Genomic DNA, 288358 nt, shown 5'->3' with positions numbered 1-288358 from the left:
TGCATTATCTGACAACCCAGGAGAGTTTGTGAATGTACTGAATCAGAAAAGGAGATCAAACCAGCATTGCAGCAAATTGCATGAGAAAAATGTCAAGGGGGGAGTTTAATCAGGGGATTTGGGATATTAAGGAGATTGGTCAATTTTCTCTGGAGATAGTCTTTCCATCCTGCTCAAAACCTAAACTCTGGACAAATTTAATTGTTTCTTTCTGGCAATTATTTGCAGACTGCTGGAAAATAAGCACAAATTGCATATCAGAGCCATTACAAATTCCAAGTCACCCACTTCAACAATGCCTTTGATTTGTGTTGTCTGAATCCCCCACCCCCCGTTTTCACAATGACTATTTCAAACCATTTCTTCTTTTCTTGAAACTATTGATGGTCACCTTTTCCTCAATCACCCTGAGCAGTGCTATTACCTACTTTAAAGATACAGACAGAAATAGAAAGGAGGAACCAACGTCATGGCACAGTGGGTTAGGCTGCCGCCTGGGATGCTGGCAACCCATAGGAGTGCCAGTTGGAGTTCTGGCTGCTCCACTGCTGATCGAGCATCCTCGCTGATGTGCCTGGGAAAGCAGTGGAATCTGGCTCAATTGACTGGGTCCCTGCCACCCATGTTGGAGACGCACATAGAGTTAGTTCCAGGCCCCCGGCTTCAGCATGGCCTAGGCCCAGTCATCGTGGCTATTTGGAACGAACCAGCAATGGAAATGTGCGCTCTCTCTCTCTCTGTAACTCTGCCTTTCAAATAACATAAATTATCTTAAAAAACAAAATAGAGAAATAAAGGATAACATTATCACAAAATTGTGGCACCAGACCTCCAGAGTTAAGTGTCTCTTCATTCTTTTCTCCTTCTCTACAAGAAGATTCTTCTACAAAGAGGTTTCCGTCTACAAATACAAGAGTAATCCCTCCCCCAACCCATGTCAGTGACCCTCTCCTTGCTTTATGTTCCAAACTGCTTCATCCCTCCTCCCAAATGTGCTCCTCCTCTAATTCTCTTTGTATCAGTAATCCAGGACCTAGGAAGTCATCCTTGATTCCCTCCTCTCCAATTATCAAATCTAGTATGCTCTCTTCAATCCACCTTGTTATCTATCTCTGCTGCCGGCTCTCTAACTATCCCTACCATCTGTCACATATTCTGATAGTCTTACTGGTCTCTTAACATTCAAGTTGACTTCTAACTCATTTTTTAAAGAGATTTTTTACTTATTTATTTGAAAGGCAGAGGTTCAGAGAGGGAGGGAAGGAGAGGGGGAGAGAGAGATCTTCCATTCCCTGGGTTACTCCTCAAATGGCTGCAACAGCCAGGGCTGGGCCAGACTGAAGCCAAGAGCTTCTTCCAGGTCTCCCACGTGGGTGCAGAGGCCTAAGCACTTGGGCCGTCTTCAGCTGCTTTTCCAGGTGCATTAGCAGGGAGCAGAATTGGCAGTGAAGCAGCCAGGACACAAACTGGGACTCATATGGGATGCTGGTGTCTCAAATGGCAGCTTAACCCACTACACCACAACACAGGCCCTGAATTCTAACTCATTTACCCCTTCGCAGCCACCAGTCATCTTTCCAAAATGCTCTTCTAATATATAGCTTATCTAATTTTACAGCCCAGCGAATAAAAGGCAAATTCCTAATATGACTTGAAAGATCCTCTCATGATTTGCCGCAGCTGACCTTTGTAATTAATTTTTTTTTTTTAATTTGACAGGCAGAGTTAGACAGCGAGAGAGAGAGAGACAGAGAGAAAGGTCTTCCTTCTGTTGGTTCACCCCCCACATGGCCGCTATGGCCGGTGCGCTGTGCCGATCCAAAGCCAGGAGCCAACTGCCTCTTCCTGGTCTCCCATGAGGGTGCAGGGCCCAAGCACTTGGGCTATCCTACACTGCCTTCCCGGGCCACAGCAGAGAGCTGGATTGGGAGAGGAGCAACCAGGACAGAATCCGGTGCCCCGACTGGGACTAGAACCTGGGGTGCCGGCGCCACAGGCGGAGGATTAGCCAAGTGAGCCGCGGCGCCAGCCTGTAATTAATTTCTAAGAACTCTATTCTTTGCATGCTTTGCACTAAGCGTTTTCGGACATTCACACACATTTCCTTTCCCCAGGAGACTCTATCTGACTTCAACATGTGTCTCTAGTTCCACCCTTTCTGACTTCCTAGACTAGGTTTGGTTTCTGTGCTATAAGCCTCTTCAACATAATTCACTGTTTTTTGTTAATTTATCTGTATGCTCAGAAAGTAGGGCTCTGTCTATTCACTGTTGTGGCCTCAATATCCAGCAGTCTCAAAACTCAGCAGGTATAAAAAAATGTTGACTAAATGAAAAGAACTATAATAATAACTAGTAAAAAGAAAGAAAAATAAACCAGGAATCTGCAATGGTCAACATAAATAGTCTTCATAGATTTTTCATTAAAGTTACAAGTGTAACATTTCATGGTTTTCCTAGGTAAGAATGAAATAGACACTTTAAGTAAAATAGGAAGCGGAGCCGGCACTGTGGTGTAGTGGGTAAAGCCGCTGCCTGCAGTGCCCGCATCCCATATGGGCGCCGGTTCTAATCCTGGCTGCTCCACTTCCAACTCTCTGCTACGACCTGGGAAAGCAGTAGAAGACTGCCCAAGTCCTTGGGCCCCTGCATCCGCATGGGAGACCCAGAAGAGGCTCCTGGCTCCTGGCTTCAGATTGGCGTTGCGGCCAACTGGGGAGTGAACCAGCAGATAGAAGACCCCCGCCCCCCCGCCACCTCTCCTTCTCTCTGTGTGTAACTCCACGTTTCAAATAAAGAAATAAATTTTATAAAAAATTAAGTAATATGAGAAGCTATTACAAGGGAAGACATATTGTGATTTAATGGTTTTGGTTTTTTTTTATATTGTTTTCAGGTCAAACAACAGATAGGGAATTTTATTACTACTGGAGACATCCATGTCCTATATCAAAATAGTAGTACTGAAAAAGCTAGCCTAAAGGCAAGATGAATAAATAATAAATTTATCAAACTCTGAGTATAACACACAATTTATACAGATATTATACAATATTAAAATCATTAAACAAATTTACAGAAAAGAGACACTATAAATATCCTGCAAAAGATGACTTTCAATGCATGCTCTGCTGTTTTTTTTTTTTCTAAAGAGGAAAAAAAATGAGAGCAGCTGGCCTTACAATAATGAGAAAAAGGTATTGATAACTAGCCTTTTAAAAAAAAAGTGTCTGAAATGTTCATTCAAAGCTAGTATTCATTCTTCATTCTGAGCCTGGTTGTTAGGCTTGAAAAGCAATAGAGATTACTGATGCATTCTGGAGCCAAGTCATGAAGAACATAAATAAATTTGTTCTTAGAACAGCAATGAATAAAGGGAGGAAAAAAACGTATTCTTTGTAATACAAGGACCCATGCATTCCACTTAACTTCAGCAGGATGATTTTCATGAATTATAGGTATATTACTCAACTTAGAAATAACATAATTTGATATTCATTTCACTAATTCAACATAACAAAGCTACCTTTAAATCCTGATAGTGGGTGATTAATATCTTGTATTGGTTTATTTGCATTTGCTTTTTGGTAAGTGGATATTACAGAGATAAAAAATTCTAAAAGGAATTTCTTGAGCTATGTAGGAACTTTATTTTACGCTTGCTTCAGTTCAGGGAGGTGGTTTTACAAAAAGTCAGGGTCAAGTTAAATGTAATAGAATGAAAATGAAAAAATAAACAGCAGTGATATGTTTACTGAGGGCAAAGTTAAAGCAGCATTCTGAAATTAATTTATGATAATTCTCATGAAATTAAAGCATTTGAACAATTTTTCTATCTGTAATAAAAAATGACTTTAGAAATATTAATGACTTTTGTCTTTTTGCCAGAATAATCATTCCTACACTCATACTTCCTATTTATTAAAATATATTCACATGTAGTTTTGATAAAATTAGGACTAGATTTGTATCAACCATGTCACTACGATTAATGGGATGAGACATTTTAAACAGGAGCAGTGCCAAAGAAGAAATAATTCCAAGAGCCCTGGTGCCCTGGTGGACAGAATAAAACAGAGAATAGTTCTGAGCTCGTTTATAAAAAAAACAACAACAAAAAAAAGAATACTGCAAGTTGCCTATTTAAGGTAACACCCCTGCTGTTTTGTGAGTAATCTGTTTGGGAAACTGTAGTAACTGTGATGTAAAACAGTACTGGTATCATTTGAGGAAAGCTTATAATAGAAGATTTAAGAGAAATTGAAAAGGAATTCAAATACCAGTTGTGCTAATCAGAAAAGACTTCATGCAAAGAGATGTGGAATGTTATTAAAGAAAGGGTAAGGCTTTCTAAAAGCATCGTGTAACTTTCACAACATAATACAAAGAATATTCTTATTCATCTTTTAATAAATATTTATAACATGAAAATGCTTTGGAAACAATCTCATTTGCCCAAATTGGATTTCACGTTATAAAAAGCACTGGTGATAGCTTAAAATACCTCACAAATCTGAACCTTACAAATAGCCCTTAGGAAAAAACAAAACTCCCTTTCCTCTACAATAACTGCATTTCACCACAAACATACTGCAGGTGGATATTTCCCTCCTCTTCTATTGCCTTCCTTTAATGGGAAGAAGGAGAAGGAAAAGTGTGTCACAAAGGCCAAAGGGATTAAAAGCTTCAAGGAAGTAGAATAAACACAGAACAGGATTAAATAAAGAACTAAAAGCATTCACTGCTTTTGGTAACATGTACGTAAACAAGTGATCTCAATCTAAACAGTGAATCCAATTATTTCCCCAAGGTTTACAATTCATTTCTTTCTGACTATGATTCTGTATGCTGTTGAATAGTAAAATAATGGAATAAGAAAAAGACAGTCATTACCCAGTAACTTACTTTCTTCTTAGGGTATTTAAATTGACCACTGAATGATTTTTTCCAAATCTCTCTCAACAAATTTAAGCTGAGTATTCAGACTAAAAAGTTACTCTGATTTTAAAATGGATACTACATATCTGGCCTCTTCAGGCTGCTGGTACTTTATCTTCTAGGAATATTCTGAAAAACAAACAAAATATCTACTATAAACTTTTAGGATACATACTGTTGGGCTTTACTGAATAATATATCTACTTTTAGTACTGACAAATCTTTACCAATTTCCTTTTGTATTATCCTTAACTGCTCCATCTCTAGTACCTTTATGCTTTGGTTATATGGTCACATCAGGCTTTGATGATGGACAGCAGTAACATTTGTTGCCTTTTGACCATTAACACATTCAGGAAAACAGACTTTAAATTGTGCCATATTTTCTTGAGTCAAATTTTCTACTGCTTTTTGTAAGGTTGGAAAGGAACCTCAAACTGCTATCTAATAATTTCTTCTTTGAAGCTTGCTACCCGAAAGAGTATATCAAATCTTTTATTGATTAAAGCCATTAGTGAAAATGTTTTATGTTCCAAGTAAATTACCACAATTGAACCTGGCTAATTATTTCTATTCTATAAAAGTAACAGGTCATTAGTTATTTGCCTAAATAATCCCCAAATTATCAAATTATCAAGTGAACTTGTACATCAATTATGTATTGCCACAATATGCTGCATGAAATAATCCACCCTAAAACACCCTGATAAGACAAAAAGCATTTATTTTTACTCGTGAGTATGAGTCAGTGGGCTGAGGTTGGCCAGCAGGTGAGCTTGGGTGTGGCTGGTCTAGGATAGAGTCAGCTAGGATAGCTCTCCGTCAGGAGGTTTCTGATCTTTAGCAGGCTATTCTACTTATTCCCATGGCAGAGGCAGGATTCTGACAGAGCGAGAGTCAAAGCTTGCAAGGCTTCTTGAGACTGAGGCTAAGGACTGGCATAATGCCACCTGCCAGTTAACTGGCCAAAGTGGGATCTCTCAAGGATACCCATATTCAAGGGGGTGAGAAAAGAATCCACCCCTTGAGAAGAACGAGAAGTTGCATTGTATAAGGGGTAAATACAGGCAAGGCTGAAGGTTGCAGTCACTATTAAGATCAACTCATCCACACTTCATTTACTCCTTGAAGTCATCTGATACTAATGGTGTTTCCTCTCCACACCTGAATCTGTGTAAACATTAAGAACTCATTTTACCACTGAAAAACATAATTTCAAGAATGTTGTTAAACTGAAGTCACAGTGTGCTAAAAACTATTTTTGCAAGTTGACTTCATAATTTTTAAGACAATGAGGAGTTGAGAAATACAGATTTTGTGACCTTAGGAAAAAAATGACATAAAAGCTATTTTACATAGTAGACAATATGAGTTTGTACAATTAAGAGGAAATTATTTGACTGAAGTTTCTGTGTAAATTTTTATTTTTCAGCTATGTATTTGGAGCCTACTTATGGTTGATAACCATCAAAAATAGTCTTATTCAAAGAGTAACATCCAGGAACCTTTAAAATGAACCATTTATTAAATCAGACTGTTATTCTTAACAGTTATGTAAGTTACACGTATGTTTAAGTCATAGTATTTCACATGAAAAAAATTTAAACTCCTATATGCAAGCAAAATCATACCACACAATATATAAGTGGGAAGGGGGTACTGCTAAACATTCAAATAAGGCAAGTATTTAAAAACAATAAAACAATAAAAAAATTCAAGCATTCCTTTAAGAATTCAACACTACAAGCTAAACATACTTTCTGAGTATATTCCTATAATCAAGGCAGTGTTTCTTCTTTTAAAACATCAGGAAATGGAATAAGGCTCATTAATAGATACAGCTGCCCTCAAGATTCCAATCTCAGCTGCTTTCTTTAAATTAAAATTCACAAAGTGCACAATTAAGATATATCAAAAAACTGAATCTGCTACTCTAACAACAACTGTACATGCTTAATACTTAGTGGTTTATTTGACCAAATTATGTCTTTTCAGGGAAACAAAAATAAGATAAGCCACTGTAAAACATTTAGTCTGAAATGGATGCTAATACTTCTTTTAGAAATAAAAAATTATGGGGAAAAGCATTATTTATTATAAGGAAAAGAAAGCAAAACACTAGAATGACCAAACATTTTCAAAGAACAAGCACCACAAAGGACATCTGCATTCAGTTTTGTAATATTTATCAATGTATTTTTCTTACTCCAGCCAATCTACTTCATCAAATTCTGAGTCATCTTCTGAATCGCTATACTCCACAGCAATACGGCGAGACAGGATGGTGGCAACATCATTTTCGATGCGTTCATGTTTAGCTTCCTGTTCACGCTGCTCTTCCACTTTGCGTAGCTGAATACCTGATATGATAAATCCAAACCAGTCATTGTAAATCGCAATACTAAATACTAGATATTATTAATCTTTCTGGAAATGAAATCAACAGAAGAATAAAATGCTAGATTAAGAGAAAGTTTGAAAGAATCATGTTGAGAGAAACATGAAATCTTTCATTACATTATTCATCTGTGATATTAGTTGGTGGAACTTACCAGATATTCCAGTGGGTGTTTATAGTTTTTTTTATCCATTCTGGCCTACTGTATCTCCCTGCTTATCACTCCCTAAAATGTTAACCAAGTGATACATCTCTACTATCATTTCCACTATCAAATAAATATTGTTGAAAATATTTAGGTACTTCAATAATCTGTTGTAGTAAAAAACTTTGATATCTATGCATAGTTTTTTCATAATACGCATTTTTCATAAACTTTCTGAAGGCCCCTTCTCATTTTCTGTGGTTTTACTATCCCTGGTACTTGAGGGGAAGGCACTATTATTCATATGATACTCTTAGTGCCTGGCATATATCTAGTTGCTTAGAAGTCTTGCCTGAATAAATGAATGAATATGAGAAGTCTTCCTTTTGTAATTAAGGGAAGAATCTTAATCCTTTACAGCATTCTGGTAGAGGAAGTGTCATTAATATCCCAAATGAAACAGCTTTCACATTGAAGAAAATACCATTTCAAGGAGTTAATATACAGATTAAATAAAACATGAAGGGTTTTTAGTTAAATTTTCTATGATATTTGAGTTTTGATACTTTAAATTTTCTCATAAACTGAATAAGCAATTTAAAAATCCCTACTAAGTATAGAAATAAAATGATTTAATGTGAGTTTTTAAAAAATGATTTAAAACAAAAATTATTTATAGCTTAGGTTTATAAAAGAACAAAAACATATCACCACAAATTTTATGCATGAGGAATACATTATTGTCTTAAATACTTAGAAAGTTTCCAGTGCTACTATAGTAATGCTTTTCATGGCCCTGAGAAAATTACCTTTTCGTATTGCTTCCAGTAGTACACTCCTGGCGTCACTGATTACAGGTAGGGTTGATGGATGGCGCTTTGGCTCAGAAGCAGGTATAACTTGTGATGGAGGAGATGGAGGCATTAATGGAACATGGGGACCTGGGGCAGCAGATGGAGTTGGATGTAGCCCAGCGGGAGGATGAGCAAGAGCTGCAACTGTGACAGGTGAAGATGGTCGAATGCCAGGTGGAGGCAGAGGAGGTGGTGGTGGGGGTGGAGGCAGCCCCTGGACTTCACCTTGTGGGAGTGGATGCACTGGTACAGTCTCACATACGGGGGCAGCTCTAGCTACTGGAGGAGAGGGCTGTACTAGAGGAGGTGCGATTGGAGGAGGAGCTGGGTGAAGAACTCCGGGGGCAATCTGAAGAGGAGCTGGAGGTGGTGGTACTGCTGGAGCCTGTAAAGCAGTGGTTGGAGGTGGAGGCGGGGGAGGTACTGGAGGGGGTGGAGTTGAAGTCATTGAAGCTCTTAATGAAGAAGTTGACAAGGCAGATGGAAGAGGTGGTGGAGGAGGTGGGGGAGTGGGGCTCACAAACACAGGTGTTCTGCCTGTAGCTGGTGACTGAGGGCGATTTTCTATCAAACTTGTAGCCGAACTGAAATGATAGAGAGATCTTAGTAAGTTACTAAAACACAAAGGCTAAAGAGAAAACGTAATCACAAAAATATAAGTACCAGTAACTATACTGCAATAGATACTAACATGTTCCTGTAGAAATGTCAAATTCTTCAACAGTATTTAAAAAGAAATGAGTTGCATCAACTAGAAAATTAATGAGTTGGGCTTTGGTTTGTAATACTCTAAATGAGCTCATCCTCTCAGGCAACTTTCATATCCACACAGGCATCTTATGCTTACTTTGATAAAATGCTCAACTCTACGTTCTGATAAAAGTCTCTGAAATGACTCCACGTTTATCACACTGCATGATCTGTAGCAGTATTTGTGGCCAATACAATGCTGTATTTATAATAAAGCTATTAGCATTCATCATGTCATTACAGTTAAATCAATGATAGCTAATTAAAAACCACAAAAGGAAATTTATAGCCCTCTTTCTTCCTGAGGATGAAATATCAAACAAGTCGGTGACAGAGGGTTGTTTTAACTAAAAATTATAAGGCTGATCTCTATTTCCCTATTAAAATTTTTTAAATTTGGATAACTGACCAGATTAAAATTCAAAACAGCTTTCCTGAAAGATTATTATGGGCAACTGCCTATCTCTCTGAAGTTCTTAAAATGTTTTCCTTAACATTCATAACCACATCTTAGGTTTCCATTTCTTAGACATTTACCACATTCCCAACACTAATTTAAAACTTTAATACACTGCACATGATATGTTTAATAATAAAGCTACAATAAAAACATACTTTTATATAAAAGTAAATTCTTACTAGCTAAATTTTCTAAGAAGAATGTGTCAGCTCTAATTACAGGATGGCAAATTAAACCCAATAGGTCAAAGTGACCTACTCCCTGTTTCTGAAAATACAGTTTTATTGAAACACAGATACACTCATTTTTTAGTCTATACGTATGGACTGTATATACGATATCAGAATTGAGTACCTGTGAAGAAACTGTATGCCCAAAAGGCCTAAAATATTTCTTTTGTGGTCCTTTAAGGAGAAGGTAACCAGCTCCTACAATAAGTCATCATGCTTGTCCCAACATACCTGATGCAGGTGGGTATGGGTTTGGCATCTCCTGCTCCATGCATTGGCGGAGGCGGAGGTGGTTCATGTGGTCTAACTAAGACCCTTTCCTCAGCTCTAGTCAGAAGCTCACTCATCTGACTAAATGGCAGGGCAGAAAGTGAGTAAGATCCATCCATATGATCCACATATGTTTGAGGTCTAAAAGAAATACACAGTATCAGTGTACTTTTCTTAAACTATTGGAGAAAAAATTTTACATGAGTTATTTAAACATTTGAATGCCAATATCTTAAGTATTTTCAATAAATTTCTTTTTATTAGATTGATCCAAATTTTAAAATAAAGAATTTGCTCATAAAGCAACAGTATTTACCCACTAATTTTATTATGATGACTATCAGTTATTTTATTATCTTATAATAGCACACTAATTCAACTCATAAGGATGAAAAAGTATTAGCTACATAATTATAAACAAGAAGATAACTTTTAGCAAGTCATGTTCAAAGAAAATGCCTCAATTTCATGTTTTTCTCCAGAAGATGCCAGAAACGGCAAGGCAAAATATGAAACCAGTGGTTTTTCTACCACCAGGATATTTTGCTGTTCTTTTAAACTTAAATGACTTCCATAAGTCTTGTACCAGACATAAAGGTCTCACTAACACTGGTACCACAGAGATGCCCAGCCACACCGTTTTTGTCTTTCTGGTGTTTTCAAAAATGCTAGGTTACTTAGAAAATGGCTGAGTAATAAAACAAAAGTAACAAATCAGATTTAAGAAAATTTTAAATACCTCGAGCATGTGAAAGTTTATAAATATTCACTGAGTAGCATATTCTGGGGACATCTGGATTTACAAATGTGCAAAGAGCAAGTCAAAAATGACTACATTTATACTAGTGGGTCAGATAAACATCTTAATTGCTTAATAGAAACGTTTGTCTACTGATTATTGTATGTTTAAATTATGAATTATCTCAGTCTCTTTCAGTAATATAAATATTATCTCTCAGATATATATTTCTCCTAAAATAGGCCAAGATATTTAAGTCCTTTTTCATTGAAAAATAATACAACAATACACAAATAAATTTCTGTACAATCAGATACCAGTATACCATGTTTGCTATTATAGCACATTACTGAGATAGGGTCTCTGGCCACCGGGCAAGGAAAAGGACCTATTCTATACTTTGGCAACAATGATGAGTAATTTTGTTTAAAAGCCCTGATATATCTGAGGTAGAAGTTGTGGCATAGAAAGGAAGTTAGGGGACAGAAAAAGGAACAAAACAGAATAAATTTTCAACTTCTATTCCTTATAAATCAATTCAAAAAATTTTCCAGGCATAATTTCTCCCTTATGAAATTTTATCCTACTCTGCGTGAAATATTGAGGAGACTTCATATGAAAGCTAAAGCAATCCCAAAAATCATCTCCTCCAACCACTTCTTTCTACAGTTGAAAAAACAAAGGTCCAGGTATGAAAATGACCTGTCCAAGGACTGTCTAAGGTCAGATTTAATAGGGTCAGAGTGGTTGGGGCTTTGAAATCACCTCTATAAAGGACCCATCACTTAGAAGTATAGACACTACAAATAAAGTCAATGTTTTATCATTAATTTTTAAAAAACAAACAAAAGAAAAGAAACCTTGTTTCAAAATGAGAGGCGGGGCCATTAGCAACTTCAATATGCTTATGTAAGAGATTAGCATCATCTTCAGCCAGCTCTGGACCCTGGGCCAGCTTCTGCCATTCTCTCCGCCTGTCATGAGGTGCTCTTGGCACTTTTTCTGGTTCATGAGGACGATCTAGATTTTTCTGCTATAACAGATGTATTGAAACAAAGCCAAATGCTGAAGTTCTAATTTTTAAAAAAGCAGTTACAACAATCAAAATATAATTCTAACATCAATACTGAAAAAGACAATGTCATCACAATATAATAACAATAATACACAGTTTACTTGCATATTCAAAGTCTTAGTTAGTCTGTTGTAATACCAGTTTCTCCCAATTTGTTAACCCCTAATTCAAACTGATGCACCAGATACAAAATAATATGCCAAGGTAATAAAATTTGAGATAAAAAAATTTTTCCAGTCCTTGCTCCCACATCTATTACTTTGAAATCTATTTCATGAATGGCATTATTTCTAACCCTGAAGATCATCAACTCCAATCACCAGTTCCTATGATGACAAAACCAGGGTCCATGTATGAGAATGACCTGCCCAAAGACAGATTTCAGTAGGCTCACAGTGGTCATGGCTTTTAAATCAACTCTATATTTAGAACAAGGTCAGTCAAACCATGAGAATTTACTATCTGGGAAGTGATCAATTAGCCAGCCAACACATTAGGAAAAGAAATCTAATTATCCAGTTAACCCATGGTAACTGAGTCAGTCACCAGAAAAGAGTCTTTAAACACCAGAACAAAAAGTGATTCGAGCTGGGGTAGAAAGCAGAGAGAGGTCTAGAGAAGATACAACAAATTCGAATACCCCAGAAGGGTCAAGCAGATATCATACATGAATGAAGCCAGTCAGGTGTAAGATAGAGCAGGCAGTGAACTAGATAGACATGTCCACCAAAGGCATTCCAGTCGAAAGATTTTAAAATCCCTCTGTCTGACAAACAAAACACTGCCGGCTTGCCAGTCACCAGTTTGCAAATGCTGGCTTCAATACAGGGGACAGCATCTAGCACAGAAGGTAACATAAAAGCATTACAGGAACTGGGGAAAGTACAGAGAACTCTGGGAGAAATATAGCTATGAGAAGAGAGACTCTGCCTTCTTCACGATTTTGCCTAAATCCAACCTCTCCCTCCTTTATTTTCAGTTATCGTTAACATGAAATAAAACATATCCAGCTGAATTTATTAGAAAACAGAAAATGAAAACACAGCAGACAACATGAATTCAGGATGAATAAAATCTCCTCTCAAAAATATACAGAAAACATTTAGAATATGCTCTGCAGCAAGAAAATATCAGCTTACTGTACTTGACCAGTATGTGTACAGTACCCCTGTTTCTTCTTACCAGATGCCCTTCTCTTCCTTGTTCACTTAATTCCTGTTGATTCTTCAAGGTTCACTGTAAATTTTGTTGGAAGTATCTACCAGTGCCATCTGCCAGCTACATTGTGCTAAACAAATCCTCCATATATACCTCTGTTATCATACTTACCCAATGGTATAATAATCTAAATGCTCATTTGTTCACCATTAGACTACGATCTTACAAAGACCAGTATTTGATTATATAGCCCCAATAAAACAAATACACCAAAAATGACTGCAATTTTTTTGAATCTCTTATAATACCTTTTGCTTTCTCTTTTCCTTTCTCTTATCCTCTGTATCTTGCAACATTTTTTCTTTCCATAAATCAAAGAAATATGAAGGATTGGTATAAAACTTCAAACCTTCTTTACCATCATCTCTGAAACACAAAATGTCAATTAAAACACACAAAAGTAAGACACAGAGCAACAACCAGAATAGAAATAATTTTACTAAAATTTTTCTCTCATGTTAATAAAACATAGAATGAATTAAAATACTGCCAAAATAAATTAGAATATCATAGCACTAGAAAATTTCTCAGAGATCAGAATGGAAATTAACCAGATGCTTTTCAGAGTTGGTACTAATAATTTAAAATACAGTTGGGCAAATTTCATATCTAACTTCTGCATACCAAATTTTCTGAAATGCCTTTGGACATTAGAATAATTACAAATAGTTCTGCCAAAGGTAAAAAGTCTGAAAAGATAGTAACATCACTTGTAGTAGAAAAATTTTATAATTTTTGCCAGCACAAAATCTTACTAAATCCAAATGATAGCACTGAATAGTCATTCTGACAGTAAAACTTAGTCAATGACCTGCACTTTCACATAACTATTTGAATACCAGGATATGTTTTGTACATCTTCAATTATACATTTAATAAATCATGTAAAAGGATTCCAAAGAAAGGCTGAATTAGTTTAAATGGTATTTTTAAAACACCTACTACATATTATGTAAAACATTAATGCAAATAGATCAAAAGCAGTCAGAACAAGCAAAAGCGTGGCATTTTAAACTCTTCATTTTTCCTTTGATTATAAATTAAATAAAAAGGGTAACAACTCTTTGATTCTTTACATTAACGTTAGTAAATTTGTTAGCGGCTTTTCTTAACAATACTTGTCAAAACAACTTCTCTGAATAGGTCTTATCTTTTGTATGCTAGAACCTTGGAAACTTATCTCATGAATAAAGCAAAGGTTTCTGAAAGTTAGTGGGGAGGGAGAACTCTCTGTGTTGGCCAGAGGCCTGATGAAATAAACAGTATTTGGGGATTTAGCATTTAAATCTGAAGTCTGAGATAAAAGCAGATGTTCTCATTTATTAACCTACTGACCTGTAAGGAGTGAGTATATTGAGAGGGGGAGGCTGCTCGCAAACATCGTACGTCTCCTGTAAGGGAATAGGCAAAGTCTTGCGGTCGAAGAGCTGCTGGTCTTGAATGGTAGAGCTTCGGAAAGCTTTTCTCATAGTTATATCTTGTAAAGACACTAAAACAAAAATGGAGAATTGATTTGATTTTACTAAAATGACAATATAAGGGCAAATTAATATACTGTATTTGCTTAAAAGTCACTGGCTGAAGAGGTTGTGTGACCTTAGTAATTTATAAATCAGAAGCCATATTTTATATTTTAAATGCTCTATTGTGACATTTACCTTTATCATTCTGTGTCTAATTTTTACAATCAGATGGGTTTTAATTCAACCTTTGATTTCTAAGGCACAGAAGGTCTTATGACACATAAACTGTATGTACATTTCCCAACAAGTGTATCTTTTTTCTTCTCTCTATCAGCCATCCTTGGTCCCACCAACTTAAGATTCTTTTTCTTTTCATCTGTAACTTTTTTCTCCATTTTGGTTTATTTCTTCTTGTGAGCTCACAACAATAACTCTGAAGAAATTACTTGGTTATCAGTGGCATTTTGGGCTAAACATTGTTGACTTCTATGTATATATACTAAAAATACTATACATGTACTGCCACAGTAAAACAAACTGTAAGGAAAACAATTTGAAGTACTGGGTGATCAGTTTTATTCTCCATCTTTAATCTATACTGTAATAATTTCTACTTAACTACAAGCTCTTAAAGACTGACTCTTGCACATCAGCACCACCAGTAGCTAGCACAGCCCTAGCATGTGTATGATGATTTGAGAATAACCTCATGGGGCTGGTGCTGTGGTGTGATGGGTCCACCACCTGCGATACCAGTATCCATATGGGCACAGTTCGAGACCTGGCTGCTCCATTTTTAAACCAGGTACCTACTAAGGTCCCTGAGATAGCAGCAGCAGATGGCCAAAGTGGGCTCCTGAACCCATGTGGGAGACTGGAAAAACTCCAGTTCCTGGCTTTGGCCTGGCACAGCCCTGGCCATTGTGACCATTTGGGGAGTGAACTAGCAGATGGAAGTTCTCTCTTAGTCTCTCCTTCTCTGTAACTCTGCCTTTCAAACAAATTAAAATAAATCTAAAAATAACTTGATTTCTTTTTAATGTGTAGCATGTTAAAGTAAGAAATGTACCAGGGGCCGGCGCTGTGGTGCAGCAGGTTAACGCTGTGGCCTGTAAGTCCCAGCATCCCATATGGGCACCAGTTTGAGACCCAACTGCTCCACTTCTGATCCAGCTCTCTGCTGTGGTCTGGGAAAGCAGTAGAAGATGGCCCAAGTCCTTGGGCCCCTGCACCCACGTGGGAGACCCGGAAGAGGCTCCTGGTTCCTGGCTTTGGATTGGGGCAGCTCCGGCCGTTGCGGCCAATTGGGGAGTGAACCGGCAGAAAGAAGACCTCTCTCTCTGCCTCTCCTCTCTCTGTGTAACTCTGACTTTCAAATAAATAAATAAATCTTAAAAAAAAAAGAAATGTACCAAAATACTGCAATCTTAAGAGTGATTTCCTGATATTAAAAAAGTACATAATTTCTTTTCTATTTAAGGTGGGCCTTAAATCCTTTATACTATAGCAATGCCAGTACCGAACAATCATAACAATTCTTAAATTATTCTTCTCAATAAAATAGTATTTCTATCATTCTCCAAGTAAAATTCACTCAATATGAGTATTGGATCCACAGCACATGTGGAGCATTGAGACAGGCTCTGCAACGGACACAACACAACTACACTTCCAGCAATTTCACTGCTAAAGGACTACATGACTGGTAGTCAAGTACACTTATAAACACCAGATTAAAATACAGAGAAGGGGCAAACTCATTTTCTCTACTGGCACTAAAAAGTGCTATGGAAGAAATCTAAAGACTAACTGTACTAGATGCTTTCACTAACTTTCACTTAATCTTCACAATTCAGTGAATCAGAATTATTATTCCATTTTTTAAATATAAAAAAACAAGGCTAAGAAACATACAACTGACCTACGGTAAAATGATTAATAAGCAGGAAAATCAGAACAGAAAACTCAGATCTGTCTGCCTTTGAGGTTAATCCCTTTGCCACAATATCACACAGTTCTCAGGCTCCTCTCAGAAATGGCCTGTGTTTTCTGTAATCAAAATGGATCAGTTCTTGCCAGTCCTCCATTCCACTGATTAATCCTAAGAATCTAAGCAAGGTGGAACCTAGAGTATAATCTCCCCAACTTTCTTGATCAAGGATATAAAGGATGTGTAAAGTAACAAGTATGATGTGCTTTTTTATCTTCAACTCCTCTCATTTACCATTTGTTTTACTGTTTAACAGACCACAATGACAAACCCCTTCCATTTGCCACATTAACATCTGATACTATTTAAATGGTATTATATAACACAGTATGTTAGCACAACATAAACAACTGAATTAACACAACTGTACAAGTCTTTGTTTAAAACTTTTACATATATTCTAAATTATATTGCTGTTACTACCTAACTGTAATTTTTAAAATATTGATACTATATCCTACTATAGTATTGGATTCATAATGTTATTTTGTATGAATTCCAACTAAATTAAAAAATCTAGATTAAACAACTAGAAATCCTTTAGCAACCTCCCTCCAAAAATATATACTTAAGTAGTTCAGTCTTTAGATTCTGAATTTTTTCCTATTCTCCACAAAATTTTAAGGAATGTACCAGGGTACAAAAAATTTATGGAAAAGTAGAATTAAAAGATGAGTTTATTTTAGTACAAAAAAAAAAAAACCCTTTCAAATCTGTACATCGTTTTTTAGAATATATTCTTTCAATGAACTTTTTGAAGATTTTGAGTATGTACAATTTTGAAACTATAGCAGTTGATTTGCTTTTTAATATATATACCTTAAGTTATTTACAGGTATCTATATTTTCACTTTTAAGTTTAATGGTAGTGCTAAGACATTTGTTAAAACTTAATGATATGAGACCAGAGCCTTGGCGTAGTGGATAAAGCTGCCGCCTGTGGTGCTAGCATCCCATAAGGGTGCTGGTCTGAGTCCCAGCTGCTCCACTTTCGATCAGCTCCCTGCTAATGCACCCACGGAAAGCAGTGGAAGATGGCTCAAGTGCTTGGGCCCCTGCACCCACATGGGAGACCAGGAAGAAGTTCCTGGCTCCTGGCTTCGGATTGGTCGGATTGGTCCAGCTCTGATTGTTGCAACCATTTGGAGTGTGAACCAGCAGATGGAAGATTTCGCTCTCTCTAACTTTGCCCAGCGCTGAAAGTTTCTACCATTATTTTAGCTTGCAAGGTGGCATTTTTACCTGATATCTCCGATTCAATAACTTACAAGAAAAGGTTTATTTATTTGAAAGGCAAAGCAACAGAGAGGGAAAGACTGAAAGAAAGTGATCTTTCACCCACTGGTTCACTCCAGAAATGGTCCAAGAACCAGGAGTGGGCCAGGCCAAAGCCAGGAGCCAGAAACTCCATCCAGGTCTCCCATGTGAGTGACAGGGGCCCAAGGACGTTGGACCATCTTTGGCTGCTTTCCCAGACACATTAGCAGGGAGCTGGATGAGGAACAGATCAGCCAGGACTTAAGCTGCACTATGATATGGGATGTCAGTGTTGTGAGAAGCAGCTTAACCTCTGCACCACAGCACCAGCCCTCATTTATTATCTGTTCCACATACTGCCTAGTTTTGAAATGTTCATTTAAAGTGGAAAGTAACATACAATTAAATAATTAGACCAGACAGAAATATGCACACACAAAAGTGTGTTAAATAGAGTTATATTCTTACAGAATTGAACCTAAGGCTTTCAGATAGTTTTTAAATATTTTTTGTTTCTGAGATAAAGGAATACAAATAAATTATAAAGGAGAAAAAAAAGATAATCAAGGAAAATCTGTGATTAAAATGTCCTCTTTACATCAAAATCAAAAGTTTAAGAGTTAATCAGTGGACAAAAAAAGAGATGAAAAAATAGAAAAGAAAAGCCACATGAGTTATGCTGATGGCATTTACAGATAATTCACTGATTTATTACAACACATACATCACAAGTCATGAGTGAAAAGATTTGTAACAAATTTATGTGTAATACCGTTCTTAAATTTATTGCTTACTTCATGCAACTTAAAACATAAATGTGGAAGAAAATATAATACAAATAAACTTACATTCTTCTTCTTTAGGATCAAGTTGTGTAACACTAACAGATAAACGGTCCACACGTTCTTGTAATGAGTTAACTCTGAAGGAAAAACTATGTGCTTCATTGAACAATTCTCCAAATATATCTTCAGCATACTTACCTAAGCAAAAATAAAACATACAACATAAAATCTGATGTGATCATGATCAGAGACAAATATGGAACAATTTAACAATTAAAAGCACTGTCCTGTTGAATTCGGCATTTATTTGTAACTATTTTAATCTTTAAACCCTAGCATGGACAAAGTCACCTAGCATGGACAGAAAGGGGGAAAAAAACCCACAAACCCTGGGGAACTGGGTTTTTCAATCTTGCTCTCACTTCCCGTCAGATTACTTGTATCTAAAATGGAAACACTTTGTCTTATCCATAACTATCCATCTGATCAAAGTCAGAGAAGATTGTAAAGTAAATAAAAGTATATACAAATACATACTTCTTAATGCAAAAATCAACATTTCTACATGCGCTCCATACTAGAATTATATTTCAGGACATAAGGTAAAATGCAAGATTTTTCATAGAGCTAGTAGATGACTTTAGAATGCCCAAGTACACATTCAGATAATTTTATCCTCTCTTGCTATAATTTCTAAAATAACAAAGTTATCATAAATCCAAAACCACTGTATTTCTCTAGTCATGTAAATGCCTCTTGCTGAAAAGAGTTATAAGTAACAGGAAGATGGTCCCTGTCACTGATGAATTTTGAACAGAGGGAGAAACAGACATTCAAACAAATATGATAAGCAATTTAATAAATAGGTACAAATTGTTACTCCATGAAACTGTGGTATCAATTTCTTCATTTGAAAAACAGAAGAAAAATATTTATCTCAACAAGAAGATAACAAGCAACGGAAACAAAGGCCAAGGGCCTGGTAGTATACATGATACATAGTGGGTAGGTGCCCGCCAGGCAGCTCCTCCTGGTAACATGTGGCAATAGCCGGGCACAGAGATGGAAGCACCTGACTGCAGTGTGAGATGGTGCTGGAGACACAATACTGCTCTGGCAGGGGAGAGAAGCATCCCAAATGGAGGAAAAGGCAACTATAAAGTTATTCATTTATTCAGCAAATATTAGGCAGAGATGGAATAAACAATTTCTCCCTTAAAGGGCTTATTAACGCAGGGAACCTGAACTCAGTCTATAAACCTGAAATTATTAGCAGATTTAAAGCATTTTCATTTTTCTGGAGATCAGGTTCACATGTGTTTACGATTTTTAGAAGAATCTATGACATCTCCCCTGATCCCAAGTTTAAATGGCAAAATACTTTAGTGGGTAGCGTTAAGATTGCATTACTTGCCGGCGCCGCGGCTCACTAGACTAATCCTCCGCCTAGCGGCGCCGGCACACCAGGATTCTGTCCCGGTTGCCCCTCTTCCAGGCCAGCTCTCTGCTGTGGCCAGGGAGTGCAGTGGAGGATGGCCCAGGTGCTTGGGCCCTGCACCCCATGGGAGACCAGGATAAGTACCTGGCTCCTGCTATCGGATCAGCGCGGTGCGCCGGCTGCAGCGCGCTGGCCGCGGCGGCCATTGTAGGGTGAACCAACGGCAAAGGAAGACCTTTCTCTCTGCCTCTCTCTCACTGTCCACTCTGCCTGTCAAAAAAAAAAAAAAAAAAAAAAAAGCATTACTTTGCTTTTCATTTCCCTTTTTACTTTCCAAATCTAACCCCTTTTCTCCCCGAGATAAGAATGAAGTTTTGCAATGTGAAACTGTGTATGTAACTAAATTTCAACTATTCTTACATTTATTATACCATTTCTATGATCAAGAACCTACAATATCACCTTATTACCTAAGAGGCTAAATCTAAATCTTCTCAACTAACATGTCCTCTGCAGTCAGGCTTCACCACACTTATCCAATTTCATCCATCTCTCTCTCTCTCTCTTTTTAAATTTATTTGACAGAGTTAGACAGTGAGAGACAGAGAGAAAGGTCTTACTTCCATTGGTTCACCCCCCAAATGGCTGCCATGGTTGGAGCTACGCCAATTTGAAGCCAGGAGCCAGGTGCTTCCCCCAGGTCTCCCATGTGGGCGCAGGAGCCCAAGCACTTGGGCCATCCTCCACTGCCTTCCTGGGCCACAGCAGAGAGCTGGACCGGAAGAGGAGCAACCAGGACTAGAACCAATGCCCATATGGGATGCCGGCGCCGCAGGCGGAGGATTAACCGAGTGAGCCACGGTGCCGGCCCCTATCATCAGTCTCTTTAATCTTCCTTGCATATACATATTGATTTTTGCTTCTACTCATCTACATAGTTCTTCATGCATGCTGAAATGCCTTTCTGGGGGCCAGGTAACACCACTGCATATAATGACAGCATCCCATATGGGTGCCAGTGAGTCCCAGCTCCTCCACTTCCGCTCCTGACTTCTGCCTGTCCCAGCCCTGGCCCATGTGGCTATTTGGGGAGTAAACCAGCAGATAGAAGATCAATCTTTCCCTCTCTCTGCAACTCTCTGCCTTTCAAATAAGTAATTTTTTAAATGCTTTACTCCCCCATTCTTCTCCATTTTTTAGATTGTTTTGTTCTTTTAAGGCCTAATTCAATTCATATTTCATTTCCCAAGCCTCCTTTAGGGATTTTACCTTATGATTCATCTTTATCAGTTCCCGTAATCTAGAAGTCATTATCTTATTTTTAAATTAATTCATTTGAAAGGCAGAGTGAGAGAGGATCTTCTATCTGTGGTTCAACACTCAAATGACTGCAAATACCAGGTCTCGGCCAGACCAAAGCAAGAAGCCAAGAACACATCAGTGGAGAGGTCTGAGCACTTGGGCCATCTTCCACTGCCTTCCCAGTCACATTAATAAGAAGCTAGATCAGAAGCAGTGTAGCCAGTACTCAAACTGGCACTCCCAACATCTGAGTAACCCACTGTGCCACAATGCCAGCACTAAAACTCATTAGTTTAATTGTGTACCTGCTTACACTATAAAGAATATTTTCTGAATTCATATTTGAGATTCTTCAACTAAATACAATCTGCTCTGTGGGCACAACCCTTGTAGCTTTATCACAAAACAAAATATTCAATGTTATCTATCCATTATCTTTCCAATTTGTCTTATCAATCCGGTCTGTCCTCTATCCCTTTTATCTAGTATCAATCCATCAAGTTATCAATGTTTGAGTACAGTAAGTAGGTTCTATTAGCTCATCTTGGCAGCATGAACTGCCTGTATTAAACACGAGAAAAGTCCTGGCAGATGTTATCCCTTAGGCAATCAGAGTCTCAATGTTAAGACCAAAGCCAAGAGGTTCATCTGGGTGTCCCAAGTGGGTGGCATCTTCCACTGCTTTCCCAGGCCATTATCAGAGAGCTGGATAAGAAGTGGAGCAGACAGGACTTGAACCAGCATCCATAGGGGACATCGATGTGGCAAGGGGGCAGCTGTACCGGCTAGGTCACAACACTGGCACCAATATGGGTATCTTAAACGCTGGACTAAATATACACTAAATATACCCCCCCACACACACACACAGCTTCTTACACGGACTACAAAATTAAACAGAATTTAACCTTTTCTTACCATGAATTAATTAAGTAGATTATTGCCTTTTGCAAGAAAATAGCCTAGAAGCATGTAAGAATATTTGCTTTTAAATTAAATGGCCTCTCTAGTCCTTACATTGCTTCTTCCCTTAGACTCTTTCCTTTGCTCTAACCGGGCTCTTTTGGTAGGCCTTAGTGATGTCTCCTTGTGTTATCTCCCTTACACCTCCTCTTTTAATCCTCTCAGGCATAAATGTTTGGGAATTTTATCAAACCTGAACTGCCAGAGTTAACGTAAATAGGCTCTGAGAAAGGAATCAATTGGATATTTTTGTGCATAGTCTTTAGCACATGGCCTTACTTATTCTGGCTATCTAGAGGCATTTTAAATTTCATTCCTGGTTCTCAACTATGTCAAGTGGAAAAGCTGCCAAAAGATAATTTCAGGGAAGTGAACTGACTCATACACCTTGCTACAATATTTCCTGAGTCTTCTCTTTGTTCTTAAATTTCTGCAAACTGCTTAGAAAAATGCCTATATGGTCTCTGATTTCAAATATGTAGTACCTAAAAATCTAATTTAGTTCTATTTTACAATATATTTAAATTTTTAGAGTTTGGCTACTATTTAACCACATGCTTGTTGACAGATGTTGCTTATATGAACAATATCTGATTTGAAGTATAAATTTTCATCTTTAGGTTATGAAGAAATGGGTTAGTGCTGCCAATCAGCACACTTAATTATATTTGAGTTCTATATTCTATACTGGGTATGTACCTAAAACAAGATACTTGTACTGTATTAGATTCAATATTTACTTTTTGTGTGTTAGAAATGTTTTATCCAATGATGTAATGTCACTTCTGTGCTCTTTGTGTATTTTAATATCAACATGCTGATGTACATGCAAAGCATAAATTTCGTATAAAATCATGTTACATTAGATTCAATCAGTGCCAGATCACAATATGTTTAATCCTATGTCAATACAGTATCTGGGAATTCTAAAGACTCTTTTTTTCCACTAATCTCAAAAGTACAATAGATTTTGGCTTTCCTAAGGAAGAAAAAGTAAATAATGTAATGTTAATAATGAACTGCTAATAAGTTGCATGAAAAAAAAAAAAGGAATATACTTAAATTCAAATAGTAGCCTGTTATTTATTCTTCCAGCTATTTTTTAAAATGATTTTTATTTACTTATTTGAGAGGTAGAGTTATAGACAGTGAGAGGGAGAGACAGAGAGAAAGGTATTTTTTCCGTTGGTTCACTCTCCAAATTGCTGCAAACGGCCGCAATGGCCGGAATTGCACCTATGCAAAGCCAGGAGCCAGGTGTTTCTTCCTGGTCTCCCATGCGGGTGCAGGGGCCCAAGCACTTGGGCCATCTTCCACTGTTTTCCCAGGCCACAGCGGAGAGTTGGATTGGAAGAAGAGCGGCAGGGACTAGAACCAGAGCCCATATGGGATGTTGGCGCTTCAGGCCAGGGCAGATGTCCTAAACAGCACTCTGGCCTCAGAATCAGCCCTTAAGGCATTTGGATCTGGCTGAAGAGCCCATGAGAGTATTTTAGGCATGGAAAGCCAAGACACTCTGGCAAAACAACAACAACAACAACAACAACAACAAACAAAAAACCTAAATGAAAGATCTCCACGAGTGAGATCCCAGTGGAGAGAACAGGCCATCAAAGAAGGAGGTACTTTTCTCTGAAGGGAGGAGAGAACTTCCACTTTGACTATGATCTTGTCTAAATAAGATCAGAGTTGGCGAATTCAAAGGCTTCCATAGCCTTTGAGACTCATGACAAGAGCCTAGGGAGATTACTGACGCCATAAACAAGAGTGTCAATTTGTTAAGTCAACAACAGGAGTCACTGTGCACTTACTCCTCATGTGGGATCTCTGTCCTTAATGTGTTGTTCAATGTGAATTAATGCTATAACTAGTACTCAAACAGTATTTTACACTTTATGTTTCTGTGTGGATGCAAACTGTTGAAATCTTTATTTAATATATACTAAATTGATCTGTAAAAAAAAAATGTCAGGGAAAAACACTGCATCTGTACTGAACACAAATAAGTTTTGTTTCCCCTTGTCATCACTGACTAAATAACATAGTAAAATAATTATTTACAGAATATTTACATTGTACATTGTATACATAATCTAGAGATGATTTAAGGTTTATGAGAGGATGTATGCGGATTATATGCAAATGCTACATTGTAATAAAAGACTTGAGCATCTGAGGATTATGGTATCTGTGGGGTCCTAGAACCAGTCCCCTGATGATACAAAAGAATGCCTGTACTCAACTACAAAAAGGAAAGACAAAAGTTAAAAAAGAGAAGAGGTAAGCCTGCCTATCAGGAGAATCTATGTGGGTAGATATGGCTGATTAAGGACAACTTGGAGGATATAGCTAGGCCAAGAACACTTTTTTTAATATTTAAAATGAAATTGAGGTATCTTATTAAAAAGTTAATCCTTCAGTTCAATAGATATGCTGAATTTACTTAAAAATTTCTTAACATTAAATTTAGAATATGAGAAATAATTTGTTTATTCCTTAACCAAATAGTTCAGTTCTATAATTTCATAATGAGAACATACTGCTTCTCCCCTAGTTATCCAGTCCATTTGCTTTTATTTTTGTTTTGTTCCGACAGAGGTCAAGTTCATTTGCTGTTTTCATATCATATGCAAATCATATTCTAATATCCTACCCCTCAGAAAACTCCTCTGACAAGCCTAATCCTCTAACTAGTGATGATCTTCCACTCGAGATCTTTTGATAATATAAAAATATTTTTCCTAAGCTAATAAGAGATGAACCAGTGTCCTAAAACAGAAGTAGCTGAAGCGTCTAAAACAGTGAACAGAAATAACAACCAAGCAAAAGAACAACTCTGATACAACCTTTCATAGATTTTCAAAACAATCTTAATAATTTTCATCTACCATGTGATTCTGTTCCTAAAATTTCTGTTCTTATTTCTTGCCTAAAAGGAATCTATAAGAAATGATTTTAAAATTCATTAATTTTAGTTAAAATGCCAATATATTTCAGGACAGTTTTGTATTTATCTCACCAAATATCTCTCCAGAATAAGTTACAAGCACATCTTCTTAAACACATTAAAACAGGACATTTTGGCTTGCAAGTAGTTTTTTAATTATATAAAAATACTTACTTAGACTACTTAGTTGTCTAATTATATTTGCCAAGGAAATATTGGTTACACATTCCAGTTCATTCTTAATGCCTCTAGGCAGTGCTGTGTGGCACAAGTGCCTAGGATCGATGTTTCTTTTCACTAGAGGCATCTTGAGATCAACCTCTGTACCAGTTCACCTGTATGAAATAAAAAAATGAATTAACATTACTCAATTTCAACCAGTATACACACACACACGCAAACTTACCTTCAATGTTAGTTGCTACATGGTGAATTCACAACTCTCACTATTATTATTCTAAAACTATTGTAATTTACTGTATCTAGGGGCTGGTTGTATTCTAGGAAGGGTGGGAGGTCCTCTCTAAGGAGGCCCCTATGGGGACTAAAGAAGCTGGGAGGGTAGTATCATACTTACATTTCTCTCCAAAACCTACCAAATCTTAACAACTGATCAAAAAGTTTAACCTTCTTTAAATTACAGGCTGTCCTTACTTTAATTCTTCTGATATACACAGATGTCAGCTATCAGAATTTAGTTAAATAACGTTAGTCCTCCAACAACATGGCTAAATTTCACTTACCACATATATAACTACATAAATACAAGCTTCAAAGTTAGCACTCTAGGCCACAAATCACTATGTTAGTAAGAGATGCACATTATAACATCAGTGACCAATCACTTTTTTTCATAGTCCCCTAGTGACTAGTCATGTTCACCTCTTATTCAATTAACTTACAGATAGCAAAGCTTGTAGGTGTGTTGTCTGCTTGCCTCCCAGTGCTAAACCCACAAGAAATTTTACAAAATGGGTAGTTGAAAGAGGGAATCAACCAACAAATCCAACACAAGTGGATTAATAGAAAACAGCTGACTGGGGGAATTTTGTCACTGCCAATGTTTGAGAGATCCCAGATATGTAACCAATCTACTAAATAAATGCCTCAAAGTTTACTTTCAACTTTCATTTATTTGAAAGGCAGAGAAATGGGGGGGGTGGAGATTATGAATGAATATGAATCTTTCATCCACTGCTTCACTTCTCAAATTCCAGCCAACAGCTGGGGCTGGACTAGGCCAAAGCCGGGAATCAGGAACTCCATCCAGTCTCTCTTGTGAATGCTAGGGGCCCAAGTACATGAGCCACAACCCACAGGCTCCCAGGAGGCACATAACCACAGGCTCCCAGGATGCATATTAGCAGCAAACTAGACTGGAAGCCAAGGCAAGATTCAATTCCAAGTACAGGTATCCTACAATACCACCACCACCACTCCAAAACAGATGTTTAATTATTAATTTCTCTGTAAATTTTAACCCAAACCAGCAGTTTTTAATTTTTTTCAGAAAAAAAATTTAAAACTTATTTCTTTTAAAATTAAATGTTTATTTATATTGATTGGAAAGGCAGGGAGACAAAGAGAGAAAGAGACGGAGACCTCCCATTTATTAGTTCAGTCCCCAAATGCCTGCAGTAGACAGGGCTATGCCAGGCCAGCACAAGGAGCCTGCAGCACATTCTGGGTCTCCTATGGCTAGGAGGGACCCAAGTACTTGAGCCATCACTTGCTGCTTCCCAGGGTGCACATTAGCAGGAAGCTGAAATTGGAAGCAAGACTCAATCCTAAGCATTCCAAAGGGGATCCCAAGCAGCATCTTAACCATGGCACCAAACACCAGCATTGTTTTGAAAAAAATTTTTAGAGCATGTGACAATTGTTTATTTTCCTATTAAGACTGTTTTGCATGGTTTCAACTTGGCTGGTCATTTTTACAGTTCTGCAGTACCATGTAAAGAGGACTAAATACTTGTACTTACCTCCTGGTAAACTACAGTTACTAAAGGAAATAACTGCATTAAAATGTTACTCCCCCCTTTTTTTAAAAAAAAAATTAATTTAATTTACTTGAAGGCAGAGTTAGAGAGGAGAGAGAAGTCTTCCATTTGCTGGTTCACTCCCCACATAGCACCAATAGCTGGGGCTGGGCCAGAGCCAGGCCAAAGCCAAGAGCCAGGAGCTTCTTTCAGGTCTCCCATATGAGTGCAGGGGCTCAAGGACTTGCGACATCTTCCTCTTCCTTCCCAGGAATATTAGCAAGGAGCTAGATTGTAAGTAGAGCAACTGGGACTTGAACCCACACCCAAATGGGATGCCGGTGCTATAGGGGGCGACTTAACCCACTATACCACAATGCCAGTCCCAAAATGTTACTTAACATCTTTCTGAAGACAAACATTACATGAAAATCTTTTCTCTAACACATCTGTTCAGCATTTTGTCTACACTAACCTTTTAAAAAATGTGCAATATGAAACAGAGGAAAAAATACAAAACTGCAGCTTGATGATTTGAAACAGTCAACCCCACAGAAAAAATGCCTGGACCTCAGAACTCTTCCACTTTGATCCATAATGTTCTTGCTCACTTCCCTCTCAAAGGTAATCTTCATGCTTCATTAACAAATATTTATTTAATTCAAGAGGCAGGAAACATTTACAAATTCTGAAATAATTGGAGGGATATGTTATGTTCATGATTAAGAAAAAACATGTTTTGTTTACTCTTGGCTCCTTTATATTTCCCTGTAAATGTAAAAACAAGTATCTCTCTCTCTCTCTCTCTCTCTCTCTCTCTCTCACACACACACACACACACACACACTATACAAGGAACATAAATGAGGACAGGTCATACAGGAAATATTGATATTTATATATTTTTTCTTAATCATGAACATAACATATCCCTCCAATTATTTCAGAATTTGTAAATGTTTCTCAATATGTTTTATAATTTTCTTAATAGATGCATTATATGAAGGGTATGTAAAAAACGCAAGGAAAATATGTATTCTGAAAAATGGCTTTTAAAAATTATTTGCACAAAAAAAACTCAAAAACATACTAACTTGTTAGGACATGTCTGAACAGAATTTAGTTTGAGGCACTAAGAAAGAGAAGATATATTTGAAAAGAGGCCTTACAAGATCAACATAAATTATGCTAAAATTGAAGAACATCTCATTTATGGTGGAGCTTGTATAGAAGAATGGTGATATCACTGATACCTTTAAAAAAGAATGTTTTGAGAAAGCCAAAACTTTAGTAGAAAATGCCTAGGAAAGCTTGCCTGGAGATCTATTCACCATGACAATACCCCTACTCACTCTTTCCATCAAACAAGGACAATTTTGCAAGAGTTTCAAGAACTCATTAGGCATTTACCTTACAGTTCTGATTTGGCTCCTCCTGGCTTATTTTCAGTTCCTAATCTTTAAAATTCCTTAGAGACCCTCATTTTCCTTCATTTAAAATGTAAAAAAGATTGCATTTATCTGCTTCAATTCCCAGGACCCTCAGTTCTTTAGAGATGGACTGAATGGATGGTCTCAATGTTTATAATTATAAAGTGTCTTCATCTTGCAGGAGTTTATGTTAAGAAATAAAGTTTATATTTTTATCTTCTAATTCCTAGTTTTATAAACTTTCTGAAGTCCTCACATATATCCTTATATTTGTATATATGTGATATTTTTGTTAACACTGGAAAGAGGCCATTTTTGTCTTACTTATTTTTATTTATATTTAAAAAAAATACTGGCCCTATATTCAGAAACCTTCCTAATCTCTACTAACTGATCTGTAATTATTTTGGATTTTTAAAAGTATGCACAATCACATAATATGTGAATAGTATCCTCCTTTGTCTTACATCTTTTATTTCTTTTTGCCTTACCACACTAGCTAGAACCTTCAATACAATGTGAAATGGAGGTGATGCTAGGAAACACACTTGTCATTTTTCTGAATTCAAAAAGAAAACCTTCAACATTTCACAAAATTAGGGTTTTCATTACTATTGCTGTTTTGTAGACACATCTTAAGATATTAAGGAAGTTCCTTTTTATTTCTAGTTTAAGATTTTAAACTGTGATGTTATTTCATTAAATTTTTTCCTACATTTTATGATCCACATGACTCATTCTATTGATGTACAGAACTTTATTGAAGACTTTTTTGGTGTTGTTACTAAGTAAATTTATATCCTTGGAATATATCCAACTTGTTGAGATGTATGTAGTAGATAAAATATTCCCCTCTCCCCCCACCACAAGCTGCCCATATCCTATTCCTCAGAGTCCATATGTTCCATTATTTTCAAATGGGAATTGAGATAGCTGATGGAGTTAAGGTTGAGTCAACCAGCAAACAGAGATATATTTTAAACTATATTGTTAGATTTGGTTTTGGTTCACAACTATGGTTGGGATTTTTGTATGTATGTCCATAAGAGAAATTACATGTCTTTAAAAATTTTTGTTTTTATATTAAAGTTATACTGGCCTTTTAACATAACTTGGGTGGGTTATAGTTCCTCTTACTATTCCTTGATAGAATTTTTATGATATGTATTTTTCCCTTTCAATGTTTGGTATAACACCTATAAAACCATTTAGCCTCAAGTTTTCTCTGTGGTATGGTTTAAAATGACAGATTCTCTTTTTGTAACTGACATAGAATCATTAAGATTTTCTATTTCATCATCTGCTAATTTGGGGAAATCATGTTTTCTAGACATTTATTTACTTCATCTAAATTTTCAAATTTACTGGAATCTAATTAGTCTTAAGATTTTCCTATTATTACAAGATCTATAGTGATATTCTTTTTCATTAATTATACAGGTTAATTTTGTATTGCCTAATTTTTTCTTAAAGATTTTTTTTTAATTTATTTGACAGGTAGAGTTACAGACAGTGAGAGAGAGACAGAAAGAAAGGTCTTCCCTCCGTTGGTTCACCCCACAAATGGCCTCAATGGCTGGAACTACACCGATCCAAAGCCAGGAGCCAGGTGCCTCCCCCTGGTCTCCCATGCAGATGCAGGGGCCCAAGCACTTGGGTCATCCTCCACTGCTTTCCCAGGCCACAGCAGAGAGCCACACTGGAAGAGGAGCACCCGGGACTAGAACCCAGTGCCCATATGGGATGCCAGCGCCACAGGTGGAGGATCAACCTAGTGCATCACGGCGCCAGCCCTGTATTGCCTAACTTTTTTTGAATCACATAGGATTTATTAATTTTATTAGTCTTTTTAGAGAGTATTTTTGCCTTTACTAAATCTCACTATTGCATACTTGTTTAATTATTTTTAGTACTGATTATTATTTCTTCTCTTCTGCTCTTTGTGGGTTTATCTTTAACTTTTTTAAAAAAAATTATTTATTTATTTGTTACACACAGAGAGAAGTAGAGGCAGAGAGGTCTTCCATGCGCTGGATCACTCCCCAGTTGGCCACAACAGCTGGAGCTGTGCTGATCTGAAGCCAGAGCCAGGAGCTTCTTCCAGGTCTCCCACTTGGGTGCAGGGGCCCAAGGACTTGGGCCATCTTCTATTGCTTTCCCAGGCCATAGCAGAGAGCTGGATCGGAAGTGGAGCAGCTGGGACTCGAACTGGTGTCCATATGGGATGCCAACACTGCAGGTAGTGGCTTTACCCGTTATGCCACAGCGGCAGTCCCTAACTTGAACTCTTAAAAAATTCCTTGATATAGTCTTAGCTCATTTCATATATATGATTTTAAACCTATAAATTTTCCTCTCAGTACATATTTATTTATATCTCTCAAAATTTAAATTTTTAAAGATTTATTTGAAAGGGAAACAGAGAGTGCTAGGGAGACAGGGAAGGAAGGAGGGAAAGATGAAGGGAGGGGAAGGAGAGGGAGAGTGTGGAGGATGAGGAGAACTCCCACTCACTGGTTCAAATCCTAAACAGCAATAGCTAGGACTAGGCCAGGCAAACGTCAGGTGCTAGGATCTCAATATGGAGTCTCCCACATGGGTGGCAGACGGCAGACAGGGACCCACATACTTAAGTCATTATCTGCTGTCTCCAAAGGTGCACATCAGAAGGAAGCTGGAATAGGATGCAAAGCCAGAATTTGAACCCAGGCCCTCTGACATGGAATGTGGGCATATCATATCTAATCTTGTTATATCTAATCTGTATATAAACATTCATTAGATAGATTCCTAGCAGAACTCCTGACATCTAACTAAAATACTGGCAAATAACCTACCAGCAATCACAGGAAAAGATTAGGGAGAAGACGGCAGAGGAAACGCCATGCAAATTAGAGGGACACTGTAGTTCTATGTGGTGGGTGTGGACGTGCACAACTCAGGACACCAGGATCCGAGAGCCTCAGCACCAGCTTTGGAGAACAAGGTGAGACCAGATGCAGCAGCACAAGCCACTGGTGATAAAAGCATGAAGAGCCTGGCATGAGTCTGGCTTGGAGCCCTATAGGGGATGGTATACCTGCCAACCTAGAGGCAACTATATTGAGACAAATTTTTACTTAAGATAGGAATATGGAAGGTTCAAGTTAGGAAAAGGGTTGAAAATAATTATATGTAGGGACGTTTGCATGTCACACAGGCAGACGCTTACTAGAACACAGTAGAAGGATTTAGGAAGGTTTTACAAATGGGTCAAATGAGGAGATTCATCAAGCAGTGTGAATTTGTAAGTTCAGAAGATAAAAAGCAAAGAAGCCTTGTCCTGTTAGCTGACTAAATCAACAGTGACATGAGACACAAGGAAATTATTTCTAGGTCTCTTGAGTTATATTCTGAAGATGAATGCCATGGCAAACAGTAATAAATACCCTTTCAAACTTTACTGCACGTGAACAATACAGCTAATTATTGGCATTTCAGGGACAGAAACCCCCAGTTTTGACTTCTAGTTCAATGTTTCCTTCATTGTAACATGTTCACACATTCTCCTAAATCTTATTTCCGGATTTGTTAAGTAATTACTTGGAATACATAATCATTTAAAAATGGTTTTTATTATCCCTTCATTTTTTTCATCGACTGCTACAAAGAAGCTCATTTGCCATTTTCTTGCCAACTTAAGAGATCTTCAAGTAATGTGTCATTTTGGCATTTCACTACACAGGAGTGTTTTGTCATTTCAAATCTGGGCATTTGAACATGTTCTTTCTCTTCCTGGACATTTTAAAAATAAAAAATAAAAGCAACGCCAACATTAATTCTGTTAACAGTTTTCAACCCAGAAAAACCCATCTGTTTTAAGAATCTCAACCTGGAAGAGTCATTAAAAACAATGAATTCAGTTCTTATTTCTGTATATGAATGAACTCACTTAAAAAAGTTAAGAAACTTCTTTAAGTTCACAAATTAACAGCAGAGCTGAGACCCTTTTTTAGGTTTCCAGATTTCATACTCCTTAACTGTTACTGTTTTTAAATCTATTTCCTTCAATATATATTTGCATATTACACATTAGGACTAAAACATAATTAGTAAAGAGACATAAAAGTAAAACAGCTGGGTGAGTGCTGTGGCGTAGAGGGTAAAGCCACCGCCTGTAGTGCCTATATCCCATATGGGAGCCAGTTCTAGTCCTGGCTGCTCTACTTCTAATCCAGCCCTCTGCCATTGCCTGGGAAAGCAGTAGATGATGACCCAAGTCCTTGGGCCCTGCATCTGTGTGGGAGACCCAGAAGAAACTCCTGGCTCCTGGCTTCAGATGGGTGCAGTTCCGGCCATTGTGGCCATCTGGGGAATGATTAAGTGTATGGAAAACCTCTCTCTCTTTCTCTCTCTCTCTGCCTCTGACTATCTATAACTATGCCTTTCAAATAAACAAATAAATATTTTTTAAAGCTTTATTTATTTATTTGAAAGTAAGAGGTACACAGAGAGAGGAAAGGCAGAGAGTTCTTCCATCCAATGGTTCACTCCCCAGTTGGCTGCCAACAGCTGGAGCTGTGGCAATCTGGAGCCAGGAGCCAGGAGTTCTAAAATTAATACCTATTTAATATTAAATGGAACTTTTTTTAAAAAAAGATTTTATTTATTTATTTTAGAGGTAGAGCTACAGAGAGAAGGAGAGACAGAGAGAAAGGTCTTCCACCTGCAGGTTCACTCCTCAAATAGCCCTAACAGCCAGAGCTGGGCCAGGACGAAGCCAAGAGCCAGGAACTTCTTCTGGGTCTCCCAAGCTGCTGTAGGGGCCCAAGGACTTGGGCCATATTCCACTGCTTTCCCAGGCCATCAACTGAGAGCTGGATTGGAAGAGGGACAGCTGGGACATGAACTGGTACCCATATGGATGCCAGTGCTGCAGGAGTTGGCTTAGCATACTATGCCACAGCGCCAGCTCCTAAAATGATAACCTTTTGAATTGAACAATGCCATATCATGACAGTTTGATCTCGTTAGAATTCTAATTTTAAAACCTAATATACCAAAAAATATACCTAATATACAATTTTACCATATATAAGAACATAATATTAGGAATTAAAAGTTAGTTATACTTGTTATATCACAGTATTTATAAAACATCAGTATAGCTGGCCGGCTCCGTGGCTCAATAGGCTAATCCTCCGCCTTGCGGCGCCGGCACACCAGGTTCTAGTCCCGGTCGGGGCACTGGATTCTGCCCTGGTTGCCCCTCTTCTAGGCCAGCTGTCTGCTATGGCCTGGGAGTGCAGTGGAGGATGGCCCAAGTCCTTGGGCCCTGCACCGCATGGGAGACCAGGAGAAGCACCTGGCTCCCGTCTTCGGATCAGCGCAATGCGCCGGCCACGGCGGCCATTGGAGGGTAAACCAACGGCAAAAGGAAGACCTTTCTCTCTGTCTCTCTCTCACTATCCACTCTGCCTGTCCAAAAAAATAAAAATAAAAATAAAAAAAATAAAATAAAAAATCAGTATAGCAAGAAGAACAGTTGATTTCAAACGTATCTAATGTAAACTATTAGCTTGGGAAGAACAATATGTTAGTTTCAGAATGAACTAAACTAATGGAAGAGCAGGATATAGGACTCTTTCATGGGCAGCTATATTTTCCACTCATGAACTGGTGAGGACCTGGAATCAGATTAAATCAGTTGGAAAGAAGAGAGGAAAAATCATTTGATATGGATTAAGGAAGGTTTTGAGCCTAAAAGACTAATGTAATCTTCAAAATAAATGGAATAATTAAGAAGTTGGATTCAAACCTATTACAAAAACAACAAAAAAATTTCTGATTGTGTTCTCATACACATAATTCTAAAAAAGTAGAAGACATTTTTAATACTAATCCCACTTTTACTAAATAACTTCTGAAGTAGAATTTAGAAGTGGTTTTAAATTGCTAGCTGCTGGTAGGAGGTGTTATTGAGATACAGTACTTTTTAATTTTATATGAAAGATTTCGGTCATAGCTTTTGTTGCAACTTTTTCAACAGCTATCATTGATATCAGATTTAACATGATTTTCACAATACTAATTAAAAATGAGAACAAAAGTAACATTCAACATTTATTATTCTTCTTTTCTCATCTTTTCTTGAATAATTAGAACAAAATATGAGGCCTAAGGAGTTAAGCTTATCTAATTATAATAGAAAACCAGAGAATCAAAATAGTTAAATCCTCATGAACCACATTCCATGAATTATAACTTGAAACCATCTACAGAAAATAAATGCAATCCTTTCTTAAGTGCATATTTGAAGTATTTTTTCCTTTAAAAAGTCTTTAGATATTACTACTTAGGAAATAACTAAAAAACCATTTGTTTTAAAAAACAAGACTCAAGAAATCAAATAATTCTTTCAACAAGTCTTCCCATTTCCACATTGAGAGGATAAACAGCAGTATTCTAAATTCACTAAATATTTAAGTTTCTTTTAAAAAAATATTTTATTTATTTGAAAGGCAGAGTGACAAAGAGTGAGAAAAAGACACAGAAAGAAAAAGATCTTCCGTTTGCTGGTTCACTCCCCAAATGACTACAACAGCCAGGGCTGAGCCAGGCTGAAGCCAGGAGCCAGAACACTACAGAACACTATCCAGGTCTCCTAGGTGGGTAGCAGGGCCACTTAGGTCATCTTTGCTGCTTTCCCAGCAGGTTAGCAGGGAAGTGGATCATAAGTACATCAACCCAGTGTCTAGTTCAGCTATTCAGGCTATCTTTGCCTTGGTCTATTATTTTACAACTCTACAGAGACAGAAGTGTGGAAGAGAAAATAATAATGTCTATCCATCAAAAGGACAACTGTGCAGGACCAGCGTTGTGGCATCCAAGTTAAGTAGCTACTTGTGACACAGGTATCCTATATGGGTGCCAGCTGGAGTTCAGGCTGCTCCACCTCTGATCCAGGTCCCTTCTAATGTCCCTAGAAAAGCAGTGCAAATGGTCAAAATGCTTGGTTCTTTGCCCCAACAGGGGATACCAGGATGTAGCTCCAGGCTCCCGGCTTTGGCCTGGCAATGTCTTTGTCACTAGAGCCATTTGGGGAGTGAACCAGACACTGGGGGGGGACCCTAAATGAAAGATCTCTGCGAGTGAGATCCCAGTGGAAAGAATAGGTCATCAAAGAAGGAGGTACCTTTCCCTGAAGGGAGGAGAGAACTTCCACTTTGACCATGGCCTTGTCTAAATATGATCAGAGTCAGTGAACTCAGGGGGCTTCCATAGCCTTGGCAGCTCATGACAAGAGCCTAGGGTGATTACTGAGGCCATAAACAAGAGTGTCAATTTGTTAAGTCAACAACAGGAGTCACTGTGCACTTACTCCTCATGTAGGATCTTTGTCCTTAGTGTGTTGTACATTGAGACTTAATGCTATAACTAGTACTCAAACAGTATTTTTCACTTTATGTTTCTGTGTGGGAGCAAACTGTTGAAATCTTTGCTTAATGTATGCTAAACTGATCTTCTGTATATAAAGAGAAACGAAAATGAATCTTGTTGTGAATGGAAGGGGAGAGGGAGTGGGAAAGGGGAGGGTTGCGGTGGGAGGGACGTTATGGTGGGGAAGCCATTGTAATCCATAAGCTGTACTTTGGAAATTTATATTCATTAAATAAAAGTTTAAAAAAAAAGAATATTCTCTCTGTGTGTGTGTGTGTGTGTGTGTCCCTCCCTCCCTCTCTCTATATCTCTCTGTAACTGCCTCCCCAGTAAATCAAATCTTTTTTAAAAAGGACAGTTGTGTGCATGAAGCACCATTGATGATTGCTTTGTAGATACTGACTAGTTTTACACTGATTTGTAAACGTAATTTCAGTGTTTCTTATCTGACAATGAATATTTGGTACTTTGAGTTTAAAAAAGAAAAAAAAGTATATCAGCTAGGACTCAAACTGGCGTTCCCATATGAGATGCCAGTGTCACAGGCAGTAATTTGACATGCTGTGTCACAAAGCCCTAGTCCCAAAGTGCTTTTTCTTGTGTCACAGTTTATTTTTTACTCATAATAACTAAAGTATTATAGCTTCCATCAGCTAACTTTACTGATTATAACCATCTGATTTAGAAAAATACATATCCCTAGGAGAATAGTACTAGGTTAATGTTTCAGTTAACTAGCAGCAAAACTAATCCAGAAAACTCAACCATTGGATGAATGAGGCTCTCCCTAGTGCCTTCTTTGTTGGTCCCCTGAATATGCTCATCACACTTCCATAGACCTCTAAGATAACAGAGGTTCATTCTTCAGTCAACGGTAACTTAGCTTAATAAATCAAGCTCAATTTGTCTAGATATATTTAAAACCTCTAGATATGTGAGACTTTATCTATAGCATTGTATTGTTTTTCTTGAAGAAAACTGATACTTTACTGTTGTTTTTTAAACCTCATTAATTTTATATTTTGTCAAAAAAATCCTTCTGAAGTACTATATAGGAATCCACCTACTCCTTGCCATTCAGTAAAAATATGTAATAAATCATGATTTTTTCAATGTATGATTATTTTAATGATTTCTGCATTCAAGATTTCTCACTTATTATGATGAACCATATTATTTTGTCCTCTATGAACAGGGTACGTGACAGGAGTAAATATGATCCAGATTAACATGGCCTCTGCAAAAGAACCATATTTCAGTAAGAACTTAATCCATATAAGTCTTTAATTAATATGTACTATACAAAAGCAAATAAAGAAAAGAATTCTAAAACAAAACATACAATGGGGGGAGGTACTTTTTTAAAATCACTAATTGAGTTTAACAACCCTAAAATTATCATTAAGCAGTTCTAAAAGAATTGTAGAATGGTGAAATTCAGAATTCTGTCTTACTGACATAACTAAAATTTATTGGGTACTTGAATGAATATATTTAAGAAAACATATTTAATCTTTTTTAAAGTAATACAAATGTATCTACTATTATTTATGAAAAACTGTGCTTTTTGGAGTAGGTAACAGAACATACAAGGACCAAATCTGCTTTTCCTCTCTTACTTTGTAAATTCTCCTGTGACAGTCTAGTTTAACCTAGTCACAGTTTAACATCATTCTTCAGTGTTCTCAAAACAAGCAAGATACAAACTGTCATGCAGTTTATTTCTTGCTTCAAAAGTTATAAAACAAAAGATAGAGACAGAAAGTAAATCTTATTCTGTAAGGCCAACAAGACTGTTAATACAAAAATAAGATAAAGATATGACCAGCAAACTAAAGGTCAAGGTCTCTTATGAACATAGATGCAAAAATCCTCAACAAAATATTAGCAATTAATCCTAACAATGTTTAAAAAGAGTTATACAGCAAGACCAAGTGAGATTCATTCCATGTATGCAAGGCTGATTCTATATTTCAAAATCAATTAACAAGTGCCAGCACCTGGGCATAGCAGGTTAAGCCGCTGCCTGCAGCGCCACCTTCCCAAAATGGCATTAGTTTGAGTCCCAGCTGCTCCACTTCTGATCCAGCCCCCTGCTAATGTGCCTGGAAAAGCAGGGGAGGATGGCCCAAGTGCTTGGGCCCCTGCCACCCATGTGGGAGACCTAGAGGAAGCTCCTGGCTTAGGCCTAAACCCACCCCAGCCTTTTTAGCCATTTGAGTAGTGAACCAGCAGAAGGAAGATCTCTCTGTCTCTCCCTCTCTCTAACTCTTTCAAATAAATAAATAAATCTTCAAAATCATTTAATAAAACCCATCAAACCATTAGGCTAAAGAAGAAAAATCACATAATCATATAAAAAGATGCAGAATGAGCATTTGGCAAAAATCAGCACACATTCATAACCAAAACATTTTAGTGAACTAGGAATAGAAGGTAACTTCCTCAACTTGATAAATTCATATACAAAAAAGCTACAGCTAATGGTGAAAAACTTGTCCTTTTCCTGCTAAGATTAGGAACAAGGGAAAGAATCCCATCTCATCACATCCTACTAAAAGTCTTAATTACTACAACAATTGAAGGATATAAAAGGTATACACTTTGGGAAAGAAAAATGAAAGTGTCTTTGTTCATAGATCACATGATTGTTTATTCAGAAAATCTAAAAGAATCAAATATAAAGTAACCTCCTTGAACTATAGCAAGGTGGAAGGATAGGTCAATATAATGAAATTTGAAATTAAAAAGTGTCCCATTTGAGGTTGCTATAACAGTACCATAGACTACATATCTTATAAACAACAGAAATATATACTTCACAATTCTGGAGACCAGAAGCCTAAGATCAGGGGGCCAATATGGTTGCGTTCTGGTGAGGGCTCTATTCCACGTTGCAGACTTCTGGCTTTTCATTGCATCCTTAATATGACAGAAAACTTAAGAGACTTCTCTAGGGTATCTTTTAAAAAACTGTTAATCCCACTCATGAGGGTTCTAGTCTCATGATTTAATTATCTCTTCAATACTCTAGTACTATCACATTGGTCATCAGGATTTCAACATATGAATTTGGGATGATACAAATACTCAGTCCATAATAGACTGAGTCAACATTGTCAAAATGTCAGTTATTCTCAACTTGATCTGTAGATTCAATACAATCTCAACCAAAATTCCTAACAGTTATTTACTGAATATCAAAAACTTATTCTAAAGTTTATATAGAAATTAAAATTCTAAAGTTTATATAGAAAGGCAAAAGACCCAGAATAGTCAACACAATATCAAAGGAGAATAAAGTCAAGAGAACTGATAATATCCACAAGACTTAGTATACAGCTATATGCAGTATGTTAATGGAGAAAGAGAAGTTCATCACTAGAACAGAGAGCCCAGAAATACACTCATGCAAATACAGTCAACTGATCCTTGACAAAGGAGCAAAGTCAATACATGGAGAAGAGATTTTTCAACAAATGGTGCTTGAATAACTTTCATCCACATGGAAAAAAAGTCGTTCTAGATAAAAATCTTATATCCTTCATAAAAATTAACTAAAATTTATTAAAATGTAAATTTAAAATGTAAAACTATAAAATTCCTAGATGGCCACATACGAGAAAATCAAGATGACTTAGTGATGCCTTCTGAGATAAAACCCCAACAGTAAAATCCATGAAAAAGTAAGTTAGATTTGATTAAAATTGAAATTTCCCACTAAAGATACTGTCAAAGAATGAGAAAAAAGGCCACAGAATGGGAAAACAGATTGCAAAAGACTATCGTACAAAGAACTGTTATCTAAAAATACAAAGAACCTTGAAATTCAACAATAAAATGGACAACCTGATGAAAAATTTTAAAAAAGATTTCAATAGACACCACATCAAAAGATACTGAGATGCAAAATAAGCACGTGAAAAGATGTTCAACAAACAGCATATGCCACTAGAGAACTATAAATTAAAACAATGAGCTATTTGTTAAGATGGGCAAAATCCAAAACACTGACAATACCAAATTCTGGAAAAAATATTGAGCAACAGAAACTCATTTCTTACTGATGGGAATGCATAACTGTAAGACAGTTTGGCAGTTTGTTATAAAACTAAACACAAACTCCTACTACGATCCAGCAATCATGTTCTTTGATAGTCACCGAATGAACTGAAAGCATATGTCCACAAAACAACCTGCACATGGGTATCTTAGCATCTTTATTCATTATTGTCAAAACTTGGAAGTATCCAAGATGTACTTGGAGTGGGTAAGCATGGTATATTCAGACAATGGAATAATTGTTAATATTCAGTGCTAAAAAGTGAGCTATCTAGTCATAAAAAAGTATGGAGGAAATTTCAATGCATGTTGCTGAGTGAAAAGTCAATTTAGAAATATTAGATACACTATGTGACTCCAACTACATGGCATTCTGGAGAAGCAAAACCATGGAGACAATATAAAGGCCAGTGGCTGGCTGGGGTCAGGAGAGAGAGGAATGAATAGGTGGAAGAGATGACTTTCAGGGCATTGAAAGTGTTCTGTGACATTAAAATCAGAGACAAAATTCATTATACATTTTTCAAAATCCATTGAACCTAAAAAGCATTTTGAACAGTTCATAAGAAAAATGGAATCTAAAGTAAGTTTAGGGGCTGGCACTGTGGTATAAAGGGTTAAGCAGCTGCCTTCAACACTGATATTCCATATGAGTGCCAGTTTAAGACCTGGCTGCTCCACTTCTAATCCAGTTCCCTGCTAATGTGCCTGGGAAAAAAGTGAAAGATGGTCCAAGTGGTTGGGTCCCTGCCATCCACATGGGAGACCCAGATGAAGCTCCTGCTGCCAACATGGGAGACCTGGATTGAGTTCCAGGTTCACAGCTTCAGCCTAGCACACCCTGGCTATTGCTGACATTTGGGAAGAGAACTAATGGATGGAAGACCTCTCTTTGTCAGCCTCTGTATTCCCGTCTTTCAAAAAAAAAAAAAAAAAAAACAATTTAATAAGACCAGAAACAGTAGAAAGCCAAATGAGATAAACCTCTTCCATTTAACTGTCATATGCACTATTAAAATAATAAATTAATACTGGTATTGTAGTATAGCAACAGATAAGAAATTTGTAGTTTGTCCTCCAGCAAAAATATTACTAGTTATTCTTAATCTGTACAATTTAAAAGGTAGTTCTAGAGAAGTTAGGAGTAAAGGCTCTGACCACAGATGAGATGGGTATGAATCCAGGCTTCACCATTTACAAACTTTGCTAAGGACTTTAACTTCTGAGTTTCTGGTGTTCTCCTACCTGCTACATCTTGTTGTTTATGAGAATTAAGAGATAAAGTGATTAACATAAAGCCTAGCACATGATACATAAGAATTCAAACATGTTAATGCTCTGTGTGAAAAAAAACTTGAAAGTATTTCCTAAAGCAGAATCTTCTAAGGATAAAGATTACCCTATCTTAATATAATTGGATTTTTTTTTCATTTTAAGGGATAATATATAAACCAAAGTCTGGATTTCTGCCACCTTTCCTTTTATGAACTATTATTTTGCATGACCACAGAATCTATTATGTATAGACTTGGAGAAAAGTGCTTTGTTGTGGTCTTTAACACAATCAATAGCAAAATCTGAATGTTAGTTCTAGGACTCAGCAGAATAGAAGCAATTCTGCAATTAAAATGTAGACATACCTTAGTCATTTATCCTTATATCTATATTTCTAATAGTCCAAAGTACATTTAATTAAATTGCCTTAGAGGTTATAAAGTCAGAACCTAGTGTTAGACCCTTTCTCTCTCTTTTTCTACCAAAGGATGAAGAAGGAAAGAAAAGAGATGTAGTTCTCTGCATTCTAAAAGTCCACTTGGAGTCAATCTATCATGAGAGAAGGTAAAACTGTAAAATTACTAATTTCCAAATAATATTTTTCTAGGTTATTCCTTGCCATTTAAGTAAAGTAAATGCCTCAGTTCTAATCCTTTTATCACCTCCCACTATGATCTTGTTTACTCTATCAATTAACCCAAGCATTTATGTGGTGATATTAATCTGTACATGGAAGTTGTCCAGTTTCTAAACCCTTAAGTGCCTCAGAACCTATGGTAAATGAAAGGCAACCACAAATTCTTTGAAACTCATATAATATATTATTTCCCAACCTCTTGAATACCAGTCAGTTTTGTGGCTTGTTTTGGTCATATCTGAGGTGAAGAGACACTTTCATCTCCTAAGCCTACGCCTAAAATTACCTTGTAGCTCCCACAACTGCTCTCTTGGAACTCTTCCACAAACAAGCTCAGTTTGCCTCCCTGGAGATACATGGCCTAACTAGTAACCCAAATAATCAGGGTCCTCATATATTCTCCAGTCTTAGTCAAGACTCCAATTAACTGCACCTAAATGAATGACCTTGATGAGATCAGCAGATGAACTGTACACCTGATCCCAGCACAAACTGCTTACCTACAAAATTACAATGAAATGGTTGTTTTAATGTAGTAAGGTTTGGGGTGGTTTATAATAGATAAAGTCTACAAAAGTTATTAAATTGTTTCTACACAAGGTAAAACTAATGAGTTGTCATTTTGCCTACAATGAAATCAAATGCCAATTTGATCACAATCACTGCATTGGTATCTGATCTAAAATCAATCACATATCATAAGACAGGAAAGGCCAATCACATAAAGTGACATGACATAAAATTCTGTCCCAATGGTCAACTCCACAGAAATCCAAACTCTATCAAATCCTTTATTAGGAAATATAAAAGCAATATCAACACTAAAAAAAAAAATGCAACCCTAAAGCTGCTACTACATCCTGAATAACCTGATATAATAGTGATCCTATAATCCAGTGGTGGGGAATGTCAAGCCCAGGGACCACATAAAGCCCATGAAATCATTTGATATGGTCCTGACAAGGCAACCACAGGTGGGCCTGGAGATTCCATAAATCTATAGCAGACTAAATTTTAAGTTGATAATTTTGTAGGCCTGTGAATGATGTTACACATATCCAAATGGTGCTGAAAGAAAAAAGTCTCCTCACCTTTGTATCATTAGGACCCAAAGGGCTATGTCTGCTCAGCCTCCTTATTTCCCTGTGTCCACTTTGAAGTAAATGTCCATTGCCTAAGGAAACCTGGGCATTTCTTTTCTTTGTAACTCGAAAGAACCTAATATACCATATTTGCTGCAGTATTACTTTGTAGCAGTTTTTTAAAGTTTATAAAACATTTCTAAATAATCTCATTTGAGAGATAATGTAGTACAGTGTTCACAGCAGAGTCAGAGAGACTTAAATTCAACCATATTAATTACATAACCATTAAGAACTGTTTTAAAAATTAGAAACAAGAGAAGCAAATATACACAAATATTTTTCAAAAATATGTGACAGGGGCTGGTGCTGTGGTGTAGTAGGTTAAGCTGCTGCCTGCAACACCAGCATCTCATATGGGTGCCAGTTTGAGCCCCACTTCTGGTCCACATCCCTGCTAATGTGCCTGGGAGAACTGCAGAGGAAGGCTCAAATGCTTGGGCCCCTGCACTTACATGGGAGACTTGGATGAAGCTCCTGGACCTTGGCTTTGGCCTGGCCCAGCCCTAGTTGTTGCAGCCATTTAGAGAATGAACCAACAGATGGACAATCTCTGTCTCTCCCTCTCTTTTTGTAATTCTGACTTTCAAATAAATAAACCAGTCTTTTTTTTAAAAAAAATTAAAAAAGCAATTCAAAAAATTCTATTATTTAATAACATTTGTTAAGGACATTGATTTTAAAAGTTGGGTTTTGTTATGAAACAAATTATCCCCAAAATTAGTGGTTTAAAATAACAACTGATTCTATGGGTCAGCAATTTAGGCTAGGCTCAGCTGGGCAGTTTGACTATTCATGACCCGGCTTAGTCATGTGCTTATGGTCAGTTGCCAGATAGGCTGGAGATTGGCTGCTCTAAGATGGCTTGATTGTGATGGCTCCTCTATTCTATGTGTTCTCACATCATCTAACTGACTAGTCACGGCTTGGACAGCATGATAGGCTTCTGAAAGCCCAGGCTCAGAACTCCAAAACACCCCTTCTTTTGAGTTTACTGGCCAAAGACAATAAGGAAAACCAAGACTCAAAGGCTGGAGAAAGATTCAAGGAGTTGCTTACTATAGATCATTTTTGCAATATTCCATAGACCTATATTACAGAGGAATGTGGTAAACTCTTGTAGGAGAAATAAAAACTCTTACTATATCCCAGGCAGATTATTAAGTGCTATCTACATGTAGATGTGTATGTTTTTAAGTGTTTAATCATTATATTACATTTAATCATTACAAAAAGTCCTCAGGAGAGAAAAAGACTATTTCTATTTTATATGTGGGAACATCTAGGAAGCTTCTAGCTCAAAATACCATTACTTATACATGGCAGGGTCAAAATTGGAAATTGGGTTTTCATGTTTTTTCTTCTATATCATCCTACACTCTCTAGGAATTTATTGCAAGGACGGGATTCAGGAGCTTTTTCTGGGCCTCCTACATGTGTACAGGGGCCCAAGTACTTGGGCCATCCTCTGCTGCTTTCCCAGGCACATTAACAGGGAGCTGGATCAGAAGTGGTGCAGCCAAGACTCAACCCAGCATCCATTTGTGATGCAGGTGCCATAGGCAGCCACTTTACCCACTACACTCTGTTGTTGCTTTGTTGATTTTTTTTGTCTAGTTGATCTGTCCATTGATAAAGCAGGTTGTTGAATTCCCCCATTATTATTATATTTGAGTCTATGTCTCCCTTTACATCCATTAATATTTGTTTTAAATAGCAAGGCACCTTGTCATTGGGTACATATACATCTATGATAATCACATCTTCCTGTTGGACTGATCCCTTAATCATTACATAATGCCCTTCTTTGTCTGCTTTAAGAGTTTCTTGTCTGATATTAGGATAGCTACACCTACTCATTTTTGCTTCCAGTTAACACAGACTATATTTTTAATACTTTCAATTTCAGTCTGCACGTACCTTCGTTTTGTTGGTGAGCTGTTTCTTGTAGGCAGCAAATAGATGGGTCTTTTTTTTTTTTAATTGCATTCAGACAGTCTATCTTTTAATTAGAGAATTTAGGCCATCTGCATTCAAGGTTATTATTGATAAGTAACAATTTGGTCCTACGATTTTCCCACAAATATTCCTACTGTTTGCTTTGGATTTTCTTTGTATTTTTATTAGATTGCTTGCCTTCACATTCTTTCATAAAGATGACTACCTCTGTCTCTATGTTTTGCACATTCTTAAGCATCATTTGTATGGCTGGATGAGTGGTGACAAATTCAATTTCTTTGTGTTTTGGAAAGTCTTTATTTAACCTTCATTTATAAATGAGAGCTTTTCTGGGTACAATAGACTTGGACTATGCCTCTCCATTCTCTCCTAGCCTGCAGGGCTTCTGATGAGAAATCAGCTGTCAGTCTAATTGGAGATCCTTTGAAGGTAATCTGGCATTTCTTTTATGGACATTTTAGAATCTTTACATTTTACTTTTAAATGTTTTACTATAGTGTGTCATAGTGAAGATCTTTTCTGATCTTGTCTATTAGGAGTTCTATGTGCTTCCTGTACTTGTGTACTTCCTGTACTTATCTTTCTTTATAGTAGGGACTTTTTTCTGCTATTAATTCACTGACTAGGTCTTCTAATGTATTCTCCTTTCATACCTTTAGGAACTCCTGAGACACGTATGCTAGCTCATTTGATAGTATTCCATAAATTTCAAACACTATTTCCAGTTTTTCTAATTTTTTTCTTTTTGTCTGAGATATTTTCAAAGATTTTCCTACTAGCTTGGATATTCTTTCTTCTGTCTCACCAAGCCTGTTGTTAAGGTTTTCCACTATATTTTTTCATTTGACATAGTGAATCTTCATTTCTAATACTTCCATTTGATTTCTCTTCAGTATCTCTTACATCTCAACACATTTTTTCCTCTATGTCAGGTATAGGTTTCTTTAACTCATATATTTGTTTCTCTGTGTTTATGAGCAATCTTATGATCATTCTTTTGAATTTCTTTTCAAGCATTCCATCAATCTCTTTTCACATTCTAATAATGAGGTGTTGCGTTCTTTTGGGGGAGTCCTATTGTCTTCCTTATTCATGCTTCTTGTATTTCCATATTTATTTTCAGGTATTTGTGTTAACATTTGCTGGTTTTCTCTTTTGATGGCTTTTATCTTTGAACTATGCTTCTGTGGCTTAGTGGAATGTTTGCTCCTTCAGGGGATATCCAGAGCCATGTGCTAAACTGGGCCAGGGAACTCTGTTCAGTGCTGGAGGGTAGGGCAACAGTCCAGGGTGACACCCAAGTTGGGCATTGTAAATTCCCTCTACTGTCAACAGGGGCGTGATCACAGTCTCACCTCCTCTCAACTGGCATGATTACAGCCTCACCTCCTCTCTACCAAGGTGATCAATGTCTGGGGTGAGTCTATAGTAGCTACACACCCCACCCATGCAGCTGCATGAACCAAAGAAAGGATCTGTGTGGTCCTCAGTATGAGCCATGGAACCCATCGCAGCGACCCACCCCAGGTTCTCAGGGAAATCTAAGCCTCTGAAGCCAGACACAGGGATTCCCCAGAGATCCAGTGACACATCACCCATATCAAGTAGTCACAGAATTCCCAGTCTTAGAGAGCAGGGCTCCCACAGTCACAGGGAACAGGGGATCCACTCTCAGTCCCATGAGCCTGTCCCATCCACATAGAGAGCTAAAGTGTTCCCAGAGTCAGCTTCCTGTTGGTGTTCTGCCTTGGCAGTTTGAGTCCAAGCACTGGTGACAGAGAGGAAGGGAGCACGTCACAGGCCTAAATGGATGCCCTGTCCCTTGCCAATCCTTCAGGCCAGACTCAAAGTCAGTGGGGACCACGGATTTATCCCTCCAATAAAATCCCCTAGTTGCATACATGCACAAGCTACAGCAGCCTCTACTTACCTTATTAAGATGGAGCTTCCTCCCTGCTAGTCGCCAGGAACCCTTGTGGGGAGATAGAAAGAAAGCAATGTCCTCTCCTTTCATGGAGTTAGGTGGGCACCCTGCCCAACTAGCAATCCAGGCTAGACTCAAAGTCAGTGTGATCCATGAGGTTCTCCCTCAGGCAGTAACACCAATGATACGGGATGCTGCAGCCTCTTCTCACCTCAATTCAAGACGACAGTGTCTCCTCAAGCCTCTGGCTGCAGAAGTCACTGGTGGTATCCCTGCTCATTAACACATGTTTGTACTGTCCCTGCTGCTCCATGGTATCTCTCTTCTTTCTATAGAAATGTAATTCCTTTGCTTTTCTTCTGTTCTCGCCCCATAGTCAAAATTAGCACATCTTCTTTCTATTCAGTCATGTTGGATCTTCGGGAATTTATGAATACACATTAAAAGCTGAGTACATTAGATGTTTTACAAATAGTAGTCACTCTTATAGATAGAAAGTTCCCTCTTTAGTGATAGATCTCTTAGACTTTTTGCATATCACTTCCATTATAGTGCCTTATCCTGAGCCAGTACAGATTTTTTTTTTTCTCCCTCACTGGGAACTAAGATGATTTTGGCACAACTTTATACTCTCCACAGGGTATACAGAAACAAAGTCAATGCAACAATATATTTTCACATTATATGTAATACTTTTTCACATTATATGTAATGATGATGCTGGAGGATAAACATAAGTTTCAACTTCTTCCATTAAGTAGCTTATAATCTTAGGGAAAGAGAAATTGTTTAATGCAAATGACTCTAGGTCTACAATTCCTTTTTTCAAAATCCTTGGGGATGAATGCATTTCAGAATTTGGAATTTTTCAGATTTTAGAAAGGTAAAACAGTATACCAATTGTATATTAAGTAACCAATCAAGTCTAAGGCAGCATTCTATGGTCAAACATTATTATTTCTATACTGAACTGTATGAATCTTTATACTAATTATAAATAGCCTCCTTTGGCTTCAGGTTACGTTTTTTTCACTATCTTAGTGTCCTATTGCTGCTCCAATAAATTTCCACAGAATCTGTGGCTTAAACATAAAAATTTATTATCTTAAAGTTTTTGGAAGTCAGAAGTCTTACTGAGCTAAACCTAAGATGTCTTCAAATTTATATTCCCTCTGGTGGCCTTAGGGGAGAATCTTTTCTTTGCCTTTTCCAGCTTCTAGAAGGTTGCCTTCAGCTTGGCTCATGACTTTCTTTCCTCTTCAAAGCCAACAACTGTAGCACAACAACTGTAGCAGTAGTAAACTTCTGCTTTTGGAGTCACTGCTCCTCTGACTCTCTTCCCTCTCTCCCTTATAGGGATCTGGTTAATTATACAGGGCCCACTTGCATATTAAAGGCTAATCTCCCCATCTCATGATCCTTAATTTAATCACATATGCAAATTCCTTCTTGCCATATAAGCTAACATATTTATAGGGGTCCAAGAATGAGGAGATAGATATCTTTGGGGGATCATTTTTCTGTTTATAATAGCCTTCAAATGAGTTTGAAAACAAAAAAGCTCCTGCCCCTCCCAAAGCTGAAGCAAAAGCTTTAAGGGCCAAGAAGGCAGTGCTGAAAGGCATTCACAGTTACAAAACAAAAAAGAAGATTCTCATGTTACCCACCTAACAGTGGTCCAAGACACTATGCCCCATGCAGCAACCCAGGTATCATCAGCAGAGCATCTCAGAAGACACAACCTTGACCACTATGCCATCATCATGGTCCCCCTACCACTAAATGGGACATGAAGAAGTCACAAGACAACTCACTTGTGTCCACTGTGGATATCAAGGCCAAAAAGCACCAGATCAAACAGGTGACACTGATGTGCCCAAGGTCAACAGCCTAATCAGGCTTGATGGAGAGAAGATGTATATTCAGCTGGCACCCGATACAATGCTTTGGATTTGCCAAAAAATTGGGGTCATCTAAACTGAATCTACCTGGCTACTTCTAAATAAGTTGGTTTTTCTCAGCATATTACAAAAGAAAAGCAAATCATGTGATAGATGAACAATGGTACCAAAGGTAATTTTCAGACATACTTGCTCTCAAAACTTCTCACAGACATACAAAACAAGAACAACAAACTCAGAAACAGAAAACTACAATATGTATTTTGGGAGAGGGTTGAGGAAGAAATACAGTTTGAATCACAGAGAAAATGTAGAACAGTAAAGAAAGAAAAGAATGGGAATATAAGCTGAGAACAGATAAAATGAGCAATGCTGCGTGTCAAGATGATGAGCTTGTTCTTTCTGGAGAATGGGAGCAGTTGGGTGGGAAAAATTTTAAACGGATAAAAGACATAATATAAAAGGTATCATACTAAGAGAAAGATTAACATGGCAAGAGAATGGGGAAAGGCAGAAAAATAACAGACCAGTAACTAATCTAAAAAGTAATAATTAACTTTACTATGGTGGGAGGAACAACAGAATGTCAAGATAACTAGAACCCATAGAACATTTTCATCATCATGATTTGAATAAAAGTAGCTACCAATATACTGTTTACTATGTGTCAGGTATTCTAAATGCTTTATATCTCTCAAAAAAAACTACAAAAACTTTAATCCCATTTTATAGATGAGATAATTAAGGCAGAGAAAGTTTAAGCATACTATAAGTAACAAAACTGAGATTTGAATACAAGAGTCTAACTCCAAAGTTCAAATGAGTGAGCCCAAAGTGATATAATGTTAAGCTCTTAATTTGAAAAGCTAAATAAATTTGTGAATATATCACTTGGATCAAAACTAAACTCTGAGAAGTTAACGATGTATACTGGAAACTCTAAAGGAAATATTAATTAACATCAGGAACTACAGTTGTTAAGCCAACAAAGGAGAGAAAATGGAATTATAAAACAGCTCTTCAATTGAAGACAGAAGAGGAAAGGAGGATCAATGAACAGTTAAGCCAAAAGGAAAACAAACAGCAAAACAGATTTAAACCCAACCAGGTCAATAATTACATTACCCAAGTGATCTGAACATTGCAAACAAAAGACAGAAATGATGAGGTTTAATTTTTAAAACAGCAAGACCCACCCACATACTGCCTATAAGAAATCTGTTTTAAACATGAAAATGCTAAAAAGCTAAAAGTAAAACGGCAGATATACGATGCTGATGTTAATGGTAAAAAAGAATGACTATATTAATATGAGAATTTAGAGAAAATCAGAGACATGGAAGACTGTTCATAATAAAGGGGTCAGTTCTTTATGAAAATATAACAGTCTAAAATGTTTGTGCACCTTAAAATAAATAGCTTCAAAATAAAGTAAAACTAATAGAACTGAAAGGAAAAAAAAAAGAGAAATTCACAGCTATAGTCAGAAATTTCAACAACTTACTTTCAATAACTGGCAGAACACATAGACTGAAAAGCAATAACTATATAAAGGTCTTGAAGAACATAATCAATCAACTTGATCTCATTGAATTTTATGGGACATTCTATCCTAAACAGCAGGACGTGCTTTTTCAAATGTACAAATCAACATTTACCAAGAGATACCAATTTTATGCTGTAAGATACAGACTGGCTGAATGGATTAAAAAAACAAGACACACTATTTGCTGCCTACAAGAATCATACCTCACCAAACAAAGATACACACAAACTGAAAGTGAAAGGATGGAAAAAGACATTCCATGCTAACTAACAGAAAGAAAAAAAGGGCAGGTGTAATCATTTTAAGATCAGAAAAAATAGACTTCAACACAAAAACTGCTAAAAGAGACAGAGAAAGATACTATGTAATGATTATGGGCTCAATACAACAGGAAGACTTAACTGTAATAAATGTATATGCACCAAATTACAAGGCACCTGCTATTTAAAAGAACTGTTAACGGATCTGAAGGGACACATGGACTCCCATACAATAGTAATGGGGACTTCAACACCCACTTTCAGCAATGGATAGATCAACCAGAGAGAAAATCAACAAAGAAACAGAGCTAATCGACACATGGACCAGATGGACCTAACGATCTACAGAATTTTTCAACCCACAGTTGCAGAATACACATTCTTCTCAGCAGTACATGGAACTTTCTCTAGGACAGACCATATACTAAGCCATAAAGGAATTCTCAGAAAATTCAAAAAATAAACAAATAAATAAAATCGTGCTATGCACCTTTCTGATCACAACAGACTGAAGCTCAAAACCAACAATTCGAGGCTGGCACTGTGGCGCAGTGGGTTAAAGCCCTGGCCTGAAGCACCGGCCTCCCATATGGGCACCGGTTCTGGTCCCGGCTGCTCCTCTTCTGATCTAGCTCTCTGCTATGGCCTGGGATAGCAGTAGAAGTTGGCCCAAGTCCTTGGGCCCCTGCACCCACATAGGAGATGGGCAAGAAGCTCCTGGCTCCTGGCTCCAGATCAGTGCAGCTCCAGCTGTTGCAGTCATCTGGGGAATGAACCAGCAGAGAGAAGACCTACCTCTCTCTCTTGTCTCTACTTCTCTCTGTAACTCTTTCAAATAAATAAAATAAATCTTAAAAAAAGAATTTATGCAAACACATGGAGACTGAACAACATGCTCCTAAGTGAACAGTCAGTCATAGAAGAAATCAAAAGAGAAACAAAAAAATGACTGGAAACAAATGAAGATGACAACAAGTCATATCAAAACTTATGAGATTCAGCAAAAGCAGTGTTAAGAGAGAAGTTTATGGCAATTAATGCCTGCATAAAGAAACTGGAAAGCCACCAAATAAATGAATTATCAATGCATCTCAAGGACCTAGAAAAAAACAACAAATCAAATCCAAAATTAGTAGGAGAAAAGAAATAATTAAAAGTAAGGAATAAACAAAATAGAAACCAAAAATACAAAAGCTCAATGAAATGAAGAGCTGCTTTTTGAAAATAAATAAATAAACAAAACTGACATACCATTGGCCCAACTAACCAAAAAAAAAAAAAAAAAAAAAAATGAGAAGACCCAAATCAATGAAATCAGAGGTGAAAAAGGAAATGTAACAACAGATATCACAGAAATAAAAATCATCATCAGGAATTACTACAAAGAGCGGTATGCCAACAAATTGGGAAACCTAGAAGAAATGGATAGGCATTCTTAGACACTTACAATCTACCAAATTGAGTCATGAAGACATAGAAAACCTAAACAGACCAATAACCAAGACAGAACCAGTAATAGATTCTCCCAACAAAGAAAAGCCCAGGACTGGATGGTGTCACTGCTGAATTCTAGACATTTTTTTTAAGATTTATTTATTTATTTGAAAGTTAGTGTTACACAGAGAGAGAAGAGGCAGAGAGAGAGAGAGAGGTCTTCCATCTGCTGGTTCACTCCCCAATTGGCCGCAACAGCCAATAATGCACCGATCCAAAGCCAGAAGCAGGAGCTTCTTTTGGGTCTCCCATGTGGGTACAGGGGTCCAAGGACCTGGGGCATCCTCCACTGGCTTCCCAGGCCACAGCAGAGAGCTGGATTGAAAATGGAGCAGTCAGGTCTCAAACTGGTGCCCATATGGGATGCTGGCGCCTCAGGCCAGGGAGTTAACCCACTGCACCACAGCACCAGCCCCTCTACAAGACATTTAAATAAGAACTAATTCCAATTATCCTGAAGCTATTCAAAACAACTGAAAGAGAGGGAATCATCCCAAACTCCTTCTATGAAGCCTATATCACCTTAATTCCTAAGCCAGAAAAAGATACGACAAAGAAAGAGAATTATATACCAATATCCCTGATGAACATAAATGCAAAAATCTTCAACAAAAATCTAGCCAATCAATTCCAACAACACATCAGAAAGATCATTCACCCAGACTAAGTGGGATTTATCCCTGTAATGCAGGGATGGTTCAACATCTGAAAATCAAACATATAACATACCACATTAACAAACTGAAGATCAAAAACCATACTATATCAATAGATGCAGAGAAAGCATTTGACAAAATTCAACACAATTTTATGATGAAAATCTTAAGCAAGTTGCATATAGAAGGAACATTACTCAACATAATCAAAGCAATTTCTAACAAACCCACAGCCAGCATCATACTGAATGGGGAAAACTTGGAGGCATCCCGATTAAGATGCAGAACCAGACAAGGATGCCCATTCTCACCACTGCTACTTAATACAATTCTTGAAGTTTTAGCCAGAGCCATCAGGCAAAGAAAAGAAATCAAAGGGATACAATTAGGGATTATATATATAGGGAACCCAAAAGATTTCATGAAGAGACTACTGGAACTCATAAGAGTTTGGTAAAGTAGCAGGATATAAAACCAACACTCAAAAATCAATAGCTTTTGTATACACAAACAATGCCATAGCTGAGAAAGAACTTCTAAGATCAATACTATTCACAATAGCAACAAAAAACTTAAATGACTAGGAATAAATTTAACTAAGGATGTCAAAGATCTCTATGATGAAAATTATAAACATTAAAGAAAAAAATATAAGACACAAAAATGTGGGAAAAAATCTTACATGTTCATAGATTGGAAGAATCAATACCATCAAAATATCCATACTACAGAAAGTAATTTATAGATTCATTGCAATCCCAATCAAAATACCAACAACATCCTTCTCAGATCTAGGAAAAAATGATGGTAAAATTCATATGGAAACACAAGAGACCTTGAATATCTAAAGCAATTTAAACAATAAAAACAAAGCTGGAAGCACAATACCAAACCTCAATACATACTACATACAGGACAGTTATAATCAAAACAGCCTGGTACTGGCACAAAAACAGACATGTAGACCAATGGAGCAAAACAGAAATTCCAGAAATTAATCCATACATCTACAACCAACTTAACTTTGAAAAAGGAGGAAAAATCAACCCCTGGAGCCAAGACAGTCTCTTCAAAAAATGATGTTGTGAAAACTGGATCTCTGCTCACAGAAGTATGAATCAAGACCCCTATCTTATAGCTTACACAAAAATCCAATGAAAATGGATCAGACCTAAATCTATGACATGATACCATCAAATTACTAGAGAACATTGGGGAAACCCTAAAAGGCACTGGCATATGGAAAGACTTCTTAGAAAAGACCCAGAAGCACAGACAATCAAAGCCAAAATTTACAAATGGGATTACATCAAGGTGAGAAGCTTCTGTACTGCAAAGGAAACACTAAGCAAAGTGAAGAGGCAAGCAACAGAATGGGAGAAAATATTTGCAAACTATGCAACTGATAAAGGATTAATAACCAGAATCTATAAAGAGCTCAAAAAACTCAACAACTATAAAACAAGCAACCTAATCAAGAAATGGGCAAAGGACCTGAACAGACATTTTTCAAGAGAGGAAATTCAAATGGCCAATAGACACAATAAAAAATGCTCAGGATAGCTAGGTATCGGAAAATGCAAATCAAAAGCACAATGAGGCTTCACCCCTGCTAGAATGGCTGTCATATAGAAATCAATAAACAAAAAATGCTGGCAAGGATGTGGGGAAAAGGGTACCCTAATCCACTCTTGGTGGGAATGTAAGATGGTACGGCAACAGTGGAAGACAGTACAGAGATATCTCAGAGAATGGAATATAGACCTACCATACGACCCGGCCATCCCACTCCCAGGAATTTTTCCAAATAAAATGAAATCAACATAGGAAAGAGTGATCTGTACTCCCATTCATTTCAGTTCAATTCACAACAGCTAAGATGTGGAATCAACCCAGATGTACATAACTGAACACTGGCTAAAGAAATTATGGTACAAGTATACTATAGAATACTGCCCAGGGGTAAAAACAAATGAAATCATGTTACTTGCAACAAAATGGACGTAAGTGGAAACCATTATACTTAGTGAAATAAGCAAGTCACAAATACCATATGGTCTTTCTGATCTGTGGTAACTAACAGAGTACTTAAAATGTAATCTATTTTGAACAGTCTTTTCCTTGCCTGTCAGGGAACAATGTTTCTCTTTTTTGTTTGCTTTGTTCTTTTCTTTTTTTTTTTTTTTTTCTTCTTACTATTCAGTGAACTCTCTACTTAGTATAGGGTTAATCTTATGAGTATAAAATTAACTGAAAATTGATCTCTGTAAAAAATAATGGGAAAGGATGAGGGAGGAGGAAGAAAAGTGGGAGTATGAGTAGGAGGAAGGGGGGGGATCACCATGTTCCCAAATTTGTATATATTAAATGCATGAAGTTTTATTCCTTAAACAAAATTTAAAAAAAAAATCTTCCTTGAAAAACTTAAGAAAAACATCTTAGACACTAATGGATTAAAGCAAAAACAAAGAAGTTCAGGTAAACCAAGAGTTTTGCTATCATCTGTCAAAATATTATGACCTTGTTCCTGATTTAAAATTTACCGTGGGGGTGAACATTTGGAATAGAGGTCAAGACACAGGCTAAGATGCCCACATCCTCTATCAGTGTGCCTGGGTTCCAGTCCTGGCTCCACTCCCAATTCAGCTTCCTGTTTTTGCCCTGGGAAACAGCAGGAGATAAGTCAAGGTACTTGAGTCCCTGTCACCAACATGGAAAATGTTGATTAAGTTCCTGGCTTCCAGCTTCAGTCTGGCCCAGCCCTGGCCACGGCAGGCATTTGGGAAACAGTAGAAAGGAGTTCTGTCTGGCTTTCTTTGCCTCTCAAATAAATAAAAATTTAAAACTGAATAAAACAAAAAAAGAAAAGGAAAAATAGTTATCATAATAGAAAACAGGAAAGGGTGTGACTTTAACATGTACATCATCACTGAAGATAATCTACAACTATAAAATAGATGAGTTGAATTATCAGGCATTTGTAATTTGCCTATGTCAAAGACAAAAATTTCTCCACAGAAACCAATTCAAACAATGGCGAAGTTCCAAGCCAGTTCCCAAATCCTATTTAAGCAGTAGAGATTAATTCTTCTTCTTCTTCTGCATTATCATTTTCTATTAGATTACTGCCATCATCAGAGACACGTTGTTTAAATTAAAAATTTCTTTAGGTCCCTCAGTTCTTCTACCACCTGCTTTTTCCCTTCATTTCTGTTTCCTTACATGGGTAAATTCATTCATCTGATTTGTTTTCTTCCGTTCTCACCTAATTCTGTCCTATTCAGGCTTTCCTACCCAGCACTGTACCAAACCATCTTATCATGATCAGTTATTGACTGCAGCCAATGGTTAATTCTCAGGCTTCATCTCACTCAATCTGCCAACATCTGATACATTAGCTCTATCCTTTAAATACTTTCTTAAATCGACTTTCAGGAAACTTCATGTTCCTGGCAACCCTCCTACCATCTTCTCAGTTTCCTTTCCTCTCTTATCCTCTTTATCAGCCACGCTTCCAAATCTTTTAGTACTCTAGGGCTCAAACATTGCACTTTTTCTCTTATTTCTGTCTATACCCATTGCACAAGTGATCTCATATTTTCATCAACGTTTCTGATGGCAACATCACTTCTCACACAGTGGTTAAACATTTAACAAATTTAAAATTATTTGGGGAACTCATAAATCCAACCCTACTATAAGAAATACATGTTAAAATTTATTTTTAACTGATGACAGTTCATCAATATCCTCTTTAGGTACTTAGTATAGCATTTAAAAAGTAAATTTATGTTTTCTTTTTAATGCTAATGAATGAAACCAGGTTTTTTATGTATAATTCTGTGACAATGAAAAATAATCATTCTATGATATTAACATTGATATACTATATATGAGGCACACAACTGTTGCCTGCCTCTATCACAATGAAAAACATTTTTGCAAGAGAGAAGAATATATTTATAACAAAGGTATCAGTAACAATATATGACCCCTTTCATCCTTGTAAGATTCCCACTTCGAAAGATGTGACTTGTACTACATGCTGATCCCAGGCAAGTGTTAGAAGAACCCATCGAAGGCTTTTAAAAGTATACCCCATCTCCCTTAAGGGCTTCAATGACAATAATTCCTGAGGATTGTCCCTACCACCACAAACCCCTTCAAAGGTCTGTGAACATACTCTTAAGCAGTTCTACTTCCAGGATCTACATTTATGACCTAAATATTTTATTATATTTATTTCTTCAGTATTATAGAACTTCTTGAGCTTACCACATTCCTGCAATATCTTCATTCTCTATTTTCAAGACCAACACCATTGTTTTGGCTTTGCTTCCCTTCCAACTAGCATTTCAGACTCCCATTCAGATAAGATCCACCCAGACCTTACCTCTTGGTCTCTAGAGAACAGTCACACAAAATGCAAAAAATTGGATTAAGGAGGAGGCAAGATGGCAGAATAGGAAGGGAGCACACTGATAGTCCGGGGAAAGACAGTTTAATAAAAGTGGAGATACTGCAGGTTCAAGGAAGAGTAGGGGAGGAAACAGCAGAAGAAACTCTTCCGGAACACGTGATTCACAGCGGACCTGCGTGGAGAGCGTGGGAGCCCACAGTTCGGGACACCAGCGGCAGACTCAACACACCAGCGCTGGAACGCGAGGTGAGCCGAACCTCAATAGCCCGAGACACCGGCAGGCAAGCGGAGAGAGGAGACTAAAGGGAACGACCCCCGGGGTGGGAAAGTTCACCAGGCTAACTGGAAGAGAGAGAGAGAGAGAAAAAAAAAAAGGTGACTGGTACGGACACGGGTTTCTCTCTCTCTGCTCACCTCTCAAGGGCGAGCAAGACAAAGAGCAGGCGCGATCTTGGACATACGTCATAGGCAGAGTGACCTCAGGTCTGCACCGGCCCCGAGCCTAGCAGAAAAATCTGACTCTGGGCGGGGCGAATTAACAGGAGATTAGGACCTAGTAAATTTGTGGTGCTACTGAACTGAGACTGTGAAAAAAGAGACGGTGGGGGAGAGAACTCACGGAATTCACGTGAGCACTCTCCAGAGACGCTACAATTCTGTAACTTTGGCAACCCAGTGGGAGACTGAAGGAGAATTTCAGCCCACTCTGAGGGCCGAACAGATTCCCTGTGTGGTCCTTGGGAAAGAGCTTCCGATCTCTGGCTCCTGTGGGTATATCATTTGCCTGCTAACTACCTCCAACTTCCTTCAGCTGTGCGGAATTACTTCCCTTTTGAATCAAAAAAAAAGAAAGAGAGAGAGAGAGAGAGAGAGATTTACCACACCTAACCTGGGAGTGTCACCTTTGGCACACCAAACAGAGCTCTCAGGCCACACCCATCTCAAGCCCTAAGGCTCCATCAAAAACAGATAGTCCACTTAATCTAGAGTCATAGTATAACAAGAAAAAGCACCACAGTGAAGAAACCAAATATCTCCAATATGCCAAATAACAAACGCAAAAACCGAGGTAATAAAAACAAGGAAGTCACCATGACGCCCTCAAATGAAAAAGACACCCCAATTCAAGATTATGAAGATGATGACATAGAAGAAATGCAAGAAGCAGATCTCAAAAAATTGATAAGAACATTAAGAAGTTCTCAAAAACAAATTCTTGAACTACAGAAATCCTTAATGGACAAGATAGAAAACCTCTCTCGTGAAAATGAAATATTAAGGAGGAATCAAAATGAAACGAAACAACTAGTACAACAGGAAACTGTGATAGTGACTGAAGTGAAGAATCAATAGATCAAATGAAAAACACAATAGAGAGCCTTACAAACAGAATGGGTGAAGCAGAAGAGAGAATATCGGACTTAGAAGACAGAGAACAGGAAAGGATACAGTCAGACCAAAGAAAAGAAGAGGAAATTAGAAATCTAAAACATATTGTCAGGAATCTTCAGGATACTATTAAAAAACCCAACATTCGGGTTCTAGGAGTTCCTGAAGGCATGGAGAGGGAGAAAGGATTAGAAGGCCTTTTTAGTGAGATATTAGCAGAAAATTTCCCAGGTTTGGAGAAGGACAGAGAAATCCTAGTACAGGAAGCTCACAGAACCCCTAATAAACATGACCAAAAGAGATCCTTGCGCCGCGGCTCACTAGGCTAATACTCCGCCTTGCGGCACCGGCACACCGGGTTCTAGTCCTGGTTGGGGCGCCGGATTCTGTCCCGGTTACCCCTCTTCCAGGCCAGCTCTCTGCTGTGGCCAGGGAGTGCAGTGGAGGATGGCCCAGGTGCTTGGGCCCTGCACCCCATGGGAGACCAGGAGAAGTACCTGGCTCCTGCCATTGGATCAGCGCAGTGCGCCAGCCACAGCGCGCTGGCCGCGGCGGCCATTGGAGGGTGAACCAACAGCAAAGGAAGACCTTTCTCTCTGTCTCTGTCTCTCTCTCTCACTATCCACTCTGCCTGCCAAAAAAAAAAAAAAAAAAAAAAAAAAAAAAAAAAAAAAAAAGAGATCCTCACCACGACACGTTGTAATTAAACTCTCCACAGTGAAACATAAAGAAAAGATCCTAAAATGTGCAAGAGAGAAACGTCAGATTACTCTCAGAGGATCTCCAATCAGACTCACAGCTGACTTCTCATCAGAAACTCTACAAGCTAGGAGGGAATGGCGAGATATAGCCCAGGTACTAAGAGAGAACAACTGCCAGCCCAGAATATTATATCCTGCAAAGCTATCATTTGTGAATGAAGGTGAAATAAAGACTTTTCATAGCAAACAGAAATTGAAAGAATTTGTTGCCACTCGTCCTGCCCTGCAAAAGATGCTTAAAGATGTGTTACACACAGAAACACAGAAACTCGGTCATCAATATGAAAGAAGGTAAAGGAAGGAAAGCTCACAGCAAAAGATCACAGGGAATTCAAAGCATATATTAGAACTTATCTTTGGCAAATGGCAGGGCAAAGTTACCACTTATCATTAGTCACATTGAACGTGAATGGCCTGAACTGTCCAGTTAAAAGACACCGATTGGCTGATTGGGTTAAGGAACAAAACCCATCTATTTGCTGCTTACAAGAAACACATCTTTCCAACAAAGATCCATACCGACTGAAAGTGAAAGGCTGGAAAAAGATATACCATGCCAACAGAAATGAAAAAAGAGCGGGCGTAGCCATCTTAATATCGGACAACATAAACTTTACCACAAAAACTGTTAAGAGAGACAAAGAGGGGCACTGTATAATGATTAAGGGATCAATACAACAAGAAGATATAACAATTATCAATGTATATGCACCTAACTACAGGGCACCAGTTTATCTAAAAGATTTATTAACGGACCTAAAGGGAGACTTAGACCCCAATACAATAGTATTGGGGGACTTCAATACTCTACTCTCAGAAATAGACAGATCAATAGGACAGAAGATCAACAAGGATACAGTAGATTTAAACGACACTATAGCCCTAATGGATCTAACAGATACATACAGAACTTTCAATCCTACAGCTAAAGATTTTACATTCTTCTCAGCAGTACATGGAACCTTCTCTAGGATTGACCACATACTAGGCCATAAAGCAAGTCTCAGCAAATTCAAAAGAATTAGAATCATACCATGGAGCTTCTCAGACCATAAAGGAATGAAGTTGGAAATTAGCAACTCAGGAATCCCTAGAGCAAACGCAAACACATGGAGATTGAACAACATGCTCCTGAATGAACAATGGGTCATAGAAGAAATTAAAAGAGAAATCAAAAACTTTCTGGAAGTAAATGAGGATAACAGCACAACATACCAAAACTTATGGGACGCAGCAAAAGCAGTGTTAAGAGGAAAGTTTATATCAATAGGTGCCTACATCAAGAAATTGGAAAGGCACCAAATAGATGAGCTTTCAATTCACCTCAAGGATCTAGAAAACCTACAGCAAATCAGACCCAAATCTAGTAGGAGAAGAGAAATAATTAAAATCAGAGAAGAAATCAACAGGATTGAATCAAGAAAAACATTACAAAAAATCAGCCAAACGAGGAGCTGGTTTTTTGAAAAAATAAACAAAATTGACACCCCATTGGCCCAACTAACTAAAAAAAGAAGAGAAAAGACCCAAATCAATAAAATCAGAGATGAAAAAGGAAATGTAACAACAGACACCACAGAAATAAAAAGAATCATCAGAAATTACTACAAGGACTTGTATGCCAGCAAACAGGGAAACCTATCAGAAATGGATAGATTCCTGGACACATGCAACCTATCTAAATTGAACCAGGAAGACATCGAAAACCTAAACAGACCCATAACTGAGACAGAAATTGAAACAGTAATAAAGGCCCTCCCAACAAAGAAAAGCCCAGGACCAGATGGATTCACTGCTGAATTCTACCAGACATTTAAAGAAGAACTAACTCCAATTCTTCTCAAACTATTCAGAACAATCGAAGAAGAGGGAATCCTCCCAAATTCTTTCTATGAAGCCAGCATCACCTTAATTCCTAAGCCGGAAAAAGATGCAGCACTGAAAGAGAATTACAGACCAATATCCCTGATGAACATAGATGCAAAAAGCCTCAATAAAATTCTCGCCAATAGAATGCAACAACACATCAGAAAGATCATCCACCCAGACCAAGTGGGATTTATCCCTGGTATGCAGGGATGGTTTAATGTGCGCAAGACACTCAATGTGATACACCACATTAACAGACTGCAGAAGAAAAACCATATGATTATCTCAATAGATGCCGAGAAAGCATTTGATAAAATGCAACACCCTTTCATGATGAAAATTCTAAGCAAACTGGGTTTGGAAGGAACATTCCTCAATACAATCAAAGCGATCTATGAAAAACCCACAGCCAACATCCTATTGAATGGGGAAAAGTTGGAAGCATTTCCACTGAGATCCAGTACCAGACAGGGATGTCCACTCTCACCACTGCTGTTCAATATAGTTCTGGAGGTTCTAGCCAGAGCTATTAGGCAAGAAAAAGAAATTAAAGGGATACAAATTGGGAAGGAAGAACTCAAACTATCCCTCTTTGCAGATGACATGATTCTTTATTTAGGGGACCCAAAGAACTCTACTAAGAGACTATTGGAACTCATAGAAGAGTTTGGCAAAGTAGCAGGGTATAAAATCAATGCACAAAAATCAACAGCCTTTGTATACACAGACAATGCCATGGCTGAGGAAGAACTTCTAAGATCAATCCCATTCACAATAGCTACAAAAACAATAAAATACCTTGGAATAAACTTAACCAAGGACGTTAAAGATCTCTACGATGAAAATTACAAAACCTTAAAGAAAGAAATAGAAGAGGATACCAAGAAATGGAAAAATCTTCCATGCTCATGGATTGGAAGAATCAATATCATCAAAATGTCCATTCTCCCAAAAGCAATTTATAGATTCAATGCAATACCAATCAAGATACCGAAGACCTTCTTCTCAGATCTGGAAAAAATGGTGCTGAAATTTATATGGAGGCACAAGAGACCTCGAATAGCTAAAGCAATCTTGTACAACAAAAACAAAGCCGGAGGCATCACAATACCAGATTTCAGGACATACTACAGGGCAGTTGTAATCAAAACAGCATGGTACTGGTACAGAAACAGATGGATAGACCAATGGAACAGAATTGAAACACCAGAAATCAACCCAAACATCTACAGCCAACTTATATTTGATCAAGGATCTAAAACTAATTCCTGGAGCAAGGACAGTCTATTCAATAAATGGTGCTGGGAAAACTGGATTTCCACGTGCAGAATCATGAAGCAAGACCCCTACCTTACACCTTACACAAAAATCCACTCAACATGGATTAAAGACCTAAATCTACAACCTGACACCATCAAGTTACTAGAGAACATTGGAGAAACCCTTCAAGATATTGGCACAGGCAAAGAGTTTCTGGAAAAGACCCGGGAGGCACAGGCAGTCAAAGCCAAAATCAACTATTGGGATTGCATCAAATTGAGAAGTTTCTGTACTGCAAAAGAAACAGGAGAGTGAAGAGACAACCGACAGAATGGGAAAAAATATTTGCAAACTATGCAACAGATAAAGGGTTAATAACCAGAATCTACAAAGAGATCAAGAAACTCCACAAAAACAAAACAAACAACCCACTTAAGAGATGGGCCAAGGACCTCAATAGACATTTTTCAAAAGAGGAAATCCAAATGGCCAACAGGCACATGAAAAAATGTTCAAGACCACTAGCAATCAGGGAAATGCAAATCAAAACCACAATGAGGTTTCACCTCACCCCGGTTAGAATGGCTCACATACAGAAATCTACCAACAACAGATGCTGGCGAGGATGTGGGGAAAAAGGGACACTAACCCACTGTTGGTGGGAATGCAAACTGGTCAAGCCACTATGGAAGTCAGTCTGGAGATTCCTCAGAAACCTGAAGATAACCCTACCGTTCGACCCAGCCATCCCACTCCTTGGAATTTACCCAAAGGAATTTAAATTGGCAAACAAAAAAGCGGTCTGCACCCTAATGTTTATTGCAGCACAATTCACAATAGCTAAGACCTGGAACCAACCTAAATGCCCATCAACGGTAGACTGGATAAAGAAATTATGGGATATGTACTCTTTAGAATACTATACCGCAGTAAGAAACAATGAAATCCAGTCATTTGCAACAAAATGGAGGAATCTGGAACACATCATGCTGAGTGAAATAAGCCAGTCCCAAAGGGACAAATGTCATATGTTCTCCCTGATCGGTGACAACTGACTGAACACCAAAAAGGAAACCTGTTGAAGTGAAATGGACACTATGGGAAATGGTGACTTGATCAGCATAGCCCTGTTAATGAACAACTTAATACATTATCCCTCTTAGTAGTTTTTTTTGTCTGTTCTACTTAATATGACTGGTTTAATTCTGTAATTAATACACAGTTATTCTTAAGTGTTGAAAATTAACTGAAATGTGATCCCTGTTAAACATAAGAGTGGGAATAAGAGAGGGAAGAGATGTATAATTGGGGACATGCTCAAGCTGACTTGCCCCAAATGGTAGAGTTAGAAACATAGCAGGGGATTCCAATTCAATCCCATCAAGGTGGCATGTGCCAATGCCATCTCACTAGTCCAAGTGATCAATTTCAGTTCACAATTGATCATAATGAAAGGACTAAGAGTCAAAGGGAGCACATAAACAAGTCTAGTACCTGCTAACACTAACCGATAGAATAAATAAAGGGGAGAGTGATCCAACATGGGAAGTGAGATACTCAGCAGACTCATAGAATGGCAGATGTCCTAAATAGCACTCTGGCCTCAGAATCAGCCCTAAAGGCATTCGGATCTGGCTGAAAAGCCCATGAGAGTATTTCAGGCATGGAAAGCCAAGACACTCTGGCAAAAGATCTCTGTGAGTGAGATCCCAGTGGAAAGAACAGGTCATCAAAGAAGGAGGTACCTTTCTCTGAAGGGAGGAGAGAACCTCCACTCTGACTATGACCTTGTCTAAATAAGATAAGAGTCGGAGAACTCAAAAGGCTTCCATAGCCTTGGAAACTCATGACTGGTGCATAGGGAGATTACTGATGCCATAGACAGGAATGTCAATTGGTAAAGTCAACAACAGGAGTCACTGTGCACTTACTCCTCATGTAGGATTTCTGTCCTTAATGTGCTGTACATTGAGACTTAATGCTACAACGAGTACTCAAACAGTATATTTCACTTTTTGTTTCTATGGGGGTGCAAACTGTTGAAATCTTTACTTAATGCATACTAAACTGATCTTCTGTAAAAAAAAAAAAAAAAAAAAAAGAAAGAAAGAAAGAAAGAAATTATCAATTCCCAACTTGACTCTCACTGGGATTAAACATGACAATAGGTCTCATCTGATTTCATCATCATTTAAAAAAAAAATCATCTATTATTTTTCACTTTATGTTTCTGTGTGGGAGCAAACTATTGAAATCCTTACTTAATGTATACTAAGCTGATCTTCTGTATATTAAGATTATCGAAAATGAATCTTGATGTGAATGGAAGGGGAGAGGGAGTGGGAAAGGGGAGGGTTGTGGGTGGGAGGGATGGCATTGGGGGGAAGCCATTGTAATCCATAAGTCGTACTTTGGAAATTTATATTCATTAAATAAAAGTTAAAAAAAAATGCAAAAAATTGGCCTGGTGTTTGGCCTAGCAATTAAAATGCTGCTTGGGATGCCTATATTCTGTATAACAATGCCTGAGTTTTGAGTCCTAGCTCCATTTTGGTTTTGATTTTGTTCTGTTTTCTTTTTTGTTTTTGTTTTTAAAGGATTTTATTTATTTATTTGAGAGTAGAGTTACAGACAGAGAAAGCACAGGTAGAAAGAAAGGTACCTTCCATCGCTGGTTCACTTCCCAGATGGCTGCAATGGCTGGAGCTGACCTGAAGCCAGGAGCCAAGAGCTTCTGCTGGGTCTCCCACGCAGGTAGAGGGCCCCAAGCACTTGGGCTATCTTATACTGCTTTTCCATGCCATAAAGAGAGCTGGATTAGAAGAGGAGCAAATGGGACAAGAACCAGCGGCCATATGGGATACTGGCACTGCAGGAGGAGGCTTAGCCTACTACACCACAGCGCTACTTTGGATTTGGCTACTTCTTACCTACTACACCTAGCTCTCCACTTTGGATTCCAGTTTCCTACTAATGCACATCCTAGGAGGCAGCAGGTCATAAATAATTGGGTCCTTGCTACCCACATGGGAAACCTGATTGAGTTTCAGAGTTCTGGCTTTGGCTTAGCCCAGTCATAGCTGTTTCAGGTATTTGGGGAGTAAGGGGGAAAGAAGAGCTCCCTCTCTTTCTCCCTTTCAAATAAAATGAAAGTAATATTTTTTTTAGAGAATACAACAAATTATATCCTCTCTGGTAACACTTTCAGCATCCTCTTCTGGCTGTACTTTTTCTTCCTGCTTTCTAAATGTGTCAGGAGTCAATAGGGTTCTTTCTGAACTCTCGCTTCTTCATAAATCCATCTATTCTCAGGTCATAAACCATTTAAATTACTTATATAACCTTAAAAAACAACTCTAACATTGACAGTATTTGGTCCCGTGCCATCAGTCTGCCAGATGGCTCCACAGGGATATCTCATCAACCCAAACTCAACATATCCAAAATCAAATTTGTCATCCATGACTCCCCACTCTCCTCCAAAAAGATGCTTACTCATTCTTTGGACTTCCCTATTTCTAGTAACAGCACAAAATCACTTAGGAATTGATATCATCATTAAATAAGGGCTTCTAGATTCTCAATCAGTTCAGCCAATTTCTGATTGTGTGCCAGTCACTCTTTAAAAAGTTGCATTCTCATCAAAATGAATGAATACAGCAATTTTCATTCAATTCCTTTAATGGCACACTAACTTGGTACACTATACACACTTTGAATTCTGAAGCCAGTACCCAGCCAACACTCATCTCCAATATTGCTACCTAATAAAGCAAATCAAAAATCACTCCATTTTTTTCCCCTGCCATATATAGAGAGGAATATTTAGTTAAGAGTAAGCAGGAGGCAGTTAAATTTTATCTGCTATTGTAAAAGATATGTCTGTAATGGTCCATACCATTTAGTTTCTACTTCAAAAAGTGAAAATTATACCTCCTCATAGAGTTGTTATGAAGACTACATCATGTATGTAACATGCCTAGCAGAGGACCTTTCACAGAGAGGTACTCAAAATTTTTCCAGAATGGATGACAGAAACCAAACAACAAATCCATGAGGCTTAGAGAACACCAAGCAGGACAAATACTAGAAATTCTACACTCAAGCATATGATATTCAAACTGCAGAAAATCTACAATAAAGAGAAAATCTTGAAAGAAGCCAGAGAGAAATCACATTACCTACACAAGGGCAAGGATAAGAATTATATTGATTTCTCAGCAGTAAGCACACAAATAAGAGTGAAATATAAAAATAGACCTTTTCAGACAAATTAAAAACTAAGGGAAATTGTCAACAGAAGTGCTTTGCAAAAAAAAAAAAAAAGTTCTTCAGAGAAAAGCCAAAATAATATTGGTCAGAAATTCAGATCTACAAAAAGACAGGAAGAGTCAGAGAATGAGTAAATGAGATTTCTTTTTTTTAATTTTTCTTCATTCCTACATGATTCTAATAGCTAATTACTGATTCCAAACAATATCAATAAGGTACTGGCTGAGCATCCTTAATCCAAAACCTGAAAGAAAAAAGTCCTCAGCAAAATACTAGCAAATTCAATCTAACAACACATCAAGATCATACATCACAAGCAAGCAGCACTTATCCCAGGGATGCAGAAATGGTCCAATATGCACAAATAACTGTAATACATTACATAAACAGAATGAAGGATATAAATCATATGATCACCTCAATACATGCAGAGAAAGCATCTGATAAAATATAACATCCATTCAAGATTTAAAAAATAACTTGAACAAATTAGGTATGGATGTAACATGCCTCACCACAGCCAACATCACATTGAAAGAGAAAAGCTGGAAGCATTTCCACTAAGATCTGGAGTGAGAAAAGAAATGTCCATTCTCACTACTCTTATTTCCATATAGTTCAGGAAGCATTAGCAGGAATCATTAGGCAAGAGAAAGAACTAAAAAGCACATACATAGGAAAGGAGTTAGTCAAAGCATCCCTGTTTGTAAATGACATGATTCTATATAGAATCTAAAAGATTCTACCAAGAGACTGTTAGAACTGATAAGCGCAAAGCTGCAGGATACAAAATCAACATAAAAAATCCGTAGCAATTTTGTGAACCAACACTGATCTTGCTGGAGAAAAAACTTGTAAAAGCAATTCCATTCATAGTAGCTATAAAAATTTTAAATGGCTTGTGATAAATTTAACCAAGGATCCAAAAGACCTCTACAATGAAAATTATAAAATACTAAAGAAATTGAAGAAGACATTTTAAAAAATGGAAATATCTCCCATGTTCATGGATTAGAAGAATATTAACAAAATACCCACAATAACCAAATCAATTTACAGATTAATGCAATCCTTATTAAAATGCCAACAACATTCTTCACAGAATTAGAAAAAACAACCCTAAAATTCATATGGAAACACAAAAGATCCCAAATAGCTAAAGTTATCTTGAATAATAAAAACAAAGCCAAAGGCATCACAATAACAGATTTTAAGACATACTTCAGGGTATTGCAACCAAAACAGCAAGGTACTGGCAGAAAAAGCCACACAGATCAAAGGAATAGAATAGAAATCCCAGAAATAAATTCATGCATCTACAACTAAATTATCTTTTTTAAGATTTATTTATTTATTTATTTATTTGAAAGAGTTATACAGAGAGCAAAGGAAAGGTTGTGAGAGGTCTTCCATCTGCTGACCCCCTCCCTAGATGGCCACAACAGGTGGAGTTGTGCCGATCCAAAGCCAGGAGCCAGAAGCTTCTTCCGAGTTTCCCACGTGGGTACAGGGGCCCAAGGACTTGGGCCATCTTCTACTGCTTTCCTAGGCCATAGCAGAGAGCTATTTAGGAAGTGGAACAGCTGGGACTCGAACAGGGCTCAAACTGGCACCCATACAGGATACCAGCACCTTAGGCAGCAGCTTTACCCACTACGCTACAGCACCGGCCCCAAATAACTTATTTTTTACAAAGATGTAACAACACTCCCTGGAGAAAGGACAGTCTCTTCAGTAAGTGGTGTTGGAAAACTGGATTCACAAATGCAGAAGTTTGAAACCTGACCCCTACCTTATACCCTATACAACACTCATGTGGAGGATCAACATGGTTCCTGGCTTTGGCATGGCTAGCCCAGGCTGTTGTAGGCATGTGGGAAGAGAATTAGCAAATAGAAATATTCTCACTGTCATTCATTCATATTCTCTCTCTCTCTCTCTTTCCTTCCCTCCCTCCCACTCTCCATCCCATCAACCCACCTTCCCTCCTTCTTCCCCTCTGCCTTTAAAACAATAGCTAGAGTAGCTACACTAGGTACTTCAAAAGTTCATGATAAATATTATGAAAAGACTATACATGGATTTCAAGTTTGTTTTGCACCAAAGAAAACTTATCTTTTAATTTAAAGCATCCTTGTATCAATTTCAGGCAAAGCAGATTTCTGGGCAAAGCGAGATTATCAGCAATTAAAAAGGTATTACATTACTATAAAGGACTAAATTCTCCAAGATGACACAACAATCCTTAATGTCTATGCTTTTAACAACAGAGTATCAAAATATGCAAGGCAAAACTAATGGAACTACAAGGAGAAATACACTAATCCACTATCACAATTGGAGACTTCAATATCTCTCTCTCAATCTGATAGGCAGAAAATCTGTACGGAGATAGCTTAACTAAGTAACAAAGTAACACCATTCATCCACCAGATATAGTTGACGATTATATAGTATGTCACCCAACCAAAAAAAAATTCTTCAAGCTCACACAGAGAATTCTTCAAGATAAATCACATTTGAGGCCACAAAATACATTTGAAAATTTTTAAATAAAAATCATACAATGTACACTCAGATTATAAAATAAACAAATTAAAAATCAACAGAATTAAATTTTTACTTAGTATAGAGTTGATCTTCATTTGAAAATAATTAAAAATGAATCTTAATGAAGGATGGGATGGGAGAAGGAGTAGGAGGTGGGACGGTTTGGGGGTGGGAGGGCAGGTATGGAGAAAAGAACTGCTATATTCCAAAAGCTGTACCTATGAAATTTATATTTATTAAATAAAAGCTTTCTAAAAAAAGAAATCAACAGAAGATAAATGGGAAATACCAAAATATATGGGGATTCAACACACTATGTTTATAAATAACATGGTTCAAAGTCTCAAGAAATTTTTAATTATTTTGAAATGACTGGTAATGAAAATGTAATTTACCAAAAATTATGGGATGCATCCAAAGCAGTGAATGGAGGGAAATTTATACCATGGGATAAATATATTAGAAAAGAATGATTAAAAGTGAATAACCTGAACTTCCACCTTTGGAAATTAGAAAAAGAAGACCAATATGCCTAAAATAAACAGAAGAAAAAATAGTAAAACATAAGCAGAGATTAAAGCAATTTAAAATAGAGAACACAGAAAACCAATGACACCAAATAAGGGGTCTTTGAAAATATCAACACAATTGATAAACTTCTGGTTGTATCAGATGCTTTTATTTCAGTTTTTAAAAATGAGTGCTAGTCTTCACCTGCCACTAAAGCATAAATATATATAAATATAAAATATTTTAAATATTTTAAAACATAAAATATTCCTTCCCCTTCAGCTCTGCTTTGCCTTCCCTTTCCATAATTCTCTGGTGTAAGTTCTAGACATGTATAAGAGTACTGCAAAAAGTCTGTGAAAAAGGAATCAAAAAATAACTTGGAAGGACAGGCATTCAGCCTAGCAGTTCAGATGCTGGCTAAGTGTCTATTCCCACATGAGAGGACCTGGTATTGATTCCCAGCTCTGGCTCCTGGTTTCAGCTACTGCAGACCCTGGGAAACAGCAGTGACGGCTCAAGTAATTTGGTTCCTTTCACCCACGTGGGAAACTTGAATAAGAGTTCCCAGAGACGCAAGCAGACCCACACTCCACCTCTCCACTTCAAATAATTTTTTAGAGTATTTACTTTGGTATAAAAACTTTTTAAATTTATGCATAGTTTTTTCATAATACATATTTCCATGAACTTTTTGAAGAATCCTCATATGCTATAGAAACTCACCAATAAGACATTCAAGACAACAAATGTCCCCCATTAAACAGTGTAAAATGAAACAAACAAAAAGCTGACTTTTGCAACATAATGTAAAAACAACAGATTTATAGTTTCTGGTAGCAGGAAGTAAGTTAATCCTGCTCTGACACAGCTTTTTCTTCTCAAATGAGTTAATTAATATACATGTAGAAACATTACATTATTGAAGTAGACCTGGGTACCTGTTACTCAGGATGAAAGAAAGGCAATAAGCTGGACTACTGCCAAACACACTGAAAAAAGCTTGGCTGCCATCATCATCTACAGTCATCGCCACATTCAAAATCCACATCCTTAGAATTATTTTAGGGCCATAACTTTATGTAATAGTACTTTGTCACCAAAGGATAGCAGGAAAAAATGGGACTTTAAAATAATGTGTGTCTGTGTTCAAATCCTACTTTCATTTTTATTAACCATGTGACCTTGTACTAATCTATTAGAAGATTCAGTTGATAAATACTAGGAATACAATTCCAACAGGTTTATGCAAAAAGGAAGACTTATTGCAAAGTTAACTAGGGTGTCTCTTGGAATTCAATCTCAGGACCATGGACAAAGGCACCTGAATGCACTCAGGCCTCCACATTTACTTCTCTTTGCACCCTTTCTTCTAGATGCCCTGTTTGCACCCTTATTTCTAGATGCCCTGCTTATCTAGTTCACATGGCAAGACACAAGGCTATTAACAAAATCAAGTTTTATCACGCAGCTCAGCAACTGGAGAGAAAGGAAATTACTCAACCTCTGGGCACCCAGGACACAAGAAAAGCTCTGAGTGACCTGCCTTAGTGCAGAACTGGGCCAATGAAAGAAATTATCAGAACTGTGATTGGTCCCCCAGCCTTCTCAAAGTGTGAGTGATCATTATAAAAGACTAATCTAATCCAGTCATTAACATGACTTAAAAACCTTCATGGGCTTCCCCAATGGACAAAAATAAAATTCATAACCCCTGTCAGACCAAGCCTTTAATGTGTGCCCTGGCTCCTGTTTACCCCCACAATACAGGATCCCTCTAAGTTCCATCCACTTTGGCTGTTTTTTCATTCCTTGAATGTTCTTTGAACCTGCCAAACACCTTCCCTATCTCAAAAATGTTTCACATGTGCTCTCTGCCCTTTCCCCCTGCCCCCTAGCTAGCTAACTGCCTCTCATCTTACCTCCAAGAAGCAAGCCCTCCCTAACACCCAGTATAAATTAGGTTCCCCTCCCTCGCCACAATTTCTAATTATAAATAAATGTGTTTGTTCAGTAGCTTTCTCTTACTACATGTTTAACCCCAAGATAGAGACCTACCCTTTTAGCACCAGTTGGCCCTCAATAATTATGTGCTGAATCAATAACTGGTTTAGCATGGGGCATGTGGTAATCACTACTAGATCATCCAGTTACAAATGAGGGGAGGGTAGCAAGAAGGCAGTAATACTATTACCAAGTTATTAAAATGACTGCCCCAACAGTAATTCATTGGGGAAAAGGGAATGAAGCAGTTCCCAGAGAAAGTAGGCTTTTGCTAAGCAGAATAAGCAACCTGTTCCATTCAGTTAACCTCTTCCTTCCATAAATTCCCAATAGGGCAATGATATCAATTAAATAAGATAATAAATATAACAGTATCTACACAGAGACTTGCACATATAGAAAATAAGCAGTATTACTTCCTTTCCTCTTAGGGAGACCAGTGTTATGCATTATCCGTAAATGTAATTAATCTTCAAATAAAGCAAATTTAAAACCTACAAAATGCTCCAATGTACAGACAGGCATAGCTGTGTTCAATGACTCCTTTTCTCATAGCACACTGATCTTTCACCTGCTATACTGTAGTAACTGTATACGTTCAAAATGCAAATAGCTTAAACTAAAAAAGACACTGGGAACACAAAAACAAGGCAAATGAAAATATAATGACAATCAAGCAACAAAACTATCTCTCTCCTCAAGAAGTTTATAAACACTTTTCAATGAGCCTCCAACCCCACCACAACCATGCCAGAGCTCCACTGTACTGGCTATACTCTGCCTTTTTCTTTCTTTTTTAAAAATATTTATTTATTTATTTGAAAGTCAGAGTTACACAGAGAGGAGAGGCAGAGAGAGAGCAAGGTCTTCCGTCCGATGGTTCACTCTCCAACTGGCCACAACAGCCAACTGGAGCTGCACCAATCCGAAGCCAGGAGCAAGGAGCTTCTTCCAGGTCCCCCACGTGGGTGCAGGGGCCCAAGGACTTGGGCTATCTTCTACTGCTTTCCCAGGCCATAGCAGAGAACTGGATTAGAAGTGGAGCAGCCAGGACTTGAACAGGTGCCCATATGGGATACTGGCACTTTAGGCCAGGGCGTTAACCCACTGCTCTACAACACTGGCCCCAGTACTCCATCTTTTAACTTCCTACTCCCACTCCACAAGCTTAATCACACTATTTTTCCTTAAAAAAAATTCTTTAAAGATTCACTAGATGTAATATCTCTCAAAAACATGAATAAACCTACCTTAACTTCACAAATTAGTTTCAGTTAAAAAAAGAAAAAAAGCAAAATAATGAAACAAAAGAAATCATTTTAATTCTGTGTTTTGGTGCTTCTGAGAGTCTATTTGAAAAAAAGCAATCAAAAATTAAAGTAAGCAAAATCAAAAAACAATGATAACAACAAATCTCTTTTTTAATAAAAAGTCTTGCTTCCAAGAATTGGCATATGAGGCAGATTTTGACTTTGTTCTTTTCAAAGGGAGATCCAGAAAGAAGAAATTCCCTAATAGCAAGTACATAAGCAATAATATTAGAAAGTGAAAATTATCTCAGATAAAAAGGGGTTATAATGAACTTCAAATGCTGTACAATTTTATTTGCAGCTAAAAGGGACCTCAGAAGTCATCTACTTCTCAGTTTACAACTGACTTGTTCCAACTGTTCTCATGTCCTCATGAGATGGAAGGCAAACCACTCACTGAACTAAGATCCTGCTCTTCACCTCCAAGTGGTGAAAGAGGGCAAGTTCCTAGTAATGTGGTCACGTGCAACACAAGAGTACCATCGCATTTTTAGAGTCAGACTCTCATATGAGATTGTTGCAGAGTATTAGACATTTTAATATATATTAATACTAATTATTCATATAATCCCATTAATTCACTAGCATTATTAGAGTAGTTCTAGAATTCAGGCATATTATGGGTTAAACAGGTTTAAAAGGGATGTCTATGAATCTAACCACTAACCATATGGTTTCTGAGACAATAAATTGAGTTCTAAACCACTCTACATCAGTCCCATTCCAAGTTAGAGATACTAGTTCACAAAGGCTCTAAATTATAGAGCTAAATATGATTTAAAAATTTTTTTAAAGGCTAGGGGTCATTTATGTTTAAAATTAGATACTCATTTACCATAGATTTAATTAACATACTTTTAAATTACTATTTCATTGGAAAACTTAAGTCAGAAAGAATCAAATACATTTCTATTTCATCTAGTTGAGGAAAAACAAATTAATGTAGATTTTCATGAGGTTATAAGAAAATTGTTAATATCATTTCATAAATGGAAGATTGCTAAAATATACATTATTCAGTATCTAGTTTTATGTCAAAAGTATGTGGGTAAATGAATTATATTTGAACAGGTAAAATGGAGTTTAAAGACCCTCCAAATATATTTTTCTCATTTTTACTGAGAAAAAGCTTTGTTTTGTTACTTAAAAAGTTTGATAAACCTACTTTTCCAAAAAATTTTCATCCAGCAAACTAATTCAATGGATTTTCTTCACTTACTCACTTGATTGGTTCAACAAACAGAACTGAGTCTTTATTGTTTGCTAAACACTATACTAAGCAACTCTGGATTTATGACAGTAAGTGACTGGTCAGTTCCTGTCCTTAAACAACTTAGAAAAATTCTGAATTAACTGCATTTACTCCAATGTTACTGAAAGCTAAATTTTATCTGTCATTTAAGAAAACATAAATGTAATCAAATTAATTCTCCCCAAAGGAACTATAAAATAGTTTTAATTTTAAAGACACTTCAGTAGTTTTATCATTCACATGAAGTTTTCCCACAAAATAAATGTTAATTACTGTTTTGTTAAAAGTTCTAATAATACGATCTTTTAATAGTTTTTGCTATGGAAATTGACTGAGTTAATCTTTCAGAAGGAAATCAAAAAATGATGTACTGTGATAACAAAAATTGAGCACATGGAAAAGATACCTTAAATTATTTCTAAAATAAAGCAAAATATAAAATTAAATATAGTCTTATGCAATATTAACAAATTGCCTCTGGATATATATATATATCAATGTTTATAACCCCAAATAATAAACAAAGTAGCTCCAGTTTATACCTTCCAAATGATTACAACTGTAGATTTTGGAATGTGTCACCTACAAATTTTTTTAATGAAAAAGGCCTTAATATTTCCAGATAGCTTAATTTTTCACAAACTTAATTCAATATTATACTTGTTCATTATCAAGTCACATAATTTTTATCAGTATTATTTATGCCTATTATTTATAACTATACTTATTTACTATAATACCTAATGTCTGCAATTAAAAACAACTGATAGATGAAAAGCTTTCTTCAATTTAGAAGTATCACTCTAAGTATTGCTCCAAATTAAAATCAACGTGAATCAGTCATTCTAACATGGCAGCGAAAATCCATATTACATTTTTTCATTGTAGTTTTCACTGAAAGTGTCAATTTATCAGCTAAAGTATTTAAATTCCTTTAAAAGCATTATGAAGCATACTTACTGATCCACACATACAACCTAGTGGAGTAAATGAGTATTATCTCCATTACACATAAGGAAACCAAGGCACAAAGGTATCCATTTTGTAAATTGCAAGGTCATTTCTCAAGGAAGCAACTGATCCTACAGCATGAACATACGTGTGCCACTTCCAAGTGCCAGAAAACAAGTCCTGTACTTTTCAAATTGCCTTTGCAATGCCTATCTGCAATTCTGTTTCATCAAAAGAGTTAATGCAAGAAGCCTAAAAAAGGAAAAATGGAAAGGGAAGATTACAAAAATCAAAGGAAAACACTTATTTGGGGTAGTGAATTATTTATTTTTAAACAATAATTTGTAAGCATCAAGTACCCAACAGTTGCTTGTAATATTTGCAAAAAAATGTCATCCTTCAGGTACAGCATGTAAAACTGGAACATAGCTATCCTTGTAGACAGAAGTTAGAAACATAAGAAAAAGATCTGCAAGTAAATACATGATATTACAAAGAAAACAACTGAATAAAAAATAAAATTCAGCTAAGTTAGGGTACGATTAAAAACCCCATCATTCATTCCACTGTAGGCTATGGTTAGCAATCAAATATTCAAATATTCTACTGGTGAAATTAAATACCAAAGTTTTCTCATTCAAAACTTGAGATGTTTTATTCAAATACTTTATTAAAATATTCAATACAAATAAAAACTTTTCCCAACAGAAGCTTAAGAGCAAAAGGATAAATTGCTCCCGTAGAGTTCAGATTGAGACTACATGTGTAGACATAGCGCTATCAACAACTAGACCAATCAAAGTTCCCTACGACTCACAGGAAAGAACAGGAGAGGGGTTGAATCAGCAATACATCCATCACATCTATTACAGAACAGGAACAAGATTTAGCTACCACCAAAAATAAAATTAAAAAAAAAAAAAAAACACAGAGCATTCAGAATGCAAGGCGTATCTTTTACAAAAAAGGAACCACAGTGAGCCCTGCTGAAGTACGTACTCTAGCTGGGGCTTAATTGATCAACCGTCTACAGAACAGGTCGCCGAGGCTCGGGTCGGATGAGCTGTCATCACTATTCCAGCTCAGGCCCCGCGAGTGCAGAAGGTGTCAGAGTACGGAAGCTAGGGGGCACGCTGCAGCCAGGGGAGAACAACGCCAAAGGTGCAATGGATGCTGCATAGTTGAATAATTATCTGGGTGGCACAATGGGCGAGTCCCGCCGACATCACAGCCCAGCAAGCGGCTCCCTAACTCTGCCCAACGCCCCCTCCCCACCCCCCACGAGTAGGCAGCGGGGGCGACCGCATCGCTTCGCCTCCTCTTCAAAGGAAAACCCGCACGCCCGCACCCGCTTTACCGTTATAGCTTCAGACACCGACGTGCGGCGCAAACACGCAAACGCGCCAGCGGGCTGCACCGAGCCTCGGGCACGCAGAGCCGCCCGGGGCTTCTCGGCCACCCGAGGCTGCAGCCGGCTCCCGGGCGAGAGGCCGAGGGTGCGGGCGGGCTGGGGAGCCCAGGCGGCGGCACTTCAGGTGAGACCCGCAGAGTCCCCGCCCCGAGCCGCCTCAGGGCGGTCCCCGCAGCGCAGACCCCGGCGCGCCCACCGCCGCCTCCCCGCAGCACCAGCCGGGCCGGCGGCGGGGAGGCGGGAGCTCGGGAGACCCGCGAATGGGGGCGGGGGAGGCGCGCCCACCCACCCCCGCCGCCTCTGCGGGCAGGAGAGCCACGCACACGCCTCCCGGCTCCAGCTCCGGCCGCTGAGACCGAGTTCCTCTCCCCGGCCCCCTCCCCCGAGGAAACAATCCCTGAGAGAGCCGCGCTCACCGTGAAACCTAGGGGCTCGTGCCTTACCCCTTCTGCATGCTTCGGCGGCGGCCGCCGGTCCCGCTCAGCTCCCGGGACTCCACCGAGAGCCCCCAGGAAGGGCAGGCTCCGGGGGTGGGACCCGCTCGGGGCAGCGGCTGAGGCGCCGGGCCGCGGGGAACGCCGCCCGGGGCGCCCGCCGCTCGCCGGACCCACACTGCGCTCGACGCGCGAGCGAACAACACCGCGAGCCGCCGCTGCCTCACCCGCCCCCTCCCCGCGCGCGACGCTCCACAACCGGGCGCGGGGATCCGCGCCAGAGGCAGGGGGGACCGCGGGACTCTCTGCTCCCAATTTCCCAGCCTTCCACCCAGGAGCTATTCCTGGTCAGTGACAGGTCTTCAAACTCAAGAGTCTCACTCTCCTCTTCAGCCCCCAGTGCCCAGGCGCTGCGGTGATGGGAAACCGAGCCTCCGCCCACTCGCCCATCCGTGGGGGTGAAGACCACGTTTCCCCCCTTTCCGGAGGCTCTGTGGTATTACCCAATCCTCAGTTTGGGGGAGGGGGACGGAGAGAACCCAGCTTGGCGAGGGAATGAGGGAAGATGATAGCCAATTGAATGAACCATCCATCCAGGGGCGGGGTCGAGGAGAGACCTGCCCGCCAGCCCCGCCTTCTCGCCCTAAACTACATTTCCCATGGTGCCTGCGCGCACTTCCCGCCGCGCTGCACGCCGGGAGTGTGTGGCCGCAAGGCCTCCAGGTATTTCTGAACTCGTAGTTTTTAATCTAGTCCTCCAGGTCCTGAAAGTGACCAGCTGTTAAAACTGGTTCCTTAGGTAAATGTTTCCAACCTCTTAATCCTATAGAAACTATTCAAATAATAATTGGTCTGTTTTTTTTTTCAAAATGTTACAAATGATTTCTTAGCCAAGGAAGTAAATAATGTGTTTCATGGCTGTCTGTCAGGACCTGGAAGCCGCTTCTCCTTCCGCCCGGGCCTGGTGTCCGCAGAGGATCAGTTTGCCGTCATGTCGGCTGCTATTGCAGCTCTGGCCGCTTCCTACGGTTCGGGTTCGGGGTCCGAATCCGACTCGGACAGTGAAGGCGGCCGATGTCCGCTGCCAGCCGCCGAGTCTCTCATGCATCTGACTAAATCGCCTTCGGGCAAGCCCTCGCTGGCAGTGGCGGTGGACTCGGCTCCGGAGGTGGCAGTTAAGGTAAGTGCTGCGGCCACCGCTGCGGTGCGGGAATGGGCTCCAGCTCCAAAGTCGCCGCCGGCCGCTGTTCGGCCACGTTTTGCCTCTTTCTCGGCGCCGAGAGGCCAGTCTCTAACGCTTGGATTGCATCTGCGGAGCAGCCCTCTAGAGCCCCCCAGAACCCCTGCCCTCGCCCCCCGCTGTCAGAAAGCAGGTGGGAAGCGGGGTGGATTGGGACAAGGCTTGGACGAAGCCGGTGTAATCTCAGAACAGGAATGAAACTAGACCAGAACTGTACAAGCTGGGGTACGAAGTGAACAGTGGCCCGGCTTTGTTTTGTTTTTGAAGTAAGAACCAGGTTCCAATCCGTGCGCCGCCACTGGTGTGAACTTTGGGCAAGTTAGGCAGCCTCCTCTCTTTCCTCGCCGTGGAGACAATTTTCAAAGCACCTTTGTATTTGGGAGGATTCTTGTGAAGATTGAGACCATTTATATAAATAGAGTTTATAGCACAGAGCCTGGTATCTAGTGCGAGTGCGATCCTTGTTAGCTGTTCTTGATTATATGTTAAAATAGTGAGAAAAAGGCCTTGGATTTGAGGAAGAGCAGGCACAATGCCATTGGAGGAATGTGATAAAGGCCGATATTGGGCTTTTAGAGTTCATTTAGCGAATATTTATCGAGGAAGCTGTTCAAAGGGCTGAAGGCACATTGGCCCACAAGTCAGCCTGTGCCATCATTAGGTGATTTCTAGTGAAAGAAGTTGCCAGTTAAACGGGACGGAGCAGAGTGGACACAGTGGATTGAGGCCTGCCAGGGCAGAAAATTGAGTTCCATAACAGAGTAAGGAAGGAGTGTGATTTCCAGAGGTTGTCAGGGAGAACTAGAAGCCGGTGCTGCAACAGCCGGGACAGGCAACCCTGAGAAGGCAGAGGCTCGTGTGTCTCAAGTACGGAGGCAGGGCTGTGCTGACGGGAGCCCAACAACAGCTCCAGTGGTAGTGTGGACCAGGCAGAGTTCCTGTGGGCGACCAGAAGCTTCAGATGCGGGGAGAGGAGGCCAGGCCGTGGGCAAAGTTTCCTTTCTAAGTTGTTCCAAAGTCAAGTGCAAAGAGAGCCTTGTGGAGGTTTTAGTAGACTCTCCATGAATTTTATTTTCTATTAATTGACATCTGTCATGAAAGAATGCTTAGAATCCTCCTGTCTTTTTTTTTTTAAGATTATTTATTTGAGAGAGTTACACAGAGAGAGGTAGAGGCAGAGAGAGGTCTTCCATCCGCTGCTTCACTCCTCAGATGGCTGCAATGGCCGGAGCTGTGCTGATCAGGACCAGGTCTCCAATGTGGGTGCAGGGACCCAAGGACTTGGGCCATCTTCCCCTGCCCTCCCAGGCCACAGCAGAGAGCTGGACTGGAAGTGGAGCAGCCAGGACCAGAACCGGCACCCAAAAGGGATGCCGGCGCCTCAGGCCAGGATGTTAACCCACTGCGCCACAGCGCCCGCCCCTCCTGTCTTTCTAACAGACTCTTCAACCCTAAAGCCCATCACGACCTCCTTAATCTTTATTCCTTTCATAGCTCAGCCTTTTGGAGCTGTCTTCAGTTTTCCTCCTAAACCCAGTGCAGCCTGGCTCTAGCCTCTTGGGAAGCTCCTCCTGGAAGATGCCCCAGGCCTTGCAATTGTCATGTTCTGTCCTTTGCCTTGACTCGCTCAGCAGATGACACTGAACTTTCCTGGTCCCCTCTTCTCTTGCCCTCCTTTTCAGCAGTGGTGTCCCCAGGACTCTGCCCTATAAGTCCTCTTGGTACTCCACGTATTCTCCCATATCTTTGGCCTCCATCTGTGCTTCAGCTCACAGATAAACACTGGGAAGTGGTTGCACAGCCTCTAGAGATAAAACTCCCAGGATTCAAATCCTGCCTCCAACGTTCAGTGGCCTTGGATAAGTTATGGAAGTCTTCTGTGCCTGATCTCTCATCTGTGAAGTTGAATGACCCTGGTCCCATCTCCCAGAGCTATAAGATTTGTCATCAAGACATAGAGAACCTTTTGCAGGGTCCGGCACACAATAGCACTAAATGTTAGCTGTCTTTTGTTTTTTCCATGCCTAAACTTGTTGCTAGCTTAAGGTCTAATAAACAGCTCCCCCAGGATGCCTCTCAGACACAGATTTCATTGTGCTGAAAAATCAAGCTGCTTTCTCTGCAGCCCACCCATTAGTCCAAGCCAAGAACAGAAGGGCATCCCTTTCTCTTCTCAGCCCCTGAAACCAGTCATGCAACTGGGTCTAACTGGTCTGCTTTGTGAATTTCTCTCAAGTCAGTTGCCTTCTCTCTATTGCCTGCCGTATTTTCACTGGCATCGCCTTTATATTTTGCTTATTTCTCCCAGGAATTGTTCTTGACTTCTCTTTTCCTGTTTGCCTCTACTTTGGGGTGCTCGGTCCTATGTTTTGCAACTCAGTGGTATTTACCCAATCTCTTCCTCTTCTGCTGTCACTGTTTATTTCAGAGTCCCAACATCTCGCAAGACAATTAGAGCCTTTTGCTGGTCTTTCTGCCCCCTCTCTGTTGTCTCCTGGTTCTATGCCCCAACCTTCCCTCCGCAGTGTCCCCAAATTCCAGTTTCATCACATCACTTCTCTGCCTGTGCACCATGGTGCTCACTGGGCAATTGCTTAGGTGGTGTGTGAAGCCAGCCACCCTCCCATGCTGAACTCTTCACAAAGACTGGTTTTCTTTCTTTGTCTCACAGTTTGGCCCACACTAGTCTCTCTGCCTGAAAATCCCTTACCTTCCCTGCCCTCCAAAGTCTCCTGTCCCCTCAGTCTCAGTGCACAGGTGTCTTCCTGCACCTCTCTTAGCCCCTGGTTAGTATCTCACCTATAACACTTGCCACGTGGCTGGGACTTGTTAACTTTTTACTTTCCCCTAGGCAGTGAGACCCTGGCACCCAGAGATTGTTGTGTCTACTTGTTAGTGTCTCCAATGCGCCTCGTATACAAAAGAAGGGATATGTCTGGTGAGAGAGTGGAATGCAAGAGCGTGTAAACAAGAAAGTTTTGTAAAAAGGTGTGCACCCTGAGAAGGAGAGTTTTAGTGGGGGTTGGCAGCCTCCGGAGCTCCCTAAGTTCAGTCGCTAATGAGTAAGGAAATCCAGGAGGAGAGGTTTGGTGAAGTACCGGAAGTCCACCAGCCACAGAGCTGGGGCTAGCCCACCCGGCAATCTGGTTCTGTGATGAAAGAATAAAAAGTATTGCTCATTGTCAATTCATAACCAACATTTGTTTCTATGAAGGAAAAAACGCTTACACATAGAGATTAAATGGCTGGAAAATTGGGAAAGGATCAGGTGAGGAGAGTGAAGCTGCAGATAGGTTCATGCGGGTACTACAAGTGTTGACTATTTGTGTCATGACTAACGGCAAGTGTTTTGGCAGAGAAGAAATTTATGCCGTGCTTTTAATCCATCTTTCCCTGAGCACTCAGATTGAGTATCTTTTTGTATATGTTACTGGTGATAAAGTTATTTTTTCACTTCAGGGAGACTGTTGGATTGTGTTTTTCATTTTGATTTGTAGGAGATGTTTATAAATCTACATCCTATCGTATGTGTCGCAAAAAACTTTTACAGTTTGCAGCTTGTCTTAGTCTCTTTTCAACTGTTGTAACGTGCTGTGTATTTAGTCTGGTCTTATTAAACTATTTGTTTATAGAGTGTGGTTCTTGTTTGAGAAATCTTTAATCCAAAATCATGATAGCATTTCTCCCATATTATCTTCTGAAAGCACTACATCCTTGCTTTTCATACAGTAAGTCATTAGTCCACGTGAAATGAATTTTTAGGTGTGGTGGGAACATGACTAATGGGATGGCTTGGTATTTGGTAGTACATTTCTCCCCGCCCCTTTTCAGTATTGCTCAAGAATGCTTTGGCCATTCTTGGCCCTGAATTTCTACAAACACTTTAGAATTAACTTGTGAAGCACTGAATCATAGATCAATATGGGGACAAGTAATATCTACTCATTCTTTTGAGTCTTGTATAGTGTGTAGGCTTTTAATTTCTTCGAGCTCATTATCTTTTGCATCAAGATCTTGTACAGTTTGTTGCAGGTGTTTATAGATACATCTTATTTTTATGCTGTTGTATGGATAGTGTTTTTTTCTACTTATGAAACTCTCACTGATCTTTGTCTTATACTCACATAGTCAGCTGCAAGTGTGACAGTATTTTTTCTTTTCTTTCAATCTTTTTTTTTTAAGATTTATTTATTTATTTGAAAGTCTCAGTTACACAGAGAAAGAAGGAGATGTAGAGAGAGAAAGAAAGAGGTCTTTTGTCCACTGTTTCATTCCCTAATTGACCATAATGGCTGGAGCTGCACCAATCCAAAGCCAGGAGCCAGGAGCTTCTGCTGGGTCTCCCACGCAGCACAAAGGCCCAAGGACTTGGGCTGTCTTCTACTGCTTTCCCAGGCCATAGCAGAGAGCTGGATGGAAGAGGAACAGCCATTACTCGAACCGGTGCCCATATGGGATGCTGGCACTGCAGGTGGTGGCTTTACCCGCTATGCCACAGCACCAGCCCCCCTTATTGGTCTTATTTTTCTTGCCTTGCCATGTTTGCTAAGACCTCTAGAAAGATCAGATATAGAAAGATCAGAAAAGGGTTTCTTAGGCAAATTTCAGCCAAAAGAGAGCTGGCACTTGTTGTACTAATATCAGTAAAATATGGGACCGGCGCTCTGGTGTTGTGGGTAAAGCCACTGCCTGCAGTGCCAGCATCCCGTATGGGTGCTGGTTCTAGTCCCGGCTGCTCCACTTCCAGTCCAGCTCCCTGCTAATGTGGCTGGGAAAGCAGTGGAAGATGGTCCAAGTGCTTGGGCCCCTGGCACCTATATAGGAGACCTGGAAGAAGCTCCAGACTCCTGACCTTGGATAGGCCCAACTCTGGCTATTGCTGCTATTTAGAGGGTGAACCAGTGGATGGAAGACTCTCTCTGCCTCTCTGTCTTTCAAATAAATAAATCTTTTTAAAAAAAGATGAGTCAAATAGACTTTAAAGCAGAAAGCATGCTAGAAACAAACAAAAAAAAAAGGGCCACTTCACAATGATAAAAGGTTTAATTCACAAAGAGATGTGTAACATTCTAAGTTCAAAATGTTTCAATAAATTGAGAGAACTACAGGATAAATTGATGAATATAGTCCCAGTGGGAGGATATTGCACTTCTCAGTAACTGATAGAACAAGCACAAAATTGCAATGATACAGAAACTATGAGCAACAAAATTAGTAAACCGTATCTAAAAGTAACAACACAGCACTTAACACCATTGAGTGTTGCTGACCACCTACCAGCTCAGAGATTGGCAAACTTTTTGTTAGGGGACAGATAGTAAATATTTTAGACTGTGCTGACCATATGCTCATATAATATCTGTCACACACACACACACACACAAAAACCTTTACAAATATAAATACCATTTTTAGCTTGGTGGTTGGTGGAACAGAAAAAAGATTATCGGCTAGATTTGTCCCAAAGGCTATGGTTTGCCAACCTCTGTACTTGACCACAAGATAAGTCTCAACAAATTTTAAATTGTGTTATGACACTCTAACCAAAATGCATCTAAGCCAGAAATAAGCCAGAAAAATATAACTATAAAGTTACCATATTTAAAAATTGTGAAATTGCACTTCTAGGTAACCCATGGGCTGTAGAAAAAAGTCACAATTGAAGATATTTTAAAATGAACAATAAGGAACATTAGAATGTGTGATATGCAGCCACTGCAATAGTTTTTAGAAGCGTAGTCTTAAATACAATACCAGAAGAGAAAAGGACTATGCTTTTTATCCATTCTTATGCATCTTTTTTTAAAGATTCGTTTACTTGAAAGTCAGAGAGAAGGAGAGGCAGAGAGAGAGAGAAAGAGGTCTTCCATCTGTTAGTTCACTCCCCAGTTGGCTGCAATGGCCGGAGCTGTGCCAATCCGAAGCTAGGAACCAGTAGCTTCTTCCTGGAATCCTAGATGAATGCAGGGGCCCAAGTACTTGGGCCATCTTCTGCTTTCCCAGGCTATAGCAGAGAGCTGGATGGGAAGTGGAGCAGCCGGGTCTTGAACCGGCACCCATATGGGACGCCAGCACTGCAGGTGGTGGCTTTACCTGCTATGCCACAGCTATGGCCCCATTGAACTCCCATTTTAGGAAGTTTAGTAGTCAATTCCACTTTCTGGGAAAAAAAAAAAAAAAGCTGTAAATTGATGAGCACTATATACTAATGGTTAGTATTTGTGATATGCTTTATAGTTTTCAGTGTTTTGTATCTGTTTTCTTATTTGTACACAGGAAGAAATGTGAAAAGGACTAAACAGTAAATACTATTTTGTTTTCTTCTCAGACTACTTTGAAAAGACAAACTGTATGAACTTGCTTGGCCCCAAGGATGCCCTTTGCTTACTTGTACTTTAATTTTTGTGGATAATTGAATAAAAAATTTTTTAATTCTGTGATAATCAAATTGTATGCCTAACTGATATTGAACTCCTTTCCACGTGTGTGTTAAAACAAGATAGTGGTATTGTCCAAGTTTTTCTAATTAAATGTAAAATTAACAACCCTTCATGTTCTTGAGAGTTATTCAATTTGTTCTGTAATTTTAGCAAGAGCCAGAGCCTGGAACTTATTTGTAATGTTTATTACCATTATTGCTGATATTAGGGGTAATTTTTTAAGTTGTACTTTGTGTTTAACAGTTGATGAGGCATTATACTTTGTTCAAAATGATTCAAATTTAGAATATTTTAAACACCCTTAATCTGAAAGACCTGGTAACCCATTTTGTAAGGTGGTTCTAGTAACTGTACTCTATAAAATCCACTGGGAAGGCATTAGTGTGACTCAGCCTTTGGCTGTTTTCAGTATATTTTGTCACTAGCATTTGAATATTATGTAACCTTTTAACTTCGTGTTACAGGGTTTACTGTTGGGCCCTAACAAAGTTGCCATCTCAGCGAAGATTCTAGTGCACATTTTAGGGTGAAGTATATTTATGATCTTGTAGGTGGCCCAGTGGAAGAACCCCCTTCTCTTAGAGTCTTAGTGTAAAGAACACCCCTGTTCACCACTGACCTTCGGAGGCCTGAACACCAGGTTCTCCTCCCAGGTCCCTTTCAGCTAAGGTTAGGGTAACTGCACAGTCTCAGATGCACCCATGAAGCCTTCCAATCCGAAACTAATCAACAAAGAAGCCAGGAAAGAAGAGTTTTAAATAGCAGTGGTTGCCAACATTTTCTAGCTTGACCAGTTTGACCAGCAGTATCCTGTGGTGGCCATAGCAGTTTAGTAGTGGTGTTCAGTAATGGTAAACTGTTGCCCTCTTGAATTGGGTCTGGGATGTGACAGATTTTGACTTGGGATTCGTCTATACACTCAACTCTGTTTCTGCCTATTTCTCAAAGCTGATTCTCCATCTACCTTGACAATTCCAAGAGCAGCTCATAGGATCCCATGGTGTTTGGTCAGGCTGTGAGGTCTCCGTTGCTTGTAATCAGAACCCTGACCGAGACACATGGTTAGTTACTCTGCCAACAGTTGTTTTTATTTTTTTCCCTTCTTGCTCAGGGAAAAGCCCAGGCAAGAAATATCAATTTGGAAATTGTCATATTTGTAAGTGGTTGGGTTTATGCCAGTGATTCTGCAGTGGAGATAAGATTTTTGTATTCATCAAACTAGGGAGTGAATTGAAGAAAAGTCAAAGGTTGAAACATTGGCATAGACTTTATTGAGAAGACTGAGGCCCTGCCGCTTCCTTTTGTCTCCTCTGCAGTGCCCAACCCAAGGCCTTCTGTTTACATATCTAGCACAATTTGTATATACGAAAGGAGTGCCTCATTTGAATTTGGAACTAGGAGATCAGGTCTTTTGAGTTCATCAAAAAAAGTAGAGCTGGGGGCAGGCGTTATCCCAGCAGCTAAGACTTCAGCATCCTTTATCAGAGTACCTGGTTTTAATTCCCAGCTCCAACTCCTCATTCTAGCGTGCTGCTAATACAGACCAGGGAGGCAGCAGGTGGAGGGGTTCCTGCCACCCACATGGGAGACCTGGATTAAGTTCTTGCTTGTTCTGGTCCATACTGTTGTGGGCATTCAGGGAGTGAACCAGTGGATGAGAGATTTTCTCTCTCTCACTCTCTCTTCCTCTCTCTCTCTTTTTCTCTCAAATAAATAAGCAAAAAAAATTTTTTTAAACAAAAGTTGGAATCTCTGTGAGTCTTTTAATGTTCTGTTCTTTTTTTTCATGCTAGGAAGCCTCACGTTATATATAGAAATTTTTAATTTATTTTAAAGAGAAAATTCTATTTTGGAAAGAAAAAAATTATACACTGAATTTACAAAGCTTAATTTTTGTCAGAATTATTAATTGCATGATACTAATATAACAATCACAAAAGAATCCCTTAGCAGATCTTTAATAATCATTTGGCTTTCTTTTAGGAAGATTTGGAGACTGGTGTTCACCTTGACCCTGCTGTTAAAGAAGTTCAGTATAATCCTACATATGAGACAATGTTTGCTCCTGAGGTAAGCATATTTAAGATTTTGTCTTTTGCTATGGTATTTAAATTATACATTGGTAGATGAACTGTTGGTGAATTTCTTAAAAGTTTTCTCTAAAAAATATGCTGTTTAAACTTTTAGAAAATATATGCATCTATTCTACAAAAGTTTAAGTAATACTTTTGTGAGAATACTTTTAATAAAAAATACACTGTCTGCTTATCTACATATAAATATCTGTTAACATGTAACTATGTGTTTTGGAAAAGTAAATTAAAGATACCCGATTATTAGATGTGAACTTAGCTGACATTTTCTTCTCGGTGTTGACAGAGAACATTATAAATGAACCATACAGGGGAAAATTTTCGTGCATCACCATCAATATGTAGTATATTATGAAACATGTAGTTACAAATGCTTCTGAAACGTCATACTAACAGTGCTAGAAACTAGGCACAATGTTTGATGCCCACTCTAAATAAAACAAAGTATTGGATTTTCTTCTTATGATAAATCATGATACAGGAATTTTTAAACATGAAGAGGGAGGAGACTATTTAGAAATGGTGAATATTGTCCATTTATTTTTTTAAGAGTTATTTTATTTGGAAGGCAGAGTTACAGAGAGAGATTTTTCATCTGCTGGTTTATTCCCCAAATGGCACAATGGCCTAGGGCTGGGCCAGGCCAAAGCCAGGAGCCAGGAGCTTCCTCTGGTTTTCCCACATGTGTGCAGGGGCCCAAGCACTTAGACTATTGTCCCCTGCTTTCCCAGGCACATTAGTAGGGAGCTGGATTGAAAGTGGAGCAGCCGGGGCCGGCGCTGTGCTCACTAGGCTAATCCTCCGCCTGCGGCGCCAGCACATCAGGTTCTAGTCCCGGTCGGGGCGCCGGATTCTGTCCTGGTTGCCCCTCTTCCAGGCCAGCTCTCTGCTGTGGCCCGGGAGTGCAGTGGAGGATGGCCCAAGTGCTTGGGCCCTGCACCCGCATGGGAGACCAGGAGAAGCACCTGGCTCCTGCCTTCAGATCAGCTCAGCGGCCATTGGAGGGTGAACCAATGGTAAAGGAAGACCTTTCTCTCTGTGTCTCTCTCTCACTGTCCACTCTGCCTGTCAAAAAAAAAAAAAAAAAAAAATGGAGCAGCCGGAACGTATATGGGATGCCAGTGCTACACGCAATAGTTTTAATCCATTGAACCACAAAGCTGGCCCCGAATGTTGTCCATTTAGAAAAGATTACACTTCTAGATATTTTTACCTGTTAGAATGGAAAGAATGCTTGATAAAATAGAAATGACAGGAAATGATTATTTTAGAACAAAAAAGTAAGGCTTCAGTAGCAGAATCTTTAAGAAGCACTTCAGCCGGGGCCTGCTCTGGCACAGCAGGTTAAAGCCCTGGCCTGCAGCACAGGCATCCCATATGGGCGCCGTTTCGGGTCCTGGCTGCTCCTCTTCCGATCGAGCTCTCTGCTGTGGCCTGGGAAAGCAGCACAGGATAGCTCAAGTCCTTGGGTGCCTGCACCCATGTGGGAGACACAGAAGAAGCTCCTGGCTCCTGGCTTTGGATCAGCTTAGCTCTGGCCATTGCAGCCATTTAGGGAGTGAACCGGTGGATGGATGACCTCTCTCTCTCTCTCTCTCTGTCTCTATCTACCTGTTTCTGTAACTCTGTCTTTCAAATAAATAAAATAAATCTTAAAAAAAAAAAAAAATAAGCACTTCAGCAGTGGAGGTGAGGAGCTGTACCTTACTGTATCTTGGTGGAAAATGAGATACTCTGTTATTTTATAGCATAATGTCGTTGTCCTTTTTGTGATACATCCTAGTCTAGAACTCTTTCACATACTTGTCCTGCCTGGATCCTGCAGCCACTTAAAGCCATGTGGCTGTTGAAATGTGTAGCACAGCCAGATTTTCAGTACTCACGTTCAGACACTGCTGTGGCCGCTCTCTGGGTGTGCAGTGAGCAGAGAATGCGTGCTGATGCTCTGAGATTAAGCCCAGTTTACATTGTATTCCATTATATCTCAGATTAGAAGAATCTAGCCTGTCAAACAGTGGGCTATTTCTTATCCCTTGGCACCATTTTAGCCGGCCCTTTGAAAAGAAGTGACATTGCAAGTGAAATGTATTTCAGTAAAATAGAGTCACTGAATTCAGAAAATGAGAAAATCTGCAAGTACTATGGTCTATGACATTCCGATGTCAGCTTATCTTCTACAAAGTGTGTTTTTCTTAAATGTTTAAATCTTCCATGTAACTGATAACACTGATGTGTGATTTCAGTTTCTGAAACTCTCTAGATCATTTAAAAGATCAGTTGATTTTTTTCTATTGATGAGGCAATAGACCTATCATTCTCTTTATGAGGTTATCAATTTTTTAATGTTATGCTCTTTTCCTATGTTAGGGAGCCTCACTTTAAATACATAAGCTAGTTTATGTTAAGAACACTTCTAGATGTCTTGTTAACAATTTAAGAAAGAATGATGGGCTTAAAACAGAAGCAAAATTACAGTTTCTCCTGGTTGCCAAGTGCATTGTCTGTGGCGTAACAAATGATGGACCTGATGTTTTATGACAAGAATCTGTATCACAGAGTCTGGGAAGATATTATAAGACACTTTGCTAGATTAAGTTCAAATTCCTGTAGTTTTGAGAATCCATTGTTGGAAACAAGATAGAATCCCTCTCCTCAAGCTAGTGTTCACCAGAAAGGACGTGCTATGTACTGTCTTTTAAAAAGATAGAGAAGGGCAGTGTTGTGGTACAACAGGTTAAGCCACAGTTTGTGATACCAGCATCCCATATCAGAGAGCCAGTATGAGTCACGGCTGCTCTGCTTCCAATCCACCTTCCTGTTAATGCACCTGGGTTCAGGCAGCAGGTGATGACCCAAATGATTAGGTCCTGCCACTGACATGGGAGACCCAGATGAAATTCGAGGCTCTTGGTTTCAGCCTCGCCCTGCCCCACCCTTTACTGCCATTTGGTGAGTGAACCAACAGATGATCTCTCTCTCCTCCCCCACTCTCTATCCTTCCCTCTGTCACTCTGCCTTTCAAATAAATAAAAACAGAGATTATGGGCAGGAGTTTGGCCAAAGTGTTTTAAGTTGCCCCTTGGGATGACCCTATCCCTTATCAGAGTGCTGGGTTCAAGTCCTAACTACCTCACTTCTGATCCAGCTTCTTGCTAACTCACATCCTGGGATGCAGCAGGTGATGGCTCAATTTTTTAGGTTCCTGCCATCCTCATAGATGACCCAGATTGAGTACTAAGGCTCCTAGCTTCTACGTTGCCTTGCCCCAGCTATATAGACATTTGGGGAGTGAACCAACAGATGGGAGATCTTTCAAATAAAATAAAATAAAAGATAGAGACAAGTATTTTCTGAAAAAGCTCTAAAGTATTATTCAGGTTTATGGAGCAACTGCATCTGATTGTAAAGGTTAAAAAAAAAGATTCCATGAAAAAACGTGTTCTTTGACATGGTTGATACAATCCAGGTTAAGAACATGAGCTATGGAGTTAAACAGACTACTGATTAGTGCTCGTGTGATTTCAATGGTCTTTAGTTTTCTCATAGGTAAGATGAAGATTCATTTTACTTGTAGTGAGTTACAAGGATAAATAAGGAAATGTATGATGTGGTTAGGAAACTATCAGTTGACATTTAATAAATGGTAGTCCTTACTGTTATGTGCATTAATATCATCGGCATTAGTGGCTAAGTGGGCTTTTATGAGGAAAGATTTCAAGCAGACGGGAAGAGTTTGAGCCTAATCAGAAAAGATCTAAAGAACCGGAATACCTTAGTCATTATCAGTATAGGAGAGTAGAGAAGGAAGGCCTGTGTGGTACTTTGTGTGATGTTGTACAGAGCTTTGGAGGTCTTGATTTGATAGATAATAAATAGAGTTCTGAGGTTCTTAAGTGCAAGAGTGGCATAATCAAAGCTGAAGTTTTCGGAAGGTTTATTTGGTAAGCATCTACATAATGGAAAAGAACAGAGATAGAGACTAAAGAAATAAAACTACCCTTGCCTACTGTACGCCGGGGACGAGGCTTAGGGATTTTCATGCCATTTCTCCTTTAGTCTGCACTACAACCTGTGAAGTAAGTAGTCTTTTACCTCTATTTTTTTAAAGATATATATATATATATATATTTATTTATTTATTTGAAAGGCGAAATTACCAGAGGCAGAGACAGAGAGAGAGAGAGGTCTTCCATGCACTGGTTCACTCTCCAAATGGCCACAACGGCCAGAGCTGGGCCAGTCTGAAGCCAGGAGCCAGGAGCTTCCTCCAGGTCTCCCATGAGAATGCAAGGGCCCAAGCACTTGGGCCATCTTCTACTGTTTTCCCAGAACATAGCAGAGATCTGGACTGGAAGAGGAGCAGCCGGGACTCAAACCAGCGCACATATGGGATGCCAGCACCGCAGGTCATAGCTTTACCCGCTAAGCCACAGCACTGGCTCCCCCCTCTATTTTACAGTGAGGAAACTCAGTCCCATGTTGTATTCCAGAAAGTGCATAGTTGGAGATACGAGTCTAGACCTTTTTTTTTGTTGTTTTTAGATTTTTATTTGTAAATTATTTGAAAGGCAGAGTGACAGAAACAGAGACAGAGATCTTTATCTGCTGGTTCATGCACCAAATGGCCACATCAGCTGGGGCTGGGCCAGGCCCCAGCCAAGAGCCAGGAATTCCATTCCCGTCTCCCAAGTGGGTGGCAGAGGCCCAAGTATTTGAACCATCATCCTCTGCTTTTCTAGGCACATTGGCAGGGAGCTGAATTGGAAGCAGAATAGCTGGGACTGGAACCGGCACGTCAGTATGGGATACCATCATCATAAGCAATGGTTTAAGCCCTGCTGCACCACAGCACTGGCCCTGGGTTCAAATCATTCTTAATCCTCTGTATAACTGGAAGACCAGTTTGAAGAGTATGAAGTTTGCAGGGTATACGCCTATGCCTTTGAATTTGCTGGTTCTGAAAATTAACTAAATTGCTTATCTTATTAGATACTATTTCTCCCTCCTAACCAGGGACTTTTCCTACATATTTTACCTAGTTGTTCAATAAGTTTTCTCAAATTTTGGGTAAAGCTAGAAAACATAAGCTGAAGACACAGTTTTAATCTAATGATCTTCATTTCACTCAATTGAATTTTCTCAGAGATAAATGTATTTATTAGGTTCTCTAGACACATCTAAAACCCATAGTATTGGTAAGAATTTCAGATACTTTAAAATAATAGTACTTTTAGGAATAGAAAAAAATATAGTTTAAGAGAAAAGAACTACCAGTTATGTGAAATCTGCCTGTAAGGGCTGCTGTAAATATGAATGCTAGAATGAAGTTTTATAATCATAAAGCCCAGACCCTTTAGTTTACAGATGAGGAAACAGACCCAAGGCCAAAGGGCCGACACCAGTGAAAATTTCTTATCCAATGATATTTAAATTGTGCTGTCTTTTAAGCTGAAAGTATTCCATCAATAAAATTGAATGGTGGTAATCTTTTCCTCATTTATAGAAAAGAATTAATATGTTTTCCTCACCTTAAAATGTGTTTATAAATTTAACATTGATGACTGCAATAAATGTTAATGAAAATTTTTCCAACAATGGAAGTATATTCTTACGCCAATACTTTGGATTTATTTCCCATATGTGAAATTGTGGTTATGATTTTATGCAGTATATTTTCACTAGTATAAATTTTCTTAATTCTTATGATGTTCAGCTGCACTATTAAGATACTGACTTTCACATATTCTGTCTCCTGAAGGCCTCTGAAAACCACTGCCTTAAAATACCAAATTTCTCTCAGTTATCAACCAACATCTTCATAAATTAAAAATGCTTGTATCTCTACTCTGTAATTAAATCCCTCCCTTTCTCAGTTGAAAGCTCTGAGGATACTTAACCTCCCTTCCTCAGGAACATCATATATTCTTTGAGTTTAGTGATCTGAAATAATACTTACATGTGCAATTTTTAAAGTTATAGTCTTAACTTGACAAATAAAAATTGTATATGTCATGCACAACATGTATTTAATACCTATACATTTGAAATGGTTAAATTGAGCTAGTTAACATATGCATTACCTCACACACTTACTTTTTGAGAGGCTATTTAAAATCTACTTTCTATGATTTTGAGGAATATAGTATGTGGGGGCAGACATTTGGCCTGCCAATTAAGATCCCTGTAGCCCATTCAGAGTTCCTGGGTTCAATTCCTGGCTCCGGCTTCTCTTCCAGCTTCTCACTGATGTAGACCCTGGGAGGATTTAGTGACAGCTCAAATAATGGTGTTCCTTCTGCCCACAAAGAGGGGTTTGAATTGAGTCCCTGGCTTCTGGCTTTGGCCTAGGCCCAGCTCTGGCCTTTGTGGGCATTTGGGGAGTGAACCGGTGGATGAAAAAGCACTCAATATGCTCTTGCACGTGTGCTTTCTCTTTCTGTCTCTCTGCCTTTCGAATAATTTTTTCTAATTTTTAAAAAAAGAATACAGTACTCAGATATTATTAGTTGTAGCCTCTGTGTTGTACAGTAGGTCTCTAGAATGTATGTCCCCTATCCAATAGTAAGGTCATATCCTTTAACCAACATCACCTACACCTACACCCCCTACCTGCTAGTAATCACCCTTCTATTTCCTGTGTCAAGTTCAACTTGTATTTGAAAGACAGAATTACAGAGAAAGAAGGAGAGAAAGAACATCTGCTGGTTCGTTCCCCTAATAACCACAATGACCAGACCAGGACCAGGCTGAAGCTAGGAGCCAGGAACTTCTTCCAGGTCTCCCATGCAGGGGTCCAGCGGATTATGCCATCTACTGCTGCTTTCCCAGGCACATTAGCAGGGAGCTGGTTCAGAATGGGAGGAGCCAAAACTCGAACCAGTGCCCATAAGTGATGTCAGCGCTGCAGGCAGCAGCTTCACCTGCTGTGCCACAGCACCAGCCCCACCGTACATTTTACACACAAACACACACACACACACACACACACACACAGATTTTTTTTCAATCTATACATTTGCTTTTTTTTTAAGATTTTATTTATTTATTTGAAAGTCAGAGTTACACAGAGAGAGAGAAAGAGAGGCAGGGAGAGACAGAGGTCTTCCATCTGCTGGTTCACTCCCCAGTTGGCCACAAGGACTGGAGCTGTGCCAATCCAAAGCCAGGAACCAGGAGATTCTTGCAGGTCTCCCACATGGGCACAGGGGCCCAAAGACTTGGGCCATCTTCCACTGCTTTTCCAGGCCATAGCAGAGAGCTGGATCAGAAGTGGAGTAGCCTGGACTTGAACTGGCTCCCATATGGGATGTCGGCGCTGCAGGCGTTGGCTTTACCTGCTATGCCACAGCGCCGGCCCCTTAATCTATACATTTGTTGAAACAACTTAAGTTGATTGCATATCTTGATTCTTGTGAATAATGCTACAATGAACATGATGGTAGTGCAGATAACTTTGATATACTGATTTCATTTCCTGTGGACATTTACCCAGTGGTGGGATTGCTGGATCATACATTGGTTCTATTTTTAATTTTCTAGGAACCTTGTTTTCCATAGTAGCAGTGCTAATTTATATTTCCACTAACAGTATGCAGTTTCCCGGCCGGCGCCATGGCTCAATAGGCTAATCCTCCGCCTTGTGGTGCCAGCACACTGGGTTCTAGTCCCGGTTGGGGCACCGGATTCTGTCCCGGTTGCCCCTCTTCCAGGCCAGCTCTCTGCTATGGCCCAGGTGTGCAGTGGAGGATGGCCCAAGTGCTTGGGCCCTGCACCTGCATGGGAGACCAGGAAGAGCACCTGGCTCCGGCCTTCGGATCAGTGCGATGCACCAGCCGTGGCGGCCATTGGAGGGTGAACCAACGGCAAAAGGAAGACCTTTCTCTCTGTCTCTCTCTCTCTCACTGTCCACTCTGCCTGTCAAAAAAAAAAAAACAGTATGCAGTTTCCCTTTCTTCACATCCTTGCTGAAACTTATCTTTCCTTTTTTTGATAGTAGCCAATCTGAGATGGAATGTGATATATTATTGGGATTTTTATTTTTATTTTACTGATGATTAGTGAAGCTAAGCATTTTTCCATATTATCTATTGACCATTTGTATGTCTTTTGAGAAATGTCTATTCAGATCCTTTGCCTTGAATTTTTTATTCAGTTATTTGTTGCAATTGAGTTGAGTTCTTTATATAATTTGGATATAATTATTATGATAAGTATATATAATCAGATATCTGATTTGCAAACATTTTGCCTCTAAATATGTGTGTTTTCTACAGGGATATTAGAGTTGTAATTGACAATGGAGTTCTAATATTGTTTGACTAAAAACTGTTAAATATTCATAAGTAATTAACTTGAATATATTATATATTCACTTATATGTATGTGGATATATTATATATTTATTGGTTTACTTACATATTATCAAAAATTTTTAAAAATTACTTGAATACAAATTTACTCTCAAAATTAATTGACTACCAAAACTTGAAAGGAATTATTTAGGGATTAGTTTTGTATATTGTTTATGCCTTGCCTTGTTTTGCTTTTTGATATTCCCAAATTAAGAGAGCTGTGTATTCACTGGGACCAGGAACATCTAGGAGATATTTTTGAGTGATTGGAAGAGCTGAGACCTGCTGAGTAGCATTCTCTGGTTTCCTCTGTTGACATGTAATGTCTTTGATCAGCTGCAATAGCTGCCAGGAACCAGGCAGTGAAAGCAAGTCTGAAGTACAGATGGGCCCTCCTCCCACCCAGTTTCCTGTATCACAGAGAGATTTCATTGTCTCAGCTTAAATCTTCATTAAGACAAGCACATTTAAATTTTAAGGTTGCTTTAGGAATAGCACCATATGTAAAACAGACTTAGTTTTAATATAGGTTTTGTATTTGTATAGAAATCATGGTCCTGAGCCCCTGTTGTGGCATAATGGGTTAAGCCATTGCCCGCAACGCCAATATCTCATTTGGGTGCAAATTTAAGTCCTGGCTTCATCACTCTGATCCAGTGGATGGAAGATCTCTGTCTCTTTTACTCTCTCTAGTTCTAACTTTCAAATAAATAAATCTTTGGAAAAAAAAAAAGAAATCATGGTTCTTTAACCCTTAGAATGTTTCTTTAAACAATACAACTGGTAGGGCAGGCATTTGGTGCAGTGGTTAAGATGTGGAAACCATATATACCATATAAGCGAGTCCTAAAAAGACAAATACCATGTTTTCCCTCATTTGTGATAACCGAGTACAAAAAAAAGGTAATGTATATGAGCAAAATAGACATTTTGAGATTCGATTATTGTTTACAGCTGTTGTCTCTACTGTTGAGAAACAGTGTTTTTGTCTTATTACTGTTTGTTGAATTCTTTACTTAGTGTAGGTTTGATCTTATGAGAATAAAATAAACTGAAAGTAAATTGTTGTAAAAATTAAAAGAGTAAGAAAGGAAGGGGGGGATGAGAGCATGGGCAGGAGGGAGGGTAGGGTAGGAAGTATCACTATGTTCCTAAATCTGTATATATGAAATACATGAAATTTGTTCACCTAAAAAAAAAATAAGAAAAAAAAAAAAAGATGTGCACATTCTGGGGCCGGTGCTGTGGCAAACACCAGCATCCCATATGGGTGTTAGTTTGAGTCTCAGCTGTTCCACTTCCAATCCAGCTCTCTGCTCATGGCCTGGGAAAGCAGCAGAGGATGGCCCAAGTGCTTGGGCCCCTGCACCAATGTAGGAGATCCAGAAGAACCTTCTGGCTCCTGGCTTTGTAGGCCCAGCTCCAGCCATTGTGGCCATTTAGGGAGTGAACCAGTGGATGGAAGATCTGTCTGTCTGTCTCTCTGTAACTCTGCCTTTCAAATAAAGAAATAAATCTTGAACAAAAAAAGATGTGCACATCCTATATTGTGGTCCCTTGTTTGGGTCCTGACCTTGTTTGCAGTCCAGCTTTCTGCTGATGTGCATTCTGGGAGGCTCAAGTACTTGGCTGAAGTATGTGAGACCCTGTCACCCATGTGGGAGACCCATGTGGGAAATGAGTTCTAGGCTCCTGGCTTCAGCCTGGCCCAGTCCCTGGACGTGGTGAGCATTTGTGGTGTGAACTGGCAGATGGAAGATCTCTGTTTTTTCTACCTTTCAAATAAATAATAAAATAGAACTAGTTTAATATCTATGTATTTATGACCTATAAAAGAATTGTTCTCTAAAATGAAACCATGGAAATTGTGTTATCTGTTTTTTTAAACAAAAGATTACCTATAAGCACAATGGTTGGTAATTTATTGTATGTGATAGGAGTAGCAATAAGGGCAATGGGGATTTTTTTTTTTTATCATTTTAGATTTCCCCGTCCCTTAGAAATGTCAGCTACTGCTTTATGGATTATAGCTGATTGTAGGAGGTAGAGCACCTAGGATGCTTTTAAATCATATTATTGTGTTTAATATTGGAGCTGTTCCTGTCTTGGATTAAAAAAAAAAAAAACTCATGATAGAATGAAATTGACTGCAGTATCCAACATTGAGCAATTAGATTTTTTCCCTCTATGTTTCTACTCATTCGCATAAACAGGAAGGTCTAGTGTAGACTATAAAGTCTTATATGATCTTTATAATTTAGGATAAATAGGAATTGAATTGAACCTTTTTAAACATAGAAATGGAAGCTGTCAATATATAAGAATCTTGTCAATATGGAGGAAATCTTATTTTTTTTCTAATACAAGAATAACATAAAGCATTTCATGTCATATTTAGGTTTTTGGATGTAGTATAGTATCATGTTGCTCTCTAAGAAGTAGCATACTGGTTCAGGGAGATCAGTAATTTTATTTGTGCTCTGGAAACGTATTGCAGGAAAAAACGGTTTCTGATGGAAGTGACCTAGAGGGTTCTATCGTCAAATATTTCATCATAGCAGTAGCTCTTCCAGACTTTGCAGTAAAAAAATCCTTCTATTCTTTCCAAAGTAGGAAACTCATTTTATTCTTTATGTAAAAATAAACAAATAAAGTATTGGATATTCCTAGTACCTTTTAAAATATCAACATTAAATTAATGACCCTTGATGCAATATATTCTAGTATTTTACCCTTTTTTTTTTTACAGTTAGAGGCTATGATTGTGCATTTAAATAATGTTATGATGTAATAATAGCTTAACTAGGGTAGGTTCTAACCCTGATTCTAATTAATAAAACTTTTGACCCTCAGGTAAAATACATCTTCTTTGGCTTTTTTCTTCATTTGTAACATGAAAATAATACTTCTTTAATGTGCCAGGAATTTTGTACAGATCAAATGAAATAACTTTTGAAAGGTCACTCTAGAAACCCAAAGCATTATAAAGAAACATATAATAAGGACATTATTTTGTGGAAGACTTCCGTAGTGTAACTTTTCAGAGTGGAGAAGTGTTACTGTACCTGGAGTGTCTTTTCCAGGGGATGTTTCCAGGCCCTTCTTTCCTGCTGTCTCTCTTCCCTTCCTCTGCCCCACTGGGTGGCTGATGACTCTTTCCTTCAGCAGTGCCTTCCATATGCCAGGCACCATGGAAAACATTGAGAATTCTTAGTTCCTCATAATGGAGTAGAAAGCAAAGCATGTATTTTTAAGCGTTATATTTTGGAATCTTTATTGATATAAAAGTCACCCAACACCCCACAAATCTTTGCTTAGGTGAAATTATAATAATTTTCATTTGTCTAAAATAACACTGTCAAGTGGAATTTCCTGTGGTGATGGGGAGTAGCATAATAACCGTGTGTAGCTAGTGAGCTCTTGAAAGAAAGAACCACATACACAGTTGGGTGGGCTGGACTCCTCTTCTTCTGTCCCAGAGGCTGACAGACAGTGCCACTCAGCCATTGACCAGTCACACTGAACCTGTGACACCAGCGCATTCCCAGATAGGTTAGTCGGGCCCTGATGATTTAGAATTGAAAATATATTGTACCGTGATTTCAGTAATTCTGGCTTTCATATACTCAGAACTTATATATTTTTTTTCCTTTTAACTTTGTAGTTTGGACCAGAAAATCCCTTTAGAACTCAGCAAATGGCTGCCCCCAGAAATATGCTTTCTGGATATGCTGAACCAGCTCACATCAATGACTTCATGTTTGAACAGCAGAGAAGAACTTTTGCCACATATGGTAAGGTGATGAGATTTAAACAGTTTCAAGTTTGGCTTTACTAAAAGTGTGAGTTGTGTATGTGTGTATGTTCTGGCTTTTAGAAAGTAATATAATCTAGAAATAGTTAGACAAATGAGAAGATGAATGAGTATTTTTAGCTGTCATCTTAAATCCACTGTGATTGCTAAGTGTTGGAAATACTGTGATCTTAAACACAGAAAGTTCTTTGTTGTACTTGGTGATGAACAACTTGTTATCGAATGTCCATTATATGCTATTAAAATTGGTAAATGAAAGAGTAGTGATGAAAGTACTTTTTTTTTTAATCTTCCTCTATACTAGTTAACTTTACTCTGTTTCTCAAATCCAATCTCTGAAATGTTTTCTTTTGATCACTAAGGGGAATCAGGAAACAGAATAATCAAAATTCATTGTGTAAAATACATACTATAAATCGTGAGATTGTTTAAAGTTAATGTGCATAGAAAGTGGTTGCAAAAATAATTATCATAATAGATCATACAGTAGTACTTCAGAAAGTTTGTATAAAATGTAATTAAAAGACAAGTTTATTTTGATGGGAAAAAATTTGAAATCCATGTGAGGAGTCTTCAGAAAGTTTATGGAAAAATGCATATTATGAAAAACTGCATGAATTTCAAAAATTTTTGCACCAAAGTAAACTTACCTTTCAATTCTATTTTTCATGAACTTTTTGAATTCCCCTTATATTTCACCATGACAAAGTTATAATTGACTAACAGTGTTCCAAAACTCATAGCTAAGACTCTACCACTAAAATCACCCAAGAGAGTTCAATGAAGTAGCAGGTTAAGCCTTACCTGTGATGCTGGCTCCTATATGGGAGTGGGCTGGAATCCTGCCTGCTCCAGTTCCTATTTGGCTCCCTACTAAAGCCCCTGGGAAAGCAACAGAAGATGGCCAAGGACTCAAGCCTCTGCTACCCACATGGGAAACCCAGGCGAAGCTCATGGCTCCTGAATTTGGCCTGAGCCAGGACATTGCTGCCATTTGGGGAGTGAACCAGCAGATCAGAGTTCTGTCTCTCACATCTCTGTCTTTCTCTTTCTCTGTTTCTCTCTGTTTCTCCCTTTCTCTGTAGTTCTGCCTTTCAAATAAAATAAATAAATCTTTAAAGAAAAAGGTTTAATGACACTTGCAGTCCAATAAAATGTTTACAAATGCCTTGTACCCATTGCTTGTATAGGGGATCCCACATAAATCTAAACTAGTGACCTTTATTGCATCAACAATTTATTTTTTTATTTTTTAAAGTCAGAGTTAAAGAGAAGGAGAGGCAGAGGCAGGAGAGAGAGAGAGAGAGAGAATCTTCTACCTGCTGGTTCACTCCCCAAATGGCTGCAGTGGTTAGAACTGGGCCCAGCCAAAGCCAGGAGCCGTGAGCTTCATCTGGGTCTCTCACGTTAGTGCAGGGTCCCAAGGACTTGTGCCATCTTCAGCTGCTTTCCCAAGCGCATTAGCAGGGAGCTGGATTGGAAGTGGAGCAGCCGGGACTCTAACCAGCACCCATGTGGAAAGCTAGCACTGCAGGCAGAGGCTTAGCCTACTATGCCACAGTGCTGACCCAAAAATTATTTTCTAAAATGAATCCCCAAAAGTAGGTCAAAGAGTAAAAGTGTTTTAAAAGTGTTGTTATATATTACCAAATTACTTTATAAAAAAATTCTCCGGGCTTATTCTGCCACCACCATGTATAAAAGATCTATTTCTTTTTACCCAAGATCCCTGTGATTGTGTTTCTTCTTTTTTATTATGAAAATATTACCTTTTTATTTCAATCTTGATTTTTTTTTACTACTGATAAGGTTGAAGATCTTTCATATATTCAAGAGCATTCCTTTACAAATCATTTATAGCCTCTTTTACCTCTTGGAATATTAGGATTAACAATAGTAATAATAATAAACTTGATGTCATAACCCTTTCAAGTAGACCACCCAAAGGAAGAAAATAGACATCAAAAACATAAAATGGAAAATAAGCTTTGGAAATATAGGTTCAAAATATTTAAAAACTAAAATGCACTTTTTTTTATTTGAGATACAGAATATTAGAAAACTAATGAGACTGAAATTCTGAGTTGGGCCTGGTTTTATCACTGGCTGATTCGTAGTAAGATATATGGCTAAATATCTCTTATTTGTAAAAAGAAAATAGTGACTTGTGTTGGGAGACAGCAAAAGATTTTTCCACATCGAAAGTGAGACAGGTGGAACAAGATGATGACCAGATGAGTCAGGGACCAGTGCTTGCCCCAAGACTGCAAGGACCAGGGGTGCTTCTTCTCCCTATCTCCTCCTCCAGCCCTCCAGCACATCGGGCTTTGCCATGTCTACAGACATAATTTTCCTTTCAATGTAGAATTTGCATTCTAGGTAAGTTTTTATAGTTGAAGTGGGAATTTTTAATTCAGGGTATGTTGGTCTGAATTTTATCAGAGTCGTATAAAAATCTCAAAAAAAAAAAAAACATGTGCAGAACACTATTCTGTAATCAAAGAAATGAAAGATAAAATAACTCATGAGATTTGAACCTGTGATTTCAGAGATTTTATCCTAAAGCTGCCTTTCTGCCATCAAACTCTCTCTGGCTAAGAACAAATTTTAATTATGGGGAAAAAAGGAATATGCAAATGAGCTAATAGCCAGGTGGTTAGTTCTATTCTAGCATGTCTCAAGGGTGAGTTGAGCACTTACATTCTAAGCTTGTTTGAGAAGTACATTTTATGACAAGTCATTTTCTGATCCACAAAAGAATCACTCTTGAATCTTTAGCTGAAAAATAAAAATGCTAACTATATCTACTGGGATGTGCCCTTTAAGAAATGGGCAGTAGTTTTTATTATTTCATGATTGTTCTTATGAGCTGTAGGCCATAGACTGATCAGTGTTCAAGCTCTCTTTCATGAGTATCCTGGATTATTATTAAAACTGGTTATACCAGACATTTATTGTACTAGCATACTCACTTAAAGAAAAACTGATTTGGTTAATTCAGACTGATTTTCTTTCCTTAAGTTCCCGTAGACCATTTGTATTAGTCAGCATCTTATCACCATAATGAACACCTGAGAGAAGTCACTTGTGAGAAAAGGTTTGTTTCAACTGATGGTTTTGGAAGTTCACAGTTGGATGCAGCACAGCCAGCCCCTTTGTGTGGCATCTGAGGAGGGTGCTGGATGGTCAAACAAGTGCCAAGGAAAGATCACAGCAGCGTGCAGCTGACCCATCATGGCTTTTAAACCAACTCTCTTGGGACAGTGACCTTCCCAGAGCACACCTGCAGTGACCTCAGGACCTCCTACCAGGCCCTTCTCTTAAGCAGCTTAACTGGATCAAGTCTCCACTCTCCCCTAATAGCACCACCCTGGGGCCACGCCTTTACTCCATCAGCCTTTGGGGTCACCAAAACTAATAACCAAACTGCAGCACCACTAAAGACCACATTTATTGGCCAGTACTGTAGCATAGTAAACTAAACCTCCACCTGCAGTGCCTACATCCCATATGGGTACCAGTTTGTGTCCTGGCTGCTCCTTTTCTAATCCAGCTCTGCTAATGGCAAAAGCAGTGTAAGATGGCCCAAGTGCTTAGGCCCCCTGCATCAGCATGGGAGACACAGAAGAAGCTCCTGGCTCCTGGCTTCACATTTATCTAATATCTAAATATCTCTTATTTGTAAAAAGAAAATAATGACTTGTGTTGGGAGACAGCAAAAGATTTTTCTGTAGGTAGATCTTTATAACCAGTTGAAGGATGGTATTTGTATGCTTGTAGATATCCTTACTTCACTTAACAAGGAAATAGAAATAATGATTTATTAAGCACAAAAACATTATTTTAAGATTGAGAAGTAAAACTCTCCCTGCTGAGAATCGTATTTTCTAAATAATTGCTACATTTTGTGTCATTTTTAAAAAAGATTTATTTTATTTGTTTGAAAGGCAGAATTATAGAGAGGTAGAGACAGAGAGAAATCTTCCATCCACTGGTTCACTCCCCAAATGGCCATGATGACCAGGGCTGGGCCAGGCCGAAGCCAGGAACCAGGAGTTTCTTCAAGATCTCCCTTGTGGGTGCAGGGGCCCAAGCACTTGGAGCATTTTCTGCTGCTTTCCCAGGTGCATTAGCAGGGAGTTGGATCAGAAGTGGAGCAGCCAGGATTTGAACCAGTGCCCCTACAGAATGCCAGTGCTGTAGGCCAGGGCTTTAACCTGCTGCGCCACAACGCCAGCCCCTTGTGTAATTCTTCTAACCCTATTTCTTTCTTTAGTTTATATAATTTGATAAATTTAGCACTGTAATATCCATTGCCAAAAAGAGAAAGGAAATGGTTTCTAAATGTCTGTATAAAGTACATGTATTTTTAAGCTCTCAGACTATTTAAAACTAAAGTTTGATATCTTGGCCAGAGAGATTGTTGGTATTGTAATGTCAGTGTGCCAGGTTCATCCTACAAGGTAACTTCTTATTCTGCTGAGTCATGGTCCAGCCTGAGATTTGGGTTAGTTATTTTAAATAGAAACAGAGCTCAGGAAAGAAGGATTAGTCCTAAATTAAAAATCCATTTTGGACATCTGGGAAGAAAAATGTGAAGTGAGTGTTAATAAAATGAGTTGTGATTAGCAAAATGGAGTTTATAATTTGCACACTTTTCCTTTCAGGTTATGCACTGGACCCTTCATTAGATAACCACCAAGTATCTGCCAAATATATTGGTTCTGTAGAAGAAGCTGAAAAAAATCAAGGTAATTTATTGGAAATATTTAACATCAAATGCTTACATGCCTATAATTAGTGTTCTATAGTAATAGTAGGAAAAACCTAGTTAGCTCTTGATTTAGTTTTGGTTTTAATTATTTGAGAGAGAGGGACAGAGGTGGGGAAGAGAGCAGGAGCATAAGAGAGGAAATGAGAGCGCTCCCATCCCCAGGTTTACTCCCCAATGCCTGCAGCAACAGGGACTGGGAAAGCCAGCATCAGGAGCTGGGAAGTCAGTTCCCAAGTCTCCCACATGGGCAGCAGGAACTCGATTACTTGAGCAATCACCACTGCCTCCCAGGGGCTGCATTATCAGGAAGCTGGAGTCAGGAGCCAGAGCTGAGTTTTGAACCCAAGCACTCCGATATGGAATGCAGACATCCTGGCCAGCATTGTAACTACTAGACTAAATACCTACCCATTGATTTTTTTTTCATTGAGACAATAGAGATAAGTTTAGAGCAATATAGTTTACACATAGTTTAGAGCTTATTTTTGCCGCACAATAACTGTGCAACCTTACAGTGAAAATATCGGTCCATATCTCTCTGGATTATTTTGAGTGCTTGACATTTTGCCAGCCCTATGGAGGTCATCCAAATATTATAACTAAGGTATGGTAAATTTTGACAGTTGATTTCTGAATACTGTTATCAAGCTGAAAATTTTCTTTGTGGGTCTCTAAAGATTGTCTTTGAAGAGTTGCTTTGAATGCCGTGTTTGAATACGTGTTGTAAAAAAGATGCTTGTGTTTCTGTTCATTTTGTGCTTACTATAACAAGACGAAGCAGCATACTCTAAGTGCTAACTTGTCACATAAAATCCATGAAATGCCATTTAAAAAATGTGCTGGCTTCACAGTAGACCCTATATAATCAAGCTGCCTTCTGTGTATGAGCTAGATTATAAAATAGAATTTTAATGAGCTTTTGTTGTAACACATTGCCTGAAGGAAACTAACTTCAATTATATAGGTATACTTTTTTTTTTTAAGTTGCCACTGGAAAGCACATCTGTATGTAGCAAAATTGTTAGTTCACTTGTAACCATGTCTCTTATAAACCTTTTGTTGACCAATGTTAGTGACTGTACACAGTATACCACCTCCTGACCAAATCGCAATGTGAACCAGAAATATCCTCCTCACTGTTTTCTTTTCAGCTGTTAAAATTACTGTACTAGAGGTCAAGTTTAAATTAACGTCCCTTGGAACAAATACCAGATTCTTGCAAAACCGTCTTTAATTTATATAGTTGCTTTACTAGTGAAGTGTAATTTAGTTTTTAAATGATGAATTACAGTTTATTCTTGCTTCCAAAGGTAGCTTTATCATTATTTAACAATATTGAGTTTTTGGGTTTCTTTCAAACAATGGTAAAAATCTATTGATACAGTTTTTTTGATTCATTATAAGGTGCGTGTACTATTCTAGGATTACACATCTTTTATTACGTTTTTAGAGTTTGTAATTTTGCAGTGGAGGAAAGCTTCTCTCAGAACTTGAATCCCTTTTTTGATAGCATGAGATGGACTGTGTTGCAGACTTTTATAGATTTTGTTTTAATTTTTTAAATAAATCTTTGGTCACTTGAACAGTCAACCTTTCTTTAAGCATATAAAATAAAACTATGCTGATATTTCTTTAGAAAATGTACACATTTGTGCTCTCTTTTGTTGTTGACATAGGTTTAACTGTGTTTGAAACTGGTCAGAAGAAAACAGAAAAGAGGAAAAAGTTCAAAGAAAATGATGCATCTAATATTGATGGTTTCTTGGGACCGTGGGCAAAATATGTGGATGAAAAAGATGTAGCCAAACCTTCAGAAGTAAGCTTTGATATTTTTCATTGTCAATTCAGGTATATGCTGTGTCTCTATGAAGGATATCTACAATAGTAAACCTTAGAGAACCAAATTTCTTTGCCCTGGTATATTGAGAAAATATAGTAACATTCTTTGTTTTCCTTTGGAATCTTATTTATCTTTTTTGATTTATTTTCTTTGGTACTTTTTTCATTAAAATAGAATATTAAATGATTTTTAATGAAACTTACCTCAGTAACATTCTTAAGCTGCCATGATAGCTGCTCTTGTAGTATCAGATATTCGGGTAGTGACTGTAGAATCAGCCTTTCTCCTACACTAAAATTGATGGTGAGTTTATTTGTTAATTAATTCAAAATTTTTTCCAAGTTGTATCTATACATATTATTTTTAAAAATAGTACTGTGAAGTTTGTAAAGTAAAATCACTGAGGTCCACCTCCCCTTTCCCACCTCCATAATCCTGCTCTCTTTGAGCCAAGTAGTCTACGTCCCAGGGATGAAGCAGTGGACAAGATGATGAAAATCCTATCCTCATGAGGCTTATATTCTAGCTGTGACTCACATCCATATCTCTTAATGATATGCATATGCCACTTTATTTATTAAATATCATCTTTTGACATAAATAGAGACTTAATACTAACCCATCTTTTCTTTGCATCTTCAAAAAAATTTGTGTCACAAAATCTTCAGACTTTGCTTCTATCCTTATAAGCAAGTAAAATCCACTTACTGAAGAACAACATTGGCTACTAAAATTCAGTTTCCTTTCTGGTACCAGATTTTCTGCTTGCCTTGTCTTTTCCTTTGCATAATTAGCAGAATGTGTTAAATTTGTTTCCAGAAGGGTCTGGTATCCTTTATGTGTTTAACTCCGTTTGTAAGCCGCGGCAGAGGTAATCCATCTCTGCTTATAGAAGGGTTGAGGCTGTTACCCTGGGAGATACACTTGCAGCTATTGCTTCACACAACTGTGGGCCTCATTATAAAGAATTTATAACCAACTCAGGGCATGATGGAGTTCTCAGACATTCATTTAAAGTTCACTCCTTAATTACCTTAGGAAGAACAAAAAGAGCTGGATGAAATCACAGCAAAGAGGCAGAAAAAAGGCAAACTGGAAGATGAGAAACCTGGGGAGGAGAAGACAATCTTACATGGTAATACATTTTCACCTTCCTTCGTTTTCATGGAAATGCTCATATTTATTCTGTTCTCTCTTCGTGTCATATCAGCTGCCCTTGCTATCAGCTGCTGTAAAATCATTATACTAAGAATAATAGTATTGGACAACTTACATCCCAAAGACAGCAGAGCAGAGTCGTCTGTGTAGTGTATAAGTGAGGAGAGAAAATGGCATGAGTAGTGATAGCTGGAGGTAATTTTGTTACGTATTAATGGATTCTAAAAAATGATAGATAAAGAAACTTGAATGATCCACAGTCTCTTCCTTCCTAAGATAAAATGGACTCTTTCACTGTATTAATAGTGACCAAGTCATTTGGACTGTTTTTAATGCAAACCAAATATTCAAATATCTTCACAGTTTATAACTGTTACAGAATTATACTATATAAGAGTAAATTGGGGGCAGGCATTTGGCACAGTGGTTAAGCTGCTGCTTGGTACAGCCACATGCCATATCCAAGTGCCTGGGATTAAGTCCTGGCTTTGATCCCAATTCCAGCTTCCTAGTAACACACACCCTGGAAGGCAGCAGGTGATGACTCAAGTAGTTGGATCCCTGCCATCCACATGAGAGACCTGGATAGAGTTCAGGGCTCCTGGCTTTGCCCTAGCCCAGTTCCATCTGTTGTCACCGTTTAGGGAAGTGGAACAGCAAATGGGAAGTTCGTGTGTGTGTGTGTGTGTACGCATGTAGGCACACACGCCTTTCCAGTAAATCAATAATAAAAGGTGTTTTTTTTTTTAAAGAGTAAAATTTGTTTTCATGCAAATACATTAGCAGTTAGGACGCTTATACTTATTTTGACCTGTGGAAAGAAATACATATTCACCAAAATAAATTAGAAATATTCTAGGGGCTGGCACTGTGGCATAATGGGTAAAGCCACCACCTGCAGTACTGGCATCCCATATGGGCACCGGTTAAATCCCAGCTGCTCCACTTCCGATCCAGCTCTCTGCTGTGGCCTGGGAAAGCCGTAGAAGATGGCCCATTTCTTTGGGCCCCTGCACCCATGTGTGAGACCTGGAAGGAGCTCCAGGCTCCTGGCAGCTCCATGCATTGCAGGCATTTGGGGAGTGAACCAGCAGATGGAAGTCTCTCTCTCTCTCTCTCTCTCTCTCTCTTTTTCTCTTTCTCTCTCTCTGTAATTCTGCCTTTCAAATAAATAAACCTTAAAAAAAAAAAAAAGAAATTCTAGACTGTTCCTGTTTGTTAATAGTTGGTTATTTTTAGGAAATTATATAGTCAGATAGTTATCTGAAACTACAAAGACTGCACTGATTTTCCACACCGATCGTGTCAGTTATTCTAACATTATATGACATCAAATATTTAGGTTTGTTGAGGCCTTATTTGGTTTCTCTAGCTCTAGTTTTACTCTGAGGAGTTTTCAGTGCTGTGGTGTTTGTAACCGTAATAATAGCAGCCAATATTTATTGAGTTTTTACTGTGCTCACATGCTGCTAAATGCTTATATATACTATCATTTAATTCCTACAAATGATTTTTATTGTAAAACTTGTGGTGAAAATAGGAAGAGGAATGAAAAGGAACCAGAATGGCAAGAAAGAGGAAAGAAGGGAAAAGAATAGTTGTTATTTTTTGTTTTAAATTCCTTCTTATCCTGTTTTGCTTCTGATTCTTTACCAACTGTTGTCTTTTCTTCCGATGCTATAATTATATTGTAGTGAAGTCTGTACTGTTTACTATTAAGTAAAAGAAGTATAGATCATATCTAAAGGTCTAGTACTTGCTGGGTAAACTTAGGAATTCCAATACTACCTCTACTTATAATGATAGCAATGATTTCAGGCAGCTAAAGTCTAGGTAACTTTGGATTTTAACATCAGCAGAGTCTTATTACCTAAACCCTAATACTCACAGTGCCCCCGTGAATGAAATATTTGTTGCCGTTTTGAGAGTGTTGATTTCATGGCTCAGGCTTGTGTTTGTTCACATGCTTTCCTTTGCTTTCTGGTTTCAGTTAAAGAAATGTATGACTATCAAGGCAGGTCCTACCTTCACATACCTCAGGATGTTGGTGTAAATCTACGGTCAAGTGTGCCACCTGAGAAGTGTTATCTTCCCAAAAAACAGATTCACATATGGTCTGGACACACCAAGGTAGGCAAGCTGGTTGTTCTGTTTTCTATAATGTTATCAGAGTGAAGTCAACATAAAATTTCAGCTGTTGATATGGAAAATTTCATATTACTGGTGAAGATGCAAGGAAGTTAGGACAGAGTGAAGAAGTCAAGTTGAAGATAAATCTGAGTTAAGCTGTGGAGATACACATACATCCCAGTCACAAGTGACTAACGCGTTCTTCAAGGCCATCTGTCTTAGCCATGACATAAGCACTCATGGGGGCATTTCCTGCCCATTTACTGTAGCCCAGTCCTTTCCCCACAAATCCCTGTTCTACTTTCTCTAAGGTATCAAGTCAGTGGGTAATGAACTGGTGCTAGCACCAAGTCTCCTCTTAGCTTCAGTAATTTTGACTTAACTCTTGGGATTGTTACATTCCACAAATGATATTCTCCCCAGTTTATAAACTTTGTGATACTTGAACTCATGCAGCAACAACATACATGGGAACTTATGATATTGATATTCTGCATCTACACTGTCCCAACTGATCATTTCCAGCTCTTTGCAAAGAACAAAGGGACTAAGCAAATGAAGGAAAAGAAATGTGGGGGGAGGGATTAACAGTTTGTTTGACTGAGGATTCCCTTGGGTGAGGAAGTCAATGTGAAAGGTTAAAAAAGAATATCTTCAAAAGCTTAGTGTCAGTAAGGCCTGCTCTTGGAATACTAATGAGGTTATTCTGGGGCATGATTTTTGAATAGCAACTTGGGTTGTTTAAAATATGCTGTCTTTTCCTTGTGTTTAATTTTAGCTGATATTTGAATGTTTCTGGTAACTGTGATCCTTTTTATAGGGCGTCAGTGCAGTCAGATTGTTTCCTCTCTCTGGCCATTTGTTGCTGTCTTGCTCCATGGACTGTAAAATTAAGGTGAGTTTTCTATTACAAAATAGGAGTGCTTCAAATCTAGCAGTTTGGTTAGTTCTGTTTGCTTAATTATAAATAAATTTGGGTTTGTTAGGCAATTAGAGGCTAATTATTTTCTTGTAGGCCCTATGAATGCAGCAGTTTATGAGCTGTTTCCAAACATGTAGTTTCAAATATGACTCTGTGGTCCGATCGGCTAGACCCTTTTTAAAGCTTAGACAATTGATTAGGATGTGAGCCAGTCACTTTAGTGTTAGGCACATGAATATTTAATCCCTAATAATGCATTTTTAATAGGGGTTTGGGGTTTGGAGCAGTTTATTTGTTCCTCAGAACCTTCTGAGGTAGAGAGGACATGTGATAGAAACCCCATTTGTAAAGAAGAGACAATGAAATTCATCCTTTTTTTTCTGCATACTAGTAGACATCAAGTAGCAGAAAGGCTCCCAGCCCTTCTCCCACATTTGGTGGTCTTGGGAAGCTCCACCCTCAGCTTTATTCGGCTACGAAGTCTGTGGTAGAAGCATTCAGTGGCCAGTGCGTGTCAGCTTGGGCATGATGAAAGCCTTGAGAACTATCTTAGATTGGTAAGGCTAGTTCTTACCTGTTTCGTGTTCTCTAGGTCCATATCATTATGATGGTTCAATAAATACCAATCCTGCGGTGCTCTTGGGGCTTGGGAAGTTGAATCATTAAAGTTTTATCTTTTATAAATAATTGATATATATTAACAATATAGAAAGGCAGCTTCTTTTGTTGAGAACAACCATTTAGGCATTTGTCTCTAATCACCCAAAATAGAATTTGGAGTAGCAGCCTTTGTTTCCTTTCACTTTATGCTGTTGAGATTATGATCTTCTCTTTGACCAAGTAAAAACATATAGACTTCACTTGAGCTCATTTCTGTAAACATTTATTAAGTACAGTGGGCAGTGGGCGAAGGATTAAAAATATTAAGGCACTGTCCCTAGCCTTAGGGTGATGAATTCATTATGATGTACTTTATCAATGTAAGGCAGGTGGATGCTGTTCTGATTTCAAAGAGGGAGCATACCTCAGTAGGAGCCTTAGTGAAGTAAAGGGGACATGAATGGAGTATATTTGAGACAAGGGAAAGGGATGAATCAGCATGATATATCCTGGAAACTATAACAGTTTTGTGGTTGCCAGAGCATAAAATCTGAGACAAAGAATGATTACAGTCCACAGACAAGGGACCAGGTCTTGGAGGTCCTTGACCAGCTTGTTACTGGGACTGAGACCATCTTGTTGGTGCTGAGTGGCCAGGAAATGCTTTTTATTTTTAGAGACTAGCATTATTATTTTATTAAGGATTGGATTGGAGGCAGGCAAGAATAGTGCTAGTTTTGAAGCTATTGTATTAATCCACTTTAGATATGATGAGAATTACAACCTGTTATTTTAGTCTAGATCATCATTTTTTTTTAAGATTTATTTATTGGGGCCGGCACTGTGGTACAGCAGGTTAAAGCCCTGGCCTGAAGCACAGGCATCCCATATGGGCGCCAATTGGAGTCCTGACTGCTCCTCTTCAAATCCAGCTCCCTGCTATGGCCTGGGAAAGCAGTAGAAGATGGCCCAAGTCCTTGGGCCCCTGCACCCACGTGGGAGACCTGGAAGAAGCTCCTGGCTCCTGGCTCCTGGCTCCTGGCTCCTGGCTTCGGATCGATGCAGCTCCAGCCATTGCAGCTATCTGGGTAGTGAACCAGCGGATGGAAGACCTCTCTCTCTGTACCTCTCTCTGTAACTCTGTCTTTCAAATAAATAAATAAATAAATCTTTTTTTTAAAGATTTATTGTATTTATTTGAAAGTCAAAGTTACACAGAGAGAGAAAGTGAGAGAGAAAGAGAAAGAGGTCTTCCATCCATTGGTTCACTCCCAAATGACAGCAATGGCCAGAGTTGCACCAGTCTGAAGCCAGGAGCCAGGAGCTTCTTCTGGGTCTCCCACGCAGGTGCAGGGACCCAAGAATTTGGGCCACCTTCTACTGCTTTCTCTCTGCCATAGCATGGAGTTGGATCAGAAGTAAAGCAGCCGAGACTCAAATCGGCTCCCCTATGGGATACCAGCCCTGCAGGTGGTGGCTTTAACCGCTACACCACAGCATTGTCCCCCAGATCATCATTTTAACATAGCTTTTATGTGTTCCTTCAGAAAAGTAAAATGAAGAAAAAAAAAAAAAAACACTTTCAGTATCAAAACGTTATGTACATGGCAGTAACTTTTCATCATAGAAAATATGTAGGAAAAAAACAGTAAGAGCATGAAAATCACTCATATTAACTTGATCCATAGTTAAGTCCTTTTGATGTTTGGATGTAAAATGAAAGTTTTAAAGAGAGCTGTGTGCACATATGTGTGTTTGAAATAATACAGTACAAACTGGTAGTATCATGTGGTATTTGATGCTTAAATCCCTTGTTCTCACACACACTTATGCACACACATAGCCAGCATTTAACTGTTATTGATTGAAAGACTTTTACTAAATTTGATATTTCCACGTGTTTTTTCTCCCCAGTTGTGGGAGGTTTATGGAGACCGCCGCTGTCTGCGAACATTTATTGGTAATGTTTTTTTTCTTTCCGACTATAAATCTGTTTGGGAAGGCTTTTCAAAGTACAGTGACATTATTGGCAGTAATTGGCTACACTGATGTGAAGGAAAGTCTTCATAGCTCTGAGCTGGGTCTGGAAAGAGGACTAAGCTTCCCCACAAAGACAAAGAGAAGTCGGAAGTGAAGAAAGCAGAAGCAAAACCCAAAGTGGTGTGAGAAAGTGTGCTGCTGCAGGGGATTACTTAGATTTCAGAACGGGGGTGCGGTGGGGTGGGGGGTTTGTAGGATGGGCAGAGACGAAAGTGGAAAAAATAGTTGAAGGGGAATCAGAATTTGGAGGACCTTCCTTATGTGCCACTAATCAAGAGTTTAGACTGTATCCTAAGAACACTGACAAGCCATTAAACAGTTGCTGTATTCCACTGACCTGGACTAAATAGCGATGATGAGCCAAAACAGCAGAGATGGAGAAGAGAGGAACCATTAAGAGTTAAAGTCAGTGGTATTAATTAGGGAATATGAGTGAGAAGAGTATGGCAGGAATCTAGGGTGACCCCCAGGTGACTGGATGTATCATGGGACCGTTCAGTCAGAGAGAGAACGTAAGAGTAAGATGCGCTCTGAGACTCATGTATTTGAACTTTCTTTGGGAGATGGAGGTGAGACTGTTGAATAAGCCATTAGATGGGTGGCAGTCACAATCAAGAAGGATAAGATTGAGAGAACTTCTTGAAGAAGAGGGCCAGAGGGAGGACCTCTTTGAGACAAGCAGCTTTTGGGAAAGCTTGATGGTTTTTCTCGTTCTGTGTGAAGGCGAGTTACTCTCCCCAAACTTAACTAGCCCACATTCAAACTGTGTGTGGCTTGCAGTGGCTCTGCTTTTAGAATCATGTGGGAGTCTGTTCTTAGTGCTTAGTTATGATGTTAGGACTTCAGTGCGTAAGTAAATCCTGCCCAAGGTGCCACAGCAGCCTAAGGGAAGACTTGTGGAAGGCTCTTTGCTGGGTGCAAGGGAACAAAATGTCTCCATCAGATGTAGTGGATTTGGTCCTCTTCTGTTGCCATGTAGTAGAAGAACATTTTTCCATAGAACAGGGAAGGGATAACAGCTCTGACCAAGACTCCTGCTGTAAAAAAGAATGCCTGGTTGCCACGGCATTGGTGGTGGTGACTCAGGGCCAGGAAAGTTTCTGCTTTTGTTTAGCCATGTTTCATTTATCTCAATAACTTTCAGAAGAGTTAATTCCCTGGCAAGATTGACTTCCTAGTAAAGTATAATCAGCACCTTAGAATTAATTTATTACCAAACAAAATAGATGCTGATACTATACTTTTCAAAAACACTTTGTCTTTGAGATTCTGAATCAGTTTAGGGAATTTGGTAGCGTGGTCACAGAAATACACAATTACTGGGCAAGGGCTATAATTTCCAGAACTTGAGGTTAAGTCACTTTGTTTTCGCTTCCAACCTGGTGAGCTGTCTCAGAGTGAACCTCCAAACTTCCAGTAGTCATTTCTTTCATTGGCAATAATTGGTCTATTATGTTCCCGTAAATTCCTGGCTAGTTAGTCATCTGTTATATGTACTGCATTTTAAGAGATTGCCATGACAAACTTTAAAAAAATAATTATACCTTTTGCCTTGGTTCTTACCAAAGCATTATGCATCAGAATCACCGGAGGAGCTTCTTGAAAGGGAAAAACACCCACATTCCTCGGCCCACACACAGCGGATGCTAAGTCAGTAAATCAGGCAGTGGGGGCCCAGTGCTCATGACTCACGATTGACTTGGGAACCGCTGTTGAGTGCTGTTGCTCTCTATGGTGTTTGTGTTTGAAGAGAAGGTACAAAACTTCGATTCACTGCTGTTTCTGTTGGCTCTCCCTTTAGGTCACAGTAAAGCCGTAAGGGACATCTGCTTCAACACCGCAGGAACACAGTTTCTTAGTGCAGCCTATGACAGATACCTGAAGCTCTGGGACACCGAGACGGGTAAAAGCTCACTTACGCAATACTACTACCTGTTTACCTTTTTTTTTTTTTTTTTTTAAGATTTTATTTATTTATTTGAGAGGTAGTGCTACAGACAGAGAGAAGGAGAGACAGAGAGAAAGGTCTTCCATCTGCTGGTCTACTCCCCAAATGGCCACAACGGCCAGAGCTAAGCCATCCAAAGCCTGGAGCCAGGAGCTTCTTATGTATCTCCCATGCAGGTGCAGGGGCCCAAGTGCTTGGGCCATCTTCTAGGGCTTTCCCAGGTTATAGCAGAGAGCTGGATTAGAAGAGGAACAGCTGGGACATGAACTGACACACATATACCTGTTTATCTTAAATTAGCATTTTATATATGCAGTCGTGTACGTACTCTTCTGTGGCAAAACAATACCTTCTCAAATTGCAGATTCTCCTATCATTGACTAAGAGTTAATATCACAAAATGTAATTGTAGAGGTGAAACTCAGCTATGAAGTGGCTCTCACTATGAGCTTTGCTCCAGCAATATACCATTTATAATACAAACATATTGACAGGTAAGCAGATTGGAAATCTTCCTAGCTCATCTAATTTATCTTATTGTTCCCCTACATCACCTAGCACAGTGTATTGCACTTAACAGAAGCATAATGAATGTCACATGAACAGAATAAACTTGATTGCTCAAATTGATTAAAATGTCAGTATAAACTCCTTTGTGCCCATTGGTTTTATATATTTGCAGCCATATTAGTTGCATTGGTATATTGTGGCTTTTGTAATTTATATAATTAAAAAGCCATCTTTTAAATGAAGTGATAATAGCTAATATTTATTAAACACTTACTGTTTACCATGCATTATGCTAAGTACTAATATGCAATATCTCATTCAGTTTTTTCTTTATATTTTATTTGAGCGACATCTCTATGGTGTTTGTGTTTAAAGTAAACCCATCACTGGTTTACTCCCCAAATACCCACAAATAGTGCCCAGCTGGCGGCAAAGCCAGTTCTTCCAAATGAGTGACAGGAACTGAAATCACTTGGGCCATCATCACTGCGTCAATGGGAAGCTGGAGTTAGGAGCAAGAGCTGGCGATTGAATGCGGACACTATGAGAATGGGGTGTGAGCATGTAAACCACAAGGCCACACACCTGCTCCTCAGTTCTAATACATCCCTATAAAGTACTGTTCCCACATTATAAATGAAGAAACTGAGGCTTAAAGAAGTAGCTTTTCTAGGGTCACACAGCTAGTAAGTGACGGAGTTGGGTTCAAACCAAGTTCTCTCGAACACCAGAGCCCATGCACTTCCCCTCTTTCACAGTTGCCCTCAGTTCTGGCTGCATGCACACCATAAGCATCTGAAGAACTTTAAAATTAATGGTGCCTGAGCCGCATCCTCAGAGCTTTGGTCCAGGTCTTGGATTCGGAGATTATTCCTCTGTGATGCCAAGGCTGAGAAACCACCATTCAACAGGCTCTTCTAGAAATCATTATCTGTGTACAAATATGTTAGATATGCATGTGTATAAGACATGGTTTATGCTAGGAATTGTGTATAAGATCCCAGCCTCAGAACCAACCCAAACAAAATATTGATATTGCTCTTTTTTAAATGTCTGCTTTATATTTATTTAATACTGAAAGTTGCCCCATATCCTCTCCCTTGTGCAAATGTTTCCCTTGTGGAATATAGTCAGAATATATTGGTTAATTTTGCTTATTTTGTAACCAAGCTCAACCATAAAGTATATAAAGTGTGTAAATATTCAGTGAGATTTCTATAAAAATATATAAAAACACAGTAACATTTCTATGCAGTTGTTTAAACCAAGGTCAACATAGAGAATATTCCCAGCATTTTGTAGAGTTTCTTATGTGCTTTTTCAGTCTGCACCCACTCCCAGCAACCACAGAACCACATCTGCCATCAAGATTTCATTCTGCCTGTTCTTCAACTTCTTGTAAATGGGATCATCCTTATATTCTCTTTTGTTGGCAGTATCTTTCACTCAATATAAAACCTGAGATTCACCCAAGTGGCTTATATTGCTAGTTTGTTTTTCTGTTGCTTGTGGTTTTCCATTATGTAAGGGGAATTGTGATTGATCTGTTCTACAATTGGTAGAATTGTTTTTAATCATTAAAAATCTGTGAAAAGGGGCAGTGTCGTTTATAATAAAGAGCAAGAAGGCTGACCTCAAAAAAAATTTAAGCAAATGACCTCTAGATCTTAATCCCACAGTCATTATTAAGTGGTTAAATTTATTTTATCTAATTTGAGCCTTTGGTTTTAGGACAGTGTATATCAAGATTTACAAACCGAAAAGTGCCCTACTGTGTCAAATTCAATCCTGATGAAGACAAGCAAAATCTCTTTGTGGCTGGGATGTCTGATAAAAAGATTGTGCAAGTGAGTTTCTTTACCGTATTTTTATTAAAATTCTGGAACTTTATGTTGTATCAGAGGATGCTATAAGGAACATAAATTCATTAATATTTGCTCCTTTTGGGGACTGCTGATGTCCTGTATTTAGTAGAAAATAATGAAATACATAAAAACATGATATTGGGGATCTTCCCCCTTCCTGCTTTCCAGAATTCATAAATCTGCTTAACATCTGCCTTTACCTTTGTTCTTATTTGATTTACAGTGGGACATTCGAAGTGGAGAAATTGTGCAGGAATATGATCGGCATTTGGGAGCTGTCAACACCATTGTTTTTGTTGATGAAAACAGGAGATTTGTTAGTACATCTGATGATAAGAGCCTAAGAGTTTGGGAATGGTGAGTTTTCCATCAGTAGAAAAACTGATTTCCATAAAACATGCAGTTTAAAAATTTGTAGCCACAGATAAAACCTGATTATCAACCATTTGAATATTTTTGCAGCTGTGATCCTGGTTTGCCAGCCAAGCATTGTAAGTAGGGGCCAGTGTTGTGGTGTAGTGGGTAAAGCTACTGCCTGTTACACTGGCATCCTACTTGGGGGCCAGTTCATGTCCCAGCAGCTCTACTTTTGATCCAGCTCCCTGTTGATGCCTGGGAAAAGCAGTGGAGGATGGCCCAATTGTTTGGGCCTCTGCCACCCATGTAGGAGACCTGGATGAAGCTCCTGGCAACTGGGTTTGGCCTGGCCCAGCCCTGGCTGTTAGCAGCCATCTCTCTCTCTCTCTCTCTCCCCCTCTCCCTCTCCCTCTCCCTCTCCCTCTCCCTCCTCTTCCCCTCCCTCTCTCCCTCCCTCTCCCTATCCCTCTCCCTCCTCTTCCCCTCCCTCTCTCCCTCCCTCTCCCTCTCCCTCTCCCTCTCCCTCCCTCCCTTTCTCCCTTCCTCTCTTCCTCACTTCCTCTCTTCCTCTCTCTTTCTCTGTCTTTCCCTTTCTCTAACTCTGACTCAAATAAATCAGTAAATCTTTTATTTTTAAAGATTCATTTTTCTTTATTTGAAAGACAGAGTTACAGAGAGAGGTTGAGACAGAGAGAGAGGTCTTGCATCTGCTGGTTCACTACCCAGATGGCCGCACTGGCTGGAGCCGAAGCCAGGAGCTTCTTCCGGGTCTCCCTTGTGGGTGCAGGGATCCAAGGACTTGGGCCATCTTCTCCTGCTTTCCCAGGCCATAGCAGAGAGCTGGATCAGAAGAGGAGCAACCGAGACTAGACCCGGCGCGCATATGGGATGCTGGCACTTCAGGCCAGGGCGTTAACCTGCTGCACCACAGCACTGGCCCCAAATCAATAAATCTTTAAAAACAACAGCAATGGGGCCGGTACTGTGGCGTAGCAGGTGAAGCCGCTACCTACAGTGCTGTCATCCCATATGGGCACTGGTTTGAATCTTTTTCAGATGTTCCACTTCTGATCTAGCTATCTCTTATGGTCTGGGAAAGCAGCAGAGGATGGCCCAAGTGCTTGGGCCCCTGCACCCATGTTGGAGACCCAGAGGAAGCTCCTGGCTTCAGACAGGCATAGCTCTGGCTATTGCAGCCATCTGGGGAGTGAACTAGCAAATGATGGAAGACCTCTCTCTGCCTCTGCCTCTCTGTAACTCTGCCTTTCAAATAAAGAAATAAATCTTAAAAAAAAAAAAAAAAAGACACAATTCAAGTAACCACGTAGAGAAATAAAAATCTAGTATTTGGATAATCTCATAGTCTTTGGATAGTCTTTCTAAAGGATATGTATTTTGACTTGTTTCTCTTACAGTGATGATAGATTTATATTGTGCTGTCTTACATTCTTACTTAGTATCTTACCCAAAATGGCCACATGTATGAACCACAAATGTAGACAATATATATTGGTTTTGTTTGGGATGAAGCATAAAATCGTGGCCTCAAAGCCAATCCAAAGAAACTACTGATGTATCTCTTTAAGTCTTTAAAAGGCTGCTTTGTGATTATTCAGTACTAAAATTTGTCCCATATCATCACCCTTACACAAATATTTTCCTTATAAAATATAATCAGAATATATGAGTTAATTTTGCTTTCCTAGAGGAAAACAAAACTTTTCAAAAGTCAAGAAGTATTAAAGCTAGTTTTATTGAATATCATAAACCATCTGTACAATTTAATTTCAAAAAATATATAATAAATTTGTTAAACAGTGTTTGCATAGAACCCTGCTTGTTTTTATAATCAGTTATGAAGCACAGCTCAACCATGATTATAGCCACTCAAAGACTAGAATGTTCATCTCCCCACCCCCAGAAGATGTTCTGTTTTTAAGAAGAAATAGGAAGCGGCCAGCACTGTGGTATGGTGGATAAAGCGGCTGCCTTCAACGCCGATATCCCATATGGATACTGGTTTGAGTCCCAGCTGCTCCACTTCTGATTCTGCTCCCTGCTAATGCACCTGGGAAAGCAGCAGAAGCTATTCCAAGTGCATGGGCTCCATGTGGGAGATCTGGATGAAGCTTCTGGCTCCTGGCTTCGGCCTGACCCAGCACTGGTTGTTGTAGCAACCTGGGGAGTAACCAGAAGTTGGAAGATCGATTGATTTCTCTCTCTCTGTCTCTCCATCTCTCTGTAACTCTGCCTTTCAAATAAGTAAATAAATCTTTAAAAAAAAAAAGGGGGAGGGGGGAGGAGAAGAAATGGGAAGCCTTGAAACAGAATCAGTGGTTTCCTCCTCAGACTGAGTCCTTTTGGAGCAAGTCCCTAACCATTATCTGGAAAATTTGAGTAACTGAAGATTTAATAGAATTTAAATGTAATTTTCTCCCACACTTACCATGACCATCACCACTGTCCAGTCCAACTAACCCCCAATTAATGGAGAGTTGACTGTACTTTATATATTGTCTTAGTGTAGAACATCACCTTTAAGGCCAAGGTTTGAGTTTGCCTTACAACAGTGTGTCGCTCCCCGTCTTCGTGGAGGAACGACACAGGACCCTGCGCTGTTCTTTCATCTGCTCGGCCCTCCCCGGGTTTGCTGCTGGTTCTTCCCGGGTTGGCTACTGTCCCTTCCACCTCCGTGGAAGGGCGGTTCCCCCTGGCCATTTTCCCCACTTCCGCAGGGGAGCGGCACACCTCCGGCCGGCTCTCTCGGGGGCTGCACAGGTGTTCCTTCAGATAGATGTTCCCCTTAGATGTTCCTGGTGCATGTTGTCTCTCTCCTCCTTTATAGTCCTCTTCCACCAATCCCAACTCTGCTACCCACACGCCGAGTACGCTGCTCTCCTCCAATCAGGAGCAGGATCAGCTCCTGGAGGTCATCACTCAAGTTGGCAAGAGGCAGCTGCGTAGAAGCTGTTTTCTCCTCTCCCAGCGCCATATTGTGGGAGAGCAGATGCATAGAATAAGTCTTAATTCCAGTAACTCAGTCCAGTCCGGGTTGCTCCCCACACAGTGATGTTTCTTACTTTAGAAATGATGTTTTTGCAGAGAATCTGATATATGAGCCACCTTAGTATCATTTGCATGATACTCTAAGAATAAATATACGAAGACATGTTTTATTTTATGTACCTTAACAGTTTGATTATACTTGAACTTTCAAATATTTCAACTCTATTTATTTATTTATTTATTTGAGAGAGAGAGACAGAGAGCTCCCATTGTCTGGTTCACTCTCCAAATGCTTACCACAGACCCAGGCCATAGCTGGGAGCTGGGAACACAATTCAAGTCTCCTTCATGGGTGGCAAGAACCTAATTACTTGAATTATCATTGCTACTCCCCAAGGTCCACATTAACAGGAAGCTGGGGTCGGGAGATAAAGCTGGTGTTGAAGCCAGATTCTTCAGTGTAGAACGCAGGCATCCTAACCACTGAGCTATATGCCTGCCTGCCCCTCAGCTCTATTTTTAATATAGAGAGGTATAAAAGAAATTGATAAACTTTTTAAATAATGTACCAGCTGCAAAGCTTAAGAGCACTTGTATGTTTTCTATAGTAGACCATTGATCAGCTAAGGGATAACATTAGCATGTGTCTTTTTATCCCCTATCAGATCTTAAGAAATACTTCTAGAAAGTCATGATACTGTTTCATTATAAATGATGACAGCCTCAGATTTCCTCTGAACCTGTACCATCGAGCAGTTCTGACAACCCTCAGATAAGACTGGGGGTTTCTTGTCTGTCATAGCCCCCTATCCTATGCTTACCCATAGCTTGTAGCATATTGTGAGTGCTTGTTTTTTCCTCTTTAACAAATTCTTTGTTGTTGTTGTCGTTGTTTTGTAAGACTTAATTATTTGAAAGGCAGAGTCACAGAGAGGGGGAGAGACAGAGAGAGAGAGAGGCAAAAGGGGAGAGAGAGAGAGAGATCTTCATCTGCTGATTCACTCCCCAGATGGCCACAGTCGCCAGAGCTGGGCCAATCCAGAGCAAGGAGCCAGGAGCTTCTTCAGGGTCTAGGTCTCCCACGTGGGTACAGGCCTACGCACTTCGGCCATCTTCCGCTGTTTTCCCAGGAACATGAGCAGGCAGCTGGATCAGAAGTGCAGCAACTGGAACTTGAACCAACACCCATGTGAGATGCCAGCACTGCAGGTGGCAGCTTTACCCAGTATGCCACAGCGCTGGCCCCTTAACAAGTTCTTAATCACAAAAGAAGAACAGTGTCAGTCAGCAGCAGTTGGGGTACGTGGCATGCACTGAGTATCTAAAGAAGTCATCGTTGTTGCAGTTATTAGTAATGTGACATTTATGGAGTAATTTCCATACGCCAGTCTCTATGGCAAGCATTTTATATGAACTCTGATTCACTGTACCAAGCAATCTTAGGAGATGTTTGCACTTATTATTCCCCCCTCCCTTTTTTTTAATATAAGGAAACTAAGTTAGGTTAAGTAACTCACCCATGCTTATATTGGACCTGAATTCATATATAGGACCAAAATTCAAATCAGGAATCTAAACTTAATTCCAATGCTTGAATCTTTGGTAATGTGGATGAGTAGTTAGATAAATGAACGAACTAGTAAGGAGAGAGTATAACTTGTATTTTTTTTTTTAGTAAGAAAGCAATAAAATTGAGAATCAGTTCCACTACCAAGACAAGTAGGATCCACAGAAGCATGCTTTGTTGTGTCTAGCCATCCCTACAAGCAAGCACTAGTGATACTGGAGCTTACATAGGAGAGGAAGGCAGAGCCCGACCTCCTCGAATGAGAGCTGATCCCAGCTGTAGGAACGGCATCGGCACAGGTGCCTTCAGACCTTCAGATGTGGAGTGTTTGCCTCCTATACCTTTTTTTTTTTTTTTTTTTTTTTTTCCTGACAGGCAGAGTGGACAGTGAGAGAGAGAGAGACAGAGAGAAAGGTCTTCCTTTGCCATTGGTCCACCCTCCAGTGGCCACCGCGGCCGGCGCACCACGCTGATCCGATGGCAGGAGCCAGGTACTTATCCTGGTCTCCCATGGGGTGCAGGGCCCAAGCACTTGGGCCATCCTCCACTGCACTCCCTGGCCACAGCAGAGAGCTGGCCTGGAAGAGGGGCAACCAGGACAGAATCCGGCGCCCCAACCGGGACTAGAACCCGGTGTGCCGGCTCCGCAAGGCGGAGGATTAGCCTAGTGAGCCGCGGCGCCGGCTTCTTATACCTTCTTAGAGAAGCATAATGACGACAGAAGAAAACAAACCAAAGGAAATGGCTTTCTTAAATGATACTACACATCTAAGACTGTTACAACATTCTAAAGGAAAATCACAGATTATATTAGGTGCTCGGCAGCCTGCAGGTATTTTAATTGATTGAATGCATGAAATGTTACAGACATGCTTTCTCCTGAAGGTATTTACTTTGGTGAAATATTTTTTTTTTAAGATTTATTTGAAAGGTAGAGTTGCAGACAGAGAGAGGGGGAGAGACAGAGAGAGAGGTCTTCCATCTGCTGGTTCACTCCCCAAATAGCCGCAACGGCTAGAGCTGGGCCGATCTGAAGCCTGGAGCTTTTTCCAGGTCTCCCACATGGGTGCAGGTGCCTAAACACTTGGCCATCTACTACTGCTTTCCCAGGCCATAACAGAGAGCTGGACTAGAACCAGCATCCATATGGGATGTTGGTGCCACAGGCGGAGGCTGAACCCACAGCACCACAGTGCTGGCCCCTTGGTGAAATATTTTTAAAAGAAAATTTTAGAGAGGTTCATACTACTGTTTATCTTGAAAATTTCATATTTGGAGTGTTTGGTACAGTGATTAATATGACTTGAGATGCCTGCATTCCATATCAGAGGGCCTGGGTTTGAGTTCAGCTCCATATTTGAGTCCAGCTTTCTGTTAATGTATACCTTGGGAGGCAGTAGGTGATGGTTCAAATACTTGGGTCCTTGACACCCACATAGAAGAACATTTGAGTTCTGGGCTCCTGGCTTTGGCTTGGCCTACCCTTAGCTGTACTGGGGGTGTTCCAACAACTTCAGTGACTCGCTCTCCCCTCCTTTCAAGTAAAATGAAAATTAATTAAGACATTTGTTAGTTGGGTTTTTTGATGAATTCACTTGCAAATTGAAGATTATTTGCCAGATATGAGGTGCTTCTACTGAATTACAGTATCTAATTCAAATATAGTGTTGTGTTCATAACTATAACTGAGCCAGATAGACATATTTTCTAGAAATAATAAAGTCCACAGGTTGTTCAGATTCATTTCTTGTCCTAGAGCTCATTATACCAAGATTCCTTGAAATACAGGGTCCTTTTGAATTTTTTCCTTTATTTTTAGTAAACCATTGATTAATAAGAACTTTGACTATGGTCAATTTGATTTAGAAAATGCTCTTCTATTTTAAAATATAAGATTATTAGCCACTAATAATTATGAGGAGGGGCAAATATGATATGAATCTTTTTTAGAATGGGATACTTTTTAATACATTTGTTTTATTCTGCATGTCAGGTGTTTTTGGTGGCTTGAAGGTATAAACAGTTGGAAATCTGACAAATGATGTTGTTCCCCAGGTTATATCTGAAAATTTCCCCAGACCAAAACCTTAAGAGAAGTTTTTTCCAACCATTTGATCCTTCTAAATGGATGCATAAGTCAGTATAGAAAATCATTACATGTAGACAAATTGTTATTATTGTTCAATTAATGAGAATCTAAGATCTTGAACCAGAGTTTGAAATTGAAATCACCACTTCAGATTTTGAGTTACTCATCAGATTGCATTGCCCACACATTTCTGATTTCATGAGAAGTGTGAAGACCAAAAATCCCTTCATAATGACTAAAGAACCATTATCACAGAGAATATTAAAAATGAAAAGGTACCATGAACCTTTGGTGGTTCTCTACTTAGGTTGACTAGTTTTACATTTTTGTTGTTTATTTTATCCTTTTGTATCACTTGGGTTTGGTTTTGACAATTCTTTCTCCTTGCACTGAGCCTATTTGAAATGCTTTACACATGTCAACCAAAAATAGTGCAGGTCCCAAGCACTTGATCCTCTTGGCCTTGGTCATTATTTCTGGATGCGCTAAAACAGCTCACAGATCCCTGCAGCTGTGCCTGCCATCCACGTGCATCGCTGAAGGCTTGTTAGCACTCCAACCTGCTTGCAGAGTGATGAGGAATTCAGGTGACTGACAGGCAAATGACACCTCCCTGTAGGCTTGCCTCAGACATCTTGCTTCTGCTTACCATGGTGCATTTTCAGATGAGTTCAGTATGAAAGAACCTTCAGTAACAGATTTTTTTTTTTTACCATAAAGGCCAAAGTTTAAGTCAAATAGAATTAGAAAGCAAACTCACTGGCACTTTTATAATTATCATGGAAAGTCATTTATGAAATAAAGATTTATAATAAGCAATATGCTGTCATTTTGTGATTTTTTTCCCCCTCCTCCAGGGATTTTCTTGAAAGGTTTATGAAATATGTAATTTTAATCACTTGCTTTGATTTGGATATTATTCCTTTGTTTCAGAGATTGTTCTTCTAATGGCCCTGTTTTAAATGACTTATTCTGATAGGTGATTTTCAATTTTTAGGGACATTCCTGTGGATTTCAAGTACATAGCAGAACCCAGTATGCACTCAATGCCTGCAGTGACTTTGTCTCCAAATGGTGAGTTAATACATACAAAATGTTCTTAAATGAGCTTCTAAGACATGGTACAATTTCTTTATTCATGAAAATTTTGACTGTTCCCTTACAAGGAAGGATTGTCACAGTGCCATACTTGTACAAGGAAATCTTTTCTATATTAGAAATAATTGTTGGTTTTCAAATGTGAATCACCTTACCTACTCTGTTTGTTTTAAATAAAAATAAAAGAAACAATGATTTATAGCCAACATTGCCTGAGCATCTAGGATTTCTCTCTGATAGTCAAATTTTTCTTTTTTCTTTTTATGCCCTTCCAAAAGATTTATTGTGAGCTCTTTTCTTTCAAAGGATAGGAAATTTCCATCTGATTCTCCATAATGAGAACACCTTAGCAATTTACTATAAAAAATTTTCCTATGCAAAAATAAGATGAACAAGATAAATCTATTTAATACTGTCTCCTGTACAGTAATCCGTCTCCTTTTAAGTACGAGATAATTTGTGCTACAGAGAAACTGACACTGTACTGATAGAATTGTAGCTCCACGTGGAGCATTAAAGCAGAGGATCTCATGCTTGGGGAACATCATCATTGAAGCCACAGTTCACTCACACAGCTACTCTTAGTGTGGAGCAAGGGAACAGAGACGAGGAAGAACTGGCTGGTCCCTCTGGGCCTGTACTGCAGGCAGACTGGTGACAGCTCTCCAGTGCCTGTCATTTTTATGAGAAGCTCAACCTAACTGGATCCCATTTTGGTGATGACTGTAGTATACGCATTATAACTGTGTGTCCACATCTCAAGGTGTGTGTAAACCATCTGTGACAATTGTTGTATGCCTCTTCAGCAAGGCCATGGGCCCACTCATGCTTTGCGAGGGTTCTTTCCTTAGTTAGTGATGTGTCTGATGTGTCGCAGTCTGTAGCATGCAAGTAGTTGCTGCAGTTTAGGATCTGGGGGCTTTCATGAATCCTGGGTAGAGAGAGAACACTGTGGCTTTTAAAAAACAGTTACTATAGCTATTTTTTTTTAAATCTTATCTCTCTTTTACAATTTTATTCAGCAATCCTAGGCTTTCTCACCAGTATTAATCTTTCCTTATTTCATAATTGCCACAGATAGGTCTCTTTCTCTCCGTAGGCCTGTTATTTATACTTATTACAGATTTGTTTCATTTCATAAATTTTAGTTTAACCTTATTAACATTAGGCTTGGAATTTCTGTGTTTGTTCATTTTTTTAAAAAACTTTATATGAATAGTGTTCAGTGATCCAGGGTTGTATGAGTAAAGTCCAGTACACCTCTTAACACAATCATATTTAGCATTTTAAGTATTTTAAATAAATAATGCATATTTTGTATATTTAGCATTATAAAGCAGTTGTAAGCAAGAATATTAGTGACAGTGAATGTATTTTCAATAAAGATTTTTTTTTTAATTTTTAGTCTTTTCTCTAAAATGTCTCTTTTATTGAATTTACAGGGAAATGGCTAGCATGCCAATCAATGGACAACCAAATCTTAATTTTTGGAGCCCAGAACAGATTTAGATTAAATAAGAAAAAAATTTTTAAGGGCCACATGGTAGCAGGTTATGCTTGTCAGGTAGACTTTTCACCAGACATGAGGTAAGTTTAAACCTAATCCATTCTCATGATATAAACTATTGTTGTACAAGTAACAGCACTTCACAATTCACTTTCACATATGTAATTATGTGAGAACCATGTAATCTGTCAAAATGCCAGCTATAAAGGTCAGAACAATTTATAAATATTATAATTTGGTTTTAAGTTCTTACTTCAGTATATCTTAGATTATTTAGGTCTGTGTCCTTTAACCACTTAATAAATCCTTGTCTCTGTACCAATGCCTTATTTTCTTCTCTGCTTTTCTAAGCAAGGCTAGATGTACTATAATCACTGTGTTGCTAGGATTGAATGCCAGAAGCATTAACTCTGCAGTGTGAAAGTAAATTTGACTACAGCTTGTCAGTGCCGAAACCTTAAAGCCAGCTTTTGAATAGTTCTCTCTCACACTGAATTTGTATAGCCACAGTCTTGCCAAGAGTAGAATTCTGCTTTCATTCTCCCATTCTTTGTTAAGCTATAGTAGACATGATTCTGAAATCCCTGCAGCTGTGTGTGTTTAACCTGGTAACTGGACCTTTAACTCTTACCTTGGAGTCTGTCCTGGATGTAGTTAAAAGATAAGGAAAGCAGGACATTTATGAATGTGGTGGAGTCTACAGTGGTAGAATGGGTCTAATACCTTCACTAGCTATATGTGAAATTGGTTTCTCTGTACTATTTCTCGTATATTTTTTCTTTTCCTTTTTTTTTTTTTTTTTTTTTTTTGACAGGTAGAGTTATAGACAGTGTGTGAGAGAGACAGAGAGAAAGGAAAGGTCTTCCTTCCATTGGTTCACTCCCCCAAATGCCTGCCATGCACCAATCCGAAGCCAGGAGCCAGGTGCTTCCTCCTGGTCTCCCATAGGGTGCAGGGCCCAAGCACTTGGGCCATCCTCCACTGCACTCCCTGGCCACAGCAGAGAGCTGGACTGGAAGAGGAGCAACCGGGACTAGAACCCGGCGCCCATATGGGATGCAGTGCCGCAGGCGGAGGATTAACCAAGTGAGCCACGGTGCTGGCCCCCTTCTCTGTACTCTTTCTGACCAGAGATTAAATGTGATACCCCTTTCCTTGGGGACTCTGAGATTTCCAGTCTTCCCAGTTATAAAGTGTATTCTACACTTGGGTTGGTGGTTAGTGGTAAGATTTGTTGAGGTAGAAGTTCAAGTTATAGGCTACTTGCTTCATGCTCTTCATGTTCAGAGTATTGTTATGTTCACACTGTTGTTTTATGTTAAGCTGAAAAGATAAAATCTTTCTGTTCTTCACTCAGTTGGTATGTGACTCATATGGAATTTCTTTCTCTTCCAATTGCAGCTATGTGATTTCAGGAGATGGAAATGGAAAATTAAACATTTGGGACTGGAAGACCACAAAACTCTACAGTCGGTTTAAAGCTCATGATAAAGTGTGTATAGGCGCAGTGTGGCACCCTCATGAAACATCTAAAGTCATAACATGCGGCTGGGATGGTCTGATTAAACTGTGGGATTAGGAGATTAAGCCTTAAACTATCTAGGATCATTTTTGATCCAATGTCATATTTAACTACTCATTTTATTATATGTGTTGGATGACAACCTGATTTACAGATAATATATGGCCTTATGGAATTGACCCATTACTTGGAAAAAGAATTTTGCTAAGTCGGACTCATAAAATTCATTGAGAGCTTCATTTTGTTCTATACAAATATTATTTATGCAGAGAATGGCCATTGATTTTGCATCTGACAAATAGTTCTTGTTGGCAGGCAGTTTTGAGTTTCTGTTCATGTGATACTGAAGGGATCCCTTTGGGGTCAAGAAAGAATCCCTAGTGGATTCGGCATTATAGAGGAGATAATGTAGTTAGTAACTCAGAAAGGTACTGTATATGTACATCTTCAACCAAAAGTGCAGTTAAAAAAACCAGGGATAATGTAATTTAATATAAATCTGATATAAGAATTAAATCACACATAATTACTGTTCATATTATTTTCAGTGGGTCAAGTTCCAGTCTTTTGGCTTGAGTTCCACTATTTTTGATGACATATGTTATATATTTTTAATTGTAAATCAGTAACATTCTTTGACTGCAACATTCCTCTGGTTATTAAACAATATGAAATAAAAATCAGTCCAGAATTCTTTCCTTGACTTTCTTCCTGATCAGTGTAGATAGATCTATTATATTTTATCAGAGAATTATATTGTTTTAGAAGATGGAACTGGAGAGACAGAGCCAAGACTTTGAGTTTTATTTATATGCATGGACAGTAAGGAGCTTTCAGAATCAGGATCTACTAGGTCATTGCTTCACAGATGTTACTACTGAAATCTTCCTCACAGGAGAAAAGAGTATGAGGGCAAAGTCCACATGTCAACTTGTCATTTCTTAGAAGTCATATGTTTTATCTTTAAAATTATTCTGATTTTGCTTGTAAATATATATGACTTTTTTTTAAGATTAGAAAAATTGTAAGCATCTTTCCAAATCTTTGAAAGAAATTGACACTCCAAGAGGATGGCCAAGCCTCCAAGTTGGAGGAGCAAGTGACCATGGTGAAAATAGCTTAAACACTTGAGATTATGAAATCCATATAGCCTCACGAATATGGGGGCTAACAGCACTTTAGTTTGACAAGCCCTGTCTCCTGTTCTATTACTAATCTGCAATGGGAGTTTAAGTGGTTTGAAATACTTCAGAACCATGCTATAAAAGATTGTTCAGTAGCTGCTCAGAATGCTGGCATGGTGTTCAAATCATGTTGAGTGTTGAAAACCTGAAAAGAAGATTAAGGGCTGAGTCCTATGCTGTCATAACAGGCATGTTCCTTGCCTGAAGACAGCTTCCAGTTTTACAAATCAAGTTTAAAAGGCCTGGTATATATGACCACTACCTGTAGACACAAATAAATTTCAAGGAAGAAAATAGAAAAAAGCCATGAACATGGAGAAGATGCATTTTTTGACACACAGGCACTCAAAGAAACACAAACACACTGCCCACCTACTACCAGGAAAAGTGGGAAGTTTCTGGAGAGGGAAGGATTCAGACGAGACCTTTCCTTTAGTCCCAACCATTGGTTTTAAGAAATGTGAATTACTGAAACGCGATGGGACAAAAAAAAACTACTATATTTAAACTGTTTTGTTTGCCAACAGTATTGTACGTTATAAGTCATAATTTCTAAATCTGAAGTTATTTTATTGTGTTTTTGACTGTTTCTAAACTAACTGTATATAAAAGTTACCTCCTTTTTTTAAAAAGATCATATTTTTTAAATAAAGCATTTTTGTAGAAAGTGTTACCAAAATGTTCATCTTTAATCTCTTTTTAAGTCTTGAATCTGTTAAGATACATCAACCACTTGCAGATATAAATGGATCATATGAAGAGAAATGATGTGTTAGAGGAGTATATGGTGTATTGTTCTATACTATTGGGTTTCTTCTAATTAATAAAATACAGGGCAGTACCCTTAGAGCACACAGATCAAGTTTAACACATTGCATAATTATTCATGATTATACCCCATTTTAGAGTACATAAACAAGTGGGAATTTTTTTTAGAAAAATCAAGAAATCAAGTCTGGGCCGGTGCCACGGCTTAATAGGCTAATCCTCCACCTGTGGCGCCGGCACACCGGCTTCTAGTCCCGGTCAGGGCGCCAGATTCTGTCCCGGTTGCCCCTCTTCCAGGCCAGCTCTCTGCTGTGGCCCGGGAGTGCAATGGAGGATGGCCCAAGTGCTTGGGCCCTGCACCCGCATGGGAGACCAGGAGGAAGCACCTGGCTCCTGGCTTCAGATCAGCGCGGTGCGCCAGCCGCAGCAGCCATTGGAGGGTGAATCAACGGTAAAGGAAGACCTTTTTCTCTCTGTCTCTCACTGTCTAACTCTGCCTGTCAAAAAAAAAAAGAAAAGAAAAGAAAAATCAAGTCTGAAGGTCATATTGTTACTGGACGTAAGCATCTGGCTCCTTTTTTCACTGCAACCTCTTTGTCATACCCATGACAGATTTCCTTACCAAAAGTTAGGAAAAAAGCAATGTTTTGGTGAAAGATTGAATCAAGTGAATAGTTAAATATTGAAGCACAACTGGGAATATTTTATCCTAACTAAGGAACCAATTTTAAGATAAAAAACAGGAAGTTGCATTTTTATTTATCTATTTGAAAGGCAGAGAAAAAAAGGAAGAGAGAGAGATTCCTTCCATCTTCTGGTTCACTCCCCAAATGGGCCAGGGGCCGGGAGCTCCAGTCATGCTGTGAGGAGTCTGATGGGTTAATAGGTTGGTCCTCGTGGAAACACAGTGCAAAATGCTTGCTTCCCCCAAAAGTTATCCTCAGCAAGATCAAGGTGCCAAATCCCACTGCATGCCTCTCCCAAGCCTTTAACCAGGGAATTGCGTTTCTAAATAAAAACACTGAGGGGAGGGTGCTGTGGCGAAGTGGGAAAAGCCACCGCCTGCAGTGCCAGCATGCCATGTGGGCACCGGTTCGAGTCCTGGCTGCTCCACTTCCAATCAATCTCTCTGCCTTGGCCTGGGAAAGCTGTAGAAGATAGCCTACATCCTTGGGCCCCTGCACCCACACGGGAGACCCAGAGGAAGTTCCTGTCTCCTGGCTTTGGATCGGTGCAGCTCTGGCCGTTGCAGCCAATTGGGGAGTGGACCAGCGGATGGAAGATCTCTCTCTCTGTGTAACTCTATCAAATAAATAAATCTTTAAAAAAAAAAAAAAATACTAGGCCGGCACCGCAGCTCACTAGGCTAATCCTCCGCCTGCGGCACTGGCACCCCGCGTTCTAGTCCCTGTTGGAGCTCCGGTTCTGTCTCAGTTGCCCCTCTTCCAATCCAGCTCTCTGCTGTGGCCCGGGAGTGCAGTAGAGGATGGCCCAAGTGCTTGGGCCCTGCACCTGCATGGGAGACCAGGAGAAGCACCTGGCTCCTGGCTTCAGATCGGCAGAACGCTGGCCCGTGGCGGCCATTTGGGGAGTGAACCAATGGAAGGAAGACCTTTCTCTCTCTCTCTCTCTCTAACTCTGCCTGTCAAAAAAAAAAAAAAAAAAAAAAAACCTAAATAGTTCTTAAGGGCAGGCTTATACCCCTAACCTGTTTACAAATTACCTGGAAGAAACATTAACAATGAAATAGCAAACCCTCAGATGACAACCGTAAAGGTCACCACACTAGCAACAGTTACAGAGGGCTCTCCTCACGAACACTGGTTTTCAGGCTGTGCACTTGGTACCATCTATTCGCCTCAGAATCACCTAGGGATTGTGTCACTCTAGGACGTGCAATCAGAAGGTAGCGGTTAGCTGGGGATTCATCATGAGGTGGGGAGTGTGAAGTGGCATCCAAATGATGGTAGCCACCAACAGTATTAAATGTGGGTCTCCTCTGCCTCTCGTTCTCTATAACTCTGACTTTCAAATAAATAAATAAATCTTAAAAAAAAAAAAGTGGGTCTCAGGGGCCAGCACTGAGGCACAGTGGTAGCCCCAGTCTGTAGCACCGGCATCCCATAGGGGTGCTGATTGGAGTCCCAGCTGCTCCACTTCCTATCCAGCTCTCTGCTATGGCCTGGGAAAGCAGTGGAAGATGGACCAAGTCCTTGAGCCCCTACACCCACCTGGGAGACCCAGAAGAGGCTCCTGGCTCCTGGATTCCGGTTGGCACAGCTCCAGCTGTTGTGGCCATCTGGGGAGTGAACCAACAGATGGAAGACCTCTCTGCCTCTGCCTCTCTGTAGCTGTGCCTTCAAATAAATCTTAAAAAAAAAAATAGAAAAGTGGGTCTCAGGATGAGACCTGGGGAACACTCAATGCCATATTTCATCAAAGATGTGTATTTTTCACATCTTGACATTTCCAAATAGGGTAAAAATCAATGTCCCATAGTTTAATTGGTAGCACTCATTTATTCTTAGTGGGTCATAAAATAATTGATAAAATACAGTGTAGACAAGGCAAGTACTAAGAGGCTTTAGAAAGAAGAGCCATTGGGAGAGAGGAATCTATTACAGCAGCTAGATCAGAAGTCCTGTTATGAAATGGTTATTTGGTCAGTGAGTAAACTAATAACAATAACAAAAACCATGGGAAAGCTTTTTAAACAGGCAGAATGCTAATTCCCAGCTCAGACCTCCCAAATCGCAGCACGTTTGGCAAGGTTGCGTAGGGTGCGAAAACCAAGGTGGTGTCCCAAAATTACTATGGGCATTTAGCAAACTAGACTATTTGGAACATATAAAGTTAAAGAGAAATTTAGCTAATAAAAGGAACATGTGTGTGCACGCATGTGCGTATGTGTGGATTCCATATACCTAGTCACTTTAACAGCTAGAAAATTTTTTCAACCTAAACATGATGATTTTACCTGGAATTTAAGAATAAAGCAGGGGCTGGCATTGTGGCACAGGAGGTTAAAGCTACAGCCTGCAATGCCGGCATCCCATGTGGGCACTGGTTTGAGTCCTGGCTGCTCCACTTCTGATCCAGCTCCCTGCTAATCTGCCTGGCAAAGCAGCTGAGGATGGCTCTCTGGCTCCTGACTTCTGCCTGGCCCAGTCCTGGCCTTTGCAGCCATTTGGGGAGTGAACCAGAGAATGGAAGATCTCTCTCTCTCTTTCTCTCTCTCTCTCTCTCTCTCTGTAACTCTGCCTTTCAAATAAATAAAATAAATCTTAAAAAAAAAAAAAAAAAAGGAATAAAGCAGTAAAGCAGCAAGTGCAGCCAAGGCCCTTAGAGTGGCTTTATTTTGAATGACAAGAAGTGAAAGAGCTAACACTTGATTGTAGCGCTTCCCTAACTGTGCCAGGGGTCTTCAGAGGAATTTCTTAACTCCCTACTCTCCAACTTCTAGCACTGTGTATCTGAGAGACTAACTCAGCCCTCAAGCATTTCTTTTTATTTATGTGCTAATATATTGCTGTCCAATAGAGATATGTGTCATAGGTGTAATTTTAAATAACAAATAACCATACTGAAAAACCAGGAAAGTAGTTTTAATAATAAGTAATAATAACTTGAACATCATAATAGCCAAAATTTTATTCCAGTATACGCTCAGTTACCTTTGAAGTATTTTACTTTTTTCATACTGAATCTTTGAAATACAACAGATAGTTTACAGTTACAGCGCATCTCTCAGAATATTTAATCTTTCACGCACGGTAGATTTACATGACTCAGTTGTTCCAAACATGCTTGGGACTTCTCCAATAACTGAATGTTCTTTTTTCCTGTGCTCTGTTTTGAGTAGTTTTTTCAGGCCTACCTTCTAGTTCACTTTAAAATCTCTTCAGCTGTGTCTAATCTTAAATCCATTAATCTGTTTAATCCATTAAACTTCTTATTCCGATTACTCTTTTTTCTGAAAGGTCTATTTATACTTTTTTATTCTATTCATAGTGTCATTTTCTTATGGTTTCTATTTTAGTCTTTTATTTAAAGATTTTATTTATTTATTTGAAAGGCAGAGTTACAGAGAGGCAGAGAGAGAGAGAGAGAGAGGTCTTCATCTGCTGGTTCACTCCCCGAATGGCCACAACGTCTGGAGCTAAACTGATCCAAAGCCAGGAGCCAGGAGCTTCTTCCTAGTCTCCCACATGGGTGCAGGGGCCCAAGGACATGGGCCATCTTCTACTCTTTCCCAGGCCACAGCAGAGAGCTGGATCGCAAGTGCTCCCATATGGGATGCCAGCACTGCAGTGGCTGGAGCTGCACCCATCAAGCCAGAAGCCAGGAGCTTCTTCAGGATCTCCCACATGGGTTCAGGGGCCCAAGCACTTGGGTCATCTTCCACTGCTTTTCCAGGCCATAGCAGAGAGCTGGATTGGAAGTGAACCAGCCAGGACTTGAACCGGTGCCGATATGGGATACCGGTATTGCAGGTGGCGGCTTTACCCGCTAAGTCACAGCGCCGGCCCCAGGAGTTTTTAATATGTCTGGAGCTTTCCCTGATTGGTTACTACATATGCTAGTAAGGTGAAAACCCATGAACCACTCAGGGAGCAGCTGCCAGCATCACCTTTTTGCATAGATAGGCTAACACAGTGAAATTTAAGCACTTCATGAGCCCCTCAGAGGTCAAAGCTGCAGTAATTCTTTCTGTGCAGTGAAGTTGCTCAAACAGGTCTGCAGTGCTGAGGGCCTTTGGCTGATGCCACCTCTGGCTGGTGATTCCAGTAACAGAGTTATTCTTCCTTGGGGCCCCTTGTCCCTCTCTACCTGCATGTGGGAACCTATCTTGTCTCCTGTCTCCATGACCACAACAGCAAGTCCTAGTGAAGTGGGACAGGCAGGAAGGCAGGAAACTAAACAGCTGGGAGGTTACTCACAGTTTATTTTCCTTTTTAATTTTTTTTTAAGGATTTACTTATTTATTTGAAAGGCAGAGTTAGAGAGAGGCAGAGAGAGAGAGAGAGACAGACAGACAGACAGGCAGAGAGGTCTTCCATCCTCTGGTTCACTCCCTAACTGACCACAATAGCTGGCGCTCTGCTGATCTGAAGCCAGAAGCCAGGAACTTCATCCAGGTCTCCCACGTGGGTGCAGGGACCCAAGCACTTGGGCCATCTTCTACTGCTTTCCCAGGCCATAGCAGAGAGCTGGATTGGAAGTGGAGCCGCTGGATATCGAACCAGTGCCCATATGGGATGCCGGCACTGCAGCCTGTGACTTTACCTGCTATGCCACAACGCTGACCTCACCTGCAGTGTTTGTCTGTAGCCTGCTTGCATGCCAGTTCAGCACACCCACTTTCCCATGATGCACCTGAGCCACCTCCATGATGACGGCAATCCAATGAGCACATACACACTGAGCTCCATATACAGACACATGAATCTCCGAAAGGACATGCACACTGAACCCTCCCAAACTCCACCCCATTAGTATACTCAATCAAGACATCACCCCCACCCGCTGAGCTGGGGGGCCCACTCTTGCATTCTCTTTCCTCACAGGCACAATCTCGTCATGGCACATCTCTCTCCGGGTGAGGCTGCTCGCACTCACGTCTAAAGGAATACTCACTCTCTCAATAAATACTGCTCCTTTTCTTGCACTTTATCTATGTCTCTGCTATGAGTTTTTATGACACAGAGGCAAGGACCTAGAACACATCAGCCGGGGAACCCATTCCCACAACCTTAGGGCTACTGCGGAGTGGATGCCTGCTCTACCCCTCACTCGGCTTCCCCTGGGCTTTATGTATCTGAAGATTTTTCTTTCTTGGACATTTTCATCATACACACACACACACACACACACACACATGCTCACACACACACACATGTATACATATGGAAGAGTTTTTTTAGAATTATACTTAGTATATTGTCATGTTGTTAAGACAGTCTAAAAATGTAGAAGCATAAGCTAATACAATCTATGAAAGCTACATTCTGTGAGTTTAAGGGTGTGATCCAATAAGGTACTTAATCCTGAGAGCACTTCACTTGGGCTCAGAGAACCATGATAATGGATTCGCCTTTTGCTGGGCTTTTTCCTCTGCATAAGTACATCATTTGGCTTCTTCTGAATTTACCCTAAGACTTCCTCTTATAGCCCTTAGTCTGCTCAGGCTGCTGGATAAATTATACCCCATTGAAATACATTGCTTACTGTTCATGCCCACGGCACGAGCAGAGTGTCTGATGAGGGTGTGTTCTCTGCTTCAAAGATGACACTCCTTGCTGTGTCTTCAAACATGCAAGGTAGAAACATGTGGCCTTGGGCTTCTTTTCTAAAGATTCTATTCCCACCCATGAGGGCTCCACCTTCGTGACCTTGTCTCCTCCCATAGCCTCCCCACCCTCCATCCCCCACCTCCGCCTCCTGATACCAATACAAGGGGCATTGGATTGCAGCGTAGGAATTCTGGAGGGACACAAACATTCAGACCATGGCCACGCAAACCAAGCAATTATCCTACCATTGTCTAAGCCTCATCACGAAAGTCAAGAGGCTCTGAAGGTAGGAGATGCTTTAGAAATTCACTATTCTAACCTAAAATAAGGAAAACAGGCCAAGAAAGGTGATGGGTTGCTTGATACAGACAGCTTTTCAGCAGCACCATGGGGATGTCCTAGTCCTCGCATCCGATTGTCCTCCCTCTAGTAATGCCACTTCAGCGCGTGTTTGAAAATATCAGATTTGCGTCATCGTCTCTGTGCCTTTCAGCGTGCTACCTCTGAATGGGGTGGTTTAAAAGAAATAACTATTTAAATAGTGTAGGTTTCATCCTTGGGTAAAACAAAACCCAAACTTGAGGACATTCCCACGGCCCCTTCCGCTCCAGTTGAACCCCATCACTTTTTCTGTGCCTGCAAATTACCTTGGCTTACATTTCAGTGTTGTGGATATAAGGCCTCTTCCTTCCTTGTTTTCCCTTTTTCAACAACTTTAATACTCATTTTGATGTGTAAGAACAATGCAACAAATCATTTTTGTGAAAATGCCAGCCCTAAGCCTTGGTAGAAATAGACTCATATCACCATACCTTCCTTCCCTTATAAACTGAAGAATGTTCTCTACACTATCCCGATGTTACAGGCTGAGTCGAATTGAGAGCTAGTACAAGGAACAGACGACAACGAATGAGAAGGGAACACTGAGATTTAATGTCCTAGTACTTAAATATCTTCTAATATTAATGGGCTATCGCACAGCTCTCAAGTCCCCAAAGTCAACAGCTCTCCAGGTTAGCAGCCTTTATTCAGGACAGGGACTACCACATACAGTGCAATAAGTAGGTCAAAAATAGAACAAATTAGTTCCAAATTAAGTTAGCAAAACAACAAGCAGTAGTCCATCTAAATTCCAAAGGTATTTTAATGCCAGGAAAGAAAACTTCAGTAACAAATGATGATGAAACAATTTTACATAAAAAATAGCTTTTAAACTTTTATATTCAACAAATATTGATTGAGCACCTTTCACCTAGCAGGTTCCATGCTAAGCACTGTGGCTGCAGACAGGGCCCTTACCCTCAGGGAGCTTCCAGTCTACTGGGAAAGACAGACATTGTACAGATACATTCAAAGACAGGGGATGTGAAGATAAAGAGCAGATGGTTTTGGGGGACTTAGCAGGGGGCCTTAAACAGGGGTCCCTGAGAAAACAATGTTTGACCTGACCTTGAGAACTATTTTCTTGCATAGATACTAATAGCTTATTTGTATTGATATGCAAATATGGCTTCTCATTAATGTTATAGAACCCATTTGGACCTTTCTTTACTATATATTTTCATGTATTTCAAAACTTTCTTGCACCAAAATAAACTTATCCTCACTGTCCATTTTCCAAAAACTTTTAAAAGTGCCCTGCATAGCCTCACCTAGGTGATATTCAGAATCTCCAACAACAAGTGAGGCAGAGGATGGACCCCTTAGTGCAGACGCTGGCCCTGGCTATGCTGTGCACTCACTGGAGTCCACCACTTGAGGGGAGGTTGAGTGTTCTTTGGAGGGGCCACGGTAGAAGCAAGCCCCTGGGGAACTCAAGACCACCGCCATTTGCCAACAAGCACTATGTCTCTACTGGTACCTTGTTTTAGTCCAAGTAGATTCAAGGTGTTATGGGATATGTTTTTATTTAATTGATAAAAGATATTTATGGTGTACAGCATGGTAATTTGATACTTGTATGTGTTGAAGAATGACTAAAGCTAGTTAGTATAGCCATTACCTCAGACACTTGTCAGTTCATTTGTGGTGAGAACACTTCAAGTCGACGCTCAGCAACTTCCAAGCACTCAATCCTCTGCTGTTAACTGTCCTCACTACGCTCCACAGTGGGTCTCTCCTGCTCCACACTGATAAGACGGCACTCCTGTGCAACCTGGCTTCTCCATGGAAACAGCCAAGGTCAAGGTCAGAATTCTTTATTTATTTTTTATTTATTTATTTATTTATTTATTTTTGTTTTGTTTTTTAAAAAATTTATTTTTTAATTTTGATTTTCAATTAGTTATAAGCAGTCAATGCAACATGTAGATACAATTCTATGAACATAGTGATATTGCCTTCCTCCCTCCCTCCCTGTCCCTCTCTCTCTTGCTCCAAAATCTCTGAAATATCCCAAGAAATCCTAAAGAACACTAGCCTTTGACCATTAGTTCTGATGTTCCCTGTCTTCATGATGCAGTTTATTTTATTTCTTTGAAAGGTAGAGTTGCAGAAAGAGAGAGAGGGAGAGATGGGGAGAGAAAGAGATCTCCCATCTACTGGTTCACTCCCCAGATGGGTGCAAGGCTGGTGCTGGGCCAGGCATTTTTAAAGTATTGTTTTTTATTTGACAGAGTTAGAGAGTGAGAGAGAGACAGAGAGAAAGGTCTTCCTTCCGTTGGTTCACTCTCCAAATGGCCACCACGGCCAGCGTTGCACCGATCCGAAGCCAGGAGCCAGGTGCTTCCTCCTGGTCTCCCATGCGGGTGCAGGGGCCCAAGCACTTGGGCCATCCTCCACTGCCTTCCCGGGCCACAGCAGAGAGCTGGACTGGAAGAGGAGCAACCGTGACTTGAACCCAGTGCCCATACGGGATGCTGGCGCTGCAGGCGGAGGATTAACGAAGTGAGCCATGGTGCCGGCCCCAAGCTCAGAATTCTAACTAGAATCTCCCCCAACCACCCCAAATCCTGTATTATTTCAGTCAATCTTACAAAAATCCATGACTAAGAAAAAGTAAAAATTTTTATGTAAGAATATGAAGTTGCTGGTTTTAGAATACATTCATTTTGAACTGTTGAGAATAAGCATTTTACCATATAGTTCTAAACACAAAGTATGACAGCATGCTTGGTTTACTTTTCTTATGGACAGAAAGAGAATCATCCAAAGATTTCAAAAATCCCTACATTTAGGCAGTTTTAGGAATGTACTGAATCTTGGGTTATTATTTTACCTAAGTATAAAGTTCAAAATACAGAAAAAGGTGACATTTTAGCATAAGATTAAATTTATATTGAATTTACAAAGTACCAACAATTGACTAGTACAAAAAAATTACGTTATTGGCCGGCGCCGCGGCTCACTAGGCTAATCCTCCGCCTAGCGGCGCCGGCACACCGGGTTCTAGTCCCGGTCGGGGAGCCGGATTCTGTCCCGGTTGCCCCTCTTCCAGGCCAGCCCTCTGCTGTGGCCAGGGAGTGCAGTGGAGGATGGCCCAGGTGCTTGGGCCCTGCACCCCATGGGAGACCAGGAAAAGCACCTGGCTCCTGGCTCCTGCCATCGGATCAGCGCGGTGCGCCGGCCGCAGCGCGCCGGCCGCGGCGGCCATTGGAGGGTGAACCAACGGCAAAAGGAAGACCTTTCTCTCTGTCTCTCTCTCTCTCACTGTCCACTCTGCCTGTCAAAAAAAAAAAAAATTACGTTATTGCTTAAAAACCAAACATATATTTATCTCCATCCAGAAAGAACAACTGTATTAATTGAACTTTGAAGTCCTGTGAAATTCTCAAGAAGAATACTCTGTTTAAATATGGCCTTCATTTTTAAACCAGCAAAATATGCCAAGCCTGGCTTCCATTAATTTAACCTTTATTGAATGTAAACATGTAGTACTTAGGAAACGCAAAGCTTACACTGTATTTACTAAAAGATCTTATGGACGAGGCAAACATGCTTCTATATATAACCGACTTGGACAAAACATCCATGAAGTCACGAATTTACTTTTGTTCTACCTTGATGTAAATATTAGTGGCCTTCCAGTCAATTCTAACAGAAGTCTGCTCACTTTTCCCTGATCCCTTCATCTGGACATGTCAAACAGAAGTCTTCATGTGGTAACCTATTTTAAGGGCATCATATACTACTCTTCAAAAAAACAAAGAGCATTGTTTTTCTTTGACTTAAACTTTGACTTGTGACAGAGGGAGTACTAATTGGCAACTTCTGCATCTCTTACATCCGCATTTGTATTTCGACTAAAAAGAGCACTTTTGTAGATCATGCGATAAGAGCATCATTAAATGTTTTCAGAGTCATTTATGAACATGAGTTAACTAGGGAGGTGTGTTTCACAAATATTCCCAGCTTAGCTTATTTATCTACAGATCAAGGAAGGCCTAGTTTAAAGCAAAGAAGAGTCACACTACAATTTCAAGTGACTGTATCCTTTCTAAAAACCAGGAGGAAAGTGCCAAGTATTAGGATGAGCCAGAGTAAGACTCCCTTCTGGGCCTCACAAGAGCTTTCCTGGCAGCCTTAATTATGCTGCCAGGGAGGTTTTCCAGTCCCCATACGTCTTCAGTAAGTCTCCATTTGGCAGACATACAGGGAGTCTTCAAAAAGTACATGGAAAATGTGTATTACGAAAAAAAAAAGTCTGCATGGATTTCAAAAATTTTTGCAGCAAAATATACTGATCTTTTAATTGTATTTCTCTAAAGACTTTTTGAAATACCCTCATGTTTTAATTAACTACATGGTTCCATTTTAAGCAAACCTGTATGCTATAAAATTTTCCCAACTCTAACAGATTTGCAGGTCTGGTTCAACTATATTTGTAGTTTTTTCCCTGCTTTTGCTAAGCGAGACCAAAATATGTCCTTCCATCAATGTAGCCTACTGGTGAAGGTTATGGAGGCCACATTTGGAAGGGTCTGAAAGAGGAAAGGAAAGTATAGATTCCTGTTCCACTGTCTACCAGGCTGAGTAATGTAGGTAAGCTATTTAACTTCTCAGACTTTCTCTAGCCATACAATAGGAGAAAATATACTTCTTCTTAGGTTAGTAGAAAAATCAGGAGTGATCCATGCTAAGTGCCAGGCATGTAGTCAGCGCTTAGACAGAGTAGCTTTGCTTTTGTTTGTTACTTTGGGGTGGTGACGGTGGTGACGGTTTTTGTTTTGCCCACTCTTCATAAGCAAGCACCGGTGCTGTGTAGCATGGCCACCTTCTCATGGCGCCCGGCAGGACATCTCCACGGTGGGTGACTTTGCCCCCTCGGGGACATCTGGCCCTGTGTGGATGACACAAGGGGGGGAGGTTCTCTTGCCATCCAGCAGGGTGGGGATGGGGGCGGGCAAGGGATGCTTCTAAACACCCTCCAAGGCACAGAACAGCTTCGCACCCCCAACAAAGAATAATCTAGCCCAAAAGGCAACTGTGCTGTGATTAAGAGACCCCGGCCTGCATGATAAGCATAATAAATTCTAGAGGCAAGGAAGCCATAGCAACCATTGGAATATTCACCAGAAACTTCAGATTGTCCCTGAAGTAAATGAAGGACGGTTTTAGAACAGGCTGCCTGGTAGGCGGGTGTGGGTGGGAGTGCGTGCGGGTTTTTTCACCAGTACATCCACTCTTGCTTCGGATATAGGTAGCACGATGAAGTCGATGCTCTACACCACCAACCTGGAATGTGTGGTTGCCTCGCCCCACACAAAGGGGACTTTCCGTAGCGCCATCCCTCTTCAGTCTCAGGAGTTAGAGATCTTGTTGTGGTTGTGTGTGCGTATCTCAATGCCGATCCATCGGATTGGACACGGAGGGTTAGCACACTCTTCATACTTCAATGTGTATATTTCAGCATATGAAATTTTTATGAAAAAAACCTGTGATATAATCCAAAGTTAGCTTTGCTTTGGAGATGACACCACACAGCCTGAATGTATGAACCACTTTAACGTTTGCATGTCTCCGTCCATGCATTTGAAATACCTCTGGGTTGAAGCGACTCCACTGTCATCACCAGTCAAGTTCAAGCTGGTCCTCTCAGCTCCACAACCTTCATTCGAGTACTGTGGGTTTTAAAATAAAAACCTCACCTGGATTTCTAAAAGTCATCACAACTAACTCAGAAAGTCTTGTTCTCTTGAACTCAAGTTAGAGAGATCATCTTATTGTAATACATTTTGGTTTCTCACTTGATAAATGACATTTTCAAATCACTGAAAGAAGCAAAAAGCCAACCTGGGGAACATCTGAGGGTAGAAGGAACTTTCAAATAAAAACGGGAGAAGAAAAAAATTTACTAATGATCAGTATTCTGTACCCTCCAAACATTTTTGGAAGCAACAGCATACATACAATTTTTACACTCTGTGTAAACATCAAAAAATATACTAAATTGGCAAAGCAATAATTCAGTTATTTTTAAACTATTTAAGTAAGTTATCCAAAATGGGATTTTTGAAAATCATTCAGTGGAGTAAGTTTCTTTTCCTATAAATAGAAATTATTGGAGCTACAAATTCCACTTAACAACAATACATATAGATACTTAAAAAACATTCACAGAAAATGAAATTAAAAGATATGTATTTTGGTGGGAAAAACTTTTGAAATCCATACTGATGAGTAGGTCTTTTAAAAGTTCATGAAAATTATGAAATATCTATGCATGGATTTCAAAATTGTTTACAGCAAAATAAACATTTTAATTTCATTTTCCATGAACTTGCACATGGAAAGGACTGCTACTACTGACTACTGTGTAACCATCCGAGGAAAAAGGCACCACAGGCACGACGGCCTCAGGCCATATGTCACATGTGATGCCTATTGACAGTACCGGAAAATGCACTTGGGCTAAGGTATTAGAAAACCGTTGACAGCGCGGCCCACGTGCCTGGTTGGGAGCTGATGTTTGGAGGCTGAAGTGCTAGCAGTGAAGACTCGCACTTTCTGCTGTGTGCTCCGCTTCACAAAGGTAGGGATCCAAGGCTGGGTCAGGAAAGAACCGGGAGTTGAAGCTCGATAGTCTGGGCTTTGAAACTCAGTAACAGAATGCGATGTGTCCGAGGCCCCGGAAGCCAGAACCCGTGGCTGTTACAACACCGCTGCATGGCCCCACAAAGGGCTGAGGAGGAATGACAAAGTGAGCTGGCAAAACCCGGAGAGAGGTGACTCCGCATCCAATGAAAGGCTCTGTTTTAAACAGGAGATCACGAACTTGGGAATGTCATCAACCCAGGACGAAGGGAAAATATATCATTTCATTGTAAGGTGGGTGAATTCACGGATTATAGACATATAATAAAGTTTAGGGAAAACTGGGATGCATGGGGGAGTACTTTCCAAGTCACAGTGGAGGAGGACAAGTTTGTCCTCTGTCAGAGCAAAAGGCCTGGGTCTGGACAAATGGTGGTGGTTGCGTGGTGGAGTGGCGAGCGTAGTTGGTTGTTCATCCCTTGAAGTATCGACTTTGCCTTTGCACATCAAGCTCCAGGCCCCCCTGCACCGCAGAGACAATGACACAGTCCCTGCTCCAGCAGGTAAGGAAGCTGCGTGCCCAAACCCTCGGAGGGAGCCATGGACGACTCCACTCTGGAAATACTTCCTTCCTTGTACTCCTCATGAGGTCCTGCATCCTATTTCCACCTTGTATTCACCCAGCTCAGAGTATAACAGCTACTTGCATTGAAGAGATCTTTCTTTAGGAATAGCTGAGGTTTAGATAAATCTTTGTAACTGTGAAAAAGCCTGAAATCCTTTAGTTCTAATTCTTTGAGGAGGCTGTACCAGAATCTGACGACACTGCTGTCACTGCCACTGACCTCGAACCCGGGCCAGTGCAGATGGATCTCAAAGATGAGCTGTCCAATCTGTTCAAGCACATTTTCCAGAATGAGATTTTCCAAAACTTTCCATTCGGCACTCTCCAGATCTGCCTTGAGAACATCAATCTGAAACAAAGCAATGAAATGAGATTAGTAGCTTTGACAAATCACTGTTAAAAATACCATCTTGAGAGGGACAGTATGTGGGGGAAGCCATTGTAATCCATAAATCGTACTTTGGAAATTTATATTCATTGAATAAAAGTTAAAAAAAAAAAAGAAGTGCTAAGGAACCCCCCCCCAAAAAAATACCATCTTGAAATCTGCAGTGGCACACTGTCACTGCCCCACAAGGAAGCACAATTTGTAAAATTTTAGTGTTGGAGGTCATTTGCAAGTGGCCAATTCTGATGTGAATTTCTAATCTCGTTCCATTCCAAATGTTACGTATGCAAATTGTGAAATGCCAGGCAGAAATGCTAACAGACACTTGCTTTCTGCCAGTGGGAATGGATGTCCGAGGAGGAGACACTGTGGCAGGTATGTCACGGAGCCCGCAGCCTCTCCCCACGATCTGTCTGCCACTCCAAGGGGCCCAGCCCAGTCCTAGCAGCACGGCGGCTACAGAGATGGACTCACAGAGGGCCACTGCCCACAGGGGCTGCCTCTCAAGCCTCAACCCTCGCCAAATGCATCAGGACTAGAAGCCAAAGGAAGAGTTCTTGGGCATCTGAAACTGGACTTGAGAAAAAGTTATTATTCTGTGATTTCTTTTAAAAAGAAAAAAACAACACCATCTGCTCATTTAATGAATACTAGGAGTCTTCAAAAAGTTCACGGGGGCCCTCGCTGTGGCATGGCGGGTAAAGCCTCCACCTGCGGCACTAGCATCCAATATGAGCACCAGTTTGAGTCTCAGCTGCTCCTCTTCCGATCCAGCTCTCTGCTATGGCCTGGGAAAGCGTAGAAGATGGCCCAAGTCCTTGGACCCCTGCACCTGCATGGGAGACCCAGAAGAAGTTTTTGGCTCCTGGCTTCAGATCGGCTCAGATAGCCATTGTGGCCATGTGGGGAGTGAACCAGTGGATGGAAGACCTTTCTCTCTCTGCCTTTGCCTCTCTGTGACTCTGCCTTCAAACAAATAAATAAATATTTTTTTAAAAAAAAGTTCATGAAAAATGCATATGATGAAGAAAGTATGCATGGATTTTTAGACATTTTTGCATCAAAATAAGCTTATCTTTTTGTTCCACTTTCCACGTACTTTATGAATTCCCTTTGTACAGGTTCACATCCTAGGTGTGATGGAATAAAGGAAGAAGAATTGGAAGGGAGAGAAATAATTTGCAATTAAGTTACGAAAATCAGCCCCCCTGTTTTTTCTGGTTTTACACAAAATCCACTAGAATAACAGAACTCTGCATACCTTCAGAAACCTATGAAAGCTAATCCTTCCCAGGGACTTGTATGCGCCTGACACTCTGCTAAGTGATTCCCTTTATAATATCCATTTAATCCTCTCAACAATTCTGTGAGGGTGATTATGGTAGTCTCCCTTAATTAATGTTTAAGGGAACCAGTAATCGCTCCCTTGTCACATAGCTGGAGGAGCAGTGGTGGAATCTAAGCACTGTGGGCAATGCCTGTGCTCTTAGCCACGACACCATGTGGCCTCCCCAGTCAACCACAAGAGGACGATGCTAACTCAGAGTCGCTAGGAGGTTTTGGGTTTGGGAAATCACATGCTCTCTGGCGAGTGGATATGAGTCAGTGAGCAGAGTACTGGGAGCGACACCTTTGCAGAGCACTTCTATTTATTTGACAGATAGAATGAGACAGTGAGAGAGACAGAGAGAAAAGTCTTCCTTCTGTTGGTTCACCCCCCAAATGGCTGCTACGGCTGGCGCTGCGCCAATCCGAAGCCAGGAGCCAGGTGCCTCTCCTGGTCTCCCATGCGGGTGCAGGGCCCAAGCACTTGCCCTCCCAAGGCCACAGCAGAGAGCTGGACTGGAAGAGGAGCAAGTGGGACTAGAACCTGGCGCCCATATGGGATGCCGGCACCGCAGGCGGAGGATTAACCAAGTGAACCACGGTGCCGGCCCCTGCAGGGCACTTTTCAAAAGGGCTAACTGTCCCGCACCGAGGGAAGCGGACAGCATTCAGACTGGCAGAACGGAAGTGAAGGGACTCCCAGCAAAGGACCCCCAGTTCTGGACCTAAGAGGTGACAGCAGGACCGTAAGCAGCCTGTCTGGAAGCTGCTGCCCGAACGTGAAAGCACCTCCACCTGTTCAGAGGCCTGGGGTAAACCCGAGAGGGTCCCGCCCAGCCTCTCCTTCTCGCGCTGCGTGCTTGTTTGACGCGTTTCTCGTGTGAGGCTGAAACCTGAAGTTCGCAGTATAATGGAAAGAGCCCGTATGTGATTTCAACATTGAGTAGACCAAAAGGCTCATGGAATTTACACTTAATTACTGCAAGAAAATGAGCTTTGCCCAAAGTCCTGAGGCCCGAGGGAGACAGATTCACTCACTTCCATGGTACCTCCAGCCCATCAAGAGAGGAGCTACATTAACAACTCCAAGAAGACCAAGAGGCTCTGGACAAGACTGGATATCTGTGGACCAGCTCGTTGATTCAGTAGTTTCTAAATCAAACTGAAAAAGTTAAACACACACACACACTCACACACACACACACTCACACTCACACACACACACATCTTTCTTCATGAATCAGCTGAGCCACGGCAGGTTCCATGTGAACATACACCAGGCTAAAGTCGTTCTTTTGAATCAGACACGATGTAACCAAGTCACTATTTCTTTCCATCTCAGTGGCACTGGCAATTGCAAGGTTTTATTTAATCTTGGCAGTTGTAGGCAGAATATTCCTGGATTAAGGGTAATTAAGCTGCCAAAAGAAATATTTAATTGAAACCTAATAGAATGTTCTAAACGGTACAAAAAATATCCAAAACTCAAGAATCAGCATTTGCTGAATCAATTCACGTAGCAAAGAATTTCTTAGGTTCCATCCAGATTTGTTTCCACCATGGTTCATGGGTTTTCCTGTTGAGTGTGACGAATAAATCAAAGAATCAGAAGGACAGGGTAAAGTTAATCAGTTTACAATTGACCTAAATACTATACTGGTGAAGTATTGGAGAATATATGTATTTTTCCAAACATATTTATAAACTGTCAGGAGTTATGATAAGAGTAGGAGCTGGCATTGTGGCATAGCAGGTAAAGCCACTGCCTGCAATGCCAGCATCCCAGATGGGTGCCAGTTCTAGTCCCAGCTGCTCCACTTCCAATCCAGCTCTCCACTGTGGCCTGGGAAAGCAGTGGAAGATGGCTCAAGTCCTTGGGCCCCTGTACCCACGTGGGAGACCCGGAAGAAGCTTCTGGCTCCTGGCTTTGGACTGGCCCAGTTCCAGCTGTTGCAGCCATTTGGGAAGTGAACCAGTGGATGGAAGATCTCTCTCTCTCCCTCTCCCTCCCTCCCTCTTTGCCTCTCTCTCTCTCTCTCTCTCTCTCTTTCTCTCTCTCTGCTTTTCAAATACATAAATCTTTTTTTTTTTTTTAAAAAGAAGTATAAGTAACTGGAAGAGGACTAAATTATTAGACTCAATCATAGAAAATATATTCTTTATGTAGAAATCCAACTTTAATTTACAAAACACCATCTATTCTAAAGAACAAAGTCTTCTAAACATGAAAACATCCCCATCCTCTTTTGAGTTCAGTGACTGGAAACTACTTGCCTTGATCAGAATTTTACGATGATCTAGATAGATTGTGCAGCCCAAGGCTGAGGTGTCACTGCCTTCTGAGAGCAGAGAATAAAACATATTTTTCTTTTCCATTGGGAATTTTTTATTTCTTGCTTTCCATAATTTCCCATTTCAAATATTTTACAAGTGTCATTTCCATTCCTAGTGTATAATGCAGCCAATATTGTTGTTCTTATAAAGCACTAATCATTTCTGAATAAGATATGTCACTTTTAAGGTGCTATTATCTGCTTTCTACAATTATGGTACTAAAAATCATGCAAATGATTATACTGGAATAATCAAGGGCCCTGATACAGGTGGGTTTAGCCAGGTTTCTAGAGAAAAACAGCTAAGTGTTAATTCTCTGTAAACTTCAGAAAAAGTGAAAAATATTCTTGGGTGGAAGAGTCTCAAAGAAGGTAAATGAAACAGCCTATCTGGTCTATTTTTTTTAATAGAAAACCCTTTAATAAATATAAATTTCAAAAGTACAACTTTTGGATTATAGCGGTTCTTCCCCCCATAACCACCCTCCCACCCACAAACTCCTATCTCCTACTCCCTCTTCCATCCCATTCTTCATTATGATTCATTTTTAATTTTAATTAGCTTTCTATACAGAAGATTAACTCTATACTAAGTAAAGATTTGAACAGTTTGCACCCACACAGACACACAAAGTATAAAGTACTGTTTGAAGATTGGTTTTACTGTTAATTCGCATAGTCCAACACATTAAGGACAGAGATCCTACATGGGGAGCAAGTGCACAGTGACTCCTGTTGTTGATTTAACAATTGACACTCAGTAGTAATCACTCGAGGATCTTGTCATGAGCTGCCAAGGCCATGGAAGCCTCGTGAGTTCACCAACTCCGATCTTATTTAGACAAGGCCATAGTCAAAGTGGAAGTTCTCTCCTCCCTTCAGAGAAAGGTACCTCCTTCTTTGATGGCCAGTTCTTTCCACTGGGGTCTCATTCACAGAGATCTTTCATGTAGGTCATTTTTTGCCACAGTGTCTTGGCTTTCCATGCCTGAGATACTCTCATGGGCTTTTTAGCCAGATCCGAATGCCTTAAGGGCTGATTCTGAGGTCTATCTGGTCTAATTTTAACCTTTCACAAAATTTTTGGAGAACTGGGCATTTTAATATTCACTAGAATAATATGGGATGCCCTCTGGGCATAAGCTCCTTATCATGGGCACAAGTTTATCCCTGTGGTCAGCCATCCAGGACTTCAGGACAGGAAGGAAGTGGAAGATGGGGCCAGGGTGTTGTGCCAGTCTGCTGGGGCTGCCCCAACAGCCTACCACTGACTGGGTGACTCAAACAACAGGAAAGTATCATCTCACAGTCATGGAGACCAAAAGCCCAAGATCAAGGGTCGGTAGGGTTGGCTCCCTCTCTCGCGCCTCTCTCTTAGCTTCCAGCGGCCACTGGCCATCTCTCCAGGCTGTGGCTCCCACAGCACCTGATCTTGGCCTTCCCCCTCATGCAATGTTCTTTGTGTGTCTGTGTCCAAGTTTGCCCTTTTTATACGGACACCAGTCACACTGTATCAGGGTCCTGCTATGACCTCATTGAACTAATTATACCTCTGCAATGACCCTATCTTCAAACAAGGTCATCTTCTGAAGCACTGAGGGTTGAGACTGCAACATTAATCTAGGGAGAGGGGCACAACTCCACCGCAATAGAAGCAGTGCTTTGTAAAAGGCCAATGCTCAGGAAAAATGTCCTCTTCCAGAGATCCAAGGACCCCGGATATCACCCCGCCAGTCTGTCCGTCTGCCAACACTGAGGGCTCCAGTCCTGCCAAGTGCCAAAGCCAGAGCAACTTGGAAGCCTCCAAGGCCAACTGAAAGCACCCCTGAGAAACTCCTGTACTTCATTCCCGGGTTCTTTCTCAGCAACACAACCACGTGCAGCAGGTGCACTTTGTCCTGGCACTCCCCGTGCCCTATACACTGGGTTCCCTCTCCTTCTGGAACTCCTCCAGTCACTGGGCACCCTCCCATCTACAGCACCCCACCTAAACTGAGACATCTCCCTTTTAAAAGGGCTCCCCAGCAGGACACACTGCTGACTGGCTATCAGCCGGGGAAAATTCAACAGCAGCACCCTTTCTTTGAAAATTATTTTATTCATTTGAAAGGCACAGTGACATGGAAAGGGATGGCAGGGGGAAGAGCTCTTCCATCTGATAGCTCACTCCTCCCAAATGCCTACAACAGCTGGAGCAGGGGCCAGGCCAAGCCAGGAGCCAGGATCTCTATCCAGGTGTCCCACATGGGTAGCAGGAATCAAAGTACTTGTTCCAACACCTGCTGCCTCCCAGGAACATTAGCAGGAAGCTGGATCAAAAGCAGTGGAAGGCCTCCAAAGCAGTGGCTTAATTAGCTGCGCCCAACACCTGCCCCTGCAGCAATTTTTAAGGTCTGGCCCTGGGAATCACAGGGCACCATTTCCGCTGCATTCTGTTGGTCAAAGCACATCATAAGGCCAGCCCACATTCAAGGGGAGGGGCCAACCTTTGAGGGAGGACTGGCCATTTCTGCAGATAACTGAGACCCATGATTAAAAGTAATATCACAGGGCTGGAGCAGCAAGCTAAGCCGCATCTACAATGCCAGTATCCCATATCAGAGTGCCTGTTTGAATCCTGGCTGCTCTGTTTTCAATTCAGCTTTCTGCTAATGCACCTGATGACCCAAGTACTTGAACCCCTGGCACCCATGTGGAAGACTTGGATGGAGTTCCATAGCCATTGTGGCCATTTGGGGAGTGACCAATGGATGGAAGATCTCTCTCTCTCTCTCTCTCTCTCTCGGCCACCACCATCTCCTTCTGTTTCTCTCTTTATCCCCCTCCCCTTCAAATAAATAAATAAATCTTTTAAAAAAACTAACAACAGGTGACAGACATTTGATTCAGTGACACAGTGGTTCAGATGCTGCTTGGGACACCCAATCCCACATTGGAGTGCCTGAGTTTGAACTTCGCCTCCACTTTCCATCTGGCTTTCTGCTAATGCACACCCTGGGAGACAGTAGGTGACGTCTCAAATAGTTGGTTCCTGCCATGCACATTGGAGACCTGGACTGAGTGTTGGGTTCCTGGCTTTGGTCTGGCCTAACCCTTGTTTTCGCAGGCATTTGGGACGTGAACCAGTGGATGGAAGATCTCCCTCTCTTTCTCTCTGTTATTCTGCCTTTCACGTAAAAAAGCAATCATTAAAAACACAGTTTACTTTTGAATTCTTAAACATTTTTCCTTGGCATAAACACATGCACACACGCCAACACACACAATTAATAGATTATAATATATACAAGCATAACTGAAACACACATTTTCTAGAAAGTTGGAATTATGTTTTGTTTTCAAACTGCTTTTTGTTGCATTTTTTCTTTTATTTATTTTTATTTAAACATTTAAAAGACTGACACATAGTAATTGTGCATATTTATGGAATACAATTTGACATTTCAATACATGCATGTAATATCTACTGATCAGATTAGGCAACTGAGATACCTATCACCTCAGTCATAAAATTTCATTGTATTGGGAGCATTCAAAATCCTCTATAATAGTGATTTTGAAATACTCAATCGTAGGCAACTATAGCTATCCAACTGTACTACAGAACATCAGAAGTTACCCTCGTAAGCAGGTGCACCCTTGTACCTATCAATCATCCCCTCACCATCCTTCACTCTTGACACCCTTCTCAGGCTCTGCTAACCACTCATATATTCTATGTTTCTTTGAAATCAACTTTTTAGCTTCCACATAAAAGTGAGAACACCTAGTATCTGTCTTTCTGTCCCTGACTTATTTCATGTGACATAAAGTTCATCTGTGCTGCAGCACTGTATTCTTTCTATGACTCAGTAATATTACGTACATACCCCCCATTTTATCCATCTATTCATCTATCTATGGACACCTAGGTGGATTCCACATCTTGGCTGTTGTGAATACTGCAGCAATAAGCATGAGTGCTGGCTTTAACATACTGATTTCAATTCCTTTGGACATGCACTAGCAGGGCTGCTGAGTCATGTGATCATTCTATTTCTAGTTTTTGGAGGAGCCTTCACATTTTGTTCCGTAATGGCTATGTGTTTATTCCTACCAACAGTGTATGAGAGCTCCCCTTTCTCTGCCCACACACCAGCATTCTTTTTCTCTTTTTGATAATAGCCATGCTAACTGGAGTGAGATGATATCTCATCGTGATTTTGATTTACACATCCCTGATAACTAATAATGTTGAGCATTTTTTTCATATATTTGCTGGGTATATTGAGAAATGTCTATTGTGGTCATCTGCCCATTTTTAAACTGAATTATTTGCTTCTTTTAAAAAAAGATTTAGTTACTTAATTGAAAGGCAAAGTTACAGAAAGAGGGGGGGAGAGAGAGAGAGAGAGAGAGAGAGAGACCTTCCATATGCTGGTTCACTCCCCAAATAGCTACAATGGCCCAGAGCTGGATCAGGCCAAGGCCAATAGTTTCATCCAGGTCTCCCATGTGGGTGAAAGGGGCCCAAGCACTTGGGTCATTTTAATTAAAATGCTATAATCTATTGTTCTATATTAAGTCTTTAAGAGGACATAGATGCTTTTTTTCCCACTAGGAAAATGCTTATGAAAACTGTTTAAAAGACTTATGTGATTAACGAATTATTTATTTGAAAGGCAGGGTGATAGCAAGAGGGAGAAAGATCTTCCATCTGTTGATTCACTCCCCATATGGTCTGGGCCAGGTCAAAAAACAGAGGCCAGGAACCCGATCCCAGTCTCCCTCAGGGACGGCAGGGGTCCACACATTTGGGCCACAGCTGCTATCTTCCCAGGTGCATTAGCAGGAAGCCGGATCAGAATCAGAATAGCCAGGATATGATATGGGATATGATAAGCCGGTGTTGCAAGTGACAACCTGTGGGATATGATATGGGATATGGGATGCCGGTGCTCCAAGTGACAGCTTAACCTGCTGTGCTACAACTCCTGCCCCTGCATATGAAAACCTAAAATTGGCGAATACTCTATCAACCAAGATCTCTAGAGCCAGGGTTACATAAGCAACACCACTAAATGTGAGTATTACCTTCCAGCTTAGCAATCACCTAAGCCAGAATAAGGCGCTCTCCACTCGGGTCTAACGTCCTGCAGGTGCAGTCACTTGCCTCAGCATCATCTGGCTGTTGTCTGGCCAGGATCATGCACTACAACGCGTTTACACATGTTCACATGATATAAAGGAGGCCTACAAAGGAGTGTGGGAGCTAAGTTTTGTGATCAAGAACATAACTGAATTCTTTTTTTTTTTTTTTTTTTTTTTTTTTTTTTTTTTTGACAGGCAGAGTGGACAGTGAGAGAGAGAGACAGAGAGAGAAAGGTCTTCCTTTGCCGTTGGATCACCCTCCAATGGCCGCCGCTGCAGCCGGCGCACCGCGCTGATCCGATGGCAGGAGCCAGGATCCAGGTGCTTTTCCTGGTCTCCCATGGGGTGCAGGGCCCAAGCACCTGGGCCATCCTCCACTGCACTCCCTGGCCATAGCAGAGAGCTGGCCTGGAAGAGGGGCAACCGGGACAGAATCCAGCGCCCCAACCGGGACTAGAACCCGGTGTGCCGGCGCCGCATGGTGGAGGATTAGCCTATTGAGCCACGGCGCCGGCTTGAATTCTTTATAATTTATTTGACCACGTCATCGGGTTAGGTATGAATGTTTTTAAAAATTTAATTGTCAATTTCTGACCAAAATGGCTGAATAGGGAGGGAGCTTACTGTGCTAGTCTAGGGGAAGACAGTTGTAAACATGTGAGAAAGAGTGCAGTCTCAGGGAAGAGCTAGGGAGCAAACGGCAGAGGAAACTCCACGCACATTAGAGGGACACTGTGGATCTGCGTGAGGGTGTGGATGTGCACAACTCAGCACCCCAGCAGCCAAGAGCCTCAGCACCAGCTTTGGAGACTGAGGTGAGACCAGACTGCAGCAGCCCAAGCCACTGGAGATAAAGCTGCAGGAACAGCCTGGCTTGAGTCCATCTTGGAGCCCCATGGGGGACAGTGGACCTACCAATCTAGAGGTGAAAAAAAGGGGACACATTTCTCTCTCCCAGACCACCCAGCACTGGTGTCCTGTAACTAGCCGAGAGAGGGCAGGTGCCATCTAGACATATGTTAACAGCTGTGCCAGCTTGTGTCCAGGCACCCAGTAATCAGCCGAGAGGAGACGCCTGAGTCTGGCTGGGAGAACTGACAGGGGGCTGGGTGCTCATGACTGTGAAAAACACCGGGGCTGTGAAAACACTGTGGTTGCGTGTGAAGGTGCAGGGTGTGGCTGGGTCTTTGGGCAGTCACTGTAGGTGGCTCCACATGCTCGGGGCTCCCTGATTCCCTGATGAGAGTCATTGCTGCAGGATCCTGTGCTCACACCAAGGACTGCACAGATCCTTTGTGTGGTTCTTGTGGCAGCGTGGATGAATATTGTACCCACTGGGGCTAGTGCCAGGTATTAGTCTCCTTGGAGGAAAGGAGGTGAGCATGAGACTACACCAACAGAGCTGAACAAACTTCCCCTCTGATAAAAAAAAAAAAAAAAGAGGAGATTTACAGCACCAAATTTGGGAGTCACCTTAGACACTCTCCTCACCCTGGAGCACTAAACAAAGTTCCCTGGCCACACCCAGCACACACCTCAGGGTATTCACTGAAAGAGAAGACACTCCACTAATCCACAGAGGAATAATCCAAAGATAAAAGCCATCACAAGGAAAAAAAAAACACCCGACAAGTATCTCCACAAATGCCTAAAACTAAATGCAGCAAAAATTCAAGAAACAAGAATAAGGAATACAACGTACAGCCCCAAAGGAACACAAGACTTCAATACTAGATTGTGAAAATGAAGAGATTGAAGAAATGCCAGAAATGGAATTCAAAAAATTAATTGGATTACTTAGAAGTAATCAGAGGAGCTGGTGCTGTGGTGCTGTAGGTTAATCCTCTGCCTGAGGTGCTGACATCCCAGATGGGTGTCAATTCAAGTCCTGTCTGCTCCTCTTCTGATCCAGCTCTCTGCTGTGGCCTGGGAAAGTGGTGGAAGTACTTGGGCCCCTGCACCAGTGTGAGAGACCTGGAAGAAGCTCCTGGCTGCCGGCTTCAGATCTGCACAGCTCCAACCATTGTGCCCAACTGGGGAGTTAGCCTATGGATGGAAGACCTTTCTCTCTGTCTTTCCCTCTCACTGTCTGTAACTCTATCTCTCAAAGAATACTTTTTAAAATAAATACTTCTTTAAAAAAGAAGTAATCGGAAGCAAATCCATTAACTAAATAAGTCTGTACAAGACAAAAAAATTTTCTCTTGAAATTAATATTTTAAAGACAAATCAAAACAAAATATTGGAAATGAAGAATGTACAATGGAACAAATAAAAAATGTAGTGGAAAGCCTTAACAGGCTCAATGAGGCAGAAGAAAGAATATCCACGTTAGAAGAAAAATCTCTGGAAATTTTACAGTCAGACCAAAAAACAGAAGAAGAAATTAGAAAACTTAAAAACAGTGTTGGAGATCCATGGGATACTATCAAACAACCCAACATATAGGACTTGGGAGTTCCTAAAGGCATGGAAAGAGAGAATGGATTAGAAGCCTTTTAAAGTGAAATAATTACAGAAAACTTCCCCAATTTAGAGAAAGAAAGGGACATCCAAGTACAGGAAGCACATGAAACTCCTAATAGACATGACCAGAAAAGAGCTTCATCACAACACATTGTAGTTAAACTCTCCACAGTAAAACATATACAGAAGATTCTAAAATGTGCACGAGAGAAATGCCAGATTACTTTCAGAGGATCTCCAATTAGACTCACAGCTGACTTCTCATCAGAAACCCTTTAGGCCAGGAGAAAATGGCAAGATATATTCCAAGTCTTAAGAGAAAAAACCTGTCAACCTAGAATACTGTACCCTGCAAAGCTCTCATTTATGAATGAAGATGAAATAAATGTCTTCCATAACAAACAGAAATTGAAAGAATTTGTCACCACTTGTTCAACCTTACAAAAAATGCTCAATGATGTGCTAAATATAGAAACAAAGAAACATGGTCATCACTATCAAAGAAGGTGAAGGCAGAAAATCTTCCAGTAAAAGTACAAAGGAAATCCAAAGTAAACAATAGAAATATTTATGGAAAAACAGCATGGCCAAGTCATTACTTATCAATGGTCACCTTGCATGCAAAGGGCCTCAACTCTCCAGTTAAAAGATACAGACTGGCTGAATGGGAAAAAAAGACCCATCTATTTGCTGTCTATAAGAAACAAATCTCACCAACAAAACTACACACAGACTGAAAGTGAAAGGGTGGAAAAAGATAATCTAGGCTAATAGAAACTAAAAAAGAGCTGGTATTAGACAAAATAAACTTTACACACAAATATTGTTAAAAGAGACAAAGAAGGGCACTATGCAATGATTAAGGGATCAAGTCAACACAAAGATGTGACTGTAATAAATGTATATGCACCTAATTACATAGCTATTTAAAAGAAATGTTAATGGATCTAAAGGGAGACATAGACTCCAATGCAGTAGTAATGGAGGACTTTAATATCCCACTTTTAACAACGGACAGATCAACCAGACAGAAAATCAGCAAGGAAACAACAGAGTTAACTGATAGTATAAACCAAACAGACCTAACAGATATCTACAGAACTTTTCATCCTCCAGTTGCAGAATACACGTTCTTATCGCCTGTGCATGGAACTTTCTCTAGGATAGACCATAGACAAAGCCATAAAGCAAATCTCAGCAAATTCAAAATAACTGAAATAATACCATGCATCCTCTCTGACCACAATGGGATGAAGCTGGAAATCAATAACTCAAGAATCTCTAGAACATATGCAAAAACATGGAGACTGAACAACATGCTCCTGAATGAATAGTGGGTTATAGAAGAAATCAAAAGAGAAATCTGAAAACTGTTGAGGAACAGGTTTTATTTATGCTACTTGTTGAACTCTTTAATTAGTATAGAGTTAATCTTTTATATTTAAAATTTATTGAAAATAGATAATAGTAAAAAATAAGAATGGGAATAGGAGAGGGAGGAGGAAGAAGAATGGTAGCAGTGGGGCTGGAATGGTGGGTATGATAGGAAGAATCACTATCACTATGTTTCTAAAGTTGCACTTATGAAACGCATAAAGTTTGTATACCTTAAAAGGTTTCTGGAAAAATAAAAAAATACAATAAAAATTGTCAATTACTGATCACTCTTAAAAAATCAAGTTGTATTCATTATTTTTCACTATAGTGTGAGTCAATATTTAATCATAATTTAAACATAACTATCAAAACTTCTTCCTGTTTTAGCTTAATTATGAAAAGCTGTTATTTACTGATAAAATAAATTCAGGCTTTTATATGTCAAGCATACTTAAGGGAAGATTTATCTGCACCTATAAGACTAGAAGTTAAAGGCATTAGAAGTTAAAGGCATTAGATCTTCTTGTAGAAAACTGGAACAAAATAATCTGTCTTAAGTGAACAGGAAGAGATTCAAAGCCTCTTTGGGAGCTTTAGACTTTAAACACACTAAATCAGATTCAATTACCACTGTCAACTGGCAGGAACATTAACAACACAATATTTTTGCTACCATTTGAGAAAGAGAGATGAGGCTTGCCCTGCATATTATAATAAATATGAAAGGTCACTCTAAGCTAATGTAGACCAATTCTGAACTAATAAGAAAAGAAAATATTTTTGTATGTAGTAATCAGCTTACAGAATGAACCTCTGCAGGAGGCAACACTTTGCAAATGAATTTAAAAAGAAACGAGAAAAACATTTACAAAGACTTTTGTGTGTGCCAGATACCCAGCATGAGCAAAGAATCCTCCCTGAGGCTGCCGAGCAAGAGTCTTCTGGGTTGGGTGAAAAGATGGGCACAGTAGCCCCAGGAACCAAAAAGGGACCTTTACAGGGAGAGCTGGTGACAAGTTAACCTGTTAGAATTCAGCATGGCTCCTGGTGACATGCTGAGCAACTTAAATGTAGGCAGCATTGTGATGGTAGCAAGGGCGGACTCAGGCAGAAAGGCAATGGCAGCACCAAGGACAGCTCCAGGCACATGTTTTGATTTCTGTATTTCTACCCACTTTCCTGGGTAGCTGAGAAACAATATATCTGTCACTAGCCTTAACTCAGTGCCTTAAAGTTACATTAAACTTATAATGTATTTTCCTGTCCTAATTATATTTCCACAAGCATTCCAAAGTATTTCTGGAAAGATATAGGACATAAAAAGATATATAAATTATTCTTAGATGTATAAACAAATAAATTAACAAGTAAGCACCCAACTAAAATATTCCTCAGGAAGACATGGTCTTGAGGTTCCTTAGGGAAATTTTTGCCTTTAGATTCTGGTGGCACTGAGTCAATCCCAGAGCATTCTGCGGCCAGCAATAGGACTTGAGCCACATAAAACATAGCCCAGCACTAATTTAGAGGGACATGAAATAAACTCACTTGGTTATTTAGTTTAGAGGGTGGCAATGAGGTTATAACATACCCTGAAGGCTAAATGAGAAGAGATACTACCCTGGAAGAGAACATAGGAAATTCAGCAGTGAGTGGGATCAAGTGCTGGAAACCCAAATAAGAGGAGTCAGGGAACACCAAGAAGCTTCAGGGTTAATGTATACACATGCACAACTAAAGAATGCTGTTTTGAAAAAATATGCAAAAATTATTTTCCTCACCTAGCCTGGCCTTATCTCAGATCTGAGTATCACTCCAAACAAACGAACCTCCAAATCTCGAGTCCTATGAGACGACAGCAGTACCTTAGATCTGTCAGGGCTACCTTGGTGTCCTCCATATCTGGACCCTACACAGACATCTAGAGAATCAGGTAGCAGAGTTTTCATTCATTTGTTGATATTTTAATTCCCTTACCCAGGCTGTCAGTTGCTTCAGGGCAGGGATATAACTTCTCTTTGGGTATCAAGTCCTTATCAGAGTCCCTGGCACAAAGAAGGTGTAAAATCCCAACAGATAAAAGTCCTGTCCATTCTGCCTCAATAATATCTTGGGCCTGGTCTCTTCATCCCTCTTCCACCTTCACCTCTGGAGTCAGACTTCACCAGTTGAAATGGACAGGAGCCAAGGACAAATAAAAGGTATGAGAGCAGCAGTGAACTCCATCATCCTGCTAGTGCTGATTGTGTTGGGACCCTGATGTTCAACACGTTATGAATGCTACACTCCAGCCAATGCAATGCTTTGCTATTCCTCAGGATGTCATGAACTTTCCTGCCTCTGCTCCTTTTCTCAGACCACTTCCTTGTGTGGAACACCAAAAATTTCTGCAGCTCATCTCTCCCCTCCACCAACATACAGAGGACTAAATTTTCCTTGGAGCACTGGCTGACAATTTTCTTTAAAACCTTGAGTTGTTGGGTTCTTCTAAAATACTTACCATTGGGGTCTAAAGTGGGACAATAGTCTAAGAAAGCACAACTTACCACAAGTCCTAATAGGACTTGGGACTAAACACAAATTGGTTTTCTCTTGTGGAATATTTCATAGGCAGTAAACAACAAGGCTCTCTTCTAAAATATTTTCTAGTTAGTTGATATAAAAAATTAGTTGATATAAAATATATATAACAATATAATAATTATGCAGGTGCATTCAGTTTTCTGTTGCATTGTAGTGTGTCCCAGGCAGTGAACTGTGCAGTTGTAAAGGTACACGAATGTCTAGGGATGATACCAAGCTCTGCTGTCCTATATGATAGCCACTCACCATGTGTATAGCACCTCTGCCACCTTTCACAGGCTCAACAGCCACATGAGGCAAGTGGTTGTCCTAATGAAGAAGGCAGCTATAGAACGTCTTCAGCATCACACAGATTTCTCCTGGACAGTGCTGCTCAGAGTAACCCAGGCTTCAGAATCACCCAGAGGGCTGGTGGAAACACGGTCTCTGAGTCAGTATATCTTGAACAAGGCCTGAGTATCTATTTCTAATAGGAACCCAGCTGGTGGTGAGCTGCTGACCCAAGAACTATATTTAGAGAATCACTGGACTTGGTTGAAAGCACTGGGCAAGCTATGGGTTTGTCATATATATCCTTTCATTAGGTGTTGAAGTATATTGCTTCTATCCTTATTTTGTTGCTAGGTGTTATTAAAGTATTTTTTTCTGCATCAATTGAGATGACCATGTTATTTTTAACCTTCATTCTATTGATGTTGTTATGAATTATGTTTATTGATTTGTGAACACTGAGCCCTCCCAGCATCACTGAAATAAATCCAACTTGCTCACGATACATGATCCTTTTGATGTGTTGCTAGATTTGATTTGCTAGCAGTTTGTTGATAATTTTTACATATTTGTTCATCAGGGAGATTGTTTATTGTTGTGTTATTGTCTAATTTTGGAATTAAATGCTAGTCCTCCAGAGTGAGTTTGGAAGTGTTTCCTTACTTTGAATCTTTTGGAATAGCTTAAAAAGAATTGGTGTTGGGTCTTCCTTAAATATTCAGTAGTATTCAGTAGTGGAGCAGTTTGGTCCTGGCCTCTTCTTTGTTGGGAGAATTTTGGTTACTGAGTCAATCTCATTACTTGCTATTGTTCTGTTCAGTTTTCCTGTGTCTTCATGGTTCAGTTTTGGTAAATGTATCCAGCAGCTTATTCACTTTTTCTAGGTGTTCCAATTTGTGGATGTATACTTGTTCATAATAGTCCCTAATGATCCTTTGAATTTCTGTGGTATCAGTTGAGGTATCTCCTTTTTCATCCCTGATATTAATTATTTGAATTTTCTTTATTCTGAGTTAGTCTTATCTTAGGTTTATCAATTTTAGTCTTAGGTTTTTCAATTTTATTTATCTTTTCAAAGAATCAACTCTTTATTTCATTGAGCTTTTGTATTGCTTTTTAGTTTCTATTTCATTTTGTGTTTGCTCTGATCTTTTTTCTTTCCTTCTACTGTCTTCGGGTTTGGTTTACTCTTGTTTTTCTATGTAGTTGAGATGTATTGTTACGTTGTTTATTTAATACCTTTAAATTTTTTACATAGGTACATATTGCTATAGACTTTCCTGGTATTACTACTTTTGTTGTTGTCACTCCCCCATTCGCGGAGGAATGACACTAGACCCTGCGCTGTTCTTTCTGCCCGGCTCTTCCCGGGTTTGCTGCCGGCCCTCACTCATGGAGGAACGACGCCGTCCCGGGTTAGCTACCGGCCCCTCCACCTCTGTGGAGGGGCGGCACCCCCCGCCGCTTTCCCCGCTTCCGTGGAGGAGCGGCACACTGCCGGCCGGCTCTCTCGGGGGCTGCTCAGGTGTTCCTCAGGTGTTCCTTCAGATGTTCCTGGTGCATGTTGTCTCTCTCCTCCTTTATAGTCCTCTTCCACCAATCCCAACTCTGCTACCCACACGCCGAGCACACTGCTCTCCTCCAATCAGGAGCAGGATCAGCTCCTGCAGCTTATCAGTCAAATTGGCGAGAGGCAACTGCGTAGAGGTTGTTTGGTGTCTCTCTCAGCGCCATATTGTGGGAGAGCAGATGCATAGAATAAGTCTTAATTCCAGTAACTTAGTCTAGTCCAAGTTGCTCCCCACAGTTGTATCCTATAAATCTTTGTTGTATTTCCACTTTCATTAGTTTCAAGGAATTTTAAAATTTCCCTTTGATTTCCTCAGTCAGTGACCCATTCTTTAAGAAGCATGGTGTTCAATTCCCCATGTATTTGTACAATTTCTAGAGTTTCCTTGGTTGTTGATTTCTAGTTTTATTCCATTGTTGTCAGAAAAGATTTCCATTTTTAAATTTGCTGAGACTTGAATTGTGGCCTAATACACTGTTTATTCTAGAAAATGTTTCATGTGCTGATGAAAAGAATGTATACTGTGTCACTGTTGGATGGAACATTCTGTCAGTGCCTATGAGGTTCACTTGGTATCTAACATAACATAGTCCAACTTTGAAGTTTCTCCATTAATTTCTTTTGTCTGGATGATTGATCTGTCATGAATGAAATTGGGGTGTTAAAGTTCCACACTATTACTGTATTAGAGCTTATCTTTTCCTTTACAACTGATAATACTTTTTAAGTAAAATTGGGTGCTCTGGCACTAACTAGGTACATGCACATTTAAAATCATCATATCTTCTTGTTTAATTGATCCCTTGATAATTATATACTGACCATTTTTGTCTTAAAATCCACTTTGTCTGATATAATAATAGCAGCTCCTGACATTTTTTAGTTTCTGTTTGCATGGAATCTTTTTCCATCCTTCTACTTTCAGTCTCTGTGTTTCTTTCTGGTGAGGTAGATTTCTTGTAGACAACATATCTTTTGCTTTTATCCATTTACTCTGTCTGCATCAAATAATGGAATTTAGACCATCTGCATTAAAAGTTGCTATTGATAAGTAATGACTTTATACTGTCATTTTTACTTCATTTTTAAAAATTTTATTTACTTAGTTTGAGAGACACTGAGATGGGGGCCAGGACACAGGGGAGAAATTCCCTATCCAGTAGTTCACTTTCCAAATGTCTATAATATCTGGGGTTGGGAGATGCTGAAGCTGGGAAACAGAAACTCAGTCCAGGTCTCCAATGTGGGTGCCAGGGACCCAAGTACTAGAGCCATCCCTATCCCTGTCTGCTTCCCAGGGTGTGCATTAGCAGGAAGCTGGAATCAGGAGCAGAAACAGAACTTGAACCTACACACTCTGATAGGAGATGCAGTTATCATAAGCAGTATCTTAACTGCTAGACCAAACATTTTCCCACTATTATTTTTTAAAATTCTTTCTGTGAATTAGCCTTCACTCTTTTTCTACAGGGTATTGTACTTTTACATGTTTTCATGAAGCTAGTTATTTTTCTTTGTTTCTGTATATAGGACTCCCTTCAGCATCTTTTGTAAAGTTGGTTTGCTGGTCATGAATTCCCCCCAATTTTCGCTCATCTTGGAAAGTATTTCTCCTTCATTTATGAAAGATAGTTTACTGGATTTGGTATTTTTAGTTGATAGTTGTATTCTTTCAGAACTTGGGATATATCATTCCATTTACTCCTGGCCTGTAAGGTTTCTGTTGAAAAAATATTCTGGGGGATCGCATTGTGGCAAAGCAGGTTAAGCCACTTCCTGTGATGACAACATCCAATATGAGTGACAACTTGATTCCTGGCTGCTCCACTTCTAATCCAGCTCCCAGCAAATGTGCCTGAGAAGGCACTGGAAGATGGTCCAAATGCCACCCATTAGGGAGACCTGGATGAAGGTCCTGGCTCCTGGATTCAGTCTGACTTACCCCCTGGCCATTGATTGATCTCTTCCTCTCTCTGTAATTCTACCTTTCAAATAAATAAACAAGTCTTTAAAAATATATTCTGTTAGTCTAATGGAAATTCCCTTAAAAGTGACTTGATGCTTTCATAGTGAAGATTTTAAAATTCTTTTTGTGCTATATTTTTGAGAGTTCAACTCTTCCGTGTCCTAGCAAGGATCTTTCTTGGTTGTGTCTGTTTGTAGTCTTATTGGTCTGCTGTACTTGGATGTCCATTTCTTTCTCCAAGTTGGGGGAATTTTCAGCTATTCCTTCACTGAATAGGTTTTACATGCCTTCACACTTCTCTCCTTCATGAATTTTCAGAATACAAGTATTAAATCACGTATTGGTGTCCAAAAGTCCTTATAGACTATCTTCATTCCTTTTTTTCTTTTTTTTTTTTGTCTGACTAAGATATTTCAAAAGACCTGCCCTCAAGCTCAGATATTGTTTCTTCTGCTTGATCTAATCTATTATTGAAGCTATTGGACTTAACTGAGTTCTTAAGTTCTTAGATTTCTGTTTGATTCTTTTTTAAGATCTCTTTTTGCTGAATTCATATCATGTATTGATTTTCTAATTTCATGTAACTGTCAATCTGTATACCTTTCTATCTCACTGAGTATACTTATAGCCATTCTTTTGAATTCTTCATCAGGCATTTTGTTAGGCTCCTTTTCTTTGGAGTCTACTAGTAAAGTATTATTGTGTTCCTTTGGGGACATAATATTGCCATTCTTTTTCTTAAGTTTTATGTCCCTACATTGAAATTTGAACATCTGGAGGATCTGTTGTCTATCACTATTAAAGGATGACTTTTGTGGATTGAAATCTTTTCCAGAAGATGTCTTCAGGTGTCAGTATGGTAGGCTACTTCAGCTTTAGTTGCTGTTGGACACTAAAGTATAGCCTCCCTATATCTTCTTCACTGATAACAACAGCAATGGAATAAGGGACATTGGTGGCTACTGTAAGTCCCAGCATAGGTGTGTGCATCGCAGAGGTGGTGACCAGAGTCGTGGCAGATCTGGGCTCAAGCCTGGGGCACATATGCACTTCCAACTGCTCCCACTAAAGCCAGGACAGGCTCAGGCCACGGTTGGGCTGGAGCTCAGGGCGCTCACCAAAGCCAGGACAGAGCGGAGAAGGAAATTGTGCCACCTGGGTAGCTGTGCATGACCAACCATACCTATGAAAACTTGGGCAGGTTCTGGCCACAGTGGGGTTGGAGTCCAGGGCACTCAGCAAATCTGGGGCCCACATAGACTTTATTGGGATTAAATAAGAAAATGCAAATAAAGCACTATGCACAGGGTTTAACACAGAGTAAGTGCTCCATCAGCGTTAGCTGTTACAATTTTTGCCAATTCTCCACGAGGTCCATAATCCAACATTTTTATGGCTATATGATTTAAGCTAATGTCAAAATGTATCTTCTGTGTATCACAGCAGCTATGTTTTAGGAGATGGTTCAGATATAAAATTAAAACTTGGTACAGGAAATATAGAGATATTCCAAATGTGATAGGCAAGAGCTACCTATATAGAGCAAATTGACTGATAGGTGGATGATTCAATGTACCTCCAGGATCTCGGATTATAAAAGATTAGATTCAGTAAGGACTCTGTGAACATCTTGTCTAACATCCTCATTGTAAAAATAAGAGATGCTCAAGATTACAATGTGATCAGTTAGTGACAAAAATATCACTTCTGAAACATCACCCTTCCACTTAGTCTCCAACACACCCACACATGCACAGGCACACACACACACATGCACACACACACATGCACATGCACACACACACTCACACACTGACATTAACATGACTCCGAGGGAAGTCTCCAGCTCTATGCCTCATTCTTCCTAGAACCCCATGACCGGCCACCCGGTCACCTTAAGGAGATCTCTGACATTTTAGAGAAAAGCACAGTCCTTTTATTCTCCTAATAACTTTTTCTGCCAAGAATCTTTCTGCACCAGAAGTACCCAGAAAAGCACAATCTGGCATTTTCTAAATTTACTTCTGATCAATACCAGCTTGTACATTAATAAAAACTCAGATCCTATAAAATGCACTGAGGAATCCATTTTATAAAATGAGAAGAACAGCAGCATATATTATTGTTTAGTTTAAGGGCAGAACTGTTGCTTGCCTGCATTCCTATTCTTCCTTCTCAGTACCACAACTCTGATTTCCAGCTGACTCTAAAGCTGCCCTAATACAAGACTCTCTTTTCTAGTCATTCTATGGCTGTCTTGCCAGGTGACTGAAATCTAAACAATAAGATATGAGTAAAAGCGCATGTGGCATTGGGGCTGGCACTGTGGTGCAGTAGGTTAATCCTCTGCCTGCGACACCAGCATCCCATATGGGCACCGGGTTCTAGTCCCGGCTGCTCTTCTTCCAGTCCAGCTCTCTGCTGTGGCCCAGGAGTGCAGTGGAGGATGGCCCAAGTGCTTGGGCCCCTGCACCTGCATGGGAGACAGGGGAGAAGCTCCTGGCTCCTGCCTTTGGATTGGCGCAGCTCCAGCCATTGTGGCCATTTGAGGAGTGAACCAACTGAAGGAAGACCTTTCTCTCTGTCTCTCCCTCTCACTGTCTGTAACTCTAACACTCAAATAAATAAAGAAAACCTTTAAAAAAAAGTCATGTGGCATTCCCAGGAATTTTCCTTAAAGGACAGGGTTGCACTTTGTGCTTTCACCAGCTCTTTGCCTGGGATGAGGATGCCACGGTTTGTTCTAACAACAATACTGTATCATGAGAGGAAGGATTATACCCCAGGGGTACAGCAGGGAAAACCTGGATGGAGCTTGGGTCCCTGGTGACTGTGGAGTCCCCATACAAGATGTGTACTACCTACTTTCAGACTTCTCTCGTGTAAGAGGGAGTGAACTCTTCTATTGTTTAAGCCACTGTTGGCTGTTTTTTTCACGTGCAACTCACCCAATTTCAAATACATTTAACATATGTTAGCATTCTTAGCTACTTATTAAGAGAGGTGTCGCACTGCAAAAGCTATTCAGAGCTGAAACTTTCTGTGAACACACAGTTAGTGGCAGTGCAATAGACCACCAACTGGTCCCACCTTAACTCTCAGTGTTCTTGGGCACTCTGGAATTGGTCCAAAGCTCTCTAGTCTGGGATCTCTACTCTTCCTCTACATCCCCTACCTAATTGCTTTCTTTTTTCTCCCCCTTAGCTCCAGGATCATGGTAATTCCCCTGCCAGGGTTCTAACGATGACCTGCTGCACTGAGCAGTATGGATTCTTATCCATAATGTTTCCATGATAATATTCACTTTAGATGATCTAAGTTGAACGTGTTGAGTCTCTCAAAAACAAACACAATTGAGAAAGATTCAGATTTTGTGGATCCTGAAGCTCATTTAATTCAAAGGAGCCTATTTTAAAAAATAGAATACAATATTTTAAACACACCTAATATATAATTAGGTGTAGGTCTCAGAAGGGTCCTTTGGCCCATGCAAGTGAGAGGCCCCAAGGCCCGAGTTGCATTAACTTCATGATAAAGTCAGCCCTGCTTATAATCAAGACATATGTGCAAGTCACAACTCAGGAGAAAAGCAGGGATTAAGTAAAAGCAAACTAGAATCAGATGTAAGGCTAAAAGCCAGAAAACAAAAATATGCAAGAAAAAAAAATTCAAGCAGTGGGAGTTTTGAACTTCCTGTTAAATTTATGTAGCAATTAGAGGAGGGAGGGGGAACCTTTTAGACAAAAATATCAGGACCTGGATATCCCACACACAAATCACCCACGTGACATCAAGAAAATGTGCTAGAAACTTAGCCATGGATCAATCTAAAATCTCATCTTAAGAAAAGTACTTAGATAATGCTTTGTAGAATTACTGACTCATCGACTCTCACTGGATAGTTTTTAAAAACCCCTAATAGTTGCTTTAGATGGACAATGCTTCAGAGAACAATATTTATCTTCTTATCTTGAATCCACTGCTAATGACAAACTAATAATTAACTAACACTCACTATGCACCCAGTCAAGTAGCCTGCCAAACATTTTATGAAGAATGCCACTATTAATCCTCAAACAACAAAATGAAATAAAATAGGTGCTTTTGTTATCCCTATGTTCCAGGTCGGGGGAGTGAGGCCTAGACAGGTCACATAGCTTATGAAAGGTGAAGCCAAGATCAATTATTGGTGAAACTTGAAGTTCAGAGAGGTTAAACAACCCCAGGATCACCCAGCTATTAAGTGGTACTGTCAGGATTCTGATTGGACCCGACTTCAAAACAGGTGTTCATATACCCTCATGGTATGAAAGGATCCCAGGACAAAATAGGGCATGGTGGAGGGTTTCTGATGATAGCTTCTTTTGAAAAGTGACAGCAGAAAAGCCAATGTGGTGTATGTATTCATTTAACAAGTCCTTACTGAGCTCTCGGCATGTGTGTGGCCCACTTGGTGCCACTTTGGGGATTAAAAATCAGCAGGCAGGCCAGGCAGGAATCCTGGCAAACAGAGTTTAGCAGTCGTAGCTTTTTTTTATCATCAGAACTCCCACCTCCCTGATCCATGCCATTTTTCCAGAATAATGACATTGTCACCCATATGAATTTCATAGCTTCTCTCTAACCGAATGGCATAACTTAGGGCTGGGACAATTTCCTTGTCACTCTATGTTTAATAAAGTTCCATTTTGATTAATACAAGTATGCTATAACCAGGAAATTATCATTTACATATGTGGAAGCTGGAACAACTTCTGCAAAGTCCCTGTCCCTGCTACTGAGGGTTTCCTTCCGCTAATTCATCCCCTTTCAATTCCTACATTCAGACTTGGGTCCAACTGGAAGGGGCCAGGTCTACAGAAAACATCATATCTCAAGTTAAACTACCACATAGAAAAAATGACTCAACACGTGTTATACCAAGAAACAAACGTGATGTTCCAATGCCATTCCAAGTCTCTCCATTCCGCAGGGGGGAAAAAAAACAATTTGGGAAGTTGTGTGTGTGTTTCTGTTTATAAAAATGAGACATGGTAATTGTTAAAATTAGAACACTACCAAAAGGTCTACAGAAAAAGAAAAAAAGTTGTCCAGCATCCCAGTCCCAAGAGGAAATGACTATTAACATACTGCTTACATTTCATGTAGTATTTTATTTATTTTAGAAAATAATTGAGCTCAAAGAGTATATATAATTCTGAAATCTGTTTCTGCTTGGGCTTTTGGTTGTTTTTCACTTTAAAAGGCCATCTGTTTAATACTCACAAATAGCTCCCTTACATTTCAGGCAAAGATCATTCCAACATCTTGACTTGAGCATTCTAAAGACATCTACCAACAATCAGAGCTTCTCTTGTGTGCAGTTCGGTAGGCTGTCCTGGGACCTTTGAATTAGATGGTAAGTGAAGATACCCCCACACCGTGGGACCTGCATGGAGCTACGTGACAACATGAGCTGACCTTCCTTCCTGCCAAAAATGACCGCTGTTGTATTTTCATGCTAATATGAATGTAGTGAGACGTTTTCATCTTTTTTCATGTTTCACAGCATCCACTGACTCACATCTGACAATCTTTCAAGGCACAAGCAGGAAAAAGTACAAATACAAAGACAAAGAAGGGATGCAGCACCTACGGAACCATCTAGAGACTACGTGACATTAAGAGCCTCATTCATCTGACAAGAAGAGGTTGGAAGAAGAGAACATGATGGCGAGGAAGAGAGAGGAGGCAGTGGAGACAGCTGGCGTTCCAAACACTACACATTTTCAGAGGACTGCTGGTTGAGATTTATCCTTTCCCATTGTCCCACAATCTATCTTGTGCCTCAGTCCCAGAGCAGGGAAAATAGCATGACTGCTTACTTCGATATGAGTTGACACGTGGGAGTTTTTGCAAATGATTATCCTTTTGAAAGTGATCCAAAGGTATACACTTCTAACTGAATCAAAGAGATCAATACTTATAATGGATGTGTTAAAAGTGTATGTGTTGGCCCAGAGCAGAGAGAGTGGAGGTGATCATCAAAGTTTTATGGCTTGTCAACCCAGGACTTCATCTTCTTGCTTGATTTCAGTGGCAGTGGATTTACAGCATCTTAATTGAAGTTCCCAGAATCCTCCATCATCTTATCTTCCTTCTTTAAAAGAACTGCTGATGCCTGGGAGGCTTCAGCCAGGAAGCAGTTTTATTGGAGCTAGGGAAGTTCTCCAGATGGCATTTTTCCAAAGGAAACAAAGGGCAGAAGGCAGCTTCCCCAACATTCATGCAACACTTAGGGAACCTGGCAGCCTGTCCCTTGTTCACCTGCAGCCACTGAACACTTCCCTGGATAACCCATGAGTTCTCCACATCAGCCACCAAAGTGGCTTCGGGCTGATATTTTCCAGGGATCAAGCATGCTAAAGAGAAGGAAGATTGTCTCCTCATAGCTTTGTTCTTGGATATTATAACATGTGAACTTCCCAGAAAACCAAGTCTCTTACAAAACCTTATATTAGAAGTCCAGGCTGGCGCCGCGGCTCACTAGGCTAATCCTCCACCTGCGGCGCCGGCACCCCGGGTTCTAGTCCCAGTTGGGGCACTGGATTCTTTCCTGGTTGCTCCTCTTCCAGTCTAGCTCTCTGCTGTGGCCCGGGAGTGCAGTGGAGGATGGCCCAGGTCCTTGGGCCCTGCACCCACATGGGAGACCAGGAGGAAGCACCTGGCTCCTGGCTTCGGATCGGTGCAGCGCCGGCCGTAGCGGCCACTTGGGGAGTGAATCAACAGAAAAAGGAAGACCTTTCTCTCTGTCTCTCTCTCTCTGTCTAACTCTGCCTGTCAAAAAAAAAAGTCCAAGTTACTCTCAGACGTGCAAGTTACTAAGGATCCTCTAAGAGTGTTTTCCATAAACATCTTACAGGTAGAAATGTGTCCTAATTGTCTTGGCTACACGAGGGGAGGGAAAGCAGCACCACTGAGGTTCGGAGGTCCACTTGCCCAATTTGGCTAGTTCACTTGGTCATTTCATGTTGAGGGCCACTGCCTAATATCTTCATTTAAGGGCCTTTTGAATTTGTTGTTTCCAGAAGGCTGACTCTGATGAACTAGGAAGGATCAGTTGTGAGCTTCTTGATCTACATGCAGGAAATGTCCTCTAGACAAGCACTTGAACTTGAAAAACACCTCACAGGGAAGGACCAATAAAAGAGAGTCCATAGTTCACTTTCAAAAAATCTATATAGAGTCTATATTAAAAAATCAATTTTCAGTTATCTAAGGGGTGGTTTCCAAACCCACACTCAAAAGCAGTTATAAGATCACAATCCACAGCCAAATATTAAATATTTACCTGGAGTTATCTTCAATTTGTGAGATGCCTGAAGAAAAATAAAAAATTGCTGATAGCACAAAAACAGCTTTAACTGTTTGTGGAGAATGTGGTATATCTCTGTTCTCTTCATAGATTAAAAACCCAGTTCAGGGGCCGGTGCTGTGGCACAGCGGGTTAACACTCTGGCCTGAAGCACCGGCACCCCAGATGGGCGCTGGTTCTAGTCCCGGCTGCTCCTCTTCTGATCCAGCTCTCTGCTGTGGCCTGGGATAGCGGTAAAAGATGGCCCAAGTCCTTGGGCCCCTGCACCCATGTGGGATACATGAAAGAAATTCCTGGTTCCTGGCTTCTGTTTGGCGCAGCTCCAGCCATTGTGGCCATCTGGGGAGTGAACCAGTGGATGGAAGACCTCTCTCTCTGTCTCTACCTCTCTCTGTAACTCTGTCTTTCAAATAAATGAAATAAATCTTTAAAAAAAAAAAACAGTTCAAATTTGTTGATAGTAGGCCTCAGAGGAATTTTTAATGTTTAGAAATAAATATTTCTTCTTAAAATGAATTATTAAATAGAATTTTAAATGTTCTGTGTTGCAGCTTTAATTTTTTCGCAGAGGGGTTTGACCTTCTTTTTCAAAAATAAGCTTGTTATTATAAAAGTTGTTTATAATTTGTACTCCTTAAATAAAAGGCTTCTTTGGGAAAAAATAAATAAATTAAAAATCTATCATGAACCTGAAAAAAGAAAGTTGGTTGTAAAAATATAACTAAGAAAAAAAAAATCTATGAAACAAAAAGTAGGGGCAGGTGTCTAGCCTAGTAGCTAAGATGTCTGCAAGCCCCATTCAGAGAACTTGGTTTTGATAGCCAGCTCCTGCTCCTGACTTGTTTCCTGCTAATGTATCCCCTGGGAGGCAGCACTGGCAGCTCAAGTAGTTGAGATCCTGCCACCCACATGGGAGACCTGGACTGAGCTCCCAGCTCCCACCTTTGGCCCAGCCAGCCCTGGCCATGGCAGTGACTGGGGAAGTAAGCCTAGCGGATGGCAGTTCTCTCTCTGTCTCTCACAGGAAACCTTTCTTTTGAAACCACAAGTCAAATGCCACATGACTGCCCACATTTTGTATTTTGGTAATGCTTGACAGATGTGACAGCTATTGCTAAAACGCCAAGGCTGACCAACGGCTTCTTCTCCAACACCGACTATGATCAATGTTTTCAGTGTTTGTTCACCCAATATTTTGAGTGAACTAAGCCAGCTCTCAAGAGATTTTAGCCTTGACTTGTCCACTTTCTATAATGTTTCCAGAATTATCTATAAGTTTTAAGCCTCATCATTTAAGTCCCTTGCTTAAAAGCCTCTCCCAGCTCCTTGCAGCTACAGAATGAATTCCAAACTCCTTTACACAGCTCACCAGCTCCCTCACAACCTGGACCCAACCTTCCCTCTGGCCTCACGTCCTTGCTGCCTCCACAAATCAGCCTTGTGCCGGCCATGCTGAACTTTGTGCCTTTCTGGGAACTCGCCATTCTCTTTCTCACCTCTATGCCTTTCCATTCACTATTTCCTCTCCCTTCTTCCTTTGATAAACTCCCGTTCAATTTTCACGAGCCACCTGTAACATCACCTGCCCATCCTGGCTTTCCTGACTGCCCAAGAAAAACAAGTTGTTCCACTTCTGTTCTCATGCACTGAGTACACTGTATAATTGTACGATTCTTGTGCAAACATTTGCAAATATTTTGTACATTGAATAATCTTTGTACAAATATTTATCTCCTGCTGATGTCTCCGAGAGCAAGGACCTTCAACATTGACTCCCTGTCCTTGCTTCAATTCCTGATTTCTAAGAGGCTTTCAAAAAGTATTCACAGAATACCAACAAGGCATTCAATATTATCCAGAGAAAGCAAACCACCGCAAAAAATCCAGTCTCTCTTCCTCCTCATGGAAGTACTGAATAGCAGTGTGTGACAAGCATCAATAACCTATGGCTGGCCTGCATTGGAAAGCACCCCATGAAATCCTACTGTGGCCACTTCCACAGCCGCATAGCCATGGCACAGAAGGCAAATTTCCTGAAAATGTTTCTCCTTCTCACCTTCTGCACTCCTCTCCTACCGCCTGTGTCTTCACAGCCCCAGCAGTCACTGGCAGATGCCCTCTGGCTGGCCAGAAGTTCCATTTTGCAGAATGTAGACCAAGCCACATGCAAAAGCATCTTCCTTTTCCACCTATGCCAATGTCCTCCACCTCTGCCGACATCCATTCCCTATGCCAAGTATCACGAGACAAGTATGCAAGAAGCTAGTGAGGTTACAGGAGTTCAGTAGTTGATGCACAGCAGGAACAGCTCAATTTCCCAGAGAGGAATGTCCTCTTCAAAGATCAGCTAATTGGGGGTCGGCGCTGTGGCGCAGGTGGGTAAGCCTCTGCTTGCAATGCTGGCATCCCATATCCAAGCGCTAGTTCAAGCCCTGGCTGCTCCCTATTAAAGCACTTGGCAAAGCTGCAAGGGAGGGCACAAGTACTTGGGCCATTGCCCCTCACGTAGGAGACTCATGGGAGAGCTCCAAGTTTCCGGCTTTGGCCTTGCCTAGCTCCAGCCATTCTGGCCATTTGGGGAGTGAACCAGCATACAGAATATCTTCCTCTCTGTCTCTCCCTCTCTCTGTGTCACTCTGCCTGTCAAGTATGCAAATAAATCTTTTTTAAAAATTAGCTAATAATTAACACAGAAGAATATACCAGTGGAATACACAGGAGAGATATTTCCACTGGGAGACCCTCCAGAAGACCATCGGTTCTGGATGACGAGACCTCCAGCCCCACTGTGTTGGGTAGGTGCTGTCAGCAACCAGACACCACACTTCTGAAGGGTTGCTGACGCCTGGCCCATCCCAGTGTGCCCTCCTTCGGGGATCTGTGCTCTCAAGATTACAGTTGCCAGTGTTATCCACTTGCAGAAATCATTAGAAGACAAGCCAAACAAGGACAAGAAGGGCGAGAAGAAAAAAGGTTGAGAGAAGAGTGGCCGATGAGAACGGATGACACACTACTGGAGACCACACCATAGAAACAGACGGCACCAAAAGCCAACTGGAATAATTTCACCAAACCCAGCAAGCTTTCTATTTAAAATATTTTCCACCTGAAGCTGAGTGTCCTATAACACCGTAGCTTAAAAAAAAAATCACATAAGACTAAATGGGTCAGAAAACCCCAAGCAGTTTGCTTTGGGAAACTGTGACAGCCTAACGAATGGCTGGAGCCGTCTGCTCTATTTTCACTTCTCCTGATACCAGTTTCCAGCCCCAATCTCATCTTATTGCCAGGGCGACCATGCCTCTTATAGCCACGCATGCTGAGATCACAGGACGGAGAGGCTGTTACACACAGGAATGACATTACAGAGAGGGGAGCTGGAAAGGGCTCAGCCTTCATCACAAAGAATAATTTCAAGAAACAAAAGTCATTTGTAGAGGAAGCTGAAACCAAAAATAGTAGCAACTTCAAACTTCATTTTAGGAGTGTGAGGGATGTTATACCTCTCTATTTGGTTGCCTAGGGAACGCGATTCATTTCTCCTTTGCTTCCAATAATTTCTTGGAAATTGCTACCTTATATTATATCCGCGGTTGTTAAATTCACTCTAAATGGGAAAGCTCTTCAGAAAGTGCTAAGTGTAAGTTCTAGTAAAGGAACCTCTGTCAGGAAAATGATATAGGAAGCTAAAGCTCGTTTCATATATCTTGCTGTTCCAATAAATTAACATTCTGCTACTGGATAGGAGATTTTCTTATCCATGAGATCTTATTCTTCATTTTGATTCCTGGATGTGGAGTCGTATTATAAATAAATGAATTTACCTTGATCCAAAACATTTCTCTTAGGAGCAGAATTTTGGCCTAAGAGCTAAGCTGCCCATGTCCCACAGTGAAAGGGCTGGGTTCAGTTCTCAGCTCTGACCCCTAACCCCAGTTTCCCGCTAATGCAGACCCTGGGAAGCAGTAGTGATGGCTTAAGTGATTGGGTTCGTACTCAGCCCACATGGGAGACCCAGCTTGAGTTCCTGGTTCCTGACTTTTTCCCCAGTTCAGTCCTGGATGCTGCAGGAAAGTGAACCAACAGGTGGGAGCCTTTTTGTCTCTATTTTCTTCCCACTCCCTAAAATAAAAATTTAAATACATTTAGAAGACACTATCTTAGCATGTCAAAGGCATAAACAGGAAAATTTAAGACTGAGCTAAGCCATGCAACACTATTCTGACTTTCCTCCAAACATTCAAGAAAGAATATCCTTGATAACAGAAAGTATAAGAAGCATAAAGAATGATGTTTGGCTTTCTTCACATGATAAATATTCTTCACCTTTTGCCTGTTATAGGCCCACCTGAGAGAAAGAAAAGTTCGGTTAAAGGTTGTGGACAGGCTAATTGGAAATGCCATTGATGGCATAAGCATGTACTTATTTCCTTTGTTAAAAAGAATTTATTTATTTGAGAAATTGAGAGACAAATGCATAGACAGACAAAGAACTCCCATCCACTGGTTCACTTCCCAAACGGCTGCAACAGCTAGGACTAGGCCAGGCGGAAGCCAGGAGCCAGGAGCTCCATCTACGTTTCCCATGTAGTGGCAGGGACCCTCTGCTGTCTCCCAAGGTTGTACATGAGCAAGAAGCTAGAATTTGGGGCAGAGCTGGGACTCAAACCCAGGCACTCACTGTCATATGGGAAACAAAGCATTCATCTCAAGTGATGTCTTAACCACTGTGCCAACCACTCACCCCAATGTGTTTGTTTTCTAATGTTTAAATTCAACAATTCTGGCCCAGTTTCTCTCCTTTCTGCTTCCTGTGGTTATTTTAGGCCAAGGTAATTATTTCACAGGTGTGCTGAGTCTTTAATTTTTAGTTCATTAATTGAATAAAGGACATTCTGAGAGCTAACTGTCCAGCAGGTGGAATATTCCTCTGTTACTGCTGCTTGCTAATGGCTTTGGCTTCCTTTCATATTCTCGCTTCTTATGAAGCAGGCAGAAATCAAACTTTATCTCTACACTTTTCTTCTTTGAAATACCCTGTGTTGAAAATCTAGAAAGGGGGAAAAGAAGCAGACCAATGATTGGGGGAGTGGGTAATTGGCGATTTGGTGAGTTTAATTTTCTGTGAAATTTCACAACCTGGTTGCACTATGCCTGAAACCAGATACTTTGCACCTCATACACATATCCTCTAGTAAAACATCTGAAATGGTAGCCATTGGCGGAAGAGCAAGGTCTCACTTAACCAGAATCCAACCAACAGAAAAAAATTCCTACTGGCCGTGAAAACCCTTTCTTAGGCACTGTCAGGCTTAGCAATATGCCAAATCAAGTTGTTTTCCTGTACATAAGGGAATTGAATTACAAGAGAACAGATTCATATAAGAAATCTCATTTTTACAAATGGAAACAGAGGGAGTGGCATTTAGCCTGGGATGAGATACCCTCGTCCCAGGAGTGCCTGGATTTGATTTCCAGCTCCGGTTCCTGACTCCAGTGTCTGCCAACGCAGACTCTGGGAAGCAGCGAGTGTTGGCTCAAGTAATTGGGTTCCTGCCACCCACCTGAGAGACTTGGATTGAGCTCCCAGCTCCCAGCCTTAGCCCTGGCCACTGTGGGCATTTGGGGGAACGAACGGAATGTTTCTCTCTCTCTCTCTCTCTTTCTCTCTCTCTCCACTTCTCAAATAAACAAAATGTAAAAAGTAATGGAAACAGTTTCCAGAATAGGCTTAAGATGAGCACATATCCAGCTTTGTCTTGTACAACTAATTAGGGCACCTTAAAAATGAAATTCAGAAAGACTTTATGGGATGGGCAGAAACTCCATTTGCTCACTGTGTTTAATTCATGAGGGCCTATTAATGACCGTTCAGGATCCTGTAGAATGCTGAATGAAGGTTTTTTTAACACTGAAGTGGATTAATGGTGAAAACAAAGTTAATCAACAAAAAAACAATTAAGTTTCAAACTGGCAGTATACATCGGGTATTTTATTTGAGAATGCCTAATTCTTCTATAGAAGATGAAAAATCAAGTGGTATATGTGAACTTTGCAACACTTATTAAATATAGGTAAGTCAGTAACTTATGAAACATATTGGGTATAAATAAAATGAATAGTACATATGTGAAAAAAATAGTACATATGTGTATTAAGCATAGACATGGCTAGAAAAGCTCAGTAAACAGTAAAATTATGCCTAAACATTAACTGTACATGAGGTAGGTGTGGACAGTTAGTCTATTGGTTAAGACACTGGTTCAGATGCCCACATCCCATAATGGAGTGCACGGGTTGGATTCCTGGCTCCCGGCTTCAGCCAGCCTAGTCTTTGCCGTTGCAGACATTGGGGAGTGAACCAGTGGATGGCAGTGTGCATGCTCTCTAGCCCTCTCCCTCCCCCACCTCTGTCTGGGACCCTAGGAGGCACCAGGTGATGGACCAAATAATTGGGTTCCTACCACCCACACAGCAGCTCCCAGTATCTACATAGATTAAGTGAGTCGCTCATCCACCATTTACACATGAGGTGTGCAAGCCACTCGCTTTTCATGAGGTCTTCCATTGGCCACGGATGGCTGACACCCATTCTGGCCCCACAGATTCTCTGCCAGATAAAATCCACAGCTGCTCCTAGGCTAACTGGGGAACCTGCAGTTGTGACCAGACATACTTGTCCCTGTGTCTCTCCAAATAAGTTTCCTTGCTCTTAATGTCAACTCTGGTCCTACTAACTGCACCATCAGCAGACAGAGCTGATGAGAGAAGGAGAGGAGAGGGAGGCTGATCCGCTGACTCCAGGTGAGTGCAGTGAGGCGCTTCCATCTGATCCCAGGTGCACTAACTTACTCCACCTCCCTCCGTTTCCTCCCACGGTAAGCTTTTAATTGATTCAACAAATGGGCATCTTACTCTGTGATCCAGAACCTCTGGATGACTTCCTTCACAGTGTGGGTGGGTGCTACACTGAATCAAAGTAATTTCCCACATGACAAAACTCATCAGTGTCTATTAAGCCTTCATAACTAATTGTCTGCCACCAGGGGCCAATACAGGAAAAATAAACGACAAGTGGCAACCAGTTATTAGTGGGGGAGCCGGAGATAATCAATCCTGTTTAGTCCTACAGCTTGGTTGCACATGGTCTTTATTGTGACTTTCATGTTGCATACATAGAAATAGTTGTGTTTTCCCTGGTAAAGTCCTCCCTAGTCCAAATCTTAGATTACAGACATTGGTCTTCCATGATGTTCCACAAAAGGGATAGTGATCTATACAGACGGCCAAGACCCCAGGATGCTCAGCCACCCTGAACAAGTCTCATTAACATCATTTTACAAAGAGGCTCACTGATAATGTGAAACTAATTCATTTCAGGGCTTCCAGGATTTATTGGCTGCACATTTCACATAGAAGCACAAGCTGAGCCGTGCTGTGGAAGCAAGGGCACTGTGAGAGTGTCACTATCAGGATTTTCACAGTGTATGGAACAGATAGATACAATAGCATCTCAGGTACACATACACGTGGTGTATCCTAGAGATACAGTGTGCTTCAAAATGGTCGTGGAAAAGAAGATTATTTTGATGCAAAACAAAATTGAAATGCACGCATAGTTTTTTGTTGTTGTTGTTGTTGTTGTTTGTTTGTTTGTTTTTTGACAGGCAGAGCGGACAGAGTGAGAGAGAGACAGAGAGAAAGGTCTTCCTTTTTGCCATTGGTTCACCCTCCAATGGCCGCCATGGCCGGTGCACTGCAGCCAGCGCAGCGCGCTGATCCGATGGCAGGAGCCAGGTGCTTCTCCTGGTCTCCCATGGGGTGCAGGGCCCAAGGACTTGGGCCATCCTCCACTGCACTCCCTGGCCACAGCAGAGAGCTGGCCTGGAAGAGGGGCAACCAGGAAAGAATCCGGCGCCCCGACCGGGACTAGAACCCGGTGTGCTGGCGCCGCAGGTGGAGGATTAGCCTAGTGAGCCACGGCGCTGGCCTACACGCATAGTTTTTTTCATAACATGCACCTACCAGGAACTTCTTGAAGACCACTTGGACTCTAAGTATCCAGGCAATTATGTTGCAAGGAATTAGCTAACTTCCATAAAAGACACACATATAAAGCATGATGGGAATGCAAAGAAGCAAGCAGTCACTTCCATTGGAAGAATCCCAGTAGAATACAATAGTACAACTCTGTTGATGGTAATTGATCTATGCATATGAAAAGGCCCAACACTGTATAGTTTATGGTGGTCAAACAGTGGAAGTAATGTATGCATCCAACATTTAGGGAGTGGTGAAACTGTGATACATCCACTTACCAGAAGATATGCAGCCATTACAAATCACACTATAGAGTTTAGGGGAAAAGTTTAAGTACACATGGTAAGAAGTTCAAACCCTTCAGAAGGACAACCAAGTGTCTTCCTCACACTGCACGATGCTCAGAACCTTTCCCCAAAGACACAGAAGTACCCAGAGAATCCCCAACACCTCTACTTAGTAGATTTGCTCAAAGACACGATGTAAAGCATGTATTCAAGCCTGCATTTGCTAAGCACATCTATTGATTTTTATTCAACTAGTGGGTATCATTACATACTCAGAGTTTGGAATTTTGTTTTAGGCCCTTAACAATGTATCTTGGATATCTTTCCATTTCAGTAAAGCATAGATATGTAGAATATGTACTTTAATAGACACCAAGTATTCAATTGTATCGGTTTTGCTATATTTAATTATTTAGCAACCTCTAAAGGACAATTATATTGTTTCTAGAATTTTGCTACTACAAACAATACTGCAATATATATAGTATAAATGTTTTAAAATGTGTGAAAATATTCAAGATATTTAAAATTAAAAAATAGATTATAAAATAGTATTTACAATATGATCCCAATTTAATTTTGTTACAACTGTATGTTATAATTGGAAAAAACCTGGAAGGAGAGACAATATTAATAGGCATCATCTAGTGGCAAATTATGGGTGACTTTAATCATATGGGACCAGCATCATGGTGCCTAATGTGCCTAGGAAAGCAACGGATGATGGCTCAAGTGCTTGGGCCTTTCACCCATGTGGGAAACCTGGATGAAGTTCCAGGTTCCTGGTATTGGCCCAGTCAAGCCCTGGTCAACGTGGCCATCTGGAGAGTGAACCAGTAGATGGAAGATATCTCTTTCTCTCTTTCTCTCTCTCTTTCAAATAAATACATCTTATTTTAAAAAATGAATTGTGATTGAAGCTACATGGAATTAGACAGTGTAGTCAAGTTGGACCAAGGTGGGGGCAGTACGCACTTCATTTTGTCAGAGAAATTAGTTATCCAGAATATCCCTGAGTACCTGGTTCATCTAAAATTTGGAACTATATTGGATATGTCTCCCCAAAGGAATCAAAATGACCTAACAGAGGGGTTCAGAAAGAAACAGCTCAACCTAGAAGGTCATGTAATATCATATGGCAAATTTAGTAAAAAGTATTGAAGCCTCGATACATAAAATATCTTCAAAGATATTAATATTACTTAGGTTCCTTCATAATAATATACTCAATAAGCCTGTGTAGCTGTAAGTGCCCATGCCCAAGAGTTGCACATGAGAAAGATCATTGAATTATAAGATTTCTACATCACTGCAGAGAGTTTGGTCCCAAGGACATCGGAGGGATGTCAGGACATCAGATGCACGTGGCTACTCTTCTAAATACTTACAAAATCCAATCCTGAGTACACATTCTATTTACCATGTTCTGGAATAAATGGTTGACCTAATAGAAGTTCCCCACTAAGAAACAGAAAAAGCAATAAAATATGCCAAATCATCCACACTGTAATCTCACATCTACAGTATTTGCACACTGTCCTAAAACAATTCAAACCAACCCAACACATTAAATGCTTAATAAAAAGTTCCCACCTGGGGAGCAGGTAACCAAGCACTGTTCTAGATTCTTTGAGTCCTTTTTGGTTTTAATTCCCTCAACAATCTTGCAAGGAAAGTGTTATCATGCCCATTTTACAGGAAAGCATGTAATGTGGTTCTAAGAGCTTAATTCTCATGTATAACTCATAGAACTGGTAGGTACGAATGGGGTTGGTTACCTCTGTTTAGCTGGGAACCAGCAGCTCTTTCACTGGGTTCTATATCCAATACTTGCTACCTGCCCCCCAACCAGGATGCTGCAAATATGATCCACATTGGCCTCCTGTGCTAATACCAAGTCTACAGCAACCCTGGGAAACCCTCAGCATATATTGCAGCTATCTGATCTCTCTAGTTAATCAGAAGAAAAACACCATGGTAAACAGCAGAACCAATACAAATTTCTAAGGAAAGAGGGTGCCAAATATTTGTGTTGCCTGTTTCAATTACTAGCAAAATTAAAAATTAGATATAACAAAAACTATGTCTTTCATTATTTGGAATCACAGATTCCTTTTACAGAACTAAGAATAAAAAGTTTAAGTTTCCAAATACTATCTACATATATTATTTTTTAAAAAAATACCTGAAATTCTCATGGAAAAGCTCAAGAATGAAATTTCATTTTAGAATACCTATGACTAGCATGTAATTGAGCAAAATATTACTGATTTAAGCCAAATGAAAAAGCAAGCACGAGGCCTTTGACAGGCAGAGTGGACAGTGAGAGAGAGAGACAGAGAGAAAGGTCTTCCTTTGCCATTGGTTCACCCTCCAATGGCTGCCGCGGCCGGCGCGCTGCGGTTGGCTCGCTGCGGCAGCGCACCGCGCTGATCCGATGGCAGGAGCCAGGTACTTATCCTGGTCTCCCATGGGGTGCAGGGCCCAAGCACTTGGGCAATCCTCCACTGCCTTCCCGTGCCATAGCAGAGAGCTGGCCTGGAAGAGGGGCAACCGGGACAGAATCCGGTGCCCCGACCAGGACTAGAACCTGGGGTGCCGGCGCCGCAGGTGGAGGATTAGCCTAGTGAGCCGCGGCGCCGGCCGGAGATAATGTTCTAAGAATAGAAAGAACTTTTCCTCGCCGAATATCTCCCTACTTCCTGACATCCACAGGCAGCTTCCCCCACCCCATCCCACCCTACCCTCAACCCAAAGAAAAGACAGGAACATGTCTGAAAGAAGTATCGCCACATTTCTGAGTGTTAGATCAGACACAGAAGGACAAGAACATCCCTGGGAAAATATCTTCCTCAACCTTGCCAGAGGTCAACAGAGGCAGCCAAGAGCAGGCTGGTACCACATGCACAAGTGCTCCAGTTCCATTCCTGCAGCAGGCTGGTGGCTAACAGCAAGGAGGATGCTGAGGCCGGAGACCTGACCACCAGGTCTGGATGGTTCATTTACCCACCACACACTGCAAACGAAGCATCAGCAGCATAAAAACAAATGGCAGGTTACATGTGATTTCTCTTAAACATTCCCATTGCACACTGTATTTTTTTCTTTTTCTTAAAAAGAGTTCCCAGGGGCCGGCGCGGTGGCGCACTAGGTTAATCCTCCGCCTGCAGCGCCAGCATCCCATATGGGCTCCGGGTTCTAGTCCCGGTTGCTCCTCTTCCAGGCCAGCTCTCTGCTGTGGCCCGGGAGGGCAGTGGAGGATGGCCCAAGTGCTTGGGCTCCTGCACCCGCATGGGAGACCAGGAGGAAGCACCTGGCTCCTGGCTTCAGATTGGTGCAGTGCCAGCCAAGGTGGCCATTTGGGGAATGAACCAACGGAAGGAAGACATTTCTCTCTGTCTCTCTACTGTCTGTAATTCTCCCTGTAAAATAAATAAATAAAAATCTTAAAAAAAAAAAAAGAGTTCCCAATCTCTTTTTCTTTCCTTTCCCTTTCTTTATTTTTAATCTACTTGACAGGCAGACCACAGACAGTAAGATAAACAGACAGAGATCTTCCATCCTCTGGTTTACTCCCCTCTGTGCCCATGACAGCCAAGGCTGGACCAGGCAGAAGCCAGGAGCCTGGAACTCCATCCGGGTCTCCCACATGGGTGTCAGGGGCCCAGGTATTTGGGTCATCTTCTGCTGACTCCCAGGATGTGCATTAGCAAAAATCTGGATGGGAAACGGAGTAGTTGGGAGTCAAATCAGCACTCCACTCTGGGATATGGGGTGTCCCAAGCAGTGCTTAACCCACTGTGCAACAATGCTCTCCACATATACATCTGCTTTGTAGCACTCAGCTATCTTTATTCTTTTTTTTTTAATTTTTTTTAACAGGCAGAGTTAGACAGTGAGAGAGACAGAGACAGAGAGAAAGGTCTTCCTTCCGTTGGTTCACCCCCCACCCCCAAATGGCTGCTAAGGCTGGGGCTATGCCGATCTAAAGCCAGGTGCTTCCTCCTGGTCTCCCATGTGGGTGCAGGGGTCCACACCTGGGCCATCCTCCACTGCCCTCCCAGGCCACAGCAGAGAGCTGGACTGGAAGAGGAGCAACCGGGACTAGAAACCGGCGCCCAAATTGGATGCCAGTGCCGCAGGCGGAGGATTAGCCAAGTGAGCCAGGGCACCAGCCCCTACAGCTATCTTTATTCTTAAAGACTTGTTTATTGGTGCCGGCGGTGTGGCACAGTGGGTTAAGCCACTGCCTGCAGCACTAGTATCCCATATGGACACCAGTTCAAGTCCCGGCTGCTCCACTTCCAATCCAGCTCTCTGCTATGGCCTGGGAAAGCAGTAGAAGATGGCCCAAGACCTTGGGCCCCTGCACCCACACAGGAGTCCCAGAGGAAGCTCCTGGCTCCTGGCTTCGGATCAGCTCAGCTCTGGCCATTGCGGTCATTTGGGGAGTGAACCAACGGAATGGAAGACTTCTCTCTCACTCTACCTCTCTTCTGTAACTCTGTCTTTTAAATAAATAAAATAATTCTTTTAAAAAAATACTTGTTTATGGAAGTATGAACTGATGTATTCACTGTGAAAAACTGAATGGTGGGTACTCAAAAGTTAACAATGGAGTTAGCATATGATTCACAATTCTTCTACCATACTCAAAAGAATTGAAAGTAGAGACTAGAAGAGATATTTGTCCAGTAGACTATTATTCACAGGTATAAGAGGTAGAAGCAGCTCCAGTGTCCAATGACGGAGGACTGGATAAACAAAATGTGATATATATACATGATTACTAGTCAGCCTTGAAGGAAATTCTGACACATGCTACAACATGGATGAATCTTGAAACATCAGGATATATGAAATAAGCCTGACACAAAAGGACAAAATATTGTTATGGTTCCACTTCTACGAGGTACCTGGAATAGGCAAATTCAGAGACAGAAAGTAGGTTCAGGTTGCCAGGGGAGAAATGGGGCATGGAAAGTTATTGCGTAGTGGGTCCAGTGCTTCTGTTTTATAAGATATGAATAAGCTCTGGATATTGGATGCACAAGAATGTGAATGTACTTAACACTACTGAACTGTGCACTTAAAAATGGTTACATCAGAGGCGACTGCTGTGGCACAGTGGGTTAAGCCATCTGCCTGCAATGCTGCATCCCATATTCGAGTACCAGTTCAAGTTGTGGCTGCTCTGTTTCCAATCCAGCTTCATACTAATGTGCCTGGGAAGGCAGCAGAAGATGCACCCTACCCAGGTGGGAGACCCTGATGGAGTTTCTGGCTCTTGGTTCAACATGATCCAGACCTGGCCGTTGTGGCCATTTGGGGAGTAAAACAGCAGATGGAAATTCTCTCTCTCTCTCTCCTCTCTCTCTTTCTGTCACTCTGCCTTTCAAATAAATAAATCTGAAAAAATGGTTAAGTGGGTATATTTTATGTCATGTGTATTTCATCACAATTAAAAACTTACAAAATTTTAATAAGGGACTTGTTTACTCCTGTAAATTTATCATTTAAACATAGGATCTTGCATAAAGAAGATACTTAATCAATATTTATTGGATGGATAGATGGAAGGTAGATTGACAGATGGACAAGTAGAAGGGGATATGAACAGAAATGCATTGTCTAAGCTGGTTCGGGCCATTTCATGTGAATATAAGGAAATAGGACCTACGAATATGAAGAACTGAAGATTGTTGTTGTTGTTGTTGTTGGGTTTGACACAGTATTTATCAGACAGTTACTTTGCTTTAGCCACCAACCACACAAAAATTTTTAAGACAGATGTAATTCTGTCTAGTGAAATACTTTTCAATTTTTATCTTTATGTGTTTATAGCACTTACAACACAGTATAATGTGTCTTTTGACCTAGATGATATTAAAACAGAGAAAAATCCATTCTGCGTCACCTTTGCTTTTTCCAGCATTCCTTTTAATCCACAAACGTAGTACGAAATAAGGTTTATGCTCGACACTGCAGAAGACAGAAAACAGGAAAAGTTGCAATGCCCACAGGTTATTAATCAGCCACCCTCCGGGGCGCAGGGAGATGAAGCCGTGGCGTGTAATAAACAGCAGGCACAAAGAATAATCTCCCTTTTCTGACTCTAAAGCGCAAGCATGTGCTATAAAACTAAATTGATATCTGTTAGCAGGCTTGTCACATGGACGGTTTTTTCCTGCAGAATCTGGAATAAATTAAATCTTAAAATAAAACTTGGAACACAGAGGCTGCTTTACATAATTCCCTCTAATGGTGTGCTGTGAACCCATCACACTGATTTGAAAGAGAACTCCTTGTAAGAAATGTTTCATTATCATTTTAATTGTAAAACTGTTGAATGCCACTCAGTGCTAGGAAATTTGTTGTTGTTTTTTAAGGTCCTTATGTTTTTAACTGAAAAATGGAAAATAAAACCTTCCTTTCCTGATATTTCCACTGGCTGTAAAATACATCAGGGTTTATTTTCAGTCTCTACACGAGACTGATCACCTTTGCCCAAGCACCCAGAGCCCGTGGCAGGAGTGTGTTTGCAATGCTCGCTCGGGCACTGAGGCAATCAGGCAGGGCTGACTCCTGGACAGCAGTGGCCGGCACGGGTGTGACCTCAGAGGATCCACTAACAGGACTGTGCATTCTCAGGCATTCCACTTTTTATTAAACATGCTTGTAGGACTGGGGGAGCCACAGGACCCCACTAGCCTGAGCTGCCCAGCACCGAACACAGCATTCCTCTGCGGATCCACGGTGGCCTTGAGGAAGGAGGGGAACCCAGGGCTGCACACCAGCACCTGGCCCTAACTGACCCGTGCCCCCTTTGGATCCCTTTGTCTCTCCTTCCCTCAACTTGCTCAAACAAGCTCGCCCACCCCTGGTACACAGAGACAAAGAAAAACAAATGCCAGCTCCCCGGAGGCTAATTTCCTCCATGTGTGAATCTTCCTCTTCGGTTGCAAGGCGGGGCCCATTGGAAACTTCTAGGAAGCAACAGTCACAACATTCATTCTCCATAAAATAAGATCACAAGAACTCCTTGTTCCTTTCTCTTGCTGACATGAGTTCTTTTGCCTGTGCCACATTCCCCCATGACAGGAGTTCGTGTCACACACTTTACACTAGGGGAAACTGAGGCACAGAGGACTCAGTGGCGTGATGAGGAGACAGGGAAGGTGCTGCAAAAGTGGACAGCCAGGTTGCAGACTTGCTTATTACTCCAACTGCTTCATGCCCAGCAGAGGGCGGGGGTTTGCAAATGGAAGACAGAGACATTCTAGTGCTTCCTGCACACTAAGCTTCCTCCCGGGACAATTTGGATTAGGATGGGGTTTGATGAGGACGCAGGCGTCTGGGTTCCCTGCCGGACCGGCTAATTTGGAATCTGTGGGGCTGGTCCTGGGTTTGCCATTTCAGGCAAGCTCCCCCTGTGGCTGGCTTTCTTTGCTTGTGGTGTGTTGTCACTATTGTTTTGTGTGTTGTCTGGTGCCCCCCACCCTAATACAGGATCTGAGAACCACTGGGCTGTACGGTTAGGCGTGGGTCACCAGATGCCAGGGTATTGTTCACATACAATCTCACTGGTCACGGCTGCTGCCCCAGGAAAATCAGGGGGATGCAACAAAGACACCACCGACTGCAGCTACACTTTGGCACTGTGTCTTTCTCATTTGTTGTAGCTTCAGGCTGGTTAAATACAGAACAGCTGGAAAACCTCAAGAAGTGCCAAGGAACTTTGCTCCATGGCGATCCTCGCCATAATGGATGAACAAAAAGGGTGGAAAACAGAATGCACTTCCTCACTGTTGAGTTGAGAAGTTCTGGAGTCATTTCCCCACGATGCCTGTCCCTAGGGTCCACTGCAGACTGACGGACGTGGAAGGCATCTCTGAGTGTCAGCACTGGGAATGACTCCTTACTGCTTAGTGGCCTCTGGCTTATCTCACAGAAACACAGCACCTCCACCATTAAATAGCTATGCAAGATGAGGTTGCCTCTAAATTCGCCAAAAGATGCGCAACTTGCTTCAGGAAAGGAACATAAATAAATTGAGACAGAAGATGGCATTGGTACCTGAACAATCAGCCTGGCTGCTCTCCCTCAGAAGCATTTCTGGTTCCCAGTCCCTGTAGGAGATATGTCCCCAGAACCAGTGCACCTGCTTTGGGATGGAGGCCCACTGTTCCACTGGCCCCTACATCTGTCATCGGAGCCACACTATCTTGCTCGCTGTCCAGTAGGTTATGTTTAAATTTGATCCATATTAGTATAAAGATTTGCTTTGTCCTTTTATCATTGGGGCATTATAAATCATCCATGGGAAGATAATATGGTAATTCATTTAATCACTTCCACGATGGTGGGTATGCAGAATCTTTTCTACCCTCTGCTAGTATAGGTTGAGCATCCCTAACTTGTTAGACTTCTTTATTCGGTGAAGTCTTGAGCCTTTTTACTGTAATGTAAATTTAAAATGTGTTATCTCAAAAACTAAAAAAAGAAAAAGAAAGAAAGGTAGACGGAAGAAGTGAAAGAGGAAGGGAGGGAGGGAGGGAGGGAGGGAGGGAGGGAGGGAGGGACTATCAATATGTTCTTAGACTTACATCTACAAATCATATTGAATCTGTTAAGAATTAATTAAAATTAAATAAAGAAAATCCAGAACGCTCCAAAATGAAACTTTGAGAACTCAATGCTACAAGTGAAAAATTTCACACCATGAAACTTTCTGTTCCATGCATAAAATTATTTTTTAAATGTACAAAATTACTTTTAGGCTATGTGTACAAGGTTCATACGAAAAATAAATGAATTTCATGTTTAGACTTGGGTCCCATCTCTCAAATAGCTCACTATACATTTGCATATATGCAAATATCCCAAATTTTTTTTTACAATCCCAAATCTAAAACACTTCTGGTCCCACACATCTCGGATGAGGGATACTTAACCTGTACAAACAAGGCTGCAAGAATGAGACATATGGGAACAGGATTGGAAAATTCACAAGAAACTTGCTGGACCCGGCATTTGCCACGTGGTCTCACCAAACCGCACTGCAGAGCTGTGCCAATTTACATTCCCACTGCTTCTTATCTTTGGCAACCTTTTGGATGAAAATATCTTATCTAAGTTTACTTTTAACTTCATTTCTCCTAATGGGATCAAGCTGAGTAGTATTTTTAACTATGTGTCTTCCACATCTCCTTTTTCTATACTGTTTTTTTCTACAACTATTTGTTTACCCAATTTTCTATCAAGTTATGGATATTTTCCTTATTGATTTGTTAAATCCATTTTATTTTTTTAAACAAATATTTTATGTTGTCTCTTTTTTTCTTTTAAGATTTATTTTATTTATTTGAGAGCTTGTTTGGAGGTTCTAGCAGGGGAGCGCAGCTACTCATATACCCTTGACCGAAGACCGGTCCTCCTCTAGCGGGGAAGGTCGTCCTCTTCACGCAGCTTCGGGAGGGACGCACATGGAGCGATGAGGGAGGACGGGGACACCCGCCTAGCCAGCCAGATCAGCCGAATCAACCCTGGCGATCAATGGGGTGACAGATGTCGCAGCCAGATCGCCCTCACATCCTATTTTACTTATTTGAAAGCCAGAGTTACAGAGTGAGATAGAGATGGAGAGAGAGCTCTTCCGTCCACTGGTTCACTCCCCAATTGGCCGCAATGCCTGAGCTGGGCCGATCCAAAGCCAGGAGCCAGGAGCTTCTTCCAGGTCTCCCACGTGGGTGCAGGGGCCTAAGGACTTGGGCCATCTTCTACTGCTTTCCCAGGCCATAGCAGAGAGCTGAATTGGAAGAGGAGCAGCCGGGACTAGAACCAGAGCCCATATGGGATGTTGGCACTTCAGGCCAGGGCTTTAACCTGCTGTGCCACAGCGCCGGCCCCTTAAATCCCTTTTATACCAGGGAAATAAGCTCTCTGCTTACAAAATGATCTACAATTACTTTCTCAGTTTTTTATTTATTTTAATTTTGTTTTTGGTTAATCCTACTGTGCAGAAATTTTATATGTAATCAAAATAATTATTTTTTCTTTTATGATTTCCTAACTCCAGGATTTTTTTAAAGCAATTTGTCCTAGCATATTTATGGCTTTCATTTTTCTAAAAAAATTATTTTTGATTGGATTTTTTGGCAAAAGGCACAAATCATAGATCAAAAATAATTTTTTATAAATACCCATCTGTCTACATAATTTTGTTGAAGTATTCTCCCCTCCCCCATTTAGAGGCTACTTTTATCATATATAAAATCTGCATGCATTTCTGGATTTTTCAATGTGCCCATTAATCTGTTTATTCATGTCACCATACCACTTTGCTTTTATTTTAGTTTTATAAAAAGTTGAACACCTCAAGGCTAGTTAACCCCCTTTCTAAACCTTGGTCAGAATTTAGCTATTTCTGCTTGTTAATCCAGTATGAACTCTAGAATCAGCTTATCTTTTTCTACAGACAAACAAAATCCTCCTTGGCAGTTTTACTGAGAACCTGTTGTGTGACTAGATTATCAAGGGACAGGGAAGAAGGTAAGGGAAAGGCAGGTGTGGCTATGAAAGGCCATCATGATCTCTGCATTCCTAAAAGTGTCCCCTGGGTCAGCATCCTGGTGTGACAGCTCCTGGAGGTTTGCCCCCGAGGAAAACCGGCTATGGGGAAAGCTCTGTATTATTGCTCATAGCTGCATGAGAATCTGTAAGCATCTCAAAACGAGAAGACTTTGGTTTTTAAAGCTGTAGTCCAATCTTGTAAAATGTCGACAATGGACATCCTTATTTTTCCTCGGCTTTTCATAAGGAGACTTCTGCTTCCACATTAACCATGATGCCTGCTCTTGGGCTGAGATATATTAATGTAGTCAATTAGTCCAGGTATATCTGCAATAACAATATATAAATGGGTTAAATTCACATTCTGGATGGATGTATATAGAAGCAATTCTCCATTCCTTTCCATTGAGTTTTTTTTTTAATTTGTAGAGATAAGTATTATATAGAGATGAGCATATAACAAAGACTTCATGGGAAAAGTTTGTATGGGTTGCAAAAAATTTTTGCATGAAAATAAATTTGTTTTAAATCCATTTTTTTTGACAGACTTTCTGAAGTACTGTGTGTGTGTGTGTGTGTGTGTGTGTGTGTGTATGGTGTATCTATGTAGAGACAAAGAAAGCAAATACGAAAAAATATTAACAACCGGTAAATCTCAGTGAAAAACACAGGGAAGTTCATTGTATTATTTTAGCAAATTTTATATCTGAAATTCTTTCAAAACAGAAGGTAGAATTCCAGGGCGGTCATTGTGCTACAGTTGGCCAAGCCACTGCTTGGGACACCCACATCCCAAGCTGGAGTGTCTGGTTTGAGTTCCTGGCTACTGCACTTCCAGCTTCCTACTAATGTGCACTCTGGGAGGCAGCAGATCACGGTTTAAGTATTTGGGTCCCCGCCATCCAAGTGGCAGATGGAGGTCTGGGTTCCTGAATTCCACCTGGCCCAGCCCCAACTGTTGTGGGCGTTTGGAGAGGGAATCAGTAGCTGGGAGTGCTTTCTCTCTCTCTCCCTCTCTCCCTCTCACTCTCCCTCTCTCCCTCTCTTTCTCTCTCTCTCTCTCTCTCTCTCTCTTTCCCTCTCCCTCTCTCTCTCTGCCTCTCAAATAATTAATTTTTTTAAAAGAGAGAGGGCTAATATTGCAGAACTAATATCAGAAAAAAAGAGAAAAATATTTCTAGGAACAAAAAGTGACATAATACATACATGTATTATGTATTTTCTTACTGAATTTTCTTACTGAATGAGAATTTCATTTCCATTTCCAGTGGGAAAGCTGAGTATTATTCCAAACACGTATTCCAATACAGGGCAGTGTAACTTGTTTATGCTTGCCAATTTGATAAGCAAAATGAAAAGGAAAAGGCGATCTTTTGTAGTTCAACTTCAAAGTCCATATTCTCTCAATCACAGCAGTCACCACCCAACAAAACTAATGTTTGGAATAAGCACCCAGCCCAGGAAGGCAGAAACCCTGGGCCTGTAAGACCCCCAAGGGGACACTGAGCTGCTGTCCCCAACACGCTGCCGCCTCGGGTAGTGACAAGGACCCAAGCCGGAGCTGACAGGCACTCACTGTTGTCTCCACCTACTCTGAACCACTCCCAGTTAATTCCCAATGGTGTATTCCATTTCTACATGGCATAGGATTTACTTTCTATTCAGTCCCCAGCAAAGCCACTCGGCATCCCTGGGCAGCCAATGGTCATTTTCCACAACTGTGTCTGAGGGACCAATCGCTCTTCACTTTCACACAAGGCTTTCGCTGAAAACTCTTAACTGAATTAGGTACAGTTAGCAATTTCCAAAGAAAATCTCTAATGGGTTTTCCTCGAAAACAAAGAGTGGGGTACAATATTTTCTACAGCATTTAGTAAAAATTTCCTGAAACTGTTCATAAGAATTCTTCGAATTTGCTAGAAACAACTGAGAGACTAATTTATGCCAGGCTGGAGACTCACGCCACGTTCTCAGAGCTAATTCTCAAAAACCAGGCTGCGGTGCAGGCAGTGTTATGGGACTCAATTTACTGAGAGTTAAATCAAACGTTCAAGGAGGTTCAATGGTTTGCTTAACGCCGAAAGCTGTCGAGAGGACCCATGCTTCAAACCTAGACGGGTAAGTTCTCAGAGGCAAACCCCCAGACAGCCCCATTGCTCCTATGATCAGCAGCAACATAAAGACTGACGTCATCAGCATCTCAAATTAACTAGCCTGAATCATTTAATGGAATCTACCCATGTAACAAAAACATCATCCACTATGATGACCATGAAAAGAAACTTCAGGTTCAATATTTCTAGTCATTCTGGGGAAAAAATGCGAATGCTTAGCTAACAGCAATGACCGGCCCAGCAAGAAGTCAACAGGGAACCATTGCCAATATCGCCAGGGCCAGGTGATTTTATTCCCTGTCAGGCTGGGCTTCTGGGCCCTGCTGTTTTGCTGATGCAGCTGCCCCTGCTGGGTCCGTCAGAAGAACTTCTTGATTTATGGTCTGAAGTTAAAATTAGCAAAGAGTTTTAAAGGCAGTCCGAAAGCTGCATGCATCTCTGTCACTCTCTCACAACACGGTCTTTCGTTTTTGGCTGGTTTTGCTTGCGTGGCTGGAATATAGGTATAGAGGAAGGGAAGAAGACAAACCACAGCCCAGCATGGACATTATCACAAATTCAAAGTCAGGAAGAAAACACCAAACAACAACAAATGCTTTGGCTTCTCCAGTCACTTCCAGGATGCAGGAGTGAAGGAGGCCAGGTCACAGCACTGACGTTTTTAAATGTGCTTTCTCTCCTTGCCTCCCCTGCCACAGTCACATCTTATTTACCAGCGTGTATACACATGCAGAAACATGAAAACACGAAAAATGTCTGTTTGCTACGAGCCATAAACAAGGTTTCCTTTGATCTGGCCCCTCGTAGCTCCTGGAAGTGCATTCCAAATAGAATCCAATGAGTATTACTTTTATTTTAAAGCATCCTCCCCAAAAAACACCTCTGTGAAAGATAAGTATCTCTTAAATTCTTCAAAAAGGGTTATTTTTGGTACATCCCCCCAACCCCCAGCAGCAAATGGACACCAAGCCATTCTGAGCCAGACCACTTTCACTGCTAATGTCGCTAACAAAAAAAAGTAGCCGTAGGAAGAGAAGCAATCCTTTAAAGCATTTCCCCCTTTTTAGGTATCACTGTAAATACTGCTGCTTTCTTGGAAGGCATGTTGCAAAAAGCTGAGTGCTTTATTCTCTGCACAAAGGTTTGCCCACTGCAGCCCCCAGGGAGCTAAATGGTCCCATGGATTAATCCACAGAGAACTTTCTCGAACTCTTATTTTAGCCCCATCCTTGCCAAGTCCTTTGCTAAAATATTATTAAAAGAAGCCAAATGGCATGGTGTTCCACCTCTGTTTGCCTACTGTCTTTCCCTTGACCGGGCTTGGATGTGAAGGGCATGAAGGAGAAGCAGCAAGACTCCTACCTGAACACAGAGTAAGGAAAGCTCTTTCAATCATCTGGAGTTGACAGACAAGATTCCCAGCTGCGAAACGCAGGTCTACAGAGGTGACAGGTAGCAAAGAAAGAAAACAAAGTTCTGAAAAATGCTTCTGCTTCTTCTCACCCATATTTTAAAAAGCATTAGCATGTGAAAAGAGGAAGCATTGGTTCTGAGATCCACCCCCCCCCCAATTCCTATGCGTGTTTCATTAAGGCCCCTGACTATTAAATGCTGGTGATTCCCAGCGGCAAAGCAAAACACAAATCAATAGTGAATCGCAAGTTAAAAGAACAGCAAGTCCTTTGAAGTTGTTCTTGAAGAAGCCTCAGCTGACTAATTAAAGGGAGTTTTACAGAAAAGAAGAGGAGGAGGAGCAGGAGGAGAAAGAACAAGACCAGGGAAAAGCCCTTTTATTAAAGATCAAGAAACCAGTTCAAGTTTAAAATTCAGTGCCATGCACAGTTTCTCAGACAGAAACACACATTCTGACACGCTCCGAATCACAGGGTGTCTCTGGCAGGCTAGGATAGATCATTACCCAAGAAGGATCGGCTAACTAACCCACCGCACCGGGGATCTCTTGAGCCAACTGCCTACAGACTGCAATCAGCTTGGGGGTGCTATCCTCGAAGTTGCTTTTAGGGGATACAGTTCAAAGGTTGAGCTTTTTGGGGTGAGTGTTTGACCTAGCGGTTAAGATGTGCCTCCAAGTGCTTGGGTTCAACATCTGCTTCCTGCCTCTAATTCCAGCTTCCTGCTAATGCAGACCCTGGGAGGCAACAGGGGGTGACTCCAGTAGCTGTGTTCTTGCCACCTGCCTGGATTAAGTTCCTAGCTCCCAGCTTGGGCTCCCTGACTATTTCTGAGAAGGCATTTGAGAAGTGAACCACTAGTTGGGAGCTCTCTCTCGAAAAAAAAAAAAAAATTAAACGCAATTTTTAGAAAAGATTGAGATTTTTGCTTGTCCAGTTAGAATAAAATATTTGCGGGGATTTCACAACTGTATTAGGCCATTTCTCCTTGTACTCAGGTATGAGGCAGGCTAACTTTCTTAAAGGGGGCAGGGAAGCGCTATTTAGCGCATACTTTTAGAGGTTCAAAGTCCCAAATCCGGTGGGCCTGTGGGTTTGGCCTCTGGTGATGGCATCACGGAAACAGGACCGTGAGTAGAAGGAACAGATCACAGCTCAAACAGCAAGTGGACAGTGGAGCAGGAGTCAGGCTTGCTCGGGGGCCCGCAGAAGTGGCCTGCATCCTGTCTGGGGACCTCCCATAGCTCCCACCTCTTAAGGGTTCCCACCACCTCATGACATCACTATGCACCAAGCTTCTAACACATACACCTTTGGGGTACAGATGTAAACCTTATCAATATCCTTCATGAATACACAGACTAGACATTATAGCATATATGATGCCTATTCAGTTTTCATCAGAGCTACACATATTTTATGCATTTTAAATGCTTATCAGCTCAATAAAGTGAGCAACATATCACAACAGTGGAAAATATCACACACAAGCAATCTCTTATCAAACATAAACCTGGCTCTGATTACTTTTTGTATTTGAGGCTGACATAGGAAATTTATTCTGGACACTTCAAGCCAACCAACAAAAGGAAACAGTATTCTTCAGTCTACGCTTCTTATATTCCTGCCAAGTCTTGGCTAAGACCTTAGCATTACTCAACAGCAACTAATACCATCGAATCAATTTAAATATCTCCTTCTTTGTCAAAGCTCTATTTCTACCGAATTGGCTCTATAAATCACATTGCGTGATTGGTAACCCTGAAACTGGACCTTCAGCTGTCCAGTGTCAATGTGGTTATTCTTGGTTTATGTTAAAAAATAAAAACAAAATCCTGCAGTGTATGGGTTTGTTCTCTTCGCTTACTGATGAAAACACGTGAGAAGTCTCACCTTGTGATGCCCAAATTCATTCAAAATGCTCCCCAGCTTTCTGGCACTGCCATGCGATCTCTGAGCAGCAACCGCTGGATGGGGGTCCCTCCAGGTGATGGACAAGCGGTGATGCCAGAGGCGCTGGCTCTCCAGAATGTGAGCTGACTTCACGCTAGGATCGAACCGATGCACTTCACATCCGTTCCTGGCCATGTCAACCTCAAAACGGGTATCATCGCCTCCCAGCCTGCAGAGACAGAGGAGAGAAGTCAACAGCGAGGGCCTGGCAGGAAGCCAAGTGCTGGACTGATGAAATGACAGCTCCAAGGCCATGTTTTCATAGTCATAACCAGTCTTCTCCTATTTTAACACATGGGTAATGCACACGTCCAATAATTTTCACAGAAAGCATTATAGCTCTAAGTTTCTGTATAAAACAGAAATTATCTGACAAACACAACCCAGAGAAGCATTTGCTCAAACATGAAGTAGCACATAAAAATGATTTTTTAAAAAGATTTATTTTTTTTTTCAAAGTCAGAGTTACAGAGAGAGAGCAGGAGAGACAGAAAGAGAGATCATCCATCCACTGGTTCACTCCCCAGAGGGCCAGTGCTTAGCCAGGCTGAAGCCAGGAGCCAGGAGCTTCTCCAGAGTCTCCCACATAGGTAGCAGAGGCCCAAAGCCTCAGGCCATCTTCCACTGTTTTCCAAGGCCATTAGCAGGGAGGTGAATCGGAAGTGGAGCAGCCGGGACTCAAACTGCTGCCCATAAGGAATGCCAGTGCTGCAGGTGGCAGCTTTACCCACTATGCCATGGTGCTGATCCCATAAAAATGATTTTTTAAAAAAAGGTTGTAAATCATAGTCCACCGAGACAAAAAGGGATATCTAGCAGCCTTCTGAGATTTTTCTCAGAAGTTGCCAAAAATATAAACCCCTAGATTTGTCCCTTGAGGAGAAGCACATTCTACTAATGAGGCAATTTGTCTTCATTGTAATGGCCACAGTGCTGCGTGTGCAATTTGACTTAAAGACAAGCTATTTTCTTAGGAAGGGCGTGCATTTTTTAAAAGTACAGTTACAGAAAAGAGGTAAAGGCATGTGATTCTATTGGATTCAGAGCTCAAAAAGCAGAAGTGTTTCCTCACCTAAATTCAAATCAACAAGGGGAAGAAATTATGAATTCATCAGGGTTAACTACCCAGTAGGTAGCACATCATGTGGAAAATTCATATACTTACAACTGTTGGATTGACTCAGAAATATTTCTTATGTAATGGTGTAAGCATCATCACTTTGATTAAAGCACCAATTTGAATGAAAAGCATGAAATTAACTGAGAGAGTGATTTTTTTAAAAAATGATGATTATGGCTTCTCTGCCCAAAATACTATAATTATATGTGATTTAGAATACCAAAATCCTGCAGAGTATCAACAACGCATTGGTCAAACTTGAACCTGGTGCAGAAACATTCATTCTCTTAGACTCGACTATTTCAGACTATTGCATAATTTGGAAAGACCCAACTTTGGGTGGAACAGGTTTAAGCTGAGCAAAGCAAGCTTCACCATCAAGGCTCTCCACCGGGCATCCTTCGGAGCTGGATCTGCCCCACCCTCTCCCTTCACCCTCCTCACTGCCCTTCTCTCCACTGGATTCCAGGGCATGTCAGCCCTCTGAGGTCTCTCACCTCAGCTCTTGCAATGCTTTTGGCCCAGAAAAAGGCTCAGCACTCCTCTCCCAAACAGTTCAGTTTCTCTACCTATGAGATCCTGTTCCTATTTCCTACCTCTTGCTGAAATCCCACGACTCAGGCCACAGTCCTGTTCCCCCAGACGTTCACTCCAGGTACTTCCAAAGCCTGTACTCCACACACTCTACCTTGAGGCACGTGATCACAGGCGGCAGCATCCTGGAGGGATTGTTTGCCGTCCCAGGGATCCAGGGACTTGTCAATTATGGGAAAGTAAAGCCCTCCCATGTGTGTCTTGCCCTTTCTGAGCCCCAGTGCTGAGGACATGAAAGATGCCGGACAGACCTATAATACTCTGCCCTCAGTGAAAGGGAGCTATTAGGTACTGGAAGGCATTTCTGGAACACAGAGCGAAATATCCAATATCCAGACCTAGCAGGTAGTGGGCTACATTTCATGAACTTACTCAGGTATCTAAACAAATATTTATAGAGCACTTTATATATGGGCGGTGTTATACTGGACATCAGAGATAAACAGAAATCAAACATGGCCCTACATCTGAAGAAGCTCGCTAAGTAGCAAAAACACAAATTTAAATTAAGAACTTTTTTTTTAGAATTTCTAAAATTAATTTATTTTCATTTATTGGAAAGGCAGAAAGAAAGAGACAGACAGACAGAGATCTTCTGTCTACTGGCTCACTCCTCAAATGCCCACACAGCTGGGCCCCAGCCAGGCCAAAGCTGGGAGCCTACAACTCCATCTGAGACTCCCCTGTGGGTGGCAGTCACCCAAGTCCTTGAGCCATTAGCTGCTGCATCCAGGAAGCTGGAGTCGGAAGCATGGCCGGGACTCGAACCCAGGCTCCCCCGTATGGGATGTGGGCCTTCCCAGCCGCATCCGCACCACCGCGCCAAATGCCCACCCTGAAGAAAGATTTTTGACAAATAACAGTTATAAAGTAACAATGTTATTTATAGCAAACATGTATTTAGTCTATAATGTAGCCATTAGCTGCTGCTATGAAGCTGGAAGGAGAATTCATGGTAGAACATTTGACTTCCTGGAAATATTTTATTTAAGATTTATTCCATGAAGCAAAAAGTACAGATCACAGGGCTTCTGCGTCAGGATCCAAGATGACTGCTTCCTTTTCTGCGGCCTCGTGTCTGTGTTCAGTCAACAGGAAAGGCAAAAGGTGAAGCAAAGGTCACATCCTTTCCTCCTGAGGGCATGGCCTGGAAGGTGCACACACCCCTTCCACCACTCACATCTCGTTGCTCAAAGCCAGTCACACAGACACGTATAGCTTCCAGCAGGTTAGGGAACATAGCCATCAGCAAGGCGGCCGTGTGTGCTGCTAACCTCAGGAGTCCCGCTCCCAAAGGAAGATGGGGAGAATGAATATTGGAGATAATAAGCAGTTCTTGGCTGTAACTCATTTATAAAAGAGTTCATCAGTTTATGCATGTTCATATATGTATAAACTTTTGAATTAAGATGGCAACCTCTCCCTCCCTGGTAGGGGGTGGGAGATAAAATTATGTAACCCTTCCCTAGGGAGTTATACAAATAATACAAGTATTATTCTACCCACGTTGATGAGGGGGTGTGAAGGCACAACAAACCTGTCAGCGTAGAAAAATGATCAAATCTGAGAGCTGCTGAAGAAATCAGAAGGAGAGGTTGATAGGGCTAAATTTCCAAGGGTAACAAAATGACGGGGCGTCATGTTGGCCCTCCTTCTCTGCTGTCTCAGAGAAAATCAATCAGGGCTCCCCTGTGTTGTGTGGGTTGTACACGGAACAGCTCCAGAGGCACCATTTGTACCACAATGACCATAATGATGGTCTCCTAGTGGGTAGCAGAAAAGGCTCTTGAGAGTAAGTGGGGTGCATTTTCCTAAGTTGTACAAAGGCGTGCATTGGACTACCTGCAGGGGGCGCTGGCTATCACATGCCCCTGGCAGATGAGGCAGCCTGCAGCGCTGCTTCAAGTGCTTGGTTATTCTTTTAAAAAGATTCCACTGAGATTAAGGCGAGTGGCCTGTGTTCTCCAAGAATCAGAAACTCAGAGGGTAAGCACAAGAAAAGATGCTCAAGATCATGGGCCAGTAGGGAAGTGCAAGTCAAACCCACAGGAAGATCCCCCTTCACGTCTACCGGGACTGCTGTCATCGAAAGATGAGTAATAGTGAGTGTTGGCCAGGATGTGGAGACACTGGAACCTTCGCCAGTTACTAGTGGGAATTTAGAATGGTATGCATCCAACAGAAATGAACACACAGCAACACCATCCACAGTCGCCGACAACCAGCCACAAACTAAACATCCACCAGTTGATGCGTGGACAGATAAACTGTGGTGTGTCCAGCCACAGGAGGAGCAGAGCACCAACACTCGCTGCAGGGTGCATGCAGCTTGCAAACACTGTGCTAAGTGAAAGAAAACAGTCACCAAAGGCCGCGGATCACATGTCTCCACGTCGAAGAAACACCCAGGAGAGGCAGCTCTATAGAGATAGAAAGCTCATGGAGGCTGCCCAAGGTGGGGGCTGGGAGGTGGGGGAAGAGGTTGGGAGAGGGGGGGATGGGAGTGACTGCTACGTGTGCAGGACTTTTTATTGAAGGCTCTGAACTTGCTGGTAGTGACAGAAGTCCATCAGACTGTGTATTTTAAATACGTGAACTAAATATCCACAAAGCTGCTCTAAAAGCTAAAATAATAATAATAATACATTCAAAGCAGGCCTAGGGACAAGTTTTCATCCTCAAGCATTGAAGGCAAGGGCTGGATGGGAGGACACTTTGAGCTTCCCCAGGAGTTTCAAAACTCTCTCCTTCATCCCAGCAGGGGCCAGAGAATCCGGCCAAGCAATTATCCACATCTGTAAACTGCCAGCCGTGAGAGGGGAGAAATTCATTTTTCAAAGCAGAAATGACACTCAATAGTGGGCGAAAAACATTTTAGCCTCATTCATTTTGTTAAATAACATCACATGAACTAGCAAGATTCCATCTAAGCACCTGTGTTCCCCACAGGGACAATAGCACTCAGGAGGGGGTGCCCGGATTGTGAATAAAGCACACAGATGCACACATTAAGTAGGCAGATATGCAGTGCGGCTAGGACATCAAGATTTCATAGAGGGTGATGGGGAAAGAACAGCTAAAGGGGGACTCTGGGGCTCACGATTTCCCGATTGCGCGTTTCCCTGCTCTGTACCAGCACCCTTCCTGCTGCGTTCATTCAACCACTGTGCATAAAAGATACTTAGCCCTGGAGCTTGTTCGCGCTTCCCAAAATGCTGAAATGCTCGCAGCAACCGGAAGTCCCAGCTTTTCTGTGTAGAATACTGGCTCTCACTGCCAAACCATGTGTCTGTCACCTATGAAATCTCTGCTCTCTTACATCGAGAATCTGTCTCCTGAAACCACATGGCACAACCCAGCCCAGGGCTAAAGGCGAGAGGAGCACTAGGAGGGTGCTTCAACAAGTTCTTACAAAAATGGAAAGCAAAGGGAAATGTACTTTGGTGCAAAAAAAAAAAAATTAGAAACCACTCAGACATTTTGACATTTTTTCATGATACGAATTTTCCTTACACTTTTTGAGGACTCCTCACATTTACATACGCATTTTATCCCCTCCCAAGTCTTCCTTCCCAAGCCTGCTCCTGCCCCCCAAATACAACCTTTGACATGAAAAGTAAAATTAGTGATTTTTGTTCCCCTTCACATTATCCCCTCTTTGGTCCCCCCTTCCCTCCCCTCCCACTCCCCTCCCTCCCCTCCCCTCCACTGCACACGCGCACACACACACACACACACACACACACACGGAGACTCACAGGACAGGCCCAGGCTCCCGCTGTGAGGCAGACAAGGTCGCCATCTGAACCCAGAGTCTCTCCGTATTTCCTTTCTGTTTCCCCTTCTCTGAAATACATACCTTGCTGGTGCCCTCTACCTTAATTGGGCTATTTTACCCCTTTCAAAATGGAAAAGGATCTGATTTACATTTCAATTGTATACTGCACAGAGTGCACCCTGTCTCTCCCATTAACTGTGGAATAAAAAGTTTTGACTCCTAGAAAAGAGATTGCAGCTTCAGCATGCAGCAGGTGTACCTAGGATCCATTTTAGTTATGCGGGTGGAGAAGCAGAAGTGAGACAGACGTGAGCCTTTCCCTTCTGACTCCTGTGTCTGTAGATCTCTCCTTTCTGTTATTCTAAGAAGCTTCCCTGGGTTGTAGTTACCACCTGGATTTGTTTGGGTATCACTGGGCTCTGTAGTAGCAATGGTTTTGTTGCCGCCATGGAGCATGGAGCACGCACGCGCCAGCTGGGTTTGGGGCCAGCAGCCCCAACACTGCTGGGTGCTGGGACTCTGGGGCCCACAGTCCCTGTTCCTGCGTCCCATCTCAGGACCAGTCATTCTGGTCTGGGTCTTCCTTCAGCCTCAGAAGAGAGGTTGCCAGCCAGCTAGCTACTTCCCCCAGCCAAACGATTCGTGAGCAGGGTGCTTGTCCGACGCCGGACCCTAAGTCCCAGTGCAATCGGCGTCATCACCCACAGTTCAGAGCATCCTTTGTGAGCCATCAGAAATATTTTCCTTAGTTTCCAGCTTTCAGTTAAACATTTCTAAGTTTTTCAGCAAATAATGAGCCTTATAACCTATTAATTTATTTTTTCAGTGGGATTTCAAATGTTGATTTTAAATGGTAAAATTTAAATAAAAAAGAATATCTTTTTACATGTAACAATGTGAAATCTTATTGTAGAACAATCGTGTTCAATGCCTCTGAGGAATTAAAAAATTTCCCCTTGGGGCAGGCACTTAGCATAGCAGTTAAGACACCAGTTAGGGGGCCCTCGCTATGGCGCAGTGGGCTAAGCCTCTGCCCACGGCACTGGCATCCTATATGGGTGTTGGTTCCAGTCCTGGCTGCGCCTCTTCCTTTTCAGCTTTCTGCTATGGCCTGGGAAAGCAGTGGGCCTCAGACCCGGAGGAAAATCCTGGCTTCAGATCAGCCATTGCAGCCATTTGGGGAGTGAATCAGTGGATGGAAGACCTCTAGACCTGTGTGTGTGTGTGTGTGTGTGTGTGTGTCTCCTTCTGTCTGTAACTCTACTTCTCAGATAAAAAAATAAAATTAAAAAAAAAGAACACCAGGACACCAGTTAACATGGCTGTATCCTATATCAGAGTGCCTGAGTTCCAGTCCCAGCTCTGGCTCCCGGTTCCAGTTTCCTGCTAACACAGGCCCTGGGAGGCAGCAGGTGACAGCGCCAGCAGCTTAAGTCTTGTCACCCACCTGGGAGAGCCAGACTGAGTTCCCAGCTGCTAACTCAAGTCTGGGCTCAGCCCAACCATTGCAAATACTTGGGGAGTAAATCAAGGGGTGGGACCCCTCTCTCTTCCTCAACCCCCTTCTCTATCACTCTGCCTCTTGAATAAATACTTTAAAAATTTTTTTAATTTTCCCCAAAAGCAGCATTCCAAGTTTTATTTTACTCAGTTAGTATATGCTTTAAACAAAATTATTCCAGAGTGTAAAATATAAAGGCAGTTTGGAGCAAAAAATATAGGACCAAACTGAGATCTGCAATTTGCATGTGGTACTCGACTATGATTTTTATGACCTACTTTCAGACATTTTTAATATGACATAAACTAAACCCTGCTGTCACAGCTTGCACTCTCCCTGCAGTCCGGCGGCAGAGCTGCTGGCTCCCAGAACACGAGCTCTGCCCTGATCCCCTGGCTGAGCCTCTCACCCAACCCAGCCCTTCCCATTTCAACCACAACACAACCAGCTTCTCTCTCCAATCTCTTTGTCTCCAGCAATCCTTTATATTTTTTTTTTACTTTTATTTAATGAATATAGATTTCCAAAGTACAGCTTATGGACTACATTGGTTTCCCCCCACCCCCCGATGACTTCCCTCCTACCCGCAACCCTCCCCTTTCCCGCTCTCTCTCCCCTTCCATTCATATCACGATTCATTTTCAATTTTCTATATATACAGAAGATCAGTTTAGTATACATTAAGTAAAGATTTCAACAGTTTGCACCCACATAGAAACACAAAGTGAAAAATACTGTTTGAGTACTAGTTATAGCATTAAATCTCAATGTACAGCACATTAAGGACAGAGATCCTACATGAGGAGTAAGTGCACAGTGACTCCTGTTGTTGACTTTACAAATTGACACTCCTGTTTATGGCATCAGTAATCTCCCTATGCTCCAGTCATGAGTTTCCAAGGCTATGGAAGCCTTTTGAGTTCACCGACTCTTATCTTATTTAGACAAGGTCATAGTCAAAGTGGAAGTTCTCTCCTCCCTTCAGAGAAAGGTACCTCCTTCTTTGAAGACCTGTTCTTTCCACTGGGATCTCACTCACAGAGATCTTTCATTTAGGTTTTGTGTGTGTGTGTTTTTTTTTTTTTTTTTTTTTTTTTGCCAGAGTGTCTTGGCTTTCCATGCCTGAAATACTCTCATGGGCTTTTCAGCCGGATCCAAATGCCTTTAGGGCTGATTCTGAGGCCAGAGTGCTGTTTAGGACATCTGCCATTCTATGAGTCTGCTGTGTATCTCGCTTCCCATGTTGGATCGCTCTCCCCTTTATTTATTCTATCAGTTAGTATTAGCAGGCACTAGACTTGTTTATGTGATCCCTTTGACTCTTAGTCCTTTCATTATGATCAATTGTGAACTGAAATTGATCACTTGGACTAGTGAGATGGCATTGGTACATGCCACCTTGATGGGATTGAATTGGAATCCCCTGGTATGTTTCTAACTCTACTATTTGGGGCAAGTCAGCTTGAGCATGTCCCAAATTGTACATCTCTTCCCTCTCTTATTCCCAGTCTTATATTTAACAGGAATCACATTTCAGTTTAATTTTAACACTTAAGAATAACTGTGTATTAATTACAGAATTAAACCAGTAGTATTAAGTAGAATAGACAAAAAAAAATACTAAGAGGGATAACGTATTAAGTTGTTCATCAACAGTCAGGGCTATACTGATCAAGTCACCATTTCTCATAGTGTCCATTTCACTTCAACAGGTTTCCTTTTTGGTGTTCAGTCAGTTGTCACCGATCAGGGAGAACATATGATATTTTTCCCTTTGGGACTGGCTTATTTCACTCAGCATGATGTGTTCCAGATTCCTCCATTTTGTTGCAAATGACTGGATTTCATTGTTTCTTACTGCGGTATAGTATTCTAAAGAGTACATATCCCATAATTTCTTTATCCAGTCTACCGTTGATGGGCATTTAGGTTGGTTCCAGGTCTTGGCTATTGTGAATTGTGATGCAATAAACATTAGGGTGCAGACCGCTTTTTTGTTTGCCAATTTAAACTCCTTTGGGTAAATTCCAAGGAGTGGGATGGCTGGGTCGAACGGCAGGGTTATCTTCAGGTTTCTGAGGAATCTCCAGACTGACTTCCATAGTGGCTTGACCAGTTTGCATTCCCACCAACAGTGGGTTAGTGTCCCTTTTTCCCCACATCCTCGTCAGCATCTGTTGTTGGTAGATTTCTGTATGTGAGCCATTCTAACCAGGGTGAGGTGAAACCTCATTGTGGTTTTGATTTGCATTTCCCTGATTGCTAGTGGTCTTGAACATTTTTTCATGTGCCTGTTGGCCATTTGGATTTCCTCTTTTGAAAAATGTCTATTGAGGTCCTTGGCCCATCTCTTAAGTGGGTTGTTTGTTTTGATGTGGAGTTTCTTGATCTCTTTGTAGATTCTGGTTATTAACCCTTTATCTGTTGCATAGTTTGCAAATATTTTTTCCCATTCTGTCGGTTGTCTCTTCACTCTCCTGACTGTTTCTTTTGCAGTACAGAAACTTCTCAATTTGATGCAATCCCAATAGTTGATTTTGGCTTTGACTGCCTGTGCCTCCTGGGTCTTTTCCAGAAACTCTTTGCCTGTGCTAATATCTTGAAGGGTTTCTCCAATGTTCTCTAGTAACTTGATGGTGTCAGGTCGTAGATTTAGGTCTTTAATCCATGTTGAGTGGATTTTTGTGTAAGGTGTAAGGTAGGGGTCTTGCTTCATGTTTCTGCACGTGGAAATCCAATTTTCCCAGCACCATTTATTGAATAGACTGTCCTTGCTCCAGGAATTGGTTTTAGATCCTTGATCAAATATGAGTTGGCTGTAGATGTTTGGGTTGATTTCTGGTGTTTCTATTCTGTTCCATTGGTCTATCCATCTGTTTCTGTACCAGTACCATGCTGTTTTGATTACAACTGCCCTGTAGTATGTCCTGAAATCTGGTATTGTGATGCCTCCGGCTTTGTTTTTGTTGTACAAGATTGCTTTAGCTATTCGAGGTCTCCTGTGCCTCCATATGAATTTCAGCATCATTTTTTCTAGATCAGAGAAGAATGTCTTTGGTATCTTCATTGGGATCAGCAATCCTTTATGTAGCAAACTTGTGCCTACTGTGTGCTGAGTTCTAGCAAGAGGCACCATCAGCATGAGGGTACCTCAGAAAGTTCGTGAAAATGGAGTAAGAGGATATATTAATTTTGGTGCAGGGGAATTTTAAAATCCATGCTTAGTTTTTGCAAAACACACACTTTATTTTTAAAATTTTTTAATTTGAGTTATACAAGTTTAATATATTTCATATACACAGATTTAGGAACATAGTGACACTTGCCTCCCTACCCTACCTCCCACCCACACTCCAACCCTTCCTCACCTTGCATTCCCACTCTTAATTTTTATAGATTTATTTTCAGTTTACTTAATGGTCATGTAGCTAACCCTATGCTTAGTAAAAGAGTTCAACAAATAATATGAAGAGAAAAAATAAAAACCTGTTCCTCAATGGAAGAGACAAGGCTATAAATAATCATCAAATCTCAAAATGTCTATTTCACTCCAATGTATTACATTTTAGGTACTCTATTAATTACCATGGATCAGGGAAAACATGATATCTGTCTTTTTGGGATTGGCTTTTTTCACTAAGTATAATTGTTTCCAGTTGCATCCATCTTGTTGCACAAGACAATATTTCATTTTTAACAGCTGAGTAGTACTCCATAGTGTATATATACTGTAATTTCTTTATCTAGTCAGTAGTTGATGGACATCCAGGTTGATTCCACATCTTAGGTATTGTGAATTATGCTGCAATGAACATGTGGGTACAGATAAATCTTTCATGTGCTTATTTCTTTTGGTTTGGGTAAATTCCCAGGAGTGGAATGACTGGATCATATGGTAGGTCTATATTCAAATTTCTGAGGTATCTCCATACTCTCTTCCACGGTGGCTGCACCAGTTTATGCTCCCACCAACAGTAGACCAGCGTATCTTTTTCCCCACATCAGCACCAGCATTTTTTCATTGTTGATTTCTGTATGAGAGCCATTCTAACTGGAGTGAGGTGACACCTCATTGTGGTTTTGATTTGCATTTCTTTGACAGCCAGTGATGCTGAGCATTTTCTCAAGTGTCTGTTGGCAATTTGAATTTCCTCTCTTAAAAAATGCCTGTTCAAGTACTGGGCCCATTTCTTAAATAGATTACTTGTTTTCTTGTTGTTGAATTTCTTGAATTCTTTATAGATTCTGGATGTTAACCCTTTATCAGTTGCTTAGTTTGCAAATATTTTCTCCCATTTTCTCAGTTACCTCTTCACCTTGCTGAGTGCTTCCTTTGCAGTGCAGAAGCTTCTCAGATTGATGTAATCCCATTTATCAATTTTGTCTTTGATTGCCTGTGCTTCTGGGGTGTTTTCCAAGAAGTCTTTGCCTATGTCTGTCTTGCAGAGTTTCCCCTATGTTCTCTATTCATTGATATTTTGATTGGGAGCACATTGAATTTCTAAGTTGCTCTTGGTAGTATGGACATTTTCTTTTTTCTTTTCTTTTTTAAAAAATATTTATTTACTTATTTGAATGGCAGAGTTACAGAGAGGCAGAGGCAGAGAGAGAGAGAAAGAGATCTTCCATCTGCTGGTTCATTCCTCAGATGGCCACAACAGCTGTAGCTGCACCAATCTGAAGCCAGGAGCCAGAGCTTCTTCCAGGTCTCCTATGTGTTTGTAGGGGCCCAAGGACTTAGGCCATCTTCTACTGCCTTCCCAGGCCATAGCAGAGAGCTGGATTGGAAGTGGAGCAGCTGGGACTCAAACCGATGGCCGTATGGGATGCCAGCACTGCAGGCAGTAGCTTTACTCGCTACACCACAGTGCCAGCCCCTGAATATGGACATTTTTTAAGAAAGCTTTTATTTAATAAATATAAATTTCATAGGTACAGCTGTTGGATTATAGTGGTTCTTCCCCCCCATACACCCTCCCACCCCCAAACCATCCCTACTCCCTCTCCCATCCCATTCTTCATTAAGATTCATTTTTAATTAGCTTTATATACAGAAGATCAACTCTATACTAAGTAAAGATTTCAACAGTTTGCATCCACACAGACACACAAAGTATAAAGTGCAATTTGAAAACTAGTTTTACCTTTAATTCTCATAGTACAGCTCATTAACGACAGAGATCCTACATGGGGAGCAAGTGCACAATGACTCCTGTTGTTGATTTAACTATTGACACTCTTGTTTATGATGTCAGTATTCACCCGAGGCTCTTGTCATGAGCTGCCAAGGCTATGGAAGCCTCTTGAGTTCACAAACTCCGACCTTATTTAGACAAGGCCATAATCAAAGTGGAAGTTCTCTCCTCCCTTCAGAGAAAGGCACCTCCTTCTTTGATGGCCCCTTCTTTCCGCTGGGATCTCACTCACAGAAATCTTCATGTAGGTCATTTTTTGCCACAGTGTCTTGGCTTTCCATGCCTGAAATGTTCTCATGGGATTTTTAGCCAGATCCAAATCCCTTAATGCCTGATTCTGAGGCCACAGTGCTGTTTAGGGCATTTGTCATTCTCTGAGTCTGCTGTGTGGCCCGCTTCCCATGTTGGATCATTCTCTCTTTTTTAATTATGTCTATTATTATTAGCAGACACTTGGTCTTATTTATGTGATCCCTTTGACACTTATTAAATATGGACATTTTGATGATGTTGATTCTTCTAATCCATGAACATGAAAGATTTTCCCATTTTTAATGTTTTTTTTCTATTTCTTTCTTTAATATTTTACAATTTTCATTCTAGAGGTCTTTCACATCCTCGGCTAAATTTATTTCAAATTATGTAATTCTTTTTGGAGGTATTGTCTGTTTATACAAAAGCTATTGATTTTTCCATGCTGATTTTATATCTTGTCACTTTACCAAACACTTTTATGAGTTTCAATAGTCTCTCAGTGGAGTCTTTTGGATCCCCTATATGTAGAATCATGTCATATGCAAATAGGGATAGTTTGACTTCCTCCTTTCCAATTTGTATTCCTTTGATTTATTCTTCTTGCCTAATGGCTCTGGCTAAAACAAAAAAAAATCAGCAAAATGAAAAACTGGCTTTTTGAAAAAATAAAGAAAATTGACACACCATTGGTGCAACTAACCAAAAAAAGAAAGAAGGAGAAGACCAAAATACATAAAATCAGAGATGAAAAAAGGAAATGTTACAACAGATACCCCAGAAATAAAAAGAATGATCAGGAATTATTACAAAGAGCTGTATGCCAACAAATCAGGAAACCTAGAAGAAATGGATAGATTTCTAGACACATACAATCTACCAAAATTGAGTCATGAAGACATAGAAAACCTAAAAAGACCAATAACCAAGATGGAACCAGTAATAAAGATTCTCCCAACAAAGAAAAGCCCAGGACCAGATGGCTTCACTGCTGAATTCTACCAAACATTTAAAGAAGAACTAATTCCAATCTCTCTGAAGCTATTCAAAACAACTGAAAGGGAGGGAATCTTCCCAAACTCCTTCTATGAAACCTCCATCACCTTAATTCCTAAACCAGAAAAAGATAAGACAGAGAAAGAGAACTATAGACCAATATCCCTTTTGAACATAGATGCAAAAATCCTCAACAAAATATTAGCTAATCGAATACAACACATCAGAAAGATCATTCACCCAGACCAAGTGGGATTTATCCCTGGTATGCAGGGATGATTCAACCTTCATAAATCAATAAATGTGATACATCATATTAACAAATTAAAGAAGAAAACCATGTGGTTATCTCAATAGATGCAGAAAAGGCATTTGATAAAATACAACATCCTTCCATGATGAAAACCTTAAGCAAATTGAGTATATAAGGAACATTCCTCAACACAATCAAGGCAATTTATGGCAAACCCACAGCCAGCATCCTATTGAATGGGGAAAAGTTGGAAGCATTCCCCCTAAGATCTAAAACCAGACAAGGATGGCCATTCTCACCATTGCTGTTTAATATATTCCTAGAAGTTTTAGCCAAAACATGCACCTCTTCAAGTCCCCTCATCTGTCTTCATTTAACCCATTAAGAATATTTGCTATCTTTAAATTCTTATTTGAGTCTTTTGTTTTCTTTAAAAAGATCCCCAGTAGCTTGAATCCTCATTTGTTATTGTCTGACAGCAATGGTGACCCCCTGAATTCACTCCCCTGGCGAGGTCTCTGCATCACCCAGACGTCTGCCCCTAACCCTGACCACCTAGTGTCCTGGCAGGTGGATACCACACCTGGACAGGAAGGTAGACCACAGATGAGGGTCAGGCAGGTGACAGTTTTTTAGGGTCCCCAGTGTTGGTTGCTTGTAAAGGACTCCAGTGGTCTAGCCTGGGAACCTACACAGCATCTACAAAGAGCCTATGGAACAGTGTTTTCCAAACAAAATTAATCCCCTCTTGCCCTTTTTTGAGACAGATGCCATTTGTAAGTTCAGGGCTGTTTCCAAAGCACTGGTAGATTTGGTGGAATAGTCTCAATACTTTATATTCATCCTTTCACAAAAAAGTTTTCCAAGTCCATTTGTACATTTAGGTGATTTTCAACCAGAATAACTGAATGTCAGTTTTTCTCAAGCAGTTTTGACAAAGTCACATGGTTTTCATAAGAGTTCCTGCCCAGTGTACATAGATTCACCATTGGCACCAGAGATAAAAAGCCAGCAGTGGCCATTACATGTTGTGGCTCACTCATCCTCTGCACCAAATTTCTAACATGCTCTCTTTTTTTCAAGCCGAATTCATGAATACGCTCCTCTCTCTTTTAAAATAAGGGTGCTCTAACTTTAGCTAGAAACCACTGGTCTCAGGGCCGGCACCATGGCTCACTTGGTTAATCCTCCACTTGCAGCACTGGCATGCCATATGGGCACCGGGTTCTAGTCCCGGTTGCCCCTCTTCCAGGCCAGCTCTCTGCTGTGGCCTGGGAAGGCAGTGGAGGATGCCCCAGGTGCTTGGGCACCTGCACCCGCATGGGAGACCAGGAAGAAGCAGCTGGCTCCTGGCTTTGGATCGGTGTAGCTCTGGACGTGGCGGCCATTTGCGGGTGGTGAACCAACGGAAGGAAGACCTTTCTGTCTCTCTCTCACACTATCTATCTGTCAAATAAATAAATAAATAAATAAATAAAATAAAATAAAAAACCACTGGTCTCACCAACATGATTGTCCTTATGCTGCTAACTTGTTATCAGCAGAATGCGAGGAAAAGTGGCTCAAGCTGAGGGCACCCCCGTGACGAGCCTGTGCCTGCAGCTACCTAACAGACCCATCAGCAATGATGGCAGCAGAGCACCTGCTCTGCACTGCAGCCACTCAAGTTGTGTTGCTGGAAAAGCCATTGCTGCCTGCAAGAGTGTTTGTTTCCTTCCGCTGGAAAACACGTACTTACCCTAAAGAATAGAGGCGGCACTGCTTGTTGTGGATTTGCTGAGCTAAGCCAAACCTGTCATCGAGACACACTGACCAGGGCTGCTTGGCAGGGCTGGAGTCAGTAGCCAGGCTGAAGGTACTCATACGATTGCATGCAATCTGGAAGGATTGGAAATCAATGTGAATAATTTAAAATGCTGGATGAGAAATGGCAGGGAGGGACTTACAGCTTCCCTGGCCCCTGGAAACCTTAAGAAGTTATGTCTTCCACGGCTAACTGCTCCCATCCCCGGGGAGCCACAAGACTGCTGTACAACGCGTGGAGGAATTTCAAATACATGGCAAGTAATAAGTTACCTTAGAGAGAGACTACGTGCAGGTCTGAAGGGAAGCTGAGAGCTGCTATTGCCACACACATGAGGCAAAGAGGAGAGTCAGGAGCAGAGATGGGGCAAGAAGGGCCAGGAGGGCCTCATGGAGCGGTGTTAGTCTTGGAGGGGGAAGCTGCCCCAGGGCACTCCAGACGGGGCAGTGTCCCTTCTAGAAGGCCCCGATCTCAGGAGGAGACGTACAAGGTGATCCCTTGTTCCTGGCAGGGAAGGTGGGGGCACCAGGGACTGGAAGGATGGCATGTGTTAGCCCGAGTAAATCGTGGATCATGGCTCTAGAGGAATGAGCAGTGCCTGCTGATGAGGCAGCATCCCTCGGCGAGGCGCTGCTTTAATGAGCCTCCTCCTGGGAGAGAAGGGCAGGAGCTCCAGGCAGGAGGCTCTTCCTCAGCTAGCCGAAGCCCTTCTCTTAGCTCATGCATCCAAATGAGAGGAGCAAACCAAAGGGAATGTGTACTGAAGTCAAGCAGAAGCAAGTCGCTCATTTCAGCTGCACTTAGGCAAATGTACTTCCTAAGGGATGCGGACTTGTGTTGGAGGCTGGTACCGTTTGCAGGGCTGAGTCTGTTGGCACGGAAGAAAACCAGCTCTATAGCCAAGACATGTATCATACTGAGCAACAGTATTCCCCCAAACCCTCAAAACTCTCCCGCTCATTGCGATGGCCCCTGGACGCACCGCTCTTGCTGTCGCACCATGGATCGCTCCAGATGCAAAGGGTTTGTTGAAGTTCATTGCTTTCCTTTGTGGGAAACCGAACGGCAAGAAATTTTCTTCTAAAGAAGACATTCTGGGTTTGTTCGATCTTTTTATTTAACTGATTTTCCAAATTGTTAGGCTAAGAAGAGCATATTTTGTGCAGCCTTTTCAACTAATACAGCTCCTGGATTACATTTGCTAACACCTGGGGCAGGCCTGACAAGACCATCCTGGGACTACTTGTCAGGGACCACGAGAGTGTCTGTTGCCAGGTTCTGGATAGCTCAGAGCAAAGCTGAAAAAGTGGGCCATCTATTTTGTATATAAATATATATATTATAAAACGTAATATATATTATATGCATTATAAAACATAATGTATATTATATATATTATTCCTCCATCACCCAGGCTCTGTCCCTCTCTATCTCCAACCACTGTTGGAAGGAAAAATAACAGAAAGTGGAATTGGAGTCTTTTCTCGAGGTGCTGCCACAGAACACATTTATTAGCAGTGTGCATCAACAGTTCACTTGTATAATTCATCTCCTCCTATTCTCCCACAGATGAATGGAAATCAAGCCCTTGCCTGCCCACTCACCCCAGGGAAGCCACGTTGCTAATCTAATTAGCCAGAGCCCCACGTGCTCGCTGGGGCCGATTCTGCTGGTGAGCAGATGACGGCCTCAAACATCACTGCCTTCCTTAGCACTGTGTTCCACACCCCACCTGCAGCAGGAAGGCAGGTCAGGGCACGGCCATGGGGCCCCAAAACAGGCCAGGACTTCATAAGCCTGGGCCATTTGACCCAGGGCATGGAGTTTTGATGAAAGTGGTACAATGATTCCCATCTGTGGCTGTTCTTTGTGTGCGTTTCTCCCTCTGAACCTCCAAAGTGACAGGTCAGGACACGATGTCCACAGGCCTTTGTCATTAACACCATCACAGCCTAACTGTACCCTCTTCCATGGTGTTTCTCAGAATCACCTGGGAAATGGTTCAAGTGTGGATTCCTGGGTCCTAGAGCAGAACGGCCAAATAGGAATCTCTGAGGCTGACACCTGCGGATGGGATGTGCATAAGTGACCCCAGGTGACACTGAAGCAGGTGGTCCTGTGAGTTTACTGGAGGTCTCTAGTGAAGCCTCTGTGAAACGTCCCAGCCTGGTCTCGCCTGTGCCTTAGCACTAAGGGGAGATGCTATGCTTGGACCAGAGCTTCAGACTGGACGCTGCAGCTCCCCTGCCCCACCCCCAACAGAGGGCTGGAGGGGTTGGCACTGGCGATTAGTCAGAGGCCTCCAAATGTCAGGTGAGTATTAAGGGCCAGAGTCAGGGCTTTGAGGTGCAGGTGCTCCTGCTCTGGCAAGATCAGGGTCTTGGGCTTTATTCTTAAAGATGACCCTTTGGGATGGGCATTCAGATGCCTCTTGGGATGCCCACAGAGGAGTGCCTGGGTTCAGGTCCCCACTCCTAATTCCAGCTTCCTGCTAACGAGCAACCTGAGAGGCAGCAGCTCAAGTGCTTGTGTCCCTGCTACCCACATGGGAGACTCGGACTGAGTTCCAGGCTCCTAGCTTTGGCCTGGCTCAGTCCCAGCTCCTTTGGATATTTGGGGACTGAATCAATGGATAAAAGATCAGTCTCTCTCACACACACAAAATAAATAAATAAACACATTTTTAAAAATATTTTTATTTATTTATTTGACAGGTAGAGTTACAGACAGTGAGAGAGAGAGACACACAGAGAAAGGTCTTCCCTCCGTTGGTTCACCCCCGAAATGGCCGCCACGGCTGGAGCTACACTGATCCAAAGCCAGGAGCCAGGAGCCTTTTCCTGGTCTTCCACGTGGGTCCAGGAGCCAAGTACTTGGACCATCCTCCACTGCCCTCTCGGGCCACAGCAGAGAGCTGGACTGGAAGAGGAGTAACCGGGACTAGAACCCTGCGCCCATATGGGATGCCGGAGCCACAGGCAGAGGATTAACCTAGTGCGCCACTGCACCGGCCCCAATAAATATATTTTTAAAGATGGCACTTGGTCTCCTTTAAGCATTTCTTATTCTACAGATTTCATCCTGCACTCTTTTCTATTCAATCTCTCCAATAACATTCCCCCTTCCTCTCTTAGTTCAAAAAATACAACACCAGAGTTATTCAGTTTTAAGCATTTATTAACCATCTCATTGATAGACATTAGCTTTGGAAAACAACTAGGAGTGCTTCATAAAATTCTCCTCCAAAAATTAATTAAATATTGATTTTTTAAAAAAAACTTTCTAGTTAAGATTTATTGCTAGGGCTTCAATAAACTCTCGTGCAAGCAAAATGAGAGAGGGCAGTAACTTCTAGCTAAGCTCCAACTCAAGTAATTATGTTTTCTGCCCGTCTCAATCCTCTTGTAATTTTAGCCACTTCAAAGTAGGCCTAGACAAAGGGAAATAGACTCCAGGGGAAAAAAATGTTTCCTGAAATGATTTGTAGTTACTTAAAAGGACCCAATTTATTTTCACTGTATTTTGTATCCCATTAGCTTAAGTAGCATTTTTGCCATCTCATAAATAGAATCTAGCAAAGGGACCCCTTAAAATTTCGGGATCTCAGCAAGGATCATTTCAACTGAGTTCCACACACTTGTATGTTCTAGACAGTATCGGGGTTCCAAGGCAGGCTTGTATTTTTGTTGTTTTCAGCCTGAGGGGTGTGTGTGTGTGTGTGGCAGTGCATATAACAGATACTATTGTTGTAAAGTTATAGTCCCAATCTCCAGAGCCTAGGTGCTCAAGATATTCTTATAAGTTGATAGATGAGTAGATAATTAGATGATTGATAGATAGGGGATAGAGCGGAAAGACAGATGCATTTGAAAGCACATTTTAGTTTTTAAAACAGCCAGTGTTGCTGAGATTCATTTATACTGCAAGGCATGCTTCCGGGAGGCATATGGTTTGGGGGTTGCCATAAAAAGCTGAATCTGGAGCCTTCCCTTAGAATACAGCGCTGTCTTTACGACTTAACCATTTGCTGTCAGGCGTCGACAGGGCATCACATCACATCACACGCAGTACAATCATGGTCTTTCATGTTCGACAAACAGCAGTGTCCAGTCACACAGAGCTTCATGGGCAGCACACTCTGCCCTTACCTTTTGGGGCTTTAAAACTGCAAGTCCCTAACCACACCCTGCACAAGTCCAGGGCTGTCATGCCCAAGCATGCCCAGTGCCACAGTGTCCCATGCCCTGTGCCTCTGCACGCAAGCCCCCTCAGCCGACAGAGCCATCTCCACCCACGGGTGCATCCTCTGTCGCATAGAACACATAATTCTCATTCACTCTCAATGTTTGCTTGGGAGTGGGAGATGCACCTGTTCTACCCAGTATTGATACCCCAGTGCCAGCCACAAAGCCAGTCCCCAACAAATATCTGCAGAGTTGAGGCATGAACAAATCAACAATGAATGTACCAAATGCTGGGCCTTGCTGTACAAGCTGGCACACAGATTTGAGGGAAATATTATTTTGTTAAAACAGCATAAGAGGAAGGGGGTGGAATTTGCTTTCGTACCTTCAGAGGTTTTATTTTTCTCTTGCCCATCATGACTCATTCCTGCTAACTGTGAAAACTGGAGGTAATGGTGGCTCTAATATTTTTGCCAGCTTTCTTTTTTTTTTTTTTGGTAGAGTGTTATTGCAGGCTTTCCTTGTCAAGATGCATTCTAAATGAGGTACAAGGCACAAAAGCAGCCCCAAAGCCCTGCATTACACAGAAAGGGGGAGGGAGCAATGGCTAGGCAAAGATTCTGCTTAAGAAACACTCACTGTCATTGCAGATGGCTCCCACCAGCTGGCCTCCTGGCAGCTGAGAAGCACAGCAAAACACAGTGCTTTACTTGGGTAAAGTGACCCCTGATTACAAATACACTGTAAGGTCTGGAACTTCATCTCACTCTTCCTGAAGGACAGAAGCCTTCTAGTGGGGCCACTGTTTTGGCACAGCAGGTTAAGCCACGACTTGAGATGTCCACATCCCAGATCAGAGAGTCCTGCCTCCACTTCCCAGGCAGCTTCCTGCTAATGCACCTGACCTGGGAGGAAGCAGTACTTGGGTTCCTAACACCCATATGGGAGACCTGGGGATGGAGTTGCTGGCTCCTGGTTCCAGTCCCAGCTGTTGCAGGCATTTAGGAGAATGAAAAAATGGATGGAAAACCTCTCTCTTCCCCACCTCTCTCTCTCTCTCCCTCCCTCTCTCTCTCTCTCTCTGCCTTTAATAAATAAATCTTTTCAAAAATTCTTCTAGTGAAGCTGAATAATAATACTTCCATTCCAACTAACACACCATCTCCTTGAGGGCAGAGCTATATCCTCACAGCCTAGCAGTTCCTGATACCTTACAGGTGCTCAACAAATGCATGGTTGTCTCTCTGTCCCACTGCTTCACAAATATGTAAACAAAAATCTTTTAAAACACAGGGCAAATAACAATCCTGTGCTACTCTCTGCACAGCACAAGATCACAGCAACCCTGGAAACCATCTGATCCAATCTCGTCCTTCTCAGGATATGAACAGTGAGAGCCAGAGAAGAAAGCAAATCACCCAGGGCCACAGCATCATGCCACTTCACATCAGAGGCTGCTGCGCCGCTTTGAAAGAATTCTTTGCCTCTAAGCCCATAGCTCACGGGAAAGACTCAAGAGGAGTCTGAAATGATCAGCTCATGCCTCAAGAACTTCTAAGTAAATATGCTTTCCACAAGGTAGACAATATTGGCCTGAAATACATGCAGAATGGAATTTGAAGGCTTGCATTTGGTGTGTTTAATTTGGGGTGGGAGGTGGAACCCATAGTCCTCAAATTCAACTCATAAATTTGACACCTTTTGTTTTCCTCTGGAGCTTTTAAGGGTTTTTTTTCCCCCAATGATTTATTTATTTATTTACTTGAAAGGCAGAAAAAGACAGACAGACACACACACACACACACACACACAGATAGAGAGAGAGAGAGAGAGAGAGAGAATCTTCCATACTCTGGTTGACTTCCCAAATACTTGCAATGGCTGGGACTGGGCCAGACTGAAACCAGGAGCCAGGAATTCCACCTGGGTCTCCCATGTGGGTGGTAGAGACCCAAGTACTTGAGCCATCATCTGCTGCTTCCCAGGCATGCTAGCCAGAAGCTGGATTGGCAGCAGAGTATCCAGGATTCAAATGAAGCACTCCAACATGGAATATGGGATATGACTGCTTAACTTACAGAGCTATCACGCTGCTGCCTTCCCCTGTCACCTTTAAGGGCTTTTTAAAACCAAAGTTAATAGGTCCAGCTATGTATCCTTTTTGTCAACCCAAACTGTAAAATTAAAATCTCAGTATTTTAATTAAGTCTACATAAGTCCACCAAATTAATCTGAAGCTGCAAAACAAGATGAAATCATGAAAAGCACGGGGACCAATTCATCCTTCCAACCCTCATGATGGATAGCACAAGCTTTTACTTCCATGCGTGGGTGACAAATACTAAAATCCCTGGGACTGTCTGATTGCATATGAAAAATGGGACTTTCTTTCACCCTAAACGTAGCCTCCTAAAGATCTAGAAATAGTTTCTCTCTACCAAAGGAAAAGTATGGTTTGGCTGTAAGTGAGATTTGGAAGGCGAAGGGAAGGTGCCAAAAGCCAGGGGCTGAAGGGAGACCCAAAGCATCCAGCATCCCCCGGCTGCTGCGACAGCTCCATGGGGAAGTTTCTCAAATGTGACCTCTGCTCGGCTCCCAGGCAGGTGTTAATCTACTAATACCTCTCAGTTCAAAGCCAAGTTCCCCTCCCAGCCTTGATATCCTCTTCCCTTTTCCCCAGGATCAGGCGACTTGAGAAGGGAACCTCCTGATTAATGTAATGTGTCAAGAGGCACAGTTTCGCCTTAATAGACGTCTCTGGCTGCTCAGGGCATGGTCTCAGCCAGGAGCTGGGCAGGAGCTGCCACAGTGGGTTAAGTCACTAATAAAAGCCAGGGCTCAGTAATGATGTGAAGTGCATTGAAGAGACAGCGCGCCTTTGGGTTCATTAACTCTCCACCCCCACCCTCCCACGCCCACCCAGGCTCCCGTGCTCCACTGCCTGGCACATCCCTGGCTACCTCACAACTGCAGCCAAACCATGAAGAGGCCAAATCCTCCAGGTCCACACTGGGGCCCGGGCCTCTGCGTGACAGCTCTGTTTGGTGACACACTCGACCACCTGCTCACGGGGACAGATCTGCTGCATTCAAAGGTTTCCAAAGCAATTTTGTAAAGTGGATCTTTTAAAACACTTTGAGATGAATCATCAGAACATCTCAGACTGATGAGACTCGTGCAAGGCAGCAGACACCTGAGCGAAAGCAAGGTGACTTCGTGCCTCCGAGAGAGTGGGTCGATGAAGCAACAACGCCTGGGAAACCATGTCCCTTGCACGTCCCAGCAGGAGCGGCTGAGAACCACTCCCCTGCCCCTTGGACAAATCCTGCTTTCACAGGGCCAACCAGTAGCTCTCACAAGACCACCAAACCCACTTGGGCCCAAAACACAACCTGTGTGGTGCTGATATAGCTCAGGAACCTCAAGGCTTCTTCATCCAGGGACCGAGCAGGGCCTGCCCAAGGCTGCAGCTCTATGTGCCATCGGGGACCCTGTGGGAGACAAGAGAACACACAGGTGGTGGTGAGGAACCAGGGGCTTGGCCGGGTGGGAAGAGGAGCCGAGGGGGGCGAGGCTGCCTTAGCCAGCAGCAGACCAAGCAGGTATGCACAGAGGCACAGCAAGCTCAGATGCACCTGCTGGCATCTGGGCCTTGTCAATCACAGGGAGACAAATGAGACCTGAGAATGGCCAGCTCCCCAGGAAGCAGAGGATTGCCATGGCCTTGGGGCCTGATGGAGGTTTCTGATCAAAGGCAACCTCCACTTGCCCCACCCCCCGGGCTCGTGCTTAATTGCAGTTTTCTGTTGTGTGATGCTCTTCCCTATACAGAATAAAAACTTGCTCATTTACTACAGTGCCCAGAGCTCAGGACTTCAGACATCTGTGTCTCCAAGGCCAAGGGGTGTCCTTTGCAGCACCATGGTGCCACAGTGGCCTCTTTGTGGGGCAGGGGCACTTGGAACCTGGACAGTTTCCTTGGCACAGGGCCATGGGCCCTGATGACTTCACAGCTGGGACAGTGCAGCGGGGGTGAGGACCCCAGAGCCCTTACCACCAGAGCCCATCGTGTGGGGTGGTCCCCACCCTCCAGCAGGGGACCCGAGGCACTCCCTTGAGTTAAGCCCCCTTTTGCAGCAGGGACAGGTGGAGGAGGGAGGGTTGGGAACCCCCCCCGGCCCCCAGGCAAAAAGGGTGCACAGGTCAGGAAGTCCTTGCTGGAGCTCAGAGCCCCCCACCTGTGACTGTCAGCACCCAGAGGCCCCCAGGTCGTTCATGGGGATTTTGAGGGATGGGAAGGGCTCAGCACGCAGGTAGGGCTGGGCCAGGAGGCAGGGAGAAGCTCCAGCAGCCAGCAGGTGAATGTCTTGTTTCAGGAAAGTCTGCAGGTGTCACAGCAAAGTGCTTAGGTCAGGACCTCAAGCCCTTTTTGTGGCGAGGAAGGGGCAAGAGAGGCTTCTGGGGGCAAGCTAGGGACCATTCTTGGGGACACATTGTCCTCCAGTCAGGTGCTGTGGCAGGACCCGGCTGCCACCCCGGAGAGAAGCAGCGAAACAGGCTGTGGTACACAGGTGGTTTATGGCCCCAGATGGAGTGGCTTAAACTGCAATCAAGGAGGGGCAGGAGCCACACAGGAGAGTCGGTGAGAAGCCAGCGTCTGGGCACGGGGAAGAGGAGCAGCTCTGGGCTGAGCTCAGTGAGCTCAGTGGCGATGCTGCGGAGTGATGGAGTGCAGAGTCCCAGGGCCCACGGCCCAAGCATCCTTGCAGCCCCTCCAGACTGAGAGGGCACGCCCCGACTCTCCACACTCGGCCTTTTCTCAGGAACCCATGAGGCATCCTGGGTGCACCGCCTGTGCAGCCCGGGAGGGGCGGCACTTGGCTGACAGCCCTGCCGACACCATCCTTCACTTCACACTGGGCTCCACGGATGATGCAGCCAGTGTGCCCGAAAGATCCTCTTCTGGGGGAGAGCAGCCTTTTTTCATAGCTGCTCTCGCTCTGTGAAGGCCAGGCAGGCAGAGACTTGCAAAAGTTCTGGTTTCCTTCTAAACCAAGCATCAGCCAAGCGTATCCTACTCAGAGAGCCAGAAAACTCCAATACATCTCCCGGTGAATGCGTTCCACCCCCTGGTTCCCTTTCTCCTTCTCTGAAGGAGACTTTGATGATGACCAGGTCCAACAATATTTGCTGAGCGTCAGCTCACTCTGCCAGGCCCAGACTCTCCCAAGAGGGTCTCGCGGAGTCGGGTGGGGGAGACAGATAGATGCAGAAATCCCAACACAACCCAGAGAGTCATTCTTTTCAGAAAAGCCTTTCATTTTGCAATCACAAGGAATAAGCACGTTAGCACACACGCCTCCTGGTTTTGCTGGCTTACTAGGTGAGCAGTAGGAGACACTGCCAGGGTACCCCAGCAGTCGGTGCGGCAACCTGGGGTTCAGAATCCCCCCTGAATTGCCATGGGCCACCCACAAAGGGCCCCCAGCAGTTGGCCCACAAGACTCCTATGAAAACAATGAAGTTCACCTTTTGGCTTTCTTCTAAATCAAGCATCAGCCAAGTTTATCCTACCCTGGGTCAAATAGGGACTATTTTAGGCCCTGCAGGCCTCTGGGATTCTGTTGCAATACCTCACCTCCTGTTGTGGCTCAAAGTAGCCACAGACAGCAAGCAAGCAAAGAGGCATGGCTGTGTTCCAATAAAGCTTCATTTGCAGCCACAGGGGGCGGGGCTGCACTTGGCCTGAGAGCTGTAGTTTGCTGACCCCTGCTCCAGATGATTCTAAATGGTTGGCCTAGCAGAGTGTCTACTTGGAACAACGCAAGAGGGACAAATTGTGGTTTCTAGATAACCAACTACTTTGTCAACTGAGTGACTTGGGAAAATATAAGTCAGGTCCCAGCAGGATTCAGTGGGCTCCTTCAAACTGCTAATTGGAGAGAATGCCACAAAGTTGACAAAGATAGGGGCAGGGTTTCAAGACACCAGTAAGAACCAGCGCAATACCTGTGGCTGGTAACACCAAGGAGCCCGCCCAGGCGCTGGGCAAGGGACATGGAGAGAGCTTCAACAGAACAACACGCGGGGCCTGCCACTGTGGCACAGCGGGCTAAACCACTTCCTGCAAAGCGGCACCCCAGATGAGGCCTTTTGGAATCTCAGATGCTCCACTTCCAAACTAGCTCCCTGCTAATGCACCTGGGAAAAGCAGCAGAAGATGGCCCAAGTACTTGGGCCCCTATAACCCACACGAGAGACCTGGATAGATTTCCAGGGTCCTAGCTTTCACCCTAGCCCAGCTCTGGTCATTGCAGCCATATGGGGAGTGAATCAGCAGATGAAAGATTCTCTCTCTCTCTCTCTCTCTCTATATATATATATATATACACACACACACACATATGTGTGTGTATGCCTTTCTTTCTGTCTCTCTTTCCTTCCACCCTTGTAACTGCCTTTCAAATAAATCTTTTAAAAAAGAGAAGAATACAGCCAATTCTAGCAATACGCCATCCTACCTGTTCCACCCACCAATCTCGTGCCTCCTGCTGGCCCCACCCAAAGGGAAGACAGGGGAGAGAAAGGTGGTGGTTGGCGCATGCAGAGCAGGTGGAGCAGGGTGGAGATCAGAGCTGACCAGCAAAGGGAAGGTCTCTGTGCAGCCTTCCTAGGAAAGGGCAGCGAGACTTGACCAAGGAGTCGTTCTTTCACTCGGTGGGCTTTTGTGCTGCAGGCCAGGCTCTGCGCTGCAATTTAAAATAGGACTTAGCTATGCCCACCAATAAGTGTCATGAAGTGTGTAGGGGCTCTGATGGAAAGGCTAATGGGGTACAAAGATGCAGCCCATGAGTATTGCTCTGAAAGAAATGCCAGAAAGCACAAGTGCAGGTGATGAGAAACTACGTCCATGGCTCAGGCCCCGGAGCACATGAGGGTCTTTCTAGCATCATTAGAGACACCTTACCCAGAGTACCAGCATTTGACACGGGCTCACACACAGAAGCGATGTCACAGGCCCCTCACTGTGAATCCACGTGGCGAAACGACAGAACTGCCTTAGGATCTCCCTTCCTGCAATCGGAGAGTTCCCGCTTCCAGCTGCAGGTTGACCGCACGCAGCCAAGCACAGGGAAGGGTGGCAGCTGAGGCGGCTCAGGTGCAGATGATAGAAACGTACTGCAGAGAGCTGGCCCCAGAAGTGCTCTGGCTTAATGCTTTGGCTGAGCTGTTTAAAAAACATTTCACATAAAGCAATGTTCTTATTGGAATCGGTCTGACAGCAGTTCGTGATTATTTCCCCATGGAAACCACTAGCTTCTATCATCTCTTTCAATTATCATTCGTCTTAACTCTCTCGTGCACACATCAACACGTGTCCTTCCCAAATTCCCACACATAGAATTCTGAGTACCTTCAAACACCAATGGCAGATTTAAAAGAAAAGGGCCAAAATGTTTTCCATTAAAAAATTTTTATTATTATGATTCTATCCCAAACAATTACCCAAGCACTTTGAACATCAAGTGGCTGTAACAATTCACCCCCTTAGCTCGCAGCAGGTGGGAATGTGGATTCCTAATTTTGTCTTCAGAGGGGTAGCAGAAGGTGGTTGGAAGGACTGCTATGTTGGATCTGTCTTTCTGTCTGTCCTCACCAGGCCTGAGTTGAAATGTCAGGTGGGGCACCGCAGCGAGTGCTCACAGAGGCCTGTTCCTGAGCCCCTGTGGGGCCGGGAGCCCCTCTGTTCCTTTGAAATCCAAGGTCCTGCTCCCTAAACCACCAAGGCAGTCACACAAAGGAGCCTCCCCCAACACCTCCCACCTCACCCCCACACACACCTAACAAGTAATTCTCAAGGTAGTAGTGGGGGATTTTGTGATTGTTGTTAAATATTTTTAATTTATGGATTTGAAAGGCAGAGTGACAGAGAGAAGCCAGGAGCCAGGAGCTTCTTTCGGGTCTCTCATGTGAGTGCAGGGGCCCAAGCACCTGCTTTTCCAGGTGCAAGGAGCTGAATCCAAAGGCAGCAGCCAGGACTCAAAATGGTGTTCTGACATGATAGCCTGCTATGCCATAATGCTGACCCAGGTCCTGAATTTCTAAGGAAAGCAAGGAGCCACTTACTATTTTGTTAAGGCCTCTCCAGCACCTTCTCTGGGAAATATGCATTGAAAAGTGCATTGGGGGGCCAGTAAGGCCACCGCCTGCAGTGCCGGCATCCCATATGGGCGCCAGTTCGAGTCCCAGCTGCTCCTCTTCAAATCCAGCTCCCTGCTATGGTCTGGGAAAGCAGAAGATGGCCCAAGTCCTTGGGCCCCTGCACCCACGTGGGAGACCTGGAAGAAGCTCCTGGCTCCTGGCTTCGAATTTGAGCGGCTTTGGCCATTGCAGCCAACTGGCGAGTGAACCAGCAGATGGAAGACCTCTCTCTCTCTCTCTGCCTCTCCTTCTCTCTGTGTGTGTAACTCTGACTTTCAAGTAAATAAATAAATCTTTAAAAAAGTCCCAAAACCTTTTTTTTTAAAAGTGCATTGGTTTTTAATGAGAAGCCAGTGTCTTTATTACATAGGAAAAAACATTTCCAAACGTTGAGAGTAAGGACGGCAGAAGATTTTATGCACACCTGAGTCCTGTTTGGTGGTGATTTTGTAGCAGTCTGAGGTTTTACTTCCCAAAAGGTAAACACTGAGTTATTCATTGCATAGAGATCATGCATCTGAGTCAGAAAGACTGCAACGTGCACAACCATGAGGCTGCTGGGTATTTTTATCATTTCTGATCTCAGCATTACATTTTGCTTTTTGAAAAAAAGAAAATGATTCTCTTAAGCCATGAAGTTGAATTCCTAGCTTTTACCCCTGAAAGATAATGCAAAATTAAATCAATCTATAAAAATATTCCATTTCCAACCAACCTACACTTATGCATAAAATACCTAAGTACTTGAAAAAATCCTGGGAAAACAGAATTAAAAGACATGTTAATTTTGGTGTAAAAAAATTTTGCAATCCATACGTAGGTTTGCATAACAAATATTTTCCTTGTACTTTTTGAAGATCCTTTGTAGAAATATCATAATGGAAGATCATAAGCCCAAAGCAACAATAGCAGCATGACAAAAAAAAAAAAAAAGAAAAAGAAAAAGAAAAAGAAAAAAGCCCCTTCATGACCTAGAAAAGAAAGCTATCGATTCTGCCTTGTGCAAAACCTGACTCTGTTTTGCAATTTGGAATAACAGCTCCCTTCCTCACAGGTTGTTTCCTCACACCCAGAAATGACCTCACGCAGCCCAGGAAGAAATTGTCCAACTAAGAACGGTGTGCTTCCATCAGATTGTTTAAAGAAAGAAAACTTTGATTTGAGAGGCAGAGTTACAGAGAGAGAGAGAGAAAGAGAGAGAGAGAGATCTTTCATCCTCTGGTTCACTGCCCAAATGGCCATGGTTGGGCCAGGCCAAAGCCAAGATCCCGGAAGCTCATCTGGGTGCCCCATGTGGGTGGCAGGTGCCCAAATTCTTGAGCCATCTTCTGCTGCTTTCCCAGGTGCATCAGCCGGGAGCTGGATTAGAAGTGGAGCAGCCAGGAGTTGAACCGGCACTCAAATGTGATGCTGGCGTCCCAGGCAGCGGCTTAACCCACTGCACCACAACACTGGTTCCTGCCTTCAGATCTTGAACAAGCATTTTTATACCTTTTTTGTCAGAAACACTAATTACACCACAAGTCCAAAAAAAGCTTCTAACGGTCCAGTTCCCTGCATCTCAACGCTGCAGTTTCTTGGGAGATGATGCCGTTTGGTAGGTGAGTGAATGATCAGTTGCTGTCTCATGACGGTCACTTGATGGAGTGACAAAACCCCGGCACTCCCAGGTGCGCGCAGCCACCACTGCTGAGCCCCTGCAGGCTTTCAGAACCAGCAACGGTCTGCTAAGACAGCTGGGACAGTGGAGGCCCAGCACCGGGCTGTGCCTGTGGGACAGAACAAGGCCCTGAGCCTCCCCTAAACAAGGCGCAGGGCGTGTGAGGATGTGTTGATGCTTTCTGGAAGAAACAAGCCCCAAACAAGTCAAATAGATTTATTTAGCGATATTGCTGTAATTCTGCACTAATTAACAGCATCTGTTGTTGGGCAGCAACCAGTGGCTGGAGGGAATTGTTTATCTCTCCTTAGGAGGAGAAGGCAGGCTGTGGGAGCTGCGGAGAGCAAACCTGAGTCCAGCCACAGCCAGAGTTAGGGAACCTCAGCCCTTAGGGGCTGGCCCGCCCTGAGGCGCTGATGCTTTTCGGCCCTTCCCTTAGCGTGGCCAGGGGCTGGAGGGCTGGGGGTGGTGGGTGCAGCTCCCACACCTTCCCCTCTGCGGTCTCATGTCATCGACCTGTTTCTCAGATTCAGCCTTGCTTCAAAAAGAGCAGGGCTCAGTTGAACATTTTCTGGTGATGGTTAAAAATCAGGCACCGCAGAGAAAATTTTCCTTTAAAAAAAGGAGCAGTGGTAGGTAGGGGTGAGGCGGGGGGGGAGGGTTGAGTGTCTTGGTTTCAGTTCTGGGTCACATGGTCAAGAGCAGTCCCAGCCATGTTTCCCAGTGAATGCAGCAACTGAACCCGGACACAACGCAGTCATCTAAGGAATCTGGAAAGTAACCGCATCAGGCACGTTGGGGAAGACCAGAATTCGAAGCATCACAGCACCTGCCGCGAGGTCACCGTGGTTTGTCCTTCTGGTATACCCCGGGCCCCATTCAGGGCATCGGCCCCTACAGAGAGCTCAGGGTCAGGAGGGAATCCCATTTCCACCCTCTGCCCCCTTTTGCTTTTCTCAACTCTGGCCTCCATGTATTCCTACTGAGATGGAAGGGACCACAGTGGGGCCCCAAAGGCTCCTAAAACTCAGAGGAAAAGGAAGCTTCCCCTGCAGTCTGTGCCCTCAGGAGGGTCAGCTGAAGCCCGTCGGCCATTGTCTCTCTCTTCCCGCAGCTTGGCCTCGGCCTCAAGCGTGGTTCCAGGAAGCGCAAGCAGTGCAAGGGTAGCAAGAGCCCGGACTTTCCAGCTAGAGGTTTCAGGAGCCCCCGGGAACTGGAGAGCAATGGGCAGACGGGGAGAAGCAGCAGCTTAGGAAGGCACCCCGAAGTCCTGGGCTCACCCCAGAACTGCACGTGCTTGGACCTGGTCGGTGCTGGTTAGTAAGGCAAAGACACTGAATGGCCACCAGGGGGCATGCATATGGGACAGATCTGAAACGGACAACGAAGGCTATGAAAACAGCGATGACATGGAAGCCACAAGTGGGTGGGCATTTGGGTATCAGAGATCCTGGGTTTGAGTCCTGAATCTGCTCCCCATTACCATTTCCTGCTAATGTGCACTCTGGGAGACCGCAGCGATGGCTCAAGTACTTGGGTCCCTGTACGTGGACACCAGGATGGAGTTCCCAGGTCCTGGCTTCAAGCTGGCTGCTGCAGACATTTTTTAAAAAAGATTTATTTATTTATTTGAAAGAGTCATGGAAAGAGAGGGAGAAAGAGAAAGAGAGAGAGAGAGAGAGAGAGAGATCTCCCATTCGCGTGTTCACTTCTCAGATGGCTACAAAGAGCTGGGCCAGGCAGAAGGGTGGTTGGGGCCCGACCACCTGGGTCATCTTCCACTGCTTTTCCCAGGCCTTTAGTAGAGGGTCGGATTGGAAACGGGGCAGCCGGAACACCTGTGTCACAGGCGGCAGCTTTATCTGCTATACTACAATGCCTGTTGTACACATTTTTGATGGGGTGAATGGGAACAAGCTTGTTCATTCTCGCTCAAAATATTAAATAAATGAGTAAATAATAAACAACAATTATTTTTAAAAAGAAATCACAATTCACAGAAGGCAGGTTGGAACTTGATACTTGAACCCAACCAGGTCAAGTACCTGTTGTAATAAATGTAAAGGTACTTCAGAAAGTTTGTGGGAGGGATAAAAGATAATTTTATTTAGTGCAAACATTTTTTTTGAAATCCATACCTAGTTTTTACATAATATACATTTCCATGAACTTTTTGAAGACCTCTCTATATCAACATTATCCATACTAGTTTAAAAAATTCAGAGTCTTAGGGCCGGTGCTGTGGCACAGCGGGTTAATGCCCTGGCCTGAAGCGCCGGCATCCCATATGGGCGCCAGTTCGAGTCCCAGCTACTCTTCTTCCAGTCCAGCTCTCTGCTGTAGCCTGGGAAAGCAGTAGAAGATGGCCCAAGTGCTTGGGCCCCTGCACCCGCATGGGAGACCTGGATGAAGCTCCTGGCTCCTGGCTTCAGATCAGTGCAGCTCCAGCCGTTGCAGCCATCTGGGGAGTGAACCATAGGATGAAAGACCTCTCTCTGTGTGTAACTCTGACTTTCAAATAAAATAAATAAATCTTTAAAAAAAAATTCAGAGTCTTATCATATTCAAAATGTCCAGGAAATAATACAAAAACTAGTAAGCCTGTGAAAGATCAGGAAAATTGCAATGGGTAGGAGAAAAGTACAATCAACAGTTGCTAATGCAGGCATGACACAGATGTTGAAATGTTTTGACAAAGACTAAATATTATAAAAATACTCCATGCAGTAAAGACATACACTTTTCAAACCAATGGAAAGAAAAAATCTCAGCAAAGAAATGGAAGGTATAAAGCGTCAAATAGGAATTCTAGAACAGAAAAATATAATAACTAATATAAAAATCCCAGAGGATGGACTCAACAGCAGAATGAACATGAAGCGAACCAGTGAACTTGAAGACAAATCAATTGCAAATACACAATGGGAATGACAGAAAAACATGATTTAGAGGAAAAAAAAAAAAAAAACATGAAAAGAGTCTCAGGGACCTGTGCCACAGTACCAAGCGGTCTAACATTCATGTCACCATATCCCAGAGTGGGAGGAGAAAGAATGCAATGCAGGGGAAAATATTTAAAGAAATAATGGCTGAAAAATCCCAAGTTTGATCAAAGGCATAAACCCAAAGATTTAAGAAGCCCAGCAAACTCCTGAGAGAAAGATTCAAAGAATTCCATGCCAGACACATTATAACAAGCTGCTGAAAACCAAAGACGGCAGTAACAACCGAAGCTGCATCCCTGTTAATTTGAGACAGATTCGGCCATGCCCTGGGGTCACAGTGCTGGGTAGGAGAAGGCGGAAACAGCCTGTCCCACAGGGGCTCTCCCCCCAGGTCCCCTAGCCGTGGAGGCCCAGCCCCACGTCTCCGAGTGCGTCTGCTAAATGTCTCCGGCAGACAGCTTGCATGCTGCAACCTAAGTCCAGAGCAGCATCTTGAATGCCTTCCCCATCAATCTGCCGCCTCTGCACCATTTTCCCAGAGTGTGGGCTGGGAGGCAGGGGAACCAGAAATCAAATCAACTCTGACAAGAAAAAAATGTACTCTTAATTCAAGCAGACCCTGATAACTTTTAGGAAGGCGGGAGCGGGGGGGAGGGGAAGAAGAGTAAACACTCGGCTCCAGATTTATTTCCTAAATTATCCTGGTAAGTTGGTGGAAAGAGAAGCTGGGCTTTGTTCTTCAGCTGACATCTTTAAGTTTACCACATTTTCTGTGTGTGTTAAAAAGGCTCAAATCTGCGCGCGAGAGAAACACAACAGAGGAGCGGCTAAGAGGATAAAACCTCATAGATCTTCAGGTTTTATCAGAGGCAGTCAAAAGGCAAGCCAAATACCTGGAGCAGCTCCAGCGAAAGTCAGCGATTTGCGTTTGTTTTCATGATGTAGAAACTAGACAGTGTCTGCATGCTGAGTGGGGACTTACACGTCAAATCCGGCATTCCCCTGCAGTCACGCGTCGGCCGGGACAGGAGCAGGGAGCCGTGCTTGTCTTAGGAAAGCTAGCCTGTTCAGGAATGTCCGCCCAGGTAAGCAAGCAGGAATGCAGAAAAGCATGAGCCTGATTTTTCAGCTCGCTCGCTCGCTCTCTCACTCTCTCTCTCTCTCTCTCTCTCACACTCCCGCACATGTATGAACACCCTATTCAAACTATACAGACTGTCTGGACTTTGAGAGACTCTGCATCAACAGCAATCCGCTCTGAGTTGATGGCTGCCTCACAGCAGTCGGAACGCGGCCGCCAGTCAGCGTCCCCGCAAACCTCCTCACGCCCCTGCGCGGAAGGCCCGCGGCACCCCTCTGAGCCAACTTCCAGTAGCTTCCAAAGCTGATGGAGAAGGGGAGCGGGCAGAGAGCAATGGAGAGGAAAGCAGGTGCTCTCCATCAACACCTGTGCGGCCGGCCGTCTCATCTCCCCACAGGTTCCCTTGGCGGGGAGGGAGGGCACTGGGGCTCTTAGGGCCTCTCTGTGGCTCTCAGCGCACGCCAGTCCGCAAATCTCACTCCAACCAGGGCAAGTGTTTCAGTTCTAGACTCTAAGCAATCGGTGATGCAAACGCAGGGTGAAAGGGATAGTGGCAGCAAGGCCGCCGGTGGTGGAACAGCAAGCAGCGGCAGCCCACAGCGTCCCCAGCGGCTGACACCGGGATGGCAGCACGCGGGGCACAGCCCCTGATGGGAAGCAAAGTGTTGGAACAACCTCCTTTGAGAAAGGACATGAGCAAGCGAGATACAAGGAGCTCCACTCCCAGCAGTAGGTCTCAGATGGAGACAGGGACCCCAGTCAGGTTCCACGACGTCTATGTCATGGCTGGCCCATGACCATGTGTGTGTGTGTGTGGGGGGGGTGTCTGTTTTGGTTTTAAGCAGGCCTATGCTCATAGCCGATTAACTCGTTGGTCATTTTCATACTGCCCACGTTGCATATTGTCCATACGGCCGCTCTCTGCCTTTGGATAGTGGTATGTATGTGACGACCTCAGTAAATCCTTCCTGGGTGATACAGATAAGCCTCGGGCTCCGGGACTTTTTTTTTGCATGATTGTGTATTTATAGAAGGTTGTTCAGTCTGAATGCACTGTAAGTTACAGTGCCTGACAAGCTGGAAGAAGCCCAATAAATGTTTCTTTTTCATCTGTGGGAAGCTCCCAGCTAAAGCAGGCTGGGCTCCTCTGGAACCAGAAGCACTTAAGCCTCAACCCTGAGCGGAAGGGAAGACGGCTGTCGTTATCACTAAGTGCCCTTTCCAGGAACGTGAGGAATTGCTGAGGGCAGCAGGCCTTTCTGGGAGTCAGTTAGGATCGGGTTTGCAGCTGTGCAGGTCTCTGGACAAAGACTTCTTGGAGGATCGGGACTGAGAGTCGCAAGGAGAGAAGGGAAGTGGCCAAACAGCACCGACCTTGCCCAGTCCCCTCGCCCACCTCAGACAGGAGTCACGGAGAAAACCTACGAAGAAGTACTTCCGGTCTGCGTGGATATGGAAAGAGCAGACAGCCCTCGCGTCAAAGAAGAACAAACTTCCCCGTCCACAAGGAAGAGCCTAAAAAACCACCACCAAGACATGGCTACAGAAGATGAAAACAAGCCCTAACCTTGTGTGTGTATGTGGGGGTGGGGGGTGCTTTGTAACATTTTAGAATAGCTTTACATTTACAAAACAAAAATTATGAGACAGTGATACAGTGAGCTTCCACACACTCCCACCCCACTTCTCTATCAACGTCACAAATTTGTATGGTCATCACGAGACGAACCACATCCAGTTCCCCAATTTTTTAAATCCAAATTCTTTTTATCCCTCCCAGCCTCTGGTAATCAACATTCTGTGTTCAGATTTTTTTCTTTGTTTGTCTATGTGTTTTTAGCTCCCACATGTAAGGGAGAGCATGCCAGTATTTGTGTTTTTGAGTCGGGCTTATTTCCCTCAACATCATGTCTTCCAGTCGCATCCATTTTGCTGCACATGACAAAATTGCATTCCTTTTCTAGTGAATAGCATTCCATTGTGTCTATTTACCACATTTTGTTTATCCAACCATCTGATGATGGACATCTTGGTTGATTCCATATTTTGGCTACGGTGGACAGTGCTGCTATAAGCATGGTGGTACAAGTGTCTCTTTGATACAATGAGTTCATGTATTTCGGGGATACACCCAGTAGTGAGATCGCTGGAAAGTCTATGTCTAGTTTTTAAAGAAATCTCCACATTCTTCTAATTTACATTCCCACCAACAAAGTATACGAGTTCCTCCTTCTCCACATCCACACCTGTTGCTTTCCATATCTTGGACATTAGCCATTCTGACAGGATAAGGTAATACTTCATTGTGGTTTTGATCTGCATTTCTCTCATGGCTAGTGATACTGAGCATGTTTTATATAGCTGTTGGCCATTTGCATTTCTTTTTTTGAGAACTGTCTACTGAGGTCCTTTGCCATTTCTAAACTGGATTTTTTTTCAATTATTATTGAAGCTTTTTGAGTTGCTGATATATTCTGGGTATTAATCCTCTGTTGGATAAGTAGCTTGAAAATTTTTTCTGCTAATCTTCCAGATGTCTCTCACTCCATTGATTGTTGCCTCTGCTCTGCAGAAGCTTCTGGGTTTGACGTAATCCCCTTTGTCTAGTTTTGTTTTGTTGCCTGTGCTTTGAGAATCTTATCCAAGAAGTCATCACCTACACCAATGTCTTGAAGTGTTTCCTCTATATTTTCTTCCAACAATTTGATAGTTTCCGTTCTCAACATTTAGATCTTTGATCTATTGTGAGTTGATTTTTTGTGTGTATGGTGAGAGGCAGGGATCTAATTTCATTCTTCCACATATAAACGTCCAGTTTTGCCAGCACCATTTATTCAAAGACTATCCTTTCTCCAGTGTATGTTCTTAACATCTTTGTAAAAAAAAAATTAGCTGGTGTATATATGTGGATTAATTCTGGGTCCTCTATTCTGTTCCACTGATCTACATGCCTGTTTGTAGACCAATTCCATTTTGTTTTAAATACAATAATTTGTAGTGTACTTTGAAGTCAGGTATTATGATGCCTCCAGCTTGATTTCCTTTTCCCTTTGGGATCATTTTAAATCTTACTTGTTTCATACCTGTAGGAACCACTGTATTGAAAGAGGCTGTAGGGCCAGCGTCATGGTATAGTGGGTTAAGCTGCTGCCTACAATGGTGGCATCTCATATGGGTGCTGGTTCAGATCCCAGATGCTCCACTTCTGATCCAGCTCCCTGCTAATGTGCCTGGGAAAGCAGCGGAAGATGGCCCAAGTACTTGGGTCCCTACCACCCATGTGGGAGACCTGGATGGAATTCAGGTCCCTAGATCCTAGCTTCAGTCTAGCCCAGCCTGGGCTGTTGCAGCCATTTGAGGGGTGAATCAACAAATGGAAAACCTCTCTCTCTCTCAACACTGCCTTTCAAATAAATAAAATAGATCTTTTTTGAAAAAATTGAGAAAAAAAAGAAAGAGGCTGTAAGGATAAGCTAGAGCAACCCCTTACATCACAGTGGAAGAAAAGAGTTCAGAGAGACGACGCGGCATACAGGAGCCATACAGTGGGCGGGGACAGGGATGGGACTGGGGCTTCTGGCCCATGCTTGCTGTTCTACACCATGCTGCCTCCTTCTCAGGTCTCAGGGTCTCACCTTCCCCACACCCAGTTTTCCTGACCATGAGGGCATGACACACCTCATAGCCACTTAGAAGGGATTCCCAGGGAAAAACCACAGTGACTGTCTTGAACTAACAAATTTAGCTACCACATGTAGGACACATTTAAAAACTCACCCGTAGCTCTGAAGATGTCCTGAGTTAAACAGGAGGATTAGGCTGTGTGGCGGGCAGGACTCAAGTCTTACGACAGATGGCAATGGTACATGAATAAGCAGGGGTCAGCCCGAGTCCCTGAATGATGACCACAGCTGAGACCGTGCCTCTCACTCCCACATGACAACCCACACTGGACATGCAGCACAAGAGGAAAACAAAAGTCCATCATTTTAATCCACTGAAATTTCACATCCAGACTCTTACATGGATGTTTGTTCTTGCAGCCGACCCACCCCCAGCCTGTGCTGACCGATCAAGCACCGCAAAGCACCCAGTAGATGATGGTTGTCGCTATTGTGAATGTAACCCTGCAGAGCTTTACAGTGCTACACCACCCGACCCTGAATAGTAGGCTAGCACAGACCACTGGCATTGTGGGGAGTCTTAGAAAAAGAAAAGAACAGTAACCAAAGATAATTCAGTGTCAACAGAAGACTCAGAGAAGTTAGTGAGAGTCAGATAAAGACCAAAAGGAAATTCTGGTTACAAAACAAATCCTACTCTGGTTTCCTTCCTCCCTCCCTCCCTTCCTCCCTCCCTCCCTCCCTCCCTTCCTTCTTTCCTCCCTCCCTTCCTTCTTTCCTCCCTCCCTTCCTTCTTTCCTCCCTCCCTTCCTCCCTCCTTCCCTCCCTCCCTCCCTCCCTTCCTTCTTTCCTTCCTCCCTCCTTCCCTCCCTCCCTCCCTCCCTCCCTCCCTCCCTCCCTTCCTTCTTTCCTTCCTTCCTCCCTCCCTCCCTCCCTTCCTTCTTTCCTCCCTTCCTTCCTTCCTCCCTCCCTTCTTTCCTTCCTTCCTATTTGAGAGAGAGAGAGAGAGAGAGAGAGAGAGAAAAACAGACACACAGGGAGATACATAGAAAAGGGAATCTCTCATTTGGAGCTCATCCTCAAAGTGCTCACAACTAAGACTGGGCCAGGCTGATGCTGGGAACCAGGAACTCAATCCAGGTCTCCCTCGTGGGTAGCAGGGACCCACCTCTTGAGCCATCACCTCCAGCCTCCCAGTGTCTGCATTAGCAGGAAGCTGGAGTCCAGAAGTGGGTTGGGGTGTTGAACCCAGGCACTCCAATGTGGGAGCCTAACTGGTGTCTTAACCATTAGGCTAAACGTCCACCCCAGCCTGGTGGCTGAGCACATCCTGCCCTGGCATACTGTGCAGGCTGTTTTCTTCCCGCCTTGAACGGTCTCCCTTATTCACCAGTCAGCTCAAACTCCTCTCATTGTCAGGGTTCAGTGTTAGTGTCGGGTTCTTCCTCAGCTCCCCTAATTCCTCAGGCCTCTACTGTGTGCACTAGACTGCAAAGCAGGTGCTTCAACCATTCCTGTGTTTACTTCTCGTTTGATCCCTACTCAGATGCTTGCTGTCATCTGTTTCAAGTGTGTCAGTCTTGGTTTCCTACCCAGACTACAGCCTGGTGAAGACATCATGTGCTTTCCTTCTCTTCCGTCCCCCACAGAAACAGTTCCAAGGGACATTTTCACACTGATTTAAATGCCAGGGAAGAAAAAACATGATGACATTCTTGGGGTTGAAAAGGATTTTTGTTATTACCATGAAAGAATGTGGGGAAACTGACTAACTAGGCTTTATAGTAATACCTTAATCTAGCCAAATATAAATACTATTTCTTTAGGTAGAAATAAATTATTATAAACCTTGGATTCACCTTTGTTCAAATTAAAATAAAAACCAGAGATGACAAGTAGTTTAGGAACCTTGAGAGAAACTGCAAGAAAGCATTTTGGAAATTTAAAACACTCCATTAAAAATCAGCATTCACAGGGCAGTGTTGTGGCATAGCAAGTAAAGCTGTCGGCATCCTGTATGGGTGCCGGTTCAAGTCCCAGCTGCTCCACTTCCCATCCAGCTCCCTGCTAATGGCCTAGGAAAGCAGCAGAAGATGGCCCAAGTGCTTGGGCCCCTGCACCCATATGAAAGACCTGGAAGAAGCTCCTGGCTTTTGGCTTCAGCTTGGCCTATCTTTGGCTGTTGTGGCCAGCTGGGGAGTGAACAAGCGATGGAAGATCTTGCTTTCTCTCTCTCTCTCTGTCTCTCCCTCTCTATATATAACTCTTTCCAATCAATCAATAATTTTTTTAAATTAGTATTTGTTTTGACATAGAAAAAAGTTATTTACATACTAGTGACCATAAATTTTATTTATTTGTTTTATTTTATTTATTTATTTATTTTTTGACAGGCAGAGTGGACAGTGAGAGAGAGAGACAGAGAGAAAGGTCTTCCTTTGCCATTGGTTCACCCTCCAATGGACCCTGCGGCCGGTGCGCTGCAGCCAGCGCACTGCACTGATCCAAAGGCAGGAGCCAGGTGCTTCTCCTGGTCTCCCATGCGGTGCAGGGCCCAAGCACTTGGGCCATCCTCCACTGCACTCCCAGGCCACAGCAGAGAGCTGGCCTGGAAGAGGGGCAACCAGGACAGAATCTGGCGCCCCGACCAGGACTAGAATCCGGTGTGCCGGCGCCGCTAGGTGGAGGATTAGCCTATTGAGCCACGGCGCCGGCCGTGACCATAAACTTTAAGCCTAAGTCTGTACACTTATGCCCCTTGAATCACAAAGTCAGGTTTTTGTCTCGATCTGTTTAAGAGCATGGAGCTATTCTAATATTGAAAGTCTGTTTTCCTACTTGCAAACACTCTTAGCATGTAACCTTGAAAGTATAAATATTTGTTATCATGAACTTTGTTAAATGTAGAAAAAGTAATTGTTCAGGTAAAGGTGAAAATGAGGTTTGTCACGGAAGGCTGATCTCTGTATGGGAGACAAAGATCACACAAAGCCTTCTCAGAGGTAACCCACTGGTCGTGACTGCTGTGGTCAAGGTCTTGTCATTCCTGTCCACAGCGCTGTGCAGATTCTCTTGAAGTGAATTCAATGCATTCCTCCTGCAGGAATTTATTTCCTAGGAAAGCTAAAGTAGCTAGAACATACTTTACAGTGGGGTGCACAGTTGCTATGTGCATCAATATGTATTATGGTAGATGCCCTCTGAGCCATCTACAAAACCAGCTCTGATTAATTGGCACTCAGCGCTTTCTCTCCCTGCACATTCCTGCTGCTGACAGTTTTGTTGATATTCACCAGCAGTCATTTGGTTCATTCCCAAACCACTTCACATCGGTTGTACATGATACTGAAATGAAATGATTTAAGTGAAATGTAGGTAAGCCCACGAAATGTGTGCACAGAAAAAAAAACAAGTTCTCTTTTCTATAAAAACCAAGTCAACAGGCTATGTGCTATTTTAAAACAGTGTTGTTTTAGGTACCAGTGAAGTAACTGTAAAAGAAAGTAACAAAATTCCTAACATCTAGTGGTGTTCTGCCGCCCAGCTCACACAGCTTCCCAAGTGTCAAACTCTTGCTCCACTTTGAAAAACCCAAAACTGGGCAGAGTGGGTGATCCAGTTTTGATGTTTTGTTTTTCTGTTTTATCTTGTTTTGCCAATTAAATATCAGAATTCCAGCCAAGGGCCATACATGTAACAACAAAAGACTGGTCAACAAATGCACATGCATGTTTTCCATTAAAATGACTGTGTACGTGTCTGTTTTTGCTGTTCATGGCTTTAATCACTTGTTATATAACTGACCGATTACTGCAAACTGGCGACTGGAAATGAGGCTTCTGCTCAGCTCGTTAATTAAAGGGTAATGGAGATTACACAAGTGCATAGTTAGAGGCAGAGCAACATTGTTAATCAACCTAGGGAGAGCCTGGGCTAATCTTGGTGCGTTGCTGGAGGAATTGAAGCATAAATCAGGATGCGGACAAGGTGGAAGAGATGACTTGCAACTGCCGTTAGATATATTTTCTCAAGGAACTATGACCTTTTCCACCTTTAAATATTTTTTGTTTAGCACAGAGTATTGTTACAGGACAGAACACTTAATTACAAACGGATTAACACAAAAATCAATAGCAGGGCGGAGCCACTGGCAAATTATTCTGAAAAATATGGTTCTTCTCAAAGGTACAGCTTATGGCAGTCACAGTGAGTGGACCTGGCCATCTGTAGGGTTGCATGTCTGGGCACTGCAAGGAGGTGGCTGGAGCAGGCAAGGGCGGAACAGGGGCCCCAGGTTCTGCCTCCCAGGGCTCAGCTAAAGGTGAATACTAGCTCAAGTTCAGGAACGAATCACCAGCTGCAATCAGCCCTGCCTTAACCTGGCTCTCATGCCCCCCACTCATACCCTTTGGGGGAGTGGCTGTTCACAGGAATCTGCATTCTGCTGCACTAAAAATTTAGGCTTCATGGGTGGGAGTTTAGCGCAGTGGTTACTGCTTGGGACACCCACATCTCATACCAGAGTGCCTGTTTCCAATCCTAGCTCCTCCTCTTCCTCTTTTTAAAGATTTGCTTATTTGAAAGGCAGAGTTAGAGATACAAGGTGCACTAGGGGTGGGGGCGGGGAGGGAGGCGGGGAGAGAGAGATCTTCCATCTGCTGGTTCTCTCCCCAAATGGCCTCAACAGCCAGAGCTGGGCTGATCCGAAGTCAGGAGCCAGGAGTTTCTTCCGGGTTTCCCATGTGGGTGCAGGCGCCCAAGCACTTGGGCCATCTTCTACTGCTTTCCCAAGTGCAGTAGCAAGGAGCTGGATGGGAAGTGGAGTAGTCGGGATGAACCGATCCAGCTTCCTGCTAATGTGCACCTTGGGAAGCAGCAGATGATGAAGTACCTGGACCCTTGCCACCCACAAAGCAGACCCAGATGGAATTCCGGGCTCCTGGCTTTGGCTTGGCCCAGCCCTGGCTATGTGGCCATCCGTCAAGTGAACCAGAAGATGGAAGATCTCTCTCTCTCTCTCTCTCTCTCTCTCTCTCTCCCCCCTACCCCCCTTCAAATACAGTGAAAATAAACAAATAAAAATACAATAAAAAAAAGAATTCATCTAGGACCCCAAAGTCTTGGAGATCAGCAGTGAATGTGTGAGAGCATGATGTGCAGAATCCTGGAAGCCATCTATAGTTTCCCTAAAGTTGTTCTCATCAAACTCTGTACCCACCGCGCCGACCTCAGCAGCAACCTCACGCCTGGGCACCGACACAGCCCCCGAGGCTTCCCACGGGGCAGCGGCACAGGGGCGCCCGGCTCGGAGCCTGCCCGCAGTAGTCCTGTTTCCCTCGCTACCGTCTTTTCCTGCAGACTCCAATCTGTTCCTATTTCTTCACTTCTATTTTTAAACTGAAAAGTTTCAGTTTCAAAAATAACTCTCACCGAAGAATTCCTCAGATAAAAGACATAGAAAATTAAATTTCCAATTTCCCTTACCCTATTTGTCCCATTCCTGTAAGGTTTTATCATTAAACATTTAAAAAGAAATAATCCTTAAGAACACTTTCTGTTTTTCTTATGGAGATAATGATTTCACCAGATACACACGTCTTTATTTTGATTATCAACGTCACACCTTATCTATATGATTAAAACAATTAAAAAAAAACTGACAAACTATACATCTAGACAGTACACTTCTGGTCTTGATTCTTGTCTCAACACCTCACCATAACAAAAGACACAATGTTGCATGTGTTAAACAGGCTCTTTTCTGTGCTGGTGGTTTGGTTTTTATAAATAAGAACATTCCCTGTCCAGGAATAAGGCCGAGGCATTCAGATTTTCCAAAACAACCCTCTGTATCCAGGGTACCCAAATAAATTCCAGCATTTCAGTTTCAAAACTGATGTAGCTGTCTGCTCTGATTGAGGGTCCTCTAAGTATGCATTAGTTAAATAAGCCACTTTTTACTATTTCTGTGCAAAATGAATATTCACTATTCAAAAGAACATTCCCTCTCATAATTATATAATCAGTTCAAATTTGGTTTTAAGCCGACGTAAGGCATACTTGAAATTCCAACCAGACAAAAATAGCTAAAACCGAGCTTTAATATGTATTTGCTGATTTGGAAAATATCTAAGAAGCCTTGGTATCAAACCTAAAATCAATAGTCATCTACATATTTTTCTGAAACCCAGATGTCAGTATTGAGGTGGTCATAGTATAGAATAGATACAAGCCGAAATCTGACCTCAGCTGACCTGGGTTATAATCTCAATTTAACTTGAACCAGTGGCTGAACCAGATTCCCTCTCGGGGGAATGGAAATAACACCCACTGGCACCTAAGGCTGTCCCAAGAGCCACGTGGATGCAGTGTTTGGCCAAATAGTTAATCTGCCAGTCGGAATACCCGTACCATGTCGGAGGACCAGTGCTCAGGGACCTGACATCCGCATTCTGCCATTGCAGACCCTGTGGGGCACTGGTGGTGGTTCAAGTGATTGGGTTCCTGCCACCCACACAGGGTTGAGTTCCAGGCTCCCTATTTCAGCCTGGCCCAGCCCCAGCTGTTGCAGGCTTTGGGGTGTGAACCAGCAGATGGGAGCTCATGTGTTCTCTGTCTGTCTCACTCTCTGTCTCTCAAATAAATAAAAATAATTTTTAAAAATCCACTTGGCATAACAACAGGGCAAGCCTTTGTAGGCTGGGAAGAGCTGTCTACATGCCAGGCATTGCTATAACTGCTGTTCCCTTGAACACAAATGTCCTCTAAGCTATATAGGACTGTCCCTACACATCATCACACAAGTCATGAGTGAGGTGACAAGGGTCATTCTGGTGAGAATGAAGGCAAGAAGGAAGAGTCAAGGTCACTGATGTCCTCAGTGAGACAAGAGCTCACTCATCTAAGAGACGCAGTGGGCAGACAGGTGCTTGGCCACGTCTTTGGACAAGCTCCTGGAGCTAATGCTATGGGAAGCTGGCAAGCAAGCTCACAGCCATGGCAGCTTAGGGTCCTCACGTGGCCACCTGAGGGCTCCTAAGTCTGCAACACAGGGCCACGTGTGACTGCTTCTGCAATGCACCTGCCAGGACTGGGGAACTGTCAGAGTGAGGACCATGAAGTTCACCAGAAGCCACGTGAACATTTCTGAGAGACCACGCAAGCTGTTACCAAGAGATGCAAGCACATGGGTTTCCCATTTTTGCTGAGCCAGCCCATCAGTGAGTAGTGGCAGACCGGGGGTCCCAGGGATCTCTCACAGTTCACTTATCTTTATCCGAGCAAAGCAAATCATATCATTTTTTTGTACCTATCACTCATTCCATGGGCTTCTGGGCATTTTTTAAGTTATCTATTTATTTGAGAGGCAGAGAAAGACAGACAGGTGGATAGACAAACAGAGCTCCCATCCGCTGGTTCACTTCCCAAATGCCTCAATCCAGGTTTCCCACGTAAGTGGCAGGGATCCAACTACTTGAGCCATAAGTTTCTGCCTCTCCAGGTACACACTAGGAGGAAGCTGGAATCAGGAGTGGAACTAGGAATTAACCCCAGGCCCTCTGATGTGGGATGCAGGTGTCTTAGCTGCTAGGTTAAATACCAGCTCCTTACGTGTTTTTTAAAAACTGAGATATAATTCACATACCGTAAAATTTAGTACTTAAAGTGGACAGTTCTGTGGTTCTTAGTATATACACAAGAGGTGCAACTATTACCACCAATTCAAGAATACTGTCATCAGCTCAGAAAGGAACCCTAGCCCGGTGACAGTCACTCCACTTCCCCTCTATCCATGAGTCTACTTTATGGTCCTTTAGGTTTGCCTAGGGTGAACATTTCATTAAAATGGAACCAGGCAACATGAGACCTTTTGTGATGCTTCCATTCACTTAGCATAATGTTCTCAAGTTCAAGTACATTGTAGCAAGTATAAGCATTCTCTATGGCTGAATGATATTCCACACTTTCTGGATCCACTTCCCACTCGACTGATACTTGGGTGGTTTTCCACTTTGGGTTCCTATGAATACTGCTGCTCTAAACATTCATGTGCAAGTTTTCTATAAACACATGTTTTCAGTTTTCTTGGGTATATTCCCAGGTACACAACTGCTGGGTCATTTCTGGGCATTCTCGAACCCTAAGGTTCAATGCCAGCATTCTCTGTATGAACTGACTTCCATGGTAAGCAGAAGGAAACACACCACGGTGGTTCAGGAGGTTCACAGACAACAGAATTAAAAGATAATGTGCAATTCCACTCCCTCCACCTCCCTGGGCCCTGCAGTAGGGCTGGTGTTGGTGTTCCTCTGCCGGACTACAGACGCAGGCTGTGTAGACACGGAGTAGGCAGTGGCGGGCAGGGCTGGCAGCAGGCAGGCATTCAGAGAGCGAGCCAGAAAATGGAAGCCCCAGACATGATCAAATGATCAGAGTGCAGGGAAGGTCCTGAGCTTCTCACAGGGTATGGTGCGGCCCATTTTAGCTTAAGTATGAAGGGGAAGAGTGATCCTGGGAGCTGGACTTCCATGATATAATCTGCCCAATGACCTCAGGAAAGTGCTAGAAAAAGTGGGTAACAGGCCATGGTAGGCAAAACCAAGACTAAACCATTTTAATAGTTAATTTTAGATTTACTTTAGTTATTTGAAAGGTAGAGTGATAGAATGAGAGGGAGACACACACACACACACACAGAGAGAGAGAGAGAGATCTTCCATCTGTGGGTTCACTCCCCAAATGGCTGCAACAGGAGCCTAGAACTCTGTCCTGGTCTTCCATGTGGGAAGCAGAGATCCAAGCACTCAGACCATCCTCTGCTGCCTTCCCATGTGTATTAGCAGGGAGCTAGGTCCAAAGTAGAGCAACTAGGACTGGAATTGGTGTTCATATGGGATGTTGGCATTGCAAGCAGCGGTTTTACCTGCTACGCCACAATGCTGGCCTCCAAAATTAAATCATTTTAATGTTCAGCACATAGTGGTGGACTCATGCAAAGACCTTCAAGACTCCCATGAATGGTCAGTGCCAAAACCAGTTTCTCAGTGCCCTGCTGAAGTCCAAGGCTGTTCCATGCTGCAGGTGAGACTCTAGCAGAAGCATATCTTGGATTTGATTGGTCCACTGAAGTCTGCTTTTGCCCCACCTTTAACAGTCACAGTTAGGTAGCCCTGAGATCACTCCCTCAGTAGGGGTTGACATTTTCTGCAAAGAGCCAGACATAAATAATTTATACTTTGTGAGCCAAGAGGCAAAATCAAAGATATTTTAGGGGCTGGAGTTGTGGCATAGCAAATTGGACTGCTGCTTGTCACACCAGCACCCCAAATGGGTGCCAGTTCTTGTCCCAGCTGGTACACTTCCAATCCCGTTCCCTGCTGGTGTTCCAGCTAAGATGGTGGAGGACGGTCCTAGTACTTGGGCCCCTGAACCCATGTGGGGTTCCTGGAGGAAGCTCCTGGCTCCTAGCTTTCACCCTGGCCCAGCCCTGAGCCACTGCAGCCATTTGGGAAGTGAGCCAAAAGATGGAAAATCTGTCTCTCTCTCTGTCTCTGTCTCTCTCTCTCCCTCCCTTCATCCCTCCCTCTCCCCCTAACTCTGCCTCTCCCTCTCTGTAACTCTTTCAAATAAATAAATAACCTTTTTTTTTAAATATCAAGGATATTGAGCAAGTCCTTGGATAACAACAGAGAAGACAAACACCCATAACCTTTTGTACTGAGGAAATTCAAAATCTCATGAAATTGCATGTAATTTTTAGTAATAAAGATCTACTAATGAGGACAATGGAATTTATTTATTTGATAGCATTTTTGCCTCTTTGGCGTTGCAAGCTGGTGTCTCCCAATGTCACACTGATTGCAAACGTTCACCTGTCAAAGCCGTTCTTGGCTCGCAGGCCAGACAATGACAGGTGCAGTCCAGATGCGGCTCTCAATCTGGGCTCTGCAGTCACCACTGTGTGAAGAAAAGCAACCACGGGGTCTAGAGTGCAATTCCTCGATGCAGAAATTTGTGGCCGCCTGATAGGTTCAGCTGTGCCTCCAACCTCTCGGGTCTCACATCCCCGTGATGGGAACAAACCATTCTCGCAGCCCATGTACACTGGGCATCGACCTAAACAATAAGCATAATACACACTGCGACAGTCAGAGTCGTCGGGGACACACCAGGGAGAAGAACACAGATGCTCCTGACCTCCATGGGGGATGAGACTGCAAACAAGAAAGAAAAAGCTGCCAGGGAGTGGCAGTGCCGTGGACGAAGTAGGAGAAGGTACGGCAGGAGTGGGAATAGGGAGCTACTTTGAATACAGCAGTATAGTAAGGAGTCCCTTTTTTTGGGCCAGGAACTCAGTCCAGGTAGTGACGTGGGTGGCGGAAACCCAAGTGCTTGAACCACCACCACCCGTTGCCTCCCAGGGTCTGCACTAACAGGCAGCTGGAGCCAGGAGCAGGAGGGCATGGAACCCAGGTACTCTAATGTGGGATATCGGCATCTTAACCACTGGGTCAAATGCCCACCACTATCAACCCTTCTTATCAGAGGTACTGTTTTCAATATGATGGGAATGCAACAGAATCCAGTTGTATCTTGATTTGCTTCCCTTGTTAGTGGAGTTGATCATCTTCACATGATGGTGTTTGGTCTTTCAGCTCTCCTGTAAATTCCTGACGGATTCCCCGCTTGTTTTTCCGTTCAGCTGTTTGTCTTTTTTCATTTTGCTGATGTCCCTTACATGTCTGGATATTAATCTTTCCTTGGCAACCCGCAGTGCAGACATCCCATCCTAGATTCTGATTTGTCTTTTAATGACGTGGTGTCTTTTGTTGACAAGAAGACTTTCATTTTTATCTGGAAACCACTCTACTTCGATCTGCCTGTCTCCCTCGGCAAATTAAAAAGCGTGTGGATTTTGAGTTTAATTCTTTGGTTCGCCCTTACAGCTATGTCTTGTCCAAGTGTATTAACATCTCTGAGCCTCTGCTTCCTTGTCTGCTACGTGAGGACGACTCCTACCTCACAGGCTTGTTTTAAGAATTAAATGAAGGAGCTGAAGCCATTCCCCTAGCACAACGCTCCCCACCCTACTCTTCAGTTGCGAGCTTTTTCAAAGAATCACACTCCCTATCAACCATGGGCAGGCTTATTACTTACATTTTATGTTTTGTGTTGGTTCGGCTTATCTTTAAAATGAATATAAAGTATGAAGTATAATAAAATGCACTTGGTCAACTTAAATGTGGGAGGCAAGACCAGAAAAAAGATTAGTGATGAGCTCTTTACCCCACAGTTATTCCGACTGGCCTCCTCAGTCTGCAGGTGTACCAGAGTGGTAGCCGGTGCCTCAGTAAACAGGACATCCAGGGGAACATCATCCTTCACAGGTTTCAAATCACCTTTGGGCAGTTCATATTAATACAAGCCAAAACTATTCAACAGTATGTTGTAGAAGATTCTTGTAATTAGTTTTGAGGGGGAAAAATCACAAATTGATGTAAGCACATCAGCCTTCATAATTCCTTAAGAAACAGGCTGTCTGGGGATATGTTTATAATGCAACCACTAACAAGCAAATACTAGTTATTGCTATCGTATAGTTCAGATTTTTAAAAAATTCCAGACTCCTCCTCCGGGCTCTCGCCCGCCCTCCCTCCCTCCCTCCTCTGCCGGTCCTGGCCCTGCCCCTGCCCCCTGCTCTCAGCCCCTCTGCGCCCGGGGTGTCATTGGGCCCCGGAGATGCGAGCCAACTTCAGGCTGCTCCGAGGAAGCCCGTGCAGTCACCTGAGGGCGAGAGCGCAGCTGCCTCCGGCTCTCCCGCTGCAGGGAGAGCGGCGCTCACTGGCCTGGATGTGGTTGGATTTCTGGGGGCTCCGCAGTAGGGGTGTCGTGGCGGTGGCAAGCGCTGCAACAGGTCGACGGCGAGAGATGGACCCCGGCCGAGGCAGCTATGGAGACCAAAGGCTACCACAGTCTCCCTGAAGGTCTAGATATGGAAAGACGGTGGGGTCAAGTTTCTCAGACTGTGGAGCAATCTACCCTGGGATCTACAGAGAGGACCGATGAGAGCAGCTACATGGAGATTGTCAATGTGAGCTGTGTTTCCGGTGCTATTCCAAACAACAGTACTCAAGGAAGCAGCGAAGAAAAACATGAACTACTCCCCTGCCTTCAGCAAGACAGTAATCGGTCTGGGATTGTAACATCTGATATTAAAATTGAGCTGGAGTCCAAGGAACTTTCAGCAACTGTAGCTGAATCTATGGGTTTATACATGGATTCCATAAGGGATGCTGACTATACATATGATCCACAGAACCAACAAGGAAGCATGAGTCCAGCCAAGATTTATCAAAATGTTGAGCAGCTGGTAAAATTTTACAAAGAAAACGGCCATCGCCCTTCCACTCTCAGTAGTGTGAGCAGACCCTTGAGGTCATTTATGCCTGACTCTGGGAGTTCCATGAATGGTGGGGTCATGCACGCCATTGTTAAAAGCCCCATCATGTGTCATGAGAAGAGCCCCTCTGTTTGCAGCCCTCTGAACATGCCATCTTCGGCCTGCAGCCCTGCTGGCATCAACTCTGTATCCTCCACCACATCCAGCTTTGGGAACTTCCCAGTGCACAGCCCTATCACCCAGGGAACTCCTCTGACATGCTCCCCTAACGTGGAAAATCGAGGCTCCAGGTCGCACAGCCCCACACACGCTAGCAGCGTGGGCTCTCCTCTCCCAAGTCCATTAAGTAGCATGAAATCCCCGATTTCCAGCCCTCCAAGCCATTGCAATGTAAAATCTCCGGTCTCCAGCCCTAATAACGTCATTCTGCGATCCTCCGTGTCTAGCCCTGCAAATATCAACAACTCAAGGTGCTCTGTTTCCAGCCCTTCCAACACAAATAACAGAACCACGCTTTCCAGCCCAACAGCCAGCACTGTGGGATCTATCTGTAGACCTATAAACAATGCCTTCAGCTACACTGCTTCTGGCTCCTCTACTGGATCCAGTGCAAGCCGGGATGTGGTTCCAAGTCCAGACACACATGAGAAAGGTGCTCAAGAGGTCCCTTTTCCCAAGAATGAGGAAGTTGACAGTGCCATGCCCAACAGTGTGTCCGGCCAGCTTAACCTTGTCCAGTACATAAAACCAGAACCAGATGGAGCCTTCAGCAGCTCATGTCTAGGAGGAAATAGCAAAATAAATCCAGATTCTCCATTCTCAATACCGATCAAGCAAGAATCAACCAAGCATTCGTGTTCTGGCACTTCTTTTAAAGGGAATCCCACAGTAAACCCATTTCCATTTATGGATGGCTCACATTTTTCTTTTAAGGATGATAAAGACTATTACTCTCTATCAGGAATTTTAGGACCACCTGCGCCGGGCTTTGATGGTACCTGTGAAGGCAGCGGATTCCCCATGGGGATTAAACAAGAACCGGATGACCAGCATCCCTTCGTCTGCCATAGTTGGTGTGAATTCAGGTGGACAGTCCTTTCACTACAGGATTGGTGCTCAAGGTACAATATCTTTATCAGGATCGGCTAGAGACCAATCTTTCCAACACTTGAGTTCCTTTCCTCCTGTCAATACCCTAGTGGAGTCGTGGAAATCACATGGTGACCTGTCATCTAGAAGAAGTCATGGATATCCGGTCCTAGAATACATTCCAGAAAACGTTTCAAGGGAAACCTTCAACATGAGAACGAGAGCTTGTCTTTGTTATAAGAAGGATCATGAACCCATTCTGTAGTCTGTTTGACAAGTCAATCATGCACTGGCCAGTGTTGTGGTATAGCTGGTAAGGACACTGCCTGTGACGCTGGCATCCCATTTGGGCACCAGTCATGTCCCAGCTGCTCCACTTCCCATCCAGTTCCCTGCTGATGGCCTGAGAAAAGCAGTGGAAGACGGCCCCAGTGCTTGGGCTACTGCCACCCATGTAGGAGACCAGGATGAATCTCCTGGCTCCTGGCTTTAGCCTGGCTCAGTCCTGACTGGTGTGGCCATCTGTGACAGATGGAAGATCTCTCTCTCGCTCTCTCGGTGTCTCTCCTTTTCTCTGTAATTCTGCCTTTTTTAAAAAAACTTTTATTTAATAAATATAAATATCCAAAGTACAAAAAATAAAAAAATAAAGAATTCCAGCTCCTGTGATCCCTGAGCATGAGATATATGCTTTAAGTTAAGACTGGTCGAAGAAATACCAAACATCACAGTGAATGCTGGCCTTCATACATCAGAAACAAACGCCTGTATCTTTCTGATACCCGAGGCCAAAGTCCCAGCAGCCAACACTAAGTGGAACAGAGACGATCTTCATTTCCTGAACTAGTTCCATGTGCTAGGACCCCTAGCACACACTTTCATCCAATGCTCACAACAAGCCTGGGAATTAAGTCCCATTAATTTTTCCCAGAGGGAGAAAATGAGGTTCAGATAACTTGTTAGCATCCTAAGAAAGGGAGTAGAGTTTAAACTTCTAATCTTTTTTTAAGATTTATTTTTTATTTATTTGAAATGCAGAAAGAGAGAGAGAGAGAGAGACCTTCTAATTGCAGGTTCACTCCTACAACGGCCACAACAGCCAGAGCTGGGCCAGGCCAAAGCCAGAAGCCCAGAACTCCATCTGGTTCTCCCACATGGGTGCAGGGGCCCAAGCACTTCAGCAATCTTTCACTGCTTTCCCAGACACATTAGCAGTGAGCTGGATCAGAAGTGGAGCAGCCAGGACTCGAACCGGTGCCCATATGGGATGCTGGTATCATAGGCGGCAGCTTAACCCGCAATGCTGGCCCCTAAACTTCTGATTTTAACTGTAAAAACAGGAGCCCATTTTATAGAAGAGGCTGCACACAGTGAAGTGTTTCCCTGACATTTATAAGTCCAGGTAAACATATCTCTGAGGATCCCATGTATTCCTTGGCTTCCTGCTTCCACACTCTTCTCCAAAAACTGCAGCAGGAAGAGGTCTCCTACAGCCCAGCCGCTCGGAGCTCAGAGACTGTGTATTTTGCTAATTAGCATTTTAAGTGTCCCACTCAAAGCAGGTGAAGAATGGCCTTCAAGGGCTTGCTTCTGGGCAGTGTGAACGTCACCCCTGATTTGCGGCTAGAATCCAGAAGCACGTGGTAAAGTATTTCAACCAGCTCCAACTAAGGTGAGTACATGACACCTGAAGGTGGAGTTCGATGGGAGTTTGACCCGTCTCATCAGATGCCTTGGACTCACTTACACCAGCGGCTTTAATCTGTTCAAGTAACTGGCTACCCCCCGCCCATCCTCCCACGACTGTCCCTGCAAAGAATCCAACATAAGCCATGTCAACGAGAATCATGTACTTAACAAACTCCAGGGCTCACTCAGCGCTGTTCATAAGCTGAACGTCAGGTCTGGTTTTATTTTGCTGTTCTGCAAAATTCATCTGTCTGCTTCACTGTAGGTCTCAGTCGCATGGAAAGAGCCTCCTGGGATCTACTCAGCACTGTCAGATGCGCAGATTCAGCAAGGCGGCTGTGAAACACGCTCTAGAGCAGGTGCACTTGGACGTGGGTGACGGAAGAGTGGCCCAACCATGGTGGCCACAAATGCCACTCACCACACATGTCCAGCTCTCTGACTTCCAGCACACAGCAGGGCGGGGGGACCTTAGGCCTTGGAAGGGGACAAGTGACCAGCACTGGCCTTGGAGTTTGCGTAGGAGGCACAGATGTCCCTCCAGGGCCAGGCCTTTTCATTGTGCCATGCAGGACCCTCCAGGGCACTCACACCTCTGCCAAGGTCACCAGCAAGGTTCCAGAGGGTGGTTGTGTATGGTGAGGGTGATGACAGCACCCAGCCACACCCCACCCCTGCCACCCACAGCAGATGCACAGCCACAGCAAGAAGCAAACAAGTTTAGATGAGGCCTGAGATGGAGCATTGTTTGTGACTTCAGCACATACCCCCTGCCCCAGCAAATGCTGCCATGAGAAAGGGCTTGCAAGAGGCCGGTGCTGTGGCACAGGAGGTTAATCCTTCGCCTGCAGCGCCAGCATCCCATATGGGCACTGGTTTGAGACCTGGCTGCTCCTCTTCTGATCCAGCTCTCTGCTGTGGCCTAGAAAAGCAGTAGAAGATGGCCCAAGTCCTTAGGCCCCTGCACCTGTGTGGGAGACCCCGAAGAAGCTCCTGGTTCCTGGCTTTGGATCGGCACAGTTCTAGCCATTGCAGCCATCTGGGAAGTGAACCAGCAGATGGAAGACCTTTCTCTGTCTCTCCCTCTCACTGTCTGTAACTCTGCCTCTCAAATAAATAAATAAATAAAATCTTAAAAAAAAGAAAAAGAAAGGGCTTGCAGTCTCTCATGAGCAGTTTGGGGTAATTTAGTATCTGAAGCTGTGTGTTATTATCTTGTCAGGGCAAGGTCCTTCAGCCCATAGTTCACATAGCCCCCAGTCATCACGTTCCAAAATCGGTATTAAATAGACCAGAAGCAAAATTGAAAAGAGAAAGTTGCAGTTGCAACCTTCTGAACTGCCAGGTCTAATTTATTGGTCTGTCAAGGTTCTTAGTTGTAAACAATAGAAGCCACTCTGGCTAGTTAAGCCGAGGAAGAACTGGTGAAAGATTTATTAGTTTACAGAATCTCAAGGTCAGGAACACCACCGCCAGACGGGCCAGTGTAGACTGCTCTGCCCCACTGCTGGGCATAGACACCACAGCTCCTTTTAGCACCCCTGGAACTCCAGCCACCGAGCCACACGGCAGCCCTCGTACAACCATAACGGATGACCCAAATCTGAACGGCGAAGCAGACGTCACCCAGATACACATCAGGTGCAATGAAAAGGGGGGGAATTTTTTTTACATTTTTTTTCTTTTTTTTTTTCTTAGAAAGGCAGAGAATACCTTAAACACAGGAAAGAAATTTAAAGGTGCCCTCCCCTCCCCCACCTCCACCATGCTAAATACCCACTGCATCTGTGACCACAAGTAACACAGATACCTAAGATTTTCAAGGCTCGTTTTAGTCCATAATCACGTTCCTGGAGCCCTCCTAGTGTGGGCCCTTCTTTCCTTCTCGGTCCTGTTCCACTCAGCCCCTTCTTTATTAAGTTCAGATGAGCCTGTCATTTGCCACCCAGAGTCCTAACAGATACAGGAGTAACCATATGTTAGAGAATCCCAAAGCAGTCCACTGCATCCCAGATGCCCTGAGGAATTTTTCAGATTTTTTTCTTGCAAAGTTACTCTTGTATTGACAGAAAAAAAAAATCAAAGAATATAAGACTGTAACTTTGGTTTGAAAACCCTAACTAGAACCACAGGTAAAACATTGAGATTGACTTTCGCTACTTAAAGTCCTCATAAACAACCCTAAAGAAAAGAAAGACAAATATTACATATACATAGGACTTGTGTGCATATATCCACTGAATAAGAAAAACCAGAAATATATATATACCAGGTGCCAACTCATTGCCAAATTCTACTTGGAAATAAGGTTACCTATGAGGATACATCTAGATATCAAAAGAGTTAACCAAGAAAGATAGATATTGATTAGTATATAGATAGATGAAGGCATCTTCAAAAATTTATGTAAATGTATAACTGATGCATGAATTTAAAAAATATTCTGCACCTAAATTAACTCATACTAAGTTGTTATAACACATCTGAACAGTCTAAGGCACTAAGAAAGATAAGACATCAGTTTGTAAAGGGCAAGAAGAATTCTGCTAAAATTTAAACAAGAACAAAAATCCAATTGACAGGGAATCCAGGGGAAAATGATGAAATCACTAAGTTTTTATTAAAAGCTTATGGGGTCAGTGTTGTGGCACAGCTGTTTAAGCTGCCAGCCTGCATCCCATATGAGTGCCAGTTCAAGTCCTGGCTGCTCCACTTCTGATCCAGCTCCCTACTAATGAACCTGGGAAAGCAGCAGCAGATGAACCAAGTGCTCTGGCCCCTGCCAGCCACATGGGAGACCTAGATGGAGTTCCTGTCTCCTGGCTGGCCCAGCCCCAGCCCCAGCAGCTGTCGCCATTTTTGGGAGTAAACCAGTGAATGGAAGCTCTCTCTCTCTCTCTCTCTCTCTCTCTCTCTCTCTGTCTCTCCGTCTCTCTCAGCAACTTATCTCAAATAAATAAATGAATAAATCTTTTTAAAAATAAAAGAGACACCCATGGAGACAATGCCCCAAGGAAGCTGGCAGCTTACAAATAGAGAACTCGTCTTAAGAAGGATTGGGATGAGGTTGAAGCTGAAGCCCACGGCGGCAGGCCACCCACTTCAGTGCTTGCTCATGGCCTCACTGAACAGGACCAACATTACCGGGAGAAACAACAGACAATACTATAGACATCCCAGTTGGCTCAGCTCACACAATTCCAACGACAATTTTAAAGTAGAGCAAGCTTTCAGCTCAGTGGGTGCCAAAACTGCTGTGCCCAGATCAGCTGCCGTCAAGACGGGGCTTTCAACAGAGATTTTTAACAAGCGGCATCAGGAGCCTGCAGCATTTCTTCAAGGGACTGGAATAGGAGCTGAAGCCCAGCTTTCCCAGACAGGACACGAAGCAATGGCTACCAGGAGGTGGAAGTGGTCCAGTCAAAGCTGAAGCCAGCTACTTGCGCCAATGGTATTGGGGGATGCTCAAGGCATTTTCCTTGTTGACTTTCTGGAGGGCCAACGAATGATAACATCTGTTTATTAGGAGTGCATTGTGAGAACATGAGCCAAAGCTTTGATAGAAAAACACTCTGGAAAATGTCACGGAAGTCCTTCTCCTCCATGGCAATGCTCCTTGCTCATCCCTCTCCTCCAAGAGGAGCAAGCTGGCCAGTCTCAGTGGGAAAGCATAATGCAGCCACCTCACAGTCCTGCTGCGGCTCCTTCTGACATCTTTCTCGTTTCCCAACCCTAAAAATCCTTAAAGGGCATCCAGTTTTCTTCAGTTCATCGTGTAAGAAATACTGCCTTGGTTAGATGACCAGGACCCTCCGTCCCTCGGGGATAGACTAAATGGCTGGTATCACTACTTTTGAAAGTGTCTTAAATTTGATGGAGCTCATGTTGAGAAATCAAGTTTATCTTTTCTACTGTATCTTTTAATTCCATTTTCCATGAACTTCGTAAAGTTCATACAGAGGAGAGGACTTCAAGAAATTCCTGGAAAATAGGTGTGATGGAAAACTATGCATGTGTTTCAAATATTTTTGCACCAAAATAAGTATTTTTTGAAGTTTCTTCTTTCTACAGATCTTCTGAAGTGCATATATACGTGTGTGTGCGTGTATGTGTGTGTGTGGTCACACATGAATAAATTCTAGCATCTGAGATTATTAAAAAAGCAATTCTGGAGCTGGCATTGTGGTGAAGTAGGTTAAGCCGCTGCTTCCAACGGTGGCATCCCACAGCAGAGTGCCAATTTAAATCGTGGCTGCTCTGCTTCCATCCATCATTAAGTATCTCCTTACAGCCCTTGCTAATGTCCCAGGGGAGGCAGCACATGATGACCCAAGTGCTTGGGCTCCTGCCACTCATGTAGGAGACCAAAATGGAGTTCCAGGCTCCTAGCTTCAGTCTGGCCCACACCTAACTGTGCAGGGATTGGGGAATGAATCAACAGATGAAAGATCTCTCTCTCTCTCTCTCTCTCTCTCTCTCTGTTTCTCTGCCTTTAAAATAAACAAAAATAAGTAAATTTTTTTTTAAAAAAATCCTATAATTGTGGCCCGCATTGTGGCATAGTGGGCAAAGCCACCACCTGAAATGCCAGCATCCCATACGGGCACCGGTTCAAGTCCCAGCTGCTCTGCTTCTGATCCAGCTCCCAGATAATGGCCTGGGAAAGCAGTGGAGGATGGTCCAAGTGCCTGGGCCCCTGCACTCACATGTGAGACCCAGATGAAGCTCCTGGCTTCTGTTGTTGCTATTTGGAGGAGTGAACCAATGGATGGAAGCTCGCTTGCTCTCGCTCTCTCTCTCTCTCTTCCTCTGCCTGTGTGACTCTGACTTTCAAGTCAATAAATCTTTTTTTTTAAATCCTATATTTAATCTCTAGGTGCTCAGGCCCAAGATCAATGAAATGGGATAGCTGAAATAATAGAATAAAATATAAGAAAAAAACCTAAGGGCAAAATTGAGCAAAAATGACACTGATTAGTTAAGAAATGCCAAAGACTTGACTTCTTGGGGCAACTTAGAGAAAGTTTCCCTTTCTATAAGAATGGCTTCAGCAAGGGGCAGGGAGCCCTTGGGCTATGTGTAGGGAAAGTGGCCAGAGCAGGCTGATCCAGGGTGAACATTGAAGAGAATCTGTCAGTTTTTTGCAGTAGATTTGCTGTCAGAATAGAAGTGTAAAAGCCACTGAGTCAAAGCAAAAATGGAAAAGGAAAAGACTCATAACTTTGTGGTCACCGGACACATAGATTCGGGCAGGTCCTCTGCTCACAGGTGCCTGAGGTATAAACATGATGTGAGCAACAGACCATGGAAAACTCTGAAAGGAGGTTGCTAAGACGGGAAAACACTTCTTCGAGGATGCCCACGTCTTGATGAGCTAAAAGTTGAACACCACAGACATCTCACTGCAGAAAGCAGAGACCAGCAAGCATTACGCAACAACACTCATGCCCCAGGACTCAGAGATTTATCAAAACCACGATTCCAGGAACACCTCGGGCTGACTGTGCTGTCCTGATTATTGCTGCGGGGTCACGGAGTCTGAAAATGGTAGATCTGTGAGCATGCCCTCTGACTTACACACTGGGTGTGAAACAACTCGTTACTAGTACTAACAAAATGCAGTCCGCTGAGCCACCCTACAGCCAGGGGAGACAGGAAATCATTAAGAAAATCAGCTACAGCCCTGACACAGTAGCATTTGTGCCAATTTCTAGTAGGACTGCTGACAACATGCTGGAGCCAAGTGCTAATATGCCTTGGTTCCAGGCATGGAAAGTCATGCATGAAGACGGCCATGCCAGTGAAACCACACTGCTTGAAGCCCTGGGTTGCATCCTCCCACCAACTCGTCCAAATAGCAAGCTCTTGTGGTTCTGCCCTTACAGGATGTCTCCAAAATGGGCGGGATTGGTACTGCCCCTAGGGGCCAAGTGCCAAGTGCAGACTGGTAACCTTTCCCCCAGTCAATGTCACAATCTAAGTCAAGTCTGTCGAAGACCATGAAGCACTGAGTGAAGTTCTTCCTGGGGACAGTGTATTCTTGAATGTCAATAACGTGTCTGTCGAAGTTGTTCATCATGGCAACGTTGCTGGTGACAGCAAAAATGACCCACCAATGGAAGCAGCTGGCTTCACCGCTTAAGTGATTACCTCCAACCATCCAGGTCCAATCAGGGCTGGCCACGCCCCCGTACTGGATTGTCATACAGCTCGCATTGCTTGCACGTTTGCCGAGCTGAAGGAAAAGATTAATTGGCATTATGGCAAGAAGTGGAAGACAGCCCTGAATTCTTGAGATCTGGTGATGCTCTCGTTGTTGATAGTTCCTGGCAAGCCCATGTGTGTCGAGAGCTCCTCTGACTGTCCTCCCTCCTCTCGGTCATTTTGCTGTTTGCAATATGAGACAGACGAGTTGCTGTGGGTGTGATCAAAGCAGCGGACGAGAAAGCTGCTGAGCTGGCAAGGTCACCGGGTCTGCCCAGAAAGCTCTGAAGGCTAAAGGAATAGTACCCCAGTACCTGCCACCCCAGTCGTAACCGGGGCTGGAAGAACGGTCCCAGTGTGTTTGCCCCCATTGGCTGGTCAATGATAACAACACCTTGTAAAGCCTTGGGAAGGAAACAAGACTGCTTCGGGGGGAGACTGTTTGTGTTTTGTGCGTGGCAGCTTTAACTTATTAGTTTTTAAGATCAGTACTTTTTAATGGAAATGACCTGACCCAAAATACACTACAGAATTTTGAGACCATGAAAACAAGTTTTACGAGAGAGAGAGGGACAGAGGGGGAGGGAGAGAGAGACCTAGTCCTGCAGCGAGGTGAGCCCTTGAGGGAGAAAGTCAAGAAATCCAGAAAGCTGAGTTTTCCAAAGCACCTCTGTTCCTCCTCTTGTCCACACAGCGGTCATCTAACTCCTCCTCCAGAGAACTACCCACGGCTTCCCAATAACTTTGATTCTTGTTTTCCTCCTTCTCCTTTTCTTTCTTCCTCTCTTTCTCTCTTTTGTTTCAGTTAGAACACAGTCCACTTTTCTTGCTTACAACCAAAGGAACGTTGGGTTAACCAAGCAGACTTTCCAGAGTCTCAGCCTGGGGCTGGCCGGCCCCAGCCGCAGGGCACTCACCTTCCTAGCCGTAGTGAACAGGAGGCCCTCGGCTTCCCTACCTAGTGACTACCTACCCAGCGCTTAGCAGCAGTGACTGCTTTTGTCACTTTTTGGAAAGGACAACTGCTAATTTTGGCCACATCTGGTTCAGGGCTATCAGACAGGTAATGTAAACAGAGGGAAGGGTGGGCGGGCCTCACCTGATAATCTGAGCCTCACAGAAACACGTCTAGTTCAGCTGCATAAAACACTATGTGGGGCGGCCGGCGTCGTGGCGTAGCGGGTAAAGCCGCCGCCTGCAGTGCCGGCATCCTATATGGGCACCGGTTTGCTCCACTTCTGATCCAGCTCTTTGCTGTGGCCTGGGAAAGCAGTGGAAAATGGTCCAAGTCCTTGGGCCCCTGCACCCACGTAGGAGGCCTGGAAGAAGCTCCTGGCTCCTGGCTTCGGATCAGCGCAGCTCCAGCCATTGCAGCCAATTGGGGAGTGAACCAGCAGATGGAAGACCTCTTTCTCTCTGCCTCTCCTTCTCTCTGTGTGTGTAACTCTGACTTTAAAATAAATTAAAAAGATCTTTAGAAAAAAATTATGTGGGTCAAAGAAAATTCATGGGCCAAATTTACCTTATGCACCAGCAACCCAGCTTGCTACTCAAGTCAGTTACACCATGCTTCTAACTCAGTTTTCTTTTCACCACAGAAACAGAACAAAAAACTCTTCTTGGACAGTAAAGGTTCCCACCCTCTCTTAGCAGAAAATTCCTTAGGACGTCCCAGGGACAGCGTGCGCTAGGTAGGCAGCCAAAGTGCTGCTTTCCGAAGAAGCTCATCGCTGGTGGGTTCCTGCATTAGTGCGTGTGTCAGGGCAAACCAAGCCGCTTCTGTCACTGTGTATGAATCACAGAACACAGAGCCAGCCTCCTTAGAAACACGAGCACTCCGAAGGTATCACAGCACAGATGGAAAGACTCAAAAGCCCGCCACCCCGGACAGTCTGGCTTCACTATACAGATGGAAAAGGAAATTCAATTCTGCTCAAAAACACTGACAAGACATTGTTTTCCTTGGAGAAAATGCACTGGACAAATTACACAGAAACTCTTCTGCAACCGGTTGTTGAAAAATAATCGGGCCTCCATTAGCAGTTTCTTTGCCCACAGCCGGCTCTCTGGGGAAATGCAGGGTTTGGAAACAGTGCAGAGTCCTATTCCCCACCTCAGGTGCATCACCGTTGTCATAAAAACTGGTTTTGCTTTGCGAAATAGCAACTGCTATTTTGTGCCCACATACCGCTGCAGCTCATTCAATTACCCTCAATGACTCGGTACGAAAAATCGAAGTGCTTTGCTTCCTTGGCTCGCTGTGAGAAGACTGATTAATGTTATTCCCTGAAGGACAGGAGTGTAGGTATTCGTGAAAACCTAGGGAGCTGGGAACTCCTGCTGGGCCATATTTCATAAGCAAGTCACACCTACTTCAAGTACTCTGCAAAGAATCAGGACTCTTAAGGCAGATGGATATAGCAGGGGCCATTTCTTCCCCCTCTTTATTCTTGATGACAATCACAGAATTAGAAAACCAAGAGGAGGAGGAGGAGAAGTGAGAAAGACCAGATTTTGCCATATGGTTTTTTCAGGGGAAGAGGAAAACAGCTTCCTCCCCCTACCGACACAGTGTTCCAAAGGATCTGTAACCAACAACCCAAGCCAGCACATTGCTGGGTTCTGCAGCTCTGTGACTCAGAAGGCACTTTTCTATCCAACATGTTAAATGTCAAGTAAAATCCCTCCGATAAGAGAGAAGGCGTTTCTTCAGGAAGCTTGGCCCGAGTCGGCGCTCCTCCTGTGCAAACGAGCCCTGTTTTTGCTGCCAACCTGTAAGATCTGTGACATCCACCCAAGAGCTGCACGGTGAGCACAGATCACAGAGTCCACATCTCATCCTCTACACGTCCTTCCCCAGAGAGATCTACTCAGGATAATCGTAGTAGACACCCATGCAATTTAAGACAGAAAAGCAAAACAAAACAGAAACACAGAGAGACAGGAAGCAGAGAGAAGGAAAAGTAAGAGGATTACAGGGATGTTTTATGCATGTGTAGTAATCGAAATCTGGAGAGGAGGCACTCTGACAGAATGCTTAGAGCGTGAAGCATGGAAGAACAATGTATAGGTTCCAGGGAAATCACCAGGTAAAGGGTGGTGTTCAGCCGTCATCTGTCGTTTGCTCTCCTGTCACCGTGCTAACACTCTGACTCTCTGATGTGAAAGTGGAACCCATAAGAGGGACCCTTAAACAGTTTATGGAGAGTGCAGTTAAAAGATGTTTATTTGGGGACAAACATGAAATCCATGCAAACAAGGGCTCCTCCAAAAATTCATGAAAAAACGCATGTTAATGAAAAAAACTACCCATGGATTTCAACATCTTTTGCACCAAAGTAAACATATCCATTAATTCCATCTTTCAATGAAGCTTGCTTAAGTGTCTACATACTTAGAGCTAGTTCTGGCATGGTTTGGTTGAAAAAGGGGGTGGGGGATAAGGAAGGAGAGGAAGAAGTATTTGAAGACCACACGACACTTCCTTTTTTATAACAGATGGATTTCTTTAAGATCCGTGATTAAGGTGGCAATATAATTGCTGAATTGTTGCATCTCCAGCATCCGTCACAAGAAACACTGAGCAACCCGATTATTTCCTGCAGGTTTTCCTCCACCCAGAAATCTGTGCTCAAAATAGAACTTTTTCAAAATGGAACTTTTTCTCCCTTACCAGTCTGGCAGGTGCCTAGGGCAAGGTAACCCAGAAGCAAAAACCTGGTGATTCTTGAGCAGGCATCTCAACAAACCAAAAAAGATCCAAGGAACTTAACAAATAGCTTCCACCTTCTATTTCAATTACTTAAGGGTAATCCTGATTGTAGGGCTCCAAAGTAAAAAGCAACAAGATTGTCCCCAGATAGGAGATATTGGACCCTCTGCTCAGAAGGGGGAAGACAGATTGGATAGCTGCTTTTTCCTCTTTTGAGGACTATTTTAATTCAACTGTGAAATAATGGAAAAATGAAACAAATTCAATATCCTCGATATGGAATCATTTGGAGAGATTATATGTATAGCCTGAAAATAAGTCAATAACTAAGCAAATGAAAATCCAGGAAAAGTTATTCTTTATGAAGCTAAAGGAGAATGCTTTCAAAACAGTAATAAATCCAAGGACTTTTTTCTTACTGTTTTAAACAAAAGACATTGAGAGTTACAACACACTGAAATAATGAGATTGTGATATCGCTAGGTCTCAGAGCCCCGGGAGTAAGCATTTATCAGAGCCACAAGGTAACCTCTCATCAAGAACAATCCGGATCACAGGCAGGTCTCTTGTCACTGTCGGCCGCGCGCCCTCCTCAGGCAATCTTCTGCTGTGCACAGCTCAGTGCCACCTGTGCACGCTCCCACACTGTGGCTTCAGCCTGCATGGCTCCTCCAAGCTCCAGACCCTCCTGCCCCTTAGCCCATTTTACACTTCCACCTGAATGTCTCAAGGGTATCTCAAACGTGGCATGTCTAAAACCCAACTCCAACACACACAGACACGGTCACCTCCCAACTCCGTGCACCTCTCAGCTACACCAGAATCCAACCGATTCTCACCACCTCCACACCTCCCACCTTGGCCAAGCCATCTCCATCCCGGGATCACCGTGGGTGTGGCTGTGATCTTGCCCTCCATCGACCTCTGAGCCTACAGATCCCAAACCTTGCCACTTGTAGGACAGATTCCAGCTACCCATTGTGTTGTCAGCCAGCTGACAGCAGAACAAGCAGATGTGGAGAGAGACTCTGAATGGGGTCGGAGTGCCATGCATGAGACACAAAGTCACAAGGGGCCAAGAAATATCTAGAATATTCTAGATAAACGCCCCATAACCCATCAGCTTTCCTGGACTCTCCAGCAGGGCTCAAGGCTTCAATGACAGGACTGGCCACCCCACTGGAAGCCCAGGCCCTGGGACTCTGTACCCAACTCCGCTCTGGAGCACCTGGCAACATCACAAACCTGGTGAGCCCTTGGCCAAAGTGTGTATAGGCGTGACCAGGTTCCATGGAAGCCGTCTTAGCTTCATGGAGGCGGCTGTTCTCTCCTAAAGAGCTAAGACTTTATGTAGGAGGTGAGATTTAGAGTTAGGGGGAAAAGGTAACACCTGAAAGGGAACTGCAGAGGAGCAGAAAGACAGAGAGAGGTGCTGGAGCAGATGGTATAGACCAGCGGTAGCCTGGGCTCCTGGAGACAGCAGCAGCCGGAGGGAGAGTGTCTCCCCCTTCCGCAGAGCCTGGGAGAGAAAGGCGCAAAGATCAGCTGCTCCAGGGGCTCTGGCCCATTACGTTCTCATGAAGGAGTGCAGGGGCTCGGCCTCGCACCCTGCGCCAGCCACCCTGCCAGGGCCCGTGCTGGGCCTTGAGGGGACTTGGACTGGCTTCACGGTGCATACCCAGGGATGGCAACCCCACCCAGCAGGCCCTGTCTTTCCCTGTAACCCTGGCTTTCCTGCCCTTTGGCTGCTGGATGTCGGCGCTCAAGGGGGCCTGGCACGCGGTGGACGTTCAATGCAAGCGGACTCAACTCTGCTTAGTCCTCCATTTGACCTGGGCATTGAACGATGCAACCAGTGAGTTCGTCCAAGAGAGCACGGCCTGGGGGAAGGAAGCAGTGGAAGACTTCGGGGTCTCCCAAGGGCTGGCCTGCAGCCCTGAGGCGAGAGAACCGCGACGAGGGAGGGAGTGGATGGGTGCGAGGCCCCAGACGGCGCGAGAGGCCACTGACCTTCGGGCGGGGGCGCCCGCGCGGGGCGCAGCAGCTCGGCTCCGGCGTCCGGCGCCGGTCGCCCGTCGGCGGCGCTCTGCGCCCGCTGCGCACGTAGGTCACCTGCCTCCTGCTGGCGCCGCGCGGCGGAGGGCCGGGAGCCGGCTGCAGGTGCGGCCCGGGCGGCCGAGGGCCCGGGGCGGGCGCGGCGCTGCGGGAGGGGGCTCCGGGCCCGGGGCTCCGCAGCTCGGCGAGGAGGCGCAGGCCGAGCAGCAGCGCGGCGCCGAGCAGGCACCGGCGCAGGGCGCCGCAGCCCCTCCCGGGTGGCCTCTCCCGGGCCATGGCGGGGCCCGCGTCCCCCAGGCTGCGCTCAGCAGCTTGCGTGCGGCGCCGGCCGGCAGCAGGGACGTGGCCCCGCGGGCCCGAGTTGCCCAACTGCGGGAAGCCCCGCCACCCCCGCCCCAGCCGGCGGCCGGCGCGCCGCGGACCCGCCTCCCGTCCTCCCTCCGGGGCAAGGAAGGCCGGCGTAACCTTATCCTGCCCTGCCCGGCACGCCCGGCTGCTGGAAGGCGCTGGGGGCGGCGGCCCGGGCGGGGTCCCGTGGCGGCGGCGGGGCAGGGCCCGGGGGCTCGTCCTGGTGCGGCGCGCATTCATTCCTAAGGGATCCCGGGCCGCAGCCTGGGGGGGAGGGCTGGGGGTCTCTGGTCTCGCTATCCCTGAAGCACCGTAGGGGCGGGAAAGGTGAGCTGCCAGCAGGTCTTGCAGCAGGGAACAAGTTGTGATTGTCAAACCGTTTGTGCCATTAAATACCATATAAAAATACACCTCACTTCTGCTCAGGTTTACAATGCCTCGCCCTCCAGAAAGAAGGGCGGGGGTGAGGGGCGCGAGGAGGGCTCCGTGCTTCCATTTCTAACCCGCGCGTGGAGCCCAGCCTGCCTTCTCCCCGTGTTACGAAACGTGCGGGGGTGAAGGGGGTGAGGGAAACAGCCAGGAAGACATCTGACAGCAGGGAGAGGGAACAGAAGTTACCATGGCGCGCGGCAGAGCTAATGATTTTAGCTCCCCACACACACCTCCCTGCCGCCTTGCACACAGGCGCGCGACAAATTTATCTCTGGGCAAGATGCTCCGCGGCTGCCCGCGCCATCCCACCTGACCTACAGGCACCCGACCCAGCCTTGAGCGTCCCGGCTTCAGTTGCTAGAATTACACCCATCTGGGGTGCTTTTGGGTTTTTCTTTTTTTTCTTTTTTTTTTTTTTAGCACTTCCTCCCCCACCCCCACCCCTCCTGCACCTCGATGCTCCATGCTTGCCCTTGCATTTTCTGTTTTCTGTGCTTGTATGTGACACTGCCCCTAAGGCCTCCTCCATCTTTCTCCTTCAGAGCCCAGCTTGGACAAGAGACCAAAGGTGGAGGCCCTCCTCCATTCCCCGAGGGGAATTTTCCATATGGAACCCTTCTCTTTAGAATCCTCTTCCCTCATTCTGTCACTGGACAAAGCATTTGGGCTGTTTTTCTGCCTGTCAGAAAACTTATCAGCTCCATCTAGTTCATTCCCTGGCCACACCTCATCCTTGCCGTTCCTGTAAGTTTCCTTGTGATTGACTTTTGCCTTTTTCTTATGTGCAGCCCCATTGCAGATGGGCTCTGGTTTGGACTCCAAACCCCAACTCTGAGAGACAGCCTCATATCCTGGGAGGATTTTCTTTATTGGTAAAGAATAAAAGTAACTACTATTTAAAAAAAAAAAAAGATTTCTTTATTTGAAAGGAAGAATGACAGAGAGAGAGAGAGAGAATCTTCCATCTCCTGGCTTACTGCTCCAATGTCTACAACGGCTAGGGCTGGGCCAGATCCAAGCCAGGAGCCAGGAACTCCACCTGGGTCTCCCCCATGGGTGGCAGGGACCCAAGCTCTTGGACCATCACCTGCTTCCTCCCAGGGTAAGCATTAGCAGGAAGCTGGATTGGAAGTAGAGATGCTAAGGACCTGAACCCTGCACTCTGATACGAGATGCCTGGCCTGCCACAATGCCTGCCCCCAAAACAAGGACTAGTAGTTGAATAGCTTCTTCAGGCCAAATGTTATTGAACTGCCACACACTTTGTGTGTAATCTCCTGATCCTTAGAGGCGATCCACATAGTGCCACTAACTAAAGAAGTCATCTCTTGGAGATCATGAAAACACGGACACAGACCCTCTGCTGTCTGTTGAGTTTCTCCGGGGGGTGGGGAGGTCCTGAGGAGTACCCTATTTAATTAAAATGGGAATATTTAATAAGATTCTTGTCTGAGGGGGGAGGACAGAAGGAGACTGCATTCAGAACAGTGCAGCTTTTGAAGAGAGTGGGTAAGATGACCTCATATTTTCCCTCTTCTCATTTCTATGGTTCTCTAATAAAATGTTTCCATTATGGAAAAAAAAAGCCGAATTGAATGCAATATTTAAATACCCTTTTCCCTTATCTTTTGTAACTGAGTCTGTGTGTTTTTTAACTAATAAATGGGGCTGTTTATATGTAGGTAGTATCATGAATTTTCTAGAAAGGGATCTCCCATTTTTAACTTCCAGCCAATATTCTCCTGTGTCAAGGATGGTAATGAATCATGGAATGGGTTGGTTGGTAACTGGAGTGCAAAATTTAACTGATCACTGTTTTGGCTGACAAGCAAGCTTTCATTCACGACCCTTGCTTTTGTCATCCTGTTGAACTTGAATCAGTCACTTCTGGACATGTTTCAAGAAATGCAGATAATCATTAACCGCTGTGTCATAGGTTGCTTAATTAAATGTGCAGGGCAGTAAGCCACAATAGCAGCTTTTATCAGATCACAAATTGCATCTTCCTTGAGACTTCGGCTGGAAAAATGAGTGAAATAGAACATTCTTGCTGCTGGTCTCCTGGACACCATACGTTTCCACTTGCACACATACTGTAAGGCAGAGGTTCTTTCTCAACCAGGGCTAAGTTTACCTCCCAGGGGACATTTGGCAACGTCTGAAGATATTTCTGGTTGTTAAAACTGGTGGAGGTGAGCCGGCTCCGCGGCTCACTAGGCTAATCCTCCGCCTTGTGGCGCCGGCACACCAGGTTCTAGTCCCGGTCAGGGCGCAGGATTCTGTCCTGGTTGCCCCTCTTCCAGGCCAGCTCTCTGCTGTAGCCTGGGAGTGCAGTGGAGGATGGCCCAAGTCCTTGGGCCCTGCACCCCAGGAGAAGCACTTGGCTCCTGGCTTCGGATCAGCGGGATGTGCTGGCCTTGGCGGCCATTGGGGGGTGAACCAATGGCAAAAGGAAGACCTTTCTCTCTGTCTCTCTCTCTCTCTCACTGTCCACTCTGCCTGTAAAAAAAAAAAAAAAAAAAAAAAAAAAAACTGGTGGAGGCGGGACAAGGACGCACTGGCCTCCAATGCATAGACATCAGGATGCTACTAAACAATCCCCAAAGCAAGGCTAGCATTCCCCAACAAAGACTAGTCCAGTGCAAATGGCAAGAGACAGGAAACTGAGAAACTGCTGGAGCCACAGAAGCTAATGTGATGATTATTAGCTGCAGACTGGCCAAGGAGAAAAGAGGCTGATAGAAAGAGTCCTCACCTCCACCAGCTGGTCATCCCTACTTCTCCATGTGAGTTATACAGCCTGAATCAAAGTGATCCCACTGCAAGAGGAATGGAGCTGCAACATCTGGCATCAGCGCCCCTGCTCCGCCCACACCCATCTATTCTCCGTGGAATACATGTTCACCGAAGAGAAATCATCCTATCAGACTTTTTTCTATAGACATACGTAGTTTAGAAACATGAAAGCAGGGGCAGGTGTTTGGCGTAGCGGTTAAGAAGCCACCTGGGGCACCGGCAACCCTTCTCTGAGTGCCTGGGTTCTAGTCTCAGCTCTGCCAGATTCCGGCACCTTGCTAAAGCACAGCCTGGGAAGCAGGGCTGATGGCTCAGGTACCTGGGTCCCTGCCACTCACGTGGGAGACCTAGATTGAGTTCCAGGGCACCAGCTTCTACCCAGCCCACCCTCGGCTGTTGTATGCATTTGGGGAGATGGCTCTCTGTATCTCCCTCCTATCTTGTAAAAAGGGCAATCATATTACACATGGTTCTTTACAATCTGCATTTACAATATAATACATCATAGAGCTCACATGTTACATAATGCAACGAGTAGGATGTGCTTAAAAATAACCAGTGAAGGGCCGGCGCTGTGGCATAGCGGGTAAGGCCACCACCTGCAGTGCCAGAATCCCATGTGGGCACTGGTTTGAGCCCCGGCTGCTCCACTTCTGATCCAGCTCTCTGCTGTGGCCTGGGAAGGCAATGGAGGATGGCCCAGGTCCTTGGGCCCCTGCACCATGTGGGAAACCCAGAGGAGGCTCCTGACTCCTGGCTTCAGATCGGCTCAGCTCCAGCCGTTGCAGACACATGGGGAGTGAACCAGTAAACAAAAGACCTCTTTCTCTCTCTGCCTCTCTGTAACTCTGCCTTTCAAATAAATAAATAAATCTTTTAAAAAATAATAATAATCCAGTGAGGAGGTGGGAGATACGTAGGGGTATAAATGAAGCAAGAATGACTATGAGTTCATTATTGTTGTAGTTGGGTGGTGGATTCAATGCTATCTTTTATTAAGCGTGTTCGAAATTTTCCATAATAAAAATTCCATAAACAGTATTCAATAAACTATCACATCATTGTAAAAAATAGATTGCACTGTGTATATTAGGAGCTTGCAACACAGTGTTGTAGAATGCAGCTAGTGACAGAGTTACCATAGTGAAGCAGATTGCCCTATCCGTCATGCCACATACTTCCTCTGGGGGAGGGAAGGTTAGAGCAACTAACATCTAAGGCAGTCCCCTCCCCACGAGTAGGGGAGATGTTCCAGGACCCCCAGTGCAGATCCGAAAAGGCAGCTGATACCAAACCCCATACACAAGAACTGCAAAGCCGTGGTCACTCTGTTTGACAACTGAGGCAGCTGCTAAGTACCTAGTGGGCGGGCATGGACAGAACAAAAATGCACTGGACAAAGAGATGATTCACAAGCAGAGTGGAACAGGACGAGATGGTGCAAGCTTTCATCAGTCAAGCAAAATGATGTCCAATCTAAAGCTAATGAATTTGTTTATTTCTGGAATTTTCCATATAACATTTTTGGACCATGGTTGACTTCTGCTGATGCTGCAGAAAATGAAGCCCAGGTAAGCAGGAGCTGCTGTCCTTCTTTAACAAAAAGCCCTAGTGCAATAAGATTTTATTACTGTTAAGCTCCATATTGGATCTGTAAACCTGTTCATCCTCCATATCTGCTACTTGGTGTCGTTGGACCTCCCTCTCTCCATTTATTTCCCTCCCTTCCTCCACCTCTGTTAACCACCATTTCATTCTCCTTGTATTTGAGCTCTTTTTAAAATATGTATCTCCCTGGGGGTATGTGTTTGGCATGGCAGCTTAGACGCCTGCATCCCATTATTAGAGTACCCGGATTTGAGTCCCCTCTCCACCTCCTCTCCCAGCTCCTGCTAATACACACCCTAGGAGGCAGTGATGATGCCACAAGTACTTGAGAACTGGATTGAGTTCTGGTTTCCTGGTTTTAGCCTGGCCCAGCCCCAGCTATTGCAGGCGTTTGGGGAGTGAACCACAGATGGATGATATCTCTGCCTCTGTCTCTCTCCACCTGTCTCTCTGCCTTTCAAATTATTTTGATGCAAAAGTTCTGAAATTGGGGCCAGCGCTGTGGCTTAGTAGGTAAAGCTGCTGCCTGCAGTGCTGGCATCCTATATGGGTGTCGGTTCAAGTCCTGGCTGCTTCACTTCCAATCCAGCTCTCTGCTATGGCCTGGGAAAGCAGTGGAAGATGGCCCACGTGCTTGGGCTCCTGCACCCACGTGGGAGACCTAGAGGAAGCTCCTGGCTCTAGGCTTTGGATCGGCACAGCTCTGGCCATGGCGGCCATTTGGAGAGTGAACCAACGGAAGGAAGACCTTTCTCTTTGTCTCTCTCTCAATGTCTGTAACTCTACCTCTCAAATAAATAAATAAAATCTTAAAACAAAAGAAATAGTTGGGGGCTCAGTTCTGGGGTTCACCATGTTAAATCAGGAAAATGAAGAGTACCCAGTGCAGGGTATAAGATAGCTAAACAGTAAGGTAAGAGGATGTAGAATCTCAGAAACAAAGCGAAGAAAGTATTTCTAGAGGGAAGAGTAAGAGACCTAATGAGATGTGAATGGAAAACTGCCACTGGATAAGATGATGCCCTGTTGATTATCTGTCTGCTCCAACTAGAGTGCAAGCTCTGTGAGGTCAGAGATTTGTATACTTCCATCACTGTTGTAATCCTGGCACCAAGAATAGTAGCTGGCATGTAGTATGTGTCCAGCAAATAATTGTTGAATCAGAGAGTAAAGAATGAATCAAGTCTGTGTGTGTGTGCATAATTATTCTCGTATGTGAAATTCTTAATAGAATATTCAGACAAAATTGTAGGTCTTTCAGTGTGAAGTGCTATGATGAATTTTAAATTCACCAAAAACCAAACCAAACCAAACCCACCCTCAAGTGTTTTTTTTTTTTTAAAGATTTTTATTTATTTATTTGACAGGTAGAGTTACAGACAGAGAGAGAGAGAGAGAGAGAGAGAAAGGTCTTCTATTGGTTCACCCCCCAAATGGCCACCATGGATGTGCTTCGCCAATCCAAAGCCAGGAGCCAGGCGCTTCGTCCTGGTCTCCCATGTGGGTGCACGGGCCCAAGCACTTGGGCCATCCTCCACTGCCCTCCCAGGCCACAGCAGAGAGCTGGACTGGAAGAGAAGTAGCCAGGACCAGAACCCGGCACCCATATGGGATGCAGGCACTGCAGGCAGAGGATTAACCTAGTGGGCCACAGCACCGGGCCTCAAGTGTTTCTTGTTATCTTGGGGGGATCTCAGTGACTAGCCTGAGCCTGCCCCTAACAGAAGAAGCTAGGGCTTCTTCTACCACTACGCTTGAACTCTCCTCGAATGTCCATCCCAAGCCACTTCCCAGCTGGGGTTTATGTCTACTGGCTGTCAATTCATTTCCTCATCCCCACCGTGAAAGATGGAGCTGAGCATCAAGACAGAAGCTCTGTGTGACTGGTAGTCCCATCACGAGCATCATGGGAAAGGATGACCTCACCAAGATGAGAGCTTCAAGACCCAGAAGAACAAAGTCATAACAAAATGTACCTGCTGTAACACAGTACCTGCTATTTGGGGCTGGGAGCCCTGCCTAAAATCACACCACTGCCTGCTCCGCCACTCAGTAAAGCCGGCCCTCGGCTGGTTGCCTGGAAAATGCCTGCCTGGCCACGTCCGAATGAGCAGGCCAGCTTGGAAAGGAAGAGGAGTCTGCTGCCTCTTTTGAGCTCTCCCTGCTGGCCTGTCTCGGCATTTATCTTACTCTACAGTTTGTGGACTTTGCTTTACTCTTTCTTCCTGGGCCTGGCTTGTTTCTCAAGTTCAAGGGTGGGGCTACTCCCCACCTGCATCCCCCGACCCCCTGCAAAGCCTCTCATGGGATGGGCCTTCATCATGAATCTGAACTTTTCGATGTTGGAGCTCAGCAAATGATACCCCAAAACTATGGCTGAGGACTTCCAACTCAAAAGCAGTCTCAGAACCAAGGCCTCTCTGACCTCTGGCTCTTGGCCCCTCCTTCTCCACACAGAGTGACGAGGGGCTGTCCTGGAGTTCTCTTTTCTGGGGAGTTTCTCTGGAAGCAATGCCACTGTCTTGAGCCCCCTCCCTCTAATCTATCGCCGAGAGAGATTAACCAGCAGGAAAGCGGATTAGAGTGGACTCCACACTCAGCCCAGACAAACTTTGTTCTAAGCTCCTGTTGTTACAGGAAAACAGCAACGGAGAAATTATTTTTACCTCGGTTCTTTGTCTCACTTGGAAGAAGAATTTCCACGTAGACAAGGCAAAGAGAAAAGCGAGATTTAAAGGTTTAAAAGCAAGATTTATTGGAGTCAAAGACCTCTAGCCAGAGTGGCATGCAGGAGAGCTGCAAGAGAAGCAAAACCCAAAGTAGCCTGTGGCACTGGGGTTTTGAAGTACAATTCTGGGGACGAAACTGTCCATCAATAAGGTGGGACAACCCCCAAAATAGACCTGGTTTACATTCTTTATCCTGTCTGGCATCACAGGGTGGGATACCTAGCTTGTTTTTGTTTGGTTTTGTTTTGTTTGTTTGTTTTTTGTTGGTTTTTTTTTTTTTTTTTTTTTTTTTTTTTTTTTTTTGGACAGGCAGAGTGGACAGTGAGAGAGAGAGACAGAGAGAAAGGTCTTCCTTTTGCCGTTGGTTCACCCTCCAATGGCCGCCGCAGCTGGAGCACTGCGGCCGGCGCACTGCGCTGATCCGATGGCAGGAGCCAGGTACTTATCCTGGTCTCCCATGGGGTGCAGGGCCCAAGCACTTGGGCCATCCTCCACTGCACTCCCTGGCCACAGCAGAGAGCTGGCCTGGAAGAGGGGCAACCGGGACTAGAACCCGGTGTGCCGGCGCCGCTAGGTGGAGGATTAGCCTATTGAGCTGCAGCTCCGGCCCTAGCTTGTTTTTACAATAAACTGTAAACTCCCTTGCTATTCTCATGGTAAATTTAGAGATTCTGAAGGAAGGAAGGAGGGCAGACATTTTGTTCTTGCTAAAGATAACCTTTTGGGGGGAAGCAAGCATTTTACACCCCACATTCCGCTGGGACCACCCTGACTGTCTATTAACCCAAATGACTCCTCACAATGTCTGCTCCTGGGGCCCATTCATCTCTCCAAACATCTTGACACCTGTTCCTCTCCCCTGGGCTAATGGATACTCACTGTCCTGTGCTATGCACCTAATAATGTCCTTTGCCTCTCCTCCTAACTACTGCCAGTTTATTCCTCAGACTCAAATAGCAAATCCCCAGAGAGGTAAAAGAAGGAACTTGTAGGGGCCAGTGTCATGGCGCAGTGGGTTAGGCTGCTGCCTGTGCTGCTGGCATCCCATGAGGGCACCAGTTCCAGTCCCAGCTGCTCCACTTCCCATCCAGCTCTCTGCTGTGGCCTGGGAAAGCAGTAGAAGATTCTCCAAGCACTTGGGTCCCTGCACCCTCGGGGGGAACCCGGAAGAAGCTCCTGGCTCCTGACTCCTGGCTTTGGCCTGGCCCAGCCCCGGCTGTTGTGGCTATTTGGGGAGTGAACCAGCAGCTGAAGGATCTCTCTCTGCCTCTGCCTCTGCCTCTCTCTGTAACCCTGCCTTTTAAATAAATAAATAAATAAATAAATAAATCTTTAAAAAGAAGGAGGAGGAGGAAGAAGAGGAGGTTCTTTGGGCCCTACATTGCCGGAAGTCAGACATCATGCTCCAGTCCTGCTGAGGTCAGATCCCAGACAGCCATTCCTTCCAGCAGAATGTGTGGCTCACCCACTGTCACCCGACGGGGATCCTAGTAAAGCCGGCACTGCTGGCTCACGGGCGGGGTGTCTGCACCCAGGCACCTGCTTTTTCCTAAAGGAACTTGGGGAGAATGAGAGAATGTATCACATGAGCCACCGCGGGGAAGCAAGAACTAAAATGGAAGACACAAGCCAAGAACAAAACCTGGAGCAGGTGAGAGGCATGGTGGCAGGTGCTCAAGCCCTGGGCCCTGAAGTCTCCGGATAGGACGGACAGGCCGCTCTTCTGACAAAAGATCCCATCCCCTCCCCTGGATGCATTCTGACCACACAGCAGAGGCCTGGTTAGAAAGGTTTATTTGCGGACATTAGCTCCCACGATGAGACATTCTGGGATCTGGGGCCACTAAAGGGGCTTAGATTAAGAATGATCAAAACATTGCCCATTTTGAAAGCCCACCCATGGTGTGCCTCCCCCTCCCCAACCCTCCCCCCACACACACTCACCTTATCTCGATGACACATGCCAGAAATAATCTCCCGGCCACAGCTCACTTTGAAGTCAAAAACATTGCTGGCTGAAACTTTCCCAAAGTCAAGAGCTTAAAAAAACCTTTTAAGGTCAGAAAAGATCCCCAGGGAACTGACAAGATAAAGTGAGGCACAGCATGCCCACTGCAAAAATCTCAGGGCTCTGTCATTTTTGCTCAGCCTGTGAATGCATTAACCACCCTGAGGTCACATTTCGGCTGTGGCCTCAGCGAGAGCCTAAGAACTGGATTATTCCAGATCACCAGACAGACGCTCCCTAACTCACAACATGAGAATCACTAGAGGTTGTTCAGATGGATGAGCCTCCAAAAACCCACAATCCAATGTACAGGAAGCCTGGCAGAGTGGCTCCCCAGGGTGGGGACGGTTGGGGGTAGGAGGTGCGAAATGTAAGCAGCAGCTATTACAAGGCACCAGCTTATCCCTGGGCACAAATGTGCTCCCTCGACCCCCCAAGTACCAGGCTTCTCCAAGAAGCTCCTGGGGAAACAATTGAAAGTCAAGTTGCATTTGGCTTGACAGTTAAGACACTGATCGTGTCCCACATTGGAGAGCCTGAGTTTGATACCTGCTTCCAGATCCAGTTTCCTACTGATGCAGACTGTAGGTGGCAGCACTGATGGCTCAGGTAATTGGATTCCTGCCAGCTGCAGGGAGTCCCACATGGAGCTCCCAGCTCCAGGCTTCAGCTTTGAGCCAGCACTGGCCAAGCTCCAGACATGGTGGGTATTTGGGGAGTGAAGCAGCAGAGGAGAGCACTCTCTGTTTCTCAAAAAAAAAATTCAAGTTTTTAAGGGAAAAAATGGAATTAAAAGTAATTTTTAAATATAAGTTTATTTTGGTGCAAAAAAATTTTTGGAAATTCATGTAAATTTTTTTTCCATAATATTCAGTTTCCATGAATATTTTTTAAATTTTTTATTTACTTATTTTTTTTTGACAGGCAGAGTGGACAGTGAGAGAGAGAGAGAGAGAAAGGTCTTCCTTTTCCATTGGTTCACCCCCACAATGGCCGCTGTGGCCGGTATACTGGCCAGGAGCCAGGTGCTTCTCCTGGTCTCCCATGCGGGTGCAGGGCCCAAGCACTTGGGCCATCTTCCACTGCACTCCCGGGCCACAGCAGAGAGCTGGCCTGGAAGAGGGGCAACCAGGACAGAATCTGGCGCCCTGACCGGGACTAGAACCCGGTGTGCTGGCACTGCAAGCGGAGGATTAGCCTATTGAGCCACAGCACCAGCCCAGTTTCCATGAACATTTGGAAGATTGTTTGTATGGGTGGATTTCAAAATTTTTTTGCACCAAAATACACTAATCTTAAAAATATTTTACACTAATTAGTTTCTTATTTTCATTCAAAAGACAGAAAGACATCCCTCATCTTTGATTCATTCTCCAAGGACTTAATCCGGGTCTCTGACATGGATGGCGGGGACCCACTCCTTGCCCCATCACCTCCTGCTCCCCAGGGCCTGCACCAGCAAGAAGCTGGAACGGGAGTTGGAGGCAAGACTAGAACCCAGGGACTCCAGCATGGGATAAGAGTCCCCAGTGGCATCTTAACTAGGCCAAAGGCTCAGCCCTAAGCTTCGCCTTTCATTCCAGTCTCCATGAACTTGTGGCAGTGCTGTCATGTTGCTTCCTACGAAGTCTCGGTTATGAACAAGGAGAGTCCTCGTGTGCCAATGTTCAGGAGTGCCCAGGAAGCTGTGCCCCTCTCCTACCGCACCAAACGAGGGGTGGAAAGGCGTACACAAGGAGACCCAAAGGCCCGCCCTCCCTCCCTCCCTCCTGCCTTCCCTCTTCCTTGCCATATTCGCTGTGGGAATGTCTCAGAGCTACAGAATGGGAGGACGGAGTTGTAGCTGCCATGTGTGTGCCGGATGGTGAGAGCCTGCATGTGTTGCCCCACATAAGGCAGCAGCACCAGGAAGCACACGGTGCCCTGGCTGCAGGGCAAAGCCCTTCAGCTCACAAGTCACTGTAACTGGTGCCTCAGTAATAATAGTACCCCCCTCTGGAAAACGGGCATAACGATAGTACCTTCTGCCAAGGGTTGTTGTGATGATTAAATGAGTAACTATATTTAAAGAACCCAGTTGAGTAAGCCTGGCCAATAATGCAAGCATGTGTAATTTGTTCAGGATAAATCAGAGAGCACATTAGTTTTTAAATGCCTTAGTTCATTTTCAGTTCATTTAGTTTGATTTATTCGAGAGACAGAGAACTCCATCCAGATCTCCCACATGCGTGAGAACTTGAATTTTCACCAACGCATCCGAGGGTGTGCGTGAGCAGGAAGCTGGAATCAAGAGCAGGGCCAGGGGCCAGCGCCGTGGCTCACTTGGTTAATCCTCCGCCTGCGGCACCAGCATCCCATATGGGTGCCGGGTTCTAGGCCCTCTTCCAGTCCAGCTCTCTGCTGTGGCCCGGGAGTGCAGTGGAGGATGGCTCAAGTGCTTGGGCCCTGCACCTGCATGGGAGACCAGGAGGAAGCACCTGGCTCCTGGCTTCGGATCAACACAGCGCCTACCGTAGCAGCCATTTGGGGAGTGAACCAATGGAAGGAAGACCTTTCTCTCTGTCTCTCTCTCTCACTAACTCTACCTGTCAAAAAAAAAAAAAAAAAAAAGCAGGGCCAGGACTCAACCCAAACCCAAGCAGTCTGATAGGACAAGAGGTTTCTTGGCTGCTGTGCCAAACACTGCCCCTGTTTTAATTTCGCTCCAGTTTATGCCATTCGAGTTGCATTATTTGGGGCTTGGGCATCCTAAAATAAGAGGCAGGAAAGCCAGCCTGTGCCTCAGGTGCTACTGCCCAGCGTGGTCTTCATCATCGCAGCCATCACATGTCAGGCGGGATCCCATGAGGCTTCTGTTAACACTAGAGGGCACATCGAGCCACTTTAACTAACTGATTGTCTCTTCCTCCTTCTGTTTCAGGTCAGGAGACGGTGAGGGATCAGAGAAAGAGCTGGAGGAGATACGTCACCATACCTGCTCCCAGACTTTTCACTGAAACTCCTCCCATGGCCAGCTACTCCAAACCACTATGTAGCAAAGCTGCTGCTCAGAACCGTGCTGGCGAAAATATCCAACGTGGCTGCTGACCACGTGCCCATCCTGACCTGTAGCCTATTAGAAAACCACTATAGGGGCGAGCCTTGTAGCACACCAGGTTAAGCTACAGCCTACAATGTCAGCTTCCCACACTGGAGTGCCAGTTCAAGTCCTGGTTGCTCCTCTTCCAATCCAGCTCCCTGCTAATGCGCCTGGGAAGGCAGAAGAAGGCTCACGTGCTTGGGCCCCTGCACCCATGTAGAAGACCAGGATGGAATTCTTGGCTCCTGGCTTCTGCCTGGCCCAGCCTTGACTGATGCAGCCATTTGGGGAACGAACCAGTGGAAGGAAGATTCTCTCTCTCTCTCTCTCTCTCTCTCTGTCACTCTGCTTTGCAACTAAATAAAATGCACCCTTTTAAAAAGTCATGAGAATAAAATTGCCATGGCTGACACTCCTGCTCCCATCGTGCACCAGCATCCTGACACATCCAAGACTTCCTAAAGAGACCAGAGAATGGGCAGTCATCACATTCCTGGGAATCCCCGCCCTTTCTGGGGAAAGCCACCCAAAGTACCACCCCCCATGCCTCCAGGTTACATAAAGGGAGGACCCAGAACCTCAAGGGGGCAGCTCATTCTAGATCATGTACCTTCGCTTTGCTAATAGCTCTTATTCCTCTGCTAGCCTTGATGAGGTCTCGCCCTCTTATCCTTTGCTGCCTCTCATGCATCCCGGGGGGTGCCCATAACCCCATCATTTTGCTCCCCTTTACCTTTGCACCCTTGTTTGCTGCGCTCACTTCACACCTTGTTTCCCTTTCCAGCCTGCTCTCCCTCCTGTTCCTGCCACATCACCCTTAGAATAGCTTCAGCCGTGATCATTTGACTGTGAGCTTGCACCACGAGGATCACATAGGATCCCTGAGCACGTCCCTCAGGCCTCCCCCAGGAATTTTCCTGGCACTCGGAGCTGTGGGCAGCAGCTTCCTCCCAGAGTTGAGCAGAAGGCTGAGCCACCCCCTCTCCCTCCTGCCCCGTCCTCCTCCTCCAGGCTCCCCAGCGACTTCCACGGTTGCCCAGAGAAGGAGGCAAAGGCTGGCTGAAAGAATGCAGCTGTTGCTAGGAGAGGAAGCGGGAGAAACAGCTCGCTGTCACAGAGGGTGGCAGGAGAAAAGCCACTCTAGGCTGGATGACAAAGGGGCCTTTTCCATGTCTTGCAAAGGCCGCAGTGTGTGCACATTCGTTGCCTCCGCCACAGGCTGGCTTTATAGCAGCAGCGTTTCTATGTTAATATCTTTGAAGGTGTTTAATTCTGCCCTAATATGGGGAGGATGTATGTGAAAATCAGGAAACAAGTTGCCATTATTGCCGGAACTTTGGCCCGCGCAGGTATCAAAGCGGTTAAGTGCCCAAATTCCACAGCAGAGGCAGGGGCCGGGGACGTGGATGGTGAATTATTCATTTCTGCCTGCCTCTGGTAACCATTCTCTGGCATGGAGAGGAGCTCAACAAAATGTGCGCAACAGGGGATTTCCAGAAACCTGCATTGCCGGCCTTGGCGCCTGAGCAGACGTGGGCCCAAACCCCAGGTGACCTCATGCACTGTCACCGGCACCAGGGTGCTTTCCTGCCTCTGTCCCCTTGCACCTGCCAGTGCCCCTTTCCACAAAGAACACTCCAAGTCCCATCATGAGGGTGGGGCAGTGCTGTGCAGGTTTGGGGAGGAGCAGGCTGAGAAGTTTGCATTTTATTAAATGAGCAATGGTGTGTGTGTGTGTGTGTGTGTGTTTTGCACAGAAGACGGTGGCATGAGTCAAGGCAGGACCTGATTAAGACCTTCATAGGCCCTAAGAATGTGGGCCAGGGTATTTTCTGATCCCATCTATATATAGGCTACTTCCAAAGGTTCATGGGGATGGAATTAGAAGTTTATTTTGGTGCAAAAAAAAAAAAGTGAAATCCATACAAACAGGTACTTAAAAATAAAAACAATACCAAACTAAAAAACATACAACAGCATATATATTGGCATGGAAAAGGGAGTATTTAGGTTTTCTGAATGCAAAGTTCTAATTCAAAATGGGGTTCCTTTTCTAGGACTTTGCCTCTTCTTATCACCTAAGACTGCAATACCTCCCTTTATTTCCTGTAGAACATTTCCCCAGGAATTTGCAGAATTTTACAAGGTTTGAATCTGGAGGTTTCAACAACATACAGGGCTGACTGCCTTACGGTTCATTTTTTTCATACAAAACTAGACAATGATGAAGCACGATTATCTCGGAATAAATCCTCTCACTTTTGATTCAACCAAGAGCAGCCTGCCAGCAATGCTCCTGCACATCAAGTGTCTTTCCTGGGCCAGGTGTTGGGCACAGTGGTTAGCACACCATTTGGGACATCTGAGTCTCATACCAAATGCCTGAGTGCCTGGGTTCGTATCCCAGCTCAGTTCCAATTCCAGCTTCCTGCTAATACACGCCCTGGGAAGCAGCAGGTGGCTGGCTCAGCTAGTTGGTTTCCTGCCATTCATATGGGAGACCTGGATTGACTTCCTGACTTCTGGCTTCAGCCTGGCCTGGCTGTTACTGGCATTTGGAGAATGAATTAGCTTGTGGGAAGATTTTCTGCCTCTCAAATAAATAAAATAAAAATAATTTGAAGTCTCTTTCCTGAAGCACTTAAAATCTATGCTGATGAAATTTTATAGGAATCTTGGTTTTGTAGGTTAAGTACATTATATTAGAACTTCCTAGTTCTGGGGAGAGTCAATTGCAAGGCACGTCATCACATTCAAGCATTCAATTTTAGCATAAAGGGGAAACCAGTTGGCCTTGAGCCCTGTATATAACCAGCAAAATCCTTCATTTTACCCAAATCTGCTTTAAAAGCAAAAAGATGTTGGCTTCACAAGGGACTTCCAGCCTCAAGCTTTTCTAACAATTAAATTACACATGAAAAGGAGATACTTTATGCTTTCCTTTGACAAGAAATTAGGATCAAAACTAAATCAGTCACCTGTCATAATCAAATCTGTTTAAAACAGAGAGATCTTTAACACCAAGGTCTTTATCATGCCCCTTGGTGGAACACAACTCCTTCCATGCTGCGCATTTCAAATCCCAAGTTACACAAAGAGAGAAGTTCCATTAGATGTAGGGCCTTCACAACCCACAGTGAATGAGCTGTGTTTGTCTATTATTCCTCACCATTGTGAGAAGCTAAAGTGTGTGTTACTGCCAGGGGTAAAACTTAGCTGGGCAGATCAATGGGATTAGTTCTTCCTTCAGACAATTAGAGGTATGAAGATAATGACTAGCAATGTCTTCTTTTTTTTTTTTTTTTTTTAAATCCTACCTCTCCTTAGCAGTCATATTCCAGGAAAGGCTTTTCAAGCTGCAGCACAGGAGAGAGCGCCTAAGGTTCAACAGCTTCCTGTAGCAGAGAAATTTCTGCAGCTCTGAATCCTCTCTAAAATGCCAAGCAAAAATAAAGGCAAGTTCTACGGACGGTCCACTCTCCAAGCCGTGGGAAAGCGTCCATCACTAACATTCTCACGAATCCAGCGCTGTCAGACTGGAACTGCCCAGACAAAACCCTCCAGCAACAAGCAGAGCTGTGCTTTCAGAGGGCAAGCCTCCAGCTGGATTCACACCTTGGCCCCCAGGTGATTTTCTGGAAAATACTTGTCATGAAACTTTATGATCTGTTAAAAAAAAAAAAAGTGTCAGAATATTCTTCTTCCCTACCTCACAAAGATGCTGTGAAGATTAAAATTAGATAGCTGTGAAATTGTTCCTGAGTCTCCCAGGGAAGGCAAGAGAGGCTCTCAGGATGAACCCATTTGTTGAAACCTGCAAATGATTGTCATGATTTCATCTCAGCCTTCTCCCGTTAAAAACCCAGGATTCTTTGGACCAGTCACTCCCCTTGCCTCTAAATAGCTCCTTAAAATCATTCCACTGAAAGTATTTAAATCCATGATAGACAAAAAGGAAAAAAAAAAAATCACACCCTCCATCCTTCCAAACCCTCCCTGGATTAGTCAGGAGAGAAATTCCAGCAGCCCTGCCTTGTCTCGGAGTGGACTTACTCCTCTCTGCGTTTTGCTTCGTTTTCTTCCAAACACAAGATGTCTTCATGGGGAGTCTGTATTATGAACAAACTGCATGGATTTCAAAGAGTTTTGCAGCAAAATAAACTTATTTTTTAATTCTAACTTGCCATGAATTTCTTGAAATACTCCTTAGAAAGAATCAGCATGGGGTGGGCATTGGGCCTACTGGGTAAAATGCCCACATCCCACATTGTAGCACCTGGGTTTGATACCAGCCTCTCCGGTTTCTACTCTAGTTTTCTGCTGATGCTAATTCAGGGAGGGGGCAGCATTGTTGACTCAAGTGATTGGGTTCCTGTCACCCATGTGGGAGACCTGGATTGAGTTCCTGATTCCTGGCTTCAGTCTCAACCCAGCCCTGGCCATTGGGGGCATCTGGGAAGTAAATCAGCAGATGGGAATGCACCCACACTCTCTCTCAAATAAATAAGAAAAAAAGAGCAGTCACATGGCTTGCCCTCTGTTCACACACCCTCGTCTCATCCGCATGAGTCAGCATTCCCAGTTCTGTCACATTCGAAGGCGATTAGGCTTGGCCCACCCTCAGCAAAATGCATGGTGGAAGTATTCCCCCGCTCTGATCACCACTACACCTTCCAACTCCAGCAGTGACCCAATGCAGGGGGATTTCCCAAACTCTGACTCCTTTTTGTTCTATAGCTCTCCCCACCCCTAATTCTACACCATCAAAATCACCTCTCAACCAAGACCTGCAACACCCTTGCGTTAAGTTGTAAAGGACCAGAGACTGACTGAAGAGCTATGCCTTTGTAAACGGGCTGACCTGGTATGCATCACCTTCGGATCTGATACACTCCCCCCACCCCCTCCACAACCTGCCCCCAGGGAACAGAACAGAGAGGAACCTCTCTTCCTGTAAAAGTCACTGCACACCAGAGATGCTCCAAGGGGGTGCTTTGCCTAAGGGAACAGTAGGGATGAAGGAGAAAACAAAGATCTTACATAAGAAATGAAGTCCTAAGAGTGGAATTTCAGGAGAAATTTGAAGGCAGTCAAGTCAAGGAGCAGCAGATGTTGCAAGCACCCCTGGATCACTAACTGGGGTGCTATGGTGTCCACAGGTCGATCTCTCCCCAGTGACAGGCTGCACAGTGCCAGGCACTCAGAACTGAACGGTGGAGATGATGAGGACGATGGCTTCCCAGGCGTCTGGCACAGTTGGCACATGGCATGCGGCTGTAGACAGTGGAAGCTATACTCGAGTTAATGTGAGCGCAAAGAGAATTATCACCAAGCATTGCGTGATGCAGAGAAGCGTGGAGGGACAGGTGCTGATTGAGCTACGGGGAGCAACTCCCAGCTGCTTCTGTATTGTTGGGAAATCACCTTCCCTGGCTGTTGGATAGAGCAGAACCAAGGAGTGGCTGCGGTTGGACCACGATGCCTCTGTCGCCATCTGCACCAGCAGATGTGGAAATTTCTAGCCCCGCCTCTTTCCACACATTACACAGCTCCAAATCCAAGTTTCATGCCAACGCATCAGTCCAAAGAATCCAAAATCCTATATGGAGGTTTGGCTGCAAAAGAGTGAAGAAAATGCAGTTTTAGCTTTTAAGACTCTGTAGTACAGAGGAGCACGTGATGAGTGAGGGGTTTGGAGCGAATGCTGAGCGATTCACAGAATCTACCACGTTGTATTTCTTATGAGCAAAGCTTGTGGAAAACTGAAGAGCAACCAATGTGTCAAAACACTCTATTTAAATGATTTTTTACATTTTTATTGATTTCAGAAGCAGAGATAGAAAGAAAGAGAGAGAGAGAGAGAGAGAGAGAGAGAGCAGTCTTATCCTCTGGTTTACTCCCCAGATGCCCACAACTGCTCCCGGACTGGAGCTGAACCCTGGAGCCAGGAACTCAATCCGGGTCTCCCAATCACTTGAGCCATCGCCACTACTTCCCAAGGTCTGCATGAGCGGGAAGCTGGAGTCAGGAACGGACTAGGTATCAAACCCAGGCACTCGGAAATGGGATGCAGATGTCTTAACAGCCGGGTCAAACTCCCTTCCCTGACCATTTTCTATAAAAAAAAAAAAATTCTCAAGTGCTTTGCACTTTTCCTAGACTCAGTTAAGCTAAGACTGAATGTAATTTACTTTCTCTCCATGACCCCAAATCCTAACGATTGACACAAGTTACTTTCCGGTGCAGCAAAACAGCAGCATCCCAGGGACGGTCTCCCCCGAGTGGAAGGCCCTCCCACGGCTTTGTTGCTTCCCTCTCCTTCCTCGTAGCTGGCTCAGCTCTCCAGTGTTCCTCTGACGACCGCAGGCCAGCCGTGCATCCAGCTTTCCTCATTCAGAAGAAAACCAACTCTGCCAAAGGCGAAGAAGAGCTGGACTCCAGCAGCAGGGAAAAGGAAGCTGTGTGGGCGCAGCCCAGCTCTTCCCCAACCTTCTCCCACTTCTGGATGCTTCTCCATTGCTTCCACTGGGCCCTCGGTGCCCTTGAAGGTTCAAGCATGACCTCAGGTTTCTTTCTTCAGGTCTTCTCTGTGCAGCTTAAGATGTTGTTTTCAATATCACATTTTTCGGCCGGCGCCGCGGCTCACTAGGCTAATCCTCTGCCTTGCGGCACCGGCACACCGGGTTCTAGTCCCGGTCGGGGCACCGGATTCTGTCCCGGTTGCCCCTCTTCCAGGCCAACTATCTGCTGTGGCCAGGGAGTGCAGTGGAGGATGGCCCAGGTGCTTGGGCCCTGCACCCCATGGGAGACCAGGATAAGTACCTGGCTCCTGGCTTCAGATCTGCACGGCGCACCGGCCGCAGCACGCTGGCCACAGCGGCCATTGGAGGGTGAACCAACAGCAAAAAGGAAGACCTTTCTCTCTGTCTCTCTCTCTCACTGTCCACTCTGCCTGTCAAAAAAAAAAAAAATCACATGTTTCAGGAAAGGAAAACCACAAGGTACAAGTAGCACAAAGGAGTCTAACTGCCTAATGACACAAGTCTTGTCCTAAAATTACTCAAAGTAAGAAAGACATTGTTGGGGCCAGTGCTGTGGCAGAGAGAGAGAGAGAGAGAGAGAGAGAGAAAGGGAGGGAGGAAGGAAAACATTTTCTGAGTTTCAAACTTTAACTTGGGAAAACTACACCCTGGCCTCAATTGGCCATTGTCACCTCCACTTTCCTCCTTTCCTAATTTAACTTTCTCCTCCACAAAGAAGCTTAATGCTGCCAGGTTAGCTTCTTAACTTCCAGAAATTGGTATCTGATCCATCAGAAGACACAAAAGCATTATCAAGAAGTTTCCCATTCAAATCCCAAAACACAGCCCTTCATTTGTTTCTAGTTCCACAGCACTCCAGAAGGTTAATTGGGAGAGCTTTAGTGAGTGAGCCCAAGCTCCTGGCCCAGCGAGGCTGCTCTGCCCATGTCAGGTGTCTCCCAGGACAGCGTTGCAGAGGGGTTCCCTCCTTCCGCTCAACAAGAACTGGGGCTACAAGTGCCCACCCTAGAAAGGCTGGTCCGTGGTGAAGCCATTTCTGAGCCATGTTGCAATAAAGCTGGGGACGTGGGGTACAATGAGACCGATTCTCACGGGGCTCCTCTCCCTCTGAGGGGTTTACACTGTGTCCTCCCTCTATTCATTCCCTAAGTATGGGCTGTAGTAGATCATAGTGTCTGAGAACACCTCCCTCAGTAACTAGAAAGCAAATATCTGAACAAATGACTGAAGTCATAGTTCTTTTTAAAAAATTTAAAATTTATTTGAGAGCCAGAGAGCAAAACGGACAGAGAGAAAGATAGTTCCTCTATGCTGGTTCACTTCTCAAATGCCTGTTGGGCTGGCCAAAGCAGGCAGCTGGGAATGCAGTCCTCATCTCTCATGTGGGTGGAAGAAACCCACTCACTGTGTGATCCCTGTTGCCTCTCCAGGTCTGCATTGGGAGAAAGGGGGGGTGGGGGCTGGTGGCAGGAGTTGAGCCCAGGCACAGAGCAGGCAGAGTTGGGCGTCTCCACTACTGTGGTATGGGATGTGGGAGTCTTACTTAGGGCCCTCCTTGCTAGGATAAATACTTGCCCAAAAGTCCTGTTTCAGGGCTGGCACTGTGGCATAGCAGATTAAGCCACTGCCTACAGTGCCAGCATCCCTTGTGGGTGCCAGTTCAAGTCTTGGCTTCTCCACTTCTGATCCAGCTCTCTGCTATGGCCTGGGAAAGCAGCAGAGGATGGCCCAAGTCCTTAGGCCCCTGTACGTGTATGGGAAGACCCAGAGGAAGCTCCTGGCTCCTGGTTTCAGATTGGTGCAGCTCTGGCCGTTGAGGCCAATTGGAGAGTGAACCAGCAGATGGAAGACCTCTCTCTCTCTCTCTCTCTCTCTCTCTCTCTCTTATAGCTAACATGGGATTCTCTCTGTGTAGCTCTGACTTTCAAATAAATAAATCTTAAAAAAAAAAAGCCTTGTTTCTAAAGATACCGCATGAGATCTGTGAAAGCTATGAACATTGACTAAATTGAATTTTTTCCTCCTTGGAAGGGTTCGTTAATTTGGGGCAGGGGTTAAAGGAGAGGGATTTTGACAGAGGCAAGATAAGCATGTGGGGTTTTGGCAATACTGACAGGGTTGATGTCCAGGACAGATGCAAGCCTCAGAGGTGGCTGATTTTCTCCCACGCAGTATCTGACGGCTGCAGCTGTGCACGGGGGGCTGGAGAGGGCTCCAAAAAGGTGCTGTTGAAATCCCTTGTCATCACGTGGTGCCTAGGAGTCAAAGCCCAGCTGTGGCAAGGGCGCTTATGAACTGCACAAGCCCCTCTCCTAAATATTTGCCAGGCTGTTTAAACTGCAGGGGCCTGAGGGCGAACCTGAGGGAGCTTCAGAATGTTCACGGGCAAGTGGAATGAAGAGATAAGCTGATCTGGGTGCACACGATGGAAATCCACACGTGATTTGTGCGTCATACATGGTTCCCCTGAATTTCTGAGCACCCCCTGCCTCCCCCTCCATGCATGATTGCCCTTGGCTGGTGAAGGGGATGGGCAGGAGCATTGTCAAGGTGGAGAGGGACCCTGGTGAAACTTCCCTGGGCATTTTCCTGCCAAAGTGTCCAGGGTTGGGGAGGGAGACAGGACAGGGTGGGATGGAGGACCGTGGCATGGACGGGCTTCAGAGCCAGGCAGGACCACCTTCGGCTCAGACCATGTACAGACCATGTGACATTGACCATGCATCTAACCCATGAGCTTCAGTCTCTGCAGATGTAAGAAGGGAGTTTTTGCACTTCGGACTTTGAAGAGAGGGTGCATGTCAAATCACCTTGCTCCTGGGTGAGCTCTACCAGGCGTCCCTGGGGGTAGACATTGGCTTCTTCCTCTCCCAACTATTGTCCATTCTAATTTTGTATTTCTTGATTGGTTTTTCTTATTCATCTAGGGGTCACTCTCCAACTAAGAAATCCATTCTCAATGCTACAGCATAGACATTGCCATCAGTTTTTTTTTTAAGCCTAAATTTCCATATTTCATGTCTTCTCTGGTCACGATGTCCTGTCTGGCCACAGGGTCGTAGTGTCCTGTCTCCCTGTCCTCTCACTTCTTTCCTCCCAAGAATCACATCCACTCTGAGCCCACCCTGGATAGTTTAGCCTCCAATCTCCCTACTGCCCCCACCCTGTAGCTCCCAGCCATGAACTGGTCTCCTTACCACCCTGCATACTGAGGCTACAGGACAGCGTCTATCTAATTATGTGAAATACCTCTTCCCACTATTGTCCTTTCTTGGCATTTCTCGGAATTTCCACGTTCTCCATCTCTCTCCCCCTCTCTCCCTGCCACCCTCTTTAAGATTTTATCTATTCGGGCCGGCGCTGTGGCATAACGGGTAAAGCCACAGCTTGCAGTGCCGGCATCCCATATGGGCGCCGGTTCGAGTCCTGGCTGCTCCAATTCTAACCAAACTCTCTGCTATGCCCTGGGAAAACAGTAGAAGATGGCCTAAGTTCTTGAGCCCCTGCACCTACGTGGGAGACCCAGAAGAAGCTCCTGGTTCCTGGCTTCGGATCAGCCCAGCTCACCATTGCAGCCATTTGGAAAGTGAACCAGCAGATGGAAGACCTCTCTCTCTCTCTCTCTCTCTGCCTCTGCCTCTCTGTAACTCTGCCTTTTGAATAAATAAATCTTTAAAAAAAATCCCATGTTAGCTATAAGGAAGCAAAGGAGCAAGATTTCTAAGCCAAAGCTAAGAAACACTAAATGCTGGATTTGCTCTGTGATGTTTCCATTCTACTCTTCAGCTATAAAAAGCATCCTTATTATCGAAATTATTGCAGCAAAAAACAACTTCTTTTTTGAGGAATCTGAAACTCTCCAGCAAGCTCTCTAGCTCGCATTCTCTTGCCTCCTGGAAAGAATCATGCTTTAAAAGCCATTTTTAAAAATGCGAAGTTTCTCAGAACTGCAGAGTTGACTGTCCAGTCAGGCTTCATGGGAAGTGGGACTGGGCCAGGCCTGAGGTCTCTCTCCACGCTCTCTCGGATCTGACTTCCTCCATACAGATCTGAACGACCTGGACCGCCAGCCCCAGTCGGAATGGCTCAAGAGCCTGCCATCAAGAAGAAATCACTTTAGAACCCCTTACTACAAATTCTTAATCTGACGGTTCAGTTTATAGTTCGATACTTTAAATGGTTTATTTACTTTCATTTAAAAGGAGTCACAGAGAGAGACAGATCATATATCTGTTGGTTCATTCCCCTAAATGCCTACAACAGCCAGTGCTGGGCAGGAGCCAGGAACTCACTCTGGGTCTCCCACACGGGTGGCAGGAACCCAACTACTTGAGCCATCACCTGCTGCCTCCCAGGGTGCACATTGGCAGGAGCTGGAATTGGAAAGCAAGCCAGGACTGGACTACGGACACTCTAGTATAGGAGGCAGGCATCTTAACCCCTGTGTCAAATGCCTGTCCCCTGTAGTTTCATTCTTTTAGCATGCCTAGAAGACATCTGTAGCCACACCAAGCCAAAAGACTCCATTGCCAGCTTCCCTTGAATCTGAGTGTTATCCCGAGGCTAAGTCCTACACAACAAGACATAAGTGAAAGTCCATGTGAGTTCCCTGTGAAGTTTCCTTGGGAGAGGAGTGGATGTGATGATGTGATGGCTGGAGCACCTACTGCCATCTCGGACCATGAGCAGAAGGGCAACAGCTCTGAGACAGCATAGTGATCAGGGGACACTGATGACTGTGGAATCCACTACACTTCCAAATTCAGGCTTCCTTTATGTCAGAGAGAAATACACGCCCACCTTGGCGAAGTAAATATTTGAAGGATTTCTGTTACTTACAATTGGACTTACACCTACATCCTAGTTTCCTCTAATCCAATAAACTGTGAGACACTGGGCGGGCAGAAAAGCTGCTGCCCACAAAGGCATCCTCCCAGGCCTGAGCAGGTCTCCCAGGAAAGGGGGCCTGGGCAGAGCAGGAGGGGTTGGGCGTCTCCACCACTGTGGCTCGGCTCCATTGCCAGATGGCCTGGTTCTGTATGGAAGGCGAGCGCTAGGACACGTGAACCATCTGAGGGTGAGCCAACACCATAGAACATACGCCAGAGTAACCATTACACTCCAAGGGAAACAGGCTCTGGGAGGTGAATTGTGGGTAACATGGCAGCAGTCCAGGTCGGCAGGTGCCCCGAGCAGAAGGAAGTCAATTGTCCTGCTAATAATTGGAGAAACATTGGTTATCTTTTGAAGGAATCTGGTTAATTCATTCCCTCTGTCTACTGGGAGCTGTGATTTATAGGCAGCAGAGTCACTTAGGATAATAAAGCCCGCAGGCCTGGTGGCCAAGTGCTGAGATTTTTCAAGGGGAAAGGGCCTGCTCAACCAGCTCAGCTTTCCTGGAGTGAATGATGTCCTGAGGAAGCAGGTTCCTAATGTGTTGCCATCATTCACACCCACAAGAAGAAAGATGAGAGGTATCAAGAAAAAAAATACTGTAAGTGCTACATTCATTTCAGGTATTTGACAAGTTCAGAACAGCTTCCAAGAACTACAACTCCCAGCAAACACAGCTCCCACCATCCTTTTCCTCCTTCTCTCTGAAAGCTCTCAATTGATTGGGAAATGTTGGCTCAGTACCCATGGACTTAAATGTATCTATTCAACACATGTCATTTAAAAAATAGCTTTGCTTTTCTACAGCCATGGAGAACTGAGCTATTTCTTCCTAAGCAAATGTAATCCCGATGGTTTGTGTATAACCTTTATCTGCTGAGGCAAGCACCAGGCTGGCAATGACAGAGCCTCAAAATACCCTGGTTCCCGTGGGTCTTTGGCAGCAGCTACAGTCTCAGTGACAAAGGCCAGAGGTGGAAAGCAGCTGCTCTCTGTGTTTACAAAAAATTCAAAGGTGTTCTGAAATAGACAATAGGGAGGGAGGGAAAAAAGGAATCCATTTTCTATCAATTGCACAGACACCCAGAAAAAAACCTCAACTTATCTAACATGAAATCATTGTGGAAATAAACACACATCAGTGAATTTCATCTGTCCACTTGACTGGGCTAAGGGGTTCCCAGATGGCTGACAGAGCATCCCCCCTCGGTGTGTCTGTGAGGCTGTCTGTGAAAAGACCACGGGTGAAATGATGAGCTATGGAAAAAGAAGACAGTCCTCGCCACCGCGATTGGGCATCACCCAGTCTGTCAAGGGCCTGCCCAGAACAAAAAGGTGAGGGAGGGCAAACTTGCTCTCTGCTGGTGCGGCCGTCACACCCAGCCGGGGACTACACCCCTGGCTTTGTTGGGCTTCCTCCATGCTTGTGTGAGCCACCCCCTCCTCCTGATAAATCTCTGTATATCTATACGTGTGCATCAGTTTCCTTTCTCTGAGAGCCCTAATACATCAGCCAATAAGAAAAGCCGAGGCTATCTCTTTAGAGCCTCTTGTAGCATGGGACTGAGACAGCATCACTGGTATTTGGCAGACTCAGAGGCAGCCAGGAAGAAAGAGATGGCGTGGGTGTTGGGTGTACCAGTTAGCTCACTGCTTAAGATGTCCCTATTCCTTATCAGAGTGCCTGAGTTCAGGTCCCAGCTCCACTTCAAATTCCAGCTTCCTGCTAATGCACACCCTGGGAGGCAGCAGGTGATGGCTCAAGTACATGGACAAGTTAACTAAAGCAGGTTGTCCTATGTAACTGGTTAGGGTGCAAATTTTGCTTTCTGTGGTTGCTGCTTCGTTAGAAGGCAGGCACAAAACTAAGGAAAGCTATGCTATTAATCAAGGCCTGGCCATTTTGTACCAATTGTTAGGGAAGATGATCTTTGGCTTTCTGGGTTGCTACCAGAGGTAGCAATCTGGCTTCCTGTGGGTCTGACTTAGAGCAAGCGGGCTCCCTTGCATTGGTGTTGCAGGTAGGGCTGGTGGTTTGGTGGGCAGGTTGCTGCAGGTTGTGGGTCAGAGTTCTGTTTGCATATGTGGTGTAGCCTATGTCCATGTGCACAGTCTCTGTCTTTCAAAGACAGACAGCCATCTCTGGGCCACCAGCCTGTCCCCAGCCAGAAGCTTCCCAGCATCTGTAGAGAGCACACTGGGAAACAGCAGATTCCAACAGGCCCCTCTGCCCTGGAGGGTCTGAGGACACACCCGCACACAGCACATGAGGGCGTCCCTCCTGGCTCCGTGCACCAACGTGGCAAGCAAGGCTGGGAAGGAGAGTGGTTATGGTAGCAGTGGAGCCATCCCAGAGGGGATGGGAAAAGTCCTCAGTGGTTCTCAGCCCTGGCTGTCAGGAGAGCCCCGTGGACAGCTGTGACTACTTAGTGATGCCCCCCTCCCCCCCCACACCCCCGCACCAAGGAGTCTCATTTAATAAGGTCTGGGTATCAGTATTTTTCAAAACTTCCTTGGTGATTCTAAGTTGTACCCTGGATGGGTAGTGATGGGCCAGAACCAGTAACCGTTGAGAGACACTGGAGTGAAGACGCAGTGATCCACGAGGATGAAATCAGGACACGCAGCCATGAGGCCCCCAGTCTTTCAGGCTGGTGACAAGGTCCTGCAGAAACTTCAAATGCAGAGTGGAGCTGAGCCAGAGCACCAAGAGGCAAAGGTCCTGGAGAGCAAGCCTGCACAAAAGGAAAAGGCGCAGGATGCCGGCCGTGGGCAGGGAACAGGTGTGCACACTTCCGGCCACCGTGAAATGGCTGAAATTCTACTTCTGAGCAGCGTCCTTCATCTTTCTAAGCCACTAACAAGACGCATCCCCTGCCTTGTAAAATGCCATTTTACATAGCACATCGCTACCCCCGTAGCATGTGAGATGCGTGCGTGTTTCCAGTCAATCTGAACTCAAACATTTCCCAAATATGTTACACAGAACTCAGGATGATGCATTTAGGTCATATAAACTCCCAAATATCAAAAGAATTGCACACACATTCCACGTGCTTAGCATGTTGTTTTTTTTTTTTTTAAGCCATTTTTCCATTTTCAAATTTACCAATGCATGTGAATTTGAGACAACACCACCCCCTGGTGGAAACCAATAGAAACTGTCCCACCTGATTTAAATTGAGAATTTTTACTGCAAAAGATGATTAAAAGCATTTTCTCCAAGAACCTTTCCCCCCTCCCCTCAGCAAAATATTCTTTTCAAATGACATCATATGCAGAATCCCAGCGAAGAAAGCTGTCCACCCAGAGCTGTGCTGGAAACTTTTTCTTTCCCGCATTTTCATTCCCAACCCCACATTTCCCCCACCTTCCCACCGCCAAGGATGTCCAAAACACAACTTAGGGGGCAGGCATTTGACCCGGTGGGTAAGATGCCACTTGGGACACCCATGTCATGTGTTCGAGTACTCTGCGCTCAAGACTCAGCGTGGCTTCCAGTTCCAGCTTGCTGCTAACACACGCCCCGGCAGGCCGCAAGGATGCCTCCAGTACTTGGGTCACTGGCCCCACACGGGAGTCCCAGATGGAGGTCTTGGCTCCCAGCTTTGCGGGCACTTGGGGAGTGAACTAGCAGGTGGAATTCTCTCTCTCTCCCTCTCTCTCCTCTCTGCCTTTCAAATGCATAAAATGTTCAATAGAACTTCTTCTTATTAAACGTAAGTCATCTCCCTCCAAAATTAAAACAAAAGTTAAATCCAGTTGGCGTCAGCCTCTCTTATTACCCCATTTACCACGTCCCCGTACCTAAAACTTTCTCGAGCACTCTAGATAGAGTCGGCCTGAGTCCAGGAGCCAGGCTAAACCTACCCGACTCAGCAGTTCCCAAGCTCATTTTATTATGAGATGCATCTCTCTTCCTCACTATTTTTTTTAACAGCCTACAGAATACTCTTTGGTTATATTTCATCCAGAATGATTATTCCATCTCCATCAGCAAATTAGCTCGGGTACGGCACATACAATTCAATCTTCAAAACTGCTTAGGTAAGTCAGCCGTCCCAGCCAGCTCCTCATCAGTTATGGTAATGGAATATACAGCCCAGGCGGCTACCGAGTGGATGCCACACCCGTAGGCAACTTCATCTCTGTCTGCTGCCGTCCCCGCCAGCTGAGGGGGAGAGGTCGCCACTTGTCCTGGCAATAATCATGCGTTGTCCTCAGTCAAGTGCAATGAGTCTGCATAGCATGGACACTAGGGGATTTTCCTTAGAAGGCTCATAAGGCTCACTCAGCGATCACCTAACAGGGCCAGAGGCAGTTCTGCAACTGGCCGCAATTGAAGTGTTTCCCATGCATCATCTCCGCCATGGATTTGTGAGCCAAAATACAGCACACTTCCTATGGCTTCCAGCCTTCACGTACATTAGCATA

The 288358-nt window shown here is 42.6% G+C and overlaps 4 protein-coding genes, 1 long non-coding RNA gene and 1 pseudogene across 26 annotated transcripts in view; 2 read left to right on the top strand and 4 right to left on the bottom strand.

Annotated features, from left to right (window-relative positions):
• Positions 1-6439: 6439 nt before the first annotated feature.
• Positions 6440-77699, bottom strand: WASF1 (WASP family member 1). Of its 6 annotated transcripts, none has more exons than XM_051854423.3 (9): positions 77281-77699; positions 25396-25556; positions 18635-18769; positions 14412-14565; positions 13325-13442; positions 11644-11816; positions 10006-10185; positions 8290-8918; positions 6440-7297 (listed from the first exon to the last, which is right to left on the bottom strand). In XM_051854423.3, the coding sequence occupies exons 2-9, from the start codon at positions 25526-25528 to the stop codon at positions 7140-7142; spliced, it is 1680 nt and encodes a 559-aa protein (XP_051710383.1). In that variant the 5' UTR covers positions 25529-25556; positions 77281-77699; the 3' UTR covers positions 6440-7139. The 6 variants fall into 6 exon arrangements, with proteins under 6 accessions (XP_051710383.1, XP_051710387.1, XP_051710384.1 ...); XM_051854427.3 differs by having other exon boundaries at positions 11644-11813; XM_051854424.3 differs by having other exon boundaries at positions 77308-77699.
• Positions 77700-77901: 202 nt separating this feature from the next.
• On the top strand, positions 77902-130032 carry CDC40 (cell division cycle 40). 3 transcript variants are annotated; one of them, XM_051854422.3, is made up of 16 exons: positions 77902-78021; positions 78228-78478; positions 86962-87048; positions 99087-99216; positions 103904-103987; positions 105687-105826; positions 106889-106985; positions 108999-109138; positions 109959-110033; positions 112575-112620; positions 114502-114603; positions 116890-117005; positions 117247-117380; positions 125040-125116; positions 126583-126727; positions 128049-130032. In XM_051854422.3, the coding sequence occupies exons 1-16, from the start codon at positions 77958-77960 to the stop codon at positions 128224-128226; spliced, it is 1866 nt and encodes a 621-aa protein (XP_051710382.2). In that variant the 5' UTR covers positions 77902-77957; the 3' UTR covers positions 128227-130032. The 3 variants fall into 3 exon arrangements, with proteins under 3 accessions (XP_051710382.2, XP_089189930.1, XP_002714958.2); XM_002714912.6 differs by having other exon boundaries at positions 77925-78097; XM_089333804.1 differs by lacking the exon at positions 78228-78478 and having other exon boundaries at positions 77923-78097.
• Positions 130033-137324: 7292 nt separating this feature from the next.
• Positions 137325-260031, bottom strand: METTL24 (methyltransferase like 24). Of its 7 annotated transcripts, none has more exons than XM_089333817.1 (6): positions 259445-260028; positions 218222-218320; positions 210580-210719; positions 195093-195321; positions 193150-193224; positions 144235-144360 (listed from the first exon to the last, which is right to left on the bottom strand). In XM_089333817.1, the coding sequence occupies exons 1-5, from the start codon at positions 259763-259765 to the stop codon at positions 193180-193182; spliced, it is 834 nt and encodes a 277-aa protein (XP_089189943.1). In that variant the 5' UTR covers positions 259766-260028; the 3' UTR covers positions 144235-144360; positions 193150-193179. The 7 variants fall into 7 exon arrangements, with proteins under 7 accessions (XP_002714943.6, XP_069929803.2, XP_089189943.1 ...); XM_089333818.1 differs by lacking the exon at positions 144235-144360 and adding an exon at positions 187652-190000; XM_002714897.6 differs by lacking the exon at positions 193150-193224 and having other exon boundaries at positions 137325-144360; positions 259445-260022.
• LOC103349910 (mineralocorticoid receptor pseudogene) lies at positions 244088-246094 on the top strand (annotated as a pseudogene).
• A 14324-nt stretch (positions 260032-274355) lies between the features above and the next one.
• On the bottom strand, positions 274356-278104 carry LOC149126525 (uncharacterized). The gene is made up of 2 exons (XR_016233797.1): positions 277530-278104; positions 274356-276155 (listed from the first exon to the last, which is right to left on the bottom strand). It is a non-coding gene; the product is annotated as an uncharacterized LOC149126525 (long non-coding RNA).
• Positions 278105-286971: 8867 nt separating this feature from the next.
• The window catches only part of DDO (D-aspartate oxidase), a 26910-nt gene continuing 25523 nt past the window's right edge, over positions 286972-288358 (bottom strand). For all 9 annotated transcript variants that reach the window (XM_089332760.1, XM_051854419.3, XM_051854420.3 and 6 more), the window contains one exon: positions 286972-288358. This exon is cut by the window's right edge. The gene's annotated coding sequence lies outside the window, so the exon portion shown is untranslated.

The sequence above is a fragment of the Oryctolagus cuniculus genome, chromosome 5 (assembly GCF_051225735.1).
Source record: "Oryctolagus cuniculus isolate XC-2025 breed Fujian yellow rabbit chromosome 5, ASM5122573v1, whole genome shotgun sequence".
In the NCBI taxonomy this organism is placed as follows: Eukaryota; Metazoa; Chordata; class Mammalia; order Lagomorpha; family Leporidae; genus Oryctolagus; species Oryctolagus cuniculus.
The sequence above is the reverse complement of the archived record's forward strand: the minus strand, read 5'-3'. Positions and strand labels throughout refer to the sequence as shown.

Bases quoted from the DNA above. Each gene is read 5' to 3' on its own strand.
- WASF1 (XM_051854423.3), bottom strand. From the start codon at position 25,528: ATGCCTCTAGTGAAAAGAAACATCGATCCTAGGCACTTGTGCCACACA. The intron at 14,566-18,634 runs GTAAGTTTATTT...TTTTTGTTTTAG, and splicing joins TGATCCTAAAGAAGAAGAAT to TGTCTTTACAAGATATAACT. The intron at 10,186-11,643 runs GTTTCTTTTCTT...TATTTCTTTTAG, and splicing joins GCCTCTCATTTTGAAACAAG to ACCTCAAACATATGTGGATC.
- CDC40 (XM_051854422.3), top strand. From the start codon at position 77,958: ATGGTGCCTGCGCGCACTTCCCGCCGCGCTGCACGCCGGGAGTGTGTG. The intron at 87,049-99,086 runs GTAAGCATATTT...TTAACTTTGTAG, and splicing joins AGACAATGTTTGCTCCTGAG to TTTGGACCAGAAAATCCCTT. The intron at 126,728-128,048 runs GTAAGTTTAAAC...TTCCAATTGCAG, and splicing joins GACTTTTCACCAGACATGAG to CTATGTGATTTCAGGAGATG.
- METTL24 (XM_002714897.6), bottom strand. From the start codon at position 259,765: ATGGCCCGGGAGAGGCCACCCGGGAGGGGCTGCGGCGCCCTGCGCCGG. The intron at 218,321-259,444 runs GTCAGTGGCCTC...TGTCTCCCACAG, and splicing joins GCGGGCGCCCCCGCCCGAAG to GGTCCCCGATGGCACATAGA. The intron at 144,361-195,092 runs GTGAGACTTCTC...GCTTTGTTTCAG, and splicing joins ATGAATTTGGGCATCACAAG to ATTGATGTTCTCAAGGCAGA.